Source organism: Panthera leo, chromosome D1 (assembly GCF_018350215.1).
Source record: "Panthera leo isolate Ple1 chromosome D1, P.leo_Ple1_pat1.1, whole genome shotgun sequence".
Classification (NCBI taxonomy): Eukaryota; Metazoa; Chordata; class Mammalia; order Carnivora; family Felidae; genus Panthera; species Panthera leo.
Genome location: NC_056688.1, coordinates 73,539,919 through 73,825,983, shown reverse-complemented (window position 1 = coordinate 73,825,983; position 286,065 = coordinate 73,539,919). Strand labels below are relative to the sequence as shown.

The 286,065-nt window shown below is 49.5% G+C and overlaps 4 protein-coding genes and 1 pseudogene across 5 annotated transcripts; 2 read left to right on the top strand and 3 right to left on the bottom strand.

Annotated features, from left to right (window-relative positions):
- Window positions 1-1,110: 1,110 nt before the first annotated feature.
- KCNC1 (potassium voltage-gated channel subfamily C member 1) lies at window positions 1,111-44,037 on the bottom strand. Its single transcript, XM_042906810.1, has 4 exons — window positions 43,468-44,037; window positions 11,184-12,117; window positions 3,575-3,763; window positions 1,111-1,534 (listed from the first exon to the last, which is right to left on the bottom strand). Exons 1-4 carry the CDS (start codon window positions 44,035-44,037, stop codon window positions 1,470-1,472), a joined length of 1,758 nt encoding a protein of 585 aa, XP_042762744.1. The 3' UTR covers window positions 1,111-1,469.
- Window positions 44,038-57,350: 13,313 nt separating this feature from the next.
- Window positions 57,351-59,941, bottom strand: MYOD1 (myogenic differentiation 1). Its single transcript, XM_042905616.1, has 3 exons — window positions 59,129-59,941; window positions 58,575-58,653; window positions 57,351-58,286 (listed from the first exon to the last, which is right to left on the bottom strand). The coding sequence occupies exons 1-3, from the start codon at window positions 59,756-59,758 to the stop codon at window positions 58,036-58,038; spliced, it is 960 nt and encodes a 319-aa protein (XP_042761550.1). The 5' UTR covers window positions 59,759-59,941; the 3' UTR covers window positions 57,351-58,035.
- Window positions 59,942-129,402: 69,461 nt separating this feature from the next.
- On the bottom strand, window positions 129,403-218,830 carry OTOG (otogelin). The gene is given in 57 exon segments (XM_042907167.1): window positions 129,403-130,794; window positions 130,877-130,956; window positions 133,320-133,365; window positions 134,485-134,604; window positions 134,777-134,881; window positions 135,642-135,820; window positions 135,917-135,992; window positions 136,966-137,006; window positions 138,219-138,317; window positions 141,410-141,511; window positions 141,901-142,008; window positions 142,176-142,280; window positions 142,847-143,059; window positions 143,272-143,466; window positions 144,973-145,111; window positions 145,322-145,542; window positions 147,847-148,030; window positions 156,663-156,752; window positions 157,367-157,512; window positions 157,822-157,990; window positions 158,776-159,830; window positions 159,833-160,570; window positions 161,143-161,222; window positions 161,894-162,011; window positions 163,944-164,222; window positions 168,301-168,468; window positions 170,947-170,973; window positions 173,740-173,896; window positions 174,951-175,067; window positions 176,973-177,092; window positions 177,399-177,545; window positions 177,835-177,969; window positions 179,598-179,736; window positions 180,122-180,229; window positions 188,603-188,756; window positions 190,199-190,242; window positions 190,494-190,568; window positions 192,109-192,301; window positions 193,684-193,896; window positions 195,142-195,266; window positions 197,292-197,469; window positions 198,339-198,471; window positions 204,731-204,876; window positions 205,362-205,408; window positions 205,710-205,818; window positions 206,710-206,838; window positions 207,215-207,324; window positions 207,757-207,863; window positions 208,131-208,261; window positions 209,094-209,299; window positions 210,634-210,752; window positions 213,110-213,264; window positions 213,449-213,541; window positions 214,498-214,573; window positions 217,992-218,069; window positions 218,221-218,290; window positions 218,709-218,830. Coding segments are annotated over 57 exon segments (8,820 nt in total). The 3' UTR covers window positions 129,403-130,593.
- Window positions 218,831-221,600: 2,770 nt separating this feature from the next.
- Window positions 221,601-268,847, top strand: USH1C (USH1 protein network component harmonin). 2 transcript variants are annotated; one of them, XM_042906086.1, is made up of 25 exons: window positions 221,601-221,687; window positions 229,200-229,267; window positions 230,920-231,063; window positions 231,180-231,318; window positions 235,970-236,078; window positions 236,194-236,218; window positions 236,428-236,485; window positions 236,810-236,904; window positions 238,503-238,587; window positions 239,761-239,820; window positions 239,989-240,045; window positions 240,357-240,499; window positions 241,540-241,605; window positions 241,951-242,075; window positions 250,190-250,395; window positions 251,733-251,849; window positions 252,381-252,863; window positions 256,620-256,739; window positions 257,821-257,871; window positions 260,595-260,636; window positions 261,189-261,242; window positions 261,570-261,669; window positions 264,737-264,843; window positions 266,123-266,178; window positions 268,398-268,847. In XM_042906086.1, the coding sequence occupies exons 1-25, from the start codon at window positions 221,652-221,654 to the stop codon at window positions 268,408-268,410; spliced, it is 2,559 nt and encodes an 852-aa protein (XP_042762020.1). In that variant the 5' UTR covers window positions 221,601-221,651; the 3' UTR covers window positions 268,411-268,847. The 2 variants fall into 2 exon arrangements, with proteins under 2 accessions (XP_042762020.1, XP_042762019.1); XM_042906085.1 differs by lacking the exons at window positions 250,190-250,395; window positions 251,733-251,849; window positions 252,381-252,863; window positions 256,620-256,739; window positions 257,821-257,871 and adding an exon at window positions 245,144-245,217.
- Window positions 234,660-235,013, top strand: LOC122200464 (annotated as a pseudogene).
- Window positions 268,848-286,065: the final 17,218 nt, after the last annotated feature.

The window sequence follows — 286,065 nt, the reverse complement described above, 5'->3', positions numbered from 1 at the left end:
GGAGGACAGCCAGCACCTTGCTATGTTGTCGAGACATAGCAGGTTCAGGTTCACCCCACCCCAGCCCCACCACAGCAGGCCCGATCACAGGCAGAACCAAATCACGACACTGCCCAAGGCAATAAAAACCCAAACCCGTGCTTCATCTCAAAAGTCAGCTTTTTATTATTGAGGGCCAGAACCCAAGGAGGGGAGGGTGTTGAGCTAAAGCAGCATTGCTCTCTTTCCAGGAAATGTTTCGAGCTGCAGTGAAGGCTCGAGATGTTGCATTTTTTTTTTTTCAACTCAAGCATGTGTTTTTCAAAAATATCATCCTTCCCCACCCCCCACCCCACCACTAATTTTAGAATCAGACCAAAGCCAAGCTACTGTCCTCTGTTTCTGTTGGGAAAATACTATATTTATTCAAGATGCAGAAGTGGGTCTCTGCAAACCTCCAATTGCTTCAGGAAAACAAATCTGCTTTAGACTATACAGAAACCATGATACAAAATTTATTTCATGCTAGAATCGCTTTGCATAACATTGGGCATGCAGTTTTTTACTCTGAAGTACTAAATTGCATACAATGCCAGGTTGTGCCTTAATAAAGGTGGAGGAGGGCCACCCCTCCTGTGGTCCTGATCTTTTGGTGCTCTAAAGTAACACTTGGAAAATCCGTACGGTGTTATTTACTATGAACAATTTGTAATGAAAGCTGGTCACACTGGATCTACACACCGAGAAGATGATTGAATCAACCTAGACTAGCCGCTGTCAAGGGTCTTGGGGAGACGTCCGCTGGGTCACAAGCATGCCAGACAGAGAGGGAAGAAAGCAGCAGTGCGTGTTTCCACAATTCTACTTGGAGCAAAGTTCTCAGTTTCCACGTGAGAAATGAACTATGAAGGTGAGGTCAATATGACCGATGACTGACCGACTGCCCTTTTTGGAACCTTGACTCTCGATCTCGTGTACAAAAAGGGAAGCCATCCATTCCCCGTCCCCACCCCTCCTCCCACCCCCAGAAACATACAGGTTTCTACCGAACGCCGTTACAGTCTGGCTCCAACAACGTGTGTAATAAAAGTAAAGAGCTTTGAAAGAAAATAGAGGACTTTTTCCTTTTTCTCGTCGTTGTTGTTGTTTAGGGTGATCATTACAGTTGCAGGGGGGTTGGTGGGTTTGGTTTGCTGGGTTTTCTGTTTAACTTCATGCAAGTCATGCTAAGGAACCCCTCCACCGCCCTCCCCAAATAAAATAAAATTTAAAAAAAAAAAAAAAAAGGAAAAGAAGGAAAAGAAATCCTCTACGGTCAGTTACCATTTGGCCGTAGAAAAAGCTACGTCCGTCCTAGTACAAGACCTGGGCCACTCGGACTCGTCCGGCAAACCTGCATGGCGTGAATTTACTCTGTCCGAGGGTGAGGAGGGGCTGCTGGTCCACCCAGATGCTTAATAGCCACCAGTGTCCTCGGCCAAGCCGCCTGGTCAAGTCACTCTCACAGCCTCTGTCGGCATATACTTAGCAATGACAGGGCTTTCTTTGCAAAGATCTGTATGTAAAGAATACAATTAACACTTGAGCTTCTCTTCTTGGCTTTCCCATCCCGCTTGGTACTTAGTTTTTAAGGAAGGAAGAGGAAAGACAGAACAGCCGCATGCAGAGGCAGGCAGATTCTTCTCCAGCGGGCTTGGTTTTCCCATGCAGTGAGCCGGCCCAGCACGCCTCTTTCTCCCTCTTGGGGACCGGGTTGAGTCCCTAACTCTCCTACTCTGCATGTGGCTTGTGCACTGGAATTATCCTGAGAAAATCAAGTCCTCGGCGCTGTCATGGCTCCATGAGAGCAGGGCCGGGTGGATGTGGGTGGGGGCACTTCACCCTTGGTGCCTCCCAAACACTCTGGCCCCCCACGCCTCTGTGGGATTGGGGAGCAGGTACCACCCGTGGACAGTGGTTGCCGCCGAGCTCCCTTGGCCACTACAGGGAGATGGGGCTTCTTCCGTCCCACACTCCCTGGGCTTCTGGAAGCACGGTAAAGAGACTCTCCTGTCTGTTCTTTTAGGCCACACAGATTGATCCAATAGTGACGATGAAGGAGACAGGCAGCCCATGAGACCTTACTGGGCAGAGCACAGCCACAAAGTCTACCTGCTTTCCCCCTCACTCCCCTGGGCTGCCCTGCTCCTGGTATTCTAGAGCCTCTACCCAGGAAAAAGCCAGGTGCAAAAGGGAGCATCAGGCCTATCCATGGAAGGTGCCAAGGATGGGCCCACCCCAGGCCCGCAGCCCTCCACCATGCAGCACCATGCGGGCAGCAGTTTGCCGCACTGGGGTCCGAGGGACCTCCAGGCAGGGCAAGGAAGCAGGGACCAGACTGGATCAGGTGGGCACACTAAGCACCAGTGACCAGAAGGACTTCCCCATCTCAGTATAAGCTGCCTCTCCTCTTCTGGGTTGGGTTTGCCCTTTATTTGGAATTCTGTGTTCTCTCCTTGTGTATTGTTGGACCACTTCAAGTACTGGAGCAGTTGTGAATGGCCACCGTCTACACCAACTATTGCTCTAAAAAACCAACTATCCCTCGGACCCAGCCTGCTCACTCTGGTCAGCATGCATCCCGTGTGAGCATGTGAGGCACTCCCAGACATGCACGAGTTGCCCAGCCAGTCCGATATGTCAAGGATGGCTTCCTCTACCTTCCAGGCCAATGCCTGAAGCCTGGGGCTAGGGTGCTCTGGGCCCCTGCCTCAAGCTTCTCTCCAGCCCATGCTCAAGCTCTAGTGGAAATCTTTTCCCCAGGAGGTCAGACTAAGATAAGTGTCTGCTAACAAGGAGACCTTGAACAGAGGCCACTATGGGGCTCAGCCTTCACCAACCACAAGGGGGCGCTGATCACACCCGGGGCGGTGACCAGGGAACGAAGGTGCTGCACGGGGTGGTGCTTCACCTTCTTGGCAAGTTCTCTAACTGCCACTAGCAATATTCTGACTAGCACACATCTTACCTCTGCAATGACATTGGTCTCACCCCCAAGCCCTGAAGCCACCTCTCTTCATGCTTCTCCTCCCACTGGCCTACAGATTCTCTTTAAATGGTGCTCTTCCAGAACATGCATCCTTGGGTGGTTACGTCCACAGGGTCCTGGCCAGGCCAGGCCCACCCCACTGCCCTCCTCAACCAAGGGACAGGGGAGATCACTTTGCTTTCTGGGTCTCACCTGCCATCTGCCAGAGCAGCCTGGAGGAGTCGAGACTCCTCCCACATCCCCGGGTAACACCCTGCCTTAGGGTCACAGCCCCGTAGTCAGCCAGCCCATTCCGGCACCCCTTCCTTTCCCCTCGGCTCAGTCCCAACCCACAGCTGCCAGGACCTCAGTTTCTCTGCCAGCCTGACATCCTACTTGGGAGAAAAGGACTCAGACCTCCAAGGGCCAACCCTTGTGGGGGGGGGGGGGGGGCTCCTTCTGCACCTTGCCCCCCCTCAGCGTGCCTGCCTGCCCCTCAGCACCCCTCGCCCGCCGCCCCACCCGCCCATCTGCAGGAGCGCGAGGCGGCCCAGCTGATGCAGAGTGCCCCCCGCCTCCTCTACATACCCTTTCTCATTCCTCCACCAGGTGGGCACGCGTACTCCCCGGTTGATAAGAGGAAGCAGGGTCCGTATCTCTCGCGGGTGCCCGAGCGAGTAAAGGGCAGGCCCTCATCAGGAGTGAGGGCCTGGTCTATGTGGGGGCAGTCTTCGTTCGCCAGCGCGGCCTTCGCCACCTCCCCATTCAGTTTGGAATCTTCAAACATATAAGCAGAAGCTATTGAGACACTGAAAACTGTTTAGTGGGGGAGGGGGACAGGCCAGAGGTGGGGCATTGGCAAAGGGCAGCCTGTCCCTGAGGACAGAAAAGTGAGTGGACCATGGAGGGAGGCAGGAGGCTGGGGGTCCCCGGCTCATTCAGGCAGCCTATGGGCTGCCCACAGTGCAGGGAAGGAGGGGGTCCTGGGTTTGCTCAAAGTTTGCAAAAAGATGAGTTAGTGATGGGTCCAGCAAGTGCGGTGCTGGGGGCCTGGCCCAGGGCCCAAGGCAGGGCCGATGAGACAGGATGGTGTGGATGCGTCATGGGTAGGGGGCCAGACACAGAGCTCAGGGAGAAGACAGACAAACACGCAGAAAAACTCCAGTCCAGAGAGGTGGCCTTTGCAGACCTCTCTCTCCCGCTGACCAGAGCCTGGCTGCCTCCCGTCCACATCTAGCTGGCTTCTCAAGGCTTCCCTAGCCCCATCTAGACCCATCAGTCAACTCCACCCCACCCCCATCGGGATCCCACCGCATCACACCCTTCACACTGTCCTCCACACACACCCTATCTCATCACTCATCCTGCCCCGACGCATTTGGATTCAACCTGGTCACTCTGCGTGCCCCACCCCCTGTACACACCAAGCCTGGCCACACAGTCTCCTCTGTCCCCAGACTCACTTTGGTCACTCTGTATCCCCCACCCTCCATGCAGACTAGGCCTGGTCACAAAGTCTCCTCTGTCCCCAGACTCACTTTGGTCACTCTGTATGCCCCACCCTCCATGCAGACTAGGCCTGGTCACACAGTCTTCTCTGTCCCCAGACTCACTTTGGTCACTCTGTATGCCTCACCCCCCGCCATGCAGACTAGGCCTGGTCACAAAGTCTCCTCTGTCCCCAGACTCACTTTGGTCACTCTGTATGCCTCACCCCCCGCCATGCAGACTAGGCCTGGTCACAAAGTCTCCTCTGTCCCCAGACTCACTTTGGTCACTCTGTATGCCTCACCCCCCCATGCAGACTAGGCCTGGTCACACAGTCTTCTCTGTCCCCAGACTCACTTTGGTCACTCTGCATGCCCTGTCCCCTATCCAGACTACTCATGGTCACCCAAGTCTCCTCCAAATTCAACCTGGTACTCTATATAGCCCACCCCACACGTTCCAGGCCTGGCCACACAGTCTCTCTTTCCCCACACAGGTCCAATTCAACTAGTCCGCTCCATCCCCCACACAGACTTAAGCTAGTCACTCAGTCTGCTCTGAGCCCCACACAGACCACGCCGGTATCCACCATCCCGTTCCGCCCCCAGCGGGCCTGGTCAGCTTGCACGGGCACAACAGGGATGTATGCATGAGGCAGTGACAGCGGGCCATGATTTGGGAGGGGTTCCCATTCCTCTGCCTCCTCACGGCAGCATCCCAGCAAAGCAGAGCAAATGGACGTGTAAAGACAACAGCGGCGGATGGACTCGGGTGGGTAAAGGGGAGTCTTGGCCTCTGTGAGAGCCTGAGAAGGAACCTGGGCAGAGGTTTGAGGAAACATTCGGGGGGCAAAGCACGGCCAGAACAGGAGCTCTCCCTCTCCCAAGTCCAGAAGCAGAGCCGTGGAAGTCTCTGGAGCTGGCAGAGGTAGCTTGTCTGACCTCGGGTCCCGCCCATCACTCTTGGGGACTGAGCCTGCCCCTTGCTCTCTGACCTCAAAGCAGAATCTTCCAGGCCAGGGTAGGGCAAGTCAGTCCCCACGGTGGGCTTCCTCAAAGACTTCATCTGGGGTGAGAGAACCTCAAGGGAAGACGACACCAACATGGGTGTGAACACGAGGGGAGACTTCTCTGAAAGACTAAAGAGGGGACCCTCCTCCGTGACCCTGTTCACATCATGTAACTACACGCACAAGTGATCCTCCTCCGTGTGCACACACTCAGCGTGCCCGCGGGTGGGATCACGGCCCGTGTGCACATCATGTCACTACAAAGAGGCAGTCAGTCAAAAGAGAAATGGACCAATCAGGTTTATTCGTAAAGCAAATCCAAAAAAAATCCCATCATAATTTTGGAACTTAAAAAAAAGGTCTGTCGTACAAGATGGCAAAGCATTTCACGTACAGTGCGTTTCTCGACAAATCCCAGGGGCTTCGCTCCCCGATTTATTCTGAACCAGAAAGGCCAGTTACCAAGGTAACTCTGACACCACGTGACTGGGGCCTCTCTGGGGTCTGGGAGCTGCCTAGCACTTGGGGCGTGTCTGTGGGCACACACGTGTGCACACGGACAAGCCCCGGCCTGCCCCCCATTCTGGCCGGCCCCTGTCTTCCCTCCCAAGGGAGGGGCTGAGGGAGGAAGGCAGCGGGAGAAAGAGGGGAAATCTCAGGGAGGAGAGAGTGGATGAGGATGTGGAGTTGGGGCCCACAGTACCCTGCACAAATTGTCCTCAAGGGGAAAACGGCAAATCCTACCCGGCAGCATCGCCATCTGGGAGGGGAGCCAGGACTTGCTGTCTCTCTGTTGGCCATCATCTGTCTGTCACTGGAGATATCTGCAGAGGGTAGTTCTTGCCCAGGGGCGGGTCAAAGGTGGGCGGTAGAGCCTGAGACCCCTCCTTTCGCTCGGAGTGCTGAGCCCCCACCCACCGGCTCTGCCCCTCAGTGCTGCGCCCCTGCAGAATCAAGCTCCCTTGGCCTTTAAGGGGCCCAAAGTCGGGCTGGTCTTCCCTGCAGGGGCAGGGGGCAGGGGCAGCCATCAGGCATCCTGGGTGGGTGTGAGCTGGGCACCTTTCTCTCCCTGGAGGGACTCCAGGATATCCCTGGGGCCTGTTTCTTCTCTCAACCATGATGACCTTGAAGGGGAAGGTGTGTTTAGGTCTTGCTCTGTGAAGGAGCCAGCTTCCTACTCTGTGGTTTGGGGTGCTCTCAGAAAACTGGGAGCATTCTCCCGCCCCAACTCCAGAGGGGTGTCTGGAAGAGAGGCCACAAGGAGGGGCCAACTCTCGAAACCTGGAGAACCCCTGAAAAAGACCCAGAGGTGCCAGCTCACCCTCCTGCCCCCATCCTGTCCTTTGAATGAGATGGCCACCAGGAGCCCCGGTTCCCACCTGCTCCCCAGAAGGCTCAGAGCCCTGCCCACCCTGGCCCCAGGCCCCTCGGCCCCCACTAGACCCGCCGGCCTGCGATGATGAAATGACAGCATGGGCAGCGTCTCACGGAGATGGTTTCCAGGCTTTGAAATGGGCTGAGATAGATGAGCATCCGCAAGAGGGTCATTTTTTTTTAAACTTTGGAGCAAGGAGAACCCGGTGTCCGGGCCCTCAGCCAGCGGGGCCGGCTTTTCTGCCCTGCTCTCCGGGCCCCGCCAATGTACTTACTGTTCACACCAGCAGCGGGCGCCAGGGGGCGCACGCCGGGCTGGGGCAGGGTGGGGGTTGCTGGGCATTTCCTTGGGTTTAGCCCCGAGGGGTCTGCCCAGCTGGGGCTCAGGGAAAAAGTCCCAGGCTAACTGGGGACAGTCTGTGAGAGACACGAGCAGAGTATAATCACGAGAACTGGCACAAGTCATGCAACAAAACGAGGAGAGAGAGAAACATGATTAGTGGAGAGAGAGAGAAAGAGAGAAAATGTGAACAACACAGAAAAGAACACCCATGCCTGGCCCTCAGAGTAGGTTCATTTCTCTACTGCTTCCACCTTGGCCCAGGGGCCACGAGGACCCCCCTCCGGGCCGCAGCTGCCCCCCCTCGCCCTCTAACACGAGCGCAAACTCGGTGAGCCCATTTGGAAAGGCCCTGCCCACACCCTGCCTGGTCACCTCTGCCCGACCCTGTGACCCTCCCCGCGCCCCCACCCCTCCTCGCCCCGGGCTGCCACCACTCCCGGCACCCACTGCAGCCCAGCAGGGGAAAAAGTGGAGGGCCAGGCCTGGGGGCACTCCGGACTCAGCTGCTCAGAGGAGAATCCCCCTCCACAGATGCCCCAGAGGCTGCAGTGGTGGCTCCTGAGGAGCCCAGATAGGAGCTTGCTCCAGGACTTCATGCTGCCCTACATGCCCATGGGCAAAAAGTGAGTCTGGCCACCAACCCTCCCCCCTGTCAGCCCCCTGCTCACCTATGGTGGGACCCCGCAGCCCCGGACGCAGCACCACAGAGGACCAACCCGTATCACAGGAGCGGAGATGGACAAGACACGCACGTGAATGAACATGGCAGGACAGGGGGAGCATTCCGAGCTCTCCGGAGCAGGACCCCGGCTGCAGACGGGGGGAGGGAGACCCTTTCTGGGAGACAAGCAGCTGCTCCTGGGCCATCAGCCCCACGCAGTCCCTGACTATGTGGGGTGCCCTGCTAGCATCCCCCCATGAGGCACTATGATCCCCACAGGATGAACCCCTCCCGCCCCCCGCCCAAACACTGAGGCCATGCTAGCCATGGTACAGAGGAGGAGACCAGATCATCCCTCACAGACACACAGACCTGAAGCCTCAGGACAGACCAAGAGGTGGAGGTGAGGGAGGGTGCTGTTGATACGACTGGGAGGCCTTGCTTGAGTCCTGGGGGGTCTGGCCCTGTGGGGTCAGGGGTAGGGGAAGCGCCAGAGCCGGGCATTTAGCCTTCAGCCAGATTCTAAAAGTGGAATTGGAGAACCCAGGTTTCGTGGAGGCCATTTGAGTGCCCTTGGGGGCGGAGTGAGGCTGGAAAGGCCTTGGGGGCTGCATCTTACCTCTCTCAATTCTTGTAGGGTCAGATCTCCACCCATGTTGGCCTCCCTCACCTCTGGCCACCCCACTCACTCACAGACACACCCACACCCATCTAGGTGTGTCGGTGCGAGCAGAGAAGGAGGCAAACAGGAAGGGACTCAGTGATACAGAGATGGGGAGGCCACCCCTTGAGGACCACAGACCTTGGTGATAGATCATCAGGGTCTCACGCATCAGCTTTTGGAGGGAGGAGGAGTGTTCTGGGGCGGGGGGGGTTGTGGTGAGGCTCACAGGGGTCTGGGAACCACGATGGATAGGTCTGGACAGCAGGACAGCACCTCCAAGGGAAGTGAGTACTTGGGAAGGGAGGGAGGGCGGAGTGTGGGGCTGGGGAGAGAAAGGCAGGAGGGTGCTGGCATCTGGGCTCCAGAGGGCAAGCTTGAAAGGCCCCAGATCCCTCCTCAGCCAGAGATTGCCTGAGCCAGCGCTCTCTGGGTCCCTGAGATCTGGGGCCATAACAAGGAGGCTCCCCGGAGCAGAGCTGCCATGACTATGGAGCCCAGGGGATTCACCAGGAGTGAAAGGGTTCACAGGTCTGCTGCAGCACGGGAAGAGGGCTGTGTCTCTGGGATTAGCTGGTGCGCATGTCAGAACACAAACGTCTGTACTCGGTGTGTGTGTGCGTGCGTGTGTGTGTGTGTGTGTGTGTGTGCGTGGGCTCTCAGCACATGGAGAAAACTGGCATTTTCTAGGAGTACAGAGGAGTCTGTGCCTGACTGGAGTGACTGGGGGTCCCTGGTAGGCTGGCCTGGGCACCCAAGCCCGGGGCACTGATCCTGACAGATCCAGTGTTGGAGAGGATGTGACAGAAGGGCCAAGTAGCGCCATGGTGGTGTCACCCAGGTTGAGCTCTTCCTATGGGCCCCAGAGTGAAGGTGGAGGCTAGGCCAGGCCAGACCCTCCCCAGAACCCCAGGAATCTTCCTTGCCATGACAGTGGCTCCTGAGGTCAAACGTCCACCTAATCCAGAGCAGAAAGGTGGGGTGGGAGATTTCCACTGGCCTGTGCCTCACCTGGTGAGCAGGACCCATGCCTTGCCCCACTCAGGGCCCCTGTTCCAGCCTCTGAGACCCTTGCCCAACCCATGGCTCAGCCCAGGACACTAACCACATTCCTTTTGGGTGCCTACAGGAATCCAGGAAGCGGGAAAGGGAGGGGTATGGGGCCAGATGAAGGGGGAGGAAAGCCCCCATGGGCAGAGAAGTGGGCCTTGAGGGTATTGCACTAGGCAGCATAGGTGTGGGATGAAGCCAGGTTGGGAGCAGGATGGGGTGGTGGGTGCATCAGCAGGGAAGAAAGAATCAATCATCCACTGGGCGAGGCCACTCAAACCGGGGGAAACTTGCTCATCCAGGGCTGAGCTAGCCTGCCAGACCTGGGCACAGGGACCTCCTCCATAGACTAAATGCTACTTATCACTCACTCAGCCTCCCTCACCCCGGCACTTCTTAGCTCAGTGTTGTCATTCTTCTCTGGGTCATTCATCTCCTTGAAATCCCTGTGTCCACAGAATAAGTCGATGGTATTCCATGGGTAGAGGTAGACTATGGGCTTTATATCTTCGGACCAGAGCCCCGTGATCAACTTTATGTGCTATGTGCAGGTTCTCATAAAACTGAGATAGTCCCATAACGAACCACTAGCCATGGAATATGAGAATATATCCCACGGTGACTAGTATTGTTTCATGGCCCCCCTCCCCCCTGGACCCCCACTGGATTCACGGGAATGTGGTTGTACACTGGTCTGGATGTCATGTATTGCTGCTGCAGTCCCCACTGCCGGAAACGGGGAGAACCCTCGGTGGGAGGTTGTTGCTGGTCTGTAGTGCTTTCGTCTAAGCTGCCCGGGGTGGTGGCCCCCTCTAGTCCTTTGCTCACCAGTCGCTTCCATCAGAAGGCCACCGGAAACTCCCACTCGACCATCAACCCAAACAGACAACGTGAAAGCTAGAGTCGCTCCAACAGGTTCCTAAAGATAAATGCTAAACTCTAGAGTGGTGGAAGAAGATGAGTTGGTTCGGCATGCTATGGGGTAAGTAAGCTTGTTACGGAGGGCTCCAGACGTCTCCTGGGACGCACCTGGAGCTAGGCAGCCGGAATCAGAGCAGTTCTACTCAGCTATGGAGACAGGCTCTGTTGGGGGTGAGATTCCTGGCTACTGCCTTTGCAGGGACCCTCCTGCCAGATCCCATGCACCAACTGTGCCTTCTGCACAGCCTGAAGGGAGCTGAGTAAAGACCAAATCAGAAGCTGTCTGGCATTTCCGAAACTCACCCACCCCTGCCCTGCCCCGACACTGGGACAGTGGCCCGAGTCAGAGACTCACGCTTGACTCCTGCCCACCGAGCAGCAGCCCCCTGGGCTCCTGCTAAGAGAGTCCTCAGCAACCTCGCGGGCCATGTCGTCTCTTCAGAACCTCACGAGACCAGCGCGCCAACCTCCTTACCCAGGGCCACCAGTGAGGTTCCTCCAGCAGGCTCTCGCCTTGTGAATTTGGCTGCCCAGCATCTCCCTGGGCCCCCAGGCTCCACACCTCGACACTGAGTGCGGGGTCCGGGGTTGCCCACGGAACTAAGGAAGCAGTCTGACTGAATCTGGAATCATCGCTACGGGGGGCAGAGGTGAAAGGTCAGATCGACATGCCTCTAAGAGGTTTCCTACCTGCTCTGTTAATTTCTAAAATTTCTTCCTGGGCCAGCGGGCATGTGTCACTCTGAGTACTGTGGTGTGGAGAGTTTACGACAGATTTACAATAATTGGGAGATCCCAGCTGCGGTGGCCGTGGAATATGCTTCTTTTTTTTCTTTGGTAGTTTCTGCTTAGCCATGGCTAAGGAGTAATACATCCCAAAATTGTTCACGATGACGGGCACGGGCATGGCGATGGTCAGCACGCCCGCCAGCGCACACAACGCTCCCACCAACATGCCGGACCACGTCTGCGGGTACATGTCTCCATAGCCCAGCGTCGTCATGGTGACCACGGCCCACCAGAAGCCAATGGGGATGTTCTTAAAGTGGGTGTGCTCACTGGCGCTGGGGTCATTGGGCTGTGCCCCTATCCTCTCGGCATAGTAGATCATGGTGGCGAAGATCAGGACGCCCAGGGCCAGGAAGATGATAAGCAGCAAGAACTCATTGGTGCTGGCGCGGAGAGTGTGGCCCAGAACCCGCAGGCCCACAAAATGGCGGGTCAGCTTGAAGATGCGCAGGATACGCACAAAGCGGACGACACGCAGGAAGCCCAGGACATCCTTGGCAGCCTTAGAGGACAGGCCACTCAGGCCCACCTCCAGGTAGAAGGGGAGGATGGCCACAAAGTCAATGATGTTGAGCGAGTTCTTGATGAACTCCACCTTGTTAGGGCAGAAGACCACACGCATGAGGAACTCGAAGGTAAACCAGACAACACAGACGCCCTCAATGTAGGTGAGGAAGGCCTCCGTCTCTGCCTCCCGGTAGTAGCGCACTTGCGTGCCATTCCGAACAGTCTCGATCTCTGTCTTGTTCACGATGGGATTGAAGCGCTCGTGGGTCTCCAGGCAGAAGGTGGTGATGGAGACCAGGATGAAGAAGAGGGAGGCAAAGGCCACATACTGCGGAGGAGAAACACAGCGTCAGAGGGAGGCCCTCTCACCCCGAGCAAAGAAACCTGAGGTACCTTTTCATTGGGTCTAGTCAGAGGCCAGGCCAAGGGAAGACGCCTGCACAATGCCCCCCTCCAACGTGGGCCAAACTGATGGGCCACTTTTCCCTCCTCAGAGCACCAGGTAAGGAGGCTCGGGGGCAGGTAAGAAGTTGTGGAAGAGGTTGCTTTATTTTCACAAATGCTTTTCCTTTCCTCCTGGATGCACAGCTAGACTATATTTACCAGGCTTCCTTGGGGGTTAGGTGGGGTGACGTGACTGAGCTCAGGCCAGTGGACAGCACATAAAAGGGGCATGCACTGATGACAGGCCTGGCTCACAGAACCTATTCTACTCAATCTTCCAGGCTCTCTTTCTTCCCCCAACTGCCAGTTAAATGCTGAGGGCCTAGGGGCCAGTAGGGCCACCACAAGAATGTAGCCTCGGTCCCTGAAAAGAAAGATATCCACTAAATACCTGAGTGGGAAATAAACTACTAATGTATTAAGCTGCTGTGACTTGGGAGTGATTTAGTAAAGCACTTAGCCCACCCTGAATAATAAAAGTGACGTAGCCTGCGGAGGCCGAAGGTGGCAAGGGAATGACGGGGAGTAGCTATGATGGAATCTGGTCCTTCAAAGGCCACATGGCCCATCTTTCCTCATTCCTACTGCAGTCCATTTGCTCTCTCAGGAATCTGTACCTCGTTGATGCGGTCTCTTTCAGGTTCTTTCCCATCTAGAACTGCAAAAGATATATATCAGCCCCAGGGCCTCAGATGACTTTTATACTCCCTCTCTGTCCCCGCTAGGAACTCCCACCACCAACTTGGAGGTGAGATCCCCCTTCCTGGAAGTATTGAAAGAGAGGCTAAACGGTCATTTGTCGGCGATACTGTGTGGCAGGTTCAGGCATCAGAAGGAGAATCGGACTGGGGTCCTTAAAGGCACCATAAACCACAGTGTCTGCTCCTCTCCAGTTGCCTGTCACCACTAGGGTAGGGGAGTGGGTGGGAGGGAGGAAGGAGCTGCTGGGGGACTGGGGCTTTCCAAACATATGTGGGTGCCTCCTCCCCTCAGACCCCACCAGTGAGAAGGAAATGGCTGGGGTGACCCAGCCTGTCCAGAACCACCTGCTCCGGCCCTGAGCCCCTGGAGAAAGGTTCAGGAGCTCCTTTGGTTTGGTTTGCCGGCCCCATCTCATGACCCTGGGCTTCTCTAGCTGCCAGCAGACACGGGTACCTGAGGGAAGAGAATGGAGCAGCTGTCTGAGTTCTAAACCCTCCTGCTCAGACTGAATTCCTCTTCTTCCAGGCTTCAGTCAGGCCTCCCAGAGCTCTAGAGGAACACTGGCCAGTGGGTTCTCCTCCAGGAGCCCGGCTGGTCATCCCTGCCTGCCTGTGCCCACAGCTCCCCTCCTCTCTTCTCCGGGTGCCGCCTTCTCCCAGCCTGTGCAAGACAATGTCCGGAGCAAGGCCATCTTCCTGGAAATGGCTCCAGGCTATACAGTCTGGAAGGGGTGGCCCGTGTGTTCTCCAGAGCTGTCCTCACAGATAACTTCAAGGAGTGCCAAGACCCCACTCTGTATCCACAACAAGAGGCAGCCGTGCTACTTCTAGCGACCCTGTAGTCTGCATGGACGCACCTCCCCCCCTGTGGCGGTAGGCAGGGGGCAGCACTGGAAGTCCAAGAACAGTCCTGTCTGGGTTGACCATGGCCATGGAACCTGGCACCTAGCATGGCATGCTTCTCGAAACCAAGAACTATATGGACCTTTCAAGTCACATTCTGGGTTGGAGAAAGGGGAGAGGAGAGGGAAAAGGACAACGTCAGCATTTTAGAATGCTAAAAAGTAAGAGCAGCCTTTAGAGATTATCTGGTCCAAGGCACTACATGGTATAGATGGGAAGCCTGAGGCCCCCAAGTAGGAAGAGGTCTCCCCGAGCCATGCATTGTAGTAGGCTCATGGTCCTGTTGGTTTTAGAGCACTGGACCATTTTCAAACATTTTATCCCAGACTACTATCAAGTGCGTCCTTCCTCCCATCCACTGATCGATCCCTCCTTTCTGTCACTCATCTATCCTTACTTCTTTCCTTCTTCCCTCCCTCCCTCCCTCCCTTACTTCTTTTCTCCCTCCCTTCCATTCCTCATCCTTCCTTCCATCCTCTCTCCCTCCCCCTTCTCATCCCTCATGCATTCATTCTTCCCTTCCCTTTTCTCTTCTATTTTCCTTCCCTCCTTCTTCCTTTACTTTCTCACTCCTCCCTCCTTAGTCCCCTCCTTCCTTCCACCTGCCTGTCCATCCATCCCTCCCTCCATCCGTTTGTCCATCCATCCATCCTTTCTTCCTTCCACTCTTTACCAGGCACTGGGTTATGCCCAGAAGAGTGGAATAAAGCCTCAGCCCAGCCCTCAGGGAGCTCCCTGCCCAGCTGAGGGTGAAGGGCACCCACAGAGACACATACAATGCAGGGGACTGCAAAGTCAAGCTCCCTCAGCCCTATGAGGCAGGTGGGGTTTGGACAAGGTGAGGCAGGGTAGCTACAGACTTAAGCCAGGTCTTCCAACTCCAGAAACAGCTCTTGAAAGATCCCTACAGAAGTGGATGAGAACTGGAAAAGACCACCACCTCTGACCCAGGTTGATCCAGCTCCAGAGCTCCTTCCATCACCAGGGCTGCCAAAGCTCTTGGGGCTAAAAACACATTCCCAAATGCCGGGTATTTGCCTCCAGTACCTCCTCTGGAGGGCCCCATCTTAGAGCTTGGCATTCACCAGATCCCAAAGGGCAGGCCATGCCCCTCCCTGGATTTTGTGAGAGAGGAGAACATGCACATTGTGAGTGTCCGAGGAATGCTGAGAGGCAGGGTCCACTGCACCCCTGGTCTCCTGATCCTGGCCAACGGCAGAAGGCCTGAGACACCTCCCCTCCCCACTGCACCATCAGCCACCCACCTCCTCCAAACCTCCCCCGATCTGTCCTCCTCTGTCCCCTCTGCTCACACATGACTCTCTCTCAACAGGACCCCTACCATCGAAGCTTTAGTAGGCTTTAGACTTAGAGTCTCAGCCACCAGTCCAGTCTCCACACACCTACCAGAGCTGGCATCCCAGCTCTCTGCCCAGGCCACCTGACCATGCTGCCCACAAAGAAAAACCCTGACTCCTCAACCTAACACAGGAGATTCTCTGTGCCTGGCCCCACTGACTTCCCAGGGCTCTCTTCCTACATGTACCCAACATTCTTGCCACAGGAAACTCTCTGACATTTCTGACCCCTCTCTCCATGTCTCCCCTGACTCCATGTCTTTGCACTTCTGGAAAAACTCATTCATCCTTCAGTACCCCCCTAAGTAGCTCTACTCCTGGGACATTTTCTCCAGGTGAGGCTCCTTTTGGTAGCTGAGGCCCTAAGGAGGCAGCAAATGAAGGGATCCCCCCAAAGAGTCTCTAAATTCACCCCCAGGGGGGCAGCAAGACTCTGGCTCATTAGTGCTTGGGGAGACTCATGGAAACAGCCCAGACACGGCACTGAGGTCCCAGGGGCCTTCTCACTCCCAGGGGCCTTCTCACTCCCAGGTGCCCCCACAGGCCCATAGAGCTCTCAACTTATCTGCCCCTCTCACAAGACAGGTCCTGATGGGAGCACTGAGGCCCTGAAAGACGGCAAGTCTTATAAAATTAGGGTAGAATAAATTATTGGTTCTCAGCAACCAATGGGCATCCTGTCTAGATTCCTTCCTCTCTGGGCCCCAGTGCCCAGGGGGTTGGTGGGGGTGGGGTGGCAGTAGCAGCCCAGCCTAGAGCCAGGTGCTAGGCCTCCTTTCTCAGGAGGAACCAGGGGAAGTGGAAGCCAGGCCTGCTGCTCTGTCTAGGCTTCCTGAGCACCTGCTTTCTTGGCCTCTGCTGCTAGTAGGCCTGGTTCTTAGTCACAGGGAGAGCCCCCAGGAACATCCAGCTCCAAGTGGGCCCTTAGGAGGGCTGTGGAGGAAGGTGCCCCTGGCTCGCTCAGCCTGCCACATTCTCCTAGGCCCAGAGACCAGCAGGCCAGTCACAGCACACCGCCAAAGCAAGAGCTCACACCCAGCTGAGTCCCAGCTTCTTTTGGTCCATCCTCAGGGAAGCTGAGCACAGGAAGGAGAGAGGAGGTAGCTACCAAAGCGAAGGACCCATTCTGCACCTTTTGTCCTCTCCCTGACCTAGTGAGACAGGTGGCCTTACCCCACTCTGCCAAGAAGGAAACCCGGGGACAGAGAGGTCAGGGACTAAACCAAGGCTTCAGAGCTAGTGATGAAGCTGAGGCTTGGACCCAAGTTTGTCCTGCTCCAAAACCTAAACTCTTTCTACCGCCAGAGTTGCCAAAGCTCTTGGGGCTAAAAATACAGTCCTGGACACTTAGTAGCTGGCCCTGATTGGATCTGGATGCCACCATCTTGGAGCTTGGCACCTACAACTCAGACTCCCTGAGGGAAAGTGATACCCACCCGCTGTGAGGGAGAGAACTGGGGTGCCTGACTCCTTGGGCAGGGGCCCAGCCATGTCTACATTGTTCTTGGGCCTTGCTGCCCAGGACTTGCTAGCTACTGGGGAAACAGCAGCCCCGGGGGCAGGGATGCTACCTCTGGGGATGGCCGAGCAGCCTCAGCAAGGAGTGAGATCAGGAGCCATCTCTACAGCAATCCTGGGCTGACACCCCCAGGACTGTAGGGGCTGTAGGCAAGGGCAGGGGCTGCACCCCATGTAAGTTGCCTGCCTCCCAATCCCCAGTCACCCAGAGACCACGGACACATACAATTACCCAGAGTACACACCTCACCCCTTACCTAAACACATATGCTGTCCATGTGGCCACACAAACTACAGCCCAGTGTCCCAACCACACATACATAGATGGATGGTACTGAAACGTATTACCGCACACGGAACATAAACACGCAGGTGCCATACTCTTCCGCAAGGTGCACACGGCTGCGGCCCCCCACAGCACTTGGGCACACACGCTCAGAGCACACGGATAATGCAGCAGCCGTTACCACACAGCATTCTTGCTATGAATAGAAGAGACCCCGGGCATTGCCACTCAGCTGGCCCCTCCTCTGCCCACCTCACCCCCACCCCAGGTGTGATTGACTCAGTGTCTGTCTCTCCCACAGGACAACAGCTCCAGCCCGCCTTGCCTCTGCCTCCTCAGCCTTTCCGTGCCCTCAGCCTGCTTGCCCTGCTCGGATGGTGCCAGCTCCTGGATCTCCAGTCCCTAGACTTGCCCTTCATCTATCAGCTTCCTGATTTCCTGCCATCTGCCAGACCTTGTCTCCTTTCCCACCCCAGCAGCAGCCTTGCCCCCCACACCCAGGATCCAGGCCGCAGTAAGGCCAGTCTCTCCTGGGCTACTAGTCTGATGGGAGCACAAAGGGAGCTTTGCCTGACATTCCAGGGACAGTTGTCACCTAGCCTGGCCACCTCAGAGGCCACCCAGTGAAATTTTAAGACAATGCAGGCAAGATCGCCTGATAATGCAGCATAAACCCAAGCTGGCAGTCCTGGCTTTTTTTTTTTTTTTTTTCCCCAGAACCAAATCACAAACTGTGAGAGACCCACCAATTGTGTTCTAGAAAGTGGTAGCCATGGCAACGGAACGAGGCATCCCATTTCTATGGTAACCAGGGTGGTGAAGCTGTTGGCTGCAAAGTCAGACAAACCTACTAAAGATCTGTTGACTTAAGAAGATGTTTCATAAATCACCAAGTTATTTTTATTGTAACCCCACCCCTGAAACCATAAATCAGAAAAGCAATTTACTATCTATTAAAATGACCAATATGTGCTATGACTTCCATTTATAAATTATTTATGCCACAGTCATCTGTAGAAAATTGTGCTTGCCTTTCAGAATTGTTCAGGCGTTTGCCGTGGGGATCTGTGCTCTTGCAGTTTGGCATTCCAGGAACAAGACGATGGTTGTAACGTGGCACAGGGACCGCCATTCTGGCCCGACGTTCACTTGCTGGGTGACCTTGGCAAGTCACTTCCCCTCTCTCGGCCTCAGTTTCATCACTGGCACACTGAGGGATGGACTTGGTCCCTTCCGAGGGTTCTGAGACCAGGCAAGGCTACAGGCACTGGGGCTAATCATGGGAACCCTGGCTGCTGTCCAGGCCCCGAGCCCCCTGAGGCTTCAGGTCAGTTTTTTCGCCTAATTAGATCTGCCCAGCGGGGGTACACAGCGTTTGAGTTAATCCATGCGGAGTCAGTGATGCAGAGCAGGCGGGATGGCCAATTGGCCTAAATAAATTGTCAGTCGAGTTGAGTTTGGAAACTGAATTACACTCATCTGGACTTCCTTGGACTGGGCAGGCCTGTGGTGTGCTGGGCTGGCTGAGGACCACAAGGGGGCGACTGGGGAGGGGGCTCCTTGGGGTCTAGGCCTTTTTTTTGGTTCATTAATAAATGGGGGGCCCTGAGCACTCAGTCCTGGCACCCGGGTCCCTGCCCCTGTTCCTTTTCACTAATCCTTCTCTAGCTCAGGGAGCAGGGGGAGGGCGGGGGGAGCTCCCCATGGTGCTACATGGAGGGTTTGAGCAGGAGCGTGTGAGAGTTTGCGCAAAGAACATAACATGGCCAAGTGGGTGCCTGTTGGGGTAAGTCCGTGTTTGGGGGTGAATACTGGGTGAGGGGGAGAGGCTGTGTAAATGTGGAGTAGGTATACACATGATGAACATGTGTCACCGATTTATGTGACCTAACTCCAGGCATGCACGAAAGGCTTGTGTAAATAGTCACTATGTGTAGATGTGTGGTTCATACAGGTGGTAGAAGTGTGTGTGTGTGTGTGTGTGTGTGTATTAGGACACATATGAGTTGTGGTGTGTGTGCTTGTATGCGTACAAGGACACGTATGGGGTGTGATGTGTATGTGTTTGTGTGTATAGGGACACATATGGAATGATATGGAAGGGGGTGTGTACGAGCCATCTCCTAGGGGAATCAGAGTCTCGGCACTCCGGATATGTGACCCAGCCCAGGGCCATGACCAGAGATGGTCACTCACATACTGTCTAGGGGTGTGCCCCTTTCTCTGGAACTATCTGTGACTGAGAGAAAGAGGAGAGAAAGGGCAGGGATGGGGAAAAGGCCACTGAGCCAGCCCAGGGAAGACCGCAAGAGGCAAGGCTGTGTTCAGATCTGAATCCCCTCATGCTGCGGCACCAACCCTGTCAGCCCTGGCACCCAGCCTGGGCAGTAGGGGGAACCAAGGCCAGAAAAGGCAGTCCCGGGCCTCCAGACTTCCAGAGAGACACTTCATTGACTTCACTCATGACCCTAGGCCTTGGTCATATCCAGAAAGGGCTGCCCCAACAGCTAGGCTGGCAACTTTTGAGGTGGCAGGGGTTCCCATGTTGCTTTCATGCCAGGATGCACATTATTTCACATTTTGGAAATGATGTACACATCCTTAAAATAGTCTATCTTACCATATCACCAACATGCTGTAATTTAACTCATGTCATGTCTTAGATCGATGGTACCTTGGACTTGTGAAAACATGGTCAGTAGAAACCTAGAACTCCAGGATGGAGGAGGCCCTCAGAGCTTTCTGGTCTAAAAGCTGCCCCTTGTGGCAGGAATGGAGAATTGGAGAAACAGCAAGGGAAAGGATCCGCCCAAGGTCACAGAGCTCTCAAGGTAGAGCAGAGATGACAGTGTTAGTACTGGGCTGCAGCCTGGAGCTTTCATCAACATGGCCTCTGAGCCCTTGCTCGAAACGCCCTCCCAGGCCTCTCTGCTGTCCAGGCCCTGCTGCTGGCCAGACCCCAGGTCAAAAGGAGGCAATGGCCGTAGCAGAAAGGACAGGACCTTGAAGTCAGATCAACCTGAATTTGGGGCCTGGATTGGCTGGTGACCTTGGACTAGTTACTGCCCATTTCTGAGCCTTCATTCTTGGATAGTAGGGGGTGGGAAGACATACCCTGCCCTCCCCTCCCTTGGGGTGGTTGTGATGATGAAATGAAATAATACAGAGAGCAAGAAGGAGGTGTTCAAATATATTGCTTTGGTCCCCCACACAACCCTTTGGCCTTCATGGGCCCTCCCCTCCTGGTCCTCTCCCATCACAACAAAGTGCTTAGGATCACAGTGTCTCAGACGTAGAAAAGTGAAGACTCTTACAGTCACGGGACAGAGACTACTGAGTTGGGAGACACCTGGGGGACTTGGGAAGACCTGCCCCCACATCACGAAACAGCACCACTGCCCTTCAGAGAGCCACGCATGTGGCATGAGTGAGGCTGGGTCCCTGCTCCTGCGTGGGCCTGACTGAGCAGCATAGTGACCAGTCTGCCCAACTAGGGCCAGCCCTGGTTCTGGAGAACAAGGGAGGAATGTTTCCTGAGAGCCAGCCCCTAGCAGATCCAGTGGGACAGGGTCAGAGGAGAAGTCTCTGCATTTAGCACGAAGGAGAACTTACTTGGTGGTGGCAAAACCCAGACCCCTTAGGAGGGTGGACAGGAAAGCAGAGAGTAAGAAGCCCTCCCTGGAGGCGCTCGGTGGGGCACGAGGGAGGCAGGAGTGGGCAGAGGCCTGGGTGATGGGGGGATGGTGGTGGAGCGTGCCGGGGGAGAGTGACTCAGTGGAGATACAAATGCAGAGTCCTTGGCCCCATGCCCAGACGGTTCAGTAGTTGTGGGTGGGACCAGAAATTTCCCTTTAACTTGTGCCCTTGGTGACTCTGATGCCGCCAGCCCCATCTTGGCATTTGAGATCCATGAGGTCAGATGAGACCCAGGTGCCAAGCAGCTCAATGTCTGAGCCTGAGACCACACTGGAGACTGGGAAGCCAGCAGCATGGCAGAAGGAGGAGTCCAGCACTTGGCTTTAGAGACCTGAGTTCGAATCCCAGCTCTGCCATTGGCTGTATGACTGCAGCAGGCAAGTTGCGTCTAGGAAACTCAGTCCCATCATTTTTAAAGCGGAGACATCACAATAACAACAACACACCCGGGAAGCAAGATGCTATTGGAGGTCCCGGAGGAAAAGGCCAGGTGTCTAGGGTTTCCCCAGATCCAAGGCAGAATCCTGGGATAGGGAGAAACCTCCAGACTGCCAGTTCCCTTGCACACTGGTATTCCAGGAGCTGGGCCAAGGCGTTCCTCCACAAAAATCTAAACACAGCATTTTTTCCCCTGAATTATTGGGGGGTGGTAGTTGCAAGGCGCAGCAGCAACAGCTAAATGGAGAAATGTGTTTAACTTTAAGTCTTTTTCCCTAATTTTTTCTGCTCCTGCTACCACTTGCCTGCTAACAGACCAGAAGCAAATGACAGCCTCAGGAGAGCCAATGGCATGGCCTTCAGAGCCTGTTTCCAGGTGCCACAGACCAAGGCAGAGCTATGTCCAAAGACCCAGCACTGTGGCCTCCAGCCCATGAGGGACACCCCTCAGGGTAATGGTGACTTAACATGCCCACTTCCACATGGTTATCCATGTGAGTCCCTGCCGTGGGGCTGGGAGCAGATGAAGCTTGGCGGGAAAGGACACTCAAGGTCATACAGTGAGTGGGATGTGAGCCAGAGCTCCCGGGCTTTCCGGTCTAACTCTGGTAACAAGATGGAGGCTAATGATGGCAGCTTCCCAGTCACGAGGAGGCCCCGTCTCCCGTGCTCTCCATGCATTGGCGCATTTAAACCTCACGCCAGCCTCAGAGGTAAGTTCTGGTGTTATCATCACTCTTCAGATGAAGAGTCTAAGGTTTACAGAGATGAAAAATCTTGCCCAAGCTCTCAGAGGTTCTCAGTGGCGCTGTCGGAGCTGGCCCGTTTCGAAGCCCTGCCCTTCAGGCCTCCCGTAGGCCCCCGTGAACAGCTGGGCTGGCTATGCACGGTGTACGTCAGGCTGGCTGTGCCCCGAGAGCCAAACCAGGCTGCTCTGGCCGGGTTTCAACCTTAGTCAGCCCCAGGGAGGTACAGAGGCCTGCATGCCTTAGGGGAGTGGGGCTGTGCTAACCCAGAGTGCCCCTACGGCCCCACAGGCCAGGAAGGCCGGGGGTCAGGGCCCCGGACGATCTCAGCAGGAGCCAACATCCCACCCACTCCTGTGACCTGGAAGTCCCCCCAGGAGACCAGACAGTGCATACCCTCACCCATTAGCATCTTCAGCTCAGACAAACACCAGTGTTCCACGTAGGAAATCACTCTATTTCGGGACTTAGAACTGGGTCTAACTGTGTGTTTCTGTGGGGTCTACTTTTCTGTTAGTAAACGGTCAGTTATGGAACCCTTCATATTTTCTCGTTGGCTCTGACTGCCAGGGAGCTCGGTTAAATTTAGTGCTCATTCTGAACTAATTTTTCACCTGGGGTTGAGGTATTACTATTTCTTCTCTTTATTATATACTACTTCAATGTTTTCCTTTCTTCTTTATTTCTAAGGATTCTGTTGCATGTGTGCCTCACATGCCCCAAACTTCTTTGTGCCACAGACTGGAATACGAAATATGTGACTGAGACTCCGAGATCAGGAAGCGAGTGGGACGGCACCCCATATAGGATATTTGGCCTCCCATGCAGGCAACGCAGTAATCCCTCGCAGGAACCCTGAGGCAGATGTCTCTGTTGGTGACCGCTGGTGATGGAGACTTCCCAAGGCCACTCAACCTGTCTTTGGATAGCTCTAGAGATGTGCATTTATCACGTGTTCAGGTCAATCTTCCTGCCTTTCTCCCAGAGATCCAGGTCTGCCGCCTGGGGTCACCAAAACATACTCCCTCCTCTTCCCTGTGACAGCCTGCCCACACTTACAGATGGACCTCAGGACCCACCTCTGAGCCATCCCTCCTGCAGGCCAGGCTTTCTCTGGCTTCCACCACATTCCCTTTCCTGGGCCAGGCTCCCCAGTTTCAGAGCCTGATTCGGTTAAGCACTCACTGTGCGTGGCTAAAGGGACCACACGCTTTGCCTTTACCTTTTCTGATTTCCCCAACAACCACCTCGGTGACAGGCGTCTTTAGCTTTGTTCAGCGTCATCGCGCTCTGCTATCAAGTCATGATGATGACCATTACAGGCGTGATCTCACTCATCTTTAAAAACTTCTCTGAGGGAGATGTCATTATGTCCATTTTTCAGATAAGAAAACTGAGGTTCAGAGGGGTTAAGACACGTGCCAAAAAACCCCCAAAATCCACATAGCCTGAAAGGGATAGGCAGAACTTGAAACCAGGTCCCTGACTCTAAAACCACCATGCTCCACGGCTTTCATTTATAAATCTCTTTCACATCCACCCAGGTAGCCTGGGAGGAAGAGATTAGTCTTCCCATTATTGGGGACACTGGGGACAGTTATCTACAGTTTCCAACACTTCACATATTGAACCCCAAATGAATACCACACACACACACACACACACACACACACACACCCCAATAGCTGAGCCATCAGCAGGACAGTCTTGATTGCCCCCATTAGGCAGATGAGAAAACTGAGGTTCGTGGTATACGCACTAGGAATCCAATGGGAAATTACCCCCAGGACCCCCCTTGTGTTTTTGCGAGTTAGGGGTCCTGACTCCCAACAGGGTATACATGTGTGCATATATATGTGTGTGCTGCGGGGAGGGAATTAAAAAGATGGCCCCAAGAGGGACAGCTCAGGGAGGGCAGTGGATGCAGTGTAGGTGGGACCACAGTTGACTGCCCCCCGCCCTGCTCTCCCTCCAACGAATATTTGTACCTTTTCCCAGGCCTGTGCAGGGCACTGAGCACAGAGTGAGCAAAAACAGCCATAGCCACTGGCAGGGGTGACTGACATTTATCAAATAACCAAACAAGCAAATATGTACCTATATGAAGTGATGAGGGCTTTGAGGGGAAAGCATAAGGCATTTGATGGGCCTTTAACAATAAGTCTTGGGGTCAGAGTGGCATCTAGGAGGAAGTGGCAAGTGGGCAGAGGTTGGAAGGATGGATAAGAATCAACTAGGGGAAGACAGGTTGCAAGGAAGAGCATTTTAGGCAGAAAGAACAGGAACAATTTCCAGTCCTCAGGTCCCTGAACCATCAACAGCATCTGAAAGCTGATCCTCCTTTTTGTCACATTCCCAGCTTCCCACAGTCTCTTGATTTTCTTCCTACCTCATTGGCTCCTCCTTCTTGACATCCTCTGCCAACCACTTCTCCCAGCGTCGAACTATTGGGGTGCCCCAGAACCTTGGTCGTCTCCATCTCCATTCATTCCCTTAGCGATTCGCCTAGTTTCCAGGCTTAAATACCATCACTCATTCAACTATCATTGAATACTCCCAAACGTCTACCTGCAGCTCAGCCCGTCTCCTGAACTCAGGACTTCAGCAGCCAACACCTTAGCATCTCAGGTGGAGGTCTGATAGCATCTCTCCACCCCAAGGCTCCACCTGAGCTCCCGTACCACCCCCACTGCCCACAGCCTATCACAGGAGACGGCAACTCCATCCTTCCGGACATTCTGGCCCCAAACCTTGACACTTCTCTTTCTGCCACACCTCACATTTAATCTGTAAGGAAATCCCAACAGCTCAGCTGGAAATAAATCCAGAGTTTGACCACTTGCCCACTACTACCGTTACCACCTCTGTCCCCGCCAGGATCAATCATTTCGCCCTAGATTATGGGAAGAGCCTCTTAACTGGTCTCCCAGCATCCAATATTCCTGGTGCTCTGGGACTATTTTCAACACAGCAGCCAGATGATCCTTTTAAAATATAAATCTGATTGTGTCATTTCTCTGCTCAAAACCCTTGCACAGGCTCCCCGTTTCTCTCAGAGGAGAAGCCAAGCTCCTCACGTTCCCTGCAGCCCCTACGTGATCTGGTCCCGCACTGCCCCCTCCAAGCTCCTCTCCTGCCACTGTCCTCTTCGCTTGTTTCAGCCACACCCGCCTCCTCAAACATGTTCTTTAAACATGCCAGACATACGCCTGCCTTAGGGCCCCCGCACGGGCTGTTCCCCCCATCCGACGCCCTTCTCCAGGTATCCCCGCGGCTCATTCCTTCAGCATCTCCTGAGGCTTACTCTCAACCAGCACCACCCACTGATCTGATTTTCCTTCCTCTACTTCTCCTCATAGCAATACCATCTTTGAACACTAACTTCCCCAGCTTTACTGATGTATCATTTGCATCCAGCCACATTCAGTCATTCCCTGTGTCCAGCTGGATGAGGGCTAGCACTTCACACTATCTAATTTACTTACTTCTCATACTTACTCTTTGTCTCTCTTCCACCTGACAATGTAAGTTCCATGAAGTGGCTGGATCTGGGGATCAGGGCTTGCCTGCCGTCAGCTCTGGCCACACGCCACACACTAAAAGGGGAAGGGGGCCCCTTTCTCGGGAACCAGGAGCACGGCTTCCCCTCTGTGGGAAGACTGTGGATATACATCCTACGTCTGCCTGTCTCGATCCTTCTACCTATGCAATGGGCACAACAAAGTTTGCCCTTTTCAGCCTCCTTGGGAAGTGAAGCCCTCCTCCGCTGCCCGCTTCCTCATCTGCACAGGCAGTGTGCACAGTCACGGATCACTGATTCAGTATCTGCATCTACATTGGCAACGTACACAGATGTTGACTTCACACTTGTGTTTACACCGGCACTGACCACACTCAGGGCAGATCTACGTGTACTCTCATAAAAGAATAATCCCCGTCTATGCATCTTGACTCAACTGACCACAGATGGAGTCACTAATCACCCAGCACTGTCCTCATTGGCCTAATCTCCACAGAGATTGTTATACTGGCAGTGGGCAGAGTGATTGAGAGCAGATCCACGTCTACACTGGCAATGGGTACACCCACTGACAGCAGACTCACATATACCCTGGCAGCAGGCACAATCATGTTCACCCCTTGACAATGGACAAAATCAGTAAACACCTGAATCCCCACCCGCTATGACTACGAATGACTGAGGACAGTGGGCACAAGGGCACGGAAGTTCCTTTTCAGGGAGGGGACAGGCCTACCCTCCCCACTCCCAGCAGGCTGGCCAGCTGAAGGCACTTGTTGTGGAGTTCAACTGCCCGAGTCCTGCCCAGGGGGCATCGCTGGCTCCAGAATGTGGAATTCAAAACCTGCGTGCCGGCACTGGAGTGTGGCAACTGGAATCTGGGGCACATGGCGAGGACACGAGACCCTGTCTATTCCCAGAGCCTTGAGATCACTCAAGGTGAGGAGAGACTCAGGCTGTGTGACTCCCCAGTGTCACCCGCCCCCTCCCCACGCCATGCCCCAGCCAGGCCTAGCCGGCCTCGGCTTAAAAAAACACCAGGAAATGTCACTTTCTTTTTGAGGAGGTGCGATGGGAGGAGATGGCCCAGGCCATTTAGCTGCCAACCTATTCAAAGGCTGGGAATGGTGACAGTAACTTTTTTTTTTAATTTTAGAGAGAGAGTGCGTGCACGATGGCGGTGGGGGGAGAGGGGCAGAAAGGGAGAATCTTAAGCAGGCTCCATCCACACCCAATGCAAAGCATGATGCAGGGCTCGATCTCACGACTGCAAGATCATGACCTGAGCCAAAAATCAAGAGTTGGATGCTCCATCAACTGAGCATCCCAGGCACCCCGTGACAGTACCTTTATTGTTTTTTTAATTTTTACATTTATTTATTTTTGAGAGACAGAGAGGAAGAGGGGGAGAGAGAGCGAGAGAGCGCACGCACAAGTGGGAAAGGGGTAGAGAGAGGATGAGACACAGAATCCAAAGCAGGCTCCAGGCTCTGAGCTGTCAGCACAGAGCCCGACGTGGGGCTCAAACTCACGAAACATGAGATCATGACCTGAGCCAAAGTAGGATACTTAACTGAGCCACCCAGGTGCCCCTACAGTACCTTTAAATCCTGAATATTGGGGCACCTGGGTGGCTCAGTCAGTGGAGCATCTGACTTTTAATAATGGTTCAGGTCATGATCTCGCAGTCACAGGATCAAGCCCCGTGTAGGGCTTCTTGCTGGGCATGGAGCCTCCTCGGCATTCTCTCTCTCCCCCTCCCCCAAATAAATAAACATTTCTTTTTGAAAAGAATATTATTTTTTAAAAACTTCTAAAGCTTATTTCCTACCCAGACTGATTTCCAGCGCCTCCCCTGCAGACAGGGCCCTGCCTAGTGACAGCCCAGGGGCCCCAGCCTGCCCGAGTGCTCAGCTAGGGCCCCGACTGCTGCTGCATGACTACTGTGTCTGTCCAAGCTGAATGAGGCACCACCCGCTGTGCAGCCATTTCCCTGTCTCCAAAATGGGGAAGGGGCGCACCCAGACACCCTGGAGCTCCTCCTCTGTCTCTAGGATCCCTATGTTATCCACAAGAATATCTAGATCCTACTGGAGCCCCAGCCTGGCTAAGAGACAAGTGAGGGTGGATGCCTCCTCAAAGAAGAAAGCTCCAAGGACATCCGATCATCCATTGATGCAGCTCTCAGTGGTTTGTTCATTCACTCAATCATCAAATATTTACTGAGTGCCTATCATACACCAGGCACCACTTTTCACAACCACCTCCAGAAGCGATAGCTTTAAATAGAGCTCCAAGCACAGAGCTAGGCACAGAGTAGGTACTCAGTAGTGAGGCTACGGACCATGTACTGACACCCACCCTGAGCCAGACCCATCCTGAGCACTTATACATGCCCCATCTCACTTACCCTGACCTTACTAACTCTGAGGCCTGCATTGTGGTTACCATCCCGACTGTAGAGAGAGGGAAACTGAGGCACGGAAAGGCTAAGTTGCCCACGATCATAAACCTGGGAGGTGATGAAGTTAGAACCCAGCTTTGTCTGACTATAGAACGCATGCCCTCAACCACTCTCTCAGCCCCTCAACAAACATTCATTGAATGAAAGCCTCGGTGAGTGAATGAAACTCTGTGTTGGTGCAAGTACAAGTCCAAGGCCATCAGTATGCACGAGTGTGGGGAGCGTGTGCACGCAGATGTTTGTGTGTTTGCATGTGGAGCTTTCTTATGAAAAGACTTTCCCTTGCTGTCTTGGTCTTGTATGTGCTGGAGCTATACTTAGCTGCAGCCGTGACTGTAATGAGCAGTTAGCGGCGCACCAGGCACTCTCATTGGGACCTGGTTTCCCAGGGAGATCGCTGGGGCCAGTGTATGTGTGGGGGGTGCAGCCTGGTGCTGGGGGATGCTTTGGGCTTTGGGAGGGAGGCTGGAGCTCACAGCTCTGCCTCTTGTGCAAATGGAGAGCCTTAGCTTCGGCCTGCTCCAGGCTAGCAGCATCTAAGGCTCCAGGCCCTGCCAAGCTCAACTCCTGGCCACCCGTGTCTGCGGTCCCTCTACTGGCTCATGCCAGGTAATTAAAATGAGAGCCTTGGAGCTCACGTCTAGAACCTGGGGACTGATGACAAAAAGCAGTGGAAGATGGTGTCTTGGTACCCCCGAGCCAGGTGCCTCAGGAGGGCGCACCCCTCGGCCAGGAGAGCTGCGCTGTCCCCTTGAGTACATCCCGCCAGAGCTATCAGAGCGGCTTGCTCACTGAAGCCGGGGACCTAGGGAGGAAGAGCAGCCTCCCTACCCCAGAACAGACTGAAATCACAGGTATGCTCAGTGCCGCCCGGGGTTCAGAGGCCAACCTCCCACTCACCGTCTGCCCTCCGGTGGCCTCAGGGAGTCTGGAAAACCCCGGACCCCGAGGCTTCCCCATCACATGGCTCTGACTGCAACTTCTTTCCAGCCTGTCTTGGGGCTGCTTCATCAGAGCTTCTCACCTTTGGGAGGGTCAGTCTCTGAGACCAGTCCCTGCCCCCAGCTCCAGGCTCCCTCACTCCACAAACTGTCCACCCCTGCATCTTGGAAGCCCCCTTTCTCCATTCACGGGCTAGGCTGCTCCGCCCTGCCTTCCACCCTGAAGTCTCCAGCTTCCAAGTCCTATCCTGTAGGATGTTTTCATTTAATGAGACGTGAGACTTCCTTTCCCGCCTCGAAGCCAAGTGACTAGAAATTTATCCATCCATTTGTTCGCCCATCCGCCAAGATACACACCTAGCTGGGTGTTCACTCATATATCTTTCCTTCCATTCATTTATCTGTGTCCATCCACGTACCCGTCTTTTTATCCATTCTTTCATCCACTTGTCCATCACCCATCTGTCCATCCAACCACCTCATTCTTGACCACAGAACCCTAGCATAATAGCACAGGAAGGAACTTGGCACTGATCTAGTTCACCTTCTCAATTTCCCAAAGAAGACCTGGGATCCAATCCTTCTTCCACCGCTCACTAACTGGACATCTCATATAAACAAATTAATCTCTCTGGGCCAGCTATTCCTTCATCAGTAAGATGGGGATGGTATCTCATCCTTCTACCTCACAGGGCTGTTGTGAAGTACAACACTTTAGCAAAGATTTGTTGATTCCATATTATGTAGCAGGAACTATCCTCCTTAAGCGGCTCCTCGTCCTCTAAGACACTGCAGCTGAGTTGGGAAGACATGTAACCTCAGTAGGACAGCTGGATCAAGGGTGGGAAAAGTTCTCTGGGAGAGCAGGCTGTTCAAGAGGGAACAGAGTAGGCAAAGGCAGGAGGCAGAGGGGAGCTACACAGCCTGCTGGGGGGAATGGCTGATGTGCCTAAAGGCCAAGGATGGGCTGTCTGGGAAGACAGGTTGGGTGGGATTTTCCAAGGGTAGCACAACAGGGTTCAGGAAAGACCACAGACATGGAAAGACTTGGCCAGCCAGTACAAACCACAGTGATTCCTTACTCCGAGGATTTCACTCAGATGCCCAGACTTCCAGACAGAAAAAAAATATCTGCTTGGCGACAGCCAGGCCTCAGTAGACATGGTTCCTGCTCCCTAGAAGGGAAGCCAGCGCCTGGCATTTCCGACCTTTGTGTTGCTAAATATATCATTGGTGACAGTGGTTCATGGCCCTGAGGCTGTGGGGCCACCAGAGGAAGCTTCCACAACTTGCTTCCTTGTCTCTGTGGATCAGCCAGGGCCTCGATATACGGACTTTCCCGGGGCATCTGAACCCAGGACCAGGTTCAGTGGTGCCCCAGGTAGCCAGATCCAACCCCTGGAAAGCGTGTCTCATGTGCCAGGCATGGTGCTTCGGGCTTTGCCTTCAGAGACTCATCCCCACTTCACACAGGAGAAAACAGGTTTGGCCAGATGCCACCTGCCCGAGCCCACACTGAGGTCCAGCCAGGTCCAAGGTCTGTGCTTTCCCCTCTACCTATGCCCTCCTCACAACCCCCTGCCCTCGAGACAGTGGCCTCCTCTGGCACATGGCCCTGCTTTGAACCTTATTTCCTCCCTCACAAATTATCTTTCTGCCTCTGTCTTAGCGGCTTCTCCCAGCTCCCCTGAGAGGTAGGTGATACCATTATGCACAATTTATAGATGAGGAAACTAAGGCCCCAAAAGACAAGGGCCATGCTCCAGGTGTGTGGGCTGGTCAGGCACCAAGGCAGGAGCTCCCGTGGGAATATGAGGAGAAGCATCCTGCCCAGGGCTAGCTCTTAGCAGGTGGCAGCCACGTTAGCTACCAAGAGCCCAGCCCTCATCCCAGGGCTCTGGTTGGCTCCAGGCGGCCCAGTGGGTGACCGCGTTCCTCACAGCTGCCAAGAGAGCCCCTGAGGCTGAGCATAAAACATTAATCTCTAAGTGGTAAGATGTTGGCCCTGGCGGGAGGCCATGGTCTAAAATATGTTCACAGCCTTGCCCTGGTGATAAGGCCCAAGGGAGTCACGCCTCCCCACTCTACCACCCTCATGGGCTGAGAAGATCCCTGGGGGGGTCACCGAAGCCTCCTGGTAACAGGAAGCTCCTGTCTAACCCCTTTCAGACATTGATTCTCAGAATCCCTCAGTGGGTGAGGCCAGTGTCTGCAGAGCATCCTAGAAAGATGCCTCATGTGCCAAATGGTGAGAATGATAATGCATAACTTGAACACATGTGTTGTGCCCTATACTGTGCTAAAGGGCCTTCTATAACTTATCTCATTGGGTTCTCATGGCAGCCCCTTGAAGTGGGGACTGTTCGTATCCCCCCTTTACAGCTGAGGTAGCTGAGGCTTACAGAGGTCACACAGCTAATAATCAGTAGGGCCAGGTTCGGACTCATGTGGGGTGGGGAGGGGACGGCCATGGAGACGTGAACACAGCCGAGCACCAGGCTAGCACGGGCCAAGGCCCATGGGGCAAGACCCTACTACCAGGAGCCCACTGGGGCTGTGGGGAGCTGTGCTCTTCTCTTCATGACCTACCATTGTCCTCTGGCTCTCTGAGTCCAGCCCTGGATACTGGCCTCTCACTGTGTCTTAAGCAAGACACAGGTCTTAAGATATGTGTCACATATCTCCCTCCATCACCTGCTCAGGGAGGCCTTCCCTGCCACACTAAAGTTGTCACCCCCCCCCCCCAGCACTTCCTGGGCCCTATATATACATCTCCATTATACATCTCCATGGCCCTCGTCACCATCTGACACCCTATATGGTTATGTATGCATTTATTTCTTTGTATTCTCCCTGCGCTAGAATGTAAGCTTCTTGAGGGCAGGAATTTTTGACTGTTTTGTTCTTTGCTCTATTCCCAGGTTCTTGCCTGCCACCTAGTAAGTAGGTACTCAATAAATATTGGTTGAATGGAGGAATGAATGAATGAATGCTAACAGCCCCATCCCCACCCCACCCACACGCCCGGCAGGGAACTACACAGCCTGTGTTCACGTATAGAGTAGGGGTGTAGGGAAAGAAGTCCCTTCCTGCTCTATGGATGGAGAAGGAAAGAGGTGAGGTAGGGGCACGTCATGGGCAGGGGGCCAGGGGCTTGTGGGCAGGAGCCAGGGCCAGGGTGAAGCAGCAGGACTGCCAGGCTAGCAGGGCAAGTTCTGGATCGGGCCAGTGTGGAAGGGGCATCCAAGGCCGTGCACAGGCTTGAGAAAGCTTCCTTTGGCTGCTGTGGCCCAGGCCGAAGCAACAGAGCCCGGGCCCAGCGAGGCTCCCGAGGCCCCCCGGGCTCAGCTGTCTGGGGCTGCCCCAGCTAATATTAGCTCGTCCCCACCCAGCCTGGCGTCGGCCTGGCGGGGCAGCCCAGCCCCAGAGTGGGCACCGCCCACTGACACCAACAGGCGCCCAGCCCCAGCAGCTTCTAGGGTCTGCCTGGCCCTTGCTGCCCCTGCTCACTGTGCCGGAGGATCCCCTTGTAAAGGGACGCATTTCAAGGACCGAAGCTGTGATCCATGGCCCCTGCCCACCAGTCCCTCCACACCGGTACTCTTGTCAGCATCTCAGGCCACCATGCTCGGCTTCCGACCACAGATGTCAGTGGCCCTCCCTGCCCCTCCACCCTGCAGGCGGAACTTCCAGTTTTCATCTCCTTCATTCCCCTCTACACTTGGAGAGGGAGGCAGAGCAGGGACCAGTGGCCCATGACAACTGATGGGGAGACTGAGGATCAGAGGGGGCCATGATCCGCCCGTGACACACAGCGGGTTCGTGGCAGAGACCAAGACAGAATCCAGGCCTGCCGGGATGACACCCTGAAATCTGGCCCCTGGGAGATAGACTCTGGAAGGAAGGGCCCCCAGGGCCAAGGTAGGTGAGGTGCCCCCTAGAGAGTTATTTGAAAGGAGAGTCAGTGGCTGAAATAAGGAAGTATAGACGATGAACAGCTGATGGTTTGGATCTTCTAGAGCCAAGCGCCGGTAAAAAGACAATAATGGAACGTACGATAATTAAGCACTTATTATGTTTCGGGTTCTGGGCTAAGTGCTTAACATATTCAAGCCTCTCAACTTCCCTATGAGTCAGGTGCTATTAATATCTCTTGAGATACAGACAGGTTAGGGAACTTGTCCAAGGTCACACAACTGGGAAGTGTAGGGCTGGGACTTGAATGCAGGCCTCTTGGCTCAAGAGGCCACACTCAGGAAAGTACTGGACTCAGGTCACATCGCTGAGTGGGGCCTCGAGGCCCACCCACTTTCAGCTGAACACATGACTGAGGGTCAAAGCAGGGGAACTTGGGACAAAAAGCACCCTAGGCTTTCAAGGGAAAGAGTCTGTGTTGAAAGCCAGTAACTAATAGAGGAAAGGGGGTGATGGAAGGGACAGGGAAGGGAAGGAGGTGGCCCGGGAAGAAGATGGGGAGGGAGAGGGAGAGAAAAAGCCTGGCTGGCCTATAGGAGGAGTCACAAGAGAAGGGAGACTTCACTTCCAGGCATCTGGCTGGACCACATGGACCTGCAAACTCGATCCCCTGCAACATCTCCGTCCTCGTGTGACAGCTCGTGTGTCCTGATTTGGGAAAATAGTTCCTTAGCCTCTCAGCTCTGGTTGTGGGAAGCGGGCCGGGGGCTCCCTGGGCTGAGTGAAGGAGGAGTTTGCAGAGGTGGGGGAGCTGGGATGGGAAGAGGCTCATCTGGCCCTGGGTGGCGACAGTGGCAGGTGGGACCTGCCCTGACTGGCGTTTGTCCCCCCCACCCCCAGCCCTGACCAGGACACGCCAGCACCCTTAGCGCTGCCTCATCCTCTTCCTCTGCCTCTCCACCACCACTCTCGGGGATGGAGGGATGTGTTTCCAGGTGAGGCAAGGAAGAAAGGGGTCAGCCACAGGTGTGATGGCAGTGTCTGACCTAGGTCTGGCCTCCTTATCCATCCTCTCAATAAATATTTATTTAGTCCCCACTCTGTGCCAGGCCCTGTTCTAGCTTCCTCTAAGGAGGGAAATAGACAATATTCAAGGTAAATAAATAAAATACAGTTAGACGGTGTTAATGCCAAGAAGGAAAACAGGAGAGCACAAAACAGGGGCAGGGAAAGCCAGGTTGTGATCTGACCCGATGACGAGGACGTCTGAGTCCAGACCTGAAGCAGGTGAGGGAGTGTGTTGGCGGGGAAAGCGCTCCAGGTGGAAGGAACAGCAAGAGTAAGGGTCCTGAGGCAGAAGCACAACCACTGTGCTGGTGGAAAACCGAGGAGGCCAGAATGAGGAGTAGGAGAGGCAGGAGAGCAGAAGGGAGATCGTCGGCTCAAGGGGCTCATGTGCAGCCCAGTAACCTCAGAAGGACTTGGGCTTCTTCCTGAGTGAGACCGGAAGCCAGAGTTAGCAGAGCACAGAGGTGGCTTCCTCTGACGAGCATCTTACCTTGGATGGCCCTGGCTGCAGGTGGAGAAGGAACTGGAGCGGGGGACAGTTCATAGTAATCCAGGGGAGAGAAGATGGTGGCTTCAGCTAGGGACTTAGTGAAGGAGGTGATGTGACACAGCTGGGTTCTGGGAGGCTTTCAACATGGAGGCAAAGGATTTGCTGATGTGTGAGAGAGAGAGGAAGGAATCAAGCATGGTGCCAAGGGTTTCGTCTGAGCAATTTACAGATGCAGCTGCCATTTACCGAGCTGGGGCCTCATCTCAGGTCCATTACCTCGATGCTAACGTCTTAGGCACAAGGGAAGATCAGAATCACCCCCCTTGAAGCTCTGCCGACCTGCACACACCCATTCAGGCCTCTCTGTGTCCTGATACTTCCCCTCAGCTGGGAGCAGCTGCCCGCCTCAGCACTTCTCAGAATCGAATGTGCATATGATTCATCTGGGATCTTGTTAAAATGAAGGTTCTGAATCAGTAGGCCTCCGGTGGGGCCTGAAACTCTTCATTTCTAACGAGTGCCCAGGTGATGTTGGAGGACCACACCAAGTAGCGAGGGCCCCTATGTCCCAGCCCCCAGTGCAGATTCTCCCTCGCTGAGCATTAGTGTCGCCTGAGAGTGGACTAAACACCCTGAACACCCCCTGATCTAGGAATCAAATTCTCAAGGGACAGAGCCCAGGAGCCTGACCTTTTGGAAGCAGCCCAGGTAATCTGAGAGTCGGCCGTGGGTGGGAATCCTCCAGCAACCACCCTTGCAGCTCCTGGAGCAGCCACTATAAATACCCCCCTACCCTAGCCTGGCCCCACCCAGCACAGAAGGAGCTCACTGCAACCATCTCCACAGTGCCCCCTTCACCATCGGTGTTAGTCACCTTGCCCTGCTCTAGCCCCTACAGGCTGGCATAACATTTCCTCCTTGAGTTCACCTCTCTGCAACTCCCAGAGGGCAGACAGCCTAGGGAAGGGCCTGGAGAAGAGGGCAAACAGGTGCCACCTGCTGGGCCCGAGCAAGCACACCCTAAATGGATGGTACCCACAGTGGGTGAGTGGGCTGGGTGAGCCAGTGATGGTTCACAGTGGTCACAGTGACGACCCCAGGCAGGGCGTGATTACAAGACCTTGAATGAATGAATGAATGAAAACAGGTTGAGAGAGCCTGAATGAATGTAGGAAGAAGCTCTTCAGAGCCCTTCCCCTGGGCTCCTGCCTGCTTGGTGTCAGGGCCCTTGCCAGGAGGGCTCAAATGTGTCCTAGAGAGGAGCTGGGCTGAAGACGTGGAAGGAGAGATAGGTAAGGACGAATGTGGCTCCCACGGTGCCTCTGGGAAGCCAAAGCCCGGAATTCTTAGACTCCTGGAATGTCAGAAGTGGGAAAGGACTTGGTGGTCATTTGGAATGACCTCGTATTTTACAGAGGCAACACCTGCAGACTGAGGGGGCGGTGGGACTTTCCCAAGGGAGCCTGGTTGGTGTGATGGCCCGGTTACAGATCTCGCTCTGGCTCAGTTGTTGATGCCTGCAACTCGGGTCTTGTCTGTGGCCACATCTCTCCATGCACCTGGGCCGGTCCTTTATCCTAAGGGCCTGCCTGTCCCCAGCCACAGGCCTCCAGAAGTGACTCACTAACCTCCAGCTCAAATCATGCAAGCCTGCTGACTCCGTGCTCAACCCAGATCCCTCACTCCCAAAGGTGGTCAGCGAGGACAGGAGAAGCCAGAGTATGCATGAGCAGCCTTGCAGGATGGGTTTTCACATGTAACAAATCTAGAAAGGCCACTGAGAGAGAGGAATAGATGAACAAAAACCCAGAGGTTGGAATGAGGGCTGAAGGCAAGGAGACCAGGGAGGAGCCTGGCAGAAAGGAACAGCTCATGGCCAGGTTCCAGAGCAGAAGGCCTCGAACGCCGAGCTGAGGAGGAGCCAGCATTACCCCCACCCCCACGTCCCCCGTGTATCACCTCATGCAAGACAGCTTCTAATCCTCCCTGAGCTCTCTGCCATTTCCCTGTAGACACATGGAGCCCCGGGCCCTGCCTGGATAGTGGGGGTGATGAGGCACCTCCTGAAACCCTCTCCCTGGGGGCTGCCGGAGCACCCCTACCCCACCAGGCTAGACCCTCACCTGCCATTGTTCAGGGGCCAGAACTTGCAGAGCAGGATTCCCGGACAGGTTGTTGGGAAACAGTGTTTGCTGGGGCAGGGAGGGAACCAGATGGGAACCCAAACTGGGCCACAGACCCCACTATCCTGGCCCAGCAATGGGAGGCTGAAGTGTGGTTATGGACAGAAATCCAGCGTCAGGCAGCCCCAGGTCTGAAGGCTCACTCGTGAGCCAAGTGACCTTGGGTGAGTTAGTTAACCTCTTTGAGCCTCAGCAGCCTCATCTGCAACACTGGCACGATAATAATAATACAGTTCCTTGGGAGTTTTGTGAGAATTAAATGAGAATATGTAAATTAAGTCCTTAAGACGGATACATAGTAAATGATTTCGTAAATAGCAGCCGTTAGTATTATGATTCAAGAAAGGAAAGGGGTTCTAGAAAATCCTGCTTGGAGGATGATAAGAACAGAATTTGGGCCAACTCTGGGTTGAACGACCTGCAGAAATTTCAACCAGCTGTGCTGGGCCCTCTTAGGGGAGTGGAGAAGGGAGGTGGGAAGGCAGGTAACTGCTTAATCTCCCTCCTTCAGGGGAGGGAATAATGGGAGTAAGTAAGAGAACAGCAGGCCCAGGTGGGATTTGGTATTCTGTTAAATCTGTGAGCCAAAAGAAATGCAAAAGGCCAGGTCCGGGGCTGAGAGGCTGGGGGTGGGAGTCTTGGGCAAGTGTCTTCCCTTCTCTGACCCTGTTTCTCCACTGGATGAGGATAGTGGCTAGAGGTGGCCCAGGAACATCCATCTTCTCCGACAGTCCCATGCATGTGGAAGGTGGTCCCTCCGACCCAAGTGGTCCCCATGAATAAGGCCTGGGCAACCAATAGTCCCAGGAGCCCCCAAGGCCCCCCTCTTCCTCTGAGCCTGCACCCAGGGAAGGGAAGCTCAAACCAGTGGGGTGGCCAGGCTGGCCTAGGGGCTGACAGGAGGCCCTGACCTTTTGGTCCAGAGTGAGCACACTGGTCATGGGACCGCTCAGAATAGCCATAGCGCTATAGTCAGCTGTCTTGGGAGGCCCCGAGATCCCTGGCCCAGGCAGCGGCACCTGAAATGAGCCCCCTCCAGAATCCTTCCCCCAGCTCTAGGACAACCTGTCTGCCTCTCTGGGAAGCTCAAGCCAATCTTCCCAAAGCTTCTGGCAGATGCCAGGCCTCCCGCTCAGAGTTAAGGAGCACAGATACCTGTGTCCAAGGCACCAGCTTCCAAACACTCCCTGAGGCATCGGAAGGTGGATGACCGGCTCTCCGGCCACTAAGCCAGGAGTTAGAGATCTGGGTGTCTGAACCTGCCCAAGTAACCTGCTCACATTTGGCCTTGGGAAAGCACTCCTCTCTGGGCCTCAACTTCCTCCTCTGTCATAACAGTCACTCCTATTATGGAGTATGTAAGAAGCTTAGAGCCTGGAGGTAGAAACAAACCTGACTCAAGAAAGGCTGCTAACGAACATTTTATTACATACCAGATAGCTTCTCTGAAGGGAAGGACTCTGAACACTGACCCCCACTGTGGGTTCTGGGAAGGCATCATGTAGAACAACGTTTTGAGTGGGATGTGAAGGATGAAGAGGTGCAAAACAGGAGGAAAGAGTGTTCCAGGTGGAACAGCATGTGCAAACGCCCTGAAGCAGGGGCACCTGGCACAGGCAAGGAACTGAAATGAGGCCAGGGTAGCTGCAGCTCAATGAGCAATGGGGCGAGCCAGGCCAGAGGAGACTGAAGAGGGACGCGGGGCTTGAGGGACCACAGTATGGTCCAGGGAAGCACCGAAGGGTTTTAAATAGGCAAGGGAATGAGCTGACAGATTTGTGAGTTGAAGAGACCTCTGTGGTTGCCAAGTAGACAATGAACTGGAGGGTCCGGGGGCTGGAGGCAGGAGAGCAGTCGGCAGCTGCTGGAGGAGTGAGGGGAACGATGGCGGCTTGAACCAGGATGGTGGACGTGGGGATGGAGGGCCAGGGACAGAATCTAGAGGGCCGTGAAGGAGAATGATAATACGACCAACAGGAGTGATGGTAGCAGCCAACATTTATCGAGCACTTACTGCATCCGGACCCTGTGACTCGGGGCTCTCCACACATTACTTTGGTTAATCTTTCCATTAACTCTCTGGGCTAAGTTCTATCATTATGTCCATTTCAGTTTAGTTTACTTTAAATGTTTATTTATTTCGTTTGAGAAGGAGGATCCCAAACAGTCTCCACTCCGTCTGCACAGAACCTGACGTGGGGCTCAATCTCATGAACCATGAGATCATGACCTGAGCCAAAATCAAGAGTCAGGTGCTTAATCGACTGAGCCACCCAGACGCCCCTATGTCCACTGCGGAGGTGAAGGGGCTGAGAGACTGTGATGAGGAGACACTGGTTTCTGGTTTTCATTACTGAGAAGGGAGCTGGGCGGGGGGGTGCAGGTACCATTCAGACATAAGGACACCTGTGAAAACATCGCAGGAAGGAGAAAAACACTAAGTTGGGGACACATTGTGGTGGGGAACACATGGGGTGATGGAGAGGGGAACACACCAGCCCCTTCCCCACTGCCCATGGGTCTCCTTCATAGGTTACCATGACCAGAGGTGGGGCCCTGGCCTAGGGGGCAGGCTCTGAGGTGGGAGGCTGTGTAGGAAGTCCCTGAGAGCAGCTCTCTCCTGAATCTCACCAAGACTCCAAGGCCCTGTGTCAGCTAAGACACCATGGAGGAACAGAAGTCTCTTGCTGGACTCTTCATTCCTGCCACCAAGTGCATTTCCTTCCCAGGGAGCTGAGGAGAAGCTGGGGCTGCATCAGGTCCCAAAGGGGAGGGGACAAGGCAGAGAGACAGAGAGTGGAGGGGTGGGGCTTCCCCAGCTTGGGAACCACTGGAACTTCCTTGTCATTTGGAAGGTCAAGTGACTGTCATTTGCAAGGGGGACAGATGTCATCTCTTTCTCTCTCTCTCTCTCTCTCTCTCACACACACACACACACACAAACACACACCACATACTAAAGATACTTTCTGACCTGCAGAACAAGGACCAGCATTAGCCCTGACCTGAAACACAACAATGTTCCTGATGAAAACATGCAAATCATAGATAAAAGCCAAGGGCCTCAGACCTGCACTGGCCCCCAAGGCAGAGAGAAGGGCAGGTTTCAAGGCAGGGCTGCTCCAGACTTCACCAACAGCCCTGCCTGCTCCCACACCTTCATGGCTTTGCTTGCCAGGACTGCCATCCCCTGCCATCTGCCTGGCTTATTCCTACCTGCCCCCCAAAGCTTACCTTAGCGTTACCTCCTCTGGGACTGTTCCTTCTCTCACAAGCCCAGGAAGCCCCTTCATGGTCCTTACTGCATAGTGCCACCATCATCCTTTGCTTGTGTGCATCTGGGGTAGCACCCCTCACCCCAGAACACGAGCTGGGGTCATCCTGTCCCAGCTCACTTTCCCACCCCTCACCCCCTCAGCTGGGTGCCCAGAAAAGCACAGGAGAGAGGGTCTGGGGAACAGGCAGCTCTAGCTCGCTGTCACCCCTGAAGAGCTCAGATGGGACTTCCCACCCCAGCCAAGTAGCCCTTTCTTCCAGGGTCAACAAGAAGGCCTGGGGGAGGGTAACCTCACTGTCTGGTCCGTTCACCAACAACCGGCCTGGCCTAGAGCAGTATTTCTATCGAGGACCAGAAATGAGGAGCAAAACTGCTCACTAAAGCAGCTCAGGAGGACCAGGAGACCAAGGGAGCAAGCAGGAAGCTGGTCTGGAATTTCGTCTTCCTCAAGAAACACCCACACCTGGGCAACACAGGGTCTCTCTCACACACAGCCACAATGACAGAGCTTCACACATCCACAGTCTGTGCCACACACACAGTCCCCCACCCCACATACAGACTCACACACAGATGGTCTCATGCACACAGCCTCACACACACACACACACACACACACACACGCAGCCACACATGCACAGCTTCACATGGACAATGTCACACTCGCCACAGACAGCAAGGTACTCACACAGTGGCACACCCCAAGTTTCTCAGACACACACAGCATTTCTCTTACACGTACAGTCTCCCTCTCTTTCTTATATACGCACTCTCTCCCACGCTGCCTCGTTCTCACACACAAAGTCCATCTGAAAACACACAGAATCTGTCTCTCTCACGTTCACACAGAATTTCTGATACAGACCCTCACGGAATCTCTTGCACATAGTCTCACCACACGCATATACACATGCGCGCACACACGCATATACACATGCGCGCACACACGCGCACACTCCTCCCAGAGTCTCACTCACACGTATTTTTATTCTCATATGGGCTTTCTCACACACATGAAGAATCTCTCACACCCACACGGAATCTCTCTTACACAGATTCCCTTTCACACACATACAGCTTTTCTTTCACACACACGTACAATGCCACACACACGTACAATGTCACACACATCCAGGATTCTAGTCTAGAAACTAGAATGAAAATGTAAACCCTGACCCACCAGTCTGAGGAGGGGGGAGGGGTAAACAAAGGTGACAGCAGCAGCCGAGCAAAGATGGAGGGGGAGGAAGGCCAGGCAGCAGGCTGGTCCCTGCACAGATGAGCCGCAGAGAGGCAGCGCAATGCAGCTAAGGCCAGCTTGGCGTGCAGCAGGAAACCTGGGTTCTAATCCAGGCTCTGGCCTCAGTTCTCAAGTGCCCTTGGGCAGGTCCTTCCTCTGTGGGCCTCAGTGTCCTCATTTGTCACCCAGAGGAATTGGAGTGATTCTGTGAGGCTAACAGGGAAAAGAAGGCGCGGACAGGGGGTGGGGGGTGGGGGCTTCTAACTCTCCTCCATCTCCCCACTACAGTCCAGCTTTTCCCTCAGAGTCTGTTCTTCAATGAACACTTGAGACAATCAGGAATTCTCTGCAAGGTTTAAACACCAACAAGACCCCAGACCACACTAATCAGCCCATTTATCTGCATTGGGTAAAGACCACCCCATGGCCTAGGAATGTCAAGTGGAAGAAGATGGACAGTAAGGGGGTGGGGGTGGAACATACCCCACATGTCCCCTGTCTATCCAGAAAGTCAGGAACACAGGTCAGAACCCTAAAACTGAGCCCAAGGGGTAGGGTGAGGGTACCCAGCTTCTTACTAGGGAGCCAGGTGGCTGAGAGGACAATGAGAAAATTGGGCCTACTTCCTTCCTGGGCCAAGGGGGATGGTGGTGGTGGTGAGATGCTGTCCAAGGTCAAATGCAGGCTGAATGGGTGGCTGTCCTAACCCAGGCCTTTGCCGAGCATGCCCCCAGCCCCAATATGTGTTTGTTCAACCTCCCAGACCCCCTCCTCCGGCCCCTCTCCACAGCTCAGCCACAGCCTCCAGTTACATAATTCCCTGGTTGTGGTGGCCTCTGTCAGGAGAGGAGAGGGGAGGGTAGATCTCTGAGGGTCCCAGTCCATTCTGGAAATGGCAGGGAACTGGCATCCAGCTCAGGAGATGATGGGGTCCCAGAGGACCTGGGTTCTAGTCTTGCTTGGCCTCTGGCTCCCTGAGTGACCTTGTGTAGGGTCTCTAGTGGCAAAACGAAGGGCTTGGTTCTGTTGCTATCCACCCTCCCCCACATCTGTTCTAGAATTTAATGCATAAGACTCTGACCTGCTGCCCCCTCCCTTGCATGCTAAAACACTGAGAGTTTTATCGAAGTCACAAATGTATCAGGCCTGTGCCTAAACAGCCTTTTTCTCCTCATGGACACCTCAGTGCCCCCCAAGTCCTCTTCCCCCACTGATCCTTAGCACTGATCCTGCCTCCTTCCCTGCCTAATCCTCCCCACCTCAGCTCCAGGGGGCAGGAAAGAAGGGATGTGGAGCAACAAAAGAGAGCAGTGGTTTGCCTGGTGGGGGGTTGAGGGGTGGCTCTGCTTTAAATTCACAACTCTGACCCTCCCCCTCATGCCTTCCGCTCCCTTCAGACCACAGAGCCAGTGAAGGCAAGGGGTGTCTCTTCCAGGGTGGGTGGCTGCCACCACTGTCTCCCCTTAGGGCACAGTTGAGCAGCAAAGACCCTTAGATTCACCAGACACCTTCTCCCATTTAACAGATGAAGAAACTAATCCCAAGAAGCCTCTGAGAGGCCAAGGTCAGCAGCAGGATGCCCTTTGTCTCCTGCAACAAGCTGCTGTTACTAAAGGGGAGTGGCTGATGATGACACACCCACCTCTCACACCCCTTGGGTCATGTTACCCTTTAGGCCCCTACTTTGCCCCTGACAGGTCCCAGAGGAAGCATAGTATAAGCCGAGTGGCCCCTTCCAAAACCCTCCCCTTTAGTCAGGCCCTGTTCCCAGCACTAGGTCTCAGAGTGGCCACATCCTCCTCCCCACAGCCCAGCCACACACCAACTACAAAGCTATTAATTAGCCACAAAGATTCCCTCTCAACCTTCTCTTCACAAGGGCCTGAGGTTGCTCCCTGGGGAGGGTGGTCTGTCTTAAGCAGCAGACCAGGCCTCGAGCCCTCCTCTGTAGGCCCTGCGTGGCTCCAGATGCCGCTTACCCGGGAGGGAGGGAGGGAGGACTCCCAGCTTCCCTCCCCACACGAAAATCTAAAGGGCAGTTCACACCTTCACAGTGTACATCTGCAAAGACACAAATATGCACACACAGGCACTCCTGCACATTCAAACATACACACGTTCACTCATTCCCACTACATACTTTACCCACCCAAATATACACCACCACACTTACATAAATATGCACACACAATCTACTCATACACACAAACACCCATTTGTACTCACTCATACATATTAAATTTGGAAATACAGACACAGACCTTACATACCTACAAAACTAGTCACCCTGGAAGAGCAATCTCTCTCTTATCCCCGCTTTTATGCACGTTCTCATATGTACACACACACACACACACACACACACACACACACACACTCCTTTCAATTCTGATTCCCTAGGCGCCAGTTCTCCAATCCGCCCCTGCCCGAGGGAGGCAGAGAACCCGGCCTTTACCACCCAGCTCTCCTGATGGGCAGGTTGTCACTTACCCGCGCGTAGCGGGATGAGTAGGGGTCCTCGAAGAGCGCCCAGATGCGCGGCTGCCAGCGGCGCCAGAAGCCGCCGGGCCGGCCATCTGGGGAGTCGCTGAGCGCTAGGCGCTTGGTCATTTCCAGCTCGTCCTCACCGTCACCTGAGTCTCCGGGGCCGTCGGCGTCCGCGTCGTCGGCGCTGTTGTCAAGGGGTGCGCCGCCAAAGCTATCAAGCGCCTCTTCTGCGTCGCGATGCTGGCGATAAGTCATCCAGCAGCAGGGTTCCACGTCGGTCTCGTCGATGCCCCAGAAGGCCAGCTCCTCCTCATAGAGTGGCCCGCACACGTCGGCTGGGCAGTGCAGCTTGCCAGTGCGGTAGTAGTTCAGGATGTGCGCGAAGACGCCTGGGTGGCGATCGAAAAAGAACTCGTCTGCGCGCGGGTCATAGTCGAAATGGCTGTGGGCGTCGGGCTCCGCCAGCCAGGCGAGCCGCGTGCCGGGCAGCGTGCGCAGCGTCGAGCGGTACGTCTGGTGGCGCGTGCCGCCCACGTTGATCACGATGCGCTCGCTCTCGTCCCCTTGGCCCATCGCGGCGCCCCCTTAGGCATGGCGCGGCCCAGCGACACCCATGGGAGCGGCCGCCAGGGGGAGTTGGCGCCGGGGAGGGGGGCGCGGGGCCTCCTCCCCCCTCCCCCCAGCCGTCGGGGGGGACAGAGGATGGTGGCTCTGGCCACCCTAAGAGCGACCCAAGCCCCTCAGGGGCGCTTTCTGTCGGGTGCTGGTCCAGGGGCGTGTGCGCGGGATCCCAAGGGTCTCTAGGCGCCAGATGTGGGAGGGAGCTGGTCCGGCTGCGGAGGAGGCAGAGGAGGAAAGAAGGGAGGGAGGAAGGGAAGGAGGAAGAGAGGGAGAGGGACGGTGCTCAGCGGCGAGCCCCGGGAGGAGGGAAAAGAGGGTTGGGGGGCCGGGCTCCCGTCCCCATCTCAGCGGGAAAATGGAGAAATTGACACAAAGCTTTTTTTGGGGAAGGTCAGCTGCTCCAAAGGCCCGACAGATAGATCAGCCCCCGGAAGGGGGAGGGGAGGAGAGGGGGCCGGGAAATTCGCGCTCTGCTCTGCGGTGGTCGCCGCAGCGCGCTCTCTGCGCTGGGGAGATGGATGACCGCTGCCTTCCTCCCTGCGTGGCCGGGCTGCAGCTCGGGGCGCAGGGCGGGCTCCGGCCCCCTCCCTCTCTCCTTGCCTGGCTGCCTGCTCCCCCCGGCGGCGGGCGCGCCTGCCTGCCCGCCCGCCCTCCTCGCTCCTTCTCCCCGCCTCTCGGAGGAGATGGCGGGCCCCCTGGGCAGGGGCACCCAGGGCGCTGCTCGGTGCGGCGGCCGCGGAGCGCTTTGCTGGGTACGCTCCGGCTTGAGCTGGAGCTCCGCGGGGCTACGCTCGGACTCCGGCGGCGGTGCTGAAGGGACAGCTCCCGAGCTGTTGCGGGGCCCGCACTGGTTCTCTGGGCTGGGTTCGGTCTGCGAGGCCGGTGGGCACTGGCTCTGGCGCCTCTGCGCCCCGCGCTCCGCGCCCGGCTTCGGGCAGGCGGTTGAAGGTGCCGGTCAAGACGAAGGGGCTGCGGCGGTCGCGCCAGGGAGGCGGGGGTGGCGGGTCCAGGCGCGGCGAGGCGAGGCCGGGGAGGCGAGGCGCGGAGCGGCCGCCGCCGCCGCGACGCTTCTGCCGCCCGGGCTGCTGCTAGGCTCGCTTGCTCGCTTGCTCGCTCGCGCGGTCCGCGTCCAGCCCGCCGCTCTCCGGACACAAGCCCTCGGCGCGCGCAGCCGCACTCGCCCCCGGAGGGAGGCGCCGCGCTGGGTCCTAAAAAGCCCCGATTCCGCGCCCCCCTCCCAGCTCCGAGCGGAGACAGCCTCCCTCAACCCCGGCGCTGGGGGCGCCCGCCCCGCGTGGCTCCTGCTGCTCTGGGGAGACCCGCCGACGCTCCGCCCTGGGGTAGCGCCACTCGATGGGCGGGGGCTCCAGGAGACGTCTAGGCCTGGCCCCCCGTATCAGACTGAGGTGAGAAGGGCGTCGGCACCCTTTCCTCTCCTTCCAAACTAGGGACTCTCTGATCCCCAAGTGAAACGAGATGCCCTCGACCGCTATCAGAGACACCTTGACCTGGACGAGTATTGGCAGCTCCAAGAAACCTTTCATACCGACCCTTTCGGTAGCGAAATCTGGAGCCCCCACGATCTTGTCATAGATCCCTCTTGAATGGACTCAAAATAACATCCTCCAAACACAAAACACATACGCTGTCCTCTAAGCCTTCTACTAACAACCCAATAATCCTGGACCACTATGAACGCCTTTTGACCCCTTACTCACCCTGGGTCCTTCTTAATTCCAGGCTGACCCTAGTCTCCGGCGAGAGCCACACGCTCTACCATACTGATCCCAGCTTACTGATCCTCCCACACTAGCGCCGGATCCCTAGGTGGGCATCCCTTATGAAAAGGGTATTCTGCCCTTAGAGGTCAGAAGGAGCAACTGCAACCCCCCTTTCTCCGTTGGGCTTCAGCTGCCTGAGTGGTAAGCTGATGGCTGTGCCTGGGAGCTAGATGGGTGCAGCTTCTGCTGTGATTTCCACAGCTTCACAGTTGATCTTGGGTGTGGGGGGTTACAGGTTGGGCCTCCAAGCCTTCCTGGCCCGTGTTTGCTGCCCGTGCCTCAGTTTACTCAATCACTCTTTTATTCCTTCCTTGTTCCACACTCTGTCTCAGGCACAAGAGATCTTGCCCTCAAGGGGCTCCCAGGCTTTTGGGGAAGTGGGCAGGTGGGTCTGGGCAGGGCTGGGGAGGTCAGGCCCAGCTCCAGGGGTGGCTGCACCAGGAAAGAGGCTTATTGATCCCAGCCTAGCCCAATCGAACACAAGGCTGCCTGGGCTAAGGGCGATTTAATTAAGAAGACAGGAGGCTCTTATTTACCTGTCAGCTCTTGCTAACTGTGCAGACAGCTGTCCCTCTACACTGACCTGCAGACACGGCTGTGAGCCGGGGGACAAAGCTGTGCCTTGGACATCTGTCTCCTCACTTGGCCAGGGAAATCCCAGCCCAGGGAAGTCTGTGTGTGGTAGTGGAAAGGTTTGGAGGAGTGGAAAATGTTGGAAAGGGCAAGGGGCAGAGCAAAACACGAAGGATGGGAGAAGGACAAGGGCAGAAACAGGGGCAGTGATAGGCAGAGGCAAAGAGACAGCTGGAGTCTGGGACCAGGATGGCACCTCCTCCCACCAGAGATTGATCTAAACCAGAATTATTTCCCCTTCAATCTCAGGGTAATGCAGGGATGAGAATGCTTTTGAGTGTCTCTCTCACCATGACCAGTGTGATCCCCATCCCCTAACCTGACCTAGTGCAGCTCAGCCTCACCCAAATTCAGATTCCCCAAGAAACAGGCTCTCAGAAAGCTCTGCCCCAATGCAAGGAGGTGATAAAACAGAGGAATGGGAAGAAGAGAAAAAGATGGACACAGAGAGATGGACATCACACACACACACACACACACACACACACACACCTGGCTGGGAGAAATCAAGATGGGGAGAGACCAGAAAGAGGCCTCTCCAAACCTTCTCTTCCTTCCAGCCAGGCATCCAAACTCTCTTCTCTCTCAGAAAGCCTTCTGTGTTTCCATAAGCCACAGGGGGCCAGGACTCCCCACTTCCCTCTCCTGCAGGAAGGATCACATTGGATCAGAGTATGGCTCCCCAACCTTCACTGTAGCTCATCTCTTTCCCCCAAAAGGACTATCAGCTCCTCCAAGGCTGCTTCTTGTTTGGTTCCTTCCACAGTGCCCAGAACACAGTAGCTCCTTGTTAAGGGCTAGGTGATTTGAGGAAGACCAGGAGAGGGCCTGGGATCCTAGCATTCAAGTGTCAGGGGCCATGAGAATCTGGAGCCCTGAACCAAGGCTGAGTCGGGGGGAAGTACATAACCAGGGTCTCTCAAAGCATCAGTGCAGAGCGCACTCAGGCTACTACCCCATGGTGAGCCACAATGGGAAACTTAAAGGTGCCCCACGTGGTGGTCAGGTGCAGAGGTGGAGAGACAGAGGCTGCTAGTAAGGGGAAGTTTGATGATCAGGAGCCCTGGTAAGGCCTGGCCCTGGAGGATGTACTAGAAAAAGAGAGGCAGGCGAGGGTTGGAGGGAGGAGAAATGTGAAAGGGTATCCACTACATCCTAAAATCCCCTACATAACAACTGGAGAAGGCTTGGAGAAAGGATCCTCCCAGGTGGGGAGCTGTCCCTCAGGTGCCCCAGGCTGCCTCACTTTAGGATTCTCACCTTGATCCTTGATGGCAACCCCCAGCCCAGGCCGCAAAGAATGCCCCCCCCTTCTCCATCCTAAGCAGGGACATAAAAGTCCCTTCTCTCACTTCCTTTTCACACTGTAAGAAGGCTGGCATTTGCAGAAAGCCCAGAAAAACTGAGAGGGCAACACAGAAAGAGAGAGAGAGAAAAAAAAAAAAAGCCCCAGAGAAATGGGAGTGGGGGGAAGGAATTGCTGCATGAGCCTTAGCTTCTCACTCACAACCACTAACCACAGCCCCTCAGCCCAGCCAAGACCCTCTCCCTTTCCGCTTGAGCAGGATGCCCTTATTCATAGCCATCTGTCCCTCCCTTGCAAAGGAGGCTTATATCCCATGCCAGAGGATCACTGGGATCAGTGGTTAGTGAGAAGTGTGGGCAATGAACTACCAGTGGGTTGGTATTGTTCAGTGGTCAAGAGCATAGCCTTTAGGGCCAAGCTGTCTGTGTTCAAATCCTCACTCCATCGTTGACTTAGCTATGACCTTGGGCAAGTTATTCAACTTCTGTATGCCTCAGATTCTTTATTGTTGGATATGAATAATAGTAAGCTTTATGTTCTTAACACCTCAGCTCTGGGATTTCTCTTGTTCTGGCTGGAGGGGAGGGTGTGCCAGGCTCCAGTAAGCTCTGTGATGAGAATGGCTCCAGGAGGAGCTGGGGCTAAGAGTGGACTAGAAAAAGGTGAAGGGAGTCCTGAAGCCAAGTTTGAACTATGTTCTCACACTTGGCACTTGTAAGCCTTAGATCTGGTCCTGCTAAGCTCTGGAACTTGCCCAAGTCCAGCCCCTGGGCCTTTGTCCAGCTTGGCACACCCTCTATGCTGCTCTCTCAGGCCTAGAATCTTAGCATTCCCGGTGGGTTGGGATGCCATCTTGTGGCCACATCTGGAAACTAACCAAAACTGGGCACAAACTGAGCAGGCTTTGGGGATGACCCCACCAGAAGCAGTGAAACCAACTGGCATCTCCTGCCCTGACAAGAATCCTCCCTCCAATGGACAAGGGAGACTGAAATTAGGGGTGCAATAGTGGAAAATTTGGTGACTGTGGCTGTTGGGTCTGTAGCCTGAGCACTGACCCTGGTACCTAAACTGGGAATGGGGTAGGGTGTTTAGCTCTTCCTTCCTGCAACCCCTGGTGAGTGGAGCCCAGTTCTCTTAGGCCAGAGGAAATCTAGAAAAAAAGCCAAGGTAAAGAATGCCCAGGGGAATTGCTAGACCAGGGTTTCTGAATCTTGGCACTATTGACCTTTTGGACCAGATAATCCTTTGTTGTGGGGCTCTCCTGTGCACTTCAGGATGTTTAGCAGCATCCCTGGCCTCTACCAACTAGATGTCAATAGCACCCCTTCCCCACCTTCCCCAACCATGACAATCAAGAAGGTCTACAGTCACTGCCAAAAGTCTTTCGGGGGCTAAAGTTTCCTCTGATTGAGAGAACTATGCATCTAGACAGATTTGGTTATAAGTCTCATTTGCTACTTATTAGCAACTGTTCACTTTCCTCTCTAGGCTTCTGTTTCCTCATCTGTATAAAGGAAATGACATTTTGTGAGGATTAAATGAGATAGTGTCTCATTTAACTTCCTCTCTTTACCTTTTCCCCCTTCCCTCAGACTGCCCATCACCTCCAACCCCCCCTGACCAGCCCTTACCCCACGTGTCTCATCTCTCTCATGGGCTCCTGCCAGTTCTGAGTGACACCTGTCCCTTAGAGTGTCACTCTAGGCTTGACTTTGGGGAAGATGGGGCCTCGATGCCTCGCATTCTGGTTGAGCAAGGCAGAGAGGTAGGAAATGATGAAGCCTGTGGTGAAGGATGCATGTGGATGGTAAGAGATGCTTATGTGCAGGGAGGGTGAGTGGGCACAGACCCTCCTGTAAGACCATTCCCAACAGGACTGGCCAGAGACCGCTGAGTTTTCCTTCCGGAAGCAGCTGGAGATGTGTTGCTCTCCCAACGGTCTTCCTCCCTCTTCAGTGCCTTTGAGAAGAGCCTTGTGGGTTTTCCTGGTGGATGCCTCTGTGTGCATCACGCTGCAGGTAAGCCTGGTTGGCAATGTCTGGTGGGTGGGCCCAGGTTTTGTGAGGCCTGACATTTAGATATTTTGGGGGTTACACTTAAAAAAAAAGAACAGAAAACTGGGCAAAAAAGTGAATATGTATTCAGACTTAGAAATCAGGACCAAATGTAAATTTTAGAAAGCTGACAAACACCACAAACATTTAAAAATCCAGAAAAAATTGCTTAGCATTTTTATTAACTGCCTGACACACCAACATAAGACTTTAAAAAAAATTTTTTTTGAGAGAGAGAAAGACAGAATCAGAAGTGGGTTCTGTACTGACAGCATAGAGCCTGATGTGGGGCTTGAACTCACAAACCACGAGATCATGACCTGAGCCGAACTCAGGTGCTTAAGGGACTGAGCCACCCAGGTGCCCCAAGACTTTTAAATACGTTATATTTACTTGGAAGCCAACAAAACAGTTGCAACTTTTTTTTGCAACTACAGAACAATATTCAGTTAATAAAATCACATGTATTTTATTAAAACTGCATCAAAGCTGACTGAAAATGAAAATATCACCATCCCCTCATATAACTATTTTTTCTGTGCACCAACAATAAGAACCTGCTTTAAATTTCCGTTCCAACTTACAGCTACCATATTGTACCAGGCAAGGTTTGTGGCTACTTAAAATACCACCAAGACAGGGCTACTTAAAGACACATTCGTGAAATGCAGGGGACCCAGAACAGCCACAACAATCTTGAAGAAGAACAAATTGGGAAGACTCACACTTCCTTCTTTCAAAACTTACTACAAGGCTACGGTAATCAACACTGTGTGGTCCTGACATAAGGATAGACATGTAGGTCAATGGAATAGAATTGAGAGCCCAGAAAAAAAAAAAAAACCCATACATTCATAGTCAATTAATTTTTGAGAAGGGTGCCAAGAAAACTCAGTGGGGGGATGGGGGAAAGAATAGCCCTTTCAACAAAAGGTGCTGGGACAACTGGGTCTCAATATGCAAAAGAATCGAGGGGGATCCCTTCTTTCCCTGTATAGAAAAATCACTAAAAGTGGATGAAATATCTAAATGTAAGAGCTGACACTATACTACTCTTACCTGAGTTAGGTTATGGGTTTTTAGATATAATGTCCAAAACACAAGCAACAAAAGAAAAATATAGATAAAATGGACTCCATCAAAATAAATAATAATTTTGTGCTTCAAGGGACACTGTCAGGAATGTGAAAAGACAACCCATAGAAGGGGGGGAAATATCTGCATATCACATATCTGATAAGAGTCTAGAATCTATAATATATGCAGAACTCTCAAAGCTCAGTAATAAAAAGACACATAATCTAATTTTAAGAGGGGCAGAGTATTTGAATAGACATTTCTCCAAAGAAGAAATACAAGTGGCCAATAAACACACAAAAAGATACTCAACATCATTAGTCATTAGGGAAATCCAAATCAAAACCACAAGGAGATAGCACTTTACAGCCACTAGGGAGGATGGCTAGAATAAAAAGACAAACAGTAATAATGTTGTCAATGATGTAGAGAAATTGGAACCCCGATACGTTGCTAATGGGAATGTAAAATGGTACAGCTGCTTTGGGGAAGGCTTTGGCAGTTCCTCCAAATTTAAACATAGAGTTATGATATACCCAGAAATTTCATTTTTAGGTGTATATGCCCAAGAGAATTAAAAGCATATGTTTATACAAAAATGTGTACTTGAATGTTCATAACAGCCTCATTAATAGCTAAAAATGGAAACAACCCAAATATCTATCGACTGATGAATGGATAAACAAAATGTGATGTATCCATGCAATGCAATATCATTCAGCTACACAAAGGAACAAAGGAGTGGCACACGCTACAACATGGATGAATCTTGAAAACATTATGCCGAGTGAAAGAACTCATACACAAAAGGCTACATAGTGTGAGATTCCACTCAGGAAATGTCCAGAATAGACACATCTATAGAGACAGAAAATAATTCGTGGTTGCCAGGGGACTAGGAGAGGAGGGAGAGTGTGGAGTGACTGCTCATGGGTAAGAGTTTCTTTTGGAGTCATGAAAATGTTCTGGATTAGATAGTAGTGGTGATGTTGCACAACATTGTGAAAATAGTACAAACCACTCATTTCGACACTTGACAAAGCTAAATGTTCTGGTATGTGAATTATATCTCAATAAAAAGGTGGGAAAGTAAAGAAGGATATCAGTAAACCAGGTCATAAAGAATTTGCTTATGTGGAGAAAAATCTGTTTGTCATGGTTCCAGTTCCCTTGTCTGTAAAGGATCTACTTCACTACCTTTTTCTTTTTCTGAAATGCTCTAAGCAAATTAATAAAAAATTTCACAATTGGTACATACCTTTTAAATTCACTGATCCGTGAATACAGAGAGCAAGCCCAGATCTAGATGGGTTCAATCACATTTCCAAGATGGCAGAGCTGGTCAGTGGCACAGCCAGGCTTAGATCCCGGGAATTATGTAGTCATTGACATCCTCTGGGACTCATTTACCCCTGCTACTGGGAAAGTTCTGCTTGAATTAAAACCTGCTGTTAAATTTCTAAAAAAAAAAAATAATAATAATAACTATGTGAAAATAACCCTGCGTAATATAAAAACCAGTATCACATAACCTCACATTTTCATGTGTTTCCTTTAATAGTAGTGACTTGCGTGCAGAGGACTTAGTGTTTTTCTAGATTAGAAAACACTGAGCGAGAACCAACTTGTTCTTCATTAGCACCATCGTCATTTTTGTCATCTTCCTCCTCATCTTTTCATTTTTCTGCCTTCCTCCTCTTGCTCTTTTTTTTCTTGACTTTGCTCAGTCTTGTCCACCCCTTTCCACCATATCAGGCTGTATATTCTTTACCTGCTTCTTCATAGGACAGTGGTTTTATAACATCATTTTCCGTACAGAGAATTGAGAGATCGTTCAACTAGTTCAATCTTTCCTTCAAAAGATCGTGGTGATCAAAACTTGTTTTGTATATCACTGATAATTCAGGGAAGCTTTTTTCAGGCTCCCCACCATATAGGACACGTCATGCACAATTTTAGGATTGGTGTCAAATTGGGGAAAACTCTATCAAGTTTCTTTCATCTGTGGACTATAAGAGTTCAAGGCACATTGGTTTCCATATAACACCCAGTGCTCATCCCGACAGGTGCCCTCCTCGATGCCCATCACCCACTTTCCCCTCTCCCCTATCCCCCATCAACCCTCAGTTTGTTCTCAGTATTTAAGAGTCTCTGATGGTTTGCCTCCCTCCCTCTCTGTAACTTTTTTTTCTCCCCTCCCCTCCTCCCTGGTCTTCTGTTAAGTTTCTCAGGATCCACATATGAGTGAAAACATATGGTATCTGTCTTTCTCGGCCTGACTTATTTCACTTCTGACAATAAATTATATTTAATTAAAAAATCACTAGAAATTTTTTTAAAAGTTGCTGATTTGTCTTATGGCGAACATAAAAATAAAACAACAAAAAACGTTGTATTCATAAAAAAACCCACAGAGTTCAAGGCATTTTGTGGGGTGCCTGGGTGGCTCAGTCAGTTGAACATCCAACTCTTGATTTCAGCTCGGTGTCATGATCCCAGGATTGTGGGATCGAGCCCCGTGTGATCCTGAGGTGCGCATTGAGGATAGAGCCTGCTTGGGAATCTTTCTTTCTCTCCCTCTGCCCCTCTCCCCCTCTCTGTGCACGCTCTCTCGCTCTCTCTCTCAAATTCAGAAAAAGAGTTCAAGGTACTTTGAGTTTTCTTATGTGGTGATTATTTTAAAATTTTAAAAAATTGACAGTGTTCACTAAAACGTTTGTTGATGTTGACGTCTTTTGAGAGTGGCATGTTATGAATTTTACTCTGTAAAATTTACTTTGTTGATGCCAGCACTTTGTGTTAGATCAGCAAAACATTTAAAATCACTTTCCAGTGTGTTCATACAATTCAGTCTTCATTGACTGGATTATCAAACAATGCAGGAGTCTTCAATAATTCCATTCAAGTTATGACTTTCTTTTAATACACTGCTTTTTGGTATGATCTAAATATATATTTTGGGTACAATTGTCTTCTCAATGTCCGATCATTTAAATTTATTTCATTCTTCATTATTATCGCTTCTGTTTCATATTCTATTTATATAAAACACATTCCACTAAACCCAACCAAATGTATACCTTTAGATTGGACCCCAACATGCTCATAAATGCCACCCACCAGAAGAGAGAAATCAGAGTGGAAAGGGACGATGGTCATACTAATTGGCCTTGGCAAATTAAGAAGGAGGCTGGACCAGGGCCTTAGAAGGGACCTAAGCTTAAACTTCATTGGTTTCAAGATGCATCAGCCCCTGGTGATATGCTCTGGGTACATGTATGCTGTTGTATGAGCACACATGTGTAGACATGGACCCAGTGTTTCCTTAGATCCAGCCCAGGTAAAAATGGCCCCAAGAACAAGGGTCATTTCATCTACACTGCAAATGGAGTTGGCCTTAGCTAGATAGCACCCCCCCTCCCGCCATCAGTCCAGAGGACTGAGGTGGGAGATGGGCCAGGAGGGGGACCTCAAATCCCATCATCAATGGAGGGACCCAATCTCCAGCTGCTTCCTTCCCTCCCGACTTTCTCTCCTTCCTCTCTCCTTCCTTCTTGTGTAGAGGTCCGGGGCAAGGCAGCAAAGAGTACAGTCTCTGGAGCCTCTCTGCCTGGGTTCAAATCCTGACTCATGACCTAAGCTAGTCCAGTGAGCATTCTTCTCTGGGAATTTTCCAACTAGAGTTCAATGGTGAAATTCAAGGTTAATCCCTGAGTTGCTGGAGAAAACTAACATGGACTTGGAGAGCGTGAACCAAGTAAAGGCAAGCAGGGGAATGGTGGAAGCCTAAAAGGGGCTCCAGTCCCAGGTGTCAAGGCTCATGGTGGCTGTAGTGCTGCTTCCATATGTGAACTGTCCCCTGTCCTTCCAACACACCCCTCTGGGGGTTAAGCTTGTTTGAACTGGGTTTCTGTCACCTGTAACCAGAAGTGTCCTGGACTAAATCTGTCCCCATACCTGCTTTTTCTTCTCCTGGTGTCTCCATCTTTGTGATAGCAGAACTGTCCGCTCTGAACCAAACTGGAGCCTGAGTTAGCCTTGGCCCCCCCCTTTTCCCTCACATCCTTAGGGCCTCCGTACACAAGGCTCTGTGAATGGTTATGCAGGTTGTGCACTGAACAAGTGAACCTGGCTAAGAAGGTCAGTGGGGGCTGAAGTCCAGCCTGCTTTTTGCTTGCCTAGCCATGAACCCTGGTGAAGAGCAGTGTCCTCGGGAAAGAAGGGATACCTTCTGGTACACCCGAAGCTGGTACACCAGCTTTTGGGCCTTTTTTCCTACATGCAGTTTGTTCCCTCAGTGCAGAAACTCTGCATCCTTCTTTCTGCACTTTCTTATATCCCATTATCATCTTTCATTGCACCCTTTACTCTTCCTTATAGTATTTCTCACCATTTATTCACTTGGTTCTTTGTCTCATGGCCATTTCCCCTGTGAATTTTAAGCTGTGTGAGGTAAGGTCTGTGCCCTTGAGGTTCTCCACTGTACTGTCAACACTTTATCCGACACTACTGTCTCCACTCCCATGCTTTCTTTCACATCCTAGTCATAGCCCCAACTCAGGCCATGTCTCCTTTGAGCAACCCTCACGGCCTCCTGATAAATCTTTCTGCCTCAAGTCTTGTTGCCTCCTACCCATTCTGCCAGCCCAGGCTGGCCTTTCTAAATACAGATTTACTTGTACCCTTCCCCTGGTTAGATTCCTCTATAGCTCCCTACTGCCCTCAGGATAAAGTCCAAATGAGGTCCCTTGGGGCCCTGCCTCTGCTTTTTCCCTGTCTCACCTCTGGGCTCTCCTGTGAACATTTTTCGTTCCATGAAGGCACAGTTTACTTTCTGTCACATCAGGGCCTTTGTCCTTGCTGTTTCCTCAGCTTGGAGTACCCTTCTTTGGCTCCTCTTTCCTGACCAACTCCTTTAATATTCTTACCAGAGGTTACCTGCTTTTTTGTATCTTCTGTTCCTACTGTGTTCTTCTACACATACACCCCCATGATAGCATTTAATTCATTGTGATGGAACCAGCTGCTAAGAATTCAATCTTCCCAAAGGGTGCTTCCCAAGGTCAGGAACTGTCCACTGCCCTCTGTTTTCACACAGCATAGGACCTGGTAACTGTTGAATGAGTGAATTCATGAATGGGCCCCAAAGGGTCTCAGAGGAGTGTAAAGAACTCCAACGAGCATCTGGAAAAGTAGCCAGAAGAAAAGCCGAGGATCATTAGAAACAGAGCAGCTCTAGGCAGCTCTTCAGGGACCCTGTGTTTTGGGGACATCACAGGCTCTTCTCAGAGTAGAGAGCAGAGGTCCTTCTTGCTGGCAACACATCTTCCCTACAATCCTCAGGGTCAGCCCACCTGGCGAGCAGAAGGTGGGCTTATAAGGTTTTTAAGAAAAAAGTGTCTGTAAGGGTGAGATGTGGGAGACATGGAGGTCCTAATGACAAATGTATGTGTTTGGGAGTGGGCTTGGGGTGGTATGTAAATGGGGAGGAACTTTTACCCCACCATCCTTCCAGGGGTGCCCTTCCAGCTGTGTGTGTGCGCATGGGTCTATGGGCATTGGGTTGTCTTTTCTTGTTTCTCAAGACACAGTTCAAATGGCACCTCCTTCAGGAAGCCCTCCTTCCACCTTGGCTAAATCAATGGCCCCTCCTCTGCTCTCAGAGCATCTATAGCCACCTACCATGATGCAGGTTTGCACTGCCCCTGTCTCCTCAGGCCTCTTCTTAAGAAATCTGACAGGACCAGGATGCTCTAAGTGCTGGGTTACTGGCTGAGTAGAGACATCTGTGTCTTAAGATTACTCCTATCACTAAGCGCCTGTAAGTGCCATACAGCTTACATGGCCCCTTCACACTTACCTCGTTTCTCCTCAGAATGCTGTGAACACCTCATGACATTCTCTGCACCCATGAGGCTTCCGAGTGGCACCTAGAGCTACGAATTTCCAGTGATCCTTCTGGACACCACACCTGGGTTCACTCTGAGTATGGAAAGGCGTGATTCTCAACCTTGCATAGAGTTTAGAATCACTTGGGCAGCTTTTGAAAAATAATAATACCTGGCCCAGGATATCAGGGGCAGATATGTTAAATCAGAATCTCTGGAGAATGAGGCCCGACATGGATCTTTTTTCCCCCCACTACTCAAATCAGCCTAAAATGCATCCTGACCGCAGAACGACTGACCTGCACGAGACGATGAATCAAAGGAACCATCCCCAAGTATAGGAGCCAAACTCACCCCTCCCTTCCTATCCCCGCCCCAGGTTCCTTTCTTGCAATCCGTCTTCCGCCTACAGGGGTCGCTGCGGTACAGCTGACCCAAGTCTGCAGGTTTTTCCTCCCAGCCAAAAAAATCTTGCCCCCGTCCCCAGGGAGAGCCGGAGCCACCGCGGTATAAATTAGCGTCTTTATTTCGAACACCTGAGCGAGCGCCCGCGGCTCGCCCACTTGTGGTATAAACGTACAAATTCCCTGTAGCACCGCACACCATGCTTCAGAGATAAATACAGCCCTAGGGGCTCTTGCTCTGGCAAAGCAACTCTTATTTACAGGAATAGGTTACAAAAGTGTTACAAAAAGTGGTCCTGAAATGGGGGAGGAGGTGGAGTGGTTACTGTTAACACTTGTTAGACGCAGAACGCGAGCGCACCCCGACGGCGCAGGGGAACAACAAAGTCGGCAGGGCTCTGGGAAAGAGAGGCCACGCCCCCTCAAACAACAGGAGCGTCCGGAGGCGGGGCTTAGATCTGCGCGGGTTCCACCCCGCGTAGGGAAGGGGAAAAGGAAGAGGAAGGGTCTGGCCCCTCAAGGATCAGCTCTGGCCTCAGGAGAACTCCGAAAGGCCATTGCAGCGGGTCTCAGGGAAGGGTGTTGCGTGGGCAAAAAGGACTGTGTCCTTACTCTGGAGTGCGGGAGGCGGAAACACACATCAGTTCTCCCGCCTCTCCCAATTCGGGAGAGGGGTCGCTTTTAAAGCGAAGTTGGGAACAGGCGTTGGCATTTAAGCTCAATCTTTTGGGCACGAGGGACCCTAGGGGCACTATCCCTCCGGCGCGTGGGCAGCGGAGCCCTCCCATGCGGCCGCCCACCTCCTCAGAGCACCTGGTAGATCGGGTTGGGGTTTGCGCCCGCTGGGCACTGCGGGGCGGCGTCCGGGGAAGGGGTGGGGGCGCCGCGCTCGACCTCACTCTGGGCCGCCGCCTCTTGTGGGCCCGGAGACGACTCCGGCGGCGCATCCGCCAGCAGAAGGGAGGGCGCCGTGGGGCTCTCGGTGGAGATGCGCTCCACGATGCTTGACAGGCAGTCGAGGCTCGACACCGCAGCACTCTTCCCGGGCCTGGGTTCTGCGCGAGGAGGGGTAGGTTAGTAAGCAGTTGAGCCGCGGTCAAGTCTCCACCTATGGATTCAGTGCTTTGGGGCAGACAGGAAACTGAGGGCATGCCGGAATCCGCGAGTACCCAGCGTAGTCCGCAAGGACCCAGTGAGAGTGCGGAGCGTAAAGGGAGCTGCGCCCTTAGTTATTCCATTCCCTGTACCGTCTCCCAGAATTGGGGGTGGGGAGGGGGGTCCTGGGTAGAGGGAAGCCAGGGCAGCCCAAAGGGGATAACGCGGAAGGAGGCGCGAATACGCACCGCTGGGCGCCTCGCTGTAGTAGGTGCTGTCGTAGCAGTTCCGCCGCCGGGCACCGCTCGGGGGGCCGCTGTAGTCCATCTGCAAAGGGCAAGGGCGACCGAGTCAGTCTCGGGACCGCATGGGGCCAGAGCATCACTCCCTGTAGCCACCCCGCCCCCACCTCCCTAAGTCTCAGCCACGAGTTCTGGGCCCTGACTGGGGGATAGGGGCGGACAGGAGCTGTCTGCAGCCTGCCCAGCCAACCAGAGGATGGACAGTCACCTAGGAGCACAAATCTGCATTTTGTAAATAGGCATAAGTGGAGAAACGCAGATCTTCATGCCGCTGCAGCAGAGTTCTAACAGAGCCCCTAAAAGGGTGGATCGCATTTGTCCCGTGCGCCCCCAAGGCACCAGGCCACCCCAGTGACAGCTGCTCAGGCCACCGGGGTCCACTCCCAGCAAGGTTCCCAGCCCAACCCTCCCTCTGGAGGGCCAGCTCCCCGCCTTCGGAAACACGTCCCAGATATACAAAGGGCTGCCCTCACTTCTCGAGCTGGGGGTCCCGGCCTTACCATGCCGTCGGAACAGTTGGAGCGCGGGCTGGACGCGTCCGAGTCGCCGCTGTAGTGCTCGCCGCCACGGCCTGGGGGCAGCGGGCCAGGCGCGTAAAAGGCCGCGGCGGCGCCAGGGGGCGCGGCGTCCTGGTCGCGCAGCAGCGCCTGCAGGCCTTCGATGTAGCGAATCGCGTTGCGCAGGATCTCCACCTTGGGCAGCCGCTGGTTTGGGTTGCTGGACGTGCAGCGCTTCAGCGTCTCGAAAGCCTCGTTGACTTTGCTCAGGCGGCGCCGCTCGCGCATGGTGGCGGCCTTGCGGCGGTCGGCGTTAGTGGTCTTGCGCTTGCACGCTTTGCAGGCCCACAATAGACAGCGGCCAGCCTGGTGGTGCCCGCTGGGCGCGCGCACATGCTCGTCCTCGCGCGCGCCCGGGGTCGGGTGCACGGCCGCAGGGAAGTGCGAATGTTCCTCGGGCTTCAGGAGCGCGCCCACGTGCACGAGGCGCGGGTCCAGGTCTTCGAAGAAGCGCAGGTCCGGAGAGTCGAAACACGGGTCATCATAGAAATCGTCCGCGGAGGCAAAGTTGCAGAGGGAGCCGTCGGGGCCAGTCAAATCTACGTCCCGGAGCGGCGGCGACAGCAGCTCCATATCCCGGCAGGGGGTGGCGCAGTCCTGGCTTCGGTAGGGGTTGCCCGAAACTTTCTGACTCTCCGCAGTCCTGGCCGTAAGGTGGTAAAGTAGTAGGGGTCTGAATGTACGGGCGACTTTCCCCCTCTGCCTAGTCCTGTCGGGTCTAACAAGCGGTGAGGAGAGCGGCGGCAGCGCCCGGGGGCTTCCCCACCCCTAGCTTCACGCCAGGCGCCCGGGGCTATTTATCCGGTAGTAGCTTAAGGGCCCCAGAGCTCCAGTGGGCGGCTGGGGGCGGGGGCGCCCGAGGCCAATAGAAACAGGGTGGGGGAGGAGCTTGGGATCCCCGGGGTGGCCGCTGGGGCAAGAGACTGGCCAGCCCCCTACCCCTCGACCCTCGCTCGCGCGCGCGCTTCGGCCCCTCCCTAAGCAGGGAGGGAGGCAGAGGCTGGCAGCCCAACGCGGCTGCACTTGGCTGTCGGGCACACTCGCTCAGAACCTCTCCGGCACTGTACTCCTACTGTGTCCTCGGGAAATGCTGGCCGCGCGCAATCAAATCCAAGCTGACTTTGGGCCCCCCTCTGGCCTCTGCTTTGTGGGGGACCTAGGTGCCGGGTAGGAGTAGAAAACAGATCGGGAGAGATTTGGAGAGAAAGACACAAGGCGATGGCTCAGACACATTCAGAGCTGAGATAGTGAGGCAGTGAGGGATATAGCCCAGAAATAGCAGAAAGCTAGAGAGTCAGAGGCAGAGCAACCCGCAACGAGAATTATAGAGTCTAAGTGGGCGAACTTGAGGCAGACTGGACGTGGCGGTCGTGTCGCTCGGCCAGTTCCTACCCCATGGGTCGCTCAGAGGGCCGTGGGCCCAGGCCACCTTTCCCGGATGCTCTCCTCCAGCCTCATCTATGCAGAAGAGGAGGATCGCTGCTAAAGCTTCTCGCCAATCTCTTCAAGCACAGGTGCTGCCCTAGCCTGGAGGGAGGGAAGTGAACTGCCTAGTTCGACCTGCGTGTTTCCGCAGCTGGAATTTCCAGTGAGGGTCCGGTAAGGGTCCAGTCAAGGCGTGTCTTCAGCTGGGAAGAAAACTGCTCTGGTTTTGCTTCCTCACGCGCAGCGCTGCACCAGTGAAGGTTCGTTGCATAAAGGCCTGGAACGCCAGACTCAGCCTGAGAACCCCACTTCAGAGTGGAATCTTTGAGAGTTGAGTTTGCAGACCAATGACCTGTGTTCCAGTCCAGATGCCACAGCTTCCTTTATGATTTTGCAGAAGTCACCATGCCTTCCAAGCCTCAGTTTCCCCACTTCCTAAATTGGGGGATAATAATAGCGATTTCTTCGAGTGTTTGTGGTGGTGGTGGGAATCCAAAAAGACCAAAGACGTGGAGGCCCTTGCAAAGATGCAAGGCTATATTCGCGAGACAGCTTACTTCTGTCGCTGGCACCAACTGGACTGTGTGCTCCCTGCGGGCTCCCCAGCTGTTGGCTGGGGCACTGAGCCCGGTGTCACAGCTCAGCTTCCGTGGAGGTCTTAGCTGCCTTTCTTCCCAGCAGGCCCACTGGAGAGACTGGGAATAGAAGGAGGAGGTAACCACCTCATGGGATCTTTGGCTCCTTCACAAGCCCTGGAGTACCCCCACCCCCAGAGTGCCTCTTGGCCTCTTCTTAAATATCTTGTCCACATCCTCCTATCAGTATGCTGGCTAGGGGTTTCCCTTGGAACAGATACCCCTACAGGGCCAGACCCCTGTAGTCCCAGAGCCTACAGATGTAGCTAGAGTAATCTTTGTGCCTTTCCCACTAACTTCTGGAAGCTGTCTTAACTGACTCCTTGAACCCTGGGAAGCCCTCCCTTCCCTCCTTTCCCAGGCTCTTTTGAAATCCTGCTTTCTTCACGTCTCTGCCACTTGTAGTAGTGTTCAAGGTCCTTTTCCTGAAGTGCTCACGTCCCTTCACTCCGTAACACCACCTTCATGTGTTCATTCAGTACATATTATGGAACATCCACTATGTGCCAGCTACTGATTTAGGTATTGGGGGATACAGCAACGAATAAAACCATGACTGCTCTCATGGTGCTTACATTGTAGGGTAGGGAGACCGATAGTAAACAAATAAGCAAGAAATATGTGACGTCAGGAAGTTTTAAGTTCTATGGAAAAAATGAAGCAAGGCAAGGAGGAAAAGTGATGAAGATTGTTTTATTGTATGGAGTGGTCAGGGAAGGCCTCTCTGGGCTGATTATATTTGAACAGAGACTAGAATGAAGTGAAGGCAGAAGAGTCAGATAGAAGGAAGAGCATGTGCAAAGGTCCTAGGCAGGACTGTGTTGGTAATATTTAATAAGTACAGCAAGGAGGCTATTATGTCTGGAGTGGATCGAGCAAGTGGGAGAGTAGAAGGAGATGGAGTCAGAGAGGGACAAAGTAGTTGAATTCTGAGATGGAAAGCCACTGGAGAACTGAGCGGAAGAGAAGAAAGTTACCATCTGATTTTCATTTTAACAGGAGCGTACTGGATATGGAAAGCAAAGGCAGAATGAGGAAGACCATCAGGAGGCTATGGTAATGACCCAAGTGATAGTGATGGTGGTTTACATTTGGGTACCAGCAGAGGAGATGATGAGAAGTGGTTAAATTCCCAATACGTTTTGAAGATGGAGCCAGCAAGATTTATTCATGTTTGAATTTAGGCAGGGAGACAAGAGAGGAGTTGAGGATGACTCTAGGAAGAATGGAGTTGCGGAACAGCAGGCTTGCAGGTGGCAGTTCAAGAGTCCAAGTTGGGGCAAAATTTGAGATGGGCATTCAACATCCAGGTGGGGACATCAGGTAGGCAGGGGCTTTATGAAATTGGAGTTCCAGAGGGGAAGTCTGGGCAGGGGGAAGACCTGCCCACTGAGATATGAGAGTCTCCCTGTCCCCAATGCCACCATCCTGGACTAAGCTGCCACTCTGCTGGCCTGGATGGCCACCATAGCTTCCTGGCTCCTCTCCTTACTTCCACTCTTGTCCCAGCATAATCTGTCCACTACACAGCAGCCTGAGTAATGCTTTAAACATGTAAATGAGATGATATCCCTTTCCCGCTTTAAAACTCCCTAAGAGCTTCTTGGTTGCATTTAGAATAAAATCTCATCTTCTTACACTAGCCTGTAAGGTCCTACATGAGTTGGCTTCAGCCCATCTCTCCAATTTCATCTGGAGCCACCATCCCTTTTGATCACTCCGTTCCTGTCTGGGCTCCTTTCCTGTCTTTTCAACACTGAGAGCTCAATCTGGCCTCAGAGCCTTGAACTTTTGGCTTATAGCACTCTCTCAGGCTCCTCCCAGGATCAGCGGCTTTTCCTATGTCAGGTTTCCACTTAAACGTTACTTCCTGGGGATGTCTCTGTCCATCTTCTCTCAGGTAGCTGGGTCACATCACTCTGCTCATTTCCTTCTTAGCACAGCCACTCTTTAATTACCTTCTTAATTCGCTCATTGATGGACTTAGGCCCAGGAAGGCAAAAACGTTTTGTTCCCCGTGGCGTCTCCAGAAACCATCACAGTGGCTGTCACATAGTAGGAACTTGATAAATGTGGAATGAATGAATGGGTGGCCTCGTGCCCTTTGAATCTCTACGCATATATTTGAGTTTCCTGAAACACGTCATTAACAAGGATGGTTGTATTTCTTCTGAGCTCGACAGTCACATACATAATTAAACATACATGCTGGGTGGCACTCGCTCTTGCCAGGCAAGACTCAGGCCCATTTGTGGGCCTGACACATGGCCTGCTGCAATATCTTAATAGTGTGCTATAGATTTGGCACTGACTAGAAGCTTGAGTCTTTTCATTTGCCTTACGTACCCACAATGAGAAATGCAAATAATTGTTATATTAGTGATTTAGACCAAAACCTATATTTCTTCCTACTTGTTCCAGCAGCAGCAGCAGCAGAATGCCTGGCACACAAGTCCTCAATAAATACTTGTTGGATGAATGAAGTAATGAAGCAAATCATTTGATGCTAGAGTACCCTGAGATTTCCAGGTGAGCTCCTCGAATCGCTTATCTATGCAAATCTAAATTTTTCTCAAGCCTGAGGAGATCTAATTTTTTTCTCAAGCAAGCAAACAAAAGAAACAGAAAAACAACCACAGAGATAAATTTAATGCTAAGACTTAAAAGATTACAGCTTTGGGGCGCCTGGGTGGCTCAGTCGGTTAATCCTACGACTTCAGCTCAGGTCATGATCTTGTGGTCCATGTGTTCAAGCCCAGCGTCGGGCTCTATGCTGACAGCTCGGAGCCTGGAGCCTGTTTCGGATTCTGTGTCTCCCTCTGTCTCTACCCCTTCCCTGTTCACTCTCTCTCTCTCTCAAAAAATAAACATTAAAAAAATTAAAAAACAAAATAAAAGAATACAACTTTGTTTCTTGTGTTTTGCTTTCATAAGAACCACCTTGGGGCCATCATCAAGGCGCCTTTATGATAAGTAAATGTGTGTTCAAACTTACGAAACATTTAACATATTACCACTTGTGGCTTCGAAATCTGAACTGCTTTCACAGTTTTAAACTTGATTTGTAGCTTTATTTTCTTCAGTAATCAGGAAGCACGCACACCCTGGGGGTGCACTGCCGCTTTTCCATCAGACTTCCAAGTGGGATTTAGTGTGTTACAGAGCTCCTGCTGCTTGAAGAGTTTGGGAATCACTGGACTCAGTGGCTGTTACAGACCTTCCAGGCTGGCCTCATGCCTGACTGGGGTCACTCTCCTTGTTGTGATACCACATCTTCAGGGAGAAGTTTGCCAATACCACCATCCCATCCCTGCTGCCCGAAGAGCAGAGAGAAGCATGTCTGCCCTCGGAACTGGTGCCCTTTTTTAGTCTTAGAGCTGGGTTGGGGCCAGGGAGGGGGAAAAGGACAGGTCTGAAAATGGAGAGAGTCCAAACCCTTATAGGCGTAGAGTCCAGTCAAGGGTGGCCCTTGAGGACACGAGTGCTGGACTTGTTCTGGGGGAAGCCAGAGGCAAGGGGCTGAGGGAACTACCGGAGGAGGCATCCCCCAGCACCCTCTCTCTCCGACTCAGGGCCGAGCATACTGGTGGGCAAGTGAGCCCCCGCCCTTGGTTCTCTGGTCTTCACAACGAGGAGCTCCTTTGGCAGCAGGTGGGAAGGGAGGGATCCCTAGGCTTTTCTCTCTCCACCCTTTCCAGTCCACCCTCCTCAGCTCTCTTGCCTGCCTGCCTGCCTGCCTGCCTGGGGCTATAAATGGAGAGCTGGCCCTGGGTAGGAATGCAGGCCTGGCTGAGCCCCACAGGGTTGCACCCTCAGGGAGCGGCCGGCCCCAGGGCTCCCAGCAGCTCACTCTCTCTATATATAGCCTCTGGAAACCCAATCCAGCCTGCACCTGCCCTGATCTTCATGCACTCTGCCACTGCCCACGCTGGACCTGTGGCCTCTCCCCCTCACTGGCATAGGCTGCATATCTGGCTGGGAGTTGGGGGTGCCACAGGGCCACGGGTGAAAACATGAGCTGGCCAGGTGGGGCTGGGCCAGCCCCAGGTTCCCTTTCTATCCCTAGTCTTTCCTTTCCTGTTCTTGGATCCACCCTGAGCACCCCTTCTGTCCCCTGCCAACCTTGCTCCCTGGCAAAGCCTGAAGCTGCCTACCACTTGGGTATGAATCCTGCCCTGGGGTCAGCCTGGGTTGGTCAGGAGGGTACAGACGTGGCCCCAGGTTCAGGGCCAGGGTCCCTGAGTTTCTTCACTCCCCAACCTTCCACTTACAATCAGGGCTTGGGAGCCTAGCAGATAAAGTGGAGTTGGAGTAAAGGAGCACCCATGGAGGGGGAGGAAACAGGGAGACAACTGTCATGTATAGGCCCCCGGGGCCCAGGAGGCAGGGTGTGGCTGTGTGGGGTTGGGTATATGCTGAGGGGGGAGGTCATATGCCCCCTGTCATTATCCTCTCTGATCCATTCACTTATTCAACAAATATTCATTCCTCTCATGGTCTATGCCAAGTGCTGGGAACATAGCAGAGAACAAAACAGAGTCCCTTGCCCTTGCGGAGCTGACATTCTAACAGGCAAGACCAGGAGTAAACAATAGACGACACACTAAGAAGTAGATTATGGAGTACGTTAGAAGGTACGGGGGAAACTGCAGGGGAAAAATATTAGAAGCAGAGCAGGGTGAGCAGGACTCGGATGCCAGGACAGGCCTGGTTGCAGAATTTGAGTGGTCGGGTTGACAAGGTAACATTTGAGCAAAGAGGTAAAGGAAGGTTGTGGGGGCGGGGCATGTGCCCTTTTGGGACAGAAGGTTCCAGGTAGAGAGAACAAATCATTATGAAGCACCTTCTATGGGACAGTTGCCCCTGTCAGAAGCAAGGGATTCTATGGGGGACAAGACAGGTTTGGCTCCTGTTCTAGAAACCCGTGGCCTGAATGTCTGGTGCTGCGTGGGCTGAATGAGATGGGTTTGAAGGTGGCTTGGATGGCTTGGATGATTCACAGGGTGAGGTGAGGGTGAGATGCTTCATGCATACAATGTACTATGTGCACAAGGAGGGGGTGCAGGGCACGGGATGACCTGATGTGAGCTTGGCATTGTGGGGGAAGACTTCGTGGCTTGCACAGCTGTTCACTCTGCTGGGCCCCACATGCCGCGTGTACCTCACTCCGTGCACACTTCACTGTCCATGTCTACCTCTCACCGCCAGGTCCTTCCCCAGGGACTAAGAAGCCAGATGAGGGAAGTTCTCAGGAGCCCAGACTATTTGACAGAAGCAGGGAAAGCTGAGGCCCAAATTAAGAATCACCTGATGCCTGAGGCACCTGGGGGGCTCAGTCAGGTAAACCTCTGACTTTGGCTCAGGTCATAATCTCACACCTCGTGAGTTCAAGCCCTGCATCAGACTCTCTGCTGTCAGCGCAGAGCCCGCTTTGGATCCTCTGTCCCCCTCTCTCTCTGCCCCTTCCCTCCTCTCTCTCTCTCTCTCAAAAATAAAACGTGAAGAAAAAAGAAAAAGAATCACTTGCTGCCTGACTTATGGGAAGAACTGAGGAGCTCATTCATCCAAAGTCTCTCCCTCAAACATATTCTTCACACAATGAAAGCCTTTCCCCAGTCTTTGAAGGCCCAGGTTGCTGTGGTCTAACATACAAATTTACTGAGTGTTATTAAGCAACACAAATAAGGTGACAATGGCTTAATGACCAAAGTGTCAAGGCAGAAGGTGTCAAGGGAGGCGGGGTCCATGAAGGTACTGATTCTGCCAGCCTAAGGGCATCAGGTTCTTGGGGCGAGGAGAGCCAGTTAATGGAGAGTTTACCACCTCCACTGAACAAAAACTACATTTTTAAAATGTGATTTTAACTTGCACTTTGTCTTTCAGTAAGACGGTTTGGGTGTAGAAGAAGGGTGACGGAAGGCCTCTCTAAGTCACCTTCTACTTTATGCACGTACGGGTTTGCGAAGAGCAAAAGGATGTCCCTTGTCTCCTCTGGCTGTGGCACTCCACAGGAGGTCGTCCCAAGGTTCTAATGTCTGGGCCCACAGGGGAGCTGACAAGTGCATTTCTGTGGAAGGACTGCCTGCCCTCCTTCTCACACCACCATGCCCTTTAAAAAAAATTTTTTTTTAATGTTTATTTATTTTTGAGACAGAGACAGAGCATGAGCAGGGGAGGGGCAGAGAGAGAGGGAGACACAAAATCGGAAGCAGGCTCCGGGCTCCGAGCTGTCAGTGCAGAGCCCAACGTGGGGCTCGAACTCACGGACCGCGAGATCATGACCTGAGCCGAAGTCGGATGCGCAACCGACTGAGCCACCCAGGCGCCCCTGGGTGAGTATATCCCACATAGAGACGCACCTTCCATGCTATGCAAACCTCTCACACTATGCCCCCTCACACACATTACACACCCCTCATACTCCATGTATACCTCCCACATGTATGTACTTCATACACCGTGTACACCTCCCCTATAGAACGTACCTCACATTCCATGTCCATACCACACCTGTGTCGCACACTACTTCGTATTCTGTGTCAAGCATATCCACACCTTGGGCCAAACGTGACCCCTTGCCTCCACGTATGCACCTGGATGTTCCCCACTCTATCCAGAAGAGGACACTAGGGGGCATATTGGCTGTGGCATCCACACCTTCGTGGTTACTAGTTTGAACTTTTCTAAGCTGAATCTTCCCGCTTAGAAAAGGCCAGGCCTCCATGTAAGGGCTGAGGAAAGAACTGGTGATAGGGTTGGTGCGTGTGGCAGGATCCAGTGGGCAGCTGTGGGGGTCTGGGGGAGGCCTCAGCTCCCCACCCCATTCCCACTGCCTCCTTTCTGTCTAATCAGCCCACCTGCCAGCCTGGGGGGCTCCAAGGAGCTGGGATTAAGGCACACGCAGCCGTTGGGCTCCAGGGACAGACACCAGCTGCTGCCCCCAGCAGCTGCCCCAGCCACACGCCTATGATTGGAGGTCGGGAGCCTTGAGGAGGCCTCACTCTCTTCCCCAAACCTGCCCATCCCTGGACAGTAGCAGTCAGGACAGGAGTTTCCTGGAGGAGGGACAGAGGGCAGGGGCTTCATGACTGATACCCAGGCTGCCTGGGACACCTGTCATCTGCCTTTGTCCTACATCCTGTCTTGCCACCCCCGTGAAGCCTCCCTGGATTTGCTGCTTCCCCTCTGGTTTGGAAAGGTGATTTATGGCCCATGTACCTCAACAGGTCTACCTTCTTACCATTCCTCAAGTGCTCATTAAGTACCCACTCTGTTCCCAGGCTTCAAGCTAGGCGCTGTGTACAGGACCCCTAGCTTCTGGGAGCTCCACCTAGTGGGGAGAGGGAGACCCATGAATGAATCATCAAAACATCCTGTGGGAATACCCAGAGGGGACAACTAACTCTCATGTGGATCACTGAGAAGACTTTCCCAAGAAGGACCTACTGATATCCTTCTTCTTGGGTACTGAAGGACGAACAGGAATGCCCAGTGGGAGAACTGGAGGAAAAGCATGCTAGGCTAGAGAAGAGCGTGAGCAAAGGCCAGAAGGCATGGCAACATACCATCGGATATTCCTGTGTGGCCGACACTGTGTCTGGGGTTCCTTTGGTCATTTGGGAACTGCTGTCCCATGTCCCCAGTGGGGTAAATGGGCTCTGTTTGAGGTGAAGCTCACTAGCTTTCCAGGCAAAACAAATTAAGTCAAGGGTAGAGGGTGGCATGAGGAGGGATTGCAGGGACCGGACGGCAATGTTGTGCAGTGGAGAGAGCCTGGACTGAGTCCAAAGACCAGAGTTTTCACCGCAGTGGCTGTGTGCTGCGTTGTGATCCTCTGTGAGCCCTTCCACACCCTGCCTAGATCTCACTTTCTCCACATGAAGGATGGAAGCATTGGACTCCTAGCTCCACTCACATTTAGGTGGGGGCTTGCCGAGGCCCTTGCGTCTCCCTGACCTCCCAGCCTCTGTCTTGGGCCCCCCTTCTCAGCACAGAGGGAGAGGCCTGTCCTTCCACCTGCCCACCCGGCCCAGCACAGAAGCAGGGGTCGCCTGAGAGAGAGACTAGGGCCCAGCATGTGATGCAGAAGCTATTCTCCAGACTGGAGAGGTAGTTAACATCAAGGTCCCTGCCCCAAGGAGCACTGGGGAACCATGAATGTCACAGTTTGTCCTCTCTGGAAGATAGGCAGTTTAATCTCTCTCGGGCCCTGTCTGAGCTTGCCCTCGGAGAACATGGAGCTGATCTTGCCTGACACAGACACTGGGTCACCAGTGCCTCAGGCTGTGTTTCCAGGCATCTCTACTGGACTTAAGGGTCAGAGCGACCTGAACTCAAATGCTGGCTCTGCCCTTTTTACTTACCTTGGGTAAGTCACTTTCTGTCTCTGAGGGTCAATTTTCCCACAGCTGTAAAATGTGACCAGTCCCAGCACCTATCTTGTAGGGTCATAAGGATTCGATATGCTGAGGCGTGTGGCATACTTGTGAGGAGCCTGTCTCATGGTGCACGGTAAGAGCTTGGAGATTATTCTTGCGTTGCTTGCTCTCCCTTTGGACAGATGCTAAGAGCAAGCTGCGGGTGGAGCGGGGCTGGGGCAGTGGGGGTCCTGGCCTGGTTATTCTGGGGTCTGGACCTCTCGGAAGTGGGGACCATGGTGAGGTGGCTGGAAGTATGGGTAACCTCGAAGCCTGCGAAGTATTTGTCTGCAGCAGCAGGTGTCACTGCCTCCACTGTGCACATGGGCAGCCTGCCAGTCGCCCCCAAACAAAGCTTGGCCCAAGGGGAGCAGAGCTGGCTGATGACAGATGCAGAGAAGCTGGTGCAGGCAGGGCCAGGGGGTGGGGGCTGGGAGGGGCCAGAGAAGGCAGCTTGTGGAAGGCATCCCCAGAGAAGACTGAAGCTCAGTGGAGCCCACATTTCAGTGGCCAGTGTCTCTCCCCTGCTCCAACACTAGCAATGACATTTATCTTCTTTATATAGTGTAGGGCTCTAGGCAGGGTTCTAAGCAATTTTCCCAGGATATGTATAAGCTTAGCCATGAAGGCTCTGGGATGGGAATGTTGGTCTCTTGGCTCTATATACCAAGCCAATCTAGGAAGCCCAGCCTTGGAGACAGGGGAATGGACTTGATGACTTCTTTGAGGCCCCTTTATATCCAGGATGAACCTGCCCTACCTCATGCCCTTGAAGCAAAGACATCCCCACCTGTGGTAGATGAAGGCAAATCGAGGATCACCAGGGGCTGGGGCTGTTTTGGTTTATCTGTGGTCAAGAAGTAGACACCTCTGCCTTGGTATAAGACCTTTAACTTATCTGGCTCACGGGTCTTGGGCCTCCCAGTCCTTCCTTAGCTATTTTGGGATGTGGGCTTATAGTAGTCTTGTCCAGGAACTAGAGAGAGGAAAGGAAGTGGTAAGAACACGGGTGGAAACAGACACTTGGTCTTGGGGCCTTCCTGGGCCCATCACATTTGCTCTTGTCCATTCGGCCCCTCCTCTGCCTCTTCTTCCCTTCTCAGCCAAACCTCCTTTTTTCACTCTTTATTGTAAAGAGTTTCAAACATAGGCATAGACACAATAGTATAATAAGCCCACTACCCTCTCTGACAGCCACTAGCCAGTGTCTAAACTTGACCTGACCTGTCAGTGTCCTGCCTGCTTCTTCCCCTCTTGTGATTTTGAACATATTTCAGACATTATAGCATTTCAATTGTGTATATTTGATTATATTTTCTAAAAGAGAAGAGCTTTTTTTTAACATAAGTACATACCTTTAGAATATGAATAAAATTAATAGTATGTAACTCCTCATACAATAAAATACTCAATTAGTAATCAAATTTCCAATTATCTCATAAATATTTTTGTTTGTTTGTTTGTTTGTTTGAATCAGGATACAAATAGGGCCTACACATTGTGATTGTTAATCTTTTAAGCCCCTTTACATGTAAAAGTTCCTCTTCCATATCTTTCTCCTTTGCAATTTATTTATTGGAGAAAAACAACAACAACAGAGTTGTTTGTCCTGCAGAGTTCTTGCACTCTAGGGTTTTTTTTTTTTTTTCCTTTATTGTATCCCAGTAGTATAGTTGTGGTTTTTTTTCACTTTTTATTAACAAAAATTTTTTTCCTTATCCATTCATCAGTTGATGGACATTTAGTCTCTTTCCATAATTTGGCTATTGTTGAGAGTGCTGCTATAAACATTGGGGTACAAAGAAATTGTGGTTTATATACACAATGGAATACTATGTGGCAATGAGAAAGAATGAAATATGGCCTTTTGTAGCAACGTGGATGGAACTGGAGAGTGTTATACTAAGTGAAATAAGTCATACAGAGAAAGACAGATACCATATGTTTTCACTCTTATGTGGATCCTGAGAAACTTAACAGAAGTCCATGGGGGAGGGGAAGAAAAAAAAAAAGAGGTTAGAGAGGGAGAGAGCCAAAGCATAAGAGACTCTTAAAGACTGAGAACAAACTGAGGGTTGATGGGGGGTGGGAGGGAGGGGAGGGTGAGTGATGGGTATTAAGGAGGGCACCTTTTGGGATGAGCATTGGGTGTTGTATGGAAACCAATCTGACAACAAATTTCATATTAATAAATAAAATAGGGGCGCCTGGGTGGCTCAGTCGGTTAGGCGTCCGACTTCAACTCAGGTCACGATCTCACAGTCCATGAGTTCGAGCCCCGCGTCGGGCTCTGGGCTGATGGCTCAGAGCCTGGAGCCTGTTTCCAATTCTGTGTCTCCCTCTCTCTCTGCCCCTCCCCCGTTCATGCTCTGTCTCTCTCTGTCTCAAAAATAAAAAAACGTTAAAAAAAATAAAATTAAAAAAAATAATTAATTGTAAAAAAATTTTTTTTTAACATTCATTTTTGAGAGAGAGAGAGAGAGAGAGAGAGAGCAAGTGGGGGAGGGGCAGAGAGAGACAGAGACACAGAATCCGAAGCAGGTTCCAGGCTCTGAGCTGTCAGCACAGAGCCAGATGTGGGGCTTGAACTCAGGAACTGTGAGATCATGACCTAAGCCAAAGTCGGACACCCAACTGACTATGCCACCCAAGAACCCCTTTTATTTCTAAAAAAACATACTGATATCATTTTTAGCTGGCAGCACAGTCATCTAGCAGAAGATGACATTTTCCAGATTCCCTTGCAGCTAGCTGTAGCCCTATGAGAAAGTTCTAGTCAATGTGGTATGAGTGGAAACGATTTGCATGTAACTTCTTTGTTATACTTTTCCTTTCTTCTTCCTCATTGGTTGGACTGTGGGTAAATGGCAGGGGCTGGAGTAGCCGTTGGTAGTAGAATGATGGGCCAACAAAGATGTCCACGTCCTAATCCCCAGAACGTATGGCTATGTTTCCTTACCTGGTATAAAGGGCTTTGCAGATGTGATAAAGTTAAGGATCTTGATGGAGAGATTATTCTGGATTATCTAAGTGAGCCCAATGTAATCAAAAGAGTCCTTAAAGGAAAAAAGGGAGGCAGGAGAGTCAGAGCTAGAGAAGAAAATGTGATTATAGAAGCAGTGATCAGAGTGATGGGCCCATGAGCCAAGGAATGAGGTAGCTTCTAGAAGCTGGAAAAGGTGAAGAAACAATTCTCCTCTAGAGCCTTCAGAAGGAACACTGGTCTGCCAGCACCTTAATCTTAGCCTTTGTAAGACCCACTTCAGACTTCTAATCACCACAATTATAAGATAGTAAGTATGTGCTTTATTTATTCATTCATTCATTCACTTTTTTTATTCAAGTATCAGTAATATACAGTATTATATTGGTTTAGATGTGCAATATAATGATTCAAGATTCCATGCAATTCTCAGTGCTCACGATTAGTGTGTGTTGTTTTAAACCACTGAGTTTTGGTAATTTGTTTCAGCAGAGATAGGAAACGAATATACCATTTTAGATCATGCGATGGTAGTTCTTATTGAAGATTTCAGAGCAATGAGACAGAAAGAACCTGAGTCTCAGTACTGTTAAGCCACCATACGTCTTCGACTACCTCCTGAAGTGTCACATAAGAAAGGAATGAACTGCATTTTTAGGTGTCTGTTGTTACAGCAGACTCACCTCTACCCTAATTAATATGCATACCTATTATGTGTCTGACAATGACATAGGTCCTGGGAAATAACATGTGTCATGCATGTGGTTAAGTGTGGTGGCTGAGATATGTCCAGGAAATTGTGTGAACATAAACGAAGGAAGCAAGAAGTATTTGTTGGACTCAGCTGACTGCTGGCAGGTAAGTAAGGATTGCTCTCATTTTGCAGATAGGGCCAAAAGGTTGGTGATTCTCTCTCAGGCAAGCAAATGGGGCCCCTGAGATGGAGGCAGAGGTTCTGGGGTAACCTTTAGGGAGGGTGGGAAATAAGAGCCACATAAAGGGAACCTATGTAAGTGATGTAGTTAAGCCTGTGGATTCTGGGAGTCACGCTGCTTTGGTTGTACTCCTGACTCTGCCACTAACTGTGTGACTTTGGCAAGTTCCTCAGTCTCTCTGAGCCTCAGTTTCCACATATAGTAAGTGAAGATATTAATTTACATTTGTTGAAGTGCTGGATGTGAAGTAAGAGAATGCATGAAAAGTGGACCCAAAGCACAGAACTGGGAACACAGTAAGGACTCGATAAATGGCATGATTTTAAGGTCTCACCTGTCCAAAACCCAACAGTCAGGCCCACCTATCAAATGTTATGGAGGTCCAACACCCCTCAGTCTCTGCATTGCCGACATTTAAGCCTGTCTCTCTTAGACACAGACTTCTAGAATAGTTACAGCTGCCACTTAACAGGCCCAGCCCAAGTAAGGGAGGAAGAAGTGAAAGGGTCTGCCCTGCCTGCCCCTCTTCCCATCCTCCTCTTGTCCTACATGAAGAAGGAGATTTATTTTGGCCTAATAGGGAGCAAATATCAGCAAATGTATCGTATGCAGGCATAATCCTGTTAAAAATGTTTCCCAAGGGCAGCTCTCTAATGGCTTACCTCTAAAGTCTCTCAGGAGAGGCCAGAAAGGAGTCACAGTTTTACTACTGTTGCAAATGGTTCTCATTTGCTTAACTCATTCATGCATTCTTTCAACAAACCATGAGCTTTTGCTCTGTGCCCAGTTCTGGAAGACATAAAATTGAACAAGCCTTGGTCTTTTCCTTCAAATCCCTAAAGTTCTAGAGGAGAGGGCAGATGGTGAAACATTTTCTTATCCCAAGACACAGATTGAATTAGTGCTAACTTGGGAGGGGTGATGCAGTGACAGTCTTTGCACTGAACAAGAATACTGTTGCAAAGGGGTCTCTCACAATCCCTTTAAACCTGCTTTTTAGCATAATAGGTCTTTTCCTGATCCTGGAGAAATGTTAGGCAGTCTTATGACCTCTCTAGTATCCTCAAGATAATAAAAACTCCTAGTATTATTTTGGGTTGCAATACTGTAGAAGAATCTAAGGTGTCCCCCAAGATGTCCCCTTCCCCCTGCCATGCACACATTCTTAATAATCACCAGCACTGTGGTTTCAATGGTTTTACTCTGATGAATAGGTTATGTTACATGCCACAGTTGACCTTAAGATTTGGAGATTATTTGGGTGGTCCTAACCTAATCACACAAGCCCTTTAAAAGCAGAGTGTTTTCTCCAGTTTGTCCCAAAGAAGGAAGTCAGAGATTCAAAGCATGAGAAGGATTTGACATACCATTGTTGCCTTGAGGATAAGTTGGCCACGTAGACAGGACCTGAGGGAGAATGCCGAGGGTGACCTCCAGGCAAAAGCCATCGAGAAAATTCAGACCTGAGTCATAAGACCATAAGGAACTGGATTCTTCCAACAATTTGAGTAAGATTGAATGTGGATTTCCCCCCAGAACTCTCGGATAACTCAGCCCATTGACATATTAACTTCAGCCTCATGAGGCCCTGAGCAGAGCCCAGCCATGCCATTCTAGACTTCTGGCCTTTAGAACTAATGGTAAGCTACTACATGGGTATTGCTTTAAGCAGTGGTTTATGATAATAATGCTATGGGGCAATAGAAAACTAACACAAATACAATCTCAATTCAGTGATTACAATGATCAAAACTCTTATTCTGAAATGTGACTTCCATGGAGGCTTCTCTTCCTTGCTCTCCAGCTTGCGTTTGCTATGGGTAGGAAATCTGCAGCCAATGAGACTTGCTACTCAGCGGGGAGAGGTGAGGGGCAGGCAGGGAAGAAATGTAGTTATTTGGCTGGTGCTTCTACAACATTCTAGTAGCAGTGCTCTCCAGGCTTAAAAGGCATTTTATTTTTTTTCTTTTGTTTATTATTATTATTTTTTAATTTACATCCAAATTAGTTAGCATATAGTGCAACAATGATTTCAGGAGTAGATTCCTTAATGCCCCTTACCCGTTTAGCCCACCCCCCTCCCACACCTCCTCCAGTAACCCTCTGTTTGTTCTCCATATTTATGAGTCTCTTCTGTTTTGTCCCCTTCCCTGTTTTTATATTATTTTTGTTTCCCTTTCCTTCGGTTCATCTGTTTTGTCTCTTAAAGTCCTCATATGAGTGAAGTCCTATGATTTTTTACTTTCTCTGATTTACTAATTTCACTTAGCATAATACCCTCCAGTTCCATCCATGTAGTTGCAAATGGCAAGATTTCATTCTTTTTGATTGCCGAGTAATACTCCACTGTATACATATACCACATCTTCTTTATCCATTCATCCATCGATGGACATTTGGGCTCTTTCCATACTTTGGCTATTGTTGACAGTGCTGCTATAAACATTGGGGTGCATGTGTCCCTTCGAAACAGCACACCTGCATCCCTTGGATAAATACCTAGTAGTGCAATTGCTGGGTCATAGGGTAGTTCTATTTTTAGTTTTTTGAGGAACTTCCATACTGTATTCCAGAGTGGCTGCACCAGCTTGCATTCCCATTGAAAGGCATTTTAAAGTTTACTCTTTCCATTTTGGTGCTTTCTTTGGTGATTCTTCCTGTCCTCATCACTGGGGAACCCCTTACCTGCAACTCTGTTCCACTGATCTCTTGCAACTCCAGATGTTAAGTTGTCTACCTCCAGTTTTCTCCTGATGAGGCCCCATTGCTCTCTAGATGGTCTCTAGGGCAAGCTCTAATTCACCCCATGCCCACTTTTCCTATATGGCCCGTATATAATCCATAGAAAGTACACATGAATCCTTGCCCAGACATTTATGAGCATGCAGCTTTCTACTCTGCAAGTTCAGGCCATTTGGGCCATCTTCGCACTCTTTAGGTTTTGTATTCATGATTCAGATGTCAGCCTACTATGTCTACCAAACTGTAGGACAGATATGTTAAGGTCCCCATGAGATATCCCTAAAGCTTCTCTCTCTTGACTTGAGGGAAAGCATGCCCCACCCCAAGGGAGTGTCTTCATGGCTCCAAGAGCCCCCCCCCCAAAGAAAAATCCTCCCTTAAATCCTTAAGGCCCAAGATAATTAGTTCTTAGCCACCTGGTTACAAATGCTTGCATCTTAGTTTGGGATCTTACTTTGGAACGTTCCTCAGTGAGAATTTCCATAAGATCTTTAATGCAAGGAACTCACAGTGGAGACACAGAGAAACAACTAATGAATACCTCGCCCAGAGTGGGGAAGAGAGGAGAGGGGAAGGTCCCACAAGACAGACTTTGAGTTAAACATGATGAACAGAGAGGGAAGGAAGAGAATTCTAAGCTAGACACCAGAACAAGACAAAGCAGTGGGCTCTAAAGGGGCATAGTTTTGTAGAGACACTCCAACAGAAGAATGGAAAGTTCATGACTTCTGGAATAAGACCTAGGTTTGAGTCCCAGACCTGCCACTTAGGACTGTATGATTTTGGATAATCACTCTGCACTTCAGTTTTCTCATACCAAAACTTGGAAGCAACCAAGATGTCCCTTAGTAGGTGAATGGATAAATAAAGTGTGGTATGTCCAGTCAATGGAATATTATTCAGTGAACTATCAGACTCATGGAAAGGCATGAGGAACCTCAAATGCATATTACTAAGTGAAAGAAGACAATATGAAAAAGGCACATAACTACATGATTCCACTGTCAGACATTCTGGAAAAGGCAAAACTATGGACAGAGCAAAAAGATCAGTGGTTACCAGGAGTTACGGGGAAGGGAGGGATCAATAGGCAGAGGACAGGATTTTTAAAGCAGTGAAACTATTCTGTATGGTACTTTAATGGTGGATACATTTCGTCACACATGTGTCCAGACTCATAGAATGCATGACACTAAACGTGTCCAGACTCATAGAATGCATGACACTAAAAGTGAACCCTAATGTAAACTATGGGTTTGGGTGATTATGATGTGTCAATGTAGGTTCAATGATTATAACAAATGAACCCCTCTAGTGTAGGATGTTGACAGTCGGGGAGATTGTGTGTATATGGAGACAGGTGATACATAGGAAATCTTTATACATTCTGCTCAATTTTGCTGTGAACCTATTATTTAAAACCTATTATTTAAAAATAATTAAAAACCTATTATTTAAAAATTATCCTTAAAAAACAAGATGTGCATCTATTATCTATTACATCGTGATAATGATCCGTCCCTAAACTCTGTGGCCCCAAACAATAAGCATTTATTTAGTTTATGAGTCTGCCTTTGGCTATTTAGATTGGGCTGTTCTCCTGGGCTCATGTGGGCAGCTGTTCTGGGCTCAGCTGGACTCACTCACATGTTGTGGCTGACTGGTTCTTGGCTACTCCAGGCTGGCCTTGACTGGGGCAACTGGGACAACTCATTTCTACTCCATGGGCCTCTCCTTATCCAGCAGACTAGCCTGGGCATGTTTTCATGGTGATGGCAGTGGCACAAAAGTTCAAGCAGAAGAACACAAGTGTGTTTTCAAACCTCTGCTTGGGTCATGTATGTCATCCCCGGGGCCACAACAAGTTACATGATTGAATTCAGAATTGAGGGGTAGAGAAGGATACGTCTTGCTGTGAAGAGTTGCAAAGTCATGTGGCAAAGGGCATGGACACCAGGAGGAGTGGAGAATTGGGTCCATTAGTGTAATTAGTCTACCACATAGGGATAATAGTATGTTTCCCCCATAGGCTTGTTGCAAAGATTAGATGTGGTCAAACATATGTGTTTTATACAGGCCCTTAATAGGAAGTCATAAAGTGGTTAGTTCCTCCCCACACAGGAAACTTAGGCTGTCTCTGGGATTTCTCAGGTAGGGTAGAAGATATTGCGAATTGCTGGAGATACAGCAGCAAAGGCTAACACACAACTTATGCTTTGCTCAGTAGAACTACCAGTGGGACCCTCCATCACGTATCTGCTACAGCTATTTCTCGTGTTTTGTCTTCAGCCATAGTGAACCACAATGTTACCGGTTGGCAGATACTTGCTCATCACTTACTGAGTTACGCTCATCTGAATAGATTCCTACCAGATGACAGGAGTCACTGAGAGCCTTTCAAACCATTAGCTTCCCTCCTACTACACAGACACCGTCCCTGACAAGTGAAAATGGATTCTCCTAAGGGAACCCTCTTGCACTGTCAGTGGGAATGTAAATTGGTGCAACCACTGTGGAAAACAGGATGGAGATTCTTCAAAAAAATTAAAAATATAAATATCATATAATCCAGTAATTCCACTACTGGGTATTTACCCAAAGACAATAAAAACATTAATTTGAAAAGATATCTGCTACCCTATGCTCATGGCAGCATTATTTACAATAGCCAAGATACGGAAGCACCCGAAGCATCTATCGATAGATTAATGGATAAAGAAGATGTGGTATATATAGAATGGACTCAGCCGTATAAAATGTCTTGCCAATGGGGTGCCTGGCTGGCTCAGTCAGTTAAGTGCCGACTTCGGCTCAGGTCATGATCTCGTGGTTCATGAGTGAGAGCCCTGTGTCAGGCTCTGTGCTGACAGCTCCGAGCCTGGAGCCTGCTTCGGATTCTGTGTCTCCCTCTCTCTCCTCTCCTTCCCCCCTTGTGCTCTGTCTCTCAAAAATAAATAAACGTTAAAAAACTTTTTTTTAAATGTCTTGCCATTTTGACAACATAGATAATGGGGGACCCAGAGGGTATCATGCAAAGTGAAATAAGTCTGGTAGAGAAAGATGAGTAACATGTGATTTCACTTGTATGTGAAATCTGAAAAACAAAATAAATGAACAAATAAGAAAAAAGACCCATAAATACAGAGGACAAACTGGTGGTTGCCAGAAGGGAGAGGGCTGGGTAAAATGGGTGAAGGGAATGGGAGGTACAGGCTTCCAGTTATGGAATGAATAAGTCATGGGAGTAAAAGGTACAGCACAGGGCATCTAGTCAGTGGTACTGTAATCGCGTTGTATGAGGACAGAGGGTAGCTACGCTTGTGGTGAGCATAGACAACATGTTGAATTGTCGAATCGTTATGTTGTACACCTGAAACTGATGTAACATTGTATATCGGCTTTATGTCAATAAAAAAATAGAAATGGTTCTTCTCTGCCTTTTGAGTGATAATGATGATGACAATAATTATGGCAATAATTATGACCATTATGCCAGTCATAATAATAATAATAGTTCCTACCTACTAAGTAGGCAAAACAGAATTTTGTCTGATTTTCACATTAACTCACCGAGGTGAGTACTGTCACTATCCCCATTTTACAGATGAGAGAGCTGAGACTCAGAGAAGCCATTCAGCTAGCAAGTGGCAGAAATGGGACTTGAACGCAAGTCTCTCCAACTCCAAGGATAATACTCTTATTACTTCACTTGCCCTCCCTTAAAGTTCTTGTGTTTATTCTGCTTATCTCAAGTCAGAGATCCACTTGACCTTGGTGTCACTTTTTGCTAGCCAACTTTAGCCATTCCCCATGTGCTTCATGTCATACACCGTCAACCAACAGCAGATCTGCAGTGAGGGGGTCATGATGAAAGGAAACAATTTTCTAGATCTATCCAGGCAATGGACCCCCAATTGCAGGGCTGTCCTCTCCCTGCTCCCAGGGTTAGACCTGAAACCTCGTCCTTCCTTTGAGGGCCAGGGAAGGCTGGTCATTGGTGGGGACATCCTGAGATCTTGGCCAAAGCCAAGGTCCTGGAACTGGCCCTCCTCCCAAGGTCCTGACCTCTCATGGCTCATATCTCGGGGTCAGTGAGGAGCAGGACTTCAGGAGGGAAGACAAGGCCCCAAACCTCAGGCCTGAGTTTGGAGAAACCCGAGAAGGACCCTGGAACAGCTGACTCTGGGCGCCACGTTTTGGAGGCAGCTGCCCCCTCCCCCACACTGGCTATTCTGTGAGTCACGGGTTTTAAGCTGAGCACTCTGGGAGATTAACCAGCTTTGTGACCAGCTGCTGGAGGAGGATACTTGGCCGAAAGAAGCAGGATAAAGTTACCCTCTCAGAAGTTTATAGGAAGGCCCATAAATGCCCCCAACTGCTGTGGGGCCCACGATCTGGGGCGCTCCTGGATGCTCCCCCTTGCCCAGGCCCTCAATGGCTATACTCTTCTCCCCACTTTCTCACCTACCCAGCAGCTTCTGCTAATCTGGCACCCCTTGGGAATGCCGGCCATTTGGGGCCAAGTGGTTCCAAGAGGGGTCTTGGGCAATGGTCCTTCCTTCCCCGGATGACACACATTAGGAACAGAGCCTGGCCCGGAGTCAGTGGGAAGGGCCTGGCTCCTGCCTGGCTCAGGCCCAGGGCAGAGGCTGGCGGGAAGTGCCTGGAGCAGGGTGGTGGGCCGCTGGCACACAGGCTGTCCCAGGCAGGGAGAGGTGATGTGAAGAGTCCACCCTAGGGCCCCAGAAAGCATCATGTAGAGGCTGAGAGGGAGCCCTGGGATGAGGATTCAGACCTGGGTTCTAGCCTGCTTTTCCCACTGACCCTCTGGCCTTAGGGTCCTCATTTGTTAAAACAGGTCACTTTCAAATGGTGTTCTGGGGAGTCCCGGACCATTCAGAAATGCTACAGGGATTCCAGAAATGCTGGATGAGAATTTCAGGCTAGTAGGATTCTCCAACTATCATACATAACTCCCTCCCCCCACTCCTCACCCCATTTCACAGATATGTGTTCATCAAAATAACCTCTTTTTTTTTCCTCTCACAGATTGACTATGCATTCAGTCAATAATTATTTCTTGAGTGTATACTATGTGCCAGGTTCTGTTGTGGTGGTGAACAGGAGTGCCCTTTGTAAGAAATAAGAGTTACATATTTAAACTAATACAATTAATTTATAATGAAATGGCACCTCCTCTGCTTTATGTATCAAAGTTCACTTAAGAACTTATCTGACTAGGATTCTGCTCCTAAAGAAGTTTGCCTTGGGACCATCTCCTGGGCATGTCCTGTCCACCTGACTCTATTCCCAAAGCCCTAAGCTGACATTTCCCCCAGGAAGATCAGGAAGGGGTGAGGAGAAGGCATCTTGGTTCCAGGGTGGCTATTGGCATGGGGTTTTCTCCATATGATGGAGGGTGAACAGTCTGAGTGAGGCTCTGTGTGCCCTCTGTACTGGGGCCTGAAAGGTATGTGAGTAGGAAGTTGTGCTGTCGCAGCCTCTGCCCTAGATCTGAAGATGGGGTGTCCAGGAACACCTGCCCTGGCCCTGACCCCCCATCAACCTACCCACAGCCCCACTAGTGCCACTACCAATGCCAGCCTCTGCCCTGTGCCAGGCATTTTACATACAACCCCTCAACCCTATAGGTTGGATATTATTAGCCACATTTTACAGATGAGGAAATGCAAGGACCCACTAGAGGCCAAGCCTGTGCTAAGTCCTGGGGATACAGCAGAGAGCAGTACCTGGCCCATTCTAGTCTAGTGGGAGCTACTAATAGATAGTAAGAGTATTATCTAATGCTTACGTACTACCTGCCATATGACAAGAATTTCCCCTGGTTGACTCAGTCTTCTAATACCACCATATGATTACCCTTCTCATTTTATACACAATGAGACAGAGATTAATGTTTCAATGTCATAGCACAATTAAGATAGAGCTGAGATTTGAACCCCAGAACTTGCTATGCTAAGAGCCGAGGTAACATCATTCCACTAGCATTCCTCAATGGCTTCTCTGGGGCAATCGAGAAGACACGACAGTCCTTGTACCCCATAGCTCTTGCTCTAATGTGGGAGGCAGGTGTATAAGCATAGTCACCACCCAGGATGAGGAGAGAAACACCTGGGTCAGCACTGGGAAAAGAATCCTGGCTCTGCCTCTGAACTGGCTCTGTGAGGTGACCTTGGGCAAGAAATATATCTCTCTGAATATTTACTGCCTCATCAGAAAGACAGGGATAATAACACCCACCTTTCAGGATTGACTTAGGATTAAGTAGATAATGCACACACATCATCAAACACCACGGAAGGTGGACAGTAAGTGCACAATAAATGGTAGCTGTTATTAATAATATGAAGTAGTGGGTGGGAAGAAGGAGGAAGAGGAAGAGGAAGATTTTGGAACACTGTCTCTCTATGAGTCCTATTCTTGGCCAGAGGCTGGCCTGCTGTGCCCAGCCCTTCTCTCCAGCCCCAAGTCTGTCCAGGCACCTGCTGTGTGTCCTGGCATCTCCAGGCAGGGCCAGGGTGAGGCCAGGAGGGCGGGTAAGGACAGCTCAACCCAGCTCCTCACTGCTGGGGAGCCTGGCGGGGGCTGGAGCAGGACTGCTCATGGTGGTTTGGTGCCTCCCTGGAAGGAGAGAGGACATGTGTGAACATAGAGCGAGTGGAGACAGGGCTGGTCAGACCCACCTGCCCCTTAGAACTGAAGCCCTGAGCAGGCTTTGGCTAGTCGGTGGTGGGCAAGGACAGGGTCCATGGCTCTGCTGCCCAGTGCCTCAGTGCAGTGAATATTTCCTGCCACTTGTCACATGTCCAGACCTGCCTCTGTTCTCAGGGAGCTCCTAGCTGCAGAAGACGCAGATGAGTTTGGAAGAGCCCAATCCAGGTGTGATCCAAGTTTCTGCACTGAGAGGGGAGAGCAGGGATGGGGTGGGAATGCTACAGGGAAGGCTGGTGGAGGTGGCTCCTGTGCTCTAGGAAAGGCAGAAGCTTCCTTCCAAGAAGAGGGAACAGCAGGTACAAAGGCCCAGAGGCTTACCTATGGCGGTAGATAAGCACTCCCAATTCCAACACAAGCTTTGTCCAGATCAAATTATTTTGGTAGAAAATGTGACTGTGAAAGCAAGTCTGGGGACCCTGAGCTAGGCTTGGGCTGGGGAAGTTCTTGAGGGAGCAGACCAAGTTTAGGGAGGAGAGGAACACAGGGACCAGAACTCCCCTCCTACTGTCTCTACTCAGCACCAGAGATTTGGGGTCCTACAAGGTACATGACTGAGAACTGTCACTGGGAAGTAGGCAGCTTGTTGGGTGGCTCGTGGCTCAACTATAGAGGGAACCTGAACAGCAGGTGCCAAGGAAGGTAGTTCTTCCTGATACCCCCTAAGCACATACTCAAAGTGCGGAGGTGTCCCATATAGTCTTGTCCAGAGACAGTCTCACAAGTATGGGTTAAGGTCCTGGCCAGCCACACACGGTCAACACAGGGTGATAATGGGGACTATCATATCAGAGGCATCCCTGGTCAGAGCCCCAGGGACTCAGACCCAGAGCAACACCATCACAAGGTGACAGCCGCTCACTGTGGCACACCATCAAGTGGCCCTCACTTGACCCTGAGAGCCCCTACACACGGCGGCGGGACACCTTCCGGCCACCGCCCCTGGCGGCCTCACTCCGGGGGCCCTCACAGGGCCGCGCAGCCGGTGGCGGTGGCGGGCAGCCGCCCGGGCTGGTGGCGCACGTGCGCACGCCGACGGGCCGCACACACCCGCGCACACGCCGGCGCGGGCTAACGAGCCCACAGCCCTTCTCGGCGGGAGGGAGCCAGTTGTCGGGCGGGGCCGCGCGGTCACACAGCATTAGCCCTGCGGCCGCCCCACCAGGTGCGGCCACTGCCCCTAATCCCCGGGCCTGGCCCGCTAAGCCGGGCCTGAGCGACGCCACAGCTGGGGGCGGCCGGCCACGCGCCGCCCATCACCGCAGCCCCAGCCCACCGCCCTCCCGGCCACGCGCCCGGGGGCCCCTCCCCACCCCCCACCGCCCCCACCTCCCCAGCCCTGCGCAGCCTCTCCGGCCCACCTCCGACCAGGCGCTCCCACCTCCATCTATCCCTTAGCACCCTACTGCTCCGCCTCCCAGATCCTCCCTCACCCCCACCCCGTCTGTCCATCAGCCTCCCTCCGGGTCCTCAGGCAGGTAGACTCGCACCCCGGCCCGGTCTCTCCATCGCAGGACCCGCAGCCCAGACCTTCCCCAGAGCCACCCACCTGCCAGCTCCCTGCCCATCGCGGATACCACTGCCCGATCATGGCTTGGGCCCCAACCTCCTCACGCTTCGCTTCGTGCGACCCTGTCATTTACCTGCCCTGCCCCTCTCAGCTGGCCCCTCAGTTCGGCAGCCTCCCCTCCTTGATTTGTAAAGTTCCCAGGCCCTCTCTTCCCACACACAGGTTTCCAGCCTTCACTTGCTCCTGCCGGTCCCAGGCAGAACTCACCTCCCTCCAGAGTAGCCAAACTTCAGTTCTAATTCTGGGACTCTTGCTAGACTCCTGACGGATCCCAGGGTCTTTGGTTGGGGGGTCCTGGGGCCTCTTTTGAACCTCAGTTTTACTCGTCTGAAAAATAAAGAAGTGTGATCTAGATGACCTCCGAGCACTCTTTTGCCTTTTCCTATCCCACAACATTAGCAAGGTCATGTCCTTCTAGTCATCTGTATGCTGAAGACAGATGAGTGTGGGAGGGCACCCGCTGGCCACGTGTCCCCTCTCAACCTCATCCCCTCACTTAGCTCTCAGGGTCTGAGTGGCAGGGTAACTTTTTAGCCTCTGGGGTGGGGGTGGGTAAAAGAGGACAGGTTGGAATCTGGGTGCTTAGGTCTGGGCCAGAGCTTGGGGCTGGCTGTGGGGCAGTCTCTGCCACCTTGGGATGTCCCCTGGAAGAGTGTGCCTTCTGAGACTAGTCTGCTGGGGGTCCTGGCCTCAGGCACTGCCAGCACTGGTGCTGATGGACAGCCTCAGCAGGTGGGAGCCGGCCAGTCACCCCCGACAGCCCTGCCCACCTGTCACCCTCCTGCTCGGGTGACTGGCTGCCTGACCCACTGACCAACTTCCTGCTACTTCCCAGCACCCTGGGCACTGTATGGTCAGGGCTGCAGTGGCCTGCCCCCTTCCCTTCAGCTTTTCCCAACAGCTGCCTGCCTCAGAGCACACAGGCACACAAATATCACACATGTGCAGATTCACACTGCTCACACATACACGTGCACTAATAAGGGCTGCATGAACGCATGCCCACATCAGAGCCTGCTGCAAACTCAGACAAACTGAGCCAAGTTGCTTCTCCCCAGGTGGGAGAACACTGAATTGCCTTCCCTGTGGCAATAGGCCACATAGTAAAGACAAAGGCATTAAGTCTGGGCTGACCTGACACCAGTCCTGGCTTTGTGATACCCTAACTGTGTGGTTTTGTCAACCTCCTGGCACCTCAGGGTCCTCATCTGTTAAATGGAGCAGATAGTAACAAGTATCTGTCTTGTTCGGAGGACCAAATGGAACAATCCACAGAAAGTGCTTAGAATAGTTCCTAGTAAAATGTGAGTCCGCAATACAAGTTAACCAATAATATTATCATCCAGGGGGAGGGGGCTGAGAGGCTCCTGGGAATACCCTAGTTGCTAATGCTCCTTTAATCCGTAACTTCTGGCCATAATTGTTCAAATGGTTGTAAATCATCCTAGTAGTATTTTTATTCCATTTTCTGCATTGTGAGAGGCCGTCTATTAGGAGATGAAACCAGGATATGCTATTCCCACAGCCTCGCCTGGCTCCTGGCTATGATTGCTCATTCTCTGCTATTTAAAAACCCAGAAAGCACATTGTTGGTTTAGTGAACTCTGGGCCGGGCCTGAACAGATCTCTTCAGAATCTGTTCTAGGCACTCTCCCCAGATAAGGATCCCTTAGAGTCTCAGGATCCGTCTCCTTCTTTCTGGAAATAAGAACAGTGTCTGCCCCCTCCAACAACTTGACCCCTCTAATTCCCCAGACCCTCCCCCCACCAAGGGCTACCACAGTACCACCAATCTCACTTCCCATGCTCTCGGGCCCACAGAGTGAGATTTCTGGGAGCCTACGGAGAAGACTCCAGAAGCAGAGCTCTGAGCTCTGGGATAGCCTTCAGTCTGCTCCAGCCAGACCTGATTCTGCCAACATTCTTGGCAACATCTGAGAAATGGGTGAAGAAGCCTGAGGCTCATGGCTCCCCACTGGGGACAAGAGATGAAGAATGAAATTGGGGAGTTCTGCTTCTCTGCCACCCTCAGCCCTGACAGGAAGGCTTCTTTGTTCTGCTTGTTGCCCTAAATGAAACTTAAGAAATTCCATTTTCTGCCCTTAGCATTTCCCACTTGTCACTCCACACGGGGCCTCTTCCCTTTCTGACTCCCTTCTCGTAAACCCTCTCTGTGGTTCATTCTCAGGTGTGAGTTCTGAGTTTATTTGAGTATATTCTTTATTATAACTATAATAAAGTGTTGTCATCTCTATCATAAACCTTCCAGTATTAGTTATTTATTGCTACATGACAAATTTCCTAAAACTCAGCAGCTTAAAACAACAAATTTTTATTATCCCCCTGTCTCTGGGGGTCAGGAATCCAAGAGCAGCTTAGCAGTGACTCTGGCTCAGGGTCTCTTATAGGCTGTCATCAAGGTGTTGGCTGGGGCTGCAGTTATCCCGCAGGCGTGACCAGGGGAGAATCCAGGCCCAGCTCACTTATGCGGCTGTTGGCAGGCCTCAGGTCCTCACTGGCTGTTGGCTGGAGACATCAATTCCTTGCCATGTGGGCCTCCCCATTGGGGCAGCCCACAACATGGCAACTGGCTTCTCTCAGAGCGAGTGAGCTCAGGGAGAGGGCACGAGAGAGAGAGAGAGAGAGAGAGAGAGAGAGAGAATGTACCCCAAACAAAGGTGCATCTTTACAAAACCTAATCTTGGAGGTGACATCCCATTACTTCTGCTGATATTCGCACTCAGAGGGAAGGGATTACATCATACCAGGAGGCAGGGATCATTGGAAGCCATCGTAGGGGCTGCATCCTGCATTTCCCATCTGGTTTCTCCCTGTATTGTGGTGCCCAGCACAATGCCCACAGTAGATATTTGTTGGAAGAATGAAAGCAATTATCAGAAGAAATTCTACAGAGGTCCTATTATTCTATGTTGTTCTCCTTGGATACAACTCTCCCCCTACCCTACCCCCACCCTCCACTTTTCTCCTTCATGGGAATTATTTGCAATTAAAATTTTAAAACTATATTACCTTGGGGCACCTGGGTGGCTCACTAGGTTAAGCATCCTGCTCTTGATTTTGGCTCATGTCATGATCTCACGGTTCATGAGTTTGAGCCCTGCATTGGGCTCTGCACTGGCAGTGTGGAGCCTGCTTGAAATTCTCTCTCCCCCTCTCTGCCCCTCCCCTTCTCATGCTCTCTCTGTCTCTCTCTCAAAATAAATAAACTTTAAAAAACAAAAAATATTACCTTTGAATAACATATATTCTCACGGGAGCCTATCATCCCTCCCACTTTTTGAAAATTGCCTTCCAAAAATGGGGACATACTCGGCCTTTGTCTCATGCAGATAACCTCTATGACTGTCACAAACTCTAAAGTGAGTTGGCTACTTCTCTCTTCATTAAACAGATCAGGAGTGGTTTCAAAAAAACATTCCTTAAGTCACAGTGCTCCTATGACTTGTGTTTACCTCCCACAGCTATTGCTCCTGGAACTTCCCTGTCTTCTCAACTGAACAGGGACCTACTGCAGGGTAGGGACAGTGAGCAAATGCTCCAGCATTCACTGTGTGCCATGGCTGGGCTAAAGACCAGGGAGACGAGCGGGTAACTCATAAAATTCTCCAGCATCTGAATGGAACAGGTGCTCAGGAATGCTTGCTCCTTCTGGGAGATAAAACTGTCAGTAAGTCCACCCAAAAATAATTATCAGGTGCTGTGGGGGCCGAATTTCTAGGAATGGCTCCCAAGATTCTATGTCTAAATCCATGGAACCTGTGAATGTGATAAGACACCACTCCCCTGATTGCATTATGTTACGTGGTACAGTTGACCCTAAAGAGGAGTGATTATCTCAGGGGGGTCTAATCTAATCCCAAGAGTCATTCACGGCAAAGAACTGTCTCACACTGGCAGCAGAAAAGGAAGCCAGAGAGATTTGAAGCATAAGAAGGACTCAAGGCACTGAGTTGATTTACTAGTTTAAAGGTAGGGGATCATATGAGAAGATATGCAGTAGCTTTAAGGTGCTGAGAGACAGCCAGCGAGGAACAGGACCTCAACCCTATAACCACAAGGACTGGACCCTGCCAACAAATTGATGAGTTTTCAAGCAGATTCTTGGCATCTGTCTCATGCCACCCTCCTACTGACAGCTTGATTTTGGTCTTATGAGACCTTGGGATTAGAACCCAGCCAAGCCTACCCAGACTTCGGATCTACCGAACTGTGAATGAATTTTAACATGTACAATTCAATGTATTTGTTGTTATTTTGTTGTTGTTGTTGTTATGTTCACAAGGTTGTGTAGTCATTATTACTGTCTAATTCCAGGACATTTTCATCAACCACCTCCCCTCCCCAGAGACAAAATTTATATTCAGTAAGTAGTCACTCCCCATTCCCCACTTCCTCCTGTCCCTGGCAATCATTAACCCACTTTTTGTATGTGTGGGTTTGCCTTTTCTGGACCTTTCATATAGATGACGTCATAAAATTTGTGACTTTTTGTGTCTGGCTTTTCTTGCTTAGCATATTTTCAAGCTTCATCCGAATTGTAGTATATATCCATACTTCATACATTTTTATGGCTGAGTAATATCCCATTCTACGGATATGACACATTATATTCATACACCCATCAATTGATGGACAGGTGAGTTGTTGCTACTTTCTTGGCTATGATGAATACAGTTGCCGAATAGAGTTGCTATGACTATTTGTGAGCAGGTTTTTGTGTGCACATATGTTTTAAATTCTCTTGGGTAAATACCTATGATTAGAATTTCTGGGTTACATAGTAACTCTATATTTAACTTTTTGAGGAATGGCCGACCAGAGTGTTGCCCAAAGTGAACGTACCCATTTACATTTCCCTCAGCAATGTATGACAGTTCCAATTTCTCCACATCCATGCCAACAATGGTTATATCTGTATTTTTAATTTTTTAAATTAAAATCATTGCAGAGTGTGTCTCATTGTGGATTTAATTTGCATTTCTGTAATGGCAGTTGATGAGGAGTGGGTATTATCTTCAGTCACTAAGTTTGGGGTAATTTGTTATACAGCAGTAGAAAATGAATTCAGGTGCTTTCTCACACTCCTGTGACAAAAATGGAAATGGGGCAAAAGTTGGTGACAAAATAAGCCGTTTGAGTTGAGTTGCCAAAGAAGTCTCTAAATGCCATTCTCATAAGGCGGGCCTTGACTGCCATGGGTGGGAGGACAGACATCTAAAGTTAAGGGGTCAGAGTAAATCAAGAACCAGGATTGTTACCCAGTTATTAAGGCAAGAACAGAGTAGCAGGCATGAAGTGAAACCAAAGAATATCAGGCATATGTTGCTTCCAGTTTTTGCCCAGTTTGATTGGATCAGCCATAAATTGGGCACTTCAATATGTGCAACATGTTAGTTTTACCACAGTGGCAGGACATCCAGATGGATGGGGACCCCATCACTGTCTAAATGGATCTCTGGGCCAGTACTGGGATGCATTTCAATATATAGCCAGAGAGCTTTAGGGATATTCCTCTCCTCTTTACCACCTCAACTCATTCATTCACTCATGAGTGGGACACATTCTGTTTCCAGGCACTTGGGAGATGGTAATGAACAAAATACAGATCTCATGGGGCTTACCTTTTAGCTGGGAGAGATGGTCAACAAACATAAAGATAATAAGAATATTGGTGTTACACATAAAACAATGAAAAAGTAGGGACACCTGGGTGGCTCAGTTGGTTAGGCAACCGACTTGAGCTCAGGTCATGATCTCACAGTTGGTGGGTTCAGGCCCCATGTCAGGCTCTGTGCTGACAGCTCAGAGCCTGGAGCCTGTTTCGGATTCTGTGTCTCCCCCTCTCTCTGTTCCCTCCCCTGATCACACTCTGTGCCTCTCTGTCTCTCAATGATAAATAAACGTTAAAAAAAATTTTTTTTAAATGAAAAAGTAGATTTGAGCAAGAGTGGTCAGGATTTTGGAGGAGAGAAGCTTCAGTTGCATTTAGATGGTGAGGGCAAACCTTGCTGAAAAGATGAGAGCTGAGCAAAGACTTGAAGGAGGTGAGGGATGAGGAAGGTAGGTATCTGGAGGGAGAATATTCCAAACAAAGGGAACAATTACAGCAAAAGTTCTAAGACAGAAACACATCAATCTGGTTTGAGAAAGAGCAAGGAGGTCAGTGTACGTGGAGCAGAGCAAGGAAAGAGTAGTGGGAGATGAGGACCAAGGGTTGAGGGAACAAGATCACGTAGAACCTTATGGGTATTGCCAGGGCTTTGGCTTTTAGTCTGAGTGAAATGGGAGCCTTGAAGAGTTTTGAGCAGAAGAGACCTAACTTGCATTTTTAAAAGGATTCCTCTAGTGGCTGTGCTGAGGACGGATGGGCTAGGGAGATGGGATGGGGCAAGGGTAGAAGCAAGGGGACTTGTACAAAGGCTTTGGCAGGAATCCGGGTGGAAGACAACTGTGGTTGGGTTCACAGTGCTAACAGTGGAGGAACTAAGTAGTAGTCAGCTTTTTGATATAGTATTTGAAAGTAGAGCCAATAGTATCTCATGACAGATTGGATGTGGGAGTGGAGAGGAAAGACAAAGAGAAGATTCAGAGACAGTGTCAAGGTTTTGCCCTAAACTATGTGAATGATGGAGTTGCCATACGCTGAGATGGGAAAGGCTGTATGTAAAGCAAGTTTGTGGGAGGAGATCATGAGTTAAGTTTTGGATAAGTTATGTTTGAGAGCTCAGTTGGATATCCAAGTGATGAGATCAAGCAGACTGATAGATGTAAGAGTTTGGAGTTTGTTTGTGAGATCTTGGCTGAAGATAGAAAGTTGATAGTCATCTGCATATAAATGGTATTTAAAGCAAGACTGAAATGCAAACATTGATGTCTCTGACATATAGGATTGTTTGTCCTTCCCTCTGAGCAGACTCATTTTCCTCGTGCACATGAAACATTTCCACCCTGTTTCTGAAGGATGAGTCTCATCCTGCTATGTCCCCATGAAGACTAAGAGGTAGCATTGACTTTGCTGACTTAAAATCTCAAGCTCATGGGATTTATCACCCTACTCTGATCTTGACATCAGACGCCACTGCATTATTCGCCAGCCCCTTCTCCCAGGTGGCATCTCTGAAAAGCAGGGCAGAATTTCTATACTGCTCTTATCTCTAGGTCATACCAGTAGATGCCATACCAGTTTTATCTGGTTATCGTTCTCCCTCTTCCTCCATTTTCAGTTTGTTGGTAGATTGGTGTCAGATCTGGAAGCTCTTGGTAGGGACTTCAAGACATTATATGCATGGGGAGTATTGGATGGTGTTTTTAAGTCAGAAAGTAATAGAGTTTTTAAGGTCAGTCTTGTAGATTATGCTCTCAGGGGCGAGAGGCAAGGACAGCTGCTGAAGACACCATTTCCACTATAGCCCCTCAACACAGGGATTTGGCTGTGTCCTAGAGTGAAGTGTTCCCTACTTTTGTCAGCTAACTGTTCTCTGCCCATCCCATCTCTGGACACACAACACAACAGTCAGAGCGGGTGTGGCACGTGAAAGAGATGGAATTAGGGGGTCAGGGCATGATAAAGAAGCTCATGTCTGAGCTCCATGGCCTGCATGACTCTGGTGTCCCCTCCTCTGGATTCTCACTTCCTTCTTCCCTCAGGCCGGGTTCTCCCTGTCTCCTCTTCCCTCTCCCCAGGCAGAGAGGGGGCCAATTCAGGGCCCTATGACTCAGGCACAGGGTGGGGGAGGATGTTTTGGATGCCGCTCTGCTGACGCTGGTGCCCTCTGTTCTTACATCCTCCTTAATTTACTGCCTGAGGAGGGGGCCAGGGCTCTGGAGAGAGGATTAGATGGTCCACACTGATCTGAGGCAACAGCTGCTGGGCTGGCGGCCGAGGAGCGAGGAGTGAACAGGAGGTGGGGGAGGCTCATGCCTCCACCAGGGCCGGAAGGGAACTAGGCAAGCATCTGGATGTGGCCCCTAGGTGAAGTTTGCTCTGGGGGAAGCCACCCTTGGTCTGAGCGGTAGGGCTGCAAGGCTTGGTCAACAAATGAAGTCAAATACAGGAGTCACACAGGAAAGCCTGGAGGCCATCTGGTCAACCATCTTGCCAGCTTCCTAGAGAAAACTAGAAAGTGTTTTGTTTAGCTTTCTGTAACCTAGGGAGGGGAAGACCAGCTCTGGGGCCTGGGGCCTAAAGGACCATCTTGTCAAGCCCTAAGGAGCCACACAGTTGTGCAAGAGGCTCCCTAAAGTTGAGGCTGCCCCACATCAGTTGGAGCAACCCCTTACATCATTATAGCACTCTCTTTTCTCACTCATGCATTCACTTCCTCCTTCTAAAGCAGAGGAAAACCAAATAGTCACATCCCCATTTGGCAGATGGGGAAACTGAGACCCACAGAAGGCCAGTGCCTTGTCCCAGATAACACTTGGGGTCAGTGGTGTGACCAGTGCTTATAACTAAATCACTCTGGCTCTTGAATACCAGGGCACACATGTTAACATTTAGCACTGGAGGTCAGCTTCTCTCCTTCCTTCTAGTTCGTAATTCCAGGCGATAGACTTGGCTAATGGAAAATAGCCCAGGCATAGGAGCCATAAACCCAGACTCTCTGAATTAATTGATGTCTCCTTTTGGGGACCTGGTTTTCCCCTCTGTATAATGGACAAGATCTTGAATAGCACTCTGACTATCCCTAAAAGCCTGACAGTATCATCTTAGTGAAAGGACAGGAAAGGCCTTCAGGATCATAAAAAAGAAAGTTGGAGTGAACATGTGAGCTCTGGATTCGAAATATCTGGGATTAAATATAATCTCTATCACTTACCATTATTTCTAGTAAGTTTCCTCCCCTCTCTGAATTCAGTTACCTCATCTTCTGTAGATAAGAGACAATAACACCTACCAAAAAGAGCTGTTAATGAGGATTCAAAGAGACAATGCATTCTAAAAGCCAAGCATTGTTCTTGGTGCATAGTAAAAGCTAAATAAATTATAGAAAGAGCAATGGTAGTAGTAGCTGTTGGGTATTACTTTTTCCTTGCTGATACATGTAGCCACTGAGATTAGGCCAAGAGATCCTGTTCTAGTGGATTGTTGAGGGCAGTGGTTCTCACCCCTGACCAGTCAGTCAGGATACCTGCATTGGGGACTGATGCTTAACAAGGTTCCTAGGTGACCTTTAGGATCACCCGAGGTTGGTAATCACTATCTTAGGGGACCTGCTTTCATGGCCGGATAATTGACATATCAGTTGTTTGTAGGTAAACAGGTGCTCAGCCATTTAATAGTTTAAACACTCCCCTCTTGGCACTTTCACTACTAATTAACTCCTAACTAGCCCTTCCTTCTCTGGGTCATGAGCAGGAATTCCCCACTGGGGGTTCCCAATTAATGAGGTTTAGCCAGTGTGGGGGCCTCTGGGAAGCAGGCAGGACTAATTATGCTCTACCCCCCACCCCTGAGCCCCCTGGCCAAATCCTCTCCCTGTCCTTCATCAATCTTGTCCTAGCCTCCAGCTGGCTTGCATTAGCTCTGGTTTTCCAGCCCCCATGGCTGCGACTGTAGCTGAGAGGTTGAGCCAGTCCAGGCTGGATGGATCTGTCACCCGATCCTGGGTCTGTGCCGCAGCCAGTCCTGGAATCTGGGGCAATGTGATCCTGCCCTGCGGGAGCTCCTAGCCAGGCCAGGGACACCATGGCGGGGCTCAGAAAATCCCAGCTATCCAGGGACCTCTGCTTAAGCCCCTAAGGATCACAACCACTGATTCTCAGATCACCTCCCGTCTCGGCCCCTCACCTTAAAGAACAGGAAATGGGTCCAGAGAGGCGAGGCATCTGCCCTGGGTCACACAGCCTTTTCGCTGCAAAACCTGCACTAGAGCTCTGATCTTTCTACTCCTAGCCCAGGCTCTTTCCCCAACTCCTTCTGGAGAAGTTCCATAGACTAGAGAAGTTCTACAGACTAGTCTGGGTGATAGGCCTGATATGAGGGGTCCTACCTAATCCCAGACTCCCAAGGCAGAGGATATCAGGAGAAGGAAGTTTTTGAACTAAAGCACATGAGCCTTTTAACCCAGATAAAATAAGACAAATTTTAGGTCATTTGAAGTTAGAAATTTGAGGAGTAGCAGGAGTGAAAGTTAGGGAATAATTGAAATAAGGGCAATAAATAAGTTTTAAACATTTATTTATTTACTTATTTATTTAGAGAGAGGGATACAGAGCAATCAAGAGAGGAGCAGAGACAGGGGGAGGCAGAAACCCAAGCAGGCTCCACGTTGTTAATGCAGAGCCTGATGCAGGACTGGAACTCATGAACCGTGAGATCATGACCTGAGCCAAAATCAAGAGTCAGATGCTTAACTGACTGAGACACCCAGGCGCCCCTTAAAATATCTTTTACGACATAGCACCACTTCTTAACACAACTGAGGACAGATGGTTGGACTTGACACACAGGGACATTCACCTCTGGAATTTGCTTATTATAATGTCCACCTAAAGGTATTGCTACACTCAAAGATATGGAAATTCAGACTACGAAACAGAAAAATTTGTAGAGGAAAGCTTGCATTGTTATCTTCAGTGTTTGAGGGAAAGGTCAAGATGATTCATCAAGGATAGATCTTTCTCATATTATCCCGTTTTTTAAATACCTGGATTTTACATATCTCACTCAGACTTGCTTCTCCTGTACTTCTTAAATGGTTTGAACCAAATATTTAGGACAATAAGTGGTTCTGTTAAGGGTCTGATGGTGAAGACAGCAGAGGTTACATGACTATCTGCTGTTGGCCTTCAAAGTGTCAGGATGTCAGGCAGCTTTTGTCTAGAGAAGGTCAAATGGCCACCTTCTCGCAGAGACAGACTGGAACTCAGAGTCTGGAGCTGAGGAAAAATGTGCCAGCCCTTTAGTAAGAGTCGACATATGCTGAAAAGGGCCTTGCACACCACTGCTTTATAGAGTAAGTATTTTTATTCCTATTGAACACAGAGGAAACTGAGGCTAAGAGCAGCCAGGTGGCACACCTAAGGTTAGTAACTTACATAGTGGCAGAGCCAGGATTTGAACCCAAACTTGAGAGATTCAGAAGCCAGTACATTTTTTCTCCAATGCCTTTTGGGTATAAGTGTGGAATACTACATCCTTCGTTTTGGGTGAGGTAAACTGCTTCACATTTCTTGCTCCTGAATTTATTTCCTTGTTGCTCTCCCTCAGAGTTCATAAAATTGTTCAGGAAGGTTGCAGTCAGCATGTGTAGCCTGTGGTGTCTGCACCACAAGCCCCCTGGACCACCTCTGCTTTCAGCCACAGCCGGAGCGGACGGTCCTAGGTGAGGTCACACTCATTCTCAATGTCCTGCCTCAAGCAGAGCCAGTCTCTCTGAACTCTCATTCAGGGTCTCCCACCCCCACCCCCACCCCTTCCGTGCCCAGGGAGCTTGATCAGAGCTTGCAAGGGCTGCCCGGAAGCACAGAGGAGTAAACTTCCCCAGAAACAATTTTCAAACGGTGAGGGAGGGAGACAATGAGGAAAGGCTCCAGCTATCATCCGTGAGGTGGGTATTTCTGGGAGGCGCCCGTACACTCCTCAGAGGTTCCAGCAAAACCGAGCCCCCTGTGGCCGTAGACCTCAAGGAAACATGCACTCATCTTGGCTTTTCCCCTGGGTCACTCTTTCCTGCCCCACACGTCTGCCTCCTGGAGTCACCTTCTGAGTAGACCACCTCCATTAAATTCTTGCCTGAGCCTCTGCCTTCAGGGTGACCCAAAGCAAGACAGTGTGCCTGTGCCGGGAATTGCTGTGTGAATTGCAAGTAGCACCTCCAGTGTGTGTGTGTGTGTGTGTGTGTGTGTGTGTGTGTGTGTGCACACGCGTGTGTGTGTGTGTGTGGTGGGGTGGGTGGAATAGGGTGGCAGAGTAGTAAACAGGGACGCAGGGACACAGCAGCCAGGACCTCCTTTCCTTCCCTGGAGATTCTCTCCATATAAAATTCCTGGAGCTCCTGAAGTCTCTGCCCAAAAGAGAGGCATCACATGACTTACAGGACCCTGCAGAGACATGTGATCTCTTGATCACATGGGTGGGGTCAACACTCAACGGGGTGTTTCTGGATGGGGCTGTCCCTGTCTCTAGGTAGGGCTACCCCTCAGCCCTTGGCGATGGCTTTCCCACGCTGTCACCAGTGGGGCTGTCTCAGGTAGGTCACTACCTGACCGGGATTTCAATGCAGCCAGTTTCATGAGTCACAGAGTGCGGGGCTTATATGGGTGGGATGTGGGGGCTGTTTTACCTGGTAATATCTTTGCAGCTGATATGCAGCCACATCCTAAGCCTCTGTATAAAAACAAAGGGGGAGAACTTAACCAGCTGGAAAAATCAATTTAAATGCTTACAGGGAAACAGTAAGGCCTGACACTGCCGCCTCATTTTCACGAGGTGAGTCACTAAAACGGTTGACCTCATGGCTAATCTATTAGCAAAGGCGCGCTGGCAGTTACTGTTGGCGCGAGAAGGGCCTGTGACCAGTTTCCTGGAGCCCTGGCGCCAGTCGGAGGCCAGAGTAGCCGTCTGCCATTAGGAAGTCAGCCTACTTCTCCAAGGAGCAAGCTCCCAGCTCAGAGGCGCGGGTCTAGCGGAGACTCCTTGATTGGCCAGTTTCATGGGCTAATCCCCTTTTCACGGTTACTGATTGGCCTGTTCCACTACCCACGCCTCACAATATGCAGCTCTCATTGGCCAAGTTCACTGTGCCCTCCAAAGATCTTGCTCTCTAATTGGTAAATCCTGCCAGCCAGTCTGCAGAAGACTCTGCTCTCGCAGGCCTCCCTTAAATATGCCTGCTTTGTGACTCTGCCGCCTAGGGTGAGGAACAAAGGCTTGGGGTTGGGTGAGGTCTAGATTTGACTCTCAGCCCAGTCCCTTACTAGCTTTATAACTGTGGTCAAGGTATTTAACTTCTGCATGCCCCAATATTAATAATTGAGAGCACTAGAGTTAGATGGCTTCTTGTTTGCTAGCTGTGTGATTTCGAACGGATTACTTAACTTCTCTGAGCCTCACTTTCCTCAGCTCTGAAACAGGTATAGTAGTAGTACATACCCCCAAAGACTTGTTGAGAGGATTAAATGAGATAATGAATGTAAAATATGTGGCACGTATGTTCTCAATAAATATTAGCTATTTCTGTTGTGTGTTTGGGGAGGGGGGGGGGGAGTGGGAGGGGGGGAGGAATTTGCAGAACAGTAAAGACCCAGCCTTGTCTTCCGGTGGCTAAGGATTTAGTCCAAAGATCAGCCAGTGTGCAGGCCTAGGTAATGGTCGGTGATATTATGCATGCAGTTCTTATCTTCCTGGGTGTGGGCAACCCCAGTGTCTGGTCCTCCCTGGGCCTGTCCCTCAAGAGATGTAGGCAGAGATTTCAGGTGTGAGTTAGAGAGACCCAGGAGGGGCAGGAGAATGAAGAATGTTGCATTAAGACCAGTGACTCTGAGAGACCTGTGTGAGTCAGTGGTGGCCAAAGTATCGATTGTGGCTCTTAACTATGCTGAAGCATTTAAAAATGAGCATAAAAGCATTAGGAAATAAAGACATGCATAGTATAGGATTCAAATATTGGATAAAGGATCTGGATTCAAGCACACGACTACAATATCATGAAGCGCAACAATTATGACAGAAGAAGTAAGATCTAAGGTGTGTTATAGTGCATTTTTGTGCAACTGCATTACTACAATTCTCTGAGGTTCCCCGATAACACTCAACAGGCATTCTTCTAGTCTTTACTGGGTTAAAAAGTTATAAGAGCACGATACATTGTACTCATAAAAATTAAAACATCCATGAGTTAGGGGCACCTGGATGGCTTGGTTAGTAGGTTAAGGGTCCAATTCTTGATACTGGCTCAGGTCATGATCTCATGGTTTCATGAGCTCTAGCCCCATGTTGGGCTCTGCACTGACTCTGCGGAGCCTGCTTGGGATTCTCTCTCTCTCTCTCTCTCTGTCTCTCTCTCTGTCCCTCCCCAGCTTGCAGTCTCTCTGTCTCTCTCAAAGTAAATAAACTTAAAGAAATTATTTTTTAAAAATCTGTGAGTTAAAGAGCACCAGAAATTGCTGTATTGGTCAAATTCAGCTTTTGGAATTCATACTCTGTCAAAGAATATTTCACCTGCATTTATTACTCTAATTTTAGGATTAAGCTATACTATGCCTGGATTGCTTTCATATGCAAAGATTATGTATATACGTATATATGTATATATATACACACACACATATATACACGTGTATATATATATATATGTGTGTATATATATATATATATATATACACACATATATATATCTGGTCAGTATGTTGGAAAGCCCTATGAAAACTGGTCATTGCCTGCCATTTACCAGAAGAATCTGGAAGTTTGTGTCAACACTGGCAAGGAAAAACAGCTGTCAGTGCTTGCTACCTTTGAGACTTAGCTGCTTGTTAGCTGAAAGTATATAGAAATCTTTGTGAGAATCATGTGTGTCAGGGATCAAAAAAATGTTTTATACCTGCTGATGTATTTTTCTAAGTGGTTTGGGTTTGTGCCTTACAGCATTTTTGCCATCAACCTTTGGGCTGTGGAGCTGGAGTGGAAAAGGAGGAGGAGATGATGTAACAGAAGCCAGATCAGACAGGAAAGGGAAACAAGAGTTGCTAGGAACCCATGAGGTAAGATCAGCGTGCTGCCTCAGCCCAGGGATACAGGGGGGTATACATACCCCCTGTACGATAAGAAGAAAGATACTCCAAAGGAAACACTCACCCCCAGCAGGTTTAAGAAAATGCTGCAAGCCGTCAAGCTATTGTTGCCTGTTCTCCCAGCCCCACCTTCATGCTGCAAGATGTGTCCAGACTGGTAGCTTGAAGCAGTCTTTGCGTGTTACGCAAGAGATCCAGAAGCATCTGCACCACTGCGGTAAACAGAGAGAGTGGCTGAGAATTGAGAATTGGCAGGCCTGCCCAAAGGTCGCTCTGCACTGGAGGTACAGGGACCCCGCCCCATTGTATGGAGGTGTGACGAGAGGCTGCACGTTGGCAGCTCAAAGCTGAGGGTCCAGGTGGTAGTTGTACCAAGTCTCTGGGGGCAGTGGCTGGAGCAAGAGCCCAGCAGCAGGGTGACAGGGCCAGAACACTGCAAGATATCCAGCCACAGATCCCTCAACAAGGATGTGGAAGGACAGAGACTCCTGTCCAAAGGCGTTGAGCTCCCTTTTCCCACGGAGGAGCAAAAGCCATATGGCTCAGACCAGAGGTCCCTCTCCAATTCTGTGCCCCTGTAGCACTCAGGAAGCAGAGAGGGAGGGGTGCACAGAGAGCCCCTGGAAGGGCTGAGAAGCTATTGCAGAGTGAGCTTACTCACAGAGAATGAGAGGCGATTTTAACCAGAAAAGCTGGAGTATAATTTCCCCCCACCTTCGTTTCATTTGGAGACTTTGAAACAAGATAAAAAACATATTCAGGGAACAATAAAGAAAAACCTTATTTCCTTGCACATCTGAATTGTAATGCATAAATTGTAATCCAGTTACAAAAGTATACAGTGGCCAGTGGCATTGTCCTAAAAGGCTGTGTGAAACCAACTGCTTTAAATCACATTTCCTGCGTTGTAAAACTCTCTTGGTTGAAAGAATAATCGTTTAAACATTTTTGTGTCATCTGCTCCAGAGCGTATGATGGTTCTCTGATCTGCAGATTCTTTACGGGAAAGGATTATAGTTCACCATTTTTCATCCTGTAATTGATACACTAACTGCCTATCGAGACCCAAGATTTCAGAGGCAAAATACAGCTACTGGCTTTGTCTGTATGTCTTACTCAAAAAAAAAAAAAAAGAAAAAAAAAATTAAATAAAAAATAAAAACGGGTGAAAAATCCAGTGTGGCAGACACACTAAAAGTGTAAAAGCAATTCTCAAGTGACCTTTCAGAAGCATTATCAATGCTGCTTTATGTAAAATCATTAAATGCCAAACTGGCCAAAAATTAAGACTGCATTTGCTGGGATGCTTACTGTGACGTATCACATCTTAAGTGCCTGCTTTTCTGTAGTGTGTGCTTCAGTTTGAGCAATTTCTATCACTTTTGACCTCGGCAAAAATGAATTTAAGCCCCTTTAAGTAACTAGGGGAGGCAGAGCCTTTTCTAACTGTAGCATGGCTTATCAATGAGACTCAAATAGCTGGACCCCCACCCAGGCATTATAGACTCGGCATACCTTTTGTAATTTCTTCATAACAACAGAAATTTTTTTAAATGTTTATTAATTTATTTTGAGAGAGAGAGAGCGAGAGAGCAGGGGAGGGGCAGAGAGAGAGGGAGAGAGAGAAAATCCCAAGCAGGGATCCCAAGCACTGAGAGTGCAGAGCCCAGTGCGGGGCTTGAATTTAGAAACCATGAGATCATGACCTAAGCTGAAGCCGAGAGTCGGACACTTAACTGACTGAGCCACCCAGGTGCCCCTAATATTTTTTTTGTTATATTGTCAAGAATTGTTTAACATATTCAGGGGGTTTTTTTTTTAATGTTTATTTTATTTTTGAGAGAGAGAGAGAGATAGAGTGTGAGCAGGAGAGGAGCGGAGAGAGAGGGAAACATGGAATCCAAAGCAGGCTCCAGTCTCTGAGCTGTCAGCACAGAGCCCGACGCAGGGTTCAAACCCACGAATTGTGAGATCATGACCCAAGCCGAAGTTGGACGCTTAACTGACTGAGCCACCCAGGCGCTCCAATATCTTCAGGTTTTTTTCAATGAGGTTTACTTTTGCTTTAACCAATAAAACAATAAAATTATTGATTATTGATCATTATTAAAATTATTGATTATGTGCCTAAAAATTACAATAAGCCTTTTTTTTATTATGCTCAGTGCTGGAAGGAGTTAGATTTCACACTGCAGTCTATTCTTCCTGCCAGAAGGTCTTGTTATTCCCAAAATATCTGCCTAGAATGCCTACCCTTGTAGTCTGTGGGCTAAGGCACCTCCTTTATGAAATGTGCTCACCTGAGCGGTGAAGACAACATGAGAGAGAACGTCACAGGAAGGGAAAGTAGGAGAGAGCCGCAGATAGAAAAATGCTTTTCCTGAGCCCTTGCAGTGTGCTGGCACTGGGCCAAGCTCTTATGAGCAAATTGTTGCCTTAAAAGTTTTTTTAATGTTTATTTATTTATTTTGAGGGAGAGAAAGCAAGCAGGGAAGAGGAAGAAAGAGAGGGAGAGAGAATCCCAAGCAGAGAATCTCTGCCCTGACAGAGCCCGATGTGGAGCTTGAACCCACAAACTGTGAGGTCATGACCTGAGCTGAAACCAAGAGTCAGATGCTTAACCAACTGAGCCATCCAGGTATGCCCCTCCCCCGCCAATTTTGTTTATTGAGGTATAATGTACATAGAGGCAAATGCACATAAATGTACAGCTTGATTTTCATAAAATTTTTATAAAGTGAACATACCTGTGTATTTAGCCCCCAAATTGAGAAACAGACCATGACAGCACCTCAGAAGCCTCCTAATGTCCTCTCCTAATCACTTCTGACCCTCCCAAGGATAACCACTATCCTGACTTCTAGCAACATAAATTTAATCTGCTTTTAAAAAGTTTTCTTTATTTTGAAATAATCTTAGACTCACAAGTTGCAAAAGTAGTACAGAGTTCCTGTATAGCTTTTACCCAACTCCTCCCCAACCCCCATGATATATTATAGAACCTTAGTACAGTATGAAAACCAGGAAATTGACATAGGTACAGTAATAGTAACTTAGCTAGAGATATTATTCAGCTCTTGCCAGTTTTTATATGTGGTTTTTTTTTTTTTTGGAGTACAGTTCTATGAAATTTTATCACATACATAGATTCATGTAATCACCACCACAATCAGGATACAGAAATGTTCCATCACCACAAAGAGTTTAACCTGGTTTTGAACTTTATCTAAATGGTACCATACAATGTACTTTTATTTCTGGCTGCTTTCATTGAATACTATGTTTGCAAGATTTATTATTGTTGCTGTGTGTAGTTGTAATTTGTTTCTTCTCATAGTGTGTTCCATTGTGTGCATACCCTACAACTATTTATCTGTTCTGCCCTTGGTGCACATTCTGGTAGTTTCAATGTCTGTCTCTTTTGAGTGGTGCTATTATGAACATTCTGATGTATCTTTAGGTGAATATATGTAAGCATTTCTGCAGGATATATTCTGAGGAGGGGATTCCTGGGTCTTACATTATGCATATGCTTATCTTCGAAATACACAGCAAATCAATTTTCTAAAGCAGTTCTACCCATTTACTTTCCCATTAGCAGTTTAGGGTCCTGGTTTCCACATCCTCACCAAATCTCAGTATTTTCTGTCTTCTTCCTTTTAGCCATGCAGTGGTATGCATGTGGTATTGGGTGGTGAGTTTAATTTATATTTCCCTGATGATTAGTGAAGTTAAGCACCATTTCATACATTTATTTGCCACTTGGATGTTATTTTTTGAGAAGTGCCTATACAGGTCTTTTGCCTTTTTAAAAATTGCATTGTCTTTTTCTCCCCCCTCTTCTTGGTTTGTAAGAATTTGGATATGAGTGTTTGTGGGGTATATATCTTGCATTCTCTTCACCCACTCCATGTGTTGCCTTTTTTTTTTTTTAATAAAAACTTTATTTCTTTTAAAGCAGATTTAGGTTCTCAGAAAACTTAAGTGGAAAGTACAGAGAGTTGCTATATGCTTTCTTGCCCCCACTCACACCCAGCCTCCCCCACTATCAACATCCTGCGGCAGAGTGCTACATTTGTTACAATCGATGAACTTACATTGACACATCCTTATCACCCAAAGTCCATAGTCTACATTAGGGTTCACTCTTTTTTTTTTTAAGTTTATTTATTTATTTTGAGAGAGAGGGGGCCAGCTTCAGTGAGGGAGGGGCAGAGAAAGAAGAAGAGAGAGAGAGAGAGACAGAGAGAGACAGAGAGAGACAGAGAGAGACAGAGAGAGGAGAGAATCCTGAGCAGGCTCCAAAGTGTCAGTGCAGAGCGTGAAACGGGGCTTGAACCTATGAACTGTGAGACCATGACCTGAGCCAAAACCAAGAGTTACACACTTAACTGACTGAGCCACCCAGGCGCCCCAGGGTTCACTCTTGATGTACTTTCTGTGGGTTTAGAAAAATGTATGACATGTATCCACCAGTATCATATTATAGAGAATAGTTTCACTACCCTAAAAATCCTTTCACTCTGCCTATTCATTCCTCCCTTGCCCCAACCCCTGGCAACCACTAATCTTTTTACTCTCTCCATAGATTTGCCTTTGCCAAAATGTCATACAGTATGTGGCCTTAGATGCTTGGCTTCCTTTCCTTAGTAATATGTATTCAAGGTTCCCCCATGTGTTGTCATGGCTTGTTAGCACATATCTTTTTCTAGTGCCGAGTAATATTCCACTGTCTGGATGTCCCACAGTTTATTTATCCATTTACTTACTGGCGGGAAACTTGGTTGCTTCCAAGTTTTGGCAAATGAATAAAGCTTCTATAAACATCCATGTGCAGTGGGGGTTTTTTGTTTGTTTTTGTTTTGTTTGGTTTTGGTTTTGGTTTTGGTTTTGGTTTTGGTTTTGGTTTTGGTGTGGACATATGTTTTCGACTCATTTGGATAAATACCAAGAAATGTGACTGCTTGATTGTATGGTTAAGAATATGTTTAGTTTTGTAAGAAACTGCCAAACTGTCTTCCAAAGTGGCTTTGTATCATCTTGCATTCCTATCAGCAATTAATGAGGGTTCCTGTTGTGCCACATCCTTGCCAGCATTTGGCATTGTCAGTGTTTTGGGTTTTGAGCGTTCTAATGGCACATGATGTTGAGCATCTTTTCATATGCTTACTTGCTGTCTTTGGTGAGGTGTCTATGTAGATCTTTCGCCTATTTTTACGTTTGAATTGTTCATTTTCATATTGCTGACTTTTAAGAGTTCTTTGTATATTTTGGTAACAGTCCTTTATCAGACATGTCTTTTTGCAAATATTCCCTCCCAGTCTGTGGCTTGCCTTCTCATTGTTTTGATGTGTTACTTTTCTAGTCTCTTAATTGTACTTCTGATGAACATTCTTTTTTTAAAATTTTTAAATATTTATTTATTTCTGAGAGAGAGAGAGAAAGCGCTAACGAGAGAGAGAGCAGAGCAGGAGGGGCAGAGAATCTGAATTGGGCTTGCGCTGACAGCAGTGGGCCCAACATGGGGCGCGAACCCACAAACCATGACATGAGATCATGACCCAAACCCAGGTTGGATGCTTAACCGACTGAGCCACGCAGGCACCCCGATGAACAGACATTCTTAATCCTAATATGGTCTAATTTATCTTAAAATTCTCTTTTTGATTAGTGCTTATTCTGTTCTATTCAAAAAACTTTTGCCTATTTTAAGGTCACAAAAATGTTCTATATTTTGCTCTAAAAGCTTTGGTGTTTTATCTTTCATGTTTAGATTTGTCATCCAAATGGCACTGATTTTTGTGTATAGAGTGAGATGGAGGTCAAAATTATTTTTTCTCTATGGATATGCAACTGACCCAGCACTATTTATTGGAAATATCATTATTTCCCTGTTGCACTGAAGTGGCATCTTAGTCATAAACCAGGTGTCCATGTACATGTGTGTCTGTTCATATAGATCTATTTTATTCTTCACCGTAACTCTTTGTAAGAGGTGGGAGCTCTGGCCTCAGGACTTGCTCAACTCAAGACCAGAATTGCTCAACAGAGACCCAGACTGAGACTGGCTCAAAGTTGGGAAACTTCTGTCATTGGAGTTAATCCTGTGAGCTTTGTCGTCTGGCAGATTTGCATTTGATTCTTTATTGTGTGGCTTTGAATGCATTGGCTGACATCTCTGAGCCTGTTTCCAAACCTACGAGACGAAGATAATGACACTGTTGTGACGTAGAACTTGAGAGACTTAGATAATTAAATGTATATTCTCACCGTTGTTGTTACCGTCATCTTAAGAATGATGAAGGGGAGGGCAGGGTGATTCCGCTGCAACCTTTAAGTGCCTTCGTTCCTGCCCCCTTTCTGCTATTCTCATCTCCCCGGGGAGGCTCCTAAGCTGATGTCCATGCGAGGACAGGGGAATGGAGAGGGTTTTGAAGGTCTGCCTCCTAGGGGGAACCGGTTGCTTCCCATCCTCAAGGCTTCTACTTTTGTCCGACCCTATGCTCCCTCTGGGGACCATCTCCAGCCTCCTCCCTGGGGAGCTTGTTAAGTGCACGCAGTCTAAAGCAGGCAGAGGCTGCGGGAACAAGAGTAAGGTGTGGCAGTCAGGGAACCCTCATTCTTGAGCTTGACTCAGTAGTTCATCTCTGTGGACAGCCTCAGAAGAGCCGCTCCCCTTCCCTGAGCCTTAGAGTCTTATGGATTGTGTCCCCAAGTCTCTTTGGCACTCCTGTTCGGTAACTTCTAAATGAAATGTGACACTGGTGACCCCTGGTTTGTGGTAAGTTTGAGGGTAGGTCCCCAGAGATGCTGCAGAGAAGGCTTACCCCACTCTCAAGGGCTTAGCCTTTCCCAGACAAGAGACAGGTAGTGTGGTTGCTGTTTGTTTCTTATTTTCCCAAGGAAAGACTTTAACATACAGAAATAGCTTTATGCACAAAGATGTTTACCACAGTATTGCTTATGCCAGGGAAAACACTAAGTTTGGAAATAATCTTTCCGCTTTATGCTCCATCTGGAGGCAGCCAGACTGGTCCTCGGGATCCTAGATTCAGCACAGAGAACTCTAGTATCAACTTGGTTTCAGGAAGCAGCTACAATACTTGATGTAGAATCATTTAGCTAAACATTAAATGTTTTGATCACACCTTATGTCCTGGGCTAAGGAATGGTTTTATGAAGATGACTCAGACATTATTTCTCCTCCAAGGAGCTCACAGTTTAGGCGAGGAAGAAGAAACCTAAGGAGTGAAGTGGATGCCAATGGAAATGCTGCATTAAAGGCACGCGAAGAGTGCCGTGAGAGCCCAGAGAAGGGAGAGTCGTTTTTGATGATCAGATGGGAGCTGCTTGCAATTTTCTGGGAGACAGAGGAGGAGCATGGAAGCCTGGGGTTGCTGAGGTTGGAGAGAAGCAGAGTCCTGCTGCTCTTCAGGAGGTAGAATCAACGCCCTGTGAGCTGAGCGGATGCGGGAGGTGTGATGAGTCTCAGGTTCCTGCCTAGCAACTGTGTGGGTGGTGGTACCTCTCCTGAGACAGGAAACCCGGGAAGGGGAGAAGTTGGTGGGAAGTTAAGGGCTGTGGACTGGGATGTGTTGGGTTTTAGCTGCTTAGGATGCGCTGTCGGGAAGCAGATGGGTGGATAAATCAAGGGCTCAGAAAAAGAGTGAGGCTGGAGATGTTGCTTTGGGACTCATCAGCCTAGAGTTGCTGTTTAAAGACTTGGGAGGAGAAGACATGTGTCAGGAGCGGGTGCTCAGAGAGGGGACTAAGGAGCCTACCTATAAGGAAGGGACATGAAGGCATGGAAAAGCGAAAGAAAAAAAAGCCAATGAATGAGGGAGACAAGGGAAAGTCAGAGGAGACCAGGAGACCTCCAGAGGAGGAACGAGAGGCTCAGGAGAGAGGCACCTGCCAATCTGTCTTGTAATGCTGAGAGGTCCAGACAGTTGAGGACTGAGATGTGACGTGTGCTAAATGTAGCATGGAAGTGGTCGGAACAGGGTAGTTCTCTGGGGCGGGGAGAGTGCACTCGACCCTGCGAGGAGCTGAGGAGTAAGTGGGCAAGTGGAGGACAGTGAAGGGAGACCACGCTTTTGAAGAGCGTGGCTAGAAAGAGAAGGAAAGAAATGGGCAGTGAGTAGGCGTGGGGGGAGATTCAGGGAGGGTTTGAAGCTGTGGTGGAGGCCACATCACTCTTTCCAACAACCTCCAGCTACTGAACAAAGTCATAGTCTGCCTTGGGACCTTTCTTCTCTGGGCCACGCTTCTCATGGAAGAAAGGGCCAAGGTCAGATGCTTTTCTCTCTCCCTTTCTGAGCAGTGTGTCTGTGGGCATATACACGCCCTATGTTCGGGAAGCTGGAGTTAAGAAGCCACTGTGTGTGAGCGCTGGCTTCCCACCTGGTCTGGAGGCAGCCCTGGGGCAGCCCCAAGTTTCCCGAGAGGGTAGGCCTGCATCTTTTTCTCCAAGATGAGGATGAGAAGTGGGAGGCAGGCTGTGGACCATCAGGATCTGTCAGCAGCCTCTGCAAGTCTGCCCACCATCTGGGTCCCATCACACAAGTGGGGCTTTTCCTACATTAATCTCTGATGAGCTTGGCCCGGCTTTCATTTCAAAAGGCTCTACTTCTTTTCTGTCTTCCACCAGCCCCTTCTTTACACCCCCTCCCCAAAACAGGACTAAAAATCATGCCTTCTCCCTTCCTTGGTTTCCCAACCCAGCTGGGGCCAGAGAAAGCTTTGAAATTGGAGCAAGGCTCAGGATGGGGAGGGAACGGATGCTGGTGTTGCTGGTGGGAAGGGGCTGGAGGAGGAAATGGCCAACTGAGTTCCCAAGTGACGGGGAGAGAACAGAGATCTCTTGGGTGACCAGTGCTGGCCCCTTGGAGTCTCCAGTCCTTTCCTTCCCATTTCCCACCAAGTGTCTGTCCTTCACCACAGTCTTTCCTCTTCTTGTCCTGCATCCCTGGGACAGGGACAATCTCCTGGTACTTCTACTCCTCCCCTGGGTTTCTCTATAGATAAGGGACAACTCTCCTACCCTGTCAGGAGATGAGTCCCGACAAGGGCTGACTTGTTATCAGCTGCCTGAAAATGGGCTTCCAGAGCCTGAGCCAGGACTTCTGGGAGCTTTGTTTCCTATCCTCTTCCCTCCATGTTTATTATACAGTATAGAAGACCATCGCAGAATAGATGTGTGCCAAATGCAAAAAGGGCATTAGGCTAACCAGGATAGATAGAGTTTAATGTATCTGAGAGTCCAGGAATCCTGGAATGTCAGAGGTAGGAGAGATCTTGAGACATCTGGTCCAGCTCAGTTGTTGTACATGGATGAATGCCTAGGGCTCAAAGAGAGGAGAGCGATCACACAACAGGGCCAGGATGAGAACCTGGCAGTGAGGCACTCACTTATGGGTCTCCTAATAAGGGATCCTGCAACAGGAACAAAAGATGCTTTACTGGTCACATGTCAAGGGCTAACTTGGATTCATACTCACGGGGGGCAGGGTTGTCCTGGAAGTGTTTTGTGACAGATCCGGGTTCCACAGATTGACGATGAGGAGGTGGCTAGGAAACAAAGTCAAGGCCCAGTTTGTAAGAGGTATACGAGGGGAGGAGGATAAGAGGCTAAGGATAAAAGATAAGGTTAATGAGAGCCCATTCTTATTAGATTCTTGCCTGTATCAGTCTCTCCTTCTGTTTGCACGAAGGAGGGATTCATTTAGTAAGGAAGACATTATATGGGTACAGGATGGATTTGGTGCCATGTAACAGAAAACCCAGCTCAAACTGGACCCCAAATTAAGAGCCTTTATTAACTCACATAACAAGTCCAGAGATAATGTGGGCTTAAGGACTGGTTGATTCAGCAGCTTAACTGTCATCAAGGATTCAGGTTCTTCTGTTTCTCAGCTTTGCCTCAGTCTGTATCATAGATGGCTGCCTCCTAGTTGTAAGATAGTGGCCAACAGAAAAGGGAGAGTTTTCCCCCTTTATTCAGTTTAATGGAAAAGAGGCAAATATTCTCTCCCCGGTCATGGAATGCAAGTCTTTTTCTTGAGTCTGACTGGGCAACTTTGTGTTACATGTCCATCCCTGGACCAATAGCAGTTACCAACAGCATGCATCCTATATACTATTAAATAGATTTTTAAAACATAGATTAAAATAGATTAAAAAATTCTTTTGACATTTATTCATTTTTGAGAGACAGAGAGAGACAGAGCATGAGCAGGGAAGGGGCAGAGAGAGGGAGACACAGAATCCGAAGCAGGGTCCAGGCTCTGAGATGTCAGCACAGAGCCTGACGTGGGGCTCGAACTTACGAACTGTGAGATCATGACCTGAGCCAACGTCAGACGCTCAACTGACTGAGCCACCCAGGCGCCCCTAAAATAGAATTTTTAAAAAAAAAGCCTCTCAATTTTTCTCAGAAATGAAAACCTTTTTGTTGGAGAAAAAATAATAGAAGACTTGATGAACATATTGTAAACTGAATAGTGAACTAAAAAACAGTGCCAAGGACTTCTCTCAAAATACAGTGCAATAAGACAAAAGGTGAAAAGCATAAGACAGAAGTGTAAGTATAGGGAGACTTAAGACTTCTAACTTATGCCTGGGATGTAGAAATCTGGAAAGAGCTTTGCTCATTGTTTCTACAGTAACAGAAAGATAAAGCTGGATAAATTACAAAACTGTAACATTTCAGGAACCCATCTGTAGTAGCCAGCTTCCAAGATGGCTCCCTGTAATCCCTACTTCCTGGTATTTTAACCCGTGTGTAATGTTCTCCTGTATTATACCAGGTCAATCCGCATAAGCCATAGAATGCGGCAGAAGTGATGATAACACTATATCGAAGATTAGGTTATAAGATAATATGGTATTCTTTTTTGGGCTCTCTCTCTCTCTTTCATCACTCATCACATACTCTGGGGGCAGCAAGGTGCCAGGTTGTGAACATCCCTAAAGAAGGGCCCAAAGAACTGAAGTCTCCGACCAACAGCCAGCAATATACCAAGGTCTACTGAAAACCATCAGCATGAGCTGGGAAAAAGTCTTCAACCTCCTTCAGGTCTTGAGGTTTCTATAACCCTGGATGAGAGTTTGAGAGAGTTTGACTGCAACCTCATAAGAGACCCTGAACCAAAACCACGCCGTTAAGCCTCTCCCATATTCCTGAGACATGGCAGCTGTGAGATATAATTGTGCGTTGCTTTAAGCTGCTATGTTTGGGGGACAATTTGTTAGGGAGCAGTGGATAACTAATAACCCATCAGAGAGTAGAGGTGTTAGGGTAACCAAACAGTGTGAAACCTAAGGAAATACAGGGCCCTCCAAACAGAGACAGAATTTGTTTACCTATGGCAGAGTATAAGAAGAGATCTAGGTGATGTAGAAAGAGGTAAACAGAGAAGAGACAAATTTTTATTTATTTTTGTTACATCAAAGGACTTTATGTCTTCTATTAATGTATAAGTGACATGTAACGTTATATTAGTTTCAGGTGTACAACATAATGATTGGATATTTGTGTATATTGCAAAATGATCACTACATTAAGTCTAGTTAACATCTGTCACCATACATAGTTACAGAATATTTTCTTGTGATGAGAACTTTTAATATCTACTCTCTTAGCCACTTTCAGATATGCAATACTGTATCATTAACTATAGTCACCATGCTGTACATTATATGCCCATCACTTATTTATTTTATACCTGGAAGTTTGTACCTTTTGATTCCCTTCACCTGTTTTCCCCACACTCCACCCCTTACCCCTGGCAACCACCAATCTGTTCTCTGTATCTATGAGCTTGGTTTTCATTTTTGTTTTTGTTGTCCTTTTTTTAATGTTTATTTATTTATTTTGAGAGAGAGAGCACATGTGAGCAGGGAAGGGGCAGAGAGAGAATCCCAAGAAGCCTCCATGCCCATCACAGAGCTCTACTCAGGGCTTGATCTCATGACTGCAAGATGAGAGCAGAATCAAGAGTTGGACACTTAACTGACTGAGCCACCCAGACGCCCCTTTGCTTTTGTTTTAGATTCCATAAGTGATTTCATATGGTATTTATCATTCTCTGTCTGACTTATTTCATGAGATAAATTTTTAAAACAAATTGCTAAAGGCCAAATGTGGGTTAATTTGAAAATATAGAAATTCTGGAAGTTGCAAACAAAAGAGTGGTTCGTACTTGCTTGTAGACTCCTCTCCATCAACCTTTCACTGTTTGCTCATGACAAAGATCAGTGACCATGCAGGAGAGTTGAGACCCAAATCAGCCTGCACCTTGACCTTGGACTTCTTGACATCCAGAACTATGAGAAAATAAATTTCTGTTATTTAAGCCACTCACAGTATTGTGTTTTCATTATAATAGCCCACTGAAACAGTACTTATTTTAAATTGTAATTTCAAGTTCTTTGTTGATTTATATTGACCTTATATCCTACAGCCTTGCTAAACTCACTTATTAGTTTACTGATTTTTCAGGATTTTCTACAGAAACACTTATGTCATCTGAGAATAGAGATAGTTTTATTTCTTTCTTTCCAATCTGTATACCTTTTGTTTCTTTTTCTTGTCTTACTTCATTGGTCAGAACTTGCTGTACAATGTTGAATAGAGGTGGTGAGGAAAGATATCCTACCTTGTTCTCAAATTTAGGGGGTAAGCATTTAGTCTTTCATCATTAAATATGATACCACCTAGAGAATTTTTCTTAGATGCCCTTTCTTGGATTGAGAAAGTTTCCTTCTATTGTTAGTTTTCTGAAAGTTTTTATCATGAATAAATGTTGAATTTTTTCTAGTGCTTTCTCTGCATTTATTGAGATGATATTATGTCTGTTGCTATTCCTTTGTTGACAGCGATTTTTCTCTGTTACATTAATTTTCAGATGTTGAACTGACCTGGTATACCTGAGATAAGCCCCATTTGGTCGTGACATACTGTTGTTTTTTTTTCTATATTGCTAGATTTTTCTTTTTCCTTTCTTTTTTAATGTTTATTTATTTTTGAGAGTAAGAGAGACAAAGCATGAGCGGGGGAGGGGCAGAGAGAGAGGGAGACACAGAATCCGAAGCAGGCTCCAGGCTCTGCACTGTCAGCACAGAGCCTGATGCAGGGCTCGAATTCACAAACTGTGAGATCATGACCTGAGCCACCCAGGCACCCCTAGATTTTTATTTTCTAATATTTTCTTAAGAATTCTGCATCTATACCCATGAGGGATATTGGTCTGTAGTTTATTTTTTTCATAACGTCTTTTTCTGTTTTCAGTATAAAGGTAATGCTGCCCATATAAATGAATTAGGAAGTATTCTCTCCTCTTTAATTATCTGGAAGAGTTTGCATATAATTGGTATTATTTCTTCCTTAGTATTTGGTGAAATTTTCCAGTGAAGGCATCTGATCCTGGGGTTTTCTTTGTTGGAAAGTTTTTAATTACTAATTGAATCTTTTTAATAGATATAGTGTTATCCAGATTACTTAATTCTTCTTGAGTAACATTTGGTAGTTGTGTGTTCAAGAAATTTTCCATTTCTTTTAAGTTGCTAAAATTTATTGGAATTGTATTTTCACAATAATATTTTATTCTGCTTCAGTGTCTGCAAGGTCTGTAGTAAACTCCCTTCATTCATTCCTGATACTGATAATTTTTATCATCTCTCCTTTTTCTTAATCTGACTGGTTAGAAGTTTATCAATTTTATGGATTTTGTCAAAGAACCACTTTGGATATGTTAATTTTTCTCTGTAACTTTTTTCTTTTAAATTCCATTGATTTTTACTCTTATCCTTACTATTTTCTTCCTGTACTTGGTTTGGATTTAATTTACTCTTCTTTTTCTTTCTATCTTTTTTTTTTTTTTTTTGAAGCGAAAACTTAGATAATTGTTTTATAGTCTTCCTTCTATTTAAACATTAGCATTTAATGCTGTAAATATTTGTCTGCATATTACTTTAGCTGTACCCTGCTAATTGTAATATGTAGGACTTGTATTTTCATTCAATTCAGAGTATTTTCTTATTTCTCCTACAACTCCTTCTTTGACCTATTAGTTATTAATAAATACATTGCTTAAATTACAAATATTTGTGGATTTCCCAGACATCTTTGTTATCATTTCTAATTTAATTCTGTTTGTTAAAGGAACATACTTCCTATTATCTCAATTTTTAAAAACAATTTCTTGAGGTTTTTTTAGTGACCCAGAATATATTCTCTCTTGGTGAATGCTTCATGTATATTTGAGAAGATTGAATATTCTGCTGCTGGTGAGTGGAGTTTTCCTTAAATGTCAGTTAGATCACTTTGATTAGTCATATTATTCAGATTCTATCTCTTTTTACTGACTTGTTGTCTACTTATTGTATCTATTACTCAGAGAAGAGTTTTGATGTCTCCAACTGTAATTGTGTGTTTATCTATTTTTCTTTTTCTTTTTAATTTTATATTTCATCTACATTGTTAAATTTAGGGGAATTAAGTTTTTCATAATGATATTTTATTATCTTTTAGTGTCCATAAGACATGCATTAATGTTCCTTTATTAAATCCTGACACTGGTCATTTATTCCTCTGCCCTTGTTTTTGAAAAAAATATTTTTAATGTTTATTCATTTTTGAGAGATGGAGAGAGACAAAGCATGAGTGGGGGAGGGGCAGAGAGAGAGGGAGACACAGAATCCGAAGCAGGCTCCAGGCTCCAAGCTGTCAGCACAGAGCCCTACCTGGGACTCAAATGCATGAACTGTGAGATCATGAGCTGAGCCGAAGTCAGACATCCAACCAACTGAGCCACCCAGGCACCCCCCTCTACCTTTTATTCTGGATTAATTAGTCTAGAGGTATACCAGTTTTATCCAGCTTTCCTAAAAAACGACACTTTGGTTTTATGGATTTTTCTATGATTTATTCTCTATTATTTTCCATCTTATTCGTTCCAACTTTATGAGTTTTCCATTCTTAAATTTACTTTGAATTTAATTTTATCTTTTCTTTTTCTAGTTGCTTAGAGTGAGAATTAAGATAATTAATTGACACATTTCTTCTTTTTTAATATAGGCAACTAGTGTTACAATTTTCCCTCTAAATAGTGCTTTAGATATGTCCCATAAATTTTGATATATTGTGTTTTAACTTCCGATCACTGCTAACTTAAAAAAATGTTTCCTTTGACCCATGGATAATTTAGAAGTGTTTTATTTCTAGATAAATGGAGAGTCTTCCAAAAAACCATTCTATTAATGGTTTCTAACAATTCCATTGTGGTAAGAGAAGATGATTTTTATGACAGTATTCTTATAAATTTTTTTAGTTTTAGCTTATGGTCAGAATATGGTCTTTCTTTACAAATATTTCATGTCCATTTGAAAAGAATAAGTATTCTATTCTTGTTGGGTGGAGTGTTCTATGAATGTAAATTAGGTCCCATTAGTTTATAGTATTGTTCAAGTCTATATACAGACTTACTGATTTTCTATCTGCTTGTTCTTTGAATCATTGGTACCAGGTGTTGAAATATTTAACTATGATTATAAGTTTTTTCGTTACATATATTGGAGCTCTGTTGTTAGGTGCATGCAAATTATTGATTGTTATGCTTTCTTGATGAATTGACTCTTTTATTGTTAAATGTTCTTTTAAAAATATATAATATAAAACTTACCCATTGTAAGTTTCCATGAACATTAGTAAGCTTACACAGTTATGTAATCATTAATACAGTCAGTTTTAAAATAATTCCACTACCTTAAAAGATCCCTCCTCTGCATTTGCAATCAACCCCACTCCCATCCCAAGCATCAGTTAACCACTGATCTTATTTCTGTCTCTAGATTTTTGGCTTTTCTAGAAATTTCATAAAAATGGAATCATACAATATATAGTCTTATAAAGATTTGGCATTTCACTTTTTGCACAATGTTTTTGAGGTTCATCCATATCTTTGTATGTATCAATAGTTCATTTCTTTTTTTATTCTTGGATAGTCCATTACATGAGCATACCATATTTACTTTATTAATTCACCTGTTGAACATTTGTGTTATTTCCAGTTGTATAATGCTGCTGTGAACTTTTTCATACAATCTTTAGGGGACACAAATTTTCACTTCCCTTGTGTATATACCTAGGGGTAGACTTTCTGGGTCCTACGGAAGTGTATATTTAACTTTTTAAGTAACTCACTGATTTCTAAAATGACTGTACTATTTTACATTCTCACCAGCAATGTATAAGGGTTCCATTTATCTACATTTTCAAAACTTGATGGTTCAGTCTTTTAGTATATAGACATCCTAGAGGGTATAATTGTGTTATCTTATTATGGTTTTAATTTTGATTTCTCTAATAGTGAATGATGTTTGGAATCTTTTTATATATTTGCCATCATATATCTTATTTGGTGAAGTGTCAGCTCAAATTTTGCTTATGTTGTTATTGGGTTTGTTTTTTTTTTTTTGACTTCTTACTATTGTGCAGGTATATTTCTGTACTCCCTATTGTAGTCCATTGATCTATATGTGTATTCTTAGACCCATATCACATTGTCTTGATTATTATAACTTTACAGTAAGTTATGAATAAAGGTTGTGTAAGTGCTCCAGCTTTGTGTTCTTCCAAATTGTTTTGGCTATTCTAGGTCCTTTATAATCCCTATACATTTTATTTATTTTTTAGGTTTATTTATTTATTTTGAGAGAGAGAGCACACAAGCAGGGGAGGGGCAGAGAGAGAGAGGGAGAGAGAGAATCCCAAGCAGGCTCCCTGCAGTCAGCGCAGAGCCTGACATGGGGCTCGATCCCACCAACTGTGAGATCATGATCTGATCTGAAACCAAGTGTCAGATGCTCAATTGACTGAGCCACCACCCAGGCACCCCAACATTTCTGTTTACTTGTTACTTTCTGCAAAACAAGCTTGCCAAGATTTTGATAAGGAGTTCAATGAATATATAGATTAATTTAGGGGAAATTGCCCTCTTAACAATTTTGAGTCTTCCAATCCACAAAGAAGGCATCTCTCTCTTTTTAAAAAATCCTTATTTATTTTTTACAGAAAGAGCGTGCATATACAGGCAGGGGAGGGACAGAGAGAAAGGGGGACAGAGGATCTGAAGTGGGCTCCGTGCTGACAGCAGAAAGCTGGATACCAGGCTCAAACCTGCAAACTGCAAGATCATGATCTAAGCCGAAGTCAGACACTTAACTGACTGAGCCACCCAGGTGCCCCATGAAGGCATATCTCTCTACTGATTCACATCTTCATTAAATTGTCTCTGCAATGTTTTGTAGTTTTCAGTATGTAGATTTTGCATGTTTGTTAAATATATTCTAAATGTATTCAAATTTTATACTATTATGATTGGCATTCTTTTCATAATTTCATTTTCAGATTGTTACTATTATATAGAAATACAATTGATTTTTGCATATTGAATTTGGATGCATTGCCTTGCTTCGTAACTCTAATAGCTTTTTTGTAGTTTCTTTAGGATTTTATACATAGATGATCATTAGTATGTGAATGAAGACAGTTTTACTTTTGCCTTTCCACTCTGTATGCCTTTAATTTCTTTTACTTACTTTATTGCACTGGTAGAATTGCCAAAACACGATTTCATAGAAGAGATGAGACCAGAAATCCTACTAAGTTTACAATCGTAGTGGGAAAACATTTAGTCTTTGGTCATTATGTATGGTATTAATTGTAAATTTTTCATAAATACCATTACCTGGTTGAGGAAGCTTCCTTGTATTCCTACTTCTTAAAGAGTTTTTTAAGGGTGCCTGGGTGACTCAGTTGGTTAAGAGTCTGCCTCTTGATTTCGGCTCAGATCATGTTCTCATGGTTCATGAACTCAAGCTCCACATCAGGCTCTGTGCTGACAGCATGGAGCTTGCTTGGGATTCTCTCTCTCTCTCTCTCTCTCTCTGTCTTCCCCTCCTCAGCTTGTGCACACATACTCTCTCTCTCTCTCTCAAAAATAAATAAATATACTTTTAAAATGGCTTATTAAAAATCATGACTGGGTGTTGGATTTTATCCAATCCTTTTTCTGTGTCTATTGAGATGATCATGTGGAACTTAATCTCCATTTTATCAATATGGTGCATTATGTTACTTGATTTTTGGATGTTAAACCAACCTTGCATCCCTGGGATAAACCCCACTTGGTCAGAGTGTGAAATTCCTTTTTACATGTTGCTGGATTTTGTTTGCTAATATTTCGTTAAGGAATTTGCACCCATGTTTGTGGGGGATATTGGAATGTTGTATGGTCTCTTGTCACACCTTTGTCCAGCTTTGGTATCAGGGTGATACCTGCTGTATAAAATAAATTGAGAAGTGGGGCGCCTGGGTGGCTCAGTTGGTTAAGCATCCGACTTCAGCTCAGGTCACGATCTCGCAGTCCCTGAGTTCGAGCCCCGCGTCGGGCTCTGGGCTGATGGCTCAGAGCCTGGAGCCTGCTTCTGATTCTGTGTCTCCCTCTCTCTCTGCCCCTCCCCTGTTCATGCTGTGTCTCTCTCTGTCTCAAAAATAAATAAATGTTAAAAAAAAAAAATAAATAAATTGAGAAGTGTTCCCTGTTTCTCTCTTTTCTGAAAGAGTTTGTGTAGGATTTGTGTCATTTATTCCTTGAATGTTTGGTAGAATTCATGAGAAAAGGTATCTGGGCATTGTACTTTCTTTGTAGGATGAATTTTAATTATCAATTCAGTTTTTTACTTGATATATGTCTTTACATATTTTCTATTCCTTCTTAAGTCAGTGTCAGCAGTTTATATCTTCCTAAGAATATTTTCACTTAGTTTGTCTAGTTTGTTGGCATGAAGTTATTCATAATATTCCCTTATAATTCTACAGGATCTTTGTGATGTCCCCTCTTTCAGTCATTCCCAATTTTGGTAATTCATCTCTTCTCTCCTGTTCTTGGTCAGTCTGGCTAAAAGTTTATCAATTTTGTTGATGTTTTCAAGGAACTAATTTCTGGTTTTATTTATCTCTGCTATTGTTTTTCTTTTTTCTATTTCATTGCTTTCTGCTCCAATGTTCATTATTAATGTCCTTCTGCTTACTTGGAGTTTGATTCAGCCTTCATTTTATGGCATTCTGAGGTGAAAACTTAAGATTGTTGATTTTGAATCTTTCTTCCTTTTTAATACGTATTTAAAACTATACAATATCTTATAAAGACTTCAGCTGCATCCCATAATTTTCAAAATGCTTTGTTTGCATTTTCATTCAGTTCAAAGTATTTTCAATTTCAACTGAAATTTTTAAATTTTTTAAAAAACTTAAATTCAAGTTAGTTAACATACAGTATAGTCTCAGCTTCAGGAGTAGACTTTTATATAGAAGTATGTTGTTTAATTTTCAAATATTTAAAGATTTCCTAGATTTCTTTTTTTGGTTGATTTCTGACTTAATTCCATGGTGATGGGAGATTTTGTATGATTATATTCCTTTTAAATTTATGGAGACTCATTTAATAATATAGCATACAGTCTATTCTGGGAAATGGCCCATTTGAACTTGAAAAGTATTTATTTTGTTGTGGAGTGGAGTGATCTATATATCATTTAGGTTAAGTTGGTTGGCAGTGTTGTTCAAGTGATCTATATTATTGCTGACTTCATTATATATATATTTAAATTTTTTAAGGTTTATTTATTTTTGAGAGAGAGAGAGAGACAGAGTGCGAGCAGAGGAGGGGCAGAGAGAAAGGGACACATAGAATCTGAAGCAGGCTCCAGGCTCTGAGCTGTCAGCGCAGATCCCAATGCAGGGCTCAAACCCACAAACTGTGAGATCATGACCTGAGCCGAAGTGGGATGCTTAACTGACTGAGCCATCAAGGCGCCCCTCATTGCTGACTTTCTAATGTACATTTTTTGTATAACATGTATTTTTAGTTCTCTTGCATTTATACCTGGAACAGAATTTCTGAGTCTTAACAGGTACCTTATGATTATAATTCTGAGAAACTACTAGGCTGTTTTCCAAAGTAGTTGCATCATTTTGTATTCCCACCAGAAATGTATGAGGGTTTCAATTTGTCCTCAGCCTCTCCAACTCTTATGATTATCTGGGTTTTTGATTATAGCCATTTTAGTGAATGTAAAAGTGGTATCTCATTGTGTATTTTATTTGCATTTCCTTGATGTCTAATGATGTTGATCATGTTTTCATGTGCTTATTGAACATTTGTACATCTTATTTGGAGAAATATCTATTCAGATCCTTTGCCCATTTAAAAAACTGGATTATTTGGGCTTATTTGTTGTTTATTATCGATTTGTAAGAGTTCTTTATATATTATCCATACAAGTCTCTTATTAGACATAAGACTTGCAAATACTTTTTTCCACTGGTGAGTTGTCTTTTTGCTTTTTCCGTGTTGCCCTTTGAAACATAAAAGTTTTCATTTTGATGAGGTTCAAAGTATCTATTTTTTTTTCATCACTTGAGCTTTTGGTATCACATCTAAGAAGGCTTTATTTAACACAACCCAAGGTCATGGAAATTTACTCCTATATTTTTTTCTGAGAGTTTTATTGTTTTACCCCTTACCTTTAGGTCTGTAGTCTATTTGGAGTTAGTTTTTCTGTGTGGTGTAAGGCACAGGTCTGGCTTCATTGCTTTACATATAGATATCCAGTTATCCCAGCACCATTTGTTTAAAACTATTCTATTCCCATTGAATTGTCTTGGCACCCTTGTCAAAAGTAATTGACCATAAATATATGGGCATATTTCTGAGAGTTCAATTCTGTTCCATTGATTCATATGTTATCCTTATGTCAGCACCATGACTACAAATTTGAATGCTGTCATCAACCCACATACAGATTGATAGGCAGAGTAAGCATAACCTCTGTGCAATTCATTGGCTGACCATGAGGCTCAGCTACTCTAAGCATTTCATATAAGTGGAATCATACAGTATTTGTCCTTCTGTAATTGGGTTATTTCACTTAACATAATGTCTTTAAGGTTCCTTCACATGGCAACATGTATTAGAATTTTCTTCCTTTTTAAGGCTGAATAATATTCTCTGTGTGTAAAACATTGAGTGTTTATCCATTCATCCATCAGTGGTCACTTGGGTTGCTCCTGCATTTTGCTTATTGTGAACAGTGTTTCTGTAAACATGGGTGTACAAATATCTGTTTGTGTTCCTGCTTTTAAGTCTTCTGAATATATGTCCAGAAGTATAATTTCTAAACCATATGGTAAATCTATTTTTTATTTTTTGAGAAACTGTCATATTTTTTCTATAGGGATTTGTCATTTTGCATGCCCACCAGCAGCGTGCGAGGGTTCAGTCTTCTCTACATCCTCACCAGTACTTGTTTCCTTTTCTTTTTTTTTTTAAATAATAGCCACCTTAATGAGCGTGAAGTATATTTCATTGTGCTTTTGATTTTCGTTTCCCTCTTGATTAATGATTTGTGCATCTTTCCTTGCACTTATTGGCCATTTGTGTTACTTCTTTGGAGAAATGTCTGGTTTATTTGCCCCTTTAAAAAGGGTGTTGTTTGTTTCTTCATTGTTGAGTTGAGGAATTCTCTATATATTCTGGATTCAGCCATTATTTCTTTTTTTAATTTTTATTTTTTAAAGATTTTTAAAAATCTTTAGTTTTGAGAGAGACAGAGACAGAGTGAGAGCAGGGGAGGAGCAGAGAGAGAGGGAGAAGCAGGCTTCAGGCTCTGAGCTGGCAGCACAGAGCCCGATGCGGGACTCAAACTCACGGACTGTGAGATCATGACCTGAGATGAAGTCGGATGCTTAACCAACAGCCACCCAGGCACCCCAAGCCATTATTTCTTAAGATACTTTTTTCTTTTCCTTCTCTCCTTTTGGGCCTTAAATTACATGGATTTTAGATCTCTTGATATTATTTTACAGGTCACTGAGGCTCTATTTACTTTTTCAGCTTTTTTTTTCACTCTGTAATTCCTTTTGGATACTTTCTCTTATTATGTCTTCAAGGTCATTGATCTTTTCTTCTGAAGTCTTTAATGTGTTGTCAATCCTATTTTCATTTAAAATTTTATGTTTTCATCTCTAGAAGTTCCATTTTCTTTTTAAAAATATCTTCCATTTCTTTCCCCCTTATGTTAATATTTTTCTCTGCATTCTTGAGCATATTTGTAACAGCTATTTTAAAGTCCTTGTCTGCCAATATCATCTTTGTCATTTCTATGCCTGTTTCTATTGGCTGATTTTTCTCCTTGTGATGAGTCATATTTGCCAGCTTCTTTGCATACCTAGTAATTTTCTTTAATTAGAACTCTGAACATTATTATTACATTGTTGAGTGTCTGGATTTTTTTCTTCCAAAGAATATTTGGGGTTTGTTGTATCTTACAGTTTAGTTACTTGTGTATCAGCACAGTCAATTTCAAGCTTGTTTCAAAACTTAATTGGAACAGATTTAAGGTGGGATTTACTCTAAGGCTAGTTTAATCCTATTTCTAAGGTGTGACCCTTTCTAGAGGCTCAGTTAAGTGCTCTGGACATTCAGTGAGGTGTTTCCACTCTGGCTGGTAAGAACTTAAATGTCTCCTATCCTTGTATAAGCTCCAGTAATTCCTCAGTTTACAATTGGGCAATAGTTCTTTGCCCAACCTTATGGATTTCTGCTCTCTACATGCGTACCTTAGTATTCAGCAACAGACTTAATCTATGCATATTTCTGGAGCTCTTTCACTACACAGCTCCCTCTGCTCTGATACATTGCCACACAAATTCCAGTTGCCTCACGCTTCCTGTTTTGATCTCTGTCTTAATGAGACCACCATCCTCTGCTGGGGCTTCCTCATCTCTGTGCCTTGTTCCAGAAAATGCCTGTAGGCAGAACGTTGGAGCTTTCTATTAAGACTCATTATGTTTATTTTCTTTTCTCTTGAGGATCCTAGCCCTGCATTGCCTGTTGTTCAGTGTCTGAAAACACAGATTTCATGTATTTTGTCCAATTTTCTAATTGTTTATAATTGCATCGTAGTCTGTAATTGCAGGATACTCTGTTGTAAGGTCATGGATGTTTTCAATTTCTAAACACGCTTTTGTTTTCTAATTGTGTTTTTATATGCAAGCCTCCTATTTTATAGATACTTAAATATCCTCACAAATCATCCTGGGAATGTTAATTAGAATACTGTCCAGATCCTAACTGTTTCTTGAATTGATGGTGTTTCCTTGAGGGAAATTTGCCCTGTCGTCTCAACTTGGATATCATTTTCAGGTTGTCCATCTTTTACAAATAGCTAATGAGTTGTAATTTACTGAAAATATTTACAATAAAAGTCTACGTTAATCTGAATTGGTACTCTGTGGGGTTTCTTAGCAGCTCTGTAGGTGGGTGGCTGGGCTTCCCAGCCCACACCACAGCCATTCATTCACTGGGTGATGCTGTTTCCTCCAATAGTGGGATCACAAGGGTGTTCCCCCACATGATCTCTTCTCATGTTTACATAATTCTCACCACTATTATAATTATTATTCCAATTTCACAGTTGAGGAAACTGAAGTCCAGAGATGTTCAGTTACTTGCCAAGGTCACAGAACTGGTGAGTGAAGCAACCAGAATTAGAACCCAGAAGGTCCGTCCAACCTATACACTGTGCTGTCTCCTGCTTGCTTGACAGCTTCCAGAAAGTTCATATTATCTGGCCTATTGGTGGAACTGTTTCATGTTTTTTATTTTAGGTACATTTTCTAGTTTTAAATTTTCTTTGTTATATCATATGGCTTTTTAGAGTATTTTGAGAGTACTTATATCTTTTTATCTTGAAACTATAGCCCTCAACATTTCCCCCATATTATATACTATTTATGTTAACTTCATCTTAAGTTAAAGTTCTCACTGGAACTACTGAGACAGAAGAACAGACATTTTTGAGGGACTTCATATATACTTGGTAAAAGTAAAATAAAATTTTGACAAATTTTACTGAGACATTCCCATCAAGCAGTGCCTAAGAATGCCAGCTGCTCCAGGAAGTGCAGTTTTTAATTGGTGTCTTTGAAAGACCTGAAGTTTGTAAGATGTCTAACAGTAGAATTTGAGGCCCAGTGACATATGGGCAGAGGAGGTATTTTTGGGAGCAGTCCCTCCCCTGTACCTCTCAAATCCCTTGCAGACCCCCTTTCTCGTCAGGCGGCCCCTCCTGCACATGCTGGGGGCAGGGCCTGGGCTGGGGGCACCTCTGCCAGGACCCTGCTGATCTATGTTCTCGCCTGACACTCAGCAGCTGTCGTGGAGGCGTGGGCTGCAGGCGCTGTTCCCCATGGGCCGTGTGCAGGCTGCAGGCCGGGGATCCTTTCCCGCCTAATCCGAGGGGCACTGGCGGTGGGGAGGGAGACAGCTGGGTGTAACTGATCTGCAAAGGAATGGAGTGGTACAGGCCTCCCAGTGCTGGGCTGGGCCGTCTGCAGCCTGCCCGCTCCAGCTGCCTTGCTTTAACCCTTCCCTCTCTTACTTCTCTCTCCCCTTCATCCTGGGAATTTATGTCATCCAGCTCAGCTGAGTCCTCGGAACGTCCCTGGCTGTGTCTGCACACCTTGCAGAGGACCCGGGCTTGTGACAGCAATGTTGGGGAGGCTAGGGCAGGAGAAAGAGCCTCCAGTCTTAGAAGGAGACAGAACTCTCGGAAGGCCCAGTAGGTGAGTCAGGCGGTGCAGGCTCTGAGATCAGAGCAAGGAGGCCCTAAGTGGGTTGGAAGTCAGAGGAAACTCCCTGGAGGATGCGACGGAAGGAGTACAGGATTTGGAGTCTAGTGTTGGCTGTGCCATTGCTCACTTTGCAGGGAGACCTTGGGGAAGTCACTGCCTCTCTCTAGGGTCAGGTCCTGCCCCTGGAGATGTGGAGTTTGAAGAAGATGACCGTTAAGGTTCTGTCCGCAGTGGTAACAGTAGCTTCATTCACTAAATGCCTACTGTAGGCCAGGGGCTTTATCTGTAAACATGCTCAGGGTCACTTTGCCAGATTCTCCTTTCCATTTTAGTGATGAGGAAACTGAGTTTGGAGAGGATAAACCACGTAGCTGTGCAGAGACAGAACTGGACCCCATCATCTAGGCTCTTCCCTCAGAGCACTCTGCTCCCTCAGCTCCAACCATCCGTAAGCGATGATTTTAGCTCAGGTAGAAAGGCAGAATGCACAGCTGGCTGGGCAGCAGAGGCAAAGGCTTAGTCGGGAGCCCCAGAGCCTCTGCAAGAAGGGTGGGCTGGGCTGGGTTGGGCAGTTTGCTCCAGCTTTTCTCCTACCCTGTGCATGGCTGGAGCTGGATTTCCCGGCTCATCTGGGCAGCTTCACACAGGGTGGCAGACTCCGCAGTTGTCCGGCCTGTTCCCATCCATGATCTCACTTGACACTCATGCCAGCCCGAGCATGTAGAACCTGTTGCCCCTCCTCACAATGGGGGACTGAGCCTTGACATTTGCCAAAATCCTGTAACTGGTAAATGGCCAAAGAGAGAGAAGAGACTAGAATATTCTTTCCACTGTGCTCTCTGGCTTCCCGGAGGAAGGGGTCTCGACACCCAGCAGTCCTTTTTGTGCTTTTCCCGGTGAGAAGGAAAGTCTGATGGTGGACTCTGGAGTGACATAAGCATGGGCTCAAGTCCCGAGTCCCCCACTCTCCAGCTGTGCAGTTGCTAAACCTCTCTGAGCCATGGCTTCCTCATCTGTTGTGAATGAAATGTGGGTGAATAATGACGGAATGCTGCAGCAGGGCCTGCATCCATCTTCCCTGAGCAAAGCATAGGGTCGCACTGGCACATAACACCCCAGAAAAGGAGAACCTAGGGCCGTGGGGGACTAGTGGCCAAAGAGAAGGAACCCAAGGCTGGGGTTTTGCAGCTCAAAGCTGGTCAGAAGGATGGACAGGAACTGCCCAGGGAGAGGGAGGCAAAGGGCCCAGGCAAAGGCGCAGAGGCAGAAATGGATGTGATGTGGGACGAACAGGGACACAATTTGGCTTCAGCCTGGGGGGGAGGACAGTGGCCCAGAGGAAGGTAGGTCTTCATGCCAAGTGTGGCGGCGGTTGGGGGGGGGGGGGGCGGGGGCGGTGTGCTGAGTAGCCAGCCTAGAGAATGGCTCAGCTCCGGAGAACGAGTTGTCCAAGCATGCAGGGGCTGGACCAGTTACCCACCATGTTGCCTACCTATCTCCTCCCCTTCCTCCCAACCCTGGGCAGCCAGGACCTCTGGGCAAAGGGCCGGCTGGGTGTGCAGTTCCAGCTTGAGAGAGACAGCTGTGCAGGCCTCCTGCCTGCTGCAAGGGATTAACTGGCACTGCCACAGTATGTTGGGGGGCACCTGGCTCCCCAGATCTGCCCACCCCTACATTCTTTAACTTCTTGCTGCCCAGGCTCCTCCCTTTCATGCTTAAACACACGTTCATACTCAGCTTTCAGTGCTCTGTGTTAGATGCTGGGGGCCCAGAATGAATAAAGATCAGGGCAGGGTCCACCCAGCCAGAGGTGCCTTTATCTGTCACTGTTCCTCCTCATGCCAGCCCAGGGCCCTCTGAGACCCTGAGCTCTTCCCCAGCAAAACCCTTCCCTCTCCATTGGCTCCTTCCAGAATACTTGGTCAAATCACTGCCTTCCTCAAACCACCAAACAAATAAACCTTCCCTTGACCTCATGCCCTATCTCTCTCTGTCCTGCTCAACCACACTCCTCAGAGTTGACCCACTATCTACCTCCTCACTGAGAAGACATATCACAGACCCAGCCCCTCTTCTTCCTGGGCACACAGTCGGACTACATCTCCCAGCCTCCTTTGCAGTTAGTTGTGGCCACATACACAGGTTCTGGGCAGAGGGATGTGAGTGGAAGAGAGCAAGCCACTTGCGCTCCCGCTCCCCCAACCTGCAGTGCATGCTTCCTGCTCCTGGCACACCTCCCAGGGGCTGGCTTGATGCAGAGGAGCATGGCGCCTTTGCAAGGCTTGTGTTGAAGATGGTAGTCCCTCAAGATAGAGGAGCCAGGGTCCTGAATCGTTTTGGAGGCAAGGTTCCAGCTACTCAGAAACACCTGTTTTTGTTTCTGTTTTTTATAGGAGGGAGAAATAAACTTGTATCATGTTTGAGCCACAGAAATGATCTGACTTGCTGTGCATTAAAAAAAAAAAATGAAGGGGGCGCCTGTGTGGCTCAGTCGGTTAAGCGTCTGACTTCGGCTCAGGTCACGATCTCACGGTCCGTGGGTTCGTGCCCCGCGTCGGGCTCTGGGCTGATGATGGCCCAGAGCCTGGAGCCTGCTTCAGATTCTGTATCTCCCTCTCTCTCTGACCCTCCCCCATTCATGCTCTGTCTCTCTCTGTCTCAAAAATAAATAAACGTTAAAAAAAAAAAAAAAAATTAAAAAAAAAAATGAGGAACTGGGGCACCTGGGTGGCTCAGCGGTTAAGCACCAATTTTGGCTCAGGTCATGATCTCGCCATTTGTGGGTTCGAGCCCTGCCTCGGGCTCTATGCTGACAGCTTAGAGCCTGGAGCCTGCTTCGGATTCTGTGTCTCCCTCTCTCTGCCCCTCCCTCAATCATGTGCAAGCGGTCTCTCTCTCTCTCTCTCAAAAATAAACGTTAAACAAAAAAAATTTTTTTAATGAGGAATTTAGTCCCCCTTCTCCTCCGTCTTCCCATGTGGGACAACCCTGGGCAGCAGGGAAGGGGTGGGGGGGAACTAAGAGCTCTGAAAAGAGGGTTGGAAGTGGGAAAAGCGCACCTTCACGGAGACAGATTTCCTGGGTCAGGATGTGGCCAATGAATTTATACAAGTAGCATCTGACCTTCAAGTTGAAGTTGTTCCTGTTTGGCTCAGGCTGTGATTGCCATCTACCTACCCCAATTCACCAGGAGCTTGTGTGCGGTTCCAAAGCCTGTGTGGTCAGAGCCCCCTGGGGGGGAGGGGGCGGGAGGGGGATATAAAGGGCAGGGCCACACTAGGGTGAATGTGCCCTGGGGCCCTAGGCTTGAGGGAGGAGGCTGAAGCTGGGCGAGTGCTGCCCCCACCTCTGGGGGTGGCGAGGAAAGGGTTAAGGGGTCTGGGAGCAGGATTGGCTCTCCTCTCTGTGAGGCGGTAAAATCAGCATGTCGCCTCCAATTTGCTCTGGCCTGACCTTGAACGTGAATCATTCCATCACAATGTCCTTATTGATTTCCACAGGAAGAAGATTAAGCCCAGAAAATCAGGGCGGGAACTTGAGCCCGAGGCAGGGAAAATGGGATGGTTCTGGGGCTCAAAACCCCTCGTGTTTGCAAAGACGTCACAGGGGGCCCGTAGGCTGGGCAGCCGCCCAGCTCAGCTACCAGCTCTCTGAGGGGCTGGGCCCTGGGTTCCTGTTTCCTTACCTGTCTGCTGTGTGGCCTCTGGGCTTCCCTGAAGCTTTAAGTAATGCAAAGAGATTGGGGATAGGAGAAGCCATACGTACCCCTTGAGCCTTGAATCTATTCTAATCACTTCATCCTCCCTTACACAGTGACAGTCTTTGGGACGCTCTGCCATTGAACCAGCTGGCCCAAGCAGCGAGGAAAGGCCCTCCTCAGTCCTGAAAACCCTTCAAGGGAATGAGACTGATGTAGGTGTGTGTGTATGTGTGTGTGTCCCTGCACAGGTGCATAAAGGAGGTGGATCATCCTGTGGGACTTGACCCACAATTTCCTTTCTTCATTTTCCATATCCTAGAGAGCCCACCATGCCAGTATATGAAACAGTTCTATTATAATTTAAATGGTGTGGCTGTCGTGGGTGATCTAATCATTCACATTGATAGGCATGTAAAGTTGTTACTTTTTTTTTTTTAACTTAAGACAATGCTGTAATAAATAATTGGGCACCTGCCTTGTATGAATTGCCTTTTTAGATGCTGTATTAGTTTTCTATGGCTGCTGTAACAAATTACCACAAACTTAATGGCTTAAAATAACACAAATGTATTCTCTTAGAGTTCCAGAGGTCAGAAGTCTGAAATCAGTTTCACTGGGTTAAAATCAAGGTGTGGGCAGGCCTGTGTTCCTTCTGGAGCTCCAGGGGAGAATCCATTCCTTGCCTCTCCCAGCTTCTAGGGGCTGCCCACATTCTTTGGCCAGCGGCCCCTTCCTCCAACCTTAAAGTGCATCATTTCAACCTCAACATCTGTCATCTCATCTCCTCTCTCTGACCCCTCCTGCCTCTCTCTTCCAAGGACTCTTGGGATGACATTGGGCCCACCTGGATAATCCAGGATGGCCTCCCCACCTCAAACGTCTTACCGTAATCACATCTGCAGAGTCCCTTTTACTATGTAAAGTCATATATTCAGAGCTTTCTGGCATGAATATGTGGACATATCTGGAAGACCATCATTCAGCCTACCACAGCTGCCTAGAAATATGATGGCTTCATCAAAGGGTGTATGTATTTTTTATATAAATCACCATCTCCAAATCATTTCAGAGAACACTGATATCAGTGCTGCTGGTGGCTTTTTGAGGGCAATCTGGCAACACTGATCAAGGTTTAAATTCCTCACCATGTCCTGTCCTTTCTAAAGCACAGGGCATGGGATCATGCTGGCTGATAACGGGTGCTTCTTGTGAATCTTACACTAAAATGTCTGAATCTAAAAGAGTTGGTTTCCCAGGAGGCAGCTGGGGGATCAGGACTGGGATATTTGGCCAAAGGGCTGGAGTAGGAGGCTGGCTTCCGGGAGGAGCAGGCAGGAGGGATGCCTGGGTGGAAGTGAAGGTGAGGTGAAGAGGCAGAAACATGTGATTCCAGTGGTGGGTGTGACCATCAGGAGTGAGGTCCCCAGGAGTACACAGTGGGGGCAGGGCAGGTGCTGAGGGGGTCACAGTGCTGGGCACAGGTGGGGCAGGACAAGGTGGGGTGACCTTCAGGGCCATAAAATAGAGTCTTTTCTTCACAGCTGAAACTCCTTCAGATTCAAAGCAAACCTGACACACTGAGAGATGCTCAGAGGCCTGATATCTTTCTGTGGTTTATTGGATCTAGAACCAGAATACAGATACAAGAACAAAGAGGCTGCAGGAACAGCTGGGGACCATCTTGGCACAGGCCCCTATCCCCAAACCTAGGGACACTAGGGCAGCCACATATCCCCAGACATACCAGAGCACTGCTGGGGCCTGAACATCCTGGCCTGGACCCCAGCAGCACACAGTGGCATGGGGAGGTGGCCTACAGAGTGGGGTGTGAAGGGGACCCTAGACCTGGCTTTAAGAAGGACACTCTGGTTCAGAGACAAGGTTCTAGGAGATCAGCTGTATGTAGGGCTTGCATTTTCCACTGATAGACGCTTTCCTGCTAAACAGTCCCATGATGCAGAGAGCTAAGAATTGGCTGAGCCACAAAACTCACAGTCAGGCCCCTCCAGAGACCAACTCTACTATGTCCTTGGAGAGAAGGCACATTGCAAAGCCAGGCACTGCCCTTGCAGGCTGAAGGTACCATTAAATAACCAAGGCTCCTGCCCGCACCTCGCAAGAGCCAGCTCACCTCCAGGAAGGCTGGCTGTGGGGGATACGTATAGAGCAGGCATGGGTCTGTTCTTCTAAATCCTTTCCTGAACCGCAGTGTCAACAACAGAATACGAGGGCATCCCTCTTGGGGCTATAGGGGACTTGAGGGTCACCAAGCCCCCTCCCCAGTCTCTGGGCCTGACCTCACAACACTGCTGAGAGGACCCCGGCCTGGGAACCCACCCTCTATGCTTCTGGGAAGTCCTCCTGGGCAGCTACTCACAGGCCTGTGTGTTGTAATTAAAGCCTCCCTTCCTTTTACTGTGTCTGTGGTTCTTCCTTGGTAGAAAGGGCCAAAAGAGAGAATGGGCCACCACATCCTGGCCCTGCACGTGGTCTTGGGTCTAGCTCTGGTCCTTCCTTCTCAGGAAAGCCTTCCCCCTCTCCACTTGTAGCCAGAGTCATGGATTCCCACATCCATGCAGGGGCTGGTGCCCCCAATCTAGGGCCCATTCCAAACCTCAGCCAAGGACAGAGCTGAGTTCCCTGACCCCTCGGGTGTGGCACTTTCCCTGTATGCAGGAGAGGGAGGCCAGAGAAAGAGCCGGTATGGGTGTAGTCACGTTCTGTGCCTCTGCCTGGCATTCCATGCTCAGCACATACCAGCTCTCTACTCCCCAGGAGCTTCCCCCTGCACACTGGGCCAGCCAGCCCCCAGGTCTCAAGACCACTGGCAGGCGCAGTCGGTGGGCTCCTGCACTGTGTAGGGCACCCAGGTGGCGTTGGTGGCACAGAAGAGCTGCACAGAGCGGCGCTGCAGGCCCACCTCCCGGCAGCACTTGCAGAAGCGGGCGTAGGTGTTGATGTTGTAGTTGTAGATGCTGGCGGATGGGCATCTCCCGTCGCAGGACACGAGGTTCACCTGGAGACAGGCAGGCCAGTGAGGCCCACTGTGTAGCCCCGCCCCCCCAACCCCCTCCCACCACCACTCGGGCGACACTCACAGGGGTGTTGCTCCTGCATTCATTCTTTCGGATGGTCATACGGATGGTCACCTTCTTGCAGGAGCGCCCATCCTCTTTACCTGGGGGGACAGGCTGGGTGAGGCAGCTATGGCTGAGAAGTGCTGGCAGGGGGCAGCAGGATGGGCCAGACTGGGGCAGTTAGTGTCATGCTAGAGGGTCTCTCTACTGGTGTTAGTGCCCATGCATTAGAGCCCCTCGCCAGCAAAGAGAAAGCCTTCTAACTCAGTGCCCTGGAAAGATGTGGAGATGGCTAGGGCAGGGGAGAAAAGGAACGATGTCTGGATGGTCTCAGGGGCTCTTGGCCAGGGAGGAGGAGGATCTGGAGACCAGGTGGGCTGCTTCCCCACCCCACCCCCAAAGCCTATCTCTAATCCTTGCCCGTGACCCTGGCCATCCCCCCCCCCCCCACTCCCCTTGTGCCTCTGGCTCAGCTTCAGCATTCTGACTCTGAGAGGGCTTCTGGGTAAAGAATCTGCAGTTTCCTGGATGTCTGGAAACCCCAGTCCCGAGCAGATGCTTGCATGCCTCAGGCTCACTGGGTTTCCTTTATCCATCAGACAGGGCCAGGGATTTGCCCACTTCACACAGTTGTCACAGAGGTGGAAAGTGATAAGCAGGTTCCTCTGCCTGGACCACGCCTCCCACAGACAAGCGAGCTCAAGGCCATTCCTGCCCTCACTGGCTCAAATAGCTCATCCTTGGGCCCTTCCTTCACCACTCCTGAAACTATAACGCCCGCCCTCCCTGCACCCTGTGCTCCCTCCCTGCCCCCTCCCTTGCCTTATTTCTATCTGGGGCACTGTCACCATCATGTCCCCAGTATGCTGGGGAAACGGAAGCTTTGGGCCTTCCTTTGAATGGCCCCTTCCACAACTTGTGGATTCTTTTTTCTCATTCTCAATGAATACTCGCTTTCACACCCTGATACAGGACTTGTAAGTTTGTGTTCTTTCTCTTATGAGGCCCCCCAAGTTGCATAAGTTTCAATCCCCATAAAACTGGATGCATCCATCACATATATTTGACTTATTATGCGGGGCTCTCCCACTACAACATCAGCTCTATAAAGCTTTATTTATGCTGTGTCTGCAGTGCCTAAAACAGGGCCTGGCATATTGATGCTCAATAAATATTTGTCTGATGCATGGGCTCCCTCTGTCACTAAGGGTGCCTGCCAGAAACAGGGTGGAATCCTTTCTTGTGGCTTCTTGGCCTCACCACAGTGGGTTTCCTATCATCCCAGTGGAGGACTCCTGGCCAGAGCTAAGTTCACTTTTTCCTCCTTCCCTGCTTCCAGGAGGCAAGAGGACCAAGGGCTGTCCCGGCCAGGGCCCTCGGGGTCCCAGACCAAGGCCAGCTGAGTGACAAGTAGGAGCAAAGTGGTGGTGGCATTCGGCATTGATGGGTCCAGGAGAGGGGGAACCGCTGAAGCATTCCCACGCAAGCCCAAGGGATGAGGCTCGCTACCCAGCATGCACTGTTGGCCGAGAAAGGCCTTTGCCAGAGGCAGGGAGCAGGGGCCCCGCCCTCCCCTCCCCCACCCCCAGAGCTGGGGCCACCTAGCAGAAGGAACGTTGTTAGGAATAGCAACGTGGCTGCATGCCTCAGTCCTGTGGGTTTCCGAGAGGAGTACCTGGGTGGCAGTGGACACTAACCCGTGGAGGAGAGGCGGGGCTAACGGGGACCACAGGAAACAGGGTCCCCGGGGAACCTGGGGAGAGGGACATGGGTCGTAGGTCACACGGGAGCACATGGAATATTCAGGGAACATGAGTTGCAGGTTGGAGATCAGCCAATGAGGCACTGAGCCCAGCTTCCTTGCAGTATGCGAGGTGGACACAAAAGGGTGTCAAATTCTACATCCCTCCAAAGGACAGTCTGAGGACCCTAGGGAGAGGGGAGGCGTGTAGACAAAGGTCCTAAAGCTGACTAAAATGTGCATGCTTATGTGGCTCAGGCTGCAGGTTCCAGGGGCCAGGTGTGAGTCCAGGTCACTCGGACTGAGACAGCGACCCTGTGGGCCTGAATCCCCCCCCCCTGGCGGGAATCTCTGAGACAGGGCTCCTGACCACAAGGAGAATTCACCTGGGGGGCTTCTGGGCTCGGGGTCTTGGCAGGGGCAGGAGGAGGCAGAAGAGCTGATGAATCTCTGACCTCCTGGACTCAAAAGCCCAATGTCCCCTGTCTCCATCAAGAAGTAAAGGCCTTTTGTTGGGATAGGGACAGGAGCATGGGCTCTGCCCACCCGCATATCTGTGCCAGTGCCGTGAGCCCCCTGGTAGCGGTGTTATCCCTTCATCTAAACCCCTGAAGAACTAGCACTGGAAGTGCCAGGCCAGGAACCCGGCCCTCTGAGCCCTGACAGGATACCCTGTCCCCCGACCAGAGACCTCACCCCTGGGCCTCCACCGTGCTCACTCACATGTCCTGCAGCATCCTTCCAAGGAAGGTACCACTGAGCCCCCAACCTAGAGGGAGAGGAGGGGAGGTGAGTGGGAGAGCCGTCCCAGGCCAGAAGCCAAGATCCCAGCAAGAGGCAGAAAAGGCACAAGAGCCCTGACTCAGCTTTTCCTCCCAAGATGCCCCAGGGCAGGTGTGCCAGGCCCTGCCGTCCATCAGGCCCTGGCCAGAGGGAGAAGGCGCCCCTGGGCTGGCCATGGGAGAGCCACAGGGACTAACCTGACTGGCTGGGCCACTGGCATAAAAGCTGCCAGTGGCCCCAGTAAGACCGGAGGCTGGGTTAAGATGGTGAGATCCTCCCATCTTTCCAGTGGCGGCTTCCCTCCTGCCCCACCCTGTGCCCACATTAGTGCTTCCTGCACAGAGGGTCCGAGAGGGGAGCGATGCAGGGGCTGACCCATTTGGGTCAGTGGCCTGGGCTCCATCCCAGCCCTGGATAAGTCATCCTTTTTCCTCTGGGCTCCGTTTTCCCACCCTTAAAATGGGTGCAGTTATCCCTTATAGCCCTCCTCCTCTATTATGAAATGGATAAAACAATGATGTGACTGTTCTTTGTAAATAAGTACTGTGTGTGTGAGCACATGCATGTGACTTTGTGGACATATACATGTGTGGTTTTGTAGTGCGAGTGTGTGTGACTGGGAGCGTGTGTACTTGTTTTTAAGATCAGAAACCTCTCGATGTCCAGTATCAATCTCAGGAACCTTCCTCATTTAACAATAACCAAACCCCCCAGAAATCCTTTTCCTTGAGGTGTGTGCCCTTAGTGACAGCTGTCCCTGCCAGTGCTGTTTTGGCTAGTGGTAGTGCCATTAGAGCATCAGAGGACTGAACTGTGCACCTGCATGGCATGTATGTGACGTCTCAGAACATGTGAGGATGTACGTTTGCATACATCCGTGTGCGGCTGTGTGTGTGACGCATGAGGATGTGGGGTGTGACGCGGTCAGAGCAGGAACATGGAGAGATGTGGAGCTGGGGTGGCAGGGCAGGTATGGCCTCCAGGGAACCCCTCTTCCCTCACTTCTGCACACAGGAGCCCCACACCCTGCAACGCCCCCCGCCAGTAAGACAGGTGATACCCCTGGCTTCAGGCCGTGCTGTGAGGGGAGAAGGCTGGCACTGACCTTGGCACACTCGGTCTCGTTGAGTGGCGGGCAGCTGATGGGTGAGCGGACAAGCACAGCGCCCAGGGGCGTGCTGCCACAGTGATGGCGGGTACAGTTTGCGATCCAGGACGCCCCAGGCTGGAGGGCACAGAGGTGGACAATGGGGACTGGGTGGCTAGATGGTCTGAGTGAACAGACAGGGCACAGCTCTTGGGCACAGGTGCTGCCCAGGACCCTGTCTGTGCCTAGCCCTGAGCCCCAGCTGCCTCCTGGGATGCCCTCCCAGGTGGGTGGTTAAGGGGCTGCATACCAAGAACAGGGAGGTGGTGCCGTTGGGGAAAGTGAAGAGGCAGGACACGTTCCTACAGGAGCCACAGCAGGCAGCCAGGTCCCGTGGATGCTCGTACTCCTGATTCTGCAGGACAGGGCGGGACCAGAGGGACCTCAGCCATGTGCCCACCTCCACCCTCCTGCTTTCCTACTGTCTGATGGTCTCTGAGCCCCAAGCCCAGAGAAGGCCCCCCCATGTAGATGCTCAGAAAGGGAGCTCACTCCCAGCCTCTTATTTCAGACAGGAAGGTCATCCCTTAAGCCTCCTTTACAGCAGTTCCTAGACCCATTCCCAGTTGACGAAGAGCATTTCCACCCCTTTCAAAGACAGCACTGCTGGTGATTAAGGGTGCTGGTTTTGTTTCCACGCAGACCTCAGTCTGAGTCCCGGTCCCTGTGGGAATTTGTACAAATGACCGGACCTCCCTAAACCTCAGCTTTCTCATCTGACAAATGGGAATAATGCCAGCCCCTTTTAGCTTTTACTAGAAGCCAGTCGCTATCTTAGATACTGGGTGTGCAGAAGTGCACAAAGGGTAACAACACAAACACACAAACCAAAGCAATAGGGAATGTACCAGTCGTAAGTAGGTGCTTCATAAATACGTCTTCTGTCAAATACTCGCCCTTGCCAGACCTTCACTCTTGCCGTTCCCCTCCTGGCCTCTCCCAACCCCGCCCGTTCTCAGCACTTTCTACAGAGGTCTCTGAAGGGTCCCCTGCCCGCACCATGTCTCCTCTTCAGACTTGTCTAGAAACCTTGAGACTCCTCTGATTCCTGGAGCACCAGGGATCACCCAGGCCAGCCGCTGCCCCTGCCCACCCCCATCCTGCCCCGCACCTACCGCCTCACAGTGCACGTCACACAGCACAGAGGTGGTGTTGATTTGGTAGAAGCTGGTAAGAGGGTCGAGCACGTCAGTGCAGCGGGAGGTGTGGCACACGCCATCGGCCGAGAGTTCCACCACGGTCTGGCCCGGCAGCATCACCCCCAGCTCACGGCTCAGGCACACGGGGGCCTTCACTGGTTGGGCGTGCAGGATGGCAACAGTCACCGGAGCCCAGCACGCACATCGGGCCCAGCCTGGCTCTACCCCACGGGCTTCCCTTCCCCACTCACCGCACTCGTATTTGGCGCATCCACACACGTTCTCCACGCTGTGCAGGAACTCTTCGTCCAGCTGGGACTTCTCCCACTGGGTGGGGCAGAGGCAGTCAGCACCCCACGCTGGGGAAGCCCAGCCCTGCCCTTGGGAGCAGTCTGCCACCGGGGCCCTTGTCTCTATCAGCTGCCTCCTCGAGGTGGGTGGGGAGGGGCTGGCAAGCTCCGGCAAGCTCAGTCACTCCCCAGCCAAGGGAGAAATTCCCAGTATGGCTTCCCCACTGAGGATCACTCCCCGACGTCTTCTTCAGGGACTTAGGCCTCTCCTCTCATCCCAAGAACCCACGGGCCGCATCAGGGAGGGACCATTGCATGGCTTCCAGCCAAGAACCCAGCTTGGCTCACACTATCTCACTTCCTCCTTCACCAGTTGAAGGGAGGAGGGAGGAGTGGGGGAGAAAATGAGAGGAAATGTGTGCTGGGGGGTAGGGGGTGAGGAGAATATATAAAATCTAGAAAATTGTGAAAAAACTTTAAACATAACTTCACATTTCTTACAGTATTTTCCCTTCCCTCAGTGGCTGTGCGGTCTGGTGGTTAAGGGCATGGCCTCTGGAGTCAGATTTCCTGGGTTCTAATCCTGACTGTGATTTACTAGCTTCACGATCTGAACCTTAGCTTCCTTGTCTGTATCACTGAGCTCATCGTGGAATCAACCTTGTTGGTATGACACTATATACACAAGGCCCAGGAACGTTCCTGACATATAGTTAGCTCTCAATAAGCATGAGCTGCCGTAAAAAGTATCATCACCTTCACCATCTTCATCCCCACCATCCCCACCATCATCATTGTACTTGCTCATCACAATGCTGAAGCATCCTCACGCCCACTCTATAAATGAGGACACTGGGCTCAGAGGGCAGAGCTTAGGACAAGAATGCCAACTTGTGATCCATGGCTCTTTGCACTACATTAAAGGAATAGGGTCTCCAGGGGATGGGAAAGAGTGGAAAGGAAAGGGGGAGGCAGGTCATAGATGGCGGGGAGGAGCAGGGTCTCCATACCAGGTGGCACCGGGGCACCGGGATTGTGTCGCAGTCACACTCTGAAAAACAGGAGGGGCCAGGACCTGTCTCACTGGAGACGTCCAGGTGGAAGTCTCCCCGGGCCTCCATGCCGCTCACTCTGGCACAGCCTCAAGCCCAGTTGGGATAGGGACTGGGGTCAAGAAGCCAAAATCTCAGCTTCCCTCCAGCCTAGCCCAGCATGGGAAGTGCAGCTTTCCTGGTAGGGCAGGTGGGGGCAGTGATGGGTCCTAAGCTCCACCAGAGGCGGGTGAGGAGAAACAGGCCGACAGACCAATCACAGGTGTCCTTTGTCATCTGGGCTTCATCCCGCCCCATCCTCCTGAAAACCCTTTCTAGAGCAGATGTGGAGCCTCTCCAGGAGGGAACGCATCAAGGACGGAACTTCTGACCAGGGGCACGTCCTGTTGGAAGGCGACTGCTGTGGCCCCACTAGCAAACTTAACAGACACCACGTCAGCTCGAGCTTCAAGGTAAGGAGAGCTCAAGGTCACAGTGCCTGTGAAACGCTCTCCCGGGTCACTCAGTCATGTTTACTACATGCTGAGGCTTTTCTGTGCTCTGGGGACAACACAATGAGTAAAATAGACTAAAATCTCTACCCTCGTGAAGCTTACATTGCAGGCCTGGAAAAAGACAGTGAAATAAATGCAAAATAATTTCTCAACTCTTTTTAAATGACATTTTATATAAAGCTCACTGGTATTCACTATTGATCATTGATGCTCCCAAAGGAGTTTGAGGTAATTTTTGTTTGTTTGTTTGTTTATTTATTTGGGGGGGGGAGGGGCGGAGAGAGAAAGCGGATCTCGAGCAGGCTCTGCAACAGCACAGAGCCCGACATGGGCCTCGAACTCACAAACCGTGAGATCACGACCTGAGCCGAAATCAAGAGTCAGACACTTAACCAACTGAGCCACCCAGGTGCCACGGAGGTAAATTTTAACAAAAATCATGCTTACTAACAGACAGCTGCAATAAAGACTTGCTTTAGAAGGAAAAACCTTTTGGGAACAAGGAACTTGATTTTTCCCTTCTTTTGTCCTAGGGAGAAAAAGGTGTAGGAATGCTAAGCACCCAGAGATCAGATGCAGGGCGAGGAAGGTGATTTTGGCAGCTTCCATCTGGGGATTCTGGAGGGACAGTGGTGGCTCATTCCTCCCCTCCCTTACTCTTCACGGGGGCCCTGGATCCCTGCCTTTGGGGAAGGGCATCCCTGGCCAGGGACTTACCACAGGACTTGTAGGGGCAGCAGCGGTCTGGGCTCCACACCTCCACTAGAGCAGTGCCCATGCCACACTGTACTTGGGGACAGCGGAAGCTCTCACACACTGCGAGGGAGGGGAGGCAGGGGACACATCAGCTGCAGATACCTGGAGCAGAAATCCCCAGAATGCAACATTGGCTAAGGAGAGGGCTCCTCCTTGGGTTCCCCCCAGTGTCCTCAGACACCCTCCAGGGCTAGAGTCCTGGGAAGAAGTCTGGGCTCCTGGAGTCTCTCCATAGAACTCCTACTGGAAGACATAGTTCCACTCTGATGAGGCATTAGCGATATGACAATGTCAGAACCTTAAAGACACTCAGCTGGGCCTTCCCTCCCCTGAATTCTGTGTCACCCTGCGAGTAGTCAGGTTAGGATTATCAAAAAAATTATGAGGTGGAGGAAGAGAAGGACCTTTGTATAGTGTCAAAGTAATGGGTTACTTTCTGGCTGAAAGAGGAAAACTGCAAATGTAAGATGGAGGCATCTGGCAGTCCCCACCGTAATCCAGGACCAACATTAGCCTGAGTTGCGGTGTCTCAACCAGCTAGTCTGTATCTCGTGATGTGATGTACGTTGAAGCTCGTGTTCTGTCGAGCCCCACACACAACTTGAATCCAGCGGGTCTTAGATCTAATTTCTAGTTTATAGGCAGCACAGAGGATGGGAGGAGCAAGGAAAACAGTTCCCGGAGGAAGCAAGTGGATAAATCTAGAAGGTAGGACTTTCTGCAGGACCACAACCCAAACTCTACAATTCCATGTCATGCAGAAAAAGATGCTTATGCTAGATTAAATGATATTTAAGAGACCACAGGTCCTGGGTTGGACAAACCAGGAAAATCATGGATGGGGTATGATAGAACTTGAAATTTTTATTAACATTAACTGAAAACAGCTGGTTAAAAAAGAGCATGTGCACATTGTTGACGACATGGATAGAGCTAGACGGTATGATGCTCAGTGAAATAAGTCACACTGAGAAAGACAGATACCATCTGATTTCACTTACGTGTGGAGTCTGAAAAACAGAACAAATGAACAAGAAAACAAACAAAAAAGCCAGACTCTTAACTGCAGAGAACAGGGGCGCCTGGGTGGCCCAGTCGGTTGAGCGTCCGACTTCAGCTCAGGTCGCGATCTCACGGTTCGTGAGTTCGAGCCCCGCGTCAGGCTCTGGGCTGATGGCTCAGAGCCTGGAGCCTGCTTCCGATTCTGTGTCTCCCTCTCTCTCTGCCCCTCCCCATTCATGCTCTGTCTCTCTCTGTCTCAAAAATAAATAAATATTAAAAAAAAATTAAAAAAAAAAAAAAAAACTGCAGAGAACAAACCGGTGGTTACCAGAGGGAAGGCGGGTGAGGAGCTGAGTGAAATAGGTGATGGGGATTAAGATACAAACTTGCAGTTATAAAATAAATAAGTCACGGAGATGAAAAGTACAGCGTAGGGAATATGGTCAGTAATATTGTAATGACATTGCGTGGTGACAGTCGGTGACTACATTCATCATGGTGAAGACAGGGTAACGTCTTCTTGAATCAATATGTTGTACATCTGAAACTAATATAATATTGTACATTGATTATACTTTAATAAAAACAATAAAACATAAAATAAAAAAGAGCATATACATGCTTATTTTGGTTAAAACACACACATATGAAGGCATAGAGACTATTTGGAAGGATATATACTCAAGTGCTGACAGTGGAAGCAGGAAGAAAGTATTTTCACTTTCTTATCTTTACTTGGATTCTGTACTTTATATAAGGCATATATAGTGCCTCTATAATAAAAGTACAATGAAGATTGGGAGAAGGTAATAATATCAATAGCCTCCTTATACTGAGCACCTCTGTATCCCGAAGACCATCAAGTATTTCATATATTGTCTCCAGGCTTCACAACTGCCCCTCAGGGGACATACTATTAGCACCTCATTTTACAAATGAGGAACCTTGGCTCAGAGAGTTCTTGACTCGCCCTAGGCCACACAGCCAGAAAATGGCAGGACTGGGGTGCAAAACCATGACTCACTGACCCTGCCTGTACTCACTGCACACGACCAGGCTTTCTCCTGAGAAACGTGGAGAGACACGTGAACAAGAGAGGGGGGTGAGCTGGAGAGAAGAAGAGACGCACAGAAAAAGGAGAGAGAAGACGAGAGGAAGGACATTGAGATCATCATCAGATCATCTTTGTAAGCTCGCCCCACTTTTGGGACCACTGGCCTCTGAGACCTCGGGTGGAGCCGATTGGCCCGGTGTGGACAGCGCATCTGGGGAACGCTCCATGGGAAACCTACACTGTTTCAGACTTGGTTTCTGACACTTGAAGCAGTCGGCATTGCCCCTGGAGTATCCTGGCAGACGGTCCTCACTGGCACCGCTCTGTGCCCGTGAGGTTCGCTCACGTTTTTCCCACAGTCAATGTGCAGTTTTTGCAAATGGGGTCATCTTTACATTTAACCAGTCTGTTAATTCTTATCCATCAGGTGTTCTTCAGGTCTCAAATGCTGGCCGTACTATGTCGCCTAGGTACTATTAAGGTACTAGGTACATAGTACACCCTGTATTAAGGTACTATGTCCTGTAAAATTATCAGAAAGGGCCCACGCTTATTTGCGATTGCAAAACCAAAGAGCTTCAGAGGCTTCAAGATGCAGGGTCGTCAGGGATGCAGCCTCCATGTGCAGATACCAGGGTAATACAGTGACAAGAGATTGTGAAGCAGGGGCCTGGGGTCAGAGAATGAAGACTGTAAATCAATGCTAGGAGGATTGGGGTGGCCTCAACCCAGGCCTGTCCCTGGCCCTGGGCTGGGTGGCCATGGAGGGGACAGGGAACCTCTTCATGAAGCCTCAGAGCCACCCATGTCACAGCCTAGAGCCCACACCATCCGGCTCCCCTGGCCTGGCCCTGCTTCCTCGGGTGGGGTCTCATCATGGCTTTGGCTACTTCATCCTTCGGTGCTCACTACCTGGGGGCTCCCTGTTGCTCCCTGTTGAACTCCCACGGTCCTGAGGTGAGGGCATGGTGAAGGGGCCTGGTGGCACATAAGAGTCTCATGCTCTACCCACTGAGCTAGCCGGACAGTTTCTGGTGGCACATAAATGTCCCTGGAGCCCCTTACGGTTAGGTCCCCATGTCCAGCTGGGACTCACCACACTGGTACACAGGGCAGCAGAGCTCTGTGGTGTTCCTGTCCACGGTGAGCGCCTCTCCTTCCTGACACTCGGGGATGGGATCTGGACAGTCGCCGCAGGCTGAGGGGGGAGAGGGGCCACGGCTGTCACAGGTGGTCCCCCCACCCCGGGTATGTGGGGGGGGGACCTAAAATCCAGCTGTGACAGGAGTTGGACTAAAGTAGTGTGTTGTGGCTTCATGGGGCCTGTCCTGGAGCAAGAATCTAGATCTTTCCTGTCAACCTAAAGTCTTACACTGAACAAGCACCAACTTCCTCGTGCTCAGTAATATACAGGATGAAGCTGGGGTTGGTTCTCTTCCTCCTTCACTTCGCTCTGAACAGGAATCTCACCCTTCTGTGCCCAGTCCACCTGGAGACCCTCTCCCTTTCCTCCCTGCTGCCCAAGGAAACCAGTGACGAAGGGGTGGCTGGGATGCCAGCCGTGCACCCGATGGCATGTCCACCCACCGCAGAAGTAGGAGGTACAGCACGAATCCCCCAGGCGGCCCGCGATCAGAGTCTGGTCCTGGCGGCAGCTGGGGACCAGCTCTGCCTCACACAGGTCTGGGTCACACTCTGGGGAAAAGACAGAATTAAGTGCAAGGAGCAGACCCTGTCTGGCCACGCCTGGGCCCCCACCCTGGCTCTGCCCTGATCTCCAGTCAGAACCCAGTCCCCAGAGCTCCCCTCACCCAGCGGCTGGGCTCCCCTCCCCCTGCCCTCCCCACCTCAGGGTCTCTCACCACAGCTGTAGCTGGGGCAGCAGGAGTCCTCCTGGAAGTGGGGGAGGAGTCGGTGGCCTGGGTGGCAGGTAGGGGCGAGGCCCTCGCACAGGGTCTGGTTACACACTGGCCGGGGGGCCACGGGGCCTGTCACCTGGAGGCTGGGACTCCCCCCAGCCTCCGGCACTGCCCAGCACCTAGACAACTTGTCCCCATTTCTCCCTCCAGCCCCCCAAGACCCATGTTCCTGGAAGGGGCCTCTGAGGGTCACATAGAAGGTCCAGGGCTGGACAGAAGAGCATTAATAGGTAATATGCATTGAGATGGGTCATGTGCCAGCTGCTGTCCTAGATCAGTATAAACTTCTAGATTCTCACAACCCAGAAGGTGGGTACCTATGATCAGCCTCCTGCTACAGTAGAATTGACTAAAACACAGAGGATGTTAAATGATCTGCCGAGGTCACGAGGCTGCAGTGGTGGAGGAAGAGTTCTCCAGGCTGCCTGGCTCCATAGCCTGTGCCTTTAAGCCCTACGCCACGTTGATTCTTGAGGGTGGCTCCTGCCCCCCCCCCCCCCCCCCACCTCAAGACACTTTCCTCTGCCCAGGCCTTGTCCTACCCATCAAGGCAGAGCTGGAGCCTTTTAACAGTCTTAAAGTTGAGGTCGAGGAAAGTAAAGGGTCTGACTCACCACAAACTGTCCCCAGGCAGCAGGGATCCTCAGTGGGCAGGAGCAGAGCCACCTCCCCGAAACGTGGGCAGGTCTCAGGGCGGGGCCCTGGGCACTCCAGGTCCACTGGGACGATGGTGTTGGGAGCTTGGCACTGGTGCTGGCAGCATCCGCTGAGGGAGCTGTTCCAGGTCTCCCCCAGGGCCCGCGGCACCCCCGTGCTGTCGGTGCAGGCTGCAGTGGGGGGTACGGTGGGGCACGGGGCACTGAAGCAGGCAAGGAGACCCAGACTGTCCCAGGCTAGACCCTCCCTGGGACACTGACCATCCCCAAAGTGGCCCTGGAGGAATGCAGATGGGCCTCAGCCATGGGTAGCAGATGGGCTGAGGAGACCCTAGAGCAAGGCCAGCTTTGGAGGGCCCCACCCGGATAGAGGAAGAACCTACCGCACTTCTCCTGAGGGACGCAGAGTGCTGAGTGGCGCCGGTGCAAAAGGGTGCCCTCAGAGCAGACGCAGCCCTCGCCCAGCACCTGGCACTGCTCTGGGTCCAGCGGGCCAAGCAGCCCATCCTGGCATGTCTCTGGGGGCTCACAGGCTGCCACACATGCCTGGTATATGGAGTCACTGGAACACAGGAAGGCTGCAGGGACACAGTGGGCACCAGGCCTGGCTCAGACCCCAGGCAGAATGAGGAGGGGCCTCAGAGCATCATCTGTGCCTCAGCAGAGAGCGCAAATGGGTTTAGGGGCATTACCTCCCTTCTCTAGATCAGGAGGCAGCAAGGTACAACCCGTGGCCCAATTCCAGCCTCCCACCTGTTTTTGCAAATAAAGTTTTATTGAAATACAGCCACACTCCTGTGCTGACAGCTCAGAGCCTGGAGCCTGTTTCAGATTCTGTGTCTCCCTCTCTCTGTGACCCTCCCCCATTCATGCTCTGTCTCTCTCTGTCTCAAAAATAAATAAACGTTAAAAAACAATTAAAAAAAAAAAAAGAAATACAGCCACACTCATTCATCTACCTATTGTATCTGGCTGATTTTGCACTACAAGGACAGAGTTGAGTAATTGTGACAGAGACCACACAGCCTGAAAAGCTCAATTATTTACTATCTGGCCCTTTACAGGAAACATTTGCCAACCCCTTGCTCTAGGTCAGCGTTTTCAAACTTTCTTAACGGGAAAAAGCAGATTTTACATTGCAGTCCAATACACAAGTGCATGTAGAACAGTGTTCCTCAAACCTGATTGCCAAGGAGTCACTTGGGAGTTTTTGAAATACCTTTGCCAGGATCCCACCGCAGGGCAACTGAATTGGAACCTCTTGTTGTGGGGCCCAACATTAATACTTTCTGAAGTTCCTTGGTGATTTCAAAGGGGGAGCCGGGATTGAGAATTACTGATATATGAAAAAGAATTTTTTTCACGAAATAATATTTAATCTTTCTAGGTGGAGTACACGCTAGCATTTTCTATTCTATTGTGTATTTTGAATGTGGTGTTGACCCCCAAAGTTGATTTCACACCCGCAGTTTGAAAACACTCCTCTGGATGACTTAGTCTTGTCATCCTTTATCCGTCATATTGTAGGTGCGGTCTTCCTGCGAGCTGTTTCCAGCCTATCTGGATGTGTTCACATTTATAAATCAATCTACTCGAGGCCAGTCTACCCCTGCCTACCCCACTAACGCAAACCTAACAGGGTGGGGAGGCGGTGGATCTCACCTCCATTCTCAGGGAAGGAGGGAAGAGACTGAAAGAAGAGAAAGATGACCAAGAATTTAGAGAAAGGAACTAACATTTCCTGGATGGTAACCATGTGGTGGGGCCATTCTGCACACACTGTCTCATGTCACCTTCAAAACAACCCTAGAGGGAGCTACTATTACTGTCCTCATTTTACAGATGAAGCAAGGAGATTCAGATAAATTAAAGAGTAATCAGATAATATTCCTTTGACTTATTAATATAAATTGTAATAAAAATAAATTTATTAATGTACTTATGGATTTATTTATAAAATGTTTCTTAACTTCTTAATATGAATGAATGAATGAATGAATGAATAATTAACAGGGGGTGGGAGCAACAGAAGCAATGGAGGAGTCCCCCACCCTCCCTGCTCCCCCCTCAGCCCCCTGACTCACGGCAGTAGTCGGAGCGTCTCCACTCGATGCACACGTGGAACTTGTGGCACATAGCCACATACACGGTCAGTGCCACGCAGGGCTGCTGCACGTACTTGGTGTCCCGGATCCACAGCTCACAGAACGACTCTGGGGGAACCTGGGCACGTGCATCAGACAGCGCTGCTTATCCCGACTCCCCCCATCCCAGCATCCAGCTCCTCCTCGCCCTGTCCAGGGGCAACAACGAGCTTCTGAAGACTCCTAATCCAGTCCCAAGTTCAACACCTCTGGGGGCCCACCCTCTGAAGGTAGTGCTGCCATTCCTAGCCCGGGAGGTCCCCCAACACTGGACACAGTGGGTACATACAAAGCGGTGACAGGCGCTGAAGGTGCGGTTGGACACCATGCGAAGGCAGGGTGAGCAGTCAGCTGTGGTACAGCTGTCTGGGCGGAAGCGGGTCTGGCCCACCGAGGTCAGGGAGCTGGGCACCTGCCAGCTGTCCAGAAAGGGAGCAGGGTCCTCAGCCTCACCCACCACAGAACCATCCTCCAGGGTGAGGTCATTGGCTGCGTCCCCATCACAGATACCTGAAATGGGGCAGAATTATGCCGATAGCTATAATAATCACCACCACACCCAGGTCCCCAGATGTCACTCTGCATATTTCTTACAACAATTCTTTGAGGCTGGTATTACTATTACCCTCATTTTATAGATGAGATAAACGAGGCACAGAGAAGAAACCTGCTGTGTAGGAAGATGTTGTTGTTCTCAGGAAATGCACACCAAAGAATTCAGGGATAGAGGGATACAATGTCTCAAACATACTTTCAAATTGCTCAGAAAAATGCATATATATGCAAATTGCATACACATAAAAAAGTGCATTTATATAAATCCTACACGTATAGATGTATTTACACATCTGCCTGCATGCATACACGTGTGTATTTTATATACATACACACACACAGGCAGGAAAAGTAAATGGGGCAAAATGCAAACAGTAAATCTGAACAAAAAGTACATGGGAGTTCATACTACTTTAGACATTGTGTCAAAACGAGAGGTTACTCCAAAAAATGTGCTCTAGCAGAGATTGCTAGCTAAGTGTAACTAACACCTGTTTCCTTTTCTTCCCGCGCAGTTCGCTAGCCTGTGTTTTCCAGGCTCTCCTGGGGTGGGGGAGCCCATGCCGAGTCCCAGCTGGCAGAAGGAGAGTGAGGGTGAGGCAGTGACCACTGCCAGGCCTGGCCCATAAACACTTCCTCTTTTTCCTGCAGTGGAGCTGGAAGCTTGTGCTGAGAATGGAAGAGCCACATGATGAACGGAGTCTCCATTTGGGAATTTACATGTGCCAGAAATCAACTTTGGCTGTGTTGAAAGGCAGGGAGACGGGAGTAGGGCAAGAGCTTGTCTGTCACAGCTTCTAACTTAACTTCCAGCTTTATCTCTCACACTCTAGGCTCCAAACACACACTTCCCTGCCTTTGACCTTGCTTACACTGTTCCCCCTGCCTGAAACACTTCCTCAGAAGTGTGTCCTTCAAATGCCCCTCACATGCATCTGAGTCCATGACCTTCCCAGTTCTGCAGAGCAGGCTTTGGTTTGCAGGTATGTCTTGCTCTGGGTGCAAAGACTCGTTTTCCTTTAGACTCATTTTCTTACTCTCTCAGTAGTCCCCCAAGTTGCCCAGCCGGGTGCCCAGGATACTAAGCGTGAGTGTGGATAAAAACAGAGGAAAATTAGCCGGCTTGTGCTCCAGCCACAAGTGTCATGAATATATAGCATGATTGGCTACAAAACCTTCAGGTTTTATCAATGGTCCCAGTGGCTGCGTTTTGGGTGTTGGCCTTGAGTCACAAAGGTATCCCAGGCAGGGGATCACTGCTGCCCCCAGCACTCCTTGCCAGGCATAAACAATGGAAGGAAGAAACGGTGGCAAAGGGATGGTGGAAGTGGTGGCAGTGCTGGTGTGTGTGTGTGTGTGTGTGTGTGTAAAGATGTTTGTATCAATAAGTTAGTAAGGACAGAAGTTTCATAAAACAGCAATTTTGTCTGCTTTGCATACTATCTGTCCCGTGACTGGTACATGGGAAATAAATGAAAGAATGAGCAGGGACCAGACTTAAATGTGTCACTTCATATGTAGAGGGCATTTTGAATACAAGGGTGCAAGCGTGAATGATTAAAATGGGTGCAGATTAATGGGGGGAGGCCACGCAAGTATGTGTGTGTATAAGTGTGCCTATGTCTCCTGTCATCATAATCACGGCCATCTGTCATGGGTGTCCTGTGAGGGTGCAGCAGTCCGCCCTCAGACTCTTCCTGCACCCTGTTTTCTTATCAAGATACATCCAGTCCCTTAGGGCATGCTCCTACAGTCATGCTGTGGTCCGAAGAGCCCTAATTTTGTGCATTGTGGCAGCTCTGCTGTGTGAGCTTAGGCAAGCCATTTAACCTCTCTGGGCGCTCTTTCTTCTTTAGTTCAATGGCCACCTCTCAGGGTTGTTGTGTGGATGGCCTGCAATCAGTGAGATCAGAGTGTGGAAGTGCTTTGTGAAGTGCCCATGCACATGCAGACAGGAAGGATCATCTGGTATTAGGAAGCTGTCAGGGAAGCTGACAGACAATCCCGGCCAAAGTGACAACTGGCCGAGGCCAGAGCCCCGCGCCATCTCCCTGCTGGCAGCTTCAGCCCCAGAACACAGGACATTAGGTCTCTGTGCCCTGGCAGCTCTCCTGGTCCCACCTCTGGGCTGGCACTCTGTCCTAGCTTCCCCTGATTTCACACAGAGGAACCTGTGTCCGGGGACAGAGGTGGACTCCGGAAACTCAGGGAGCTAGATCCCCTCACCTCCCTCCCCACCCCAGCTGGGTCCCTCCTCACCGCAGAGGCCACGGCCCTGGGCCTCGCTGGTTTTGCTGGCCTCCAGGATCATGAGTCCTGAGCTGTGGAGCCACTGGATCTGGATGTGTGACGGCGTCCGGATCACGTACATGTGGCCTGTGTCCTCAATTCTGAATCCGTGTCTGCTCACAGGGGGCCAGACAGGCTGTGAGTCCACAGTCACCTTGTGGGGTGGGGGTGTTCAATGTGAGCACAGCTTGTCTGTCTGCCCATCTGTTCATCCATCCCTCCATCCATTTATCCAACAAACAGTATCAAGCTATGTCACAGGCTCTGTTTCAGGCACATGTGGCCAAGACATAGTCCAGGGTGGCACGGAAGAATTCTGAAACCATTTCATGAGCACAAAATGATAAAACAAGAAATACACATACCTTGAGCCTTTCTAACCACTCTCTTCTTTCCTGATATGCTCAGGTCATTTTTTTAGGGAGATTTTCCTAAGTCAGCAGCCTCTAGCTTGGGCACCCCTTCTCTGGGCTGACCTCATCTCTGTGCTGACCGTTAAGATAGAATCTGTTCCCTCATCGAGGCATCCTGTAGACTCTGAGTTTCTTAAGGGCAAAAATTCTGTCTGATCCACCTTCGAATCCCCAGCTCTTGCCTTTGAGCCTGACATTAACTGGGGTCTCAATCAATGTTTGTGATATAAGGAAAATTGTAAAAGCAGTCAGGAAAAAAAAAGACCCATTATGTAGGGAAACAAAGATCAGAATGACAGAAGATTTCTTATTGGAAATAAGCAAGGTGAAAGCACAACTTTATATACAGCAGCACTATTCACAATAGGCAAAAGGTGGAAACAGTCCAAACGGCCATCGATGAATGAATGGATAAAACAATGGCGGTATGTACATACAATAGAATGTTATTTAGCCCAAAATTGAATGAAGTACTGGTAGATATTACAACACAGATGAACCTCAGAAATATTATGCTAAGTCAAAGAGCGAGACACAAAAAGTCACATATTATAGACTCCATTTATATGAAATATCCAGAATAAGCAAATCTATAGACAGAATGCATATTGGTGGTGGACAGGGGGTAGGGAGATTAATGATTAATTTTATGTTAGCTCAATTTTACCTCAATTTAAAAAGAAAAGACAGTGGAGCAAAATCTTTAAAGCACTGAAAGAAAAATTAAAGTCAACCTGTAATTCTAAACCCAGTTAAAATATCTTTAAAAAATTGGGGAATGCAAGCTGGTGCAGCCACTCTGGAATACAGTATGGAGGTTCCTCAAAAAACTAAAAATAGAACTACCCTATGACCCAGCAATTGCACTACTAAGCATTTATCCAAGGGATACAGGTGTGCTGTTTCGAAGGGACATATGCACCCCCATGTTTACAGCAGCACTATCGACAATAGCCAAAGTATGGAAAGAGCCCAAATGTCCACTGATGGATATACGATGTGGTATACACACACACACACACACACACACACACACACACACACACATATATACAATGGAGTATTACTTGGCAATCAAAAAGAATGAAATCTTGCCATTTGCAGCTACATGGACGGAACTGGAAGGTATTATGCTAAGTGAAATTAGTAAGTCAGAGAAAAAGTCAGTAAGTCAGACAAAAATCATATGACTTCACTCATATGAGGACTTTAAAAGACAAAACAGATGAACCTAAGGGAAGGGAAACAAAAATAATATAAAAACAGGCAGGGGGACAAAACAGAAGAGACTCATAAATATGGAGAACAAACTGAGGGTTACTGGAGGGGTTGTGGGAGGGGGGGATGGGCTAAATGGGTAAGGGGCACTAAGGAATCTACTCCTGAAATCATTGTTGCACTATATGCTAACTAATTTGGATGTAAATTTAAAAAAATAAAAAATAAAACAAGTTAAAATTTAAAAATATCTTTAACAAATGAAGGTGAGGTCAAAACTTTTTCAGATATATAAAAACTGAAAGAATTTATTACTGGCAGAACCTCACTATAAGAATATTAATGGAAGTCCTTCAGGCAGAAGAAAAGTGATATCAGATGGAAATCGAGATCTACACAAAGGAATGAAGGACACCAGGAATGATAAATATGCAGATAATATAAACTTTTCTTATTTTAAAAACCATGCTAGAAAATAATTGACTGCTTCAGGAAAAGTAATAATGATGTAATGTGTAGTTTATAACAGATGTAGAAGTAAAATGTACAGATAATAATCCAACATAGGCAATGAAATGGAATCATTAAAAATAACCTCAAAATGGGGCACCTGGGTGACTCAGTTGGTTAAGTGTCTGACTCTTGATTTCAGCTCAGGTCATGATCTCATGGTCATGAGATGGAGCCCTGTGTTGGGCTCTGAGCTGAATATGGGGCCTGCTTAAGATTCTCTTTCCTCCTCTCTCTCTGCCTCTCCCTCCTCAAATAAATAAATAAATACCCAAAGAGGACAGAAAAAGAGGAAAGGGAGGGGACAAACAGAGAACAAATACCAACATTATGTTATATACAAACCTAATCATAATGATGACTAAATTAAATGTAGATGGTCTAAGGATCTCCCAATTAAAAGGCAGAGATTCACAGATTAGATAAGAGGAAAGGAAGACCCAACTATTCATGCCCTACAAAATCCTACTTTAAATAAAAAGACACACTATGTTAAAAGAAAAAGGATGGAAAAAGATGTCTCTTAGATATATACATTGAATATGCATGCTAACACAAACAAAAAGAAAACTGGAGAAGCTATTACAGACAATTCAGACAAAGCAGAATTCAGAACAAGGACTTTTACCAGGAGAAAAAGGACATTTCATACTGATAAAGGAGTTAATTCAATGAGAGGGAATAACGATCTTAAGTATTATGCACCAAATAACAATTTAAAAATAGGTGAATAAAAAACTGATAAAACTCCAAAGAAAAAGTGACAAATCAACAACTTTAGTCAGAAATTTCAACATCTTCTCTTTCAATGATTGATAGAACAAATAGGAAATGAGTAAGGATGTAGAGACTTGAACAACACTATCAGTCAACTTGATCTAACTGACATTCACAGAATACTCCACTCAACAAGAGAATATACATTTACAAGATAGAGTGTATTCTGGTACATAAAACAAGTCTCATTAAATTTAAAAAGATCAAAGTTAGATAAAATGTTCTCTGAACACAGTGAAATTAAATTAGAAATCAGTGATAGTAAGGTATCTGGAAAATCACCAAATATTTGGAAACTAAAGAAAAACACTTGTAAATAACCCATGGATTAAACAAAAATCAAAGGGAAAATTTTAAAGTATTTTAAACTTAATGAAAATGAAAATACAAGATATCAAAATTTGTAAGATGCTGCTAAATCAGACCTAAAGGGAAAATTGTGGCACTAGATACTTATATTAGAAAGAGCAGAAAGGTCTCAAATCAGTGACCTAGGCTATAACCTTAATAAACTAAAAAAAAAAAAAGAGTAAATTAAACCCAAAGGAATCAGAAGGAATAAAATAATAGACATAAGAGCAAAAATCAATGAAAAAAAGGCATTCCCATAGAGAGCTCAAATTTAAGAAAAATAATCAGTTAAGAAAACATAATCAGGGAACCTCAAACAACACTGTGGCTTAAAGAAGCAGTGAATACCTCTCTGTGTACTTTTCAATACACTTGCCAAATCCAGGACTGCTACAATCGTAAAAGTTATCATAATAATAGAACCTTCAAAAGCAGGTGATTTTAAGATATTAAGCTAGAAATGATAACTAGAAAATCTGGAGAATTTGATTTTTTTTAACATGACAGTTAAATTGAACTCATCTGATGACACGTAGAAGTTGATTGCATGGTTATTGAATCTAGGATTATAGCTTCTTTCTCAGGAAAAAAGTCTTCTACTTTTAAGTATATTTAATGAAGAAGATTTTGCTGATGTTGTAAATGTAAATCTTGACTCAGAGGTTTTTTTATATACATAAAATGTTCTCTAAATATAACTACTATTATTTGTAAGCTATTTATTTAAAGCAAATTTGAAAATCTTTCCTTTTTTAAGTAAACAGCAATACTGTGATTTGGAGGTAGGGTAGAAAGTCTAAAGAAAAAGAACAATATGATTATTTCAATAAATGTAGTGAAAAGCTTTGACAAAATTCAACATCTGCTTACAGTAATAAAAACTCTCAGCAAACTACAAATAGGAGAAAACTTTCTTCACCAGATAAAGGATATCTATAAAAGACCTACAACTAACTTTGTGCTTTATAGTGAAAGACTGAATGCCTTCTCCCTAAGACCAGATGCAAGACAAGGATGTCAGTGCTCAATCCCTCTTATTCAACATCATATTAGAGGTCCTAACCAATGCAATAGGCAAGAAAAATAAATTTAAAAAATACCCACTGGAAAAGAAGAAATAAAATCGTCTCTATTTAGAAAAGACATAAACATCTATGTAGAAAAACTAGAAGAATTTACAAGGACTAATAAGTGAGTTTAACAAGGTTGCAAGATATGAGATCAATGTAAAACTCATGTGTACATATAAACAGCTAAATGAAAACCCAACAGCAAACACTTTTTAAAAGATGCAAAAATCAATTGTATGTATATATATTAGCAATGAGCGATTGGAAAGTGAATAAAAAGAACAGAATCATTTACAATAACATCAGAAATATGAAAATTTTAGAGCTAAATCTGACAAAATATGTTCAAGATTCTTATACTGAAAACTACTTTATATAGAAAGATGAAATAATTGAAATAGCCAACATAATTTTGAAAGAGAAGAAAGTTGGAAGACTCATACAACCTGATTTTAATAAAAATTTAATAAGAAGTAACAGTTATCAAGACAGTGTGGCACTGGTGAAAAGATAGATATATAGATTTATGGAACAATATTAAAGGTCCAGAAATAAACTCAAACATTAATGGTCAGTTGATTTTTGACAAAAGTGCAAAATGGAGGCAGGATAATCTTTTTAAAAAAGGTGCTGGAGGGGCGCCTGGGTGGCTCGGTTGGTTAAGCGTCCGACTTCGGCTCAGGTCATGATCTCACGGTCCGTGAGTTCGAGCCCCACGTCGGGCTCTGTGCCGACAGCTCGGAGCCTGGAGCCTGTTTCAGATTCTGTGTCTCCCTCTCTCTCTGCCCCTCCCCTGTTCATGCTCTGCCTCTCTCTGTCTCAAAAATAAATAAACGTTAAAAAAAAAAATTTAAAAAGGTGCTGGAACATATAGGTGTCCATATGCGAGAAAAAAAAAAGAATCTTGACCCATACCTCACTCCATTTATAAAAATTGACTTAAAATGTAGCATATACTTAAAACTACTACTTAGGGGCACCTGGGTGGCTCAGTTGGTTAAGCGTCCAACTCTTGATTTTGTCTCAGGTCATGCTCTCACAGTTTGTGAGATCGATCCCCACATTTGGCTCTGTGCTGACAGTGAGGAGACTGCTTGGTATTCTCTCTCTCTCCCTCTCTCTCTCTCTCTGCGCCTCCCCCCCCAAAATAAATAAATATTTTTTAAAAATTTAGAGACGTCTGGGTGGTTCAGTTGGTTGAACGTCCAACTTCAGCTCAGGTCATGATCTTGCCATTCATGAGTTCAAGCCCCATGTTAGGCTCTGTGCTCACAGCTCAGAGCCTGCAGCCTGCTTCAGCCCTCTCTCTCTGCCCCTCCCCAACTTGCACTCTGTCTCTCTCTCAAAAATAAACATTAAACAATTTTTTAAAGTAATACCTAAAGCTATAAAACTTCTAGAAGAAAGCATAGGAGAAGATCCTTGAGACTTTGCATTAAGCAAAAGTTTGTTAGAACACCAAAATCATGATCCATAAAAGAAAGAACTGATAAACTGGACTCCAGCAAAATTAAAAACTTCTGCTCTTTGAAAGACACTTGAAAGTGAATGAAAAAATGTGCCACAGACTGGAAGATAATACTTATATCTGATAAAGGACCTGTATCCAAAAAAATACAAAAAATTCTGAAAACTCAATAAAACAGACAACACAATCTTTAAAACGTGCAAAGGTTTGAACAGACATTTCACCAAAGAGGATATACCATGGAAAACAAACCCATGAAAATATATTCAATATTATCAGCAATTAGAGAAATGCAAATTAAAATGATCTTTTTATGAGATCTTATTACACATCTGTTAGAATGACTTAAAAACTCAACACCAAAAGACCACAATAATCCAACTAAAAAATGGGCAGAGGACCTGAATAGACATTTTTCCAAAGAAGTCATATAGATGGCAAACAGACACATGAAAAGGTACTCAAAATCACTAATCATCAGGGAACTGCAAGTCAAAACCACAAGAGATTACCTGATACCAGTCAGAATGGCTAGAATCAAAAAGATGAGAAATAACAAGTGTTGCTGAGGATGTGAAGGAAAATGAACCCTTGTGTGCTGTTGGTAATGTAAATTGGTGCAGCCACTGTGGAAAACATTATGGAGGTTCCTTAAGAAATTAAAAATAGAAATACTATATGATTGGGGTGCCTGGGTGGCTCAGTCAGTTAAGTGTCCGACTTCTGCTCTGGTCATGATCTCATGGTTTGTGAGTTTGAGCCCTGCGTCGGGCTCTGTGCTGATGGCTCAAAGCCTGGAGCCTGCTTCGGATTCTGTGTCTCCCTCTCTCTCTGCCCCTTCCCTGCTCATGCTCTGTCTCTCTCTCAAAAATAAACAAACATTTTAAAAAATTAAAAAAAAAGAAATACTATATGATCTAGTAATTCCACTACCAGCTGTTCACCCAAAGAAAACAAAAATTCAAAAAGATATACGCACCCCTATGTTTATAGCAGCATAATTTATAATAGCCAAGATATGGGAACAACCCAAGTGTCCATCCATAGATGAATGGATAAATAAGATTTATGTATACATACATATATGTGTGTGTGTGTGTACACACAATTATTACTCAACCATAAAAAAGAATGAAATGGGGCGTCTGGGTGGCTCAGTCGTTTGAGCGGCCAACTTCGGCTCAGGTCATGATCTCGCGGTCCGTGAGTTCAAGCCCTGCGTCGGGCTCTGTGCTGACAGCTCGGAGCCTGCAGCCTGCTTCAGATTCTGTGTCTCCCTCTCTCTGGCCCTCCCCCGTTCATGCTCTGTCTCTCTCTGTCTCAAAAATAAATAAACATTAAAAAAAAAAAAAAAAAAAAAGAATGAAATTTTTCCATTTACGGCAAAATGGAAGGACCCTAGAAGGTACCGTGCTATGTGAAATAAGTCAGACACAGAAGCAAATGGTGCATGATGATTTCACTTAAATGTGGAAGCTAAAAAACAAAACAAATGAATAAAGAAAGAAACTAAGAAAGAAAGAAAGAAACAGAAAAAGAGAGAAAGAGAGGAAGAAAGAAAAAAAAAAAACAGATTTAAAACAGGCTTAAATACAGAGAACAAACTGGTGGTTGCCAGAGGGAAGGTGGGTGGGGGAATGGGTGAAATAGATAAAGGGAATTAAGGGGTACAAACTTCTGGTTATAAAATAAATAAGTCATGAAAATGAAAAGTACAGCATAAGGAATACAGTCAATAATGTTGTAATCACATACAGTGACAAGTGGCAGCTACATTTATACTGATGAGCACTGAGTAATGTATGAAATTGTTGAATCACTATGTTGTACACCTGAAACTAATATAACATTATATGCTAACTATACTTCAATTTAAAAAACCTTATACAAATGCTTAGGCATCTTTATTTGTTAGCACCCCAAACTGGAAGCGGCCCAAATGTCTTTCAACTGGCGAACGGATAAACAAATAGTGGCACATCCGTATGACAGAATATTACAACAATAACAATCAACAGACTACTGATACATGCCATGGGGGAGAATCTCACCGTATACTCTGGTTCCCTGCATATGCCATTCTGGAAAAGCCAAAAGTATAGGGACAGAAGGCAGCGGTTGTCAGCAGGTGGGAGAGGTTGACAACAAAGTGGCACAGGGCAACGACTGGGGGTGATGATTATGGTGGTGGTTACAAGACTGTGGGTGTTTGTTAAAACTTATAGAACTGCACACTAACAAGGGTGAATTTTACTTTAGGTAAGTTATACCTCAAATTTCTTTTAATGGAAACATTTAAAAACCTAAGGGATAAAACCCAAGGAGTTTTCTCCGGTTCCTGAGAGCTTCAGAGGGTGTGGCGGCCCTAAGTCTGGCATTCAAGGGCAGATTCCAACAGGAGGGCTGCAGGTCTTGGCTCAGGAATGGGTGGGGAGAGTCAGGACCACAGGAGGACACACATCAGCCCCTCTGACCCACCTGTTGGGAGGAGCAAAGCAGACCCTTGGGAGGGTACCACACAGAGTGGGCTGCTGTTGAACGCCAGCTCCTTGGCAGAGGTGGGCTTAGTGTGAAACTAATGAAGCTTAAAATCAGGGCTCCTCACTTATATAGTCCCTTTCTCAGAAGGGGCTCTAGAAATATATATTTTTAGAAAAACATCGCCATATATTTATATAAAACTTGCACATGGCCACATATTTTTATAAAAACTGCTGAAGTAGATACTTTAACCACAATCATTTAAGGTCACTCTCTCTCTTGCCATTCTAACTTCTTCTCGTTTACAATATTCCTCCCAGTACCTGTGCTCCCCTGACATTAGAGTGGCCACAAATATTTTAATTAAGTCACTTTCAAATATAACTTTTCCATTCGAGTTCCTGCCCACTCTTGCCCCCAATCACGGACAAGCCTCAAGACCCCTCCTCTGTCCCCATGATTGCTGCCCTAGGAATACTGGCTCTTTGATGCACTCACCTTCCGGTTGAAACGGTCGATGGTGACCTGATGGGTCGAGTGAGTCACATTCAGCATCACCGGACAGAACGGGGGCCAGTTTAGGTGACCCTGCAGAGAGAGCCCAACCTTCATCAGCTTGGAGTCCAGGCCTGTTGTCTGCTTCTCCTGGTGAGCCATTGTGAGCACACTTTCCTGGCCCCCCCCCCCCCTCAATATGCCAGGAGCACTCACTGGGGCTGTGCAGATGGTGCACAAAATCCCATGGAACATGTCTGGTTCTACCTGACCTCCTGTAAGCCCAACCAAAAAAAAAAAAAAAAAGAAGCAGAAGAAGAAAAAACAAACAAAAAATACCCTGCCTCCTTCCACCTGGCTCATGGGGATATCCTAGTAGGTGATTCTCTGCAGCCAGCACTCTTGACCTCAGGCCCTGGAGTGGCATCTCCACTTCTCTACACTTCAGTGCCTCCCACATCGGCCTGGGCAGCTGGGACAAGCTGGGAATGGCACAGGCCCCAGGAAGGGCCAGGAGGTGGTGCACCCCACTTACCCTTTCCCCGCACATCCCTTCCAGGAGACCCTTGACAGAGGGAAATACTGTAGGGGTTTACACATCTGTCCTCAACTCCGGCATCCCTCAAAACCCAATTCACCGCTCAATCTCCCTTCCAAACCTAGTCAATCCCAAGGCCCCAGAAGGAAAGGAAGTAGGGGGAAGTCACCAGGTTAGCACTTTTGCAGTCAAGGACATGGACGGTGACCATTTCGTTGGGGCTCTGGGTGAGGATGTAGATGGCCTCCTTGAACAGGGCTACGTGGCTCCCATCAAAGGTTATGAAGCTTAGGTCAGGGAAGATTGAACATCGGCCTGGGGGAGGGGAAGGGATGAGAAGAATAGATGGATGCTTCTGGGGGCCAAGCCCACCCAGGAACAAAGGGCAGGCCTCTTGGCCTTTTCCTGGGTGATGGAGAGGCCCTGGGGACTGGAGAGCCCTCAGAGCAGGCATCACAGAGATGAGGTTGCAAGAGTAGGGAATCTGCCAGGTCAGGGGTCACACGGAGACAAGAGGTCCCATAGGAGAATGCAGTCAGGTCAGGGTTACCCTAAGGCTGAGGAGCACACAGGTTAGGGGCCGAGGTCACACTGGGGGAGGATCGGGTACATCCCAGGACTCACAGGCACATTCCCAGACGGGGCAGCAGCGGTCCCCGCCCACCCTCACTGCGAGGCCCAGGACCCCACAGCGAGGGGGTTTGGCGCCCTGGGGACAGTGCTGGGACTGGTTCACTCGGATCAGCTGGCCCTCCAGGCAGATGTGGCGGACGCAGTCCTGCTCAGCGATTGGCTGGGGCACAGGGTGGAGGGACAGCGTGAGTGCCCAGCCTAGTGCCACAGCCACTCATTCCCCCACCCCAACCCTCAAGCCTAAGGGCAATAAGATCCTTTCCAATGTAGACCGTAGCAGGTCAGGGGACCCAGAAGTAAGACTACTAGGGAGTGGTGTCCTTACTCTCCACGCACCCAACATACCCATCAGGGGCCTGGGGATGGGCTGAGCATGAGATTGGGGGTCAGAGACCTGACTCCCAGAGACCTCTGCATATCTGTCTGGCCCTTGCAGAGAGCTCCAGGTACACAGATGTGCAGACACACTAGTTTAGACTCAGAAAAACCCGAGCATACCCATGCATGCACACATACACACACACACACACACACACACACACACACACACACACACTAACATATGAGGGCTCACCCTGAGTCTTACACACATACACTATGCACACATAGTCCCATGTAGCTCCATAGACATAAACAGACACATGCTAGCACACCCGTGTTGTCATGCTCTGGATGTCATGCTAAGTCATCCAATCAGCCCTAGGGGAATGGTCGGACTCTGCTATGACATGGGGGACCAGAGGAGACTGGAGAACCTGTCAGGCTCCAGAGTGTGGGGCAAGGGTGAGGGCTTCAGTCACCCCCATCTTTCAGCCTGGCAGCCAGTGAAAGAGAAGCAGGAGCAGGCCATGAGGAATGTGACAGCATGATGGTGTCCCAGCCAGGGGACACAGGAGGAGAGACACATGGAGTGTCCACATATGGGGGGCCTGACAAGTCACTCACGACACAGGTGGCAGATGTGCTGTCCTCAGTGGTGGTTGTCAAGGTCTCTGCCGAACTTGCTGCGATGCTCTGGGCTGGGACCGAACGCCCAGACTGCTTGGTGGTGGCCTCTGCCTCCAGCTCTGCTGGGAGCCGAGGTCCAGCCGAGGTTCCATGGGCCTCGGGCAGCTGAGGGAGCAGAACCAGTGCGCTCTCTCGGGAGGCGGTCCTGGCCGAGACTCGGCTCAGGGGATAGGATGTAGGCACCAGTGGCACTGTGCCGGCCCAGGGGATGTCAGCCTCAGGTGCCAAGGTAGCAAGAGTGTGGGCCACAGCAGGTGTGAGTTCTGTGGGCCCCCCCTGGGCAGAGCCATGTATCCTGGTGGGCAGAGACACTTGCTTGGACAGGATGGCCATCTTCTCTGCGGTGCTTTTTTGTGGGGCAACAGATACTGTGGAGGCTGCCCCCTCAGCCATGGCCACGACTCCAGAGGCTGGCAATGTGGCTCCCAGAAACAGGCCTGGTGCCGTGCCTACTGCCTGAGGGGTTATGTGATGGGGCAGGTCTACCTGGCCCACAGCGGGGGTGAGAGGAGGTGCTGAGCTGAGTGTCTGAGCAGGTGGAGTTGTGGCCATAGGAGGAGATGTGGCCTGCTGCTGCGGGAGCACAGGGGTGGTGACAGAACCCTTGGACCCGGGCGTGGCCACTGGGGCAGATGTGCCCACCTTGGCCAAGGGCAGGCTGGTATCGAGAGGCAGGCCAGAGAGGAGCTGGGGTGGCCGAGTTGAGTCCAGAGACACGAAGGGTGTGACCCCCAGCCCGTGAGCAACTGTGGACTGGCTGGTGGCAGCTGGAGTCTTCGGGGGCGGAGCTGGAAGCCTGGTGGCTGTGGTGGTGTGCCAGGCAGGGTGGAGTGGGGCAGTGGGGAAGGGGCTTGGAAGTGAGGATGGTGGGATACCCGGGGGCTGGCCGGGCCCAGGTTGCTTCTCTGTCGGTGGCTCCATCTCTACTCTCTTGGTTGCCAGAGGACTAACAGGAACCTGTTCTGCTTCTGTTCTAGCCTCAGCCAGGGGCTGCTGGGACTAGAAACGCTCTGGGCCTGCATGGGCTGAGGGATCCCTGTCCTGTTCGTGGCCTCTGTTATTGCAGGTGTCAGCAAAGCCTTGTGGGATCCCGAGGAAGTGAGGGGCCTGGAGGTCACTGCAGGGGAAGCCACAGGTCTGGAGGGGGAACTTGCAGGCAACTCTAGGCTTGGGAAGGGCTGGAGGGGCGTGGTCTTAATAGTCAAGGAGCCAGGGCCTGGGACTGTCACAGCTTTGGTCATGAGTGGGAAGCGAGGTGCAGGGGGTGACCGGGAGGAGACTGTGATGTTGGGGCTCCCTGCAAAGGTCAGAGTCACCCTAGTCGTCTTCGTAGCACTTGGTCCTATGCTAGGTGTGGGAGTCTGCTGTGAAAGGGAGAGGGATGAGGATTCTGGGGCAGGGGAGGCGGCCAGGTGGCTGGCAGTCACTCCCTTGCTGGCCGGGGCCTCTGTGGGGCGGACAGGGAGGTTAGATGCAGTGACCTCCAGCAGCTGCTGCAGAGTGGGCTGTGTGGGGCCTGGAGACAGCATTGGCCCCTGAGTAGCTACCAGGGGTGGGTTCAGGGCTGTGGTGAGTGGGGCAGCCGGAGTGAGCGCTGGCTTGTGGGAGGGGCCCCCGGGAGCTTCCTGTGGAAACTGCAGCTCCTTGTCACTGGGAGTGGGCAGCTCTTGACTGGGAGGCAGGGTCTCATTGCCAAGAGGTTCTGCGGGACCCAAAACCATGGGTTCCACACCTGGGGCAGAGAGAGAAGAAGCTCAGAAATGCCTGTTGCCCCCAGGAGTCTTCACTGGGCAGGGATGTAAAAAAACCAGGGCTCTGGAACCAGCGATTCAGGTGAAGAGGGGGGAAGGCAGCTTCCAACGTCCAGCCAGGCTGCCTGACCAACCCAGGGGCCTCTGCCGCATGGCACTGGATGACTCCCAGAAGTCAGCAGGTCTGGACTCTGCCCCATACTTGAGCTTGGATTCAAGTCCAAAGTCCAACCTTGGACTCTTGCCCCAAAACCTGAGCTCAGAGCCAACAGACCTCAGGCCTAAGTTTGTCTGTACCATGTTCCTACTGCCTGATCCCAAGCCAGTCCCTTCCCCACTCTGGGCTTCATTTTTCTCTCTGTACCATGGGGAGAAGGGACTGAATGAGGTCCCTGCCTACTCCAGGGTCTCTTCCAGAGGCCCCAATACTGGTGCTGCTTCTTCAGGGACCTGGAGGCTCTGGGCATGATTGCAAGGCGACTGTGGAGATTTACAGGAAATCTGAGCGGGGGGGGGGGGGGGGGGGGTGGGATGAAAAATCTAGGCCACTCACAGTCCTCCAGGTAGACACATCTCTGTGTGACTTCATCCAGGACCTTGGGGGTAGGGCATGCAGGTACACAGCCTTCTACCCTGAGGACAGAGCAGGGAGCCAGTTAGCAGTCTGAAATATGAAGAGCATCGACTCTTTTCACTAAGATTGAGCACCACTTCATCCCTCCTTATGGCACACATGACATGAACCTCCAGAGACACTGTGTACAGGAGCACATATACCCAAACATGCATGTTGCACACTTTTGCACACACCTTCTCCTCAGACCAAGAGGGAAACACGAAAAAGACCTGGTTATGCACATACTTGTACACACACTCACACATGCTCACAAGTGTCTGCATTTAGGCACATTGTTACGCCAGCAAGACTCGAAAGCATTCACACAGAATGGCAAAACATCAGCGCATACACCTTCACGCACACACAGCTGCACCAACATCCAGACACATGCATCTCACATACATGCACATACACACAGCTGTGTAGAGCCCACAGACACACACAGGGCCCAGCTCTATGCACATCATGCACAAATCAATATTCACACATACCCGCGTAAGTCAGGTTTGCTCTGATACGCATGTCCCCATACACACGGCACACGAAACATGCATTCACAAGTATGTGGAAGCACACATATACACCTCAGGACGTGCTCATGCCTATGCCGTCAGACTACATGCCCATTTACACGTGTGTGTGCTCAAATCAGTGATGTATACACCTTGACTCCATACCCCCTCACCTGGGCACATCCTGGCAGCTAGCTGCCTGTGGGTCTCGGCAGGTTCGGAAGCAGGGGCTGGCACAAGCATCGTAGTGCCACTCACAGATGGGGTAGGCAGCCCCTGAGGGCTTGGCATCTGGAAAGGCAACCCGCCCCAAGTGCTGAGACTGAGTGAGACTGGGCACCAGCTCAGGGTCAGGTGACAGAATACAGAGGTAATCCTAGCTCAGCCCATCCCCACCCTGCTGCATGGAAGAGACAAATGGACGCATGTAGGAAAAGTAAAGAAAAATAAAATAAGACAGCATATACTAAAATAAAAGTCAACCTAAGGGGAAGTTTGTATTCCTGAGAGTCGGGGTCGGTGCCTGGGGGATCTTTGGGATAGGGCTCTGGGAGTTTGGTGTAGGGGCTAAGAAGCCCAGGGCAGGGCACTATAGAGCAGGCAGTTGTAGCTGGGCTTTGAGGGTTAGCCAAAGAGAAGGCTGGGACCTCTGATCTCCCCATAAGGCTGCTCTGCCCCTCTGGGACCTTGATGGCCAGGCTTGCTCTGCACCCCTGGGACCTTGGTGGCTATTAATAGTAATAATAACAAAAACAACAGCCAACTCTTGAACAGCACCAAATGTGACATTCAACATCTCACAAGTATTTCCCCACAATAATCCTGTGACGTAGCACTATCTTTACCCCCCATTTTATGGGTGAGGAAACTGAGGCACAGAAGATGCTGGGAAAATTAAACTCTCCCAGAAGAGATTTCCTCAGAAAATGTCCTGTAGCCAGTGTGACAGATGAGGAATCCTCAGAGGAAGTCTGGGCAATGGGAGACTCAGAGGCAGACAAGACCCCAGACCATCTTAGCAGAAGTGACTGGTCTCTGAAACCATGGCTTGAGCAGGAAGATGTGGGTGGGATCTGCAACAGGCCAGAGGGAGCAGCCCCTTTCCGACTCCCTTTCCCCACACTGCTGATGACTGTGGAGAAAATCTGCTTTTCTAAGATCCTTAAGACCTGAACTGAAACCTTACATTTGGGGAGCACCTACTATAAGCCAGGCCCAGAGCAAAACCCGCAAGATGCAATCAATCCTCACAGCAATTTTATGAGGCAAATATTCCCATTGTACAGAGCTGGATGGTGGGGAGCTCTCCTCCAAGTGCCAAGAACTAGGGTCAGGATTTGAACCCAAGGCTGTCTGGCTTCAAAGCCTGCGTTCATTCCACTCTGTCTTCCAGAAAGGGACACAAGCTCTGCCATTACAGCCAGTGATGAATCTGTCCTGGGTGGGGTTCATTGGTGGACTCTACAGATGACCGCTGAATGTAACAACGAGCTGGCCCAGGCCTGGTTTGTAGGGGAGGTGATAAATGAGGAAGCTGGCTGGAGATACATTTATGAATGTATGTAAATGGATCCATTCATGTGGCATGAGGTGTCCTCACAGACACAAACATGCATCTCCACATGCAGGACACAGAGGTCTGCCTGAAGTGGTAGAGAAATTGTGATCACTTCCTCCAGGGATTAGGCAGTGATCAAGCATTTGGGGGCAGACCCACCTGGCAGGGGGATGGCAAAGGTCTGGAACCTATTGGTCTCCGTTAGAAAGGGTGTGGAGCTGCCCCATTACTGCCACGGGGGAGAGGGAGACTGCTGGATCCTCAGCCTGGTGCCCCAGGGGGGCAGTCTTTGAAAGCACAGGGCCATCATGTGTCCCCATCAGCAAGAAACCTGAGCCAGTGGGCTACGCAAGCTGTGGCCAGGAGCACTTCTTGCCTCCCTTCCACAAAGGCTGCCCTATTTTTAGACCATGTAATCAGCCTGTGGGTGTAGGCAGGACCCAGGAAGCTGGCTGGGCCCCAAGCCCCACTGCCCACAGGCTCCCTAGGCCATCAACATGGAGGTTGGGCCACATCCCATCTCAGGGGCAGCACCCAAGGGTGGTCTCCCTGAGCCAGGAGAGTGGGAATTCTGCCTCTTGAGGGTGATTGGAAGGGTGTGGTGCGAGAGGGTGGGAAGGGCAGTCTGATGAGGGGCTGAGGGTGATGGCAGGGGGGACACCTACCTAGAAGGCGGAAGAACGTGCCCCGGCGGAACACCTCTGTGTGCTCATACAGCCGCAGGACCAGCGTGGGCCCCAACACATAAAGGAAGGACCCAGGCTCTGCCAGTGACTCTAGGGCCACTAGGCCTGCCTGCCACGTCCCCCGGTGCAGTGAGAAGGAGGCATGGTGGTGGAAGGCAACGTTGCCCTGCCACTTAGCCAGCTCCACAGACCCATTGGCTGTGACGTGGAGGAAGAAGTTGGGTCTGTCCGCTGCTTCCAGGGATACCACGTCCGGGTCTGCAAAGAGCCAGGTGGGTAAGGTGAGCGCAGAGACGGGTCCAGATGGGGCGCAGAACCTCAGAGACTCAGGACAGCAACACGCCCTGTGGATTAGCTGGGCCCTGCTCCTCCATGCCTGCCCACCGACTTCTGCCTGCTGGCTGCCCCTCTGTGCACACCACCTCTCCCTGAGGGAAGTGGAAGGTTAGAGAAGCTGCCAGCTGCCAAACCTCGGGGAGGTGTCTTCCTCCCACCTTCCTTCCCTCCTCCCTCCTTTCTCCCTCTGCAAACATTTTGAGGACACTCTGTGTGCCAGGAGAAATTCTAGATGCTAGGGATGCAGCAGGGAATAGACTGACAGAAACGGCCGCCCCGGAGGAGTCACATTCTACTGGCCAGGCTGGGGTTTGGGGATTTGCCAGGTTTCAGGGACCCCACCTCGGTCCTGCTTCACACAGAATCCCAGATGGTCAGAGCTGGCAGACTGAGGGGTATGTCGAGTCCAAGCCACAGATGGGAAAATAGTGAACCCGAGAGGAGAAGGGGCTTGCTCTGAGTCCTACGATTGGTCTCCGCTGTCCTCTCTCCTGTGTCCATAAAGGCCCATTTCTAGAAAGTAGGGCTTGTTTCTGGGTGCATAACCCCCTGCACAGGGCCCTGCAGGTTTTGTCAGCCCCCAAATCCACAAGCAGGTGTCCAGGAGTCCCAGCCCGCCACAGCCGGCTGCCTTGTGGGCTAGTGACTTGACGTGCCTAGGCTCTTGTGAGGGATAAACAATACAGTGTATGTGAAAGACCTAGCGTGGGGCTTCGTGTGTCTTCCCTTCCCGCCCAGGTAGCTCCTGTTACACCTCCCTGAGCAGCTGTGAGAAGACAGGAGGCACATGGACGAAGGAGTCATCGTTAACAGTAATAACAACAACTGCTATGTACCAATGCCTATGTGCCAGACACAATGCTAAGCAAGCCCTCTACTTGCTGGTTTATTAAATCCCAAGAGCGCCCTGGGAGGTGGGAAATTCATTCATTCAGCAGCTCATGTTTTCTGAGGGCCTTTCATGTGCCAGGCACTGTTCTAGGCACAACGGGGAAAAGAAAAAACAAACCAACAAAAATCCCTGCCGGGATGGAGCTTATATTCAAGTGGGAGGAGGACAAACATAATAAACAAGTAAAATCTATAAGAGGTTAGAAGGAGATGATATTGTTGTTCCCATTTTACAGATGAGGAAAGCGAGGCCCAGAGTCACACCGATGGTGGACGAGGGAGGCAGGATTAGAGCCCAGGCAGGCTAAGGCCAGAGCCCAGGATCTTAACCTCTGCACCGTCAGCCCCAGGGATGGGATCCAGGAGCTGGCCCAGGGCAGCACAGAGGGGTAGGGTGCTGTGTTCCAGCCCAGCCCTGTTCTCGGCGTGACCTCAGGCAAGGCACTTTCCCTCTCGGGGACTTGCCCTCCTTCTTTGTGAAGGCTGCTCTCAGCCTAGATCAAAGTTCTCAAGCATTTAAGTCCTCTTCACAGAGGAGAGGCTGGAATGCAGACCCTGAGGTAAAAAGTCTTGTGTTTTACCTGAAGCATTCAAGTGACTTCTACCTCCCAGGTGCTCAATTTTATTTCTTTTTACATCTGTGTTTGGGAGGCAGCATGGCACAGCAGTTCAGATGAAGTACTGGCTGCTGTCACTAACGAGTGACGCACCTTTGGGTGAATTTCCTAACTTCTCTGGGCCGCAGTTCTCGCATCTGTAACTTGGGAAAACAACAGCACCTTACCTCCTAAAACTGCCGTGAGGTCTAAATGAGTTGGTATGTATGAAGCACCGAGAATAGTGTCCAGCGCATGGTAAGTGCTACAGGAGGGTGAGCTACTATTATTAATAAATAAGGAACCTCCTCCCTAAATCTTCAAGTCAAATTGACCCTCCCCGGTGATGCACCAGGCTATGACTTGTGTCCCTTTAATATATTCTACAGGACATCAAAACTCCCAAGAGTGACAGGCTCAGGCCTGAATGATTGCTGAGTCTTCCCCTCTGTGACTTTTTCTGCTCTCCATTTCTTCCCATCATAATCTTTTCCACCATTCAAGGCCCAGTTCAAAGGACACTTCCATGCAGCCGCCCCAGATCTCACCTAGAAGGCACATTCTCTTCTGCTGTCCAGTACCCTGGGTACAGTATAAGGGAAGGAGCACAGGATAGGGTAGGTGTGGGGACCTGGGTCCTTACTGGGCCCTGCTCCCACCTGCCCAGGAGACCCAGGCCTGACTGAGGTGGAGGCTGGGATTCACAGCCTCTTCACTCTGGGGAATCCTGTCCACAGTGATGTTCTTCAAGGACAGGCTACCCTGGGGTTCTGCTTAACATGCCCATAAAACCATTGGAAAATCATCGCCCCCTCTGGACTACTTCTTACTGGACTAACATATTGAATGGAGAACAGAAAGTGCCCACTAAGCAGATGACCTACTGCACCTAGAAGGTTGTAAGACACCCTTCTTTAAATAGGACCACACACGGACCTGGGGATTAGGAACCTTTAAGGAGGGGGTGCTCTCTTTTGGGTGGTGGTGGGTGGCCCAGTCCCAGGCTTCCTTGTGTGGTGACGTGATTCCTCTTGGCACCTCCTACTGTACCCCTGGCTCACACCCCCATGAACATCACCCACAGCTGTGCCTGGGGCTGGGCAGGAGCTGGAGTGTCTCTCTCCTCCTGAAAGCCCTTCCATGGCTCCCCACTGCCCTCAGAATAAAAGCCCAGCTCCTGAGCCCAGCTTACAAGTCCCTCTCTGGCTTCTTCCCACCTCTCAAGGGAACACCACTTACTCTAAGAAGCCTCTCCTGACTCCCCAAGACTGCGTTAGGGGCTCCTCCCAAGTGTTCCCACAGACATTGTTAACTGCCTTTGATCATGTCATGTCTGTCTCCTGGATGGGACTGTGGACTTCTGGTGGGCAGGGATGTGTCTTTTCCATCCCTGATGCCCCAGCACCCAGCTCTGTGTCTGGCCTGGGAATAGGGCCCAGTGAAAGGGCGGGAGGGCATGAGGAAGGGAGGCAAGGATGAGGGTGTGGGGAAAGGTTCTCCTAACTAGATAAACAGCAGACCCTGAGAATCTGAGAACTTAAATCCTTAGATTGGGATGGACTCTCTGAGAAGCATCTTGGTTCATGGCTCCAGCTGATGCCAGGACAGGCTGCATGGACCATCCCTGTGGTTGGGAAGATACTGACTAGATGGGGCCAGCAGGATACGGGGGTAGAAATGCTGATCACAGTGACCGTGCACACTGGGACACACACAAATGGCCAAAGAAAAGACTTCCTAGCACTGGTTCATCTGAGGCCTTGGCTGGCCCAGGGCCCAGCAAAAATACCATCCAGGGGTCTCTCTACACCAGGCAAGATTCCTGCCACTCCTCAAACATTACCGAACTCCTAAGGAAAGGCAATGCCCGCTAAAGCTAAGCTTGTCCGGTCTGCAGACCTTCTGAGACCTGGGAGGCTGCAGCTGGTTCCAGGTGTGTCCCAGTCTGTGTAACCTGCCAGCCCAGAATTCAGGATCGTAACCTGAGCAAATCAAGAGCCTGCGCCTCCATTCACAGAAGAAAGCCCCCTGGAGTCAGTACATCAGCCAGCTCCCCTCTGGCACTTGAAATCTATCCAGTCTCAAGGATGGAAGGGAAGAGGAAGAGAAGGAGAAGCAGGAAAAGATGGGGGTGGAGAGGGAAGAAGAGGAGGAGGAGGAGGAGAGGGGAAAGAGGACTGAGGGCAGGAAGGAGGGGAGGAGGAGAGGGAGAGGAGGTAGCAGTTGTCGCCACCAGGGTTTTCTGGAGTACGACAGGCAATGACGTAAAGCAAGGTACAAAGGTACATCAGGACCTTGGCCACCCTGTTTTTTCCAGGGAGAAGAGGGAAGGTACCTCTTTGAAGAGACTAACAGGCTGACCCAAAAGGCTGTCTCAACTGGGAAAGGGGCACCTGTCCAAGCCCCACTTTTTTTCAGCTACTGCAGATTGCTTAGGGCCTCAACATCCTCCCCTCCTCTGGCAACTGCCTCCCTCCACCAAGGGCCGGGGTGGGGTTAGAGATAGGCCTTACCGTGAGCCTTGGCCTTGTACAGTGCAGCTGTCAGCAGGAAGTTCACAATGTCCCCTGGAGCCACGTCCTCTGCACTCACTAGGACTATGGCACCGCCTGCAGCCTTGGTGGCCACCAGGACACTGCCGCCTGCCAAGCTGGCCAGTTGGTAGGGACCCTTACCTAGTGCTGGAGAGAAGGGGCCCAGTCGTGAGCCCTGCCTCCCTGAGCCTTTGCCCACCTCCCATCCTGCCAAAGGTGGGGAAAAGAGAGGGTGCAAGAGAGCTACTCTTGGTCGCTTCCCTCACCCCAGATCCCAGGGAGCTCGATTCCACAAGAAGGGAAGTAAACTCCAGGCTGTCAGTCCCTGATGGGAAATGCCCCTCTGCACAGTGCCTGAACAATTTCACAAGAAGCCTGAGAACAAGGCCACCCATGGGAGACCTCTGCCCACCTACCACCACCAAATGTCTCTCCGTGAGCCGGTCCCACAGCCACTGCTCTATTCAGGGTCATCTCTGATACTTAACATCAGACCTGGCCTCTGCCCACGCAAGGCCTGAGGGAAGGCCAGGAAGTCTTGGGCTCAACATTAGTGTTTACCTACTTATCTCAAAGTGTCATTTTTGTGTCTCTTAGGTGCCTACAGTTGTTGGTATAGGTTGGAAAGGGCCATGGGATTTCCTAGACAACTGGCAATAATCTTATGACCAACTTCCCTGCCTCTGGTGTGTCCCTTGGCTTCCAGTGCTGCCTCCCCACAGGTGTCTGAGTCACTTTTCTAGTCACACTCCCTGCTGGGACTCATCCATGGCTCCCCATTGCCGTCAGGATAGAATCCAAGAGCCCAGATTGAATTCAGGGACCCCCGCCTACCTCCTCACACCCTTGCCCGGCCACACTGAACTTCTCTGGCTCTTCCTTGAAAAAGCCGTGCTGTGTTCTACCTCATGCCTCTCCTCATGCTGTCCTGCCCACTCAGAATAGTCCTCCCTGTTTTGTGCCTGGCAAACGCCTACTCAACCTTTGGGGCCCAGCTCAAATGTCACCTCCTTGGCGAAGCTCTCCCTGCACCCTCTCCCGCCACACACAAACGTCATCCCTCCTCCTCTGCTCTCCCCCAGCCCTTGGAGTATGGCACACACTGATCACAGCTCTTATGATGAGGCTCATGATGGAGGGTCCACGTCTGTCTCCTGGACCAGATGGGAAATAGGCAGCACTGTGCTACTAAATGCCTGACAATAAGCTTTCAAACAAACAAACAAAACCCCAATCTGTAGCGTTCGCTGATTTCCATGGCGTGAATACTCATGCCAGTGGTCAGTTTCAAACTATGGACTGAATGTGGAGTTAGGAGTACACAGTGGTTTTAGAGAGCCAGCATGGGCCAACACGCTACTGTGACAGGCCTCATTGACCACTGATTCCTCAACACCCAGCAAGGGCCTGGACCAGAGAAAATGTTGGTAGAAGAGCAGAGCAAGGAATGGATGGGTGGGTGGGTGAGTGGGCGGAGGATGCTAGAAACAGCTTGTCCTTTGCCAGTTACTGCCACCGAAAATGCCACAGAAGGGAGAAAACTCTGCTCAGAGCTATCTTGCTGAAATGTCTTTGCCTGATGTCAGACAGACCTTGCCTGTCCCAGGGACTGCAATTCTCCTATTTCAGATTCATTCCTATAAAGAAAGATTCCTCATAGCCAGGAGGAAGCCTCTGGCCATCAGGAGTCCCTAAGGGCTAACATTTTGGAGGGCCTGTAGTCACTGCACTATCATGCTTTACTCTGGTCCAGCTCTCCTCTCGCAGACCCCCTGACTGGTATCCTGGTCTTTAGTCTGTCCCCCTCAATTTCACTTGCTATACTCTGCCAGCGGGACAGACCAAAATCTGATAATGCAGGAAACTGAGGACAAAGCCTTGGACCTATACCCACATAGGTCTGCTCATGGCATGGTACCTGGAGAGAATGGAGCTGGGCCCAGAAGTCAAATGTGAATGATACCAAGGACCTGAGAAGCATCTAACTCTGCCAAGATCTGACTTCCCACCCCATTGCCCATGAGCCTAGTGATGAAACTGAGTAATGAGCTCTAATGCTGGACATTAACCTTCTTTGGGTCTTTAGTCATGACCTGTGTTTTCACCCTACCTAATGCAGAAGTTGGAGCATATCTTGGTACCCTGGGACCTTGGCTAAATTTGAAAATGAATCTGACAGTCTAAGCCAAGCTATAGGTTTTGCTCCAGTCATCCTCAGAAAGAGCAGTTTGAATTTGCCTTCGCCACTCAAAACTTCAGGAGACCCAAGACAATATTCCATGGGCCTGATGAACTAGACTGTGAAGGCCACAGGGTGGCACACTGTGCAAATAGGGTTTTAACTTCCTGGTGAAGCTATCCTGGGTGAGAACAACTCCTGGGAAGCTGGCCCAGCCTGGACTATGGACAAAGGCCGCAGGAACTTCTAGGCACAGAATTCCAGGGCATCCCTGTGGGTCTCTGCACTGTCTGGGTTCTCCCTGCATGATGGGGTTCCCCCCCTGCCCCATGTCACAGCTATTCTGGGGCCAGCAGGGCCTCAGGATGGCTGATGCTATTATGGCATCAGGGCAGGGCTGGCAGGGGCTCAGCCCCCCAGACTCCACTTGGGGAAGACGGGCTTACCTTTGTTAAAGAAGTCACAGTCATACGCTGAAAGAGAGAGAAAAGACTTTTTGAGAAACCTGGAACAGATGGACAGAGCCATGGCCCCTAGCAATCCCAGCTGACCCAGATTTAGCTTGCCTCCCAAACTCCAAGATTTAGGCATGGTCACCGGACTCATATATCTTAAGGTGTAGGAAATACCATGGCTCCTTTCTGTACCCCCAGCACAAAGCTCAAAGCCTGGCCTAGAGTAGGCACTCAGCATGCATCAAATGAATGAATGAATGAATGAATGAATGAATGAATGTTGGACAGAACGGTGTGTTTTGTGTGGTCCCAAAGGGCAAGGTTAGAATCGAGAAGTGGAAACTCCAATAAGAAATCTTATAGCAGGTCCTGGAGGAATACAAACACAAGGTACAAATTGGTATTTCAAGAACCTTGGGTGGAAGGGAACCAGGGGCCTCTAAGATCCAAGGCTTCTTCAGGTCCCTGGGTGTAGTTTCCATCAGGTTTTGACAAGCTCTTCCAAGTGTGTGCTCAGCGCACCCTCTAGTGGCCCAGCCCAGCACCACAGCCTATTGCCCTGGGACCTGAGACCTGGATTCTTTAGTCCATTGGGGTAAACTGGGGACCTTGCAGGGGTACCTAAAGCCAGAAGCAAGGCCATGAGGAACCACTTGGGTAGGCTGAGGAGGATTCTTCCTCGCTTGTAGGCATGGTCTGAAGAGAGCCACCAACTCCACTGCATTTGGCATTGACCTCTAGAAAGAGCACTAGCAGTCAGATTGACCCACCATGTGGTTATGGGAAAGTACTCACTTCTCCTCACTTGTTGACTCAGAAGATTGAACTAGAGAATTAGATCTCAGAGTCTCTGGTTTCAAGTGTGTACCAGGTCTGCGGGAGATAGTCCGGAAAAGTCAGACCTGAGTTCAAATTCCATCTCTCTCACTCTTCAACCGTGCATACTGGGACAAGTTACTCAACCTTTCTGAAATTTAATGCCCTACTTTATAAGATGGGACCACCACTAGTATCTGCCCCATAGATTTGTGAGGTCTGGACTAGGGTAAGGCAAATGCTTACCTTGGGTGCAAAATGTAAGAGGGCGTCAAAAATCTCAGTAATTAAGATATATAGTATTTTAACACACTGTTTAAAAATTTTTGAAGTTAATGCAAAAATACCCACGATAAACAAAATATCAAAAATTTTAAATAAGGACAGGATCAATGACAGTGCCTTGCCGAGCTACACTGGATCCTGAGGCAGAAGGGAAAATCAATAATATTGATCCTGTCATTACTTAAAACTTTGACTTTTTGTTCACCAAAGCCGAAGAGAGTTTTGCATTAAGTTTGAGTTTTTAAAACGATCACCTTAAAATGTGACTTATCTCCATTACTGAGATCTTGGTGCCCCTTAAATCTTGTGTCCCAGGTGAGGTGTCCTTTATTTCACTCTAGCCCTAAAGATTAAGTGAGTTAACGCGGAGATGGCTCAGGGCCTGGCACACAGCAGATACTTGTAAATATGTGTTCCCTTCTCTTTCAAGAAGGATTTTTATCTGAGGAATAGAGGGAGGACCACTGAGCATCCACAGAGCATCTGCAGTGGGAGGGTCCAGAGGAAGATGGAGAGATAAAAGGGAGGCCAAAGGCGGATTCTGTTCCATCTTCTTCCTAGAGTCATCCTGCCTGGAGCTCTCAGGGCTCAGGACATGCCGGCCCCATGTCCCCATAAAAAATGACAGCGACCTCAGTAATAGCATAGAGCACTGTGCCAAGGGCTTTACATGTGTTATCTCACTGACAGCTCACAGCACCCTGCAAGGCAGGTATGGTTCCCTCAGCCCTCGACTACAAGTCAGAGTGTGAAGAACATGCCCCAGGTCACCCCACTTGGTGACCGCTAACCCAGAGAGTCTGGCCCCAGGGCTTGCGTAATAACCACTGCACCCCAAAGTGAGGCATAAACGCACCAGGAAGATCACTGGTGTGCAGGAACAGATCATAAAAAATAAGTTAATGAATAATTTAACTTTCTACATATTTGATTTAATTTTTAAAATATTCACTTTTATATCTGCTGTATGACATACATTTACACTACTAACAGCATATTTATGTACATGCATCTATGTATATGTATGCATGCATGCTGGAAATATTTTTACAGGATAGGAGCAGACAGCCCAGGGCGTTTGCAGACCACCATTGCGCTAAATAAACTGATGTCTTGTGCTGCCTCTGATGGGGCCTGTGTGTGTTAGCTGACAAAGGGCTTTTACATTCACTGTCCCATTTGATCCTCACAATGAAGCTGGTGGGCAGGTCGATTCCTACTTTTCAGATGAGAAAATTGAGCCCTGGAGAGGCTGAATGACTTGTTAAGGCCATTTGCAAATGGTTAAGGCCACACAGCTTGCAAATGGCAGCTGTGGGTCTGAAACCCGGGGCTCCTCACTCCTCTGGTAGAGTGGGTAAGGGCACAGGTCTGCAGCCAGACCATCTGAAGATGAGCCCTGGATTGACCACTAACCTATGTGACCTTGAGCATGTTACTTAATCTCTGCCTCTGTCTAACCTGCTCCCCAACTGTAAAACAGGAATAAATGGTCCTACTTCATAGGGTTTTGTAAAAATTCAATGAAAGATACAGGCAAACCTGTATCCAGTTGAGGAGGATGCGCCTGGAACATACCAAGTGCTCAATAAACACTAGCCACTAGAGAGTGATGGCGCCCCACGGGCCTGCCCACAGAGGGGTCCCCACTCCCTACCTTGGCTGATTGGTCTGGATACTCACGGCAGAGGTGTGGGGTCCTCCAGTCCACAGCCACCCCATGCTGACAGCACTGGTGGGCATAGGCAGACACGCTGGCACAGAAACACTCACAGTCACCACCCCGGTTGCACCCACATGTGTCTGTCAGGCAGTTTGAGTAAAACCAAGTGACATCGACCTAAGGGAGGTCAGAAGTCAGAGGTCAGAGGACAGCTCCTGAATGTTAGCTCTTCAGCTACTCAACCAATGCCACTTAGCCTTAGGGAGTGGTACAGATATGAAGGGGCCACAGGGCAGGGCGAGCTGCCCGGGTGGGGTGAGGGCAGACAGGTGGCCAACTCAGAAGGAAACAACTCCACGGCCCAGACAGATCTTACTTTTGAGAACTGGGCTCTCACCTTCCCCAGGCCTATGCTATTGGATCCAGGGGCTAAGGATGTGGCTGAGAAACAGATGTGGGGTATGAACTCCCAGCCAAGGCCAGAGACAGCCAAGGCCAGTCCGACAGCAGCCTTGAAAGCCCTGGAGGGGACCATGCGAAGCTAAGCGCCAGCTCCCCTGTCTCCTCTGAGGGCAGAACAGGCAGCAGGCCGATGCCACAGCATAACGGGTTTTTGTTCACTGTTCAGAAGGACTTCCTCATCAGAGCCAGATTGAGACAGGTTTGAAAAAGGCATGGAAGGGGTGTGTGGGTGGCTCAGTCCATTGAGCATCTCACTCTTGATTTCGGCTCAGGTCATGATCTCATGGTTTGGTTTGTGGGATTGAGTCCTGTGTGGGGTTCTGTGCTGACAGCACAGAGCCTGCTTGGGATTCTCTCTCTCCTCCCTCTGCCCCTCTCCTACTTGTGTACATGCGCATGCACACGCACCCTCTCTTTCTCTCTCTCTCAACAATAAAAAAATATTCTCTCTCTCTCTCTCAAAATAAATAAACAATAAGAAAATTCTCTCTCTCTCTCTCCATCTGCCCCTCTCCCACTCTCTTTCTCAAAATAAAAGAGGGGCATGGAAGCTGTTTGTCTGGCTGTCTGTCCTGGGTCATCTGGGAATCTGGGAAAACAGGGCAGACTCATCTGAGCTAGCTGGAGGCAGGGAATTGGCAGAGGTGGATCTCCTTTCTAGACCTGAGGTGCCTCTTCTGAGGCATGGGCATGGGGGGTTCTGAGAGCGGAAGGGATCCCGGGAAGGTGGGGGAGGGAATCAGGAGTGTTGAGGCTGGGGTCCACTCACCACAGGGTGGCAGGTCTCAAACACCTCACTGAGCAGAATGCTGCACTCCTTTCTGGCAAATGGTTCCCGGAGAGGATTCAGGACACACGTGTCCCAGGGGTCAAGGGTATCTGGGCACTGAGAGGCAAAGACACGTCTGTTGATCCCCCTACCCCCACAATGCCTTATTGCCTGGTGTGGTGGACAAACTCCTAGACTGACTCCCATGGTCCCTGACTCCTGAGGTTCAAGCCCTTGTATAATCCCCTCTCCTTGAGTGTGGGAAGGACTTATGAAGGCTTCAAGCTGAAAAAAGAAGGCTAAGGTGATGGGATGGACATGGTTATGTGTATGTGATTGCATTTTTATGTTACATTAGATGGTAGAGCCCATCTCTCTGGAGTCTCTCCTTTGCTGGCTGTGAGGAAGCAAGCTACCGTGTTGGGGAATCTCACATGACCAGAATGGTGAGTGGTCTTTAGGAGCCGAGGGTCCTCTCTAGCCAACAGCTAGCAAAACCACTGAAGCTCTCTGTTCTATGGCTGCAAGGAACTGAATGCTACTGACAACCCCCCAGCAGGTGGGGAAGGAGATACCTCCCTAGTTGAACCTGAGATGAGAGCTCAGCCCTGGCTAACACCTTGGTAGCAGACCGTGATACCCTAAGCAAAGAACCGAGTCAAGCCCTGCCCTGACTCTTGACCCACAGAAACCGAGATAATACATGTGTGTGGTTAAATGCTGCCAAATCTGTAGTAATGTTGTTACACAGCTATAGATAACTAATAACTAATACAGACTTCCCCAATGTCTGACAAGCCTCCTCCCTCAGGCCTACATTCTCACATAACACACACACACACACACACACACACACACACACACACACCGGCCCAGGATATGCCAAGGGATTATCGAGAGAAGAGCAGCAGTAGGGGATCAGAGGAGGGGAGCAATAAAAGTTAGTCACCCTCTCTGCTTCTTTTAAATGGGAGTGGGCTAGAGCACACCCTTCTGAGACTATGAGAACAGCCTTGTCCCACCTCAGGATTATACTGAGGACGATGCCCTGACCCCAAGCTACATAAGCTCACCTTCATCTATTACCCAACAGAGAATTAGGGACCTAAAATGACCCAGTCCGAGAAAGGCAAAAATGTAACACTCATATCACCACTGTCTGCTGCTGTACTCATGGCAGACATAACTAATCAACCACAGTTCTCCTTCTAGCTGAGCCTGACACAAGTCAGGTATTTCTCAGCATAGCTTCCTAGGCAACCTCTTCTGGCTGATCAAAGCTGTCATGATAAGTCAAATCCAGTCACCATCCCTCTCCTGGCATAGCTCCTTCACAGAGGATGACAGAGAAGATGGAACTTAGTCAAGGTCAACCAGCAAGTCACTGGATGATCCAAGACAAGAACCTAGGTCTCCTGCTCTGAGTTCAGTGCTATTTAGCTCCATAGCTCACAGCTTGGGCACCTCAGCCATCTCTCAACCTGCAGGGACACCCTCCTCATTTCTGCCTCTGTTAAAGTTGTCCTCCCTCTCAGAGGCTTTCTCTCTGATACATGCATCTTTCCAAATATGGCCTATCCTTTAAGTACCACCGTACTCCCACCTCCTTCAGGAAGCCTCTGATTGCCTCAGTCCACATGGGTCTCTCTTGGATTCTCCTCTGGGCCAGGCCTAGTGCCAGGCACTGGGGACACAGAAGATGGGTAAGATGGTCATGCTTCAATAAGCCTTATCTTCCCTGGCAGGTGGTCATGTCTCCTAAGACAAAGACTTTGTCTCCTTTGCAGCCCCTACCCTCCTGCCAGGGCTTGATCCGGGGCACACATGCAGCTCAATTTGTGAGATGGGTGGTATGTGTCCTCAGGCCGCAGGACAGAGTCTAAGGCTGGGGATGCTGGGTCAGAGGCTGGTGGAGCAGTTGCAGGAGCAGCCTCACCGAGGAGCAGTCTCTGACTGGGGTTCCCTCAGTGCTGGCCAGGGCCCATCTGAGTGAAGGAGTAAGTCAGCCTAGGGAGGCTTTACCTCAACTGCAGCCCAACTGCTGCCAAACTCCTGGGGGTTAGTTAACTCTAAATTCTCCGGAGTCCTCATCTCATTGATGGTTTTTAAGTCAAAGTTCCCACAGAGTCCAGCCAGCTGGCCCTGAAAGAAGAGAGAACACGGCGGTCACCTGCAGGAACACCAGGGATGAACCACTGGAAGAGGAGTCACCATGAGCCCAGGAATCTGTCATGGACCCAGAAGCAACTTCTGGAGTCACAATGTAAAGAGGGATAGGAGAAGAGCCAGGGGAGAAGTGCACAGAGTGGGGTGCAGGCAGAAAGGACAGGAGACATGATGCTCCTGGCTCCTCGGTGAGGGTATAGTTCATGCGAGGATGCCCAGTGGCCTGGATCAGCCCCAGACAGGAGCAGAGGGCGCTGTGAGGGTCACTGCTCATGCAACTACCTGCCATTGTGGCCCAGCCTGGACGTGCACTGTGGTTCTTTGGTCCCATAAGAGGGTGATGTGTTCCCTTGGGAAATGCACCAATGTGAAAAACCCTGCTTGCCAGGTGTGGACTTCCTGCTTCTCATCCAGGAAGCTCTCAGGACTCTAGGGGGACAGAGACAGTCATTCCTGTGGCCTGAGTGTCCCTCAGTGCCTGGGTCAGTGGGGCCCGGATCTAAGTCATTGTCCAGTCCCAGGAAATCATGCCTCCCTCATGCCCTGACATTGACCTCTGTGTTCTTGACTCTGACCAAGGAATTCAATCTGGGCTACTGACTCAACGGCTCCAAGAGAAACTGCTGTGGTAAGGAAACCAGTCCCCAGCCCTCTTCTGCCCCTGGCCCCTGTTAACATACAAATCGTTCGTACAACCTTAACCTGCACCAGGCCTTACTGGATTTCCTGAGTCATCATCAAAGATAATGAGTGAGTTCCCAACGTTGATGGAAATAAACTTCCTGCAGATGATGCCAGAGCTGTAGCAGTCTACGTTTTCTACAATCACAGAGAAACTGAAATCCGATGTGCTCTGAGGAGAAAATAAGTCAGTTCATCAAGCCAGGGAGGGAAAAGATCCTGCAGACAGGCACAGAGGTAGCGGGACATGGACTCTGAGGTGGTTTTCAATCCACTTCTACTTCTTATTAACTGTGTGACTTTGGGAAACTTACTTCAGTTCTCCAAAGGTCAATTTCATGTAGTCACTCTCCAAAAAGTATCTGATGGATGGATGGATGGATGGATGGATGGATGGATGAATGAATTTATAAGAGGATGATTGGTGCTGACAGGAGTGAGGGACAGGGTTACTATCTTATATCCATTGATGATAGTAGCGAAGCCTTTTTGGAGGGCACTTTTCAAGCACTGTGTACAGCTTTTTATACCATTTCCGCTTACAAGAGTCTAGAGACACATCCACAAAAGTATTCATTGAGCATTTAAATATCAGCAACAACTTAAATGCCCATCAATGGGGGGATAATAAAACAAACTAGAGCATGTCCTCTCTGTAGAATTTTACAGAAAGAAGAAAGGAGTATGTACTGACTGCATGAGATCATGACTAAGGTATGTTCTGTTAAGTGAATAGAGCAAATTGTAGAATTCTATCCACATAAACTAAACCAAGTACATGTGTGCATGTGTATATGTGTGGATATATGTATGTCTTGTGGAAAGTGATCTTGCAGGATTCACATCTGACTGTTATGAGCAGGGAATGAGAACAGAAGAGGTGTGAAAGGGAAACACTCATTTCTAACATATGCTTCTATATTGTTTTAAATGCCTGTGAAGAGCACGCATTACCTTTGAAATTTTAAAATTAAAATGGGTATAATCTGTCTCAGAGTTACAGAAATCATGTGAAAGACCCCAGTACAATGCTTCCTCCATAGATAAGACTCATTCCATAGAAGGTTTGTCATTATTATTATTACTCTTACTATTATATAGTGTGACAGGCCCTTAGCAAAACCAAGGTCCCCTGAGAGTGTCTCTGGCACTCTCCCACCTGCCCTGTTGGTACCCCTCTTCTCCTTCTGGAGGGGATCCTGCTTCTACTATGCCCCTCACCCTACATCACCATCCCTTTTCTTTTGCATAAGCTGACAGCTTTAGCACGTGACTCCTTAAGCACATCAAATCTCCCATCAGATTTCTTGGTTCACACCTGACACCAGCTCTGCTACTGCCTAGATGTGTGATCTCAGGCAAGACACCTGACTTCCCTAAGCCCAAGTTGCTGCACCTATAACATGGGGCAAATATATTCTACCTCATAGGGTTGATATGAGAATTAAGTAAAATAATCCTCAAAATTGGCTCAGGAGACCACCAGGCATATAATAAAAGTTTAGAAAACATAAGCTCTTACTACAGATAGAAAAACCATTGGGACCCAATGGGGCAAGGCTATAATGGTGAGTGGGCATGCAGTGGGGTTCATGCCTGGTGAGCTCTGTCTAGCTCTGAACCTGCTCCTCAGCACTTCTTTCAGTCGCTAGCTAGCCATACCCCCAGGCTTAGATCCCTCCACCCTCCTAATTGTGCAACAGACTGGAGTCTGGAATATCACCGTGCCTGACAGGTCCTCAGCCTCAGATGCCCTGGGTCCCCATAGCGCCAGCCCATCAGACACCTCCAGGAGCTCACCTTGACCAGGTGCACTTTGCATGCCCCCACAAAGTCAAACGGGAGCCCATCAAACGTGCGGTAGTGCCGGTCGCCATAGGCCGTGCAGGTGGAAGCACAGGGGTGGAGAGCGCACTGGAATGAGCCCCGCTGGCACACACTGAAACACATGTGCCCAGACCAGCTCGCAGGGCACCCCCCCCCACACACACACACACATACACTCTGAATACCCACGACAGAGCCATTGCCTGTAGAGTTCCCACTATGTGCCTCTGGGCTAGGGGGTCACAAACACCAGCAACCTTCAACAGAAGCCTGCTGGTCACAAACTCACATTCATGTAAACATTTACAGAAACACCCCCCAAATTTCCATCTATACGTACACTTGTATATACACAAACATCCCTAAATAACACACAAACACGCGACATGAGTATGAACATGGTGGAAGGGGAATGCCAGACTGTACTCATGATCATGCTTCTCATATCCATCCTCATCCCCAGCCAAAAGCAGAGTGTGAACAGTACCCTCACTTACCAGGTATGGCAGGGAGACATGACCTGGTCCCCAGGGAAATATTCCTTCCCCTTCCAAGTGCATGGGCAATCCTCTGGCAGGAAACATGCATCCCCATGTCTGAGCAAGCTGTAGGAACACAGCAAGCAGGTGGTCAGGAAAGCACCCTTCCCATATCTGCCATCTATGGAAGACCCTGCATCCACGTGGACACCGTGGGGTGGTTCTTAGCATTTATGCCAAAGAAACTGACCATGTACCCAACTACCATCCTGCTGCTGCTCAGTGGGGCAACTGGAAAAAACAGAGACAGACTTGACCCACGTCAGAAGCCTCTGCTATCCATCAGGAAGCAAGGCTCAGTTCTACTAGCCGCATCCCCCTGGCCAGGCTAGACGCCAGTTGCCTCTTAGGCACTAGCTGTATATTAATAAACAGATCATGAATGTGGGCATTGACCCTCTTACTCCAGTTGCTCATGGGACAACCAGGAGACCTGCACTGAAAGAAATGTTAGTGGAAGTTTTTCAGGAAGATGGAAACTCAGATCCACATGAAGAAATGAACAGCTCCAAAAATGGAAAATATGGTGAAAGACAATTTTAGCAATTATTTCTTAATTTCTTTAAAAGATAATTGAGCATTTAGATCAAGGTTAATGTCAATGAATTGTGTGGTGTATAATATATGTAGAAGTAAAATGCATGACAATAACAGCACAAAGGATAAGGAGTAAGTAAATGAAAGTATACTGGTGTAAATATTCTATATAAAGTGATAAAATATTAATTCACAGTAGATTGATCAATGAAACATGCATATTATAACCTCTAGAAAAACACAAAAAATAAAAATGCCAAGATATATAGTTAAAATGAAGTAAAAGAAATAAAATAGAATATTAAAAATACTTAGCCCCCCAAAAAAGAAAGAAAAGATGGAAAAAAAAACAATAGAACGGACAGATAACAAAGAACAAGATGGTAGTATTAAATCCAATCCAATTACATTAAATCCAAATGTATTTCTCACTTCAATTCAAAGTGAGAAATTGTAACATTGGCTAAAAAAGCAAGACCCAACTATATTTTGTTTACAAAAGACACAATTGAAGTAAAAGCACAGATACGTTAAAAGTAAAATTACAGGAAAAAGTACCATGCAAACATCAGTTAAAAGAAAGATGGAGTGGCTTTATTAACATCAGACAAAGCAGACTTCAGGCCAAGTAGCATTAACAGCAACAGGAGGAATATGTCATGGCAACGGAAGAGACCATTTATTAAGAGAACACAACAATCCTAAATGGGCATGCACCAAGCAACAGAGCTTTAAAAGCAGAAGCAAAAACGCATAGAACTAAAAGGAGAAAGAGACAAATCCACAGTTATAATTGGAAATCTCAACACTCCACTCCATTAATGATAGAACAAAAAATTCTTCAAAGATGTAGGAGATGTGAAAAATCGGACATTGCTCTTAACCTAACCGACAATTTAAAAACTCTATACAGAACAAGATGGAGTCACTCATGTCAAGCAGTGGCCTGTGTCAAACAACGACAGTAGCAGGTAAGGGCATTGCAGCCAAGACCAGATATCACCAAGACCAGCACCAGCTTGTGACACACTCAGAACTGATAGCCAGCAGAAACAGAGATCTGCAAAGCCCCAAGACTGATTAAATCCCTTTAAAAAGGGAGGGTTTTTGCAGCAAACTGTCAGACTCCTCAGACACTGACCCCTCTTCAAAAAGGCACCTGCTGCCAAAGGTTCTGCCTGATTGATCTCCGAACAGAACAGAGATCGTTCACTGCTTGAACATAATAAGCAGTAAACGCGAACAGTTGATCTGGACCGGACCTAGGCCTTATCTCAACTGTGTGCCTGACTTAGCGTTTGTTTTATTAGCTTTCTACCCCTATTCCATCTCGTTTGTTGTGTGACTTGTCTTGTGCTTTGCTTTGTGTGACATGTATGAAGCCAAGTTAAACACATGAGTTAAACACATGTCATTGAGTTTGGAATACTGAGCCTGCTTTATAATTATGCTAACCTTGTTTTATGATTGAATAAACCTCACATTGTGGAAAGACACAACTCATGTGTGTGCCTTCGTAGTGTGCTCATGACACTCTATATCCAGTCACAGCAAAGTGCACGTTATTTTCAAGCATTCATGGAAGGTTCACCCAGACAACTATATTCTGGACCATAAAAACTCAGTAAATTTCAGAGGTTTGAAATCATACAAAGTATATTATCTGATCACAGTGAAACTAAATTAGAAATCAGGAACAAACAAATATAAAAAAAACTCCAAACATTTCAAAATTTTGTAACATTTCTAAATAACTCATGGGTCAAAAAATAAATCACAAAGGAAATAGAAAAGATTACAACAAAAATAATAAAAACATGTTATATCAAAATTTTTAGAGTGAGCTAAGACATTGCTTACAGAGAAATTTATAGCTTTAAATGCTTATATTAGAAATAACAAAAGATTACAATAAAAGATCTCAAATAGAAATATAAGAGCAAGTTAAATCCAAAGTAAGTAGTAAGAAGGAAATAATAAAGATAAGAGCAGAAATCAGTGAAATAGAAAACAGAAAAACAATAGAAAAAAAAATCAATGAAACCAGAGTAGGTTCTTTGAAAACATCAATAAAACTGACAACCCCCTACCTAGACCGGATAGTACAAAAAAGGAAAAAATCATATTACCAATATCTGGAAAAAGAGAAAACATCACTGCAGATCCTACAGATATTAAAAGGAAAATAAAGAAATACTTTTATGATGTAAAGCCCATAAATTTGACAACTTAGGTGGAAGGAACAACAAAGACATCAAATACCTATGAACAAATTCAATGGCACATGTCCAAAACCTTTCCATGAAAACTATGAAACACTGCTGAGAGAAATTAAAGAACATCCAGTAAATGGGATAATGCCATATTTATGTACTGAAGGACTCACTAGTGCGAAGACATCACCTCTCATCAAACCGACTTCTAGATGCAACACAAAACCAATTAAAATCCCAGAGGCTTTTCTGTAGAAATTCCCAAGCTAATCCTAAATTTACATGGGAATGCAAAGACCTAGAAGTGTCCAAATCTTTGAAAAAGAATAAAGTTGGAGCACTATCACTTTCTGATTTCAAGACTTACTATATAGCTTCAGAAATCAAAAACGGTGTGATACAGGCCTAAAGATACACAAACAGGGGCACCTGGGTGGCTGTCGGTTGAATGTCCAACTTTGACTCAGGTCATGATCTCACAGTTTGTGAGTTCAAGCTCCACATGGGACTCACTGCTGTCAAGGCGAAGCCCGCTTCAAATTCTCTGTCCCCCTCACTCTCTTCCCCTCCCCCGCTCATGCTCTCTCTCAAAAATAAATAAACATTAAAAAAAATGTAAAGAGAAACAAATAGATCAATGGTACAGAATAGAGAGTCCTGAAATAGACCCACATTTATACAGTCAATTGATTTTTTAACAAAGGTACCAAAGCAATTCAACAGGGAGAGAAAAGTCTTTTATTAAAATGGAGCTAGAACCACTCGATACCCATCAGAAAAAATAAAATGAAACTTGACTCCATTTTACAATATAGAATCATTTCAGATAGGTTATAGAATCAAATGTAAAAGCTAAAATTGTAAAGCTACTAAGGGAAAAGGTTGGAGAATGTCTTTGTGGCCTTAGAGTTGCAATTACTTAGGACACAGAGAACACTGATCATAAAGAAAAAAATGATAAATTAAAATCAAAATTTTAAACTTCTGCTCATAATCAATTTTTACACATCTTAATATACATTAAGTAAAAAAAATAACCACGGACAAGGGGAAAATATTGGCAATGTATATATTTGATAAGGAAAGAACTTCTACAACTTAAAGAAAATAGTCAACCAGATAAGAAATGGGCAAAAGACTTGAGTGGACACTTCACAAAGGAAAATATATGAAGGGTGGGGGGGGGGGGGGGAGGGACCATGAAAAAGTACTCATTCTCTTTAGGGAAAATTACCAGTTAAAATTACCAATTAAAATTACCAATTAAAACAATAATGAGATAAAACAAATAATGAATACTTTTCATAGGTAGGTATACATGACCATTTAAATTTGTCAAAGCTTAGCCAACTGTATACTTAAAATCTATGCATTTTACTGTTTATAAATTATGCTACACTTTAAAAAAAATTAAAAGGGAAAAAAACAGTGAGGCACCAAAAGTTGACTGGAAGCTGCATAATTAAGAATAGCCACCATTTTGTTGGGAAACTTCTAAAATGTCAGTTTTGGTAGATTTTTGTTCTCTTGGCCCAGCCCATTTTCAAGAAAAGTCTTCATCTCCACCCTGGGACACAGAAGCTTCAGTGCCACTATTGTTGGAAGCAAGCTGGGGAAGAGGGCTGAAGTCCCAGTAGGTTTTCATTTAATCTCCCTGTTTTTACTCTGCATCTCATCCCTCTTGGTGCTCCTGAGATCAAAGTCTCTGATCTGGTTTCTGCAGAAACTTTTACCATCCTGCTGGATGGGGTTAGGGTTGTTACGTGACCTCAGGGCATGGGGGAGGAAGCCTAGGGGGTTAACTGCTCCTTACAAAGACTTGTAGGGGACATCCTCCTGTCTCTCTCCCACTACCCCACCCTCTGAGATGCCTGGAGCCACCTGTCCCTGAAGCTGTCAACATGACACAGGTTGTTTCTCCTGGGCCTCCTCTGCAAGCATCAGCTGTAAACCAAGGTCAGTTTCTATATATCCACCCTTGTTCCTTCTTCAGAAACTATTGACCTATCTTCTATCACTGTCATTCCCACGCCTGTTCTCTTTGCCCCTGGGGACTCATGGGTTTTTTTTCTTTTTTTTACTCTATTACCAATATTTCATTGTGGGAGGAAGCAGAGGAAAAAAGCCTGGGTTTAATCCACTGTTTTCCCTGAAGACACTTAACCTTCCTAAGCCCCGGTATTTTCGTGCGTAAAACAGGGATAATGACGCCTTCCTCCCAAGGTCACTATGAGAATTTCATTATAGACCTGGGCACACTGCCTAGTGCCTATAGAATTGCAATAAATATTGGTTTCCTGTCCCTTCTTTCCCCATAATTACATCAGGCACCGGCAATGGCTGGCTCACTGCCTTCCACCTTCAGCCCAGACCTTGTCTCTTGCTACCTCCTGAGGGGCCTTCTCTGCTGCTCACCATTTACTGCTCCCTCCTGAACCTATGCAGAACTGCCAGCATCCCTGAGCACTTGCTGTGTGCCCACCACAGACAATAGCTGTGGCCTCTCTCCTCAAGATACCTCAGTCCATGGAGCATTCTTTCCTTACCTGTTCTGGGATCCTGTCACTTCAGGGTTCTCTCGGGGGCACTTGCAAATATGTGGCATTCAAATGAGGAACACAAAGCTTGTCTGCTCACTTAGAATGCTTACTTTGTGCTACTTTACAAATGAGAAAACTGAGACTCAAGGGAGTTAGCTAACTCACCTAACCCTGAGCCTAACCCCTAACCCTAACCCTAACCCTAAACCCTAACACTAACCCCTGACCCTGAGTTAGGTAAACTAGTTAACTTACTTGAGTCTCAGTGGTAGAATCAAGATTCAAGCCTGACTCCACAGTCTGTACTTATATATATTGTATACACCACTTAGTGGCCCCAGGGCCCTTGGCTCAGCACCCAGATGCAAAGAAATTTAGAGTGGCACAAACAGCTCCTGTGGCTCCTGCAGTGGCTCAGGGCCCTTTGGAGCAATGTATGACACCCAGATTCTTAGAAGTGCCATAGAAGGAGGTATGGGGCCCAGGAGCCCAGAGGATCCCAGGCATCCCAAGGTACTAGGGCATCTTTAGAAACCTTATCTCAACTCCCAAGAAAACATTCCAGAATGATAGGAAATGCCTGTCCTTTCTTTACAAGTTGAGACTCTAATAATTTCCTTTGTTTGTTTGTTTGTTTTAACTGAAAGTAACAAATTATTTTATTTTCAAAATAGAAGGTAAAAAGCACAATAATTATTAATTCTATTATTCCCTATAATGGATTTGATCATTCAAATCCTTTGAAGTAACCAGTAAATACTCAGATTGTAAGATTTATAATAGGCCCTTACTAATTGCAAATGCTTTTATTTTTTTGTGTTTTTTTAATATATGAAATTTATTGTCAAATTGGTTTCCTCTAATAACTTCCTTTGGACAAGCCCCTGTGGAACATGTGGAAGCTCCTCACAGGACATTTCATACAGCTTATGAGCCACTGTGGCAAACACCCCAAGAGGTGATGGCATTCAATATTAAGAAGGGGAAGGGAACAAGTCTTAATAGAGCACTCACTACACAGTGCCTGGCTCCTTGCAGCCATTGTCTCATTCAAGTGGTGTTACTACCCTCAATTCACAGATGAGCAAACCCAGGCTCAGAAAAAGTAAGTGAATTATATGATGTCACATAGCTAGCGACAAACATTAAGGTGACTGGCCTGGGCCCTCTGGACTGTGGATGTTCTTGGCACGGCTCCAAGACCTGAACTGAACTTCAAATGGCCTGGAGCAGAGGAAGAGGATTTGGGTACTGCCCTGCTTGGGTACTGCCCTGTTCAGCCAACAAACAACCAGCAGGACCTTGCAGACAAGAAAGCTGATGCCCAGGTGGCCACATAACTTGTCATAGGTCACCCAAGCAATTAGAAATCTTCACATTCTATCCTACCCTTTGGAACGTGGGGACTGAAAAGAAAACCCCACTCTGGCTTTGCAATCTGAGTGAAACTAATCCCTAATGTTGGATAGTGCTTTAGAATCTTGTTTTTCAAATTGTGGTCCCCAGACTAGCAGCATCTGGATCTCCTGGGAGCTTGCTAGAAATGCAGAGTTTCAGGCTGCACCCCAGGCCTCCCGAATCAGGGTCAGACCCCTAATGATTCATGTGCACACTAATGTTTGAGGAATATAGTTTGAGACCACAAACTGTCATTAAGGGGGATCCCACTGAATCCTTCATTCCTGAGCCCCTCTGGGAGAGAGTCATCAGCCCTCATTGTGCAGATGAGGACATGTTCAGAGAGGTCACAGGATGGGTGACTGGCAGAACTGAGCCCAGCTCTCTCAGTTCCACCTGGCCACCATGCTTGGCGGTGAGCAACTCTCAGTTCCTGATTCCAGAGGCCCTGGCTCTCCCTGTCCTCAGAGGGGCAGGCTTGTGCACACAAAGACAGTGCTGCAAGAAGCCTTCAACAACAGACGTTCCTCACAAGCTCATCTGGAGCCTACATGGTTGCAAGGATTGTCTACCCCTTACCAGTTGGGCCTAGGATCTTGTGCAGGCTCTGGAGACCTCACATCAGTCTCCTGTGGCCGCCCTTGCTTGGGAAGGGGAAGCTCCTAACCCACATTATGACCTCTGTGTAGGGGACCAGACCCCAGGGCTCACAGACCTGGCATGCTCTGGCCAAAGGGCAGGATCTGGAGTAAGCAGAGTCAGGTTTGAGTCATGGCACCCTGGGCCAACCACTTGCCTCTACCCTGCTGTTGGCCTCAGTTTTCCTCATCAGCAAAATGAGAGTATCGATCCTTCCTTCCTTTCTGCTAGGAAGGCTCTGAGATTAAAGGTGGTGATAACACAAGGTGTTTTAACTGTTTTACTGTTAACACAGTAAAGCTCTAACTGACTATTCCCTCCCCTTCCCACCCTGACCCCCCCTCACTGCCCTTGGCTGCCAGGCCTGGCCCAGAACTCCCAGCTGACCACTGATCTCTGCATCAGCTAAAGGACACAGCCCCAGGTTGCCAAGTCATGGGATTGGGCACCCACCTTCTTCTCAGGAGTGAGAACTGGCAAACGGGAGGTCGGGGCCCCTGCAGCCACCTCAGCTTACGAGTATCCACGAGGCACACCCACAGAATTCAGCTCATGTGGCATCTGAGGCACCTGGGCAGGAGACTATTTCCACTGGGTGGGGCCCTTCTTTTTGCCGAATTACGGGGGCACCAGCCCTCTACCTGAGGGTTTTGGCCAGATCTTTACAGGGAAAGGGGCTGAGAGGTGAAACATGGCTTTTCTCTCCTGGGCTTCAACCCACTGGACCTCTGGAGCATGCCACACACCCCATTCAGTGCTTCTACTCCAGTACCTCATGTAATCCTCACGACAACCTGTTGAGGTGGTAGGCATGGTGATTACTACTCTCATGTTACAGATGAGAAGCTGAGCCTCAGAGAGGTTGGGCCTCTTCCTTGTCCAAGGTCACACAGATGGTAAGAAGAAGAGCCAGGTAGAATCCACTCCTGTTGGATCCCCACACCGCCGTTCTTTCTCGGATTCAGTGCCAGTCATTACATCAGCACCGGCCAGCCCTGGGCTGCTGCCTCCAGCATGGCTGTGTGAGGAACTCCTTGCCCCTCCCTCTGCCTCGTGGGTCCCCGGTTCTGCCAGCCTTCAGGGGTGGGGGACCATGAAACATGGATACTCACCCTTGGGGACAGGCACAGCCTGAGAGGCAGGGGCCATGAGCTGGCACGCTCAGGTTCAGCAGCTGCTGCTCACATGTCCTCTCTCTGCTCAGCTCGGGGTCGGTGTGCAGGTCACTGCAGTTCACGAAGACCTGGCCCACCGGGCAGGCAGTGGCTGGAGGAGAAGAGGGTGGCTGCTGGGAGGAGCACGGACGCTCATCAGGCCTTGGAACACCCAGGCCTGGGGGTGGGCTCCTGGGTGGCAGGGGTGACCAGGGAGACCTGGGGACGCAACTACTGGAAGAGGCAGGGAGACAGGGGGCTCTGACGCTTCCAGAGGCATCCCTTGGGTTCCCAGATGCACCACCAGTACCCAGAGTACCATGTGCTCTCCACAGGGCACTGTTCCAGGCATTTTACATGCATTTCCTTACCGAATCCTGCAACACCCTATGAGGCGTTGTTATCCCCCATTTCCCATATCATGGAAAGAAGTCACTTCTGCTTTCAAAGCCATGATAAAGTGAGAGGAAGTGCCTCAAAGAGACCAGGAGGAGAGCCAGAAAGAGGATAGCAATGCAGTGTGGCAGGGTGGCCAGAGGACTTTAAACCACAAGGAAGTCAATTTCCCATTACTTACACTTTTGTGACATAAACCCCTTCTCTCTCCCTGAGCCTCCAGTCAAGTCAGCTGTGCACACTTACACCTTGTGTGAGTGATCATTTTTAGGGAAATGAATAAAAGGGAGCTGAGTTCCATGCTCAGCCTGGGATGGAGCAGAGAGAAGAGAATAGCCATGGAAGATGAGAGGAAGAAATCTGAAGCCAGAAGCAACACCAACCAAAAACAAAACAAAACAAAAACATACTTTCAGGAATACATACATGGGGAGGACACAGAAATCCAGGTTATATACAAAGGAGGAAGTGACGGCTCAGAGAAGCAAAGTGAGTTACCCAGGGCAGCACAGCTTGCAAGCATGGGGCAGGATTTGAATCCAGGGCTACCAGACTCTGGAGGCCCTGCTCTTTGCCACCTGCCATGTGATTATTCTCTGACCCCTCTGTGCCAATCCCCATCCTCCCTTCCGCTTCAGTCCCCCGCTCCACCACCTCCACATCCTTCACAGGCTGATCCAGTGCCAAGCCACCCTACCGCCATCTCTATTGCCTGGGACAGTCTCAGAGACCCGGGCTGTCCTCCCCATCTCTATGACCCCCAAGTCTAGCACAGGACTGGGCAGCGTCAGCCTTAGTAAGCAAATGACAGCTCAGAACAAGGAAACCCAGGACCCAGGGGAGGCCAAGGGACTGTCCAGTCACCCCAGCTAGTTGCCCCTAGGAGAGATAGTCTCAGCCTCTCCTTCTTGAGAAGCAGGAGGGACAGCTGCCAGGATGGGGTTGAAGTTGGGATGGGATTTCTGGATGCCACCTTCCAAACTGGAGCTTTTCCCAAGACGGTGAGGAAAACAGCAGGCTCAGTGGGCTCAGTGTGGCTGGACTCAGATGTGGCTGGGCTGTCCCTGTCCTGATCTATCCTCTAGCTCCCCACTCACCTCTCCATAGCCCCACCACGACGGAGGAGCCCCTAGAAGAACCCCCCACCTTCTACCTTACCTGGGAGTCTGCTGTCACAGCTCATGATTCCATCTTTGCAGTGGCTGCAGAGAGAGAGAGGAGTGGGGTGTATACCGGGATTAGCTGACTCAGTCACTGCAAAGCCAGAGACTGCATGCCACTGTGCTCAGGCCCCTGCAGGGTTCAGACAGATATCCCCACTCTGTCCCTGGTCCCCTGTGCAGAGGTGGAGGGTGGGCACTGCTTCGTGGAAAGGTCTGCTAGGCTGTATTTTCTTCAATCAGCAACTTCCATTTAAAGAGAGGACACTAAATCTGCAACCTAGGGAGCTCACCAGTGGCCCAGAGATGGGATGTCACTGTCTCCAGGGGGATAGTCCATTCCTTGAAAGTGACAGGAGCATTGGTTCCTGCAAAACCCAGGAACAGAGAAAAGTGAGCCAACTCAGGAACTGGGGCAGGGACCCCACCCCCACCCCCCAGCAGCCAGGACCATAAAGACACAGAAAAAAGCAATGGCATCTACTGTGACAAGTGACAGATATCCAGGGAGTGGGGAAGTCAGCCTAGCACCAGGGACAGAGGTCAGGGCTGGGTCCCAGCTTCAGGGCCATCCAGTGAGCCGGCACAAGGACAGCCTCACTGGTCTCTGTCCACCCAAAGCCAACCTCCCTTTGGGCTGGGAAAAAAGAGGTGGTAAGAACAGGGCCATGCTTCCTGAGCCCATGCTGTGTCAGGGAGGGACACAGGGCATATATTCCATACTGCTCATTCCCACCCGGCATCTGTTCTGATTGCTCATGGCCTACACCGTACTGCTTGTTAAACATTTTGAACACCAGACTAGGCCCTCCAAATATGTCATCTTGTCTATTCCTCCTCACACGGTCCTTTATTCTGTCTTTTGGCTCCTCTTTGTAGGTCAGCTGAGGGCCAAGACTGTGTTTCCTCCTCCTCACAACCTCCCAAAACCCCAGTGCAGGCCTTGGAGCAGACCAGTTGGGGGCTGGAAGGGATGTCTGAACTCATCCAACCCCTGTGCTTCTCAGCCACCTTCTCTCTCTCCAATTCCTCCTCCCACGTAAACTTCAGAGGTTCCCTTTTTTGGCAATACTCAACCACAAGTCAGGGGTTGAGGGGGCAGGGCACACATCTGGATCTCAAGGGAGGATCCTGTAGTTTGAAAAGGCTACTGAGTGATTCTAATATACCCCCTATAGGAGCCTCTCTCTAGCCCTTATCCCTCAGTGGAATTTTAGGGGAATTTCTCCCCATTGTGGAAGGGACTAAGTGCCTTTCCAGTCAGCTCTGGGATACTGTGAGATCACCAGCCCTGAACTTCACCTCCAGCCACACTGACATGCCACAGCCAGCCTCAGAGCCATCCCTGTCCCCTTGGCCTGGAGCACTCCTCCCTCAGTTCCCCCCATCTTTGCCCACATGTCACCTCAGCAGAAAGGCCTTCCTTCTGTGCATAACAGTAATCCCTCCCTGACTATTTATAGCTTATTACTACCAGACCCTTTAAGTGTCTATTTATTCATCTGTTTTGGCATGAGAATGTGAGCTCAATGAGGGCAGGATTCTGTTCTGTATTTGGCTGAACTTCCAGGGCTTAGAAATGTCTAGAACATATGAGGAGGCCAATAACTACTTGTGGAAGGAGAGGGGAGATGAAGGGAGAGAGGCTGTCTCTGTGGGAGTGTTGTTCTGTTTTATGGGGAAGCCAGGCTGGAGAGGGCTGAAGAGCCGTAGCCGAGGAAAGAGGCCTGAGAATGGGGTCCGGGAGAGGAAGCCCACCCAGGACCACCCAGCGGTGCATCATGCTCTGCCCTGTGACTGGGGGATTAAGCAGGGACATAAGAGGTGCAGTCAGGCTCCCCAGCCTCAGATGCCCTAGAGACCCTCAGCCTCCTCTCCATCTGACAGAGGTCACACTAGCCCACTCACCTAGGGACGCAGAGGTCAGCCTGGGTATCCAGATAGGTGTCCGGTGGGCAGGCACAGCCTTCCACACACTCGTCCCCGCTGAGGTCGCTGCCACCACCAACCCCACAGGCCACAGGGCTGGCCAGGTCCTGGCAGGTTTGCCCACACAGGGCCACACAGGGGCTATACTCCTTGGTGGCCTCACAGGACAGTGCTGTAGTGGGAAATAAAACTGTGTGTTTTGTCTCCCTCATCCCCACAACTGTGTGAGGTGGAGCCATCATCCTGATGAGGAGAACTGAGAACCAGAGAAGATATTTGTTCAAGGTTACACAGCAGGTCAAGGCCAGACTTGGGATTTGAACCCAGGTCTCACTCCAGAGTCCCACTTCCTCCCGCTACACTACAATGGCAGAGTGGCAGGGGTGGGCCCCACACCCCAAGCTCAGCCTGGACCTTGCCATTGGTGTTTCTCTTCCTCTGCAGGGCATTCTTCTTAGGTAGTGATATTGGGGGAGGGTGGAGGTCACGACTCCCTGACACTCCCCCCTGCCATCGCTCACACATAGACACACACACAGGTGGGTATTACACACACTTCTGTCCTTCTCACTTCCACACCTATAACACATATGAGCTGTGAAGATCAATTGTGCCCCCTTAAGGAGCCTCTCGAGGCCCTCTGTCCAAAGACTCAGAGCTTCCCTCTCCTCATCTGGCCAGCATCCCACTCCCTTGGGGTCTCCTGCTCCCCGCCAGAGCCAGATTGCCAAGTTCTCACCCCAGCTACACATCAAAGTCTCCATTTAAAAATGCTGATGTCTGCCCCCGTTGCCAGATATGTTGTTTTCATTGGTACTCAATGTGGCCCAGATATGTGCATTTTTCAAAAGCTCCTATGGAGAGTCTAATATGCACCATTGGTCCCATCCAATCACCTCTGGAGGAACTTTGACTCAGTGAGGGGCAGGAACTTGCCAGAGACACACAGCAATTACCCGCAGGGCTGGAACAGAACTCATGTCTCCTGACTCCCAGGATGGAGTCTTTTCCATTTATTCAACAAGTATTTGCTAAGAGCTTACTGAGCGTGGGGCCCTGTACTAGGGCTGGGGTCACAGAGACAACTAAGACATGGAGAAGAGTGTGGCCCAGGTGTGTGTTGGAGGGGGAAGCAGGGGCCAGCTCACGCCCATCGAGCCACGAGCGCACTGAGGACGATGGGAGCCAGTGATCTTGAGAAGGCTCACTCTGGTTGTAATGAGAGGAGGCCGTGGGGAGGCTTACTAGGAAGCTTTGACCGGGGTGGTGGCAGCAGAGGTGGCGACAAGTGGGTGAATTTGCATCTCAAATCGACAAGCCTGACAGGACTTGGAGACGGACTGGCACTGGCGGTGAGGGTAACAGAGAAGCAGCCATGTGCCACATGCCCTCGTGTCAGGTTTGGGTGGCCAAGGGGATGGAGAACACGGGAGAAGCAGTTTGTGAGGTGGGGGTGTTAGGCTGCAGGGGCGGGAGGGGCAGGTGGACCCTTGAGTCTGGAGCCCAGGTTCTTCCAATGACCCTCACGTAGAGGCACACGTGTGGGGCACTCACCACAGGCTGGCAGGTGGGCGCGGAAGTCAACAGGGAGCCCGTGGCGCCGGCACAGGTGAGCATAGTGGGCCAGCGTGGCACACAGGCAAGGCTGCCCGCAGCGGCAGGCGTCCTGGCGGCACTGCTCAAAGTAGGGCACGGGGCTCAGGTACACCGAGCAGGGCGCAAACAGCTCCCCGGTGAGCACGCTGCAGGACTGCACCGCATAGGAAGCTGGAGACGGGAGGGGCAGGGGCAGGGAGTAGGGGTCTGGTTTGCCTGGTGCCCCAGGCCCCAGCCTCTTCCTGCCTCCCCACAGTCCAGGGGTCTGTTGGCGTGAGAAGGTGGGTGGGAGAGAGTGTGGGTGCACAGTAGGGATGTGAGCAGGGACCTGAGCGCATGGCTGGTTGGGAGTGTGTGGGTACGGTTTGGTCAGTCTAGGTGTGAGTCGGTGGCTGGCCAAGGGCATGGGTGTAAATGATTAAAGGAGAGTGAGTGGGGGCACCTGGGTGGCTCAGTCAGTTAAGCTTCCGACTTCGGCTCAGGTCGTGATCTCACAGTTCGTGGGTTCGAGCCCCGCGTCCGGCTCTGTGCTGACAGCTCAGAGCCTGGAGCCTGCTTTGAATTCTGTGTCTCCCCCTCTCTCTGCCCCTCCCCCACTCGTGCTCTGTCTCTGTCTCTCAAAAATGAATAAGTGCTAAAAAATTGTTTTAAGAAAATAAAGGAGAGTGAGCATGTGTATGTGTGTTTAGTGCATTCATGCAATACATTCCATCTTGTGTGAGACATGAGTCCATATGCTGGGAGGAGACCCGGGAATGAACAAAACTGACAAAATTCCTGCCCTCGTGGAGCTTACAGTGTGGTTGAAGGAGACCATCACTAAACAATTTATATGGCAAAGCAGAAGGCAAAGACCTCGGAGAGTGAGAAAGCGGGGAAGGAGGTTAGCGATCGAAGGTGGGGTGGGAGGGGCAATTGCAATTTTAAAGCAGGTGGTCAGGAAGGCCTCGGTGGCAAGATGAAGTCTGAACAAAAAGTTGAAAGAGGTGAGGGACTTTAGTGAGGGAAGAGCATTCTAGGTGGAAGGAACGGCAGGTGTAAAGGCCCAGAGCAGAGAGCAGAGCTGGCTGTGCAGAAAGAACAGCAAGGAGGCCCGTGTGGCCGGAGCAGAGTTGGGGGTGCAGGGGGAAGGGCAGAGAGGCTAGGCCCTGGTGGGGCCACTGTGAGGGCTTAGACTTTTGCCTTGAAATGGGAGAGCCAGTACAAATGTGTGTCTACGTGGCAGTGATAGAGCATGAAGTTTCTGTCTGCCTGACCCTTACCAGAAGGGAACCACGGGCCCCTCTCTGCAGCTCCACCTTTTCTTATCACTCCTGCCCAACCCGACCAGCCTCCTCAGGCCCAGAGTTCCCATCTCACCCCTCTCAAACCAGTCCCACCTCACCCCACTCCCCCCTCCTTCTCCCCTCACCTCACCTGCTTGCAGGTGCACATCACAGGGGTCCAGAGGGGAGCCAGAGACCAGCGGTGAGCAGGCGGATAGAGTTTTCCACGAATTGCCAAAGAGTTGTGGGGTGCTCTCAGGCACACCCACTGGGGACCTGCAGTCATGGCATAGCCGCGTTCACACACTTGGCCACGTGGACCCAGGTGGACATACAGCATACACCCAGATAAGTATCTATCTACTCCTGTATACACACATAGACCAAGCATGAGCACACACACTCCGAGGCGCATATGTACCCACCCAAAGGAGTAACACCCATAGGCCTATATACACCACTTGCACATGCCCTCAACATACACACACAGAACACAAGTATCTGCCAAACATGTAAACAGACAAGAGGGTCTACACAGTCACATTCAAACACATACAGTTATGGATGTGCGCGCGCGCACACACACACACACACACACACACATCATATCACATAACATCACATTTAACAGGCTCCAAAGGGAATCAAAACTGGCTTGGGGCCGGCCACACGTTACCCTATCTTCACCACCCGCCCCCAGCTCTTCATGTCAGAAAGAGAGAAACAGGGACACCATGAGCCAAACTTCACTGGATTAAGACTTCCTCCTCCCTTTTCCATAAGCAGTTCCCAAAAGCTCCTTTGCACCCCTCACCTTTCTAGGTAGGAAGTAGTCACACAACAGGTAATAAGGAAGGAAGGAAGGAAGGAAGGAAGGAAGGAAGGAAGGAAGGAAGGAAGGGGGGAAAAACGTGTCTCCTAGACATCAACAGTCTCCCAGAGTCACCAAACTCGAGGAGATGGTAGACTGGAGACAACATAGCGTGCACGGGGTGGGGCAGGTTCTGTGTGACACTCAGCATGCCCGCACTACTGCTCCAGAGCAGTGAGAGCACCCAAGTTACACCCAGCCACTGTTCTGCCCAGAGTTCACATTCAGGAAGGTGGCAGGCAGCCCACACACTAAATCAGGGTCGTCTGTCCCCCACCACTCCGGCCAGCTGCCCTAACATCAGTCCCACCAGGCAAGACAGCAGAATGCTACATTTTTTAATGTGCATGCATTTAAAAGGTCTCAGTTTTGGGGCACCTGGTTGGCTCAGTTGGTCAAGCATCCAACTTCAGCTCTGGTCATGGTCTCATGGTTCGTGGCTTTGAGCCCTGTAATGGACTCTGGGCTGACAGCTCGGAGCCTGGAGCCTGCTTCAGATTCAGTGTCTCCCTCTCTCTCTGTCCCTCCCCTACTTTCTCTCCCTCTCTCTCTCAAAAATAGATAAACATTAAAAAAAAAAAAATGTAAAGCTCAGTTTCTTTTTATTCTTGTTTTTCTGAATGAATCTGAATTCTCATTTCTGGCTGAAGATAGCGTCTCCTGTTTACTTCTGCATCACCTAATGCATGTCACTTGAAAAATTGGCCAGAACCTCTAGCCTTCAAGATCAACCCCTTATTCTCCTTTCAGGAAAGTCTGACTCTTGTCCCCTCCCAAGTTTCTAAACTGTATCCATGCTCAGATAGTCTTTCTGTCAACCTAGGAAACAGCCTTCCCCTGAACATGGGAGGCACACACCGTGCAACCCTTAAGAACCAAGCAGGAAAGACATGTGGCTTAGACTGACCTGGGATAGAAAGCAGGAGTTTTGGAATCATTGGTTCACAGGGGGCTTATGCTCATCTAAAGGTGCTCACAGTCAATTAAAACAAGGAAAACCATGAACCAAATCAAACGCAGCCTGAGGTCCAACAATTTTAAGACCTCATTATAAAACAGTATTTCTCAAGGTATGGGCCACAGATCTCAAGGTATGGTCTGCAGATCTCTTATACTAGAATCGCAGTGGTTACTTATTAAAAGTAGAATTCTTGGGCCCCAACCCAAATCAGATACTCCAGAAGTAGAACCCAGGAATCAGCATTTTAACAAGCTCTCCAGGTGAGTCTTTTGCACAGAGAAGACTGTGGGCCACAGCCTTAAAGAAATACGCTTAAATTTAAATGCCGAAGAATAAATGATCAATGGTGCATGCGTGGCACAGTGAGAGACCCAGGGAGTTTGCGAAAGATGTTTTCAGGCAGTGCCTCTGGATACCCGGCCTTCCGGGGCCCCACCCTCTCCTTCTGCTTCCGGGCATGGGCACGTACAGGAAGTCGTCCTGCGTGTTGCCGTTGAAGGTGCCACAGAGGCCCACGGTGTCTTCCACCCATCGCTGGTCCACCTGCAGGTAGAGCCGCAGTCCTTGGCGGTCGTAGAGCACCCGCACGCCCACGTTGGTCCTCACCCGCAGGAACATGGAGGACAGCCTCCGGATCTCAAAGGCGTCTGGGCACAGAACCAGAAAAGGGATGTGGGAAGTTCTGCCAACATGCACCTACCCACCGCCACCACCTGCATGGTCCTCACTGACCTCGATACCCAGCACAGTGTTCACACCCAGTGAAGCCCTGCTAAGGAGTTAGTTTGGGAAGCCTTGAGGAAATCTTGTTCAGTGATGAAACAGAACCCAGAGACAACTGACCACGGCAACCTAAGATTTTTTTTTTTTTTTTTTTTTTTAGCACCAAGTGCCAGTTAAAGCCTTGCCTGCATAGGGAACTGATATATTTCCTTCTGTAGCAAAGGAGAATTCTGTTAACTACCCATTTTTTTCACAATGGCCACCAGGAAGCTCACAATATGATTTTAGATCCAATTGTAGTGAAGTTTTCACCTCTTGTGGCATGCATTTCTTTGGCCTCTTTACACCTCTCCCCCTGCATCCCTACTCAATCTTGAACCCCTACTTTTTTTTTCTTATTCATTTTCTCTGGTGCTATTTTATTTCTTAATAGTTTTTGCATTTTTGTTAGATGTGCTTCCTATGAGCTACCACTGCTCCCTTGTGGAGTCAGATAGGATAATAAGTAACTAAAAAATAAAATAGGGATAGAGAACAGCCTCATTCATATCCTTATGTTAGGAGAAGGCATCATACTGCTGAGATGCCTAGTGTCATGTTGGGATGGGGACAAAGACCATCTTACAAGTCCAGAGTCCATGTTCCTGGGACCAAGGTGCCATCTGGCCCGATTCACCCAATGCTAAAATGTGAGCTCTTGCCCATGTGGCAGTGCCTTTGGCCAGAGACAGTGCTTGGAAGAAGAGGCCTGGGCAGCCAGCTGCCAGTTACTTCTTGTCCATGAAAGCCATACCATCCGTGTAGGGTGGGGTGACCTTGTACTGGTCAAACAGAAGGACATCCCCCGCTTGGGTCAGGGTCACCTGCCTCCGAGGGTCCTGATGCAGAATCACTGACACTGACTGGACACAGACTCCGTCCTGGTTCTGGAGAAAGAGGAAGGCAAATAGGGCAGAGTTAGTCTGTCTGTCCTGCTGGCCCCAAAAGAGGCCCCAAGATTGGGTATTCTAGTGCAGTTTGAGGTCAGAGACAGGCTGAGACGGAACCCCCAAAGGACATTAGGAGTCCTCTAACCAAATGCTCTCATCTGGGAATGGGAAGGCAGAGGCTAAGATTGGAGAAGGTTGGCAGAGCTGGGATAATGCAAATAAAAAGATAGTCAAGTCTTAGGCTATCTATGACAGAGAGCAGAGATAGACCCCCCTGGATGGCCCAGAGTCTAGCCTCAGAAACACTGGCCTCCCCACTCCCCATTGTAAAGTACAATACAGGACTTTAATTTCATCCTTTTGCAGGTGTTTATATAGCTCTTTCCATGTGTCACATCCTGCAGAGTATCAAGCTCTACTCATAGGCAGGCAGGAAATGAGCTAATAATATCTGGGCCTCAGGTTCTCATCTCTGAAATGGGTGGTACACATTGGGCCCATTCATACCTCCTTCCACAAGAAGACATCCATACAACCATACAGTGATGAACATGACAGATATAGTCCCGGGCCTCATGGAGAGTACATATTTGTGTGGGACACAGACACTAAACAAGTAATTACAAAGTTGGTTTTTAAATTACTGCTGAGATCAGTGCTACAAAGAGGTGTAGGGTGCTAGGAAAGCATATAGTGAAGGAACAAGATTTAGTCTGCAGAGGCAGGAAAGGTCATCCTTAGGGAAAGATAATGATGATGTAAAAATCATAACAAAACTCTTAGTAATAATATAATTTATTATAATAACAGCTAACTTTATTTAAAGAAATTTTTTAATGTTTATTTACTTTTGAGACAGAGAGAGACAGACAGACCTTGAGTGGCGGACGGGTAGACAGAGAGGGAGACACAGAATCCAAAGCAGGCTCCAGGCCCCATGCTGTCAGCACAGAGCCTGAACTGGGGCTCAAACTCACGAACCGCAAGATCATGACCTGAGCCAAAGTTGGACGCTTAATTGACTGAGCCACCCAGGCGACCCTAATAGCTAACTTTAGAGTTACTGTGTTCAGGTTACTATTCTTATCTTTTTTACATGTATTTACTCACTTAATTCTCATAGCAGTCTTACATAGTAAGTACCACTAACAACCTCACTTTGCAGATCAGAAGACTGAGGCACAGGAAAATGTGACAGTTGAGCTGAGATCTGAAGGGTACAGAGAAGGTAGCTGGGCAAAGAGAGAAGGCAAGAAGGGGGATACCAGGGATAGTGAACAGGCTATACAAAATTCCCTGACACAAGAAGTACATAAAAGTACATTAAAAAAGTACATCCAAGTACATAAAAGAAGACCAGAGGGCCAGAGCCCACTGAGAAAAGTGGTTTAAGGTAAATTCTTCAAGAGGTAGGCAGAGGCCAGCTGAGGCAGAGCTTTGTAATATTTTAGGACTTTATCCTAAGTCCAAAGACAGCCAAAGAAAGTATAACCTGAAAGTGATATAATCAAACAGCGAAATGAGGAAAGAACTAGAGCTTGAAACTTTTCAGAAAGGCATTATGCAACAAGCTACAACCTTTCTTCCAAGCTCCTTCCCAAGGAGACATAAAATCCCTGAAACAGCTCAAAACCATTGTGTCTAAAACATCACCTTCTTTGTCAAGCCCACTCATCCTCTGGTCCCCTCTGGACATGTCATTGGTGCAGGAAGAAAGTCTGCACCCTTTAGTCAAAGTCTCAGGCTCAAGTCTTGATGTCACTGAAAGCTGAGACCTTAAAGACCTCATTTAAGTTACTTAAACCTCAGTTCTCTCCTTGTGAAATAGAGATAGAACAATACTTGGTTGGTCCTGCCTGGTTTGATAGAAAAAAAGTGTTCATGGAGGGGTGCCTGGGTGGCTCTGTCAGTTGGGCATCTGACTCTTGGTTTTGGCTCTGGTCATCATCCCAGGGTCATGGGATCAAGTCCCACACCAGGCTCTGCACTGAGTATGGAGCCTGCTTGAGGTTCTCTTTCTTTCTTTCTTTCTTTCTCTCTCTTTCTCTCTCTCTCTCTCTCTCTCTGCCCCTCTCCCCTACACACACACACACACATACACACTCTAAAATTTAAAAAATTAAATTTTTAGGAAAGAAAATGTGCATGGAATACTTTGGAGGTTGCATTTGTCAAAGCCCAGAGAACTTTACAGCATAAAGAGTGAACCCTAATGTAAACAATTAAAAAAATCATGGAGGAAGTCAGAGGATCCCAGGATGGAATGCAGACTGTGACAAAAGAATCTAACTGTACAGCTATACAAAACTACCTCACTGACGGGGGTGCAGGGAAAGGTGTTGACCTAAGAAGCCTTGGAAATAAGTGGAGTTTGTAAGACTAAAAGCAAAAGAAACTATGCATAAGCACTGTACTCTAGTTGATAAAGTTCTTTCCCATGGAGGTATGGATTAATAATTCTGGTACTTCTATACATGTATACTGGAATTGAACAATTAGATAAATAGATGGAGGACAATGGAAACCATATTTCTCACTGTTGGAGTGGGTGTTTATAAGCAAGGGGTGGGATAAGCAAGGGGAGACTAGAATGACCCATGTGGCAATGGATTAGAGTTGGAACATCAATATGAGCTCCTTCTTAGCATATAGATATAGAGGGCTACTGATAGATTATCTATAGTTACGTGTATATATACTGGTTATACAAGGATATTCATAGGTTATACATATTATTTCCTTTTTCTATCAGCTGAGAGGATCTAAAAGAAATGATACCCCAGTAGCAATGAGCACACCCAGTACCCCAGATCTTGGTGTCTAATACGATTCTCCAAAAGGAGCCCAGAGCATCTGATAATACTTTTTCAGGAATGGCTGATTCTAGGAATGTAACAGGAAATATGCAAGATGAGCCTGGTGCATCTTATAGGACTATAAAGTAAGGCAGTAGGCAGCACACACACACACACACACACACGCACGCACACACACACACACATACACACAATGATGGGGGTATACCAAAGGGACCCAAGAGCCAACTGAAAGACTACCCAATGGTTCAAGCTGGAAAAATTTGAGTAACAAAATAAAAAAGGAAGTATTGGTTCTTATCCAAAGTATAAAATAAATATCCTGGGTCCATGCTGACATAAATAAATGATTGACCAAAAAAAATATGTCAAGGGAAAAAAGACAAATTTCCTATGCAGAAAAATTCCAACTAATGTATGTAGATTCTCTACCTTCAAGGAGAGGGAGCATAACTCCTTACTCTTTAACTGTGGGCTGACTTCTTTCAAAGAGAACAATATGGTAAGGGGGAAAAGAGGAGTAGCATTACAGAGGAGGATGTGACAAACACTGCCTCAGCCAAATGACCAAGGTCAACCTCAATAGTGATAAACCATGTTGGTACATGTATCCTTGATAAGATGTGATAAAAATAGCAATTTACCTCTTATCTTCCTCCCCTAAATCCCTAACACCATTCTAACCATGAGAAAAGCATACAAATCCCAACAGAGGGGCATTCTACAAAATATCTGACCAGTACTCCTCAAAACTTTCAAGGTCACCATAAATAAGGTCTTAGTAAACTGTAACAGCAAGGAAAAGCCCAGTAGACACAATGACTAAATGTAATGTAGTATGTTGGAACAGAAAAAAAAATAACAGGTTTAAAAATAAATAAGAAATATGAGTAAGGTGCAGACTTTAGTTAATGATAATGTACATAATGAACATTGGTTCAGTGTTTGTAACAAATGTACCATACTAATGTATGAGGTTAATAACAGGAGAAATTGGGTGTGAGATATATGGGAACTCTGTGTACTACCTTTGCATTTTTCTGTAAAATCTAAAGCTGCTCTAAAAAAATAAGGTCTACTTTAAAAATACTTCAAAGGCTATAAACACTACCCTGATTTGGGGGTGGGTGTATAAGGAAGCTGTGACAGGCTTTCTGGACTTCCAGCCTTGGGTCTGGCTCAGCTCCCCCTCTTGCTGGCTGGGGGTCGTCAAGACTGCCCCAAGCCTCTGTTAGGCCTGTCTTATCAGATTTCAAATGGGGAGAATCATAGTGACCACTACGTGGGGGTATTTTGAGCCTTAAACTAGATGTCAAATGCAAAACTGATTAGTCAAAGTTCAAAGTACTGTGCAAATACTTTCTCATCATCATCCTCTCTGTTAACATTCTCACCCTACCCACTTCTGTTCACCCGGGGTTGAAGTCATGTCTTCACCTTTGACTCTTCCTGCTTCTCTCCCACACACCTGGCACTTTACCAGCCAGTCAGCCAGTTGCCATAGTCCTTCTGCATCTGCCTTAATGTATTTTAGCACATTCCACCCTGTTGCTTTTTCTCATATGATCGAATCCTCCTGGATTGCCCTTCCTCCCCATCCTCACACATACATATCTTATTTCTATTTATCTTTTTTGGCCCAATTTTTAGGTCATTCAGCTCAAATGCCACCTCTACCATGAGGCTTTCTTCTGACCTGTAGGAATATTTCTTGCTCCACAGACAGCCCCTCTGATGGCACTGCTCTTGTATCTCACAGAGAAGCAACTGACCTGAGGACGTGATTGACTCCCTGATCGGGCTGCGAGCTTCTGGTGGCTAGGACCAGGGGCTGACTCATCTGTGTAACCCTCACTGTGCCCAGCACAGAGCTGGCACAAGGCTGGCCCTCTACTGGTTCATCAGTGTGGATGAAGTCACAAGGAAGAGACCTGGCTCGTGGTAAAAGGAATGTGCTATCAAGAGGCACTGTTCGGGGGCGCCTGGTGGCTCAGTGGGTCAAACGTCCAACTTCGACTCAGGTCATGATCTCATGGTTCGTGAGTTTGAGCCCCACATCGGGCTCTGTGCTGACAGCTCAGAGCCTGGAGCTTGCTTTGGATTCTGAGTCTCCCTCTCTCTCTGCCCCTTGCCCATTCACACACACACTCTCTCTCTCAAAAATAAATAAGCATTAAAAAAACAAAAAAAAGGCACTGTTCAGCAGTGAAGCAAGTTATCTCAGGCCGATGCTGGCCAACCACCATCCAGAACATGGTGGAGAAGGAGCTGGTAAGGGACCCCCAAGGTCCCATAGCCCTCAGGTACTCAAAGACTCTAGAACTTTGTAAATGGGAGGAGTCCCACTGGGCTATGTCTGTCTGCTTTGCTTTTTCTATTGCCACCCTCAAGATGTGATGGGAGTGACCCAGCTTTTGAGGACAAGTATTCATTCTTCCAATTCAGAGAGCAGCCAAGGGCAGATCCAGGCCATTCTCTGGCAGATAGAGGGGAGGGGATCACTCAGGCTTCAAGAGGAAGAAAGCCCAGCCTTCTACCTCATCCTCAGCTCAGCCTGGGTCCCCAGGGCCATGGAGGGACACCTGTAGGTGATGTCTGCTCACCCACCTGACGTCACTGGGCGTGGAAAAGGCAGGCAGGGAGCTGGGCTTTGGGGGCAGCTGCCCTGGCTATGGGTGTGAACCCTTTGTCCTATTGTGCAGGAAGGAGCTTGAGTGGAGTCCCAACCAGGGCTTGTGGGGTCAGCTCAGGGAAAATGCAGTCCCTGAGAAACAAACAGACTTATAACTACCCCAGACCTGCAAGCTGGCCATTTTCTCAGTTATGTGCACAAGTGGCCGACACAGCTCAGGGATCACCTCCTCTAGGAAGTCTCTCCTGATCTACCCCTTCTCCCACCTGGCATCCAGGTAAAACAAGAACCAGGAGAAGCTCCTACATGGAGACCTACCCTGTAATGTCCATGTTATTACAGCTCCTATAACATAGTGGATTATACGGTGAGTTATCTGCTCAACCCACCAATCTGCGAGGCCCAGGAGGGCAGAGCCAGATCTAATTCAGCCCAGTCTCCGAGACCCAACATAGCTTCTGGCACAAAAATTAGTTCAGTATTTGCTGAATGAATAAATGAACAAATGAGTGAATACAGAGATGTTGAAGGCATAATCCAAGGAAGCAGAGAAGATTTAGTTGAATTAGACCCATTTTAGAGATTTTTTTAAAACACTGAGGCCCAGGAAAGGGAAATGGCTCTCAGCTATCAGATGTTCTAGAGACAGAACCTAGTCTCCTGCCCCCTGGCTCTGCCCAGAAAGAACAGACATCAGGGTGAGTGGGTTGTGGAAAACCTGGGGCCCTGCCCTAAATCCTTCAGCCTCTCTAGGGGGCAGAGAGCAGGGGTGGCTGGCTGGATTGGGCCTGAGGTCCCCAGCCCTTACCAGGCCACAGGGGGCATTCTGCAATGTCACTGTGAAGGTGCCTGAGGAGCGGCTTTTGGCCAGGATGTACTGACACGTGGCAGGGAACGTGTACCGGCGGCCGTCAAAGGTGGTGAAATGGATGTCGCCAGTCACTGAACACTCGGCTGAGGGGCAAAGAAAGGTGGTTGACACATGGGAGCTGCCCCACGGGGACTGCCTCTGCCCTGCAGGCTCTGAGCATGAGGAAGAGACAGCACTCTGTCCTTAGGAATCAGGGCAGTGTTTGGAGCCCTGGCCTTCCTTTTGACACTCAGGCCACTGGGGAGATGCAGGCCTGTCCCCAGCAGCCCACCTGAAGGTAGATGCAGCCCTGCCCTGGGCATCTCCTTCTGACAGGAGACCAGGCCTTGAGCTTGGAGACCAGTCTCCATCCAAGCCCCCCAAGCTCAGGAAGGTCCTTAGATAGACCCCCCAAAACCCTCCCTGACAGGAGGCAGAACAATCCCTTAAGCAGGCAAAGCAGCTCTGAGGAAACAAAGTGGGGCAAGCTGAACCAATGGAACTGCAGGCCTGGCCCCCAGATCCTCCCTGCCCAAAAAGCTGAGAGACCAGAGGAAGGGGGTAGAGTCCAAGGTGGGGTCAGGCATACCTGGGCAGACAGATGTGCTGCACACCCACTTGCCCGCAGTGCATGTGCTGAAACACAGAGATCAAGGAGGCAAGTCTCACCTCTCCAGGCCTGGGATAGATGTTGGAGGATAGCAGGGTCCACAGAGCTCCTGTCCCCAGCCCTCGGTCTTCCCGTCTCTAAAATGGGTGGTAGAGATTCCCCCATCTCCACGGGTTGGATTAAATGAGATCGCCTGGGACTCAGAGATGCTGAGTGAGTGCCCCCATATTGCCAGGGGTCCCAGACCCCAGATGGATAGCCCTGGTGGAAAACCCTGGAAGTCACCACTGCCCACCCCCACCCCCACCCCTGGCTGTGGACACAGACCAGGCATTGCAGTCTTCTTTCACCACAGAGCCAGTTGGGTACAGGGTCCCATGGAACTCACAGGGACATTCAGCTGGTGCCACGCAGTCCCCATCCTCAAAGATCAGCCCTAGGGTCACAGGAAAGGCCCACTTAACTCACCTCCACTCCTGTTCGTAGACCATTCATGGCTGTCCAGGGCCTATGACAAAGATCCCTTTATCCAAGTTTTCACCACTGAACCCACTTTCAAGCTTTCTCCTGCATAAATCCTTGGCTCAGGCCAGATCTGAATCTCCTCTGGGCAAATAATCTCACCTCCAGACCTCTTCAAAGAACCACCTCCCCAAGCAACCTGCATGGTGACTAGCTTCTCTTCTCCACCTCCCAAAAGCCTGTCACTGCATCTAGAACCAGTTTAGATGCCATCTCCTCCAGGAAGCCTGACAATCTCTCCCTGACAATCTCTCCCCCAACTGAATTCCTGTCTCTTCTTGTCTGAACCCCTGAGCTGATCCTCATTACATTTTGCCTTAGACTGGAGTCGTAGGTATACGTGGCTTATCACTGCAACCAGATTCTGACCCCTAAAGTCAATGACTGTATCTCTACATTTTTTTATCCCAACAACCCCTGCCTAGCCGAATGGGCTACACGCTACAGATGTGTGGCAAATGTATACCCCCTCAAAACCAGTGCATTTATATCCCATACAAAACAGCATGTGAACGAATGTTTAAACAAATACATAGGTGATAAATGAACAAATGAATGAATGAATGGCTTGTTCTCATCTATACACAGTCCCGATGAAATTAAATACCCTGATGAACTTCTCAAGAGCCACAGTTCCACCCCCATCCTCAGCCCCCTTAAGCCAGTCATTCGTTTATTCACTTATTAGTTGTGTGCTCCTTGCTTCACTCATCCCACAAACAGGCATCCTCTGAGCCCCTGCTTTGGGCTCATGCGTGCCAGCCCAGGAAGATGCTGCCAGGCACCCACTCCACCCTTGGCATACCATCGGGGCAGTAACAGCCGTCCACACAGGCGATCTCGCTGTCCACACAGGATGCCTGGGACTGGCAGGAGGCAGGGCAGCAGGCGATGCATTCGTTGTAGGTAAAGGCCTTCTCCTTGCAGTGCACGGCTTGGGAGGAAGGGAGCAGTCCATCCAGTCCCATCAGCTCTGCCAGGACACACCCACCCCCTACTCCAGGCCTTGGGGGAGAGGGAGGGAGGACTGTGATTTTTCTGTTCCCCTAGTCCCCCTGGGTAACCAGAAAGTTGGCAAGAGCCTGGGAGGCTCTGAGAACCACCCTCATCTCACTCTGTGGCCCTGGGTCAGTCCCTCCACTCTGAGCCTGTTTTCTCATCTGCCACATGGGGCCTCACGGCTTCCAGCTCTGACAACTGTGGTTCTAAGCAGGACAGGATGTTGAGCTGAGGCCTGATGAGGCCACCCACAGCCTCAGGGCAGAGATTGTCTGAACCTCTCCCTGCCCCCACCACCAGGATACACCTACCACATTGCCGGAGCTGGGTCCTCCAATCCTGCAGGGGCCGCCCCGCCTGGGCACACGCTCGGGCATACTCTGCCAGCGCCCGGCACCAGGTGGCTTCATCGCCCACTGCTCTGTGCAGGGAAACTGAGGGTCACACCGGAGCCCAATCTCTCACCAGCCCTCCAGAACCCTGTAAAGACTGCCAGGGCTCAGGGCACGCACCCCTCCTTGTCCCACAGCTAGGAAAGGGAGACTGGGAAGGTATCTAGGTATACAGATGGAGGCAGGACACCCGGGTTCTAGTCCCAATATTGGCATTGACTTGTTTGACCCTGAAGGTGTCAGTCCCCATTTCTGGGCTTCAGAGAATAGGGAAACTCTTCTGCCCCACCTATGCAGATAAGAATTTCTGAGGTTTTGGAAGTGCATCTGTCGAGGCCTGGGATTATCAGGCTCAGTGGCCCACATGCTGAGACCACCCGCCCCCCCCCCCCCCGCCCCTCAGTACTGGGACAGGTCTCCCCACAGCCCAATACCAGCTCCAGTCCTGGTTGCCTACTCACTGGCAGAGGTCACTGGTACAGCTGGCTGTGAAGGGAAGAGGGCTGACGTAGGCATGGCAGGCATCAAAGGGGGGCCGCAGCAGCACCTCGCACCGGTCGTACACACCCTGGGGAAAGAGCCAGGGGCCAGAGCTGGGAGCTGGCAAGGCCACTCACAGCCCTCTGACTTCACCCACCCCTACACAGAACCCCAATTTGAGACCAAGGGAGAGAAAGAGGATGATGGAGGGAAAAGGGATGGGGCCATAGGCACAAACAACCCTGGGCTCCTGCAGCCAGTGACTTTCTAAGAGGGAGACAAGAAACCTAAGCCAGACACTAGGATGAGGAGTAAGGGGAGGGTGGGGAGTAGGTATTCTCCCCAGGGTCCAGACCTGCATGGTTCCCGGGCTCTGCTGCAGACACGGTGGGCGAGGCAGGGAGGCAGTTGTAGGCCTTGGAGGCTGGTTGGGGGCTTGTTCCTGCCAGCTGTGCACAAACTCAGCCACATCGTCGGTCAGCTTCCCTGGAAGGGAGAACTAGCATGATCACAGGTGGGTGTGACGGGGGAGGAGGGGAGGGGCCGCACAGGGCTCTAAGGAGGGCAGGTGGAGCCGAAGAGATACCAAAAGCGGACAAGGAGTTGAAGAACCCAGCCTCTTGGCTCCCATCCCAGTTTGCATTTCCCAACAGAGCCACTCTCCTGAGAAAGCTGGTGGTGATAGTCAAGAATACTCAAGAACCTGTAGTAGCTCCCTACTCTCCAAACTCAGGGGAGGCAACTAGTATGTGAGCCTGGACAAGCTCTCTCCAAGCCTCAGTTTTGCCCTATGTGAAATGGGCAAATAATCCTCCACCATGGTATTATTGCCAGGACTTTATGAGATGATGCGTGTTAAGTGTTCAGTATGTTGTGGGTGCCCAAAGGTGTCACTTCCCTTCTTGGGAAGGCCAGAGTCACCATGATTTGGCCCTGCATGCTTCACTTTTACTTCTTACCACTCCTCTATAGGTATCTTCAGCTCCCACGGGGCCCTTTCTCTTCCAGGCTCTCTCTGGCCTTCTGCTCCTGCCCCCACCCTACACTCACAGTGTGTGCTTAATATCCTACCTAGCAAAGTGCCCTTTAGATCCTTATACAACTCTAGTAGGAGTGGTCTTTATGACTCTTTTACCCACAAGGAAACGGAGGTTGAGTGACCACACACTTGGTAGGAAGGGGCCCTGACCCCCCACTGGGTCTTTAGTACCATGGGTACTGCCCCAAGACCTCTCCCACCCTTCCCAGCCTGACCTCCACCCAACCTCCTTCCTACTTCCATCCAAACCCCTCGAAGGCCACTTGCCCTGCACCTCACCATAGCTGGTCACCAGGTCATCCTGAGGGTCGGCGTTGTTGTTCCCACACAGCCCATGAGTCCAGCCCAGGAACTCTGGGCTCATCTTGATGTAGACGGCTGAGGCACCATCCCAGGCCAGCGTGAAGGCTGACTGATGCCGCACAAGGACGTAGCCAGCAAGCTTCTGCAGACTCACGCTCCCCATCACATGTGGCAGTTGGACTCTGCAGGGCACAGCCCAGAGCTTCTGGGTGTTCACATCACCCCCACTCACCCAGTCCCGTCACCAAAGGACCTGCCAGCCCCACCTGCAGGAACCATCATGTACCCAGCACCTGCCTCGTCCACACGCAACTGGTACCATGTGAATCTGAGGCCCCCACTTTCCCCCCTGACTTCCTGGCCATCTGAGGCCCACCATTAGGGAGAGATTCTTTTGTCTTCAGTGTTTAAAACTTGCTTTTTAAATTTGCAATTTCCCTGGCAGGGATAAATCTTAGAGTGTCTGAAGTTGCTAGATCCTTTCTCCTGGATGGGACAAATGGTATAAGCGGACATTTACTTGTTTTGTGTGTTTGTTTGGGGCTTTTTTTTTTTTTTTTTGGTGGGGAGCAAGAAAGGCATAAGAAGAGAAAGAGGCTGAGGGATATGGAAAACTAGGAGTGGAAGAAAAGATGGAGAGCCATTGCAGTCCCAACCACATTCCCAGTTTTACTGGGACGGGGTCTCCCAGCCAGTCTAGAATTTGGCAACTTTCAATCCACCAGAAAATCAGGAAAAGAAAATTAAAGAAGGGTCTAACCAGCCAAAACTGGTACCCAAAGATCCATATACCAATCTTTTCACAGGAGAAACACCTGGGCTTTCAGGTTTACATTCAGCGCCAGAAATCTTGGTTACCCAGTTTCCAGATTTGAAGCAGGAAATGACAATGGGAGAAGGGTCATTGCAGGAAGACCCCTTCCCCCAACCCAGCAGCAACATGAAGTGACAGCAGATAGCAAGGGAAGCAAAAGACAGTGAAGACAAGAGACAAGACAGATTTCAGAAAGAACCATGGTCTGGACCATCTGGTGTGGGGGCAGAGTCCTTATTCCTCTGGTCCCAGGCATCCCTGATGTCCCAGCAAGATAAATAACATTGAAATGACCCTATATCATCAGAGAAGGGTGACAGTGTGCTTAATATCTATTCAAGGAGGCTTGAACTACATATGATCCATTCACAAAGATTCCCTTAAAAATGTGAAAGAAAAGAATTGAGCATGCTTGTAGTGTTATACCCTCAACTTTATCTGGAAAATTCTGATTTGAATACCCACTGTCTGGGAAACCCACAGGGCCTTGAGTCTCCGAAAATCTTGAGGGACTCATCTTTCCACAAACCCAGCTGACTAGAAACCCAGCTGGCCTGCCAGTATGTTCCTGCTCTGATGGTGGAAACTGCTGTTTGCCCCTAGAAAACAATTTTCTTTAGGCTGGAGAAGAAAGGTACTCACCATCCCCCACCACTAGTGTCAGGGAGCAGGAGAGCTCAGGGCAGAAGGTGTTATAGTTACCTCACGCCTCCATGGGTGACCTCCTTGGCCAGACGGATCTCCTGCTCACCCGCAAAGAAGAGGCTGACAGACCTGGAGCAGGTGTAGGGGGAGGAGCCGCACTGCGGGTCGTTGTGCACCTGATTGGGGGGTTCAGAGGCCAGTGTGCAGGGCTCCCGCTACAGACCTGGCCCCGAGCTTCAGTTCTGAGCACAGTGGCACCCTGTGGAGCTTCCGCTAACGCCGATACCCTGCCCCCAGTGTGCCAAACACCTTTCCTCTGTGATGTCTCCAGTCCCCACAACGCCACTTGACCAGGAGGTCAGAGCTATGATTATCTGCATCTCCCAGAGGGAGCAACTGATACTCAGAGAGGTGAAGTGATGAAGGTCACACACACACAGCCAGAATTCCAACTCAGGACGGAAGGTGAAATTTCAGGGCTCTTTCCAGTACACTGTGCTGGCTCCCTATTTCTGGATTTTTTGTTTTTTGCAATCCAGGTTATCCCATCAGATTGAAAGCCAAAGTAAAGTATATGCTCACACAGTCTCACACACACACACACACACACACACACACACACCCCTCACATATTCACAGGGTACTCTCAATACATACACTATAAACACACTCCTGGCAGGATATAAACAAGACCCTGGCAGGCACAGTCTTGTCCTTCTCGGCACACATAGGCACATGTCACCCCTGTGCTGCCTGTCACATACGCATCTCCTCTGTCCCCTCCTCAGACAGGACCCATCCCCCAAAGCCATAGGACCCAAGAGAGGGAGGAGAACTGAGGTCCCCAGGGCTTAGGGAAAAGTCTGAAAATGTTTCTTCCCGGTGTGGAAACTCTTCCCAGGAGTAAACCTTCCACTAGATTACTGTTAAATGTGTTTAAGCAGGCTGGAGTCATTTCATCTAGAAGTGGGGCCTGTGAAAACCACCTCACAGTCTAATTAAATTTTTCAAACTTTTGGACCATGACCCACGGTAGGAAATAGAAATGTATACATATATAAATAAAACAGAAGTTTTACAAAATAGTGTTTACTCCTATTCATGTGCAATGCATCCTTATAATATTTTCTTTCCTTTCTCTTTCTTTTTTTCTTTCTTTCTTTCTTTCTTTCTTTCTTTCTTTCTTTCTTTCTCTCTTCCTTCCTTCCTTCCTTCCTTCCTTCCTTCCTTCCTTTCTTCCAGTTGGGACTTATTAAGTTGATTTCATAATCCGCAAATGTGTGGCATCCCGTTAGTCTAAGTAATTGACACATACCCATCATGAAATGACAGTCATGAAAGATCCTGATGTGTGATACCAAAGCAGAGAGGGCAGAATTGCTCAGCCCATCGAGGGCATGGTCCTTGGGGCAGGCCCTGGGCAGGTCTATGCCTGAGAGAGAAGGACACACCCAGCTAGCAGAGGGGTGACACTGAGCACTAGGATTTCCCCAAACTCCCAGCCCGCTGGCCCTCACTCAACACTGACCGAGGTGCCCCTCAGCAGAGCTGGCTCCCCAAGTAGACTTTTCTCCAGATGGAGGTACTGACCAGTGCCTGAAGCTGATGCCCCACTCAACACAAGGAGCAAGCATGTAAATCAGGCCTGCCTGACAGTGAGTCTCAGACATGTGTTCATATACTAGACAAACTCTGACTGAGCACTAATCTGGGTACAAGGAACACCGAATGAGAAGACATGGTCCCTGCCTGGAAAGCTTATATCTGGTAGAGAAGACCAACCTGGAAACAGACCTTTGTGAGAAAAATGCACTGACAATGTAACAATGAATGCAGAACTTTGATTACACAGGGATTATACAGGCTCTCAGAAGAGCCCCTGAGCCAGCTTAGGTCAGCGCATCCAGAAGGGCTTCTTAGAGGCGGTAACTATGAACTGAGTCATCCAGGACCTGCCATTCCCTCTGAGGCACGGTGCTCTTTCTTATCTCAGATCTTTAGCACCCAAGTTCCCTTTACCTAGAACGTTCTCACATCCATCTTTTACCCCTGGGACCCTTCACTTGGCTAACTCCAATTCATTCATCAGTTCTCCACTTAAATGTCACTTCCTCCAGGAAGTCTTCCCTGATCATCATCCTTCCTAACGAGGAAAGTAGGTTTCCATCACGTGCTCTTCTAACATTTGGCGTTTCTCCTCTGAAGCACTCAGTTGTACTTGAAATGATTCATTTGATCTGATGTTTACTGTAAGTTCCGTGTGGACAGAGACCACATCTGTGTTGTCGTCCACAAGGCCACCACCAAGCCTTGTGCCAGGAAGAGTACAAGTACGCACTTAATACCTAATGAGTGAGTGACTGAATCAGTCACTGGCCAGGGGCATCCAGGAGTGTGTGGGTGAGAGAGGACTGTGGGGCCTGCAGCTCCTTCCAGGTGTAGACTCTCTAACTCTCCCACGGAGAGCCCAGGCCAGTACAACCTCCAGAGCCTAGTGGAAACTTCTAGATGGGCAGGGTAGGGAAGGCCTCACCTGGACTGAGAAAGTCTGCCCCTCGGGTTCATGGCGCCCTGCCAGGGTATAGCTGCCCTTCCCAGAGAAGTAGTAGTACAGGCCATCAAATGTCTCCACATGGTGCTGTCCCCATGCCCGGCAGATGCTGTCCCGCTCAGGGCCGGCATTGTACACTGTGCCAGAGAAGAGAGAACCTGTCCGTACAGTTGCAGTGGGCACCAAGCTAGAGGCCGGTGGGTTCCAGAGCTGGCAGAGAACCCCCACACACACCCCAGCCCAGGACCCCCAGGCCTCAGGCCCTCAAGCTCTCCCTGTACCCAGGGCCAATCCCAGGGGTGGGATGGAGCCCAGACCCACCCATCTGGCAGCGTGGCCCAGTGGCATTGAAGCGTCTGCAGTCACAGAAGGCTGGGTACACACACTCGCCCCCGTTGAAGCAGGAGAACAAGTCTGGATGGGAGACACAGAAGGCACCTCCCCATTGAGCCGAGATTGGCAAAACCCAGTGATACAGCACCTCCCTCGTGCCAGGGCACCAGACCCAGCACTCCCAGAGCTGCACAGAACTCAGATCCCACCATAGGTAGCCCCAACATTCCTCAGTAGCTAGCTCTAATGGGGACACAAGTAGGATGCCTCAAACCTGGCTGGCTGTCTTCCTCCCTGACAGACAGGGGGTGTGGGGTCTCAGAGTACCTGTCCTCAGCATGCATCAGGTGGCCCCCAGACTGGCTCCATCTGGGCCTTCAGCTCCCTGTGCTAAAAGTTCCTGGCTACCAGACAAGGCAGGCAGACTGAGAGTATGGAGCCTGTGGAGTGCCCAGAGATCTTCAAGTACCATTTTCCTCCCTTTCCTTATGCTTAGGGGAAGAGGCCTAAGCATGAACCAGGGAAGGGGGAGATGTCTCACATTTGGAATACAGTAGACAGAAAGGCCACAGAGGAAAAGAAAACAAAGTAGAGCAGAGTGTGGTGAAGGAAGGAGCCATGATGCAAGACAAAGGGCCACAGACACAGGACAGGGTAAAGGTAGAGGCCACAGACACAGGGCAGGGTGAGGGGAGAGGCCGCAGAAACAGGGTGAAGTGGGAAGGGGAAATAACCACTAAACAAGGAAACACAATCTCACTAGCATCAGATAGTGTGAGAGAGAAAAGCCACAGGGCCATGGTCGTAAGAACAGGACACTGCAGAGGAAGACATGGTCGTAAGAACAGGACACTGCTCTCCTCAGCCAGGAAGGAGAAAGCAAAATGGAGTTGGAGACCGGGGCTGGAAAAGGTGGAAAGACACCCCTTTCTGGGGAAAAAAGGTCACAAGAGGCCCTGAAGAAAGCTTGCCCTGCCCTCACAGGTTTCCCTGCGGGCCAGGGCCTTCCCATGGGCTGCAGGGAGGGGGCCACTTACAAGATGGTGCACATTTGGCCCGATGGAGCCGTCTTTCCCAAGAGGACATGGCCAAGGAGTCCAGGACTTCAGCCCCCTTTTCAAAACAGAAGGAAGACAACTCGGTCAAGGGCTGATGTCAGGGAAGGACCTCCTAGGGGCCATGCCCCTTCCTGTCCATCACCTGGAGGAGGAGATTCCCTGCCCCTCAGTGCCCCCAACCAGCCCACCTCTGTAGGCCCACTTCTGAGAGGTCTGGAACACAGAACTCTCAGGCCTGCCCTAGAGGAGTGAAGGCTGGTTTTTACCCTCCAAGGTGGCATCTCGGTGGCCCGAACACAGTTCCTCCACTCCATGCTCCAATATCCCCCAGCTTCCACTCCTTTCTTCTCTCCCTCCCAGCGCAACACAAAACCCCCTTGTCTGGAGAACAAATACTCACCACAGAAACCACATGAGGCAGACCGAGGAAACAAAGGCAGCCCCTCTCCCCAGGTCAGGGGAACATCTCACCCCATCCTCCACTCCAACCTTCCACACAGGTCACCACCCACCATCCTCAGAATGCAGCTCCAAGCAAGGACTTTCCCTGATACCATAAATCTGGGGAGGCCACAAGCAAAGAGAGCCGAGAAATCCTATCTTCCAGACCGGAAATCCCAACATGTGGTCTCTCAAGATATAAACCATCTGAAATTCGAACTGTCCCAAACGTCAGATGTGTTCAGTCACCACACGGTTAGCTGACTTGGGACACCTGACTTCCTGGACCCTAGTGTGAGGTGTCTCATGTCACCTGGGACTGGGGTCCTGGGTGCAGCAGGCTCCTCACCTCTCAGAGCCCTGGCCTCCCCATTTGTACAGCTTCCCAGATCTCATGTTCTTGTTCCTGGGGCCAACCAGGCACCAACCACACTGTGGGTATTTCTCACATGTCTTCCTCCCTCATTGTCATCTCTGCATCCTCAAGCAGAATCCCCAGCCTCTGGCCAAGGACTCAGACAGAACCCTTGGTCCCTGGAGCCCAAGCTCAGTTCTTTGCTCCTCCCTGGCAGGCCCAGTCTCTTTACCTCATCCCTGGGCACTCCCTCCCTCCCTTTTCACCATCTTGCTAACCCCTGGAAGATTACCAGCCCCTCCCTGGCCAGGTTTCAGTGTTCTTGTCCCACATTGGCCCCTGGTTCCCAGGTCCTCCCTGGCTCTCCTTACCCTCCAGACCCAGCCAGAGCCCCAGGAGTTAGGCTTCCCACCGTGGTCGTAATCAATCTCACAGGGCCTCGGAGACCATGGGAAAAACGATCACCATCAGCATCCCATAGGCCCTGAAGAGCTCTTAATGAAGCCTGGTCTTTGTGTCTTTCCACTCCTTGCCCCCTCCTCAGATGTGGCTCCTGAGATCAGTGTTAATGAAGGTAAGATAGCCAGTGCTTGCAGTGCAAGGCCATTTTCTGGAAAACATTTTAAATCTTGCCCAAATGATTCGTCTTCAGTATAGATCAGAAGTTCTTAATCATTTTGATGCCAAAGACCCTTTTGACAATCTAGTGAAGCCTAGCAACCCATTCTCAGAATAATGTCTATAAATGCATAAAATAAAACAGAAGATTACAAACATACCAATTATATTGCAATACAGTTACAAAAATATTTTATAAAACTGATTAATAATATTTGTGCTTGTTTATTAATACATTAAATAGCAAGATAGCAGCAGATCTTAACATTGCCAGAGTTTGGAAGTAGTGAGTTTACATGAGATCTGGAAATATCAACAACTGTAAGGTGATATGAAAATATATATGATTTCTACTGGTGACAGGCACAGACACTGCTATTGCTGCATTGTGGTTTGTAGCCTGTAGTAATAATTAAAGGGGATGCTAAATTTCAGTTAAATTGAGGATCCTGTGAATAACAATGTGGGTTTTTTTCCCCATCCTGGTCTATACCCTCAATTCTCTGGAGAATGGCTGAGTTCTACAGGAATGTGGCAGTATTGAAGTAAAGGTTGGCTGACTGCTGGTCTGGGACCTCCACCCTTACCGATGAGATTATTCCAGGCAAAAGCCCTCGAAGGATCCCCAGGTTCACTTTCTAGCTAATGACCTCATTCTCCCACTCCCACTGAGTAGCTTTAAAGGAAGGTCATTCCAACCCCTTATTTGCTCTAAGGAATAATGTGAGAAACCTACTGGACTTGGCTGATCCAGAAGCTTCCCAGAGGAAAACGGAGGGAGGCTTACCCTGGAATCTGTTAAGGAAGGAAGCCGGCCAGCGGAATGAGGTGCTTGGGTAAGGATAATTTCCCCCACTAAAACACAGGGATTCCTGGAGTTCTGGGGGGCATTGATGTTGTGGGGAAACAGGCTGGCTCCACCAGGAGACCTTGTTTCACCTGCTTTCGAGGGCCTCGGCAGGTCCTCCTTGATTTCATCTTATACAAAAAGAGTAACAACATTGTCTTTCAACTCAAACTGCATCTGGCCGTGATTCTAAAACTTGGGGCCTGGAAAAGTGGGCAGACAGAAATAAAGAGCCTAGATAATCCACACCTTACAGAATAAGCATGCCTTCCTCCTGCCTTGGGGGTCTTCATTCATACCTATTTCCAAAAGACAGGTATTTGGGGCACATTGTTTTCTATTATAAACAATACTCCCCAACCTGCTGGCCACAAAGAGCTGGCCACAAAGAGCTGATCCCGAAGGCCAAGGTGCATGAGTTGAGGTTCAAGATCCTCTGTGGGACCTGGTTATGGGTGGGCTGGATTTGTAACATGTCTAAAGTTGGAGAAAAGACACATGAAGGACAGGATTGAAAAGAGAACCTGAGTCGCCTGATCCAGAGACCAAAAAAAAAAAATTGGCAAAGGGGGAAAACAAACTACCACCTCTCCTGAAAGCATGGAGGACCCCGGGAGGGTGGGCAACAGATTATGGTGCAGACTCAGAGGATAATAGTTTGGGGCTCCCTTTCCCAACCAGCCCTTCCTCACAAACCCCACCAAGTGGTCCGATTTTCGTCTCTCCTCTCTAGGTATCCTTGCTGGAGCATGGCTCAAGATATGGAGTGGGGCCTCTTACAGGGCTTTGTACTTTCCCAGACCAGGCAGGGAGGAGAGAACTCAACTCACCTAAACCCTCACCTTCTTGCTGTCACCCTAGGACGGGGGGGGGGGGGGGGGGGGGGGGGGGGGGGGGGGGGGGGGGGGGAGTTCAGCTATGTCCTGATTGCATCTTAGTGCCCTCCTCCTCAAACAAAACAAAACAAAACAAAACAAACAAGACCAAAACCGAACTGAGCCGACTACAGGGTCCCAAGAGATTAGGAAAGTGGGAATAGAGCCATCTCGTAAATTTGCACACTTCAGACGTATATTAGGAACACTGTTTGTTTCCTTCCAAATAACTGCAGAGACAACCTTCCTGCAACCTACAGAGCTCCCTGCCAGCCCCAGTCCCAGAGAGAAATAAGCCCCTGCCCAGTGAAGACCCCTTCCCAGGGCCTCCTCTTACCTGGCCTCCTATCACTGTTGTAGCATCCTCTATGGCAAGGGTCACCTCCTGAGAGCTGTGGCTAGATGAGAAACAAGTCTAACATAGGCGAGGGGATAGTAATGGGCCATACATCCCCACCACCTCCAAGCCTCCCCCCTACCCTCTGTGCTAAAACCCTGGGGTCATCCATACTAGAAACAAAGATGGGAGCCGCGGATGCAGCAGCCACAGGCTTGCCCCTACTCACCTGGGATGCCGGGCAGGCTCGGGCTGCAGCACTGGATTGCCCTGGGCTGTGGGTGCCGTGGGGGCTGCGGCTGGGAAGGAGGATTGCTTTCCACTCAAGCCAGGCCTCTCTTTGTTGGGTCTCCCACCACCTATCCCCCCACCTGCTAGGAAGCTTCTTCTGCATCCCCCATTCTCTCTCCCTACAGACTTCAATCCTTTCTCCCTCTCTCTGGCGACCTCTCTTACAAGGGTCTCCTCCCTCTTTCCTCCTACTCTCTGTGCCCCAGTTCTCTCTAGCTCCCCACCTGGGGTCTCTTCCATCCTACCTAACTTGGGACCCATTCCCCTGGCTGTCGCCGGCCTCTTTTTCCTTCCGCGCCCCCTCCGACCCTCTCCTTGGCCGTGGCCCTGCCCTCCCTCAAACCTCTTTTCCCTCCCTCTCTGAAACCTGCCCAGGCCGGTTCTCCTAAAGGTTCCCCCCGGCCCCTGGCCTCCCCTAGCCCACACCCTCTCTTACCGAGAGCCTGCACCCTCAGGGACGGGCCCGTCGGCTCACCCCAGGGCAGCGAGACGCAGGCGAGTAGCAGGCAGAGCGCGGGCGCCGGGGCGCGCGGGGCCGGGGCCCCCATAGGGGCGCAAGGGGACTGGGAAGCCTGAACGCAGGATCCGGAGCTCGAGTGTCTGTCCCGGCGAACGCAGGGTCACATCTCCACTCGGCGACCGCAGTCCCTCTCACTCTCTGGTCTGAAGGTTCCCCTGGCCCCTCCTCCCAGGCGCTGGGCTCCTCCCGGAGCTAGAGTGACAGGACTGCCCCGCTCATTACCATAATTTAGGCGCCAGATCTCAGCCCAGCCTTTGCCCTGTGGCTGCCCCTCCCCAGGGGAGACTGGATTCAGATCACTAAGCCTTAAGTCCCCCGGTGGAGCAAGGAGATAGTAAGTGCAGCCCCCAACATCCCTTACCCTTCAAAGATCCCCAACTCAGAAACCTGGGTTTTGGAAAGCCCTTCCACCAGACACCCAAGATGCTTGTGTGAGTCTGGTCTTCCACTCTCCTTTTACAGAAGCCCTGGGACATGCCGCTGGGTGGTCCGTTGTCAGTATCAGAATCAAACCTGCAGAATCCTAGCACCACTCACCATTACAACTTCCTGGTTCCCCAAGTCCCTACTCTACCTGTTCTGAGCACCTCTAGGGAATGAATCATGACTTAGTCCTCTGTATGTCCAGCACTAGTTCAGGCCCCAGCTCAGAAAATGTTGACTGAATGACAGAAGTGCCTCACACTCCCATATTATTGATCCCATCAAGGCCAGACTTTAACAACAACATACAAAAACAAACAAATAAAAACACTTTAATTTTGAACAAGATATACTCCCTCTAGAAGGAATTGTTTAACGTTGGAAATGTGGGCTTGGCAGCCTTGGGAACCTGTGTATCACTCCCTTGGCTAACTAAGTGTTGGAACACAAACCAGATGCAAGTCTTGCAGAAATTATGATGATAATGGTGGTGGTGGACTCAGTATATAAACTTGGAATGCATTCATTTATTCATCCATTGAACAAATTTGTTGAGCATCTATTTCTTACCACACCTTGTTCTGGGAATATAGTGGGAAATAAAGCACACATCCCCACAGAGAGTATTTGGAGCTGTAGGCATAGATGAGAAGAAGAGGAGGGAATCAAAGATGGAGACTTAAGGAACCCTGGTTAGGGAATGGGTGAAGACAAAACTTGAAAAGGAACATTCACAGGAGAGGAGAGACAGGACTTAGTGCTGTCCTCAAAACCAAAAGATAAAGCATTTAAAGAAGGAGAGAGTCTGTGGGAGTGGTGGTCATGGAAAACGACTGAGGTGGCCAGTGGACTGCATTCCCCTTGTAAGGACATTTGCCACTTTGTCTGGATTCTATGAAATAACAGCCATATGACTTAGTTAACAGATGTAGAAAATCAACAAAGTAAGTTAGAGGAGAATATATTTTATGTGTCTTTCCTGGACCTTTGAAAATCCCACAAGTCTTCACCTTTTATCTCTGCCTTAACTAGTTAATACTAAGGTGAGAACATGGATAATATTTCAAGCTTCTTCTCCAGGAAGGATTTATATCCTAAAGTAGGCAATAATTTAGCTCAAATAAAAACAAGTCTGTTGGCAAAGCTTCAGCCATTGGGGATAAGATGAAAAGGAGGGGGGTCTTTAGGTGTCCCTGAAGTTATGATTATAAGTGGTTCAGTATTTTGGGTTGCTGTCCATCTCCCTGTCCCCTGCTCCCTGACACGGTGCACACAGATCAGGCTCCCACCATGGGTTAAATCCAGGCACAAGCTCCAAGATTAAAGGTCCCACTCGCTCTCATTCACACCTATTTTTATCACCTCTTTCCTAATCCACTCTTTCCTCTCAGTTTGTCCCAGGCTTGGTTCATCATTGTCTTTGTACCCCAGCCCTAGACCTAGGAGTTGAGTGAACTTTGGCTGAATAAATCAAATGAATCAGATGGGGGTCTGGGCCCTGGGTAAAGGTCAGCAGTAAATCAGGATGTCACTGCCAGGCCCTTCCATGCCTCAGTGAGCGTGTGTGTGTGTGTGTGTGTGTGTGTGTGTGTGTGTGTGTGTGTGTGTTTGGAGTGAGATTGGGCTAGGGATGTGGGATGGAAAGTTGGTTCGGGAGGGGCACTGCCACCCACTGGTTCAGGCCTCTGTGAGCCTCTTAAGACCCAGACTGAAGGGATTCACAGATCAAAGATTTCTTCCTAATGGGAATAAGCCCATGGAGGAGGCCTTATAGAATTGCGCTGGAGGTGAGATGCCTGGCAGTGGGTGAAAGCCTCAGGAGTGCACGAATGTGCCTCTATTTGCGCATCCATTGATTATCCCTACCCACTGATGTGAGTCTCAGGACCTCCACAAAAAAGTAGTCTGACCCCCCCAAAAAAAGTTTCAAACCTCCCCAGGCCTCCTGAGATCCTCTCCCTCAACTGCTTGTGTTTGGGGGAGCACAAGGTCTCACTGGCAGTGAGTGACAGGGTTGAGATTCTGTCTAACTCCAGTTCTGCCTAACTCCAGATAATAAACAACAAAACAACGCACATTCGTTGAAGACTCACTAACTATCACGGTCTATTTAAACTCCCTACACCCGTGTAGATTTCATCGAACCCTCCAAGGGGAGGGCCAGCATCGAGTTCAATCACCGCCGCCACCACAACATACACACAGTCGGGGACATTTGCTCCGGAGGGCGTCGGTGGGAGGCGACGAGCTTCCGGACAGGTGTTCTGGACGGCCCAGCGGCCCCGCCCAGGCCCCGCCCCTCCGCGCCCAGGCCACGCCCCCACCGCTCCCAGGGCTGCCGGATCTCGTTGCGGCTCCTGCCGGCTTGGGGCCGCCAGGCATCCGAAGTAGCGAGTTGTGTGGCGACGCTGCGATCTGGCCCAGCCATGGACCGGAAGGTGGCTCGAGAGTTCCGGCACAAGGTCAGAGCTTTTTAGGGGCCCCTAAAGCGTCCAGGACTCCGGAGTCCTGGACAGGGTGAGTGGGGGATTGTCAGACCGAGTGCCACCCCTCCCTTTTCCAGCCCGGACTTAGAGCTGTGGATGCACTGGGACCCCTGAGAGTCGTTTGATTTCCGGCTGGGATCCCCAGTGAAATAAGGGAGGGGACACTAGGACTCCAGGTGTGGGAACCCATAAACCGATCTCCAGAAAATGCCCTTTCTCCTTCTGCTCTCCAAGGGTGGGAACTTCTCTGGGGTTGGAATTCCTTCCAGCCTTGGCCTGAGGACAGGGTGCTTCTCTGACATGCCCCATAGTCAGTCCCCCAGCTCCTAGTGCCCCAAGCTCAGGGCTGTTGGAGCATATGGAGAGGGTATGGGACAGTGTCTGAGAGGTGAGAATTGGTGGGAAGGAAAACTGGTCATCTCTCTCTGTCCTTTGACCTCAAAACATGAGTTAGAAGCACTTTAGGGAGCCTTTCCCCACTTCAGGGCGCCTTTCCCCACTTCAGGGCATATCTTAGGGCCTGAGAAGCAAGCCCCTGGCACTGACAAGGGGGCAGTGGGAGGAAGGGAGGAGGTACGGAGAGTCAGCCAGACTCTTCAGACAGAGCTATATCTCCCCTGGTGTGTCCCAGTAAGGGACATCAAGGATGGTTCAGGATTCTCAGGCCCTCACAGAAGGGGGCTGGATTTCACCCAGGGTATTTCCAGAACTGTTTCCAGAGCTGTGTGGGAGTTGCTGAGGTCCTGAGACCAGAGAGGACCATTGGAGGTAACCAGCAGACCTCCCCACTAAGACTTAGGATGCTTCAGAGCCCAAGGGTGAAGCCAGGGGATCTGGAGCCACCCACAGGCTTTGCCTGAGGGACAGGTGACTCTGTGCCCTGAGGCCATCACAGAGCCCGATGGGGCAGTGTCTTTAGACCAGGCCAAACCTCTTCCCAGGCCTGAGGGAGGAGAGCTCAGGTAGGCAAAGTCAGGGTGCTTAACCCCTCTCTCCTCACAGAGAGGCCCAGGGAGCCAGAGGAGCCAGTCAATGTAGAGGCCACAGGAGCTAAGGGCCAGGGGGAATCATTCAGTTAATAAATGTATTTGGAGTACCCACTCAGTGCCAGACCTCATCTGTGCCCTCACATTGCTGGCTGCACAAGCGGGAGGCAGACCCTACATTAATAATTACCCACGACTGGGTGCTGAGTGTTGGGATCAAGGTTTGGTGGGAGTACGAAGGAGGAAGCTCACACTGGCAGAAGTCTCCTAAAAAAGAGGGCTTGGGTATTCTAAGGATGAGAGATAGCTGGAAATTCAGCAGGAGTTTGGGGCTGGTGACTAGCAAGGGGAGCATGAAACTGTTCACCAGTGCATCCTGTTGTGCAGAGACGTGAGGGGAGAAATTTCAGCCGCAGGGGACATTTGGTGAGTGTAGATTTCAGGCAACCCACTTCAAAGGAGCACAGCCTCTCATCCCCACCGCAAGGCTCAGGCTTGAATTTCAGTTTCCTGCCCCTGAGCAGAAAGTAATGTCAGGTCCTCTTTTGCCTCTTCCCTGTGGGTACTATCTTTGCCTCTCTTTCAAGAATTACCTATGGAGTCCCTGGTGTCTGACTTGCCCTGGAGTTAGCCCCTGTTTCTCTTCACCAGGGCCTGCAGGTTCCAAAGGACTTCGGGTCTTCGTGTTTCCATTGCCCTGCTCTTCCTCATCACAGGAGTCATTACCTATTTATGCCCCTGTGTGTGCAGGCGGGGCCGGCGCCATGTGGGCAAGGCCTAGGCTGGACTTTGTGCCCTGCAGCCTCCAAGACGGCAGGAGCCTTCGCCTCCCAGGTTGAGATCATCTAGGAACTAGGGAGAGAGGACAAAGCAGCAGAGGATACAGATGGGGGCGCACAGCCATACTGGGTGAAATTTACAGCTTCTGTTGATTGTTTTCTAGGTGTCCCTTCCTTAGTGCTGTAGTGCAAATTTACCCCTTGGGAATGGTTTGTAATGGAAATCTTTATCTGTTGGGAGTAGCACTAAAAGTGGTATATTGTCATGGAAAGTGCTGTGTGGCCTTGAGCAAGTTATTAACCTCTCTGTGCTTCCGCTCTTTGATTTGTTAAATGAAGATAACAATAATATTTGCCTACTAAGTTTCTTGTGAGTGTTGGGTGAGATCTACACGGGTGTAGGGAGTTTAAATAGACTGTGATATTTAGTGAGTCCTCAACAAATGTCCATTGTTGTTGTCTGTTATATGAAGTTGGGCAGAACTGGGGTCAAATCTCAACCCTGCCACTCACCGCCAGTGAGACCTTGGGCAAGCCATTTAATCTCACTGAGTTCTAGTTTCCTCGGCTATGAGATGAGGTTTACAGTGCTTACCACACTGGACAGTTAGGATTAAATAGGAATTCAAGTACTGGCTACTCTGGACCTGTGGTAACCATTTGGTCCATGGCCACCCGCAGATACCTGCAGAGCATCCTGTTGGATGAGCCAGCAGGCTCCAGGCTATTGAGTAGAGTCCCTTTCTCTGGGCTTGTGCAGTTTCCCAAGGACATCAGCAGTACTTACATGCCCTTCCCAGTCACCACCTTGGGCCAGGATACCAAGGAGAGGGAAGGGGAGCATCAGAGACCAAGTAAGCCTCGTCCCCAGAGAACCAGATTTTCAAAAGAAGGCTGTCCTTCTGCTCACTGTGCCTGCATGTTGGAGGAACTTGGTTACTCATTTGCTCAAAAAGTTTTTATTGCCTGTTCAGTAATCATTCATTTATGGATATCTGTAGTGTACCCTGCCGAGGCCAGGCCCCTGGGGGCAGGAGGAAGGGGATCAATAAGAAGGTCAGAAAGGCCCCCTGCCTTCCAAAATTTTACTAATCATTCATGCAGTAAACATTGACTGAGCTCCTAATATATGCCCAACATTACTCTAACCATTGAATAATAAAACAAAGTCCCTGGCTCCTTAGTACACTCTAGTGGGGAAGACAGACAGTTAACAAGTAAACCAATACAAGTATCATACAATGCAAAGTAGTGATACATGTCATAAAATAAACTAGGATGAGAGGACAGAGAGCAACCAGTTGGTTGTCAGGAAGGCCTCTCTGAAAAGGTGATATTTGAACAGACATCTAGAAAGAAGGGAGGGAAGGAGCCATTCCAAGGAGTAGAAGAACTTGGAAGAATATTCCAAGAGGAGGGAACAGTAAAATACAAAAGCCCTGAAGCCTTTAGGAACAGCAGGGAGGGTGGTGTTTCTGAGAGGAATTACAGATTGAAGAGTAATGGGTGATGAATTAGAGTGGGGTGGGGGCCTGTAGACCAGGGTCAGGACTTGGGGTTTTGTTCTCAGAGTGATGAGAAGCCAGCAGGGGAGTGACACGACTGCCTTGCACCTTACACGAGGGATTGTTCTGAGTGCTGGTAGAGAGCAGACTGAAGGGGCCAGGCGTGGAAGGGGGACCCCAGGCAGGAGGCTCCTACAGCAGCCCAGGCCAGAGGTGGGGGCTTGGACGAGCATGAGGAGCAGTCAGACCCCGGACATGAGAAAAGGTAGACCCAGTGGGTCCTGGTGATGGGTGGCTGTGGGTGTGGAGAGGGAGGCATCAAAGGGGAGTCTACATTTTGGGAGGAGCAGGTTGGTGGGGACAAGATGGGAGGTGGTGGAAACCAAGAGTTCCATTTTGAATGTTGTAAGTTTGAGATGCCTGTTCAAGCATTAAGTAGAGAGGTGACAAAGAAGGCCAGGAGCTGTGGGAGTCTGAAGATGGGGGGAGAGATCTGTGCTGGAGATAAGCTGCAGTGAGTCCTTGAGGAATAAATGGTAGCTCAACCTCTGAAACTGATGAGGTGACGTAGGGACACAGTGAAGAGGAAAAGAAGACCCAGGACTGCACCAGGGCACCCCAACCTTTAGAGGAGAGGAAGAGAGGAAGGAACAGCAAGTGAGGTAGGAGAAGCAGGGGAAGAGGGCATGATCAGGTGTGCCAAGCACTGGGTCAAATGCCACCAACTAGGGGCGCCTGGGTGGTGCAGTGAGTTAAGCATTCAGCTCTTGATCTCGGCTCAGGCCGTGATCTCATGGTTCATGAGTTTGAGCCTCGCACTGGACTCTGCACTGGTGGTGGGGGAGCCTGCTTGTGATTCTGTCTCTTCTTCTCTCTGCCCCTCCCCTGCTTGTTCTCTCTCTCTCTGTTTCTCTCAAAAGAAGTAAATAAACTCTAAAAAATTTAAAAATGAAAACAAATGCCACCAACTAGCCAGCAAGACACAGGTGTCTTGAAAGGATGAAGAAAAATAAAACAAGGACCAAATATACCCAGTACTACCCAGGGGTAGTGCTCTGAAGGCCTGAGGAGAAGTGTGGCTGGATCCATTCATTCCAGCAACATTTATGGAGTGCCCACAGCCTGCTAGCTGCTGAGAATATAGAATCTGTGTTCATTTACTTAGTTCTGGTCAACAAACACTTAGCACTTACTATTTGCCAGGTACCGTGCCAGGCATTAACTCAATGAATAATAATAATAAAAAAAACGATTAGGGTCTCAAAGAAAGATGAAACCCTATGAAATAGGTACTTTCATCCCCATTTTATGAGGAAACTGAAGCCCAGAGAAGTGCAGAGTCAGCTGGGGAAGGGGCTTGTTGGTCTCACCCTGCCACACTCCTCCCAGGCCCGTGTCTGGGCCACACACAGATTAGTGGGGAGACAGGAGAGTAAAGAGAGAATGTACAACACAGCTTGGTGAGTGCTGTGGCAGGGGTGGGAACTAAGTGGTGTCACGTGTGCAGAATGACAGCACAGGACTTGTGGGGGAGCATGAGGAGAGGTTTGACCAAGGAGAGCTGATGTTTGAGGCATCTTAAAGGTGGAGGAAGAGCTCACAGGGAGAAAATGCTGCTGGTACTACCACTGCTAAGAGCCAATGTTTCACACCGGCCACAGTTGAGGCAAGAAGCGTGAGGCTTATCCCAAAGGTTTCCCAAATGGGAAACTAAAGAGAGCTTTACGAAGGATGGGCAAGGATGCATGAACCCACAAAGTGTGGTGACAGGACCTGGGAGCAGCAGCAGGAACCCAGGTGCTCCTGAAGGGGCAAAGGAAGGGGAGAGCCATGGCTACAGGCAGAAGCTCAGAGCTGCTTGTAAGGTGATGTAGCAGAGAGTGTGAGCAGGGGAGTCAGAACCCCATTTTCTCTCTCCTCGGGCTCTCACACCAGCTGGGTGTCAGAGGGCAGGGAGCCCAGGCAAAGCATCCTGGGACACAGGGCAGTGTGGAGAAGGCTGCAGAGTGGGTCTGGAGACAGAAAGGAAGAGACTCAGCACATGTTTCAGAGTCCTCAAGATTTGGGAGCCCTGGGCACTGTTCCAAATACTTCGTGTATATTTGCTTATTTAGTCCCCACAACAGCCTGAGAAGGGCAGATGTTCGTTGAGTGGAACAACATGCATTATTTAATTTGCTCTTGCTCTCTTTCTCGGTCTTTGGCAGGGTGCACACGTGGAGGTGTATTTGCATGAGCTGAATGTTGTTTGCTTTCCCTGTGCAGCTCTCCTGAAGGGCCAGTCCATATGGAGGAATGCTGGGAGATGAGGCTGGAAAGGGCCCAAGGCTAAACGCAGAATTTGCCTCAAGGGCCCTAGACAGGGGGCCTGAGCCCCCTTCCCCCTGTCATACAGACAGATAGCAAAGAGTTAGTTGAGGATCAGCCAGAGAATGCTGATGCAGGATGGAGGAGACCAGAGATAGGTGGGCCGGGAAGGAGGGATTGATGTGATAAAGTATTTGTAGATGCTGGGCTCCTTTGGGGTTTCTGTGCCCATGTCAAGAGAGATCCAAGAAAAGGAAAAGATTTTTAAATCTAATTAGAAAAAGACGCAGTGTCTGGCACACAGTAGGTGCTCAGTAAATGTCTGTTAGACGAATGCATACAAAAAGTTGTATCTGGTAAGTGGATACTATGTGGTGGTCAGAAACAAAGCAAAGGTTTTAGAGCCAGCCGGCATACGTTGGAGTCTCAGCTCTGCTCCTTCTTGGAGCCTATATTTTCTCTTCTCTCAAAGGGGGATGATAGTATCCATGCATGTCAGAGGTTTGTTGGGAGGTTAAGAGAATTTACGTAAAGTTCCTAGACATGGTTGGCAGTCAGTAAGCAGAGTATGGCCTGAATGAGAGAACAAGGAGCAGTCCAAGGGCCGAATTCAAGGAGCCCCTGCTCCAGGGCACTTTGTGCCAATGTCCTAATACCCTGCGCTCAGTGGAAAGCACCTGGCATTCAGTAGATCCTCGACAGCACTGTGCCATGCAGAGGTGTGCAGTGCCCAGAAGTGTCTACTGAATGATGAATGCACTCCAGTTGCTCTGGTCTAGCGCCTTCTTTCTATCCTCTTGGTCAGCCCTGGGCCACTGCCTTCCCATCACTCCTCAGCACACATCTGCCACAGCCTCCTGGTTCTATCCCTCTTAGCTCAGTTCCAGCTCATCACAAAAGAGTAGGTCACAAACTGGTGCAAGATGGACTGTCCTGCCTCCTCCCACCTGAACCCTGCCTTCATTTAAGGGGAATCCAAGCCTCCTCTTGTAGAGTCTTTCCTGACCATGCACCGTTCAGAGCCTCCTGACCCGCCTCCCAGCTGGAAGCTGTTCTTGCCCTCTTATTCAGTCTTGGGCTAAAGAGAGAGTCAAGGATACAGCGTGTAGAGATTCACACTGAACTGGGAGTGGAATCTGGGGCTTCTACCCACCAGTTCCCCTGGGATTGAGGTGCTAATGAAACAGCTCCTGACCCTGACCTTGGAGTCCCAGCCATTGACGTCAGCAAAGTTGAAATGATGTAACTTGACTCTCCCCCTGGAGGGGGAGGGGAGGTGAGGGACTGAAGGGATGTGGAGAGGTGAAGGAGTAGCCAGGAGGCTGACTAGTGGACAGACGGCAGGGCTAGCCCAGCCTAGGCCAGGACAGGACAAGGCAAAGTTGCCCCTGGCATTGGTGACAGAGAAGAACGGTAGGGTCCTTCCAGCGGGTAGGATGTGCTATCTGAGCGAGTGGCCCAAATCCTTTCTGAAAGCAGTTATCCGGCACTACAGTCACCATCAGGTAAGACACTGGGCTTCTTCCAGACCAGGGATCTGACACTGGCATTGCCACTCTGGACTCTGGTGACATAGCCATGGGGTGAGCGGTAACACTGCTGTCATGGGAGTACATCAAGGTCACGCGGAGGTTCATGTGTGTGCATATGAATGTGTGTACCTGCCTGGGGATGAGGTTCAGCCTGGCCACATCTGGATGTGCAGAGGTACTCCTGTGGCCACTTTGGGGTGATCTGCATGTGCCTGATGTGTTATGGTCAGAGGGCCAGCCTGGCCCCTGGCTGCCCTCCTCTCACAGCCCCAGCCCTGTGGATGTGCTGAGGAGGCCCTTGGCAGTGGCCTCCCCCTCCCCGGGGTCTGCTATGGGAGTGCTGGGCCTGGGGCTATAATTCTGCCCTTGGGTTTTCTAGGTGGATTTTCTGATTGAAAATGATGCGGAGAAGGACTATCTGTATGATGTGCTGCGGATGTATCACCAGTAAGTGTGCTGGGTCCAGCTCCCATGGACCACCCCGGGGTACCTCTGTCTCTAGAGAGCCCTGGGATGGCTTGTTCTGAGAAAGGAGGACCTCCCCCTCCCATCCTTGGGAGCTCTGGGAAGGGGACAGATGCTCAGTGCTCCTGGGAATCAAATGGACACACCATTCACTTGCCTTAGCAAATGTTTACACAAATACTCTGTGCATGGCTCTGTGCTAGGAGCTGAGGGCACGTGAGTGAACAAGACAGACCGGTCGCTGCCCTCAGTTTGCTCACAATCCAATGGATGAGGCTATCAAGTAGCCAGAAAGGTTCAACAGAATGTAAGTGCTGAGATAGAACAAGAAATGCCAGCTGCCCTCAGCTACACGTCAGATGTCACTTGTTTATTCATCCAGCATACATTTGTAAGCTCCTACCACTTGCTGGGTACCAGGCAGAATCTGGAAATGAAAAAGATCTAGTTTCTTTCTTTAAGTAACTCGTGACTCAGTGGGGGGAGTATACAGACACTACAACCACAAAGAACTCCAATATAAGTCACAGCAGAATAACTGCTAAGGTGAAGTAAAAGCAGGGTGAAGAAAGGAGCTTTTGCTTCTCATCATGGCAGGGAGGACCGGGACGGCTTGAGCTAGGTTTTGAAGGGTAAGAAGGATTTTGATAGGTGGAAATATCAGAGAAGGACATTCCAGGACAAGGGATCAATATGAGCACAGGTGCAGAGACATGAAAGCACAGGGAAGTGACAGGTAATCTGGGGGAGTAGAACCCAGGGCACACAGAGGCCATGAACAGCCACAAGCCTGGAGTAGCTCCACGGAGACAGGCCGTGGAGGCCCTGAGTCCTTCAAGGAGAATGGATGATGTCCTCCGGGCAGTGGGGAGCCATTGAAGGGTTTTGAGAAGGGGAGTGACTTCTATTTAGAAAACATTAGCTGAGGGGCGCCTGGGTGGCTCAGTCGGTTGAGCATCCGACTTCAGCTCAGGTCACGATCTCGCGGTTTGTGGGTTCGAGCCCCGCATCAGGCTCTGGGCTGATGGCTCAGAGCCTGGAGCCTGCTTCCGATTCTGTGTCTCCCTCTCTCTCTGCCCCTCTCCCGTTCATGCTCTGTCTCTCTCTGTCTCAAAAATAAATAAACATTAAAAAAAATTAAAAAAAAAAAAAAGGAAACATTAGGTCAGAGTGAGCAGGTCGGCTGACAGCTAGAGAGGAGCAGGCCAGAGATGCTGAGGATCTGAACGGTGTGAAGAGGAGTCATGTGAGAGATACCGTGAGGGCAGACTTTACAGAGCTTAGCTGCAGATCAGAAGTGGGGTGTGAGAAGGGTCACCAGCATCTCGCATGAAGCTTCCTGGCTGGGAAGATCCTGGGCTTCAGACTTAGGCAGAGCTGAGTCTGAATCCTGGCTTAGAGTTCATCTGTGAGGATGGGTTAACGATCCCTACCTCACCCCTGTCTTTGTGACATTTAACGTGAAAGAACAAAGCTCTTCTGAGGCAGCTGGCCCAGAGTTAGGGACTCTGGGATTTTCAGGAGTGTTCTCCCCATTTCCAAGGCTTGGACCCAGTGGGTGGGGACCCTCTGGGAATCCTTGGATGTCACCCAGGCCATGGGTGAGGCTCCAGGCATCCCCCGTGTCTCCGCAGAACCATGGATGTGGTCGTGCTTGTGGGAGACCTGAAGCTGGTCATCAATGAGCCTAGCCGCCTGCCGCTGTTTGACGCCATCAGGCCCCTGATCCCACTGAAGCACCAGGTGGAATACGACCAGCTGACCCCCCGGCGTTCCAGGTATGGAGGGAGCTGCCAGGACAGAGGCAGGGGTGGGAAGGGTCACGTGGGATGGACAGGGTCACTCGCTAGTGGATGGGGCAGCGCCGAGCCATCACTGACCTCTCCTATGGCAGGAAGCTGAAGGAGGTGCGTCTGGACCGTCTGCACCCTGAAGGCCTCGGCCTCAGTGTTCGTGGGGGCCTCGAGTTCGGCTGTGGGCTCTTCATCTCCCACCTCATCAAAGGGGGTCAGGCTGACAGTGTCGGCCTCCAGGTGAGTGAGCAGAGTCCAGGGGAATGGAGGGTCAGGGCCTCAGGCTTCCTGTCTCTCCTCTGAACATGGTCGCCTCACCTTTCTGAGAGTTTAGGGGAGGAAAGTCTCCTTTGGACTGTCACATCCTGACAGATTTTCCTCGGCCCATAGACATCAGGCTGCAGGCAATTGCCGGTTTTCTTCGGTCAAGCTGGGAACCTGGATACTGCCCTTCACCACCCACCCCACTTCCCAAAGGAAGAGCATAGCTGTGTCCTAACACCTGAAGCTTCAGATGTGTAGCCTTTTACTGGAAGGGTAAAGGAAATCCCAGTGTAGTGTGGTGCTTAAGAGCATAGACCCTAGAAAGCCAGATTGTCCTGGCTTTGCTATTCATTGGCAATGGAAATATGATGAAATTACTTAACCCCATTTCTCAGTTTTGTTATCTGTAAAATGGGGATAATAATAATACTCCCTACCTCATCAGGTTGTCATGATACAAACAGTTACAGCCAGTAAGTGTCAGAGTCAGGATTTGAAACCAGGTCTTGTGTCTGCCAAGCCCAGGGATCTTTCTTCGGCACCCCAGGTGCCTCTCCCTTGGGGTCCCACACCTCAGTGATCTCAGTGTCCGAGCAGAGATGGGCCGACCTCCAGGTCTCACTCCTGCTGGAGCACAGAGCTGTGTTTTGTGTGTCCGCATCGAAGAGGCCCTCCCACTGCCTCCCAAAGCTGCCAGCATGTTTGTTATCAGGCTGCCAAGACAGGGGCTTCAGGGGTCTCCAAGACTTATGGTACAAGGCCCCATGGAGAGGGAGGTGGAAAGTGGGAGCTGACAGACATTGCTTTGTTCTAAATCCCTGTCTCACGGCTCGCCAGTGGCGGCTGAAATTTCAGCCACTTCATTACTCCGCTCCTGTGGGGCACATTTTCCAGCCCAGAAACACAGCCAGAGAAAAAACATAATGAGCTCCTCTCTTGGCATCGACTGAGGCCCTCTTTTTTTCCAGGGTGAGCTTTCCTCTTAGGACAAGCATTTCTCAACGATGCTTCCGTGACTGGGGACATCAGGGCATTTTAATGAAACTTAGAGTTTTACCTTCCCACCTGTTTCTCAGGCTTATGAATTATCTTCTCTTTCTTGGGCTGATGGGCTCATCTGTCCTTTGTGCTGCTGTCCCTCAGATCGTCATTTCATTGTGGGCCTTGCACAAAGGGCCTTTTGCAGGGCTCCATGCTGGAGCGGGAGAGAGAGGAAAGCTGATATCGCAGCCTGTGTGGGAATCATTCTGACTGGGGTCCTAAGCAGGCTCCCTTTTGGAACAAGAGAGGGAGCCTTACTCAGAGGAGCTTGGGGAAAACGTCCATATCCATTCACCTGTCTGGGGTTCATGTTTCTGGGAAGATCTCATGCCTGAGATCTGAGGACAGGAGAAGATTCTGGAAGGCAGGGGAGGGGCATGTCCAGACTGGCTGGACTGAAGGCCCTGCTGATGTGACCTGTGAGGCTGGTCCCCAGGTGGGGAACTTGGACCCATTAATGGGACTCAGCCCTGGGACTCCCATCTCTCCATTCTTGTCCACCTATTGGACATATTTTAATTTATTTACTTTTTAAGTTTACTTATTTATTTTGAGACAGAGAGACAGCAAGCAGGGGAGGGGCAGAGAGAGAGAGGGAGAGAGAGAATCCCAAGCAGGCTCCGTGCTGTCAGCACAGAGCCTGATGCAGGCCTTGAACTCACAAACTGTGAGATCATGACCTGAGCTGAAACCGAGAGTCAACGCTTAACCAGTTGAGCCTCCCAGGCGCCCCATATTTTAGATCTTTCTTCAAATGTATCCTGTCTGAACCTATGTCCTCTGCCCTGCACAGGGCAGCCTCTGCTGCACAACATGCTGTATAATCCAGGGCTAGAGCATGATTCTGTGTGCCTTAGTTGTCCCAGCTATAAAATGGACAGAGCAATCTCTGCCTTTCCTATGGGACTTGAGATCATCTGTGACAGGTGGCAAGAATCCAGAGAGGACAGGATGCAGGGAACTGCAGTCAGGCTTGGCCAGGTGCCCTTCCTCCCTGCTTCCAAATGCCCAAGAGACAATGCTTGTTGTCTGTGTGGGAAACCTGACTTCAAATCCCAGGAACACTTTTTACCCACCAGCTGACCTTGAGCAAATCCCTTTATTTCTCTGAGCCTCAGTTTCCTCATTTGATTAACGGACACACAGAGTCATTATAAAAAGTGGGTGCAAAGAACTAGACCAGCTGCTCTCCTCACGTGAGATGTCCCCAGAAATCTAGAGAGTTCTTTAGCGAGCCTCTCCCTGTGACACCTTTTCAAGCCCCTTGCCACTCTTGTCAGGCCCCTGTGAACATTGGGGTCTGTGTTGAGATGTGGAAGGGAAGCATTCAGGTGGCAATATTGAGAAGCGACTCTGTAATGATGTTGTAGACGGTGGAAGTTGGCCTAGCGAACCCCTCACAGGCTGTGGGCCCGCCCAGCTCCCAGACCCCACAGAGTCAACTGTGTCTCCCACATGTACCAACAAGTCCCCAAAGGGACAGCACATGTGGTGTGAGTTAAGCTGTCAGCTGACTTGTGCTGGCCTCCGGCTAGAAAGGGGCATCCAGGATCCAGTCCGTGTTTTGCAGCTAATGGCTGTGTGACCTTAGACAAAACATCACCTCCCTGGGCCTTGATTTCATGTGATGTCTAAGGGTCCTTCCAGCCCACAGTTATTTTTTTTTTTAAACGTTTATTCATTTTTGAGAGGGAGAGACAGGGGAAGAGCAGAGAGAGGGAGATATAGAATCTGAAGCAGGCTCCAGGCTCTGAGCTGTCAGCACAGAGCCTGACAGCAGGGCTTGAACCCACGAACCATGAGATCATGGCCTGAGCCAAAGTTGGGCGTTTAACTGACTAAGCCACCGAGGTGCCTCCAGCCCCACAGTTGTTAAGTGAGGAGCTTCAAGACTGACCCCTAGAGCCAAAGTGCTTGGAGGGGCCCAGAGCAGTGTCTAGCAGGGGATGAGCTCACCACAGATCTGTATCCAAAGGCTGTCCCTGCAGGCCTGTGAGCCCTGTCTCTCCCAATCAAATGAGGCCCAAAGTCCTGCGAACAGGACAAGAATATTTAGGGCTCAGGCCCAACTAATGGTAACAATTGTGACCATTGATTGATTACTGTCCAATGTGCCAGGTGCTGGCTGACTTTACATGGACCTGCTTACTTAATTTTCACAGCTGCTTGGGCATCTCCCCATTTTACAGATGAGAAAAACTAAGGTTCAGAAAGTTCAAGAGACTTGCCCAAGGTTTTGTTTCCTCTTCCAAGGACAATGTTCACGGGCATTCCGAATGGTCTAGCGTTTGACATACCATCGTAGGCTGTCCTGCAAAACAGCCTCTGATGAAACTAAGCTGTCCCGAACCTCTGGCAATAGAATCATTTACCTTTAGACCAAGAAGGTTGGGAAGGCACCAGACTCCACATGTGGCATGTGCCCAGGCCAGCTTCAAGGAGCTCGTGCTGTGACGCCTACAGTTCTTCCGAGGTTGCCTAAAGTGGAAAAACATGTCAGCAGGGCCTATGGTGGTTCCCTGTGTGCTAAGTGTGTTCATGACAGGATCAAGCGTGCTTTCCTTATTAAAGAGGAGAAAATCGTCGTGAAAGTGTTGAAAGCACAAACATAGAGTCAGAAAGCTAAATAAAAAAATGAAGATTTTCTTTGAGTAATAAAAATATTTAAAAAGAGAGAGAGAGGGAGACTTACCCAAGGTTGTGCAGCAAATAAGAATAGAAGAAGGGGGGGGGTTGGAGGGCACCTGGGTGGCTCAGTGGATTAAGTATCCCACTCTTGATCTCAGCTCAGGTCTTGATCTCAGGGTCGTGAGTTCAAGCCCTGAATCAGGGTCCGCACTGGGCATGAAGCCTACTTAAAAAAATAATAATAATGATAATGGAAGCAGAAAAGAAACAAAATGGAAGCAGGAGTTTGAATCCAGGACATCTGATGCCAAAGCCTTGTGTTTATTCATTCTTCTTTGCTTACTCCAAGTGGGAATTCAGAGGTCAGGGCTGTGGCAGAGTTAAAATGCCCATTAAGCTTCCATAGAGTGGAAAGAAAGATATTGTGTGTGTGTGTCAGTGATGTGAACTTGGGTCAGGAATCATGGAAGTTCCCCACCCCAACTCCGTTATGGTGTTATAGTGATTAACAAAGACAGGAGAACCTACTCTGGGCGGGGTGGGACAAAGGCCAAGGAAGAACTGCCTGAATCTAGGTGAAGGTTGCCCTTTGCACGCGTTATAGAACCTGATGGTGACTCAGTGGGGAAAAGGGACCCTGGAGGGAGGATATAGGGTCCTGAGTTCTAGTCCCAGCTCTGCTACCCATTCTCTGTGCCTCTCACACCCGCTCCATGTTGGTTCCCCCATCTGTAAAATGCATCAGAAAGACTGCTTAGAAATGTCACTATCCTGGGACCCCTCAAGCTGATGGAGAGTGGGTTGGTTATAACAAGGTACTAGGGTACACACCGAGGTTTCTTCTGAGGGAAGGCACGTCATCGTCCCCTTTCCCGGAGAGCAGGCCCAGAGCATCTAGTGGCAAGCCTGCCCAGCTGCCTTCTCAACCTGGTGCTCATTCCTTCTGTCTGCGGCCAAGGTAGGGGATGAGATCGTCCGAATCAATGGATATTCCATCTCCTCCTGCACCCATGAGGAAGTCATCAACCTCATCCGCACCAAGAAGACCGTGTCCATCAAAGTGAGACGTGAGTGAGGCCAGACGACCAGGGGTACTGTTGGAGGGGTGGGGTGGGATGGGATAGGCGGTGGGGTCCCTAGCTCCTGGGGCACCGTCCTAACCCCTATGCCATTCTCCCACAGACATCGGCCTGATTCCCGTGAAGAGGTGAGCAGGACCTTCCTCTGCAGACAGACTCTTCCCTGTGGGCTCAGTCAGGGTCCTGGGATTCGCATTGGGCTCTGGCTTCCACCAAACCAGTACTGCTCCTGGGCCAGCAGTGGCTGGAGGCTCCAGATGGGCAGATCTGGATTTGGAGCCTGGTTCCTCAAACATCTCTCTCTAATGACTGCCCTTTTACATCCCCGTCCCACTAGCTCTCCTGATGAACCCCTCAAATGGCAGTATGTGGATCAGTTTGTGTCAGAATCTGAGGTAAGGGCCAGGACCACCTGTGATGGGGTCTGGAGAGGGTTGTCTTCAAGGAGGGCAGCAGGTCCCAAAGGGAGGGCTTGCCCCAGAGATGTGCCTTCAGGGGCTTTAGACAGGCTCCCAAGACATCCAGAGACATCCAGAACGTCCCTGAGGCCCCCAGGGCATCCAGCCAGGCCCAGCTGGGGCAGACATACCCCCTAGGAACATAATGGCAAGCAGTCTTATATGAAGACAGCAGTACTTGCTCTAAAGGACTTTATGAAATCAAGAGACCACTTGCACACATGTGGACACCCAGTGACCCTTATCCCATCCTTCCTCCAGGGTGGGCGGAGCAGCCTGGGCTTCCCCGGCAGTCGGGAAAACAAGGAGAAGAAGGTCTTCATCAGTCTGGTAGGATCTCGGGGCCTTGGCTGCAGGTGGGTGTCAGTCGTGCCCTGGGGCTCTCTCATGGCCAGTAGACCCCAGGAGACCCCTAACACTTCTCCCCTTTCTCACTGCTGCTTCTGAGGAGATGACACTTCTCAGTGTCTGATTTCCTCTCTGGGCTTCACAATAGCCCTATACAGCCAGAGGGACAGCTCTGACAGGCCCATTTTATAGATGAGGAAACTGAGGCCCACAGGCAGAGCCGTGTTCCGTTGGTGGGCTCTTGAGTCACTGCAAAAGGGGCCCGTCTAGCTGGCCATCTCTGTTACAGTTCCCTTGTCATTTATTACCTTGTGGGGTTCCTTAAGTGGCAGCCAGGGAATTGCAAACAGGCATCAGGCCACCTGAGGTGGTCTTAATTTTTTTTTTTTTTTTTAACGTTTTTTATTTATTTTTGGGACAGAGAGAGACAGAGCATGAATGGGGGAGGGGCAGAGAGAGAGGGAGACACAGAATCGGAAACAGGCTCCAGGCTCCGAGCCATCAGCCCAGAGCCTGACGCGGGGCTCGAACTCACAGACCACGAGATCGTGAGATCGTGACCTGGCTGAAGTCGGTCGCTTAACCGACTGCGCCACCCAGGCGCCCCACCTGAGGTGGTCTTATTACACACACGGGTGGTACACTGATAGATCTAGGTTCCAGCCCCTGCTCTCCACCTGTGAGCTCTAGAACCTTGGACTGGTCACTTAACCACTCTGAGCCTAGTTTCCCCCTCTATAAACTGGGAATGACGATACCAGTGGTTGTGAGCAAGAATGAGATGTAGAGATAAAGTACCAGCTTAGTGCCTAGTAGGTAGTAAGCAGTTGGTAAACATTAGCTATTATTATTTAACTTTTTCATATTGTTTCTACTCATTCACATTTATTCAAAGCTTTTCTGCCAAGCATAGGTGCTAAAGAGTCCCTCCTTCCCAACCACTAAATACTTACAGTGTAGAGTTGCAAGGGCCCTAATGAAGCTGCTTTCTGCATCAGAGATGGCAAATAGGTCTCCCGTCCTGTGCTATTTTTCATCAATTAGCGGTGGCTGCCTGGAGTCCTACAGCTGACCCCTTTTTGACTCCCCCCAAATTTAACTAATAACCTACTGTTGACTGGAAGCCTTACCGATAACATAAACAGTTGCTTAACCCATAGTTTGTGTTTTATATACTATATACTGTATTATTACGACAAAGTAAGCTAGGGCAAAGAAACTATTGTTAAGGAAACCATAAGGAAGAGAAAATGCATTTACAGGGTTGTACTATGAGAAATCCACATACAAGTGGACCCATGCAGTTCAAAGTCATGTTGTTCAAGGGCCAGCTGTGTTTTGAAAAGACCTCAACAGCATATGCCATATATTGGGTGACGGGTTGGGTAGCGGGAAATTACAAATAGTTTTTCTGTGGCTGTTGCCGCAGGGAAATGAGGCTGGACAGGTAAACGACGGAGCCCCATGGGTACTGAGCCTCATGGGTGACCTGGATCCTGAGGGGCCAGCGTACGGGACACACAGGCAGAGGGATCAGGACATTGAGAATGAGCAGCACTGCCAGGGAGGAGCAGAGCCTCACCCATATTTCCCATCTCTCCCACAGCATTTCCAGTGGGCCCATCCAGAAACCTGGCATCTTTATCAGCAACGTGAAGCCTGGTTCCCTGTCTGCTGAGGTGGGGCTGGAGGTGAGTGACCGACACTGGGATGCCCCAGAGGGGTACAGGGTCAGACGATGACCCTGGTCATCACGCTAGTGATGGAGGTGCAGGCCTTTCCACACAGCCCTCTCCCAACAGCCGCTGGCTGATGATTCCTCCCCATCCGCCAAGTGAAGGCTTCACGTTTCACCTTTCTACAGTCTTCTCTGGCTCTGAGAGCCTTTGGTCCTGACCTTGGGGATGTAGTAATAGTAAAGAATTGACATTCATTGAGTGTTTACAGGGTAGGACTTTTTTCTAAGCCCTTTAAAATGTATAAGAACTCTGAGAATTAGGTACTGTCATTTTACAGATGGAGAAACTGAGACCTGGAGAAAGTGTATGATTTTTCTAAGATCATGTACCTAGTGTAATAGGGCTGGGATTCAAACCTAGGTAGTCTGGTGCCAGAGCCAGAACTCTTTTTTTTTTTTTTTAAGTTTATTTATTTATTTTTGAGACAGAGAGCGCATGCACGCACAAGCATGGGTGGGGCAGAGAGAGAGGGAGACAGAGAATCTCAAGCAGGCTTCGTACTGTCAGTGCAGAGCCCGACACGGGGCTCAGACTCATGAACCATGAGATCACGACCTGAGCCAAAATCAAGAGTCAGATGCTTAACCAACTGAGCCACCCAGGTGCCCCCAGAACTCTCAATCTCTTCTTTTGACAAGCTACTTCCTTTTTCTGCACTTCAGTTTCCTCTCCTGAAAAATGGGGGCAATAGTCTTCCTTCTAGGGTCATTGTGTGGATTAAATGAATTAATACATATGCTTCCAACTGTGCCTGGCACATAGTAAGGGATTGATGAGTGCTAGCTATTATACAAAATATTATTATGGCTCAATAAGGCCTCTGCTATATGAGAAACCCAAGGCTCCTATGTCTACAAACTGAGTTTTTAAAGCAAATACAAATTAAGCCAAAGGAATGAACCTCTAATGGGATAATATTTGACAGCCGATAAAGGAAATATAAAGTGTAGGCACCCTGGGAGGATACCATTAGAGCTTTCTAACTGCTCTATTCATGAGGAAGAGCTGAGGTGCAGCCACTGGAAGACCCAATATGTGACTCTGGCCCTGGGGGAAGCCCTTCCTGCAGCCGAGTGGGTTTACAGATAGTGGAGACACACTGAACCCTCTCCATTTCTCCTCCAGACAGGGGACCAGATTGTCGAAGTCAACGGCATCGACTTCTCCAACCTGGACCACAAGGAGGTGAGATGCGGGGTCTCCACCTGCTGGCCGTTATCATGTCTGCCCTTCACTTCCCATGCCCCACCCCCCAACCCTGCCATGGGGTCTGAGACCTTCTGTGATGTGTAGAGGCCTTGACTGCTCTGGGCTGTCAGGCTTCAGACAAGGTCTGTCTGCTTGTCCCCCCAGGCCGTCAACGTGCTGAAGAGTAGCCGCAGCCTGACCATCTCCATTGTAGCTGGAGCTGTAAGTCCAGAATGACCTGGTAGGGCCCCATAACCCCTGACTTCCAACCCCGGCCATTCAGACCCGTGATCTCTGGCACACACTCCTGGGAAGGGCCAGATGGTCTCCTTTCCTGAAGCTCTGACAGAGCAGAGGGAGAGATCTCTGCCTAGCGGGGAGAAGCTTGCTCAGAGACAATAGGAGCCACAGTGCCTGACACGGGGAGCCATGCTGATAAGAGGACAACCTGCATCTTGGTCCCCAGGGCTGTGGCAGTGGATGGCCGGGTTCCCTGGGAGACTGAGCAAGAGGTCTCTTTTCACTCCCCTGAGGGCCGAGAGCTGTTCCTGACAGACCGGGAGCGGCTGGAGGAGGCACGGCAGCGCGAGCTACAGCGGCAGGAGCTTCTCATGCAGAAGCGGCTGGCAATGGAGTCCAACAAGATCCTCCAGGAGCAGCAGGAGATGGAACGACAGTGAGTGTGGCCAGCCAGGGTGCCCCCTCCCTCTCCTCCCTGCCACCGTGTCCTGGACCAGCTTCATCCTGCCCCCTGAGGCCTGTCCTCAGACCAGATGGGTTCAGTGGTGGTCAGTGTATCCATCCCTTGCCTCCAGACCACCAAGCTCTCCCCTTCTAGTTGAGGAGAGCCCTTGACTTCCAAAACCCAGAAGTATGGAAAATGAGGATGCTACCAGCAGTAGCTAATGTTTGTTGAGTATCAGTCATGTGGCCGGCATTGAATCAGGACCTTGTTTATGTCTTGCTTAATTTAATTCCCACAATAGCTCTGGAAGATAGATGGTATTGACCCATTTTACAGGTGAGGAGGCTGGGAGGTCTTAGCTCAGGGAGGTTAAGCCACTTGTGAACAAAGTCACATGTGGCCAAGCTGGGATTCACACCTGTTTGTGGTAATAAGGCTCACCCATCCTAAGGTTGGTTGAGATGATGGACTGAGACAATAAATGTGGTGAGCAATTCACAAATAAAAAGCTACTGTCAAAATCCAAATCCAGACACATTCTAGGAGTGTAAAAACAATTTGGAAAAGGAAGGTGGACAGGATCTTTCCCTCTTCCCCATCACAGAATTAGCCTGGAGAATCAGCCCTGGTGGTACCTCTGCCCATTGCCCTGGCCTTGGCCAGTGGCCCCGGCTACATGTTGCCTGGGGCCCTCCTCCCAGAGGACCTGACTCCAGCAAGGCCCTGCCTACCGTCAGTCACTTTATCTAAGTGTTTGAAGGTAGACACATAGAGTGTGGCCTGCGTCGATCCACCTCCCATCCCTGGCAGCACAGAATCTCTGCTCAGCAGTGCCAGGCAAAACCACACAAGAGCACGAGGCCCAGATTTTCTTGGACCCGCTTCCCCAGCATCCAAATCTGGTCCAGGCATCCTTGGAAGGGAGCCCATAAGAAAGATTTTAAACCTTTCTCAAATTAGGAATTAGCTACAAGGAAGAGAGAACTTCTCTTGCATAGACTCTAGCATGCCAATCTGAATTTGTGTTTCAGAAGAAAAAAAGAAATTGCCCAGAAGGCAGCAGAGGAGAATGAAAGATACCGGAAGGAGATGGAACAGTGAGTGCTTGGGTCCACATGTCTGCGTGCAGACGTGAGTGTGCTCTTGGGATTGTGGCCAGCCAGAGGCCCCCTCCAGGCCCAGTTTGCCTGGCCTTCTTGTCTCCTGGTAGCCATTCCATAATTCTAGTAAAGCCCATTGCGTTAAGGTAACTAGAGCATAGTCCTGTAATCCCCAGGGTGGCATTGACACTCGATGTCGAATACAAGTGCCAGGAACTTTGTTTTCTGCATCACAGCTAGAGCCATGCAGCCTCTCCCCAGGCTGGTTAGGGTTTCCCAATAGGCAGAGGGTGGGCCTGTAAAAGTCCTGACCCCAGTCACAGGCGGGGGATCTTATTTCAGGATTGTGGAAGAGGAGGAGAAGTTTAAGAAGCAGTGGGAAGAAGACTGGGGCTCAAAGGAACAGCTGCTCTCATCTAAAACCATCACCGCTGAGGTGCACCCAATACCCCTTCGCAAGCCTAAGTGTATGTATCATGTACCTGGGGAGGGAACTTCCTTCTGGGGCCTGGGGGTTGGGGAGTATCTTGACAGAGACACTAGTCTCCCTCCAATCACCACCACCTCCCCAGGTGAAGAGCCCACAGCTCCCTGGGCTGTATTTCTTTCATGGAGGGGCAGCCATGTGCCAGGGCATGGGGATGGGCAGGATCTCTGCCCCTTTGTCCCCAGGGGCCTGTTGCCAGACTCTCCCCCACAACACAGACTCAAGCAGGAGGGCCTCTCCTTGTGCCCTTGGGCTGCTGACCAGGGAATGGAGAGCTCTGTCAAAAGCGAGTTATTCATTGGATCATCTTCTTGCTTTGCTGGGTAGTACGTCCACATCCCACCTGGTTCTGAATCAGAGCTGGGTGCAACAGCAGCAAGAAAGAGGGGAAATGCTCATGATGGAGAGGATTTGGGTGATCCGAGGCTGATGGGTGACTGTGGGAAGACCTTACTTGAAGTGCCCCTGCCACCTGCACCCCTGTGCATGGGGTATGGTCACACCCCTTCAAGGATGGAGTCAGGGAGAGGACTGAGACCACTCCTAGGCCCAAACTGCGGCCATCCTGGGGCCTCAGCTCCCTCCGCCCTTTGCACCTCCTTTCTTCATCTGCCCTGGGTTCTCACTTCCAATTTCAGGCCAGGCCTCCACCACCTGCTCCCCTGTCCACCTGCTCACAACCCCTACTACCAGGTGCCCACACCACCAGGGCAAAGTAGTGGCTCACTCTCAGTGCTTCTCCAGGGGGCTGGTGGTAGGAAACCAAGCAAGGTAGCTGGGGGCCATGGCAATCACGAGTCCAGGATTCCACATTGGGCCTTATTGTCACTTTACATGACATAGGGCCAGTTCTGCTGCAGCTGATTGTGCTCAGCTGACCTGGGAACCTCTAGATATGGGGTGAATCTACACCCAAGAACCAAGATTCCCCATGTCTGCTGTGTCACAGCCATTTGGGATCTTGTGATGGTCTAGACAACCTGGCCCCAACTTTGGATCATATTGGGCCTTAGAGTGGCATCATCTTGTCAACACAGGCCACTTGGGTCAACAAAGAGGTTGGGCAGGCACCTGGATGGTTCCGTTTCACTCCTGCCTGGTGCAGAACAAACATCTTCCAGCACATTCCTTCCTGGCAGCAGGGGATGGTGTCATCCCAGGGTCCTCTCTGAAGGACAAAGCAAGCTCTCATCAGCCTCCCCCCTGACATTTGGTATTAGTTAAGGATGTGGCCAGAGCTAAATTCCTGGTGAATAATCTGTGTTTGAGACAGGGAGCTAATTTGCTCTTATGAGTGAAATAGGAGCTTCAGAAGGAGAGAAATCGATTTTAATTGCTTCTCGTGAAAGTAATCCTAGTCAATTTAGTACCTTTCTAGAAACTGGGCCTTGGCTTTAGAGCAAACACATTCTCTCAGGAACTACGAAAAATAAAAACACTTTCTCTGGCTAGCTATTTATTTAGTGCTTTTAAACCAAATCAAGCTTCTTGAATGAAAGGAGCAAGAGCTTTCCCTTTGCTTTAAGATATAAATTTTTTCTAAGGGAATGTGCGAAACATGGGATAGATGGCGAGCCTGCCTGCCTGAGCTGCGGCAGCTACTGCCTCTGTCCATGTCCGCGTGCACCGGCAATTTCATTCTCCTTGGGAAATCAGTCAGAAAATGCAGGAAGGCCTCTGAGCGAGCTCAATTCCTGCCTCCCTGCCCATTCCTGGGAAGCTGGAGCGGTCTCTGTTGTGTTGGGCCAGCACAACCGGGACAAGCCGGCTCCTCCCTGGTGACTCTTCAGCTCTGGGGCCCAGTTAGCCAACAGGTTATATCTGACTCAGGTGTTTGTGCCTGTGAGGGATGGACTGCACATTTTTGAACAGACAGGAAAGAGTGTGGAGCATCTCTTGCCTGAAAAAGAAAGCCACTCATCCTAATGATGTGGCGGGCCTGACTGCTTCTCTCACCACCACCTGTCCTAGGGGCACTGCCTGCCTCCCTGTGGCTGACCCAGCAGAACCCCAACATTCTTCTGAGCCAGGACAGATTGTCACAGAGTCCCCCAGAAGAGCTTTCTTTAGCCAAAACAATGAGGAAGGGGGTTATTAAGCATCCCAGAGCCGGAAGGAGCCTTGGAATATGAAGAGGTTTAAACAGGATATTTCGAGGATTTTCTCTCCATTAGGACCCCATCATTTAGCCTCCACCCCCAAAGGACCCCATGGTTTAGAAGTTGAGGTTTTTCCTATCAAACTATGAAGCAATCAGTTGTTTTCCTATTGTTTTATTATGTAGTCATTGTTATTTGCAAGAAAGCATCAATGTTCCACTATTTAATTAACATAAATTGCGCCAAAAGCTAAGGAATTTAACTTACAGCCTTTTCATAGAGGAATGGGGAAGTTCTTCTAATTAATATTTGAAATATTAATAGGCAGGTCACAACAGACTCATCCACTCCCTTCAACAGTCCCAGGGAGGCCAAAGTCCAGATTGGAAACCACTGGAATGGATGATTTGCTATTCTCCACATGATGTCAACATTCATGTCTTCCTAACCACATGTCTCCCCTTTACCCTTTGAAATCTCCTCACCTCCTCAGGATCAACCTGCCCACATAGCTCTGATATCCCCCAGGGACCCAGAGTTCCCAAAGTGGTAAGAAGCAGCCAGGAGGGTCTGTTCTGCCATTGTAAACCCTTGATACCAGACATGTGTAATACTCAGATATTCCCATATTCTGTGCCTCACTTCCCAAGTTTCAACTGAATGCTCTGCACAAAGTTTCTCACTTGACTGTCAGGTCAGAGGTCCCCCCGTTGTTAGCCCATTTTACAGACAGAGAAACTAAAGCTACCAAGGTTGAAAGCACTGCATGCACGATCCCGGAGCAAGACAGTTTTGCTCTGGGCTCCTGAGCCCTGTTCCCACCCCTGACCTCACAAGTACCCATAGAGGAGGCCGGGCATAGGTCATTAGGCTCCTGGGAAGCACCTCTGGCCTCTTGGTCTCCCAAGTCCCTCTTGGTTCACCAGCTTCCTCCTCTTTTCCTGGGTAGCTGATCAGGGAGTGGAACCTGAGCTTGAGCCAGCAGATGACCCGGATGGAGGCATGGAGTTGCAGGGAGAGCAGGTTTGCAGCCCCCGCTTCACTGCCTGGCCTTGCTGCTCCGCTTGCCTTGCCCACCGCCTCCTGCTAGCCCTGCAGACACCCAGCTCTAAGGGGCCATCACGCGGCAGGGACCACTGGAATGTGCGAAGCTCCTGCAATCCCAGCTTAGTCCAAGCACTGCACACAAACCCTGAGGACAGGACTCCCAACCTGGCTGAAATGTCTGCTGATACATACCTAAACAACTGAACCACTGGTTCAGTGCTGCCCAAGCCCAGGTTCTTCCTCTGCTGCTCTGGGATCTCCCTAAGGACTCCCTAGATATCCCCAAGGTCAGGCAGGAGGCTTTCAAGATCCTGTTCTAGAACTCAGTCTGGTCAGGGTGGGTAATTATTTAATGGATCACTGCTGGTGCAGGGAGCTTTAGGTTTGAGATGTTTCCCGGTCATACTGTTGCCTGGGGGAAGCAGGGGGCTGGTGCCCTGATGATCTGGTCTGGGGCCGGGGCGGGGTATGCTTGTCGGGGCAGACCTGCCCACAGCTGCCTGAGCTGCCTTTCTCAGAGCTGACCGCTGTCATTGCCTTCTCTCTCAACATTGAAAGCAGAGGACGTGGTCTGTACTATGAGATAAGACAGTTTTGTTCTGAGTGATAGCAATTTGAGGCATAAACCCAGGCTATCTTTTGTCTTGAGCCATTTCTTGGATGGAGGGACCAGACATCAGTCAGGAGAGGCCTCGTTCTCTTTCAGTGTTAGCAGACTGCAGCTGTGATTTGGAAAAGCTCATCCCCCAACAAGGGCTGTCTCTGATTTTCTGGCACTGACTCCTGAAGCCAGTGTCCTGGGGAGAAGCAGTTGACGATGCCCCAGGGAATCAGGGCCATTCTCTGGCAGCCTGGGGCCTGCTCTGTAACCCAGGTGAAGCCAGGTGAGTGGAGAGTCAGACCGAGGGTGCGGTTTTGCTATTGGGTCTGCTCTTCATCTCACAGCCACATGTCCTTGAGATCCCAGCCCCTGGCTGCTGTCTGTGGATACTCTGGCTGAGCCAAACAGCATCTCATCTCTTTGTTCTCTGTGTTATAGCCTTTGGGTGGTTTTATCGTTACGATGGCAAATTCCCAACCATCCGGAAGGTAGGGCGCGAGACTGAGTGCTGTGCCGTTTGCCGCTGAGTTTGCTGTGGGGTTTGGCCTTTACGAGCATTGTTTCTTTGCCTGTCAACTCTAAATAGTGTAACCCGGCCTGTTCACTACAAGGGCTGACCTGTCTGCGTCTATCAGGCTGACGTCAAAAGGCAGGGCGCTGCCACAGAAGCATTGTGGGGGGAAAGTGTTCATGGGGTGAGACCCGCCTGAGTACCATCTGGCACCATCTCGGTCAGCATCAGCCCCGGAGGCACAGGGCAGGGACAGGGCCATGGCAGCTTCTTTGTTCCTCTGTCAAGACCAGAAGCCATGGTCAGACAGAGTGCAATATCAGGTTGGGTACACACAACACACGTTATAAGACCAGCTGCACCAGACACAGACTCGCTGCCAGGCAGGGATTTTCTGCCTCGAGTTGAGACTAAGAGCCACACCAATCATAACTCTCTCCTAGAAATATTGCTACGTGTGCCAAGATAATGCATTTTTCTGGTCTCTGGGGCCTTGAATTTTCTCTCGAAATCTTATTACTGTATCTCCAGGCCCCATAAGACTCTCATCCTTTTTCTTTCTAAATCACTTTGGCATTTGATTATGAAAACGCCACTGTTAATATCTGTAGATTGGACATATGAGATGACTTGGCATTTGGAAATCAGGCATCAGCATAAATCTGGGTGAACTAATTTAGTTGTTATCACTCGGCTGGGTCTTTCTGGCAGGATGTCAGTCCCCCAGAAACCAAAATGGTGGCAGCTGGGTGATCTTGATGATAGGTAGGTAGCTTCTCCCTGCCTGTAAAATGGGAATATCTGATGTCCCAGAAACGTCTGCTCCCTTCTTCCAACACGATACTGTTAAGATAATAGACAGCAATATTATTCCTGACAGAAGTTAGCATCTCGACCTAGGAACACAGATCATGATTTGTATGATATTGAATAAACTTAGGACCATGGGGGATTCCTTTCCACACTGCCTTGGTCTCAGAAAGGACCCAGTCTCATAAGACTGTCTTTTTTCATCCTACAGCCCAACTCTGTGGCTTAAGCTATCTCATTGGGTTAGATTTTGAATGCTCTACACACTATCTCTACTAGAACTCACCTACAGAGGACAGCGTGCACACACACACACACACACACACACACACACACACACAGGATTATACTGGAAAAAATACCTATACCTTTACGGATAGGTAAAATCTCTTCCAGGCACTAATAACCAGGTAAATGTAAGAGAACTAACATCTTCTCCACACACATACCTCCCATAGGAAATCATGTCACTTGGACATTGCTATTGGTAAGAAGGAGCCCTGTTTTCACCTATTCATTAGTTCAGTATAACTGAATAGCTGGTATTTTTGTTTTCATTTCATTTCCAAAAGAGAGAAAGATGGCTTCTAGGTAAGAAGCAAGAGCACATCCATCCTGTCTGCCTTTCCTTTCAGTCCAAACTGGGAGGGACCATTTGCCATGAATTTAACTGACAGCTAAAAGGACAGCAGAATCACATCTCTCATGCTGGCTCTGAAAACCCATTGTTGCTTCCTCTAGAGTCATGTGACATGCATTGTCTCCCAGCAGCTAGAACACCAAGTCCCCGGGTAATACACTTGGCTATCTATAGCCATGATCATCAGTGTGCACAATTTCCCTTATTTGAAAAGACAAAGATTCGATGTTTGTTATTCCTAACCTGGGAGTAAGTCCCTCTGAGGCTCAAGGTCCCCAGGCCTGTGGCCCCACAAAGTCTGTGTCAGCCTGCAGGATTCATGGTTCTGACTAAGCCTTTTCCTAGGATGCTTGAGTAAATCCTGCAAACCAGCCCTATGGCAGGAGCCCACTGTCCAGCAGGTGAGGTAGATTCACATGCAACTGAGGAACCTGTATGGAGGGCGCTAGTATGAGGTCAGTAGACGATGCTATGGGACAGTTTAACCTTCTGCATCACTAAACAGGCGCTGCTTTCTTGGAAAGGGGACAGAGCCTGCCACATCTGCCTGTCCCATCCAGGATACCTGGCTCTAAAATGTTAGCACTGGTAGTTTGAGGGTTTTTTGGTTTGGTTTGATTTGGTTTGGTTTTTAAACCAACAGAATGGCCATTCCTATCATTGGTGGTCCCTGTGAGAGGCCATACCCATATCCTAGCAAGCTGCCATTAGGCAGAATGTCATTGGCTCCTCTCTGGGTAATTGCTGTCTGATCTATAACATGATGGCAGTGTTCATCTATCAGCTGAGCCAAGAGTCTAGTGAACATGGTGGGTAAGGAACCAAGCAGGACTCTGAAGCAATGAGAGTCATTGCTACTACTTTTCTCAGGTAGTTCATGGACTGTCCTGGTGGCGGGCCTCTATCCCTGACATGGGGGACCATCTCCAAAGAGCATTACCTGTGCATGGAAGTAGGGATTGTCTTTAGGAGGGGAGGCAGGATGACTCAGTAATAGGTCCATAACTACACCCCCAGGCTTCTCCAGCTGTGGATAAAGTTTCGTATCCGGTAATGAAAAACTCAATTCCTCATTCCTGCCCTTAGATGCTGGGATGATTTGGGAATTCTGAGAGAAGCCCTCAGGGAATGCTAGTTAGGGGTGGGGATGAGCTCAGTGAACAGGCAGATTTCCTCCTCCCCACATCAATTCCCCAGAATGTTGACTCTCTCTGCTGCCGCCTCTCCTGAGTGCTAACTCTGTCCTCTGTGCTGTGTGTGATGGGGCTGACACTCCCTCCTGCCATACTCCCGTTGCTGCCAGCTCATCTGGGCACAGTAGAAAATGTGTTGGTCCTAGAAGACTCAGGTCCAAACCCTGGCACCACCACTTACTGGATGTTTGATATTGGGCAAGGGACTTCACCTCTCTGAGTCTTGGTTCCTTCATCAAGAGAATGGGGATAATATCTACCTATGAGCATAGGTAGATTTACCTATGAACATAAATCCCTTAGCACATAGGCAGTCCATACATTGTAATTTTCTTCCTCCCTTACCCCTTGGCTTTCCTGCAACCCCATGGGAGAAGCAGGCAGGAAAGCAGGTTCTGTAGGTCCAATTCCAACAGGAAAAATAAGGAGTGTGTTTGCCTTGCATCTCCTTTCCCTAATCCTGTTGAACTCTGACAGTCAGTACAAAGCAGTTAGGCTGTTCTCTTCCCCCACTCCCATCTCCTAGTCCTATGGTTTTTGGCTAATCCTCAGTTCAGGGGTCTAGTTCAGAGGGAATGGTGGACTCTACGGGATTCAATGGTCTGAAGTTAAGCATCAGAGCAAAATCTGATGTCCCTGGCTCTGGGCTCCCAGGTCTGAGGCTGGCTCCTACCTCCTGAAGCTTAGGACAGAGGATCTCTGCAAATGAGACTCGTCAGCTCTCCCAGATTTTTTGTAGAATCTCCCAGGATGCATCTCTGTTGTCTGAACATGAGACACCTCTCTCTCCAGATGATGGAGAAGGCGTGTGCTCAGATACTAGGACACAAATACAATGTATTCTATTTATACAGCACTTTCATTTTATAAGGCTCTTTTATAGATGTTATTTTATTGGCTCTGAGGGCAAGCCTATAGGCAGGAATTTCTTCTATTTTGAAGATGAGGTGAATCAGGCCCAGAGAGGTTAAGGAACTTAGCCAAGATCACACAGCTACTTACTACTGAGCTAGTAAGCCAGTTCTTCTGGCTGGAAAAAGGAATGTGTCTCCCACTCCACAGTGGGTAGCATAGTGGGTAGACCTGTCCTAAATCTGAGGTCCAGTGCCCAGTGCAGATGGGCAGAGCAGGGGGAGGGGCTCACTTCTGGTGTTGTCTGTGGGCTGAGTGCCCTGTTTGCTGTGCTGTGCCAGTGTCTACACTGCTTTTTAACCCTTGCCATGTAAACAATACCACATCTGCTCAGAAAGGAAAGGATAAGAAGAAAGCCAAGTATGACAGCCTGCAAGAGTTGAGAAAGAATAAGAAGGAACTAGAGTTTGAGCAAAAGCTTTACAAAGAGAAAGAGGAAATGCTGGAAAAGGAAAAACAACTGAAAATCAACCGGCTGGCCCAGGAGGTATGTGTCTGGCTCACAGGCTAAGTGAGCATCCCCAGAACATAATTTGGTTGTTCCCCACCATGCTCCCAGGGAACCAGCTGGAGTTGTGTTCCCCAAGTGGAGTCCAAGGATGGAGTGAGCCCTGCCCTTCTGCTCAGTCTAGAATGTGTGATCATCCCACCTGCCCAGGGTCATGGAGACCACCTTCTGGCTTAGGTGTATGTTTGGCATGGAGACTAGACTCCTTGCTAAAGTATGGGTCTGAGGCTAGCCTCTCTGCCCAGATTGTCACACTTAGGTTCACCCTTCACATACCTTGCTAGAGGTTTGAGTCTGTCCCCTCCATCCCAGCCCCACCAGAGTATGAGTCCAAGGCCAGACCTGTCCACCCTATGTATGAATATGAGGTCTTTCTCTGCACTCAGGGTATGACCCCAAGGCTAACCCCTCTGCCTAAATTATAGAACTGAAGTTAGCCTTCCACCCACTTGTCATCAGGTCTGCGTCTGTCCAGCCTCTCTCCCCAGGTTATGAGTCCAAGACCAAATTTCCCCCACCTGCATTCGCTCTGAGAGTATGGGTCAGAGGCTAACCCCGTTGTGCAGGTGAGGTGTCTGAGGCTATTCCCCAATTGATCAGGCAGTGAGTCAGGCTGCTTCCATCAACATAAGATGTATCCTAAGCTAGATCTCTTCAACCTGGACATGTATCTAAAGCTGTCCCCCTCAAGATATGACGAAAGCAGTCGTCCAACATGAGTAATTCCTATTTCCTAGATGAGTTGGGTGACTTTAACTCCCTAGCTATTGGAGAGGTTATTGGTTTGGCTTCTCTTTAATGCTTCAATGAATCAGAATGCCAAGCTGATTAGATTACAAAATCAGAGTAATGCTGGAAAATGTGAAGTGCATTAGGTCTGGCATTAGGAGCAAGTAAGCAACAAAATTAAAAATAAAATCCAACTTGTTCTTCTGGAACAAAGTAGCCTGGAAGGGGAAAAAGAGTAGAGTTAAAATTTTGGCATGTGCCAGGAGCCTACAAAAGGGCCATTTTTAGAGAATCCCAAGATCCCAGAGTTCATGGGGACCCTGGGAGCCTTATCCCAACTAATTCCAAACAAAGCACAAGTCCCTCCTCTGATTTTGCTAAGTGCCATTAGCTTCACACTCCAGCATCCTCTCCCTTCTATTTCCACCTCTTCTGGGGCCAGATGGAATAAGCCAGGGTCTTTTGCTGGATAGTGGACACACCCAACAGTACTCTTTAAAGAAGTGCTTCTATGCTGCTGATTTGAGTGCGCCACGCACGTGTGACTCAAGTGTGCCTCTCCTTTTTGCACTGGCTTTGGGTCCTAGGTGTCCGAGACAGAGCGGGAAGACCTTGAGGAATCGGAAAAGATTCAGTATTGGGTGGAAAGGCTCTGTCAGACACGCCTTGAGCAGATTTCCTCTGCTGATAATGAGATTTCAGAGGTAACAGAGCCCTTCTTTCCACATAGACCCTCCTGCTGACTTCAGAATGACCCAGTCTGGGGACAGTGGGAGGCAAGATGGCCACATCAGGTTCACTGTCCAGGGCCACCCCTCCCAGCCCACTCTGCCTTGCTCTCTTGAGGAGGGGGACATCTCTACATTTCTGGGCTTATCTCCTGAGTGGCCAGCAAGTCCTAACCCATCTGAGATGTCTCAGGCATGTTGTTCTGGAGCAAGGGTGCCCCTTTCACTATTGAGTTGTTCCAGGTTAGATGATAAACTGTATGGGCACCTTACTTGTCACACATATGAGATAACTTGGGACTGTCCTACATTTGGACACTCCTTCCTAGCCACTTGGTTTGGGCTCACCTGAGCACCCAGGTGACAGAGAAGCGACAACCCCATGATTCTGGTTGGAGGGTGATGGATTTCCAGCAGCAAGAGAAACAGGAAAGCATTATACTCAGTGTTTTATGAAGTGGAGCACTGGTCAGACAATTACAGAACTTCCTTGCAACCCTCCCCCAGATGACCACGGGGCCCCCGCCTCCCCCGCCTTCTGTGTCTCCCCTGGTCCCACCCCTGAGACGCTTCGCAGGCGGGCTGCACCTCCACACCACTGACCTGGATGACATCCCCTTGGACATGTTCTACTATCCCCCCAAGACTACCTCGGCCTTGCCTGTGATGCCCCACCCCCCACCCTCCAACCCATCCCCCAAGATCCCCGCGCCCCCTGTCCTTCCCTCATCAGGCCGTGTGAATGCCTCTTCTTCACCCTGGGTCCAACGCACTCCACCCCCCATTCCCATCCCTCCCCCACCATCTATCCCCACCCAAGACCTGACTCCTACCCGCCCGCTACCCTCGGCACTGGAAGAGGCACTGGGCAACCACCCCTTCCGTGCTGGGGACACAGGAAATCCAACAGAGGACTGGGAAGCAAAGAACCACAGTGGGAAGCCCACTAATTCCCCTGTCCCTGAACGGAGCTTCCCACCCACCCCAAAGGTACTGCGCCTGTTCTGCATGCTGGGAGGCAGGAAGAGTGGCTGGGCTGCTGTTTCCCACATCCTCCACTGCTCTTGTGAGCGGAGATGGGAAGAAACATCACCCCACCCCATTTTTGAAGAATGAGCTCCCAACCTGCCTGTTGTGGTCATCCTGCATGTGTTTGGTTTCTGCTAATGTTGAAGTACCATACAGTATGGTGAATTGCCTGTGGTACTTGTGATGAGCAACAGTGTATCTATGTCTGTTGGTTTCTCTTGGCTCCTCTTGGCTGGTATGGGCTGGTAAGGTTCAATATAGTACTGTGTTAATGAATAGCCAGAGCTCAGTCACGGCCGGTCACTTTTTGACATAAGCTCAGAAAATCTTGAATATGGGAAATGAATCCCCAGGTTAACAGGGGGAAACGAGGGGAAGATAAGCAGTAGAGCAGTATTAAGATCTTGTAAATGAAATGATAACACTGTCCAGTGCAGTGTTAGGACATTACAATGCCATTTTCTATGGAGTTAGCCAACTACATTGGCTTGAAGTATAATACCCAGAAATTTCTGGCCAACTTCCAGCTCCAGAAAAAAAAAAAAATGAAGACAGAGAGTTCCTAGAAATCTCCAGATTTACTATATACAGACTAGGGATTTTTTTTTCTTGGATGTCAGGAGGCTGAACAGTGAGCTTTCTCAAAAAGACATATTTCTTATTAATTGTTCTTAATCCAAAGACTATTTTGGAAGAGGTAATCCCCAAAGAAGATATGGAGGTTTGATCCCATGGAGAGACAAACAAAATATTCCTCTGCTCTAGTAGCCATGGGGCCAGGCTTGAATCAGAGGTAAAGCGGCTCATATCAGCTAAGGGTAGGAGCTTAGAGAGAGGACAGTCAGTAGTACCTGATCAGTGGTTTTTATTAACCTGCCCTGCATGGATTTGAGTCCCAGCATGAAAAACAGAATAAGCTTTTCAGAGCATTTGGGAAAGCTTGGAGGAAGGTGGGAATGAAGAAAGTGCCAGATGCCAAAAAGGCTGCAGCTTCTGGCAGGGGACTCTCAGAGGGACTCCCTCTGGACCTCTGATGGGTCCTGAGCCCTGCAGTTCTGACAGAGAGAAGTCTATCTGTTCCAGGGATGTCTTGTCCCAGAGCCCAGCCAGGAGCAGGTTCACTGGGGGCTGAGTTAGCCTGGCACAGAGGGCCATATCCTTCTTGTGAGTGCCCCCTATCAAGATGGGCAGCAGCTTTTCCTCAACAGATTCGATTCTACAAGCATGGATTGAGCACAAGCTTTGTGTCTCTATGTGAGGGGCAGAGGGGAGCAGGGCTGAAGGAGACACAGAGGAAATTGGCATACCTGTGCTCTCTAAGACTTTGCCATCTGAAGGATGAGCCACTGTCTGGCCAGCTATAAAATGGCACAGGTTTTTGTTTTGTTTTTGTTTTTGTTTTTGTTTTTGTTTTTGTTTTTGTCGGCAGCTACCTTTATTTGGGCCAGACACAGGTGTTAGATATTCCCATCAATCAGACCAATATGGCTTATGAGCAAAACAGATAAAAAGAGGCAGGACCAGTTACCATTTTCCATGTGTTCACAGGGTTTTTATTTTTGGTTTTTGAGCTGGCCTTGAGTACGAATTTAGAGAAAGCTAAGGAACACCAATGAAAAGGTCCTGTATTTACCCAATAGACATGTCATGCCCAGCTGCCCCTCTACTTAAAGAACAGAGCAGGAATGATGATGAAACTATCAGGGAAGGTGAAGTTTTCCAACAGAAAGCACACTTCCAGATCAGGTTTGAGACACCAGATCTCAACGCAGGACTTATGCTCTGGGAAGGATGCATTCTAACAGAAGGTTGAAGGCACCTTTGCAAAGTAAAGGGCTTAATGAGCTGAGCTTTGAAGGATGGCAATACATGGAGGGTGGGAGGAAGGGCATCGAAGGTACAGGGAACGTAAAGATGGTAAGGAGGAACCACCCCGGGTTTGAATCCTGACTCTGCCACTAGCTGGTGACTCTGGTCATGCATTACTTCATCTGTCTGAGCCTGGGTGTCCTCGTCCCTAAAATGGGAATGCTAATGGCACCTACCTGTTATGAGGATCAAATGGATTAATACATGAACTCATTCAAAGTTAATACTTAGGAGAATGGCAGGCACGTGGTAGGTGCTCAGTAGACATTAACTATGATCAGTGACAGATCAGGATACAAGAAAATTTGGGTGTAGCTGCAAACACGAGATTGGAGGTAAACTCTGCAAACTTTTGAGTCGGAGGCAAGATTCAAAACAGGATCCAGCTTTCTCGGATTCCTCCAAGAATCACGAAGTTCCCACAGTTAGTTCCCCATCAGAGCACAGGGAAAGGTTAAAAATTCCTCGACACAAGGAGCCTCTGAAACCTGGACCCTTGTGTCTTAAATGACATCAAAGCCAGGGCTATTCCTGACTTGAAGGCCAGGGGGCTGCTGTTTTGGTGAGCTTCATCCTGCCCATGCCAGCACTTTGGCCCTTGTACCGCTGCCCCTGCCTCATGGCATGCTCCGAGAGAGTCGTCATCTGTGCTGCCACAGGAGACGTGGGTGATCACGTGTCTGCATCTGCACCGTCAGCTCAGCCTCCAGCAGGCATCAGGTGGTGGAAACAAACACTTGTGTCAGCTTGGCACACGTGCCTGCCACATCACAGCTGCCAGAGGAAGGTTTTCAGGGCCATGTCTGCTGCCCAGGCACTGTTCTGTGTGCCCAGCATACTACTAAATCCTTCATTTATTCATTCAGCATATTCAGTGAGCACCTACTAAATGCCAGACACTATGCCAGGCGCTGGAGAACCACCACAAAATGGGCAGCCCAGTCCCTGCCTGAGACCATCTGGTGAGGAGGACATATAAGTAAGCAGGAAACTACCACGCTACCTGGGGGGAGATGGGGGAACACAGGTGCTGTAATGAGCTGGGGTGGAGAGGAAAAGCTCAAGGGGTGCCTTATGAAGGCAGTGACACCCAAGATAACACCTGGGCAGGTAAAGCAGAGAGAGGAAAGAGCATATGCATAAACCAGGGCAAGAAAGCCTGGCATTTTGGAGGCTAAAGTGAGGCAGAGCCGGGAGGGTGAGGGGTGAAGGATGAGGTTGCAAAGGAAGGTGAAGAGACTCATGAAGGACCTTGCAGGTGAAGCTCAGTAGTCAGCGGGGACCCATGAAGAGTACGGGCAGAGCTGTGACCTGAATCGATTTGTCTTGTCCAAGGTGATGGAGTGTGTTAGAGCAAAGCAGACAGGTTGCCATCGGCTCTCCTGGATGCTACTCTTACTGGTCTTCACCGTCAGTCTTTGAGCCTCTGTACCCACCCACCAGGGACAGCAGATGCTTTGTGTGTGGTCCAGGGGATGGAACCGTGGCCGGAAGAAATAGCCTTTAGGGAGAGAGGAGGCTGGATGGCATCCGTGACCACTGAGAGAGAACGTTGAAAGTGTATCCTCTGAGTGACGGTGGCTGCTGGCGTCCCTGTAACTAGGCTCTGGCTCAAGTCTCTGATTTCTTAGAGCCACCCAGTAGTTTCTGTGGCCTCAGAATGCGCTGTGGCCAATGAACTTGTCTTTCTGCTGAAGATCACACCCTCAGCACCTCCAACGGCGTGAATGAACCAGGCGGGCTCGGCATGTGCATGACGTAATTTGCATGTGTGTTGAAGTGCCCTGGTTGACCTGGGCCACCCCCACCACGACTTCACATGGGTTTCTCTTAAACTAACCCTTGTAGACATTTTGCCCAAGCCCACAGCCTCCACGAGGCCCTGGCGTGTCCACCATCTCCAAACCTGTCATGGTCCACCAGGAGCCCAACTTCATCTACAGGCCAGCTGTGAAATCCGAGGTCCTGGTAAGCCCCTTCCTTGGATCCTCTCCAGGGCATCTCCTGAGACAGAGACAAGAGCTGTCTCCTCTGGGTTCTGCTGCCTCTGGAGGGAGAGTTAGGTGGGATACAAACCCACATTAAGTGCCAGCTCCTGACTTCTCCTTGGCCAAGAGGTGAATCCACACGGGTATAAGCCAGGGCTGACAGGACCAGTGAAATTCTTCTTCCTCACTTGACCAGACGGCCTGGAGCTCCATCTAGAAGTGATAATGGCAACAGCTCAGACTTACTGTGAACCTACTGCGTGTCAGGATTCAGTGTGTCAGGATACTGAGGCACAGAGGGGTTAAGTCGGTTGCCCAAGGCAGAGCAAGATCTTACTACTTACTCCAGAGTCTTTTAGACTCCACAGCGCAAGCTCTTACCTACATTGCCATCTTGCCAAACCTACAGTGATTCCACTGGCCCAGGCCTCTGCCCCTAAAGCCTGGCGTGGCATGGTGCAGAAGGCCCTCAGGTGGAAAACTGGCCAAAGTGGATCCACTCAGTTTCTCCAACTCGTCGCTCGCTCCTCACTGGACTGGGAGTGTGAGGCGTGGTCCTGAGGGGTGGGGGCAATAGAGTCTGCCCACTCCCAGTCACCTACGGCTGACCCATGTGGAACCCTCATGTCCCAGGGCTACCAGGCACAGACTGGACTCCCACCCACAGTGAGAAGACAGTCATGCCAGAATTTTTCTTCCCCTTTCAAGGAAACCCTATCCAAATGTCAGGGCAGGACAGCTCAGATACTTATTTTGAGCTTTTGCTGTCCTGTCAGCTTCCCAAAGATCAAAGTTCATGCCCCTGCGATAACCTGCTGATGCATCCATGTCGCATTCTCTGGCTGGTGACAACCAGTGGCGTCTGCTTGACTTGAACTGGGCAGCTGCTGCGTCTGGGGGCGTCGGGCAGGCCCCTGACATAAATCAGGCTGTGTCTATTTGGGGAGGGAGGTTGGCAGGGCAGCCCCAGGCTGGCAGGCCCAGGGTTTGGCACCAGAGGGCAGACGAGACCTATTGGTAACGTCCAGTGTGGAACTTTCTATTTTTTTTTTTTCTGGCAGCCACAGGAGATGTTGAAGAGGATGGTGGTTTATCAGACCGCATTCAGACAAGTAAAGCGATACCTGTCGTGTGTCTGTAGTCCTCCCCGCCACCCCCATCCCTCCCACTCTGACTTCTCTCGCTGCTGGGAGTGCCAGTTGGCTCTGAAGCAGCCCCAACTACCATCTGCCAGAGCCTCAGGCCAGAGCTATGTTCCTGTTGCCTGCAGCCAGGAGTTGGGAACAGTCTCCTATCAGGAGGGGACCCTGGCTTTATTAGACCCCATCCCCAAGCTAAGAGCAGCAGGACCTTGAGGGCTCTGCTCTTTTGCTACTGTTTGTTCAAAGAAGAGCAGGCAGAGGGAACCCTCAGAGGGTCACCGAGGCCAAGATGGGCCCTCGCTGCAGCCCTAGGAGAGAAGAAAGGGGGGCCTGAGGTGTCTCCCTGTCCCTCCCCTGTCTTGTCCCCTCAAGGCAGATCACAGCTGTATGTGGCACTGGATCAGTCAGGAAGGATGTGGTAGCCCAGATCCTCCACCTGCCTGGAGTGTTCCTGTGCACAAGGATATGGATGTTTTTCCCCAGCCGAGCAGTGGTATCAGGCAACCACTTATCTTCCCCCCTCCTGGAAGCTCATATTCACAGAGCCAGCCAATGGATTGGCTGTGTCACCACCAGTGAAAGAGATCCCAAGACAGAGAAAGACCTTGCAGCCAACCTCACCGATAACCCGCCACAAGACCGCAGTCTGATTTGACTACAGGCAGAGCAATACAAGAGGGAGGTGTCAGTTTCACAGTGAGACTTGGGAGTCTGCAAAGGAGGCTGCTCCCAGCCCAGGCCTGGGGAGTGACAGGCGACAGCTAACAAGGTGTCAAGCACAGCTTCTAAATACGTTATGTATCTGAACTCGTTTAATCTTTAGAGCAACCCTAGGAGGTAAGTGCAATGATCACCTCCATTTTGTAGATGAGAAATTGAAACAGAGAGGTTAGGAAACATGCCCATGATGGCACAGCTGCTGTCAGACCCTGGAGTTGCATCCAGGAGGTCAGGCTCCACAGTCAGGCTCCTACCTGCTACACCATCCTACCTCTCGAAGCACTGTGATTATGAGACAGATATTTAAAGGCCTTGTTGTTTAGGGTACAGACAGCTCTCAAAGAGAGAGAGGCTGGATGGTGAGAAGCCCAAGGACCTAGACTGGACGTCAAACCCTTGCTCCACTACCCCCTGGCTGGATGACCTGGGGCATAAATGTCAGTTTTCTGGACCTCAGTTTCTCCATCTCTTGGATGAAGGGTTGCCCTCCCTCTTCAAGGGCTGACCAGCTGTAGTGGCTTATAAGTCTATGATCTGAACTCAAGACACAAATGCTTGCCATCTGGCCATCCTGAGAGCAGATTCTCACAGGGAGGGAGAAGGGGAAGCCCATAGCCAGCACTGCCCAGTTTTCCAGAAGAAATAGCTAGAAGTGGTCTGGGCCCTCAGTGAAAGAGCATCGACTCCATATCCTGCCTAGTGACCTCTCCCACCCCTGGATTTGCTGCATCCCTTCCTCTGTTTGCTGACACCCACAGACTGACCTGGGAGTGGCCTCCGAGCTGGGCCAGACTCCAGACTCCCAGGCTCTTGGGGGCTGAGCCTGAGCAATGAAGACTCGTGAGGAGGGAGGGCAGATTAATGCTCAGGGAGTTTGGGCCTCCCTGTCTGCTGATGCTTGTTCCTCGTCTTGTGCCCAGAACTTGTTTGCTGCATGCTGGGCGTAGAGAGGGCAGCGGCCTCTCCATGATGCTGGCCACAGGCCTGGGGGGGACGCTTGGTGTGGCCTAGGAACTGTGTGCTGGGGGTGGCTCCATGTAGTCTAGCAGGGCCTGTGTGGGCCCTGCCACTGGGCCTCTCTTCTGCTCCCACCTGCCCGTGGGGATGAACTGTGGCTTTGCTGCTCTAGGACTCGGCGTACCTGGACCCTCAGTCTGTGGACCCTGGGCTCCCACTCTCTGCGTGTGATTCCTAGGAAGGCAGTGTGTGCTGATTTTGCCCCCCATCTTCCTTCTTGCCAGCTTGTTTCTACCCCTTGGGGACATTGTTCCCACAGCCCTCCCCAAGCCAGAGCTCCTGAGCTATGTCTCCTCCTTCATCCTCCCCTGGCTAAGATTCTGGGGAGAACTCTTACATTCTAGATAAGCATTACGTAAAGAACAGTGCTGGGCATGGGGCAAGCGCAGACACCCCTGTTCCTCCTGGAGCCTGACATCCCTTTCTCCCCTCCCCCCAATCATCTTGTGGCCAGATTCCCCAGGGAGAGCAGCCTCTTGCGCAGTGTTGTCTTTCTTTGGGGTCAGAGCACTGGGTGGAGACAAGCTGGGCTTCATCCCCAGAACCTGAACCTGGTCTCTCACGGGCACCCGGAGGAACTCGGATAGGACCTGAATGCCTTGAAGCTGTGGGCAGATGATACCTTTGGCAAGGCTGACACTGGCTGCTCAGACCACCTGAACATCAGTGGGTGCCGCTGCCAGCTCCAGACGCCCACCCCACTGGAATGGTGCAGGGGTCCAGGGCTGGGCTCCTTCAAACGCTATCATAGCTTCCTGCTTCTCCCCAGGCAGAAGCGCTCTGGCTATTGGGGTTTCCCGCCTCCTCCCTGCATCTGCATCCAGGCCACATCTGGCCCCCCACGCTCTCCCCTGCCTCTGACCCATTCCTGTCTTTCCCTCTGCCTTAAGCTTGTTTCCCGCAGCACCCTCAGGGAACTCTGCTCTGTGGCCCTGACACCCTCCCTTTGCTTCCAGGATTTCCGGAAATATGAGGAAGACTTTGACCCCTACTCCATGGTGAGAAGATAACTCTCCTCCCTTGGGGAGTAATCCCAGGAGTAGGAGTGGGGGATTATGGTGTGTTCAGTGATGGTACATTCTAAGCCCTGGGGGTCCTGGGGATGAAGTGGGGCAAGTGAGGAGCCCCAAGGATCCCCAACTGATCTTTGGGGGTGAAGGCTCCTTTCAAAACAGCACTGTGGTGTGACCCACAGGGCTGGTGTGACCCCCAGGGCTGGTTGGGGCCGAGGAGGGTTATAACCGCACATGCTGAGCCCTATGACCAGGTGCTGCGTGGTTTGCTGGGTGGCACATCTTCACCCAGCCCTCACGGAATTCTCACAAAGAATGGATCTGGGATCTGTGTGGCCACCTCTGTGTGTGTGTGTGTGTGTGTGTGTGTGTGTGTGTGTGTGTGTGTATCCATGTGGCCGCCATGAGGCCTGGGAACCCCCAGTTGAAGACCGATGGGTGTGGGGCTGGGAAGGGTCCCCTTGTCCATGTACTCTGTGGGGCCCTACCCTTACCCTCCAGGCAAACTCACAGCTTCCAACTGTCTGTTCCCTCTAGTTCACCCCAGAGCAGATCATAGGGAAGGATGTCCGCCTCCTGCGCATTAAGAAGGTACATGGGCACGTGGAAGTCAGGCGGCCACCACCTTTCTCTGCCCCAGCGCCTTCCCATCTCGGTCCCCTGCTTCTACTCTTGAAGAGACTCCTGAGCGACTCCTCAGATCCCATTTCTTCTCCTTTCTCCCCTGGGAATGTCCCCTCCAATGGTGGGACCACACACCCAGGTCCCACTTAGTGTCCCTACCCCCTTTTCTCCCTGATGGCACTGTCATTGGCCCCATGGCTTCTCTTGCCCTCTCTGTAGCCCTGTCAAGAAGCCCATAGGTGCCCACAGGCTGCTGTCTGCGTGGATCCCTGAGGCCTGTTTTTCTCTAACCAGGAGGGATCCTTAGATCTGGCCCTGGAAGGCGGTGTGGACTCCCCGGTCGGAAAGGTGGTCGTCTCAGCTGTGTATGAGGGGGGAGCTGCTGAGCGGCATGGTGAGTGGGGACCAGCTATGCCCCAGTTTGGGGATGGTGTGGTGGTATACAGGGCCCCCCAGGAAAGCACACAGCTGCCAACTTGAGGGGGCCAACAGTTGCTCAAGAATTCCCCGCCATCTGAATGGGTCCATCTATCCATTGAGTCCCACATGTTGCCCGTGGGCATTTGATAGTACCAGGGCTACGGGTATACGGTGAACCAGACTCCACGCTGCCCTCCAGGGGCTCCCCATCTAGTGGTGAAAACATGCTCGGAATTGTCTCATTCTGGCAATAACAGCATGCTAAGAGCTGACAGAGGAGTGGGGGCGTGGAGGGAAGTTGTGGGATCCTGAGGGGCCCCTAACCCACCAAGGGAAGGCTCCCTACAAGCATGATACCTGAGCTGAGCCTTAAAAGATAAGTCAGTGTTAGCCTTATGATGATGGGAAATAACTTTCCAGGAAGAGGGGACAGCACATGTAACGGCGAGAAAGAAACCATCAAAACCTTCCCTGTTCTTTTAAAAATAAGGGCCAACCGGGGCGCCTGGGTGGCTCAGTCGGCTAAGCGTCCGACTTCGGCTCAGGTCATGATCTCACAGTTTGTGAGTTCGAGCCCCGCGTCGGGCTCTGCGCTGACAGCTCGGAGCCTGGAGCCTGCTTCAATTTCTATGTCTCCCTCTCTCTCTGCTCCTCCCCTGCTCACGCTCGGTCTCTCTCTCCTTCAAAAATAAATAAAAACATTTAAAAAAAATAAGGGCCAACATCTGTCAAGAACTCACCATGCACCGGATGCCATTCTACGTACCTGCACCTATGCTGTCTGAAGTGTTCACGTGTATTAACTCATTAATCCTTATGACAACACCGAAAGTAGGTACTGTCATTACTTTCATCTTACAGCTTAGGGAACCGAGGCACAGAAAGGTTAAATGCTTGTTCAAGGACCCATGGCTGGCAAGTGGTGGAGGCAGGACTTGAACCCAAGCAGTTTTGTCATTTTGCTTTTTCTTGCCTTAAAGCCACTCACCTGTCAGGGTCTGAAACTCATCATTAGTGATTTCTTTTTTTTTCCTAATTTTTTTTAACATTTATTTACTTTTGAGAGACCCAGCATGAGCAGGGGAGGGGCAGAGAGAGAGAAAGACACAGAATCCGAAGCAGGCTCTAGGCTCTGAGCTGTCAGCACAGAGCCCGACACAGGGCTCGAACTCACGAATTGTGAGATCATGACCTGAGCTGAAGTCGGATGTTTTTTTAACCGACTGAGCCACCTAGGCGCCCCAGTGATTCCTTCTTCCAAGTCCAAGAGCGTTTTCAGTACTCTTTTTTGAAGGAATCGGTGGCCTTGAAGGAGAAGCCTCGGGCCCCTCACCTTTCCAGGCCAGAGCAGGAATCCCATGGTCAGATCCCTCCTGGGATGTGCTAGGCTGCAGATGGTGGAATGAAGGGCAGGTGACGACATGGGCAGGTGACAGAGTGATAGGACAGTCACCAGGCTGCTGGCAGCCAGGCTTCTGTTGGTTACAAAGGGGAATCCAGTTCCCACCTATGGCCCCCTGATGACCTCAGGCCTCTCACAGCCATACTCTGAGCCTTCATTTCAGCTGTGGAGCAGGGCCTGCTCAGCTAGGCAGCTGCCATGGCCCACTGCTGCCCTCCTAGCCCATTTGACACATCTCAGTACCAGGTGAGTGAAGAGTTGCTGCCTGGGCTAGGAAAGACACCTGTCTACTGTGTCTGGCAGGGGAAAAGGACCAGAAAAAATGGATGACTTTCCCGGGTCCCTCCCTTCCTTACAAAGCTCCAGCCCAACCACTGCCTTATTGCTCCTGAGGCTCCATCTTGGGTTTGTACAAAAGGAAAAAGTCACCTCTCCCCAGACTCACTGGCCAGAGGAAACTGCAGTCTATAGTCTGGTCCCACACTGCTTTGGACTTGCCAGCAGCTGCTGGAAGTTTCTCCAGGAGCCTGTGTGTTTTAAGCCACTGCCACACCACAGTGTTCAGTAACACACACCACATTCCTGTGGCCTCAGGCCTGCAAGGCTTCTGGGTGATCTATTTCAACATAATCCAGAGAATGTTCCGTGGACACCAGAACTGAGAGAAATCCCTTGAAAAAAATTTTTTTAAGGTTCTGAGGTTGAAGATGTATGAGAAACCATGCACAATCTACCCACTTCTTGGAGAGCCACAATACATAGTAGCATGTGCAAGGCTCTGACAAGTCCTGCAGTGAGTAACTCTGCTTAGCTTATAACTCAGCTTTTCCCAAACTTATTAGACCATAGGTCATCTTATCCTGGAAAACCTTTAACATCATTCATTTATTCAAGAAATATAGTGAATTCTTATTTGTATGCTAGGTATTATGGTAAGTGCTAGGGGTACGGTAGCCAACGAAAGAGACCGTCCCTGCCCTCATGGAGCAGACAGTCTGGTGGGAGGGACCATCAATCAACAGACAGATATATGATTATAAATTGTGAAAATGCTCTGCAGGAAAAGACTGGGATGCTATGAGAGAACAATAGGAAAGACCTGCTCGAGATTGTGTGCAGGTCAGAGCCAGTCTTCTCTGAGAAGGAGACATTTTATCTCAGCACTAGAAGAGAAGGGAGAGAAGGGGCAACTGTCCCAGGTGGAACAGCATGTGAAGGCTCTGAGGCAGGAAGGAGCTCAGCCCTCTCAGGGGCCTGATGCAGACCGAGAGGGCTGAAGCACAGACAGGGACAGCTCACAGAACTAGTTCATGTTTCAGATGACTTCATGGGTAACACAGGTCTGCCTCCCTCCGCAATAGTAGAGGCCTGAGCAAAGGCTGGGGTGGTGATGGTTCATCACCGGTGTCCTGATTCTACTGAGCTGGGGTGAGGGAGTGGGGACAGGGTGGGTAGGAAGTGCCCTTTGAGTAACCTAGTGGATTGTTCCCCCCATGCCTTCTGAGCCCATCTCAGAATTGAGGAGTGAGGTTCCTTCTATGGCCCTACAGTGACCCCCTGCCCCTCACCTTTGCCAAGCCCTGGGACAGGTACATGTCATGTACAGGCCAGTTGACCAATAAGCCTCATTTTCCTGCAGGTGGCATTGTGAAAGGGGATGAGGTCATGGCAATCAATGGCAAGATTGTGACGGACTACACCCTGGCTGAGGCAGAGGCCACCCTGCAGAAGGCCTGGAGTCAGGGGGTAAGAGCAAACCCCCTCCATGTCTGCCTCCCCTGCCTGCCTGCCTCAAACCCTGACCTCTGCATCCAGGCCTTATAGTCAGGATGCCCCATCCCAGGGTGGGTGTCCAGGGTCCCGGAAATTCTTGGGTGACACCCATATAACACATCCAGCCAATGGTCTCAATATGACAAGATGGGATTCAGAAAAATAAATGTCAGTTCTTGGCCTTGAGTCCAAAAAGCAGGTGGCACAAATACAGACTCCAGAAGACCTGGTGTGGCACGGCCTTCTCTAAGTGCACACTGATCAGGAATCAAAGGTGCTTGGGGCTACTAGAAAGCATTAAAAGAAGTAGAGGGCCCAAAATGGAGGAGGGTCTGGTGGTAGTCTGTTCTGTGCTCATTAGACAGCCACCTGGGTCAAGGCCACCACATAAGGTTTTCCTGGCTGTGCACTGCACAATCCGAGGGGGTGCCCTCCTACAGACTACAGTGTGGATGGTGCCCTCTCACGTTGTGCAATGCACAACCTGTGCAACTGTATGCAGGCAGCCGAGCCTGAGGTATTAAGTTCAGTGCCGAGGAAGCTGACCAGATGGGCCTGGGACCCACATGAAGGGATATGGAGAAGAGAAGATTCACGGGTAACATGATGACTGTCTTTGATTATCTGAAGGGCTACATTAGGGTAGAGGGAGCAGAAGAGTCCTTTGTGTTTCTTAAGGGCAGAACTGGATTGGATGGGGAGAGGTCCTGGGGAGAACTTTCAGTTCACTGGTAGGAGCTATATGGCATGGTGGAGGGGCCCAGTGATACTTCACTTGCTTTTTATTGGATACACCCAAGCCGAGGGTGCACAATGATGGCTAAACCAAGGATGGCAGTGATGCCATTGAGGGGATTCAAGTGTTAGAGTCAGAAAGCTAGGCCTGAAGTTCCCTGATTGGATGTGCATCAGATTGATCTAGGGAGATTGTTAAAAATACTATTTCTCAGGACCTTCCCCAGATTTCCAGGGGCATGTCTATGAGTCTAGAGTTTTAAGAAATCCCCCAGGTAGATTCTCACATTGCTGCCTGGCTCTGACCACAGATCAGCATTTGGGAACTTAGTGTCATTCAAGGGCTCATAAACCTTGCGCTCTATGGTTGTGAAGTCCCAGAGATTGGAAGCTTCCCCATGGGAAGAAGGCCCCAGCCAGCTGATCTTGAGCCACCAGGAATGGGAATGGAGTGTCAAGGGAAGACATGCCATCAATCCCTGAGCATGCCCCAGAGTCACAGGGCTTCTCCCCACAGGACTGGATCGACCTTGTTGTTGCCGTCTGTCCCCCCAAGGAATATGATGACGAGCTGTAAGTGTATGCGGCCCCTGGCCCTCTGCTTTCTCTTTCTCCTCCTCCAGAATCTTGGCTATCTTCTCCTAGTCTGCCCCCAGCCTTCCTCTAGCCTGAAGGATTGGTCCAAGCACACAGCTTCTAGGAGTAATCGATCCTAAAAACTCCCAGGTTAGAGAAAGCCTAGAATGAAGTCACTGTCCCCAAGCGTTGTCAGTGCTGCCGCCACGACTGTCTTGTCCAAATTCTTCTTGACATATGGAAAACTGAGGCCCAGAGCTGGTCAAGATCTCAGGCCAAGTGAATGATGAAGCTGGGACAGCCTCAGCATTTCTGATTCCCCACTCAGCACTTCATCCCCTGCACCATCATCAGCTAGTTTCCACATTTCTGTGTCCTTTACTATCTGGTAGTTCTTCCTGGATACGTAACTGCATTTCCTCATGCTGAGGACCACAGGACCACAGGCTTTGGCCCCATCCTGCAGGATCTTCAGGGAGCCTTAGGCCAGTCTCCATCCTGCTCTATGATTCTCTGTATGTCTGTCTCTCGATGTATATGTCCCTTCTCTCTTACCCTGTCCTTTTCTTGCTTCCTCTGTTCCTGACCTGAATCTGTGCTCTCCTCTCTTTCACTGTGTATCCATTTCCCCTCGCTGTCTGTCTGTCTCTCTGCCTCTTTGGTGTCTGACGTCCATCCTCATCACCTTCCTCCCCCCACCCCTGCACCCCGCCCACCCATACACTTATTCCTCATCTCACTGCTTGCCTGTCTTGGTTGTGCCTGTTTGCTTCCTCCGCCCTGCACCGGCTGAGTTCTGGGTACGTCTTGGAGAAATCAAGGTCCTGTAACAATTCTGGACCCAGAGCCTAGGCAGGACCCAAGATGGTTGCTAAGTGAAGAGAGAGGTCTGCTGGAGCTCTGCCTGAAAATAACCAAGCCACGTTTTGTGTTTCCTGCTCTGCTCTGCGTATGTAGCTCTTCTCTTACCTCCTCTGCAGCCGAAAGCCCCCAGCCGGTCCGAAAGTTCCTTGAAGACCGTGCTCCCGTGCATAGACACAGGTTCCTCCTGCAGCTGGAGCCTGGCAGCCCCCCACGGTGAATAGGCAGGCGGGCTACAGGGCCCTGTCTGTCCATGCTGCATGCAGGGGCCATCTGCTGCCGGTGCTGGCAGGTTCTTTGGACTGGCATCTGGAGGGCTGTACAAGGCTCCATCCCTGAAGTGCCATCCCGACCTGCTGGGGGCCACCCTGGAATTTTGTCCACCTCAAAGACCCTCCCACTCCCACGGGGGAGCCAAGCAGAGCCCAGTTTGTAGCACACTCGGGACCTGGGTATACCACTCACCAGAGCCCTTGAGAACAGCCACGGGTGCTATGCAGAACCCATGCAAGTAGGATGGGGCAGTGAGCACCATTCTCTACTGGGCACAGACAGTGCCTGATGGGCTGGGTGAGCCCAGAGGAAGTGCAGCCTGGATATCCCCCCAGAGGTGTCCTCAGCGAAATGTGCCTCCCTTCCCTGGGAACACCACCCTCTGGGAGCCCCTGCTCTACCAGGCCCCATGCTTGGGCAGAGCCAGGGCAATTAGGAGGCAATTAAGGCTGGTCCAAAGAACCAGGGTTGGCCTATCTGAGCTGTTCATGTCCTGTTGTGACTTGTCATGGCCTGAGCCCTGCTTGGACCAAACTGTCCCCTGTGGCTTCTCTCTCCCTTGGCTCCAGCTCCCTTGACAGTGTCCTCTGTGGAACACTGTGGAGCCCAGTTTGGGGATGGGCTTCCCACTCTGTGACAGAGCTGTGCTCATGGACAGAGCTGGCAGGTGGCCATGAAACTGGTGTTTGGTGTGGCCTAAGGCCCGCAGCTGGCAGCATATGGGGCAGACTGAGGCCTGGACTTGTTGACTTTTCTGTTACAAGTTTCTCAAAACACGAGGACCTCACGCTCCCAAGACAGTGGGCCTGCTCTGCCCTGCCTTCTGGGATGGCCTCAGTGGCCCTATGTTTTCTGCCACTTATCATGTGCTCTTTGTAAGGGACCCCACACTGCCTTCTGGTCCCCTCCTGTCTCATCCCACATATCCCTTCTGACCTCTCCCTGGCCTCGTGTGCTGTGGCTATAGCGTCTGTGGAGCTGTGTGGGGCCTGCCGTGTGCTGCCTGTTGTCAGGCCCTGCCCTGGGCTGCGTGTGCACCCACAAGGCCTGCATCCGCCTGGTCTGCTTCTTCTTCCCCACAGGACCTTCTTCTGAAGTCCAGAAGGAGAAACCAAATTCACCCCTTGAAGCCAGCGAGCTCTGGACTCACCCTCCTGAACACAAAGCCTGGAACCAGCCTTGAGAGATGCCAGCCTGCAGGCACCCTGGAAACCTGCAGCCAGCACCCAGGGATTTCAGACTCCCACTGGCCCTAAAGTAGGGCTCCGTAAGGAACCCTGCAGGCCACTCTGATGCCCACCATGGAGGGAGGAAGAAGCTGTTCTGAAGAGGGCCCCTGGGATCCAGACTCTCATTTCTTGCTTCCAGCCCTGTGAATTTGGTTTCTCCCATCCCTGGGAGACTACCCCCTTGAATTTGAACAGGCCCTGACTCCTGGGTTTCTTTCCCCTCCCTCTCCTCTTACTTCTGCTAATTGCTGCCACAAATCTTCCTCTGAACTCATTAACAAAATAAACTGTTTTATTTTCCAGCTTCCAGAAGTGAGTGTGGATTGGGGCAGCAGATTCAAAACTCTCAAGTTGAAAAAAAAAGTACAAAAACAAACAAAACGTAAGGTCTTGGCCCTTATTCAAGAGTAGGAGACAGGACCCAGCTCTGGAATCTGGGTCTGACATAAGGACATGATCAAATGGCCAGTGGCTGGCTTTGAGGAAGGGGGGCTGGAGCAGCAGGAGATGGGCTGGGCTGGGCTGGGCTGGGCTTTATGTCTCCTCAGAGAAAGATGGCAGGAAATGAAGCCACGAGATAGGGACTTTGCTCAGTTCCAGAAAGCATAGTTGTAGGCAGGAGTCCCAGAGGATTACCTTTAAGTATGGGATGCCCCAGGTTCACTCAGGGACAGCATGACCACAGCTGCTTCTCCTGAAGTCACTAAGACAGGATGCTAGGGAGGGAGGCAGGGGCAGGGGGCCTATTCTGTCCATGAAATTCCATCCAGTGGAAAATCATGGAAGGAGGCAAGGGCTTGAGGCAGGAGGGTATAACTCCACGGGGTTGGCAGGGGGTAAGTCGAGGCCCCCCTGGTTACAGGGCCCAGGGATGCTCTCGGACTAGCTCCAGGGAAGAGAGAGGTCACCAGGGTACTCCACGACCAGGAGACATGGTGTCCCCAGGTCTCCTGAGAATTGGAAATGGAAGGTGGTTCTGATTCAAGGTGTTTCGGAGCAGCAGCTTTCTCCATTGAGGCCTCCTGTCTCTGCCGCCACTTCCCCTATGTCCTCAGAGCTCAGCTTGAGCTTGGCCATCATCATCTTCCACCTTTTAGCTGTAGCTCCACCAAGCCACATCGGCCCCCCCTCCCCCACCCTAATCTCCATTTCCCAATTCCAGATTCCCCAGGCAGAATCTTATTGGGCCGGCTTACCTGAGTGGGTGACCCTGGGGCCAGGGACCAATCCTAGTTCCAATCAGCTGAGGTTGGGCAGGGAGTGGGTCGTGACCCACCCAGCATGACTGCTGAGGCAGCAGGGACTATGTGTAGCGAGTCATGTTCAATGGAAGGGGCAGAGAGAAAAAGAGAGAGAGAGAAACTGCTGGCCTTTTTGATCTTAGTGGAGACAAGGCCACAATGAGCTCCTAATAGCTGGTTTCCAGAGACAGCAATCACACTGAGGAATTCTCCGTTTTTTCTTATCTGGCCTCCAACCTGGCTCTGGAGACAATTCCAAGACGAAGGTAAAAGGAGGGAGTTCATCTCTGCTGACATCTACTGCGTGCTGGGCCTGGGCCCGACCCTGGTCTCTGCCATCTCAAACTGCAATGACTGGAATTGATCCACAGCCCCCCCTGAGGAGCCTAGAGATAACAGCCAACGCTTAGATGGCATTGACTGTATGTCACGTACTGTTCTAAGCACTAAGTTCATCTGCTCCCCTTAACTCTATGAGGTAGATACCACTGTTGTCACCAACTCCATTTTATTAAGAGAAGACTGAGGGACAAAGAGGTTAAGTGACTTTTGTTAGGTCACATGGGAGGAGGTAGTGGAGATGGCATTCCAAACCCCGGCACTCTTACTCAAGGGACCGTACCTTTCTCCACTATATGTTGTATGGGGCCGGGCAACCCTCACTGGAACATATCAAGTTCTAGATTGTTGGCAGAACAATTCTCTCCACACGTGAAGAACAAATCGCGTTTTGCTGTTCAGTGATGATTACTTCCTCTTGTGACCCGCAAATACTGCTGTAGAAACCTTTAGCTTGTTGATGCCTGGGATCTCAAATTCATCTCCCACTATTCTTAGTTACTGGCACCTTAGAGTGAATGAGTTTATCAGCGCTTATCAGGACTTGATGAGTGACACAATAAAGAGGGCTTTGAGCCCCTGGTGAGAGAAGCAGGGTAGGAAGGTATGCCACTGCACAGGGTGGGAAGAGACAACGAAGGGAGGCCGGGGACTTGGGTGATCCAAGCCCTAAGCCATAGGTTTGTTTAGAGCAGGGAGGGTGTGTGGGCTACAACGAGCTTCAGCTTCCTTTTTTTACGAGGCCTGACTCCATCTTCATTATCATCAAGCAAATCAATTCTTATGCATTGGAAAGTGGTTCCATGTTAAACCCAAAGTACTCAGCTCTCCCCAGCAGACAGTGGCATTAACCAGGTAAGAAGTGGGAAGGTCCAGAGGAAGTGTATCGAGGTGGGGCCCTAAAGCAGCTCCCGACCTTCTGTGGGGGCCATGAGGAGCTCCGGTGAAGCTAGAGTCCACCAAGGGGACTGGGCCAGACATGAGATTCCGCGTCAGTGTCCAGACAAACCCATCCAGGCCCAGGACGTGTGCATGGCCTACATTGCTACTTCTGTCCCGGGGCTCTGGCCAGGCAGCCACTAATCACTGATCAAAGGTGGCCCACAAGGGGAACCCCATTTGCCACCTTTGAATCTAACCCGCATCATTGGGTATTTGGGAAAATTGAGGCCAAGGAGGGGAAGACTTATCCAGGGTCGACCTAAGTTGGTGGCACAGCTGCCATTTCTACTACACTGCCCAGTGGGAAAAATAACTAAAAAGGCTGGGAATTCAAGGATGCCTTTTGACTCTGAACTTTTAGCATTTTATCCATCTCATTGAAGTTGCTTCCCACAGCCAGTCCCTGGGGATACTAAGCCGGCTTTGAGCCTCTCACCTCTGCATCTGGAAGTCAAAGTAAAAGGGTCAAGTTTACAGCCTCTATGCTTCCAACACACCCCTTTAGGGCCTGTGCGGGGCTGGGAAGCTGGTTTTCACCCATTCCAGCCTAATTCCCCAGGCTGAGATGTGGATAAGAATCTGTTTCCAGGGTTGAAAGCCCTTTTCTCCTCCTGTCCCTTCTATGACTCTTCCCAGCTCCCTGGGGCCCGGGCTGGCCATGCCTCTGTGAGAACGGGAGGCAGCAGGAATGACCCCCTGGGAAAGTCAGGTGGGGCTGGCAAAGGCAGAGGGCAGAGGGCCAGAGAGCCTGCCATAACTGTCCTCATGGGACCTAGGATTTGCAGCCTACGGACCTACCCACAGGCCTCGGTAGAAGTAAGATTGCTACTAACTTTTAGGTGTTTACTATGTGTCAAGCACTAAGGGTATAGTGATGTTTAATCATTGTAAGACATTACTAAGAGGTAGACAGACCGTGATGTTCTCTTCACTGAGGATACTGAGGCAGCAATACTTAAGTTACATGTTTGAGGTTAAATAGACAGTAAGTGGCAGAGCCAGGATGCAGACTAGGCTCCAGAAGTCCGTATCATTAACCATCATGCTATACTACCTGATGAGAAAGAAACCACACACAGAATGTGGTTTGGGGAGGATTAGGGAAAACTCCAGTCAGAAAATAATTCCTCTATGCTTCTATCTTCTCTCTGCTTCGTGGTGTCCTTCACACTGCAGAATGAACCCGCCAAAACCTGGCTCTCCTTCAAACTCTCCACGGCTGTCCATGCTGTCCTCAGGACAAGGTCACACCCCTCTGCCTGGCATTCAAAGTCTTACATTACCTGACAACTTTTCCACTCTGGTCGTTTGCTACTTGCTTCTTTCACTGCACTCTGGTTTCCAGGGCAGGTCATGTTCTATCACTTCTCTGCGTCTCTGCACATGTTCACTCTACCTTGTCCTCCTCGTGCCCAGGTGAACTTCTATGCATCCTCCAAAGCCCAGGTCAATTGTAAAAGGGGAACACTGGGCCTGGCATCGAATAAGAGCTCAGTCAGGGTGAGCTCCTCCTTCCTCCTGAGATGGACCGTTTGGGTTGTGACAGAAATCCAATTCAAGATGATCACATCAGTGAAAAATCTAAGAGTATTTGATGTCATGTCTGGCTGGATCAAGTGTTAAAGCAGTGACATCAGGAATCTGTTGGACCATCTGAAATTGTCTGGGATCTTCAGAGAAACACACACACACATGAGACACATGAGAGAGAGATTTTAAGGAATTGGTGCACACAATTGTGGGGCTTGGCAAGTCCAAAATCTGCAGGGTAGGCCAGTAGGCTGGAGACCCAGGGAGGAGTTGATGGTGCAGCTCAAGTCCCAAGGCAGTCTGAAGGCAGAATTCCCTCTTCCTTAGGGGATATCAGTCTTTTTTCTATTAAGGTTTTCAACTGATTAGATGAGGCCCACCCACATTATGGAGGATAATCTTCTTTACACAAAATCTACGAATTTAAGTTTACTTATTTATTTTGAGAGGGGGGAGGGGCACAGCGAGAGGAAAAAAGAGAATTCCAAGCAGGCTCAGAGCTGTCAGCGCTAAGCCTGACATGGGGCTCGATCTCACGAATTGTGAGATCATGACCTGAGCAGAAGTCCAGAGTTGGGTGTTTGACTGAGCCACCCAAGCACCCCAAAATCCACAATTTAAATGTTAATTTCATCTAAAAAATTCCCATACAGCAACATCCAGATATATCTGACCAAATGTCTGGGTGCTGTGACCTAGCCAAGTTGACTCATAAAATTACCCATCATACCATTCCTTGTCTCTACCCTCCTCTGGTTTGCTTCATTCTCAGATGACCTCTTCCCATGTGATGTCAAGATGGCCCCCAGCATTCAAAACATATTCTATGGCTGGTACAACCTCAGTGGAAAAAGCACATTTAGCTAATAGTCTCCACTCAATCCTGAGGTCTCATTCTGGTTAGCTTGACTTGGTGGTAAGGCCTTCTTCCCTAATTGGCCAGGCCTGAGTCACATGTCCACCCATGTAGCCCCACCAGCACCCCAGAGTCTGAGTGAAGGGAAAGAAGGGTTCCAAAAGGAAAATTAGATGGCTGTTCCAGACGATAGGGAAATAGATCTGGGCAGGCACAAAGCGGAGTCCACTAAGGTCTCCCAAATCTCCCTCTCTCTTGCTCTTTTCCTCCTGTTCTTCCCTTATCTTCTCCCTGTGATCTATTCTAGGAGCAACTGTGGTTCAAGAGGCCAGAACCCTCCCATGGTATATGGAACCCTCATTAACTCCCAGCTGCCGGGCTGGTTCCTCAGCCACCACCTGGGGACAAGAAATGGAAAAATGAAGGGTCTTCTGTGACCACAGAACTCCCAAGGGCTGAAAAACAGGGATTCCAACACTTGCTTCCCAATGTCCTGGGAAGTAAGAACTGTGTTATTTTATTTTATTTTTTATGTTTCTTTATTTTGAGAGAGAGAGAGAGCACATGTATGGGGAAGGAGCAGAGAGAGAAGAGGGAGAATTCCAAGCTGACTCCACACTATCAGCACAGAATTCTTGATGCAGGACACAATATCATGAACTGTAAAGATCATGACCCAAGCCAAACCGTGAGATCATGACCTGAGCCAAAATTAAGAGTCAGATGCTCAACCGACTGAGCCACCCAGGTGCCCCGAGAACTGTGTTATTTTAGCTTTACCTCCCTTTCTTCAATTATAAAAGAGATATAAATACTACCTGCTAAGTACAATTATACAAATCAAAAGAAATATAGATAAGGTGCTTAGAACCAGTTCTTGGATCCCAAATTACATTATTTTTTTTTTTTAAATCTGGCATAGATGTTGCAGAAGAGGAGCTTGGGGTTCATTTTACCCCTCAAGGATAGGGCTTCCCAAAGGTGGGCTCTTTGTTCCTTACTCTGCTTCTGTGCCCCCTCCCCAACAACTAGAGCAATTGGGAAGAACTATGGCCCCTCTCGAAATGTTAAGTGAAGAAAGCCCTCCATGCACCTTTCCTTTTTAGGTAAGCAGCACTTACTCCCCCAGAAGGCCACCAGCTGAGTGTGTGTGTGTGTGTGTGTGTGTGTGTGTGTGTGTGTGCAGGTTGGGTTTTTAATATGGATCTTTATTAATTTTATCCTGAGTGTGCACATGAGGTATGCTATAACAGAGACTGATTTCCTATCAATTACTTTATAGTAAATGACAAGTGTGTTGTGCCCCCCTCCCCCTTGGCTCCAGACCTTACCCCAGGGTGATGTGATGAAAATGAGATGCAAAAATCTCTACATGAGTGGTGGGGCATTCCATAGGCAAGGGATGGAAAACAAGGGATTTTCCCCACGTATAGACAGGAGAGAGGTAGCGATCCCGCTGCTCTCCAGAAAAAGGAGGGCAGAAAAACTTCATTTCTTTGAAAAGGGATGGAAAGGATCATGGATTCTCACCCTAGACTTTTATTTTTTTTTTCAATATATGAAATTTATTGTCAAATTGGTTTCCATATAACACCCAGTGCTCATCCCAAAAGGTGCCCTCCTCAATACCCATCACCCACCCTCCCCTTCCTCCCATACCCTATCAACCCTCAGTTTGTTCTGTTTTTAAGAGTCTCTTATGCTTTGGCTCTCTCCCACTCTAACCTCTTTTTTTTTTTTTCCTACCCTTCCCCCATGGGTTTCTGTTAAGTTTCTCAGGATCCACATAAGAGTGAAAATATATGGTATCTGTCTTTCTCTGTATGGCTTATTTCACTTAGCATCACACTCTCCAGTTCCATCCACGTTGCTACAAAGGGCCATATTTCGTTCTTTCTCATTGCCATGTAGTACTCCATTGTGTATATAAACCACAATTTCTTTATCCGTTCATCAGTTGATGGATATTTAGGCTCTTTTCCATAATTTGGCTATTGCTGAGAGTGCTGCTATAAACATTGGGGTACAAGTGCCCCTAGGCATCATCTCACCCTAGACTTTTAGAAGGTACACACCTAGGGAGATAAAGCTCTAACCATCCTGGCACCTTAGGGGCTTACCTTAGGGACCTGGTCCTGGCTGTAACACTTTGGCCCTCTTGGGGAGATAAGAGAAGTTTTATTATCTTTTTTTTTTAACATGGTAAAATACACAGAAGATGAGTTTACCGTCTTAGCCATTTTAAGTGCACGGTTGACTTATTCAGCACATTCACATTATTGTGCGACCATCATCACTACCCACTTCCAGAACTCCTTTTCTCCTGCAGACCCAAATCTCTGTGCCCATTAAACGATAACTCCCTGTTCTCTCTTCCCCTCAGCCCTTGGCAACCACAACCCTTTCTGCCTCTGAATTTGACTCTAGGTACTTCACCTAAGTGGAATCATGCAGTATTTGTCTTCTTGTGACTGGCTTATTTCACTTAGCATGATTTTCTCAAGGTGTTCCCACGTTGTAGCATGTTTCAGAATGTCCTTCCTTTATTCAGGCTGAATCATGCTCCATTGTGTGGATATACCATATTTTGCTTATCCATTCCTCTCTTGATGGATGCTTGAGTTGCTTCCACATTTGGCTGTTGTGAGTAACGTTGCTCCAAACATGGGTGTACAAATATCTCTTTGAGACTATGTTTTCAATTACGTTGGACACACACCCACAAGTGGAACTGCTGGGTACATCTGATTATCCTTTTGGATAAGAGCAATTATTTGGACAAATGGCTACAGATCTAATTCTCATGGTACATAAAGAGCAAAACGCTTCCAGGGAAAGTGAGAACAAAAATTCCCTGCCTTTATAACTTATACATTTCCGAGTATCAGGAGGGTAGGGCATTTTGCAAGAGCACAGAAATCGAAGAAATTGTATTTCCCCACAGTCCACATGCTGGTCACAGGTGGGCAGGAAATGGAGGTTCTTGGCAAGCATCACAGGCAAGCGATGTAGGCAGTCACCCGAGAAGTAGAACTTCTCCTCTCTGCGTAGATGCTGCAGAGCTGACCACTCTGGCCACAGACTCTTCATCAGTCAAGGACAATCCTGAGAACTGCAAGTCAGCTCCGACTCTACTATTAGGATCCCATCACTTATTTGACAGATATCATGGAACAAAATTCTAGCTGATGTGGCCCCAAACGCTCAGCATAGTCCAACAGACACCCCTGCAGCAGCCAGTTCCTAATTCGGTGTCCACAGATGGATTTAGGGAGAGTTTATGAACACCAGCATTTAAATCTCCTTTTCAAGAAGTGATCTAAAGCTTTTATCGTTTTCAAAAGTATCTGTGACCCAGAAGAGGCTAAATCCACTCTCATAAAAGGGTGCCAATGAAAACAAAAGCAAAAATCTTAATAACAAGGTCTTAGGAACTCCCGAAAGATTGAACAGCGAGCTCCTTTTGTGTAAGCCCTGTATTCACCACAACTAGTAAGGTGCCCAGCAACCTTAATGTGCTCAATAAAGACCCACCAACAAATGAATGTAGAATCTGTCAAAGACAAAGAAAATGCACCTTAATGATGTAAGTCAATGAGAAAGTTGAATACAACTTACAGACATCAATTTTTCACCTGGCTGAGCAAGCACACAGCTGGTTCGTCCATGGGTAAACATTACCACTGATTGATTCTTTCGCTCATTCATCCACTCATTCATTCATTTAGCAAATATTTATTGAGGTTGAGCACCTGCTCTGTGCCAGAACCAAAGCTACATGAGACAGTCTCAGCTCTCAAGCAGCCCCCAGCACAGTGGGGCAGGCAGAACCACAAATGAATCATCACAGTACTGGGTGGTAAAGGCAGTGACACAGACTGCACAAGGGGCTGGAAGACCCAAGGCAGGGACCTTTTAGTGGTTGAGCTTGGAGGAGGCTCAGGGAAGGCTTCACCAAGGGAGTGACATTTGAGCCCAGTGCTGAAAGCTGAGAAGCAGATAGTCGGTGGGTGAGGGAGCCTGTTTTTAGCCTCCATGGCCAGTGCTGGGCACACACAACAGGTCCTCCCTTACTATGGATTGTCAAATGAAGAGTGCCCATCTGTAGGGGAAAAGTCTATGCAGGGAGCTCCTGAGCTAAATTCCAGCACTAGCAACCCAGCCTCCATTATTTTCCATGACTCCTCTCAATATGCCCCCGCCCAGCAAGACTCACTGGTTTACTCACTGCATCTGGGAAGTCTTGTTCCAGCCCTCCCACCTTTACACACTGATATCCCTCCCCAACCAGAGTTACCCCTACTTCTTCACCCACATAGGCTGGACCATCCCTCAAGACCACCTTTTCCCCCAAAGCTTCCAAGAGTCTACCTCTCCAAGATCAGTCACCTTTTTTTTTTTTTTTTTTTAATAAATGTGTTTATCTTGTTTTCCCAACCAGACTGGAGGCCCCTGAAGGCAGGGACAATCTGTTATTATTCTTTATCAGGAGACAATGTAGTAGAGAGCAACGGTTCTCAAATATTACACACATCAGAATCACATGGAAGAGTCACTAAAATAGACTTCTAAACTCTACTTCCGGAGTTTCAGATATAGTCAATTTCTAACAAATTCCCAAGTGATGTGGTCCAGGAACCGCACACTCTGAGAACCACTGGTATGAGAAGCACATGGGTTCCACACCCAACTGAACCCGGATTTCACTCTAGGCTATGCATCTCACTGGCTGTGTGAGTTAAGGCAAGTCTCTTAGCCTCTCTGGGCCTCACTTTCCTAAGGACACGATAATACTTTGCAGGGTTACAAAGGAACCCAGCTGGCACCCAATGGACACCTAATAAATGCCTGTTAATTGATTGGCTAATTGCCTCAGTTACAAATCAAAGCATCCCTTTTTAAAAATGCTTTTTAAAGCATAAGAGACTCTTAAAAACTGAGAACAAACTGAGGGTTGATGGGGGGTGGGAGGGAGGGGAGGGTGGGTGATAGGTATTGAGGAGGGCACCTTTTGGGATGAGCACTGGGTGTTGAATGGAAACCAATTTGACAATAAACTTCATATATTGAAAAATAAAAAATAAGGGGGGGGATAAAAATGCTTTTTAAGTTTATTTGTTTATTTTGAGAAGGGGGGAAGGGCAGAGAGGGAGGGAGAGGGAGAATCCCAAGCAAGCCCACACTGTCAAAGCAGAGCCTGAGATGGGGGTCAATCCCATGAACTGTGAGATCATGACGTGAGCCAAGATCAAGAGTCAGATGCCGGGGCGCCTGAGTGGCTCAGTCAGTTAAGCGTTTGACTTTGGCTCAGGTCATGATCTCACGGTTTGTGAGTTAGAACCCCACGTGGGGCTCTGTGCTGACAGCTCAGAGCCTGGAGCCTGCTTCGAATTCTGTATCTCCCTGTCTCCCTGACTCTCCCCCACTTGTTCTCTCTCTCTCTCTCTCTCTCTCTCTCTCTCAAAAGTAAATAAAATGTAAAAAAAAAAAAAAAAAAAAAAAGAGTCAGATACCTAACCAACTGAGCCACCCAGGTGCCCCCAAAGCACCCACTTTTGAGCCAGGTTATTTCTCCCAATTAGGGGAGCAAGCAACACCTCAACACTCTCCTCCCCAACTCTTTTCCATCAGGGCCTGACCAGCCGAAGAATTTGATTTGATTTCTCCACTTCCAGTGGAAAAGGTGATGCTTCTCTCCAAACCACTGGGCTCACTTTTTTTTAAACAAAACTTCTCTAGGCTCTGTCCTTTGCCCAAGCCCCAGATCACCCACATCATTAAATGAGTATCTTCTCAAGGACGCACAGACTACCCAGAAAGCTTAAAATTAAATATATTCACCATTTTAAGTTTTTAATACACTCATGTTAGCTAAAAATAGATTTTGACTATGTGGGGCATGAGGGGAGTACTTCAGCAATGTTTCCTTCAAGCATGTAAATGTTAGGTAGTGGCTGTGTGTTTCTGTCTCTCTCATCCCTAACTCTCTCTCCCTCCTTTCCTCCCTCCTGTTCTGGTCTCTGCTTGCCTGAATGGAGAGGTCTTTCATCGCCCAAGCACCAGAGAGAAGGGTCTTCCTCCCTCCTCCCTGACAGAATCATAGCCGTAGGCATGACCCACACTTACTTCCATTTATGTGTAGAGATTCACCCGTGCACAAGGAAGTCAGCCATACACATTAAATACAGGCACATGCTCGGGGCGCCTGGGTGGCTTAGTCGTGGTCCGTGAGTTCGAGCCCTGCGTCGGGCTCTGGGCTGATGGCTCAGAGCCTGGAGCCTGCTTCCGATTCTGTGTCTCCCTCTCTCTCTGCCCTTCCCCCATTCATGCTCTGTCTCTCTCTGTCTCAAAAATAAATAAAAAACGTTAAAAAAATTAAAAAAAATATATAGGCACATGCTCAAGCAGCCAAGTCTCAATAAGGACTGTGCGCTTGCTCTACAGACGCCACCGCCAGACAAGTCCCCACGCACCACCTTGCACCCCTTTCCAACTGGATAACTTCCAACGCCCTTTTTTGCCTTCCTTGTTTACCCCACCCCCATCCCCAACTCACCCATTTCTAAGCAGGATGCTCCAAGTAGGAACTGGGTTCTGCTACCCAATTTGCTGGGGGTCCTGGGGCAAATGAGTTTTCCTCTCTGCCTTCTCACTTGAGTCATGACAAATATACCACCTGCCTTAAAGTGAGATAACAATCAAGCCAGATAATGCAGTAAAGGGCTTGGCACCTTGTTCCGGCCCATTTAAGTTTTAGGTAGGAAATCAATTACTAAAGAGCAGTAAGCATTGCAGCATTATTTACAATAGCAAAGACATGGAAACAACCTAAGTGTCCATCGATGTATGAATAAAGAAAATGTGGTACACACACACACACACACAATGGAATATCATTCAGCCATAAAAAGAAGGAAATCCTACTGTTTGTGACAACCTGGATGAAACTTGAGGGCTTCATGCTAAGTTAAATAAGTCAGAGAAAGACAAGTACTATATGATCTCACATGTGGAATCTGAAAAAGCTGAACTCGGGGTGCCTGGGTGGCTCAGTCAGTTAAGCTTGCCGCTTGGGCTATGGTCATGATCTCAGGGCAGTCCGTGAGTTCAAGCCCCACATTGGGCTCTGTGCTGATAGCTCAGAGCCTAGAGCCTGCTTCGGATTCTAGGCCTCCCTCTTTCTCTGCCCCTCCCCTGCTCGTGCTTCTTCTCTCTCTCTTTCTCTCTCCCCAAAATAAATAAATATTTAAAAATTATTTTAAAATTAAAAAAATTAAAAAGCTGAACTCATAGAAACAGAGAACACATTGGTGGTTACCAGAGGTAGGGGATGGGGAGTGACAGGTGGAGGAAGTGTGTAAAGGTGGTCAAAAGGTAAAAACTGTCCACTATAAGAAAAATTAGTTTTGCTTAGGGAATGTAATATATAGCATAATGACTACAGTTAACAATACTCTATTGTATATTTGAAAGTCGCTAAAAGAGTAGGTCCTAAAAATTCTCATACAAGGAAAATATTGTATGTGAGGTGATGGATGTTAACTATAACTATATAACAATATATACATAGTTGTACCTTATTTTGTACATCCTAAACATATACTGTGTTATATGTTAGTTATACCTCAAAAAAAAAAAAACGGGGTAGGGGAGAAAGGGGGAAGACATCTTGGGATTTGGGGCAAGAAGCCCTCAGCTGGTCTGAAAATGGAAAAGCTTGCCATGAGGTCTAGTGTGTGCCAGGCTTTCTCACCCTCATGATCCACGAGGGAGGGATTATTCCTCCTGTCTTATAGTCGAGCATCAGGGAGGCAGACTTGCCTAAGCTCACAAGTCTGGTCAGGGGTGGAGCTGGGACCTGAACTTCCCCTCTGTTCAGTGGACAGGAGATGAGATGCCTTGAAGGGGAGGAGGAAGCTGAGACCAAGACAGTTTGTCCAGTGGCATCCACCTCACCTGACCTCAGCCCCAGCTCTGGCAGGGCCTCCAGGCCCAGGCAGCTGAGGCCTGCTGTGCCTGCCAGAGTGCACCTGTCAGGGGCCAGGCTGTGCCAGAGACAGGCATCCTTTTTGGTGGAGCCCAGATGGAGATTCTGCTGCAGTGTGGCCTCGGGTGAGGACAGAAGCAGGCCAGCACACCTCATGGGACCCCTGTGATCATTCCCATTGGTCACTAATAGAAGTTGTCTCCAAAGCAAATCACTGCAGGGTCATTTGTGTGCCCACTTCACCCACAGAAAGAGGCCCCAGTCAGCAGGGCCCCTGGCACTCAAGTCCTCCCATCTGGAAGCAAAATGTGCAGATGGGCAGGTTTCACAGAGAAAAGGCAAAATGTGCAGATGGGCAGGTTTCCCCAAAGGTCTGTTCTTTGGTGCCCACACTCCCTCCTCAGGAGATAAAGTCTCAGGAGCAGAAGAATCCTCAGTAGCCCCAGCACCCCTTTGGGAAGTGGTTAACAGCACAGCCTCTGAAGTCAAGCATGACTGTGTTTGAATCCTTTCTCTACCAATTCCCAGCTGTGTGATCTTGGGGAAAGGGCTTAACTCCTCTGACCTTCAGTTCTCTGCTAACAGTAACTACTAGGCAGTTACTCTGTGATGTAAAACAGGTAAAGTGTGTGACATGTACTAAGCACACCCAACAGATGTTGGTGAAGCAAAAAGGAGATAATCTTATTCTCTCTCTCTGTGCCGCTCTCCACCATCTGTCCAGAAAGGCAGCAGGTTTGAGGATGGTCAGCAGCTCAGGAAGGGAAATGAGGCATGCTTGAGAAACCCTAAGTGCGTACACAGGCTGAAAGCAAATGCTGAAATGCTCTGGAAAAAAAATGAGGAGTGTGTTTTTTCAGAAAGGCTGTGTGGAAGAAAGGAAGAAGAGATATAAGATATACACAAGGGAGAAGACCTTTGGGGGTAGAGAAATGGTGGAATTTTACTAAGTTTCTTCTGGGAGGTATGGGAATCATGTCTTTCCACCTCCCCTGGAGAGTTTAGTAAAGCCTCCACTTCTAATCCATGCGATGGGGAGCTGGATATTTGGGGGGATGCAATGAGAGAATTAATGTGACCTCGAGGGGCCTCAAGGATATAGAGCAACCAGGCCATGAATGGAGTTGCCCTTCTGGGTTATATTATTATAGTGAGCATGATCCTGGACCGAAACTTCAGTGGGCGAGAACAAAAATGTTACTGAATTTCTACTTCAAGCCCCCACTCCAGCAGGGAAGTAGTTAACATGGGGCTTTCTTGACATTTCTTCCCACCTCCCTGCCTGGTTCTGTGGTGCCAAGAGACTTGGGGAGGCTCCATCTTGTTTCTGTAGCAAACACCCATGTAAGTACTGCTGAGGGTCCCCTGCATCCTTCAGGCTGGTGGCTGTGCCCTGGGGCAAGGGAAACTTTCTTCAAAATAGTCCTGGTACGGATTTTCTAGCACAATCTACACACAGCCTTTCCCTTGCTGGGTAGCTTTCCCCCCTACCCTGTCCTGCCCAGTATACACACATACACAGCAGGCAGGCAAAGAGGCTGGGCACAGGTTCCCGTTCTCAAGAACTCCCTCCCCTCCCCTCCTCTTGACAATAGGGCAGGATGGAGGTGAAAGGGGAAATGACTTTTCCCGCCCAGGTTCCAGCCCTGACATACAGTCTTCTAAGTTTCCCTGCAGACACAGGCTTTGAACACACCAATTGTCTGCTTTCTGCTCTATCTCAGCTTCACAGCCACCTGCCTGAAGGGGGGTGGGGTATGGAGGGGAGGGTGATGATATCTTCTCTACAGATACCCCTATTTTATTCTTACTTGTTGCATAGTATGGATGATAGCATAATTTTTGTTTTTGTTTGTCTTTAACCAGCTCACTGTGGATTGGGATTATTGAAATGGTTAATTTCTTGAAATATCCCCCCATTCTATTATGTCACCATTATTTACCTGATGACCCCCACTGCCATGGTCACTGACACACCTGGTCAGCCAGATAGAGACAAGGAACTAAAGCCTGAACAACATCAGGGCTGGAAGGGACCTTTCTGAAGGTGTGCACCAACCCTTTCCTGGCACAAAGGAGGGGAGGGGCCCTACCTGCGGTCACACTTACCCAGTACACCAGTGGGCACAAGAATCCAGGTTTCTGAAATCCATCCCAGGTTTTCCATTTTGCCAGAAGGAAGGCTGAGAATTCTCAAAGGGGAATACCCTTGCTGGTAGCAAGCTTTTGGTGCCTGCCCTTCTTCTAGTCCCCCTCCCCCCATTCAGAAGCCTGCTACCTTGTTGGAAGTGGGAAAGCAGGAGACCCAGTGCCTCCTCATAGAGACATGTGTAGCTCTGTGTCTCCTTCTGTTGTAGAAATAAATGGTTTCATGTCACACAGGCTGTTCCACATATATGCCTGGGACATCTTTCCATGTCAGAATATATATCCCTACTTTAGTCTCTGGACTGTCTCAGTATTCCACAGTATGGATAATACTATGTTTTTTGTTTGGTTTGTTTTAACCAGCCCTCTATTGATGAACATTTTACTTGTTTCCAAAATTATAATACATACTACAGCAGAAGTCCTTCCATGCCTCCTTGTGCACCTGACTTTTGGAAAGTGACTTTCCAAAGTAACTCTAGCACCTACTTGGTGGGCAGTGCGATGAGCATCCTCTCTATACAGCTAGGTGTAGGAAGGTGGGAATTTGGTCACAGTCTCACAGCAGGCTTGTTCTAGAGATGGCAAACGTGGGGCCCTCTTCAGTCCCCAGACCTAACACCTTTAGTCCCAGCTGATGATCCCTTAAGTCCTTTACACTTGGGTCCAGCTTGGATTGAACTTGGCCTTCTGTTTATTTCAAATGGCCCGGAAGACCAAAGTGTGTGGGTTGTGCCAAGCACTGCATGCTGAATGTCAAGGAAGAGAAAGACTACTAGATAACCTTCACTGACTGAGGGAGTCCCATGGGTGGGCCCCTAGAGGATGAAGTAGGCTGGACTATCTTCCTGGTTTACAAAGCATATTTATGCCCATGATCTCATTTTACTCCTCTGGAGTCTGTATTATTATCTTCCTCATTTAGAAAGGAGAAAAATGATACACAGAATAATAACTTGTCCAACATCACACAAACGAGTAGTAGCAGAGCCAGGACTGGGGACTTGTTCTTTAAAAATTCATATATTATCACCGCTAAAAGGAAAAATAGCGTTCCTGAAAGTGTGAAAAACTGAAATTGCAACTACAAAAATAAAATGGCGACTTTCAAATAGAAAGTTTGAAGAAAAAAAAAAACTTGGAACAACAACAAAAAAGCTTTGAAAAAAAAATCTTGTTAGGTGACCATGGGTACATCATCTCATCTCTCTGAACCTTCGTTGTCCTGTTTTCACAGAAAGAGAATGGTAGTAACAATAACACTAAGCACGGGAATGGGAGCTAATATATACTTCACTCTGCTCTAATGCAACAGTCGTTTCCAGGTCTGAGCTTCCCCTGCAGACTTGCATTCAAACATACATATTTAATATGGCTCTAATAATATAATAAATCTTATAATCCTATGATAACACACGATTTTGTCTCCTAGTTTTTCACGTGACGTCATAAGTTTTTCCCACAGCCTCAGCAATCCCCCTTTCAGTGGCTATTATCCCCTGGATTAATTAATTCCTGCTGCTGGTGCCAGACAATTTACTGCCACCAAGTTTTCACTATTTTGGCGGATACTGGAGGAAATCTCTTTCGGATTCAGAGAGGTTCCAGAAAGTCAGAGACTGAGGTTTTCGGACCCTAAGCTCCTGCCCTCCCCAGGCTGTTCACCCAACCCCACCGGCCCTCTGCCAGGGTGCCTGCTCCTGCCCTCACCTCTTCCAGAGCCTGAGGCAGAGCTGAGGCCTTGCCTGACAGCATCCTATAAAGACTCAAAGCAGCAGCCTCAGAGCAGGCGCAGAGAAGCTTCTAGGGAAAAGGCCTGGAAAGAGCTTCCCTTGGTGTCCCCCACCCCCTCCTGAGAATTGTGTATTTATGCCCCATACCTCTAACTCAGAGAATTCTTTTAAAATTCAACCTAAAATCCCATTTTCCCTTCTTTCTTCTTACTACATAAACTTTTTTTTTGGTCAGGGACCTGTGGGAATTTCTCCAGAAGTGTGGAAATGCATTGCATTGTCTTTTCAATTCCCCCAGGTCCTTTAACTCATCAAGCCTGTTGGTACCAGGTTAAGAATACATCCCAGTTGGAGGGGGCTGGGGGAGGCATTCTCTCTTTCCACCCCTCCTGGCTGCCTCCCACTGTTTTCACTGGGCTTAATTTCATAAGTGCCCCTTTTTCAGTCTTGAGCAGGTACCCATTCACCTGACAGTCACTGGAATGTTCTAATGTATTAGAGGCATGCCTGACAGAGATGGGTGGGGGGCGAAAGAAGGGATCTGAGGAGCTGCGTTCAAGTTACGGTTCCTTAACTTTTTGGCAGTGAGACCTTGGCTCAATCATGTAACCTCCCTGAGCCTCTACTGCCTCATCAGGAAAATAGGAAAAATTATAACCTGTACTTAGCCAGAGTGTTGAGAGATCTCGTTTGCGAAAGCGCTGGATACATTGTAAAGCACCTAGGAGCGCACGGCACCTGGAAC

Bases quoted from the DNA above. Each gene is read 5' to 3' on its own strand.
- USH1C (XM_042906086.1), top strand. From the start codon at position 221,652: ATGGACCGGAAGGTGGCTCGAGAGTTCCGGCACAAG. The intron at 231,319-235,969 runs GTGAGTGAGCAG...TCTGCGGCCAAG, and splicing joins CTGACAGTGTCGGCCTCCAG to GTAGGGGATGAGATCGTCCG. The intron at 256,740-257,820 runs GTAAGCCCCTTC...TTTTTCTGGCAG, and splicing joins CTGTGAAATCCGAGGTCCTG to CCACAGGAGATGTTGAAGAG.
- KCNC1 (XM_042906810.1), bottom strand. From the start codon at position 44,037: ATGGGCCAAGGGGACGAGAGCGAGCGCATCGTGATCAACGTGGGCGGC. The intron at 12,118-43,467 runs GTAAGTGACAAC...TCTCCTCCGCAG, and splicing joins ACTCATCCCGCTACGCGCGG to TATGTGGCCTTTGCCTCCCT. The intron at 3,764-11,183 runs GTAGGAAACCTC...ATATGTTTGAAG, and splicing joins TTTAGAAATTAACAGAGCAG to ATTCCAAACTGAATGGGGAG.
- MYOD1 (XM_042905616.1), bottom strand. From the start codon at position 59,758: ATGGAGCTGCTGTCGCCGCCGCTCCGGGACGTAGATTTGACTGGCCCC. The intron at 58,654-59,128 runs GTAAGGCCGGGA...TGCCCTTTGCAG, and splicing joins CCAACTGTTCCGACGGCATG to ATGGACTACAGCGGCCCCCC. The intron at 58,287-58,574 runs GTGCGTATTCGC...CTCCTCGCGCAG, and splicing joins CTACAGCGAGGCGCCCAGCG to AACCCAGGCCCGGGAAGAGT.